The sequence below is a fragment of the Netta rufina genome, assembly GCF_964035555.1.
Source record: "Netta rufina genome assembly, chromosome: 17".
NCBI lineage: Eukaryota > Metazoa > Chordata > Aves > Anseriformes > Anatidae > Netta > Netta rufina.
The window spans coordinates 14,762,007-15,039,887 of record NC_140141.1 but is presented as its reverse complement, the minus strand read 5'-3'; the positions used below and the strand labels follow the sequence as shown (position 1 = coordinate 15,039,887).

The window sequence follows — 277,881 nt, the reverse complement described above, 5'->3', positions numbered from 1 at the left end:
TGTGTTCGGTGCTCAGCACTGGTGTGGAGCTGTCTGGTCCCCAGTTCAGCCGGGCAGGGCCCTGCCTGCACGCCGTGCGGGGCTGCTCCCTGCACAGGGCGATCACACCCGGTTTGCCCGGGGACAGCACAAATCCCCAGTGCAAACAGCACCCGGGGAGGCTGCAGGGATCGCTGGCACTGTGCGGGTGTGGGAAGGAGGGGGACAGGGGACATCTGCTCTGCGGGGCCGTGCCAGGCAGCAGAGGTGTGGGAGCTGCTGCTGCCCCTGGGTACGCACGGCCGTGCCACTCGCTGCGCCACGGGCAGGGGCTGCCATCGGCCCCCACCTCTGGTTCCTCCTCCGGGGGAGAAGGAGTTAACAGCTCCCTCCGCTGCCGCAGCACTGAAGTTCATTACTTGTGCTAATTGCTTTGAAGTCAGTGATTCGGCAGCTAATGGGAAATGTATCTCTGGGTAATAGATTAATTGGCCGCTGCTGACCAGCGTGCAACAGGGGCTGGGGAAGGGGCTCGGCTGCGGCTGTCCCCCCGCGCTGGGACCTGGTGTCCTGAGCTGCTCGGCACCCACAGCCCGCTGGGCACGGGGCTACGGGGGGGACACGGCCACAGCCAGGGTGCAGGCGTTGGCTCCTGCCCCGTAACAAACTCCTTCCTTTGGTTTTCAAACAATTAATGCGGGTGCGTGTGGAACTAATTCAAAGGCGGCCGTGTAAGAGACACCACCGGTGCCACCGGAGAAGCTTTACTTTCCCTTGTAATGAATGTGGCCATAAGTACTTTGCAACCATATGGTAATTATGTTTAATAAAAGACATTTCCTGTAATTAAACAGTTTTATTAAGGCATTATTAGCCCTTTAAGTTGAAAAATAGCTGAACAGAGGTGTAATAAGGTGCTAGCATCTGTATTTGGTGCACAGATGGATGGGGAGCTCCCATCCTTGTGTCGATGCCCGGTCCCAGGGCCGTGACCGCGCGGCGAGGCGCAGGGGGAGTGGTGGCACCGGCCACCTCCTGTGCCCAGCGTGGGCAGCCCCAGCATGGCACGGAGCCACTGCTGCTCCGGCACCGGGCACAGCACCGGGCAAGTCTGCACCCTCACCTCCGTGTCACCTCAATCCCAAAGCCAGCGAACTCCTGGTGTGAATAAAGCTGGAAGGTGACTTGAGGTGCTCCCCACTTTGGGGTTCCCTACAGGCCGGTGGGGCAGGCAGCCCGCACCCCGCTTCCCTGCACACCCCAGGGCTGTGCCACCGTGCACCAGCAGGAACGTGGCCGTGCTGCCACGCAGCTGCCTCCCGCTCCCCTTCCTCGATGCTGATTTGAATAATTCAGTGTGGCCTCGTCTCGGGGGCACCGTTGTCTTCAGCGAAGGCAAATCAGCAGCCTGGACAGCCTGTTAAGAGGGCCCCAGCCTGCTGCCTTTTTCTGTAAATCAGGATTAATGAGACGGTGGAGGAAACCCAAAGCCCAGCGCTGCTCTGCTGGCAGCTCGCTCCGCACAGCCGCCAGGCTCCACAGCTCCGGCTGCCTCCGTGCCCGCAGGCGCTCGCAGCAGCAGCCGGTGGCATGGGGGCATCGGGCTCCACGCCACCCGCCCGGTGCCCAGCCTGGTCACCATCCTCCCGGGCAGCAGCGGGGCCGTGCACCGAGCCCTGCCTGCAGCACCACAGCTCCGTGGCACCATACACACTGCGTCTTTCAGTGCAGGACATGCATGGTTTGTAGCAGAGAGTGAAGGCTGGTGCGGGGGAAGAGGCCAGCAGCCTCGGCACACAAGAGGTTTTGGCCCCACCGTGGTGCCCAGAGGCTGTGTCAGCGATCCCCCTGCTGTTTCCAGCTCAGCCACATTCCCGCTGTGATGTGGTGAGCGTCTCCTTCAGTTCACACCCTGCACCCATTCAGGCTGCCCTTCCTCCATCCTGCCGGCACTCCTCTTCCTCTCCGCCCTGGGACTCCCTGGGACCAGGAGTGGGGCAAGAGAAGGGGTAAGGAGGCGCTGTGGGATGGCTGTCTGCTTTTGGCCATGCTGCTGCCTGGAGCGCAGCACGGAGAGGGCTGGGGGTCCTGCAGCGCAGGCATCCCCTGCAGTGTGGCTCCGTGTTCATCCCCACCAGCTCTGGAGAACAGGAGCCACGGCCAGAAGCCACCCGCCTGTGAGGGCACTGACCAGAGGAGAAGAGAGGCGTGACACTGTTGGTAGCTTTTTTTTCTCCATCTGAATTTGTGCGGCCTGTCCTCTAATCATTTGTACGTTATCCATCATCCCCTGTCTCCCTTTCCCTGCTGTCGCACAGCTCCAGGCAATCTATCTTACAGTTAAAAAATTGTCTCTCTTACACAGGGGCTTTCAAACAAGACAAATAGAAAGAATAAGATCTGGTATTGAGATGCTGTGTACAGGGTGTGATACATAAAGCGGTGGGTAAAAGATCCCAGCTGATTGTCAGCAGCAGATCTACGGCGCTGTCAGGCTCGGCGCGTCCCCGCGGAGGGCGCGAGCAGGAGCCAGCCCGGCTGAGCAGCTCCGAGTCCCCGTGCCCATCCCCAGCCCTGTCCCCAGCCTTGACAGGGTAATAACTGCGGGTTTCTGGTGCCAGGGCAGAAATGCAGCTGGTCTGTGTCGCGCTGCTGCTGCACGGGCTGAGCGCTGCCTTGTGGCATCCCTCGTCCTTCGGTGACAAGGTCGCCCCCGCGCTCCTGCCCCTTCCCACCCCGCTCGTCCCTCGGCACGGCTGCAGCAGTGGGGAGCTGCACCAGTGCCTGGGGGGGAGCCTGCGGAGCTGCTCGGGGGCATTGGGATGCCCCAACACAGCTCGATGGGCTGCAGCCTCGTTACGAGGCTGGTGGTGAGGCCACGGACACGCCGTGGAGGATGAAGGGGTGCTGCTGGTGGCTGCGTGGGGTTTGCCCAAGCCCCCTGCCACCTGGAAGCTGGGGTTTGGGGCAGCCAGAGGGAGAGCTGCCCCCCAGCGCTGCTTTTCTCAGCCGGACGAAGTGAGGTTTGCCCTGCTGCTGCTGGGGGCTGCCGCACACCCGGCTCCCTGGGGACCTCCTGCTGAAGCACACCTACTTCTGAGACAGAGAAATATGTGCTTAGAGCTTAGAGCCACCGGTGCCTGAGCATACTCAGAGGGGCTGAAATAGGAAATGTCCCTCTGTGGGTCCATCCCTCTGTGCGGAGCAGCCGGCGTGTCCCGGGGCCGGCAGAGCCGTGGGATCTGGGGATGCTGCAGCTCTGCGGCAGTGCAGAACCTCGCCGTGCCTTCCTCCCTAATGAGACAAAATAAATTTACGTGGTGTCGGATTCCCCCCCCTCCTCACGCTAAAGCAAAGGCAGTTTTCCGCTAGTTTAGACAACCTCCGCTCTCGCCTGAGCCGCGAAGCTCGCAAGCTGCCTGCATTTTTATGAGCTGACTTGTTATACGCAGTGGAAGTATGCAAAATATGTCAAGCCCAAGCAGAGATTTGAATCGAAATGACTCTAATTACTTGTAATAATTTTTGCATTCCTACATAAAACAATGTTAAAAAAAACTCCATTACAATAGTTAAAAGACAAATCATTTAGCAAGTCCCTTACTTTATTGCTTTATTAGACGATTTACTTTGCAACATTTTGAGCATTCGATCGGGTGATTGCCCAGAGCTACTCCACCGTGAGCTGCTAGCGGAGCTCGTCCGCTGTTGTTACTCAAAAGCCAGGCACCACCACCACGGGACCGACTGGCTCGTCAAATTAGCCACGGTGCCCGGTCATCAGCTTGGCACCGAGCTGGCAGGAGGCTGGTTCCTCTTCCTCATCTGCCTTCTGTCTCTGTCTCGACCACAAGCCCACCTTGGGGCCTGGTCTCATAGAGCCGCTGGTGCCACTCTTCCCTGCACCTCGTGCCCTGTGGAAAGCAGCACCAGAGAAACTGTGAGCATCTGCGAGCACTGTGAGCCGGGACGGGCTGGCTGCAGCAGGACAGACGGTCACCGCGGTACAAACCTCGACAGAGACAGTGGGACCTTCTGGAGCAGGGTGTGGGAAGGGCTCAGACTTGCCCGTGCTGGATAACGGGGCAGGCGTTGGATCCAGGCACTCGTGGCAATCCTGCAGGTGTCTCCAGATTCAGAGGAACTCTAACACAACGAGAAGAATTTACATAAATATGAATTGTATGTCTCTTTTCCTTATGCATTTAGTTTCTTAGCAATGGGTAAAGCCCCTTGTTAAAGCCTGGGTGTCCTTGCTGCTTGACTTTGCTGTGGTGGTTTTGGTGCTCAGGGCCTGGTTAGCAGCTGCACACTGCCCATGGTGCGATGCACGTGTGTGTGCAGTGCCTTGCACACGTGTGACCCCTGGGTCAGTGTTCCTGCAGCTCGGCGCTGCCTCCCACCACGTCACACCCTGCTCTGTGTGCCCTCGTCTGATTTAGGGCCAGTCCCCAAAGCTGCAGGACAGGACATGGGGCTGCTCCTTGCACAGGGCCAGCCCAGCCCGGCTGCTGGCCTATAAAAGAAATAATTATGGTAAGATGTGGCACAAATTGTGTCAGCAAACTCATGGGAAATTCCCCTCTGAAGAGAGGGGCTGGGACGCCCTGGGTGGTTTTGGGCCGGGAGAGGTGCTGTGCCCTGAGCCTCCCTGGCACAGGAGCACCACAGCCCATGGCACCAGCAGCCGGCAGAGCCTTGGTGGGGCACCGTGGCCACGCAGCCCTGCTGCCCTCGGGTTCAGGGAACCCCAGGGGCTGAGCAGTGTGCCGTGTGTGTGCTGTGCTGTGCCCTGCCCTGTGGTGCAGAGCAGTGTGACCCTGCACACTGCTGGCCACTCCGTGCCCAAAGCAAGGGGCAGGGCGCAGGGAGCAGGCGATGCGCACAGAGCTCGCAGAGCCCCAGGGCAGAATTAATCTTCATCCCCGCAGATCAACATGCATTTATGCCAACCTCTGTCTTACTCAAGAATCGCGCAGGATAGATGCTAATGCCTGAGTGGAGGACTGTGACCTGTTCCTCTCATTCACACAGCACAGAGGAGCCACAGGCGTGTGCTGCGGTCAGGCCCACTCCTGCCACTGCTGGGACAGAGCAACCAAACCTGCCTGCACCAGCCAAAGCAGGAAAAAGTTTTGAAAGGTTTCCTGGTATTTGAGAAAAGCCTCCCCTGCAGGCATTCAGGTGTGCCATTGCTCCAGGCAGCGCTGGCTGCAGGCGGGCTGGGTTCGGCGCAGCACCTGGCACAGCTGGGACAGTCCCTGCCCTTGGCATCGTGGTGCCGAGAACAACCCACCAAAACCTGCTCCCGGCAGGTCCTTTCAGTGGATTTATTTGGGAAAAAGCCGGCAGTGGGGTCAGGAGGAGCGCGGGGGCTCTTGGGCGGCTCTGGCCCCTGTGCAGCGCGGCACCGAGCGGGCAGGGGCTGTGGCAGGGCTGCGCCGCCGGCAGCTGCGAGGCAGGAGCGCCGAGCACGTGTCAGCAGCAGCCAACCAGGCCCTTCATTTAGACAGATTAAGCAAGTTGCTTATTGCCTGTGACATAATTTAGATGAATGGTGTGGGTAATCCATCAGGCAGACCCTGCGTAAGGCCCTGGAAGCAGTCGGTGGGGGATCCCATTACCTTACATGTGTTAACAGCCAAACTCCTTTGTATAAACAACAAAGTGGCTCTCCTGAAAAGGCCGATTTTCCCTCATTGTCTGGGAGAGGGCTGGCGGGGCGGCGGTGATGGATGGCGGCGGCGAGCGGGGCGGGATGCGGCCATGCGGCGGGTGAAGAGGGACACCGTGTGGGGACGCGCCGCTGCACCGCAACGAGCCATGCCGTGCCATGCCGTGCTGTGCTGCACCACTGCATGCTGCAGCACCGCCGCTGCAAGGCTGCACGATGCAACGCTGCACAATGCGATGAGCTGTAACACTGCACGCTGCAACACTGCATGCTCCAACACACTGTAACACCGCGCGCTGTGCTGCTGCACGCTGCAACACTGCGTGATGCAACAAGATGTAACCCTGCACACTGCAACACTGCATGCTGCAGCACCGCTGCTGCACACTGCAATGCTGCATGATGCAACAAGCTGTTGTGCTGCACGCTGTAATGCTGTGTGATCCAACACGCTGTAATGCTGCAACACTGCACACTGCAAAGCTGCATGTTCCAGCATGCTGCAATGCTGCATGCTGCAATGCTGCATGCTCCAGCACGCTGTAACACCTCACGCTGCACCGCTGCACCCTGCAGCGCACCACCACACCCCACAGCACCACATGCTGCACCCCAGGTGCCGGGTGGTTCAGCAGCCCCGTGGCTGTGTGCACCCAGGCTGGGTACCATGGGGGAGTCCTGGGGCTGAGCTGCAGCAGCAGCTGTGTCATGGGGACAGGGAGGGAGGGGTGGCAGCGGCTGCAGCCCCCACTGCGTTAGTGGTTGGGGTAAAGGGGGTCAAACTCCAGGACTCATGCTGGCTCAGTCCCCTGGCAACAATCAACATTAAAAATCTCATTAGGCTTTTATTAGAGACATAGAAAAGAAAGAAAGCAGTTATAGCATCTTAAACATTGAGTATTAAGCAAAGCTTTCAATTAACAAGCCATTTATTTCCCTTCCCCTTGGCAAGAGCCAGTCTTTAAAAAAAGGGGAGAACCAAAACCTGCTGGAAGCACAGGTGCTGGTGATACCTGCTCCTGGGGGCTTAGCTGAGACTGCCTGGAGATGCTGCTGCTATTGCTGGAACTGATCTCACTTCCTTGGAGACAAAATAAAAGCAGACACAAAGGGGACAAAAACAGCAAAGAGAGACACTGTGTGGGTGTGTGGCACCCAGCCCCTGCCCCTCTCGGGGTGCTGCAGGAGGCTGGGGCCAGGGCAGCTGTCTGCGTCCCGGGGGGCTCGGGGCAACGTGCTGGCTGGGCTCAGACCCTGCAAGGAGGCTGCCCTGCTCTGAGCCCTGGCATAGCCCCTGGGACCAGCACAGAGTGCCCGTGAGCACCAGGCAGCCCCGCTGCTGAAGGTCCCCTCTGGTCAGGAGGGTCCCTGCCTTGCTCCAGCACTAAAACCAGCCACCAAAGTCATTTATTGCTCCTCAACTCCCCACCAGGAACATTATCCCTTAATTGCTGCATTTATTCAGACTTATTCTGTATATCTAACAATAATGACTGTATTAGATATGTAATTATTACTGTCATAAATGTAATAGTGACAAAACAATAATTGAAATAGTGTCTATGAGGATAATTCACCATTGCAATTAATACTGCCCCGCTTAGTTAATATGTCATGGCTTAAAATAAATGCTGTCATTACTCCATTACTAATACTGTGTTATAATAATTATTGCAGTAATAATTAAGTGTCTATAGTGATCATGGATTGCCATGGATTGGAATAGAAATCTCTGTAAATAACACGAGAGCAATAGCCCCCGGCGGTGCGGTGAGGTTCGGCGGGTCCGTGGGGCTCCTTGGCTGCACCACCAGGAAATTCATGAGCAGTGGCCCTGCTCACTGACCCCTGCTCGCCCCGCAGTGTCAGCACCTCGCTGCATCCCCCCGGGGCCAGGTGGGGTCTGGGGGCCACGCGTGTCCCCTCGGGGATGCTGGTGGCACGGCACGGCGCTCCAGGGAAACGTCACCACAGCGAGAGCCGGGGCACAGCTCCTGTGCAGAGGGCCCTGCGCTGTGCCCAGGCATGTAAATAAGCCCTGCTGCTAAAGATGGGAGGACAAAATGCCCCCAGCAGCAGCAGCAATAAAGGGCAGATCCCTGCAGGGTTGGCAGCTGTGTGGAGGAGCACGGAGCAGGCTCCCAAGGGCATCTCTGTTGCAGTGCCTGGCACCGCTGCTCCAGATGCCCATGGGCAGCGCCGAGCTGCAGGCTGGCAGGGAGATGGGCTCTGCTGTGAGCTGCCAGAGGGGCAGGGGGCTCCCGAGACCCCCCAACATGCCCAGGCTGCTGGCACCGCCCATCGGTCTGCTCCAACATCGATCCTTGGCACCAAAACCCTGCAGGGCAAGCTCTCCAGATTTCTGGCCACGAGGCAGGGCTGGGGCAGTGCCACAGCCCCCACACTGCTTCCCCCGGGTGCCTTGGCAGAGGAGGGAAGTGCATTTCCTAACCAATGCAGGTACTTCACGATAACTCAACTTTACTTGAGTTCAACTCAATTTTCTCAGATTAAATAAAATTTCAAAGTGTCACTCACTAGCAAACTATCAGTTGGAAGGTGGTTGATTTTTCTAACCCTATCTCTGGTCCAATTACAATTTTTAATCTATATGTAGATAATGGTGAACAAAACCCCTGTAGAAATGTCAAGAGTGAGGAGGTTATTAGCTTAGTTTTAATTACTGTCTATCATTCTTAGAAAACCGCAGTAACCTGATAAATTAGGTGACAGCGCTGGCTGTAGGAGTTTAGGTGGGCCTTAAAGACACACCATTTCTTTAACCAAGCAGTTTGGGGCGGGCTCTCCTTCCCAGCTCACAGAACTGGCCGTGTGTCCTGCCCCAGCACCCAGCACCCAGCACCCAGCACCCAGCACCCAGCACCCAGCACCCAGCACCGTGCCCGGAGCAGCACCGTGCAGCGCACCCACCCCATGGCCGGGTCTTCCCCTCGTCCTCCTGGCACCGTGCTGAAGGCACCCAAAAACCTCCATTCCTCTGCCAGGAAGACGCTGGCAAGGTGGCTTATTTGTTGAAAACATCATTTGAGGTGAATTTTGTTTCTAAATGAGCACGGGACTGCGCCCGGAGCTCATCTCATTGACAAACAGTGTGTCCATTGCTTTTAAGGAGACAAGCTGCCATTTCGCTCCCCTGAAAAGCACATAATATGACAGGTGAAATGTCAGAAATGAGACTAAAGGCTTGGGGAAAACATTCTTCAGCTGTGAAGTATTCCCGCTAGGAATGTTAAACCGTAGATTAAACGTAAATGTCTCTAAAAGCCTGGAACGTCTCATGCTTTATCAGACGCCGCTCGCGATGCGTGCACACACATCGACATGCACGCACACGCGGGGGCAATCTCCACTCCAAATTAGCGCCCGGGCCCCGCGGCTCTTTGGAGACGAGGGTGCCAGGAGGCGGCAGAGCTGGGGACGCCGGGGGCCGGCATCTCCCCCCGCCACGCTCAGCCTTCCAGCTGCTCCCCTGCCAGCGCTGGGGCTCAGGGATGCAGCATGGTGCCGAGGCTCTTGTGCTCCCTCGCCCACTGACAAGGCAGTGCCCGTCCTACACCGGGCACGCTGCTGGCACTGCCGTGGGAGCTGGGGATGCTCCGGCCGTGGCAGGGCCCCCACGCTCCCGCACCCGGCCGGGGGCTCTGCGGGCTGGCAGGTCGGCGGGGATCGCCCTGCGTGACCGGGCTGCATCCATCAGCCAATAAACAGTTCATTGCACGGAAAGAATTATCTTTGCTGGCATTAAGGTCGGCTGTAACACAGACATTATTACTAGCGGGAGGCATATAAGTAGAGTCTGTGGCAGATCGCAGCCTGTAACTCTTTATTATTTATACCGAGGCAGCCGTGCTCCCGGGAGGCAGAGGTGGGATGGCTGCGCTCGCCCAGCGGCCTATGGGGACACCCAGGATGGGGAGTGGGCAGCCTCGGCACTGAGTCCAGGCTCTGCTCCTCCTGTTTCCTCCTGGAAATGGGGTCTGGGCAGAGCCCCCACCACCAGCTGCCTCCCCGGTGCTGGTCCTGCCCGACAGCATCCCAGCATCCTGCTCCCGGGTCAGACACAGCAGGTGGCAGGGCTGGGCTGAGCACAAAGGGGTGGTGCACGAGGCACACGGTGCACAAGGCACATGGTGCACGAGGTGCACAGTGCATGAAGAACATGGTGCACGAGGCGCATGGTGCACAAGGCGCATGGTGCTGGCAGCCCGCAGCCAGACATGGGCCAGGGGAGCAGAGCACTGTGAGCTCCGGGGCTGATGCTCCCAGGACCTTGTGTTCCAGGGGAAGTCCCAACATTTCAGCTTTTGGTCCTAGAGCCAGATTTGTGTGCTGCCCGGAAGCCATTAATAATGCAGGAGACATTTAGGGCAGACATTTAGGGACCCTGCAGGGTTTTCATCCCCGGTGCCGTGCTCCAGCTGCATGCTGCTGTGCCAGCCACGCGCCTCTCTGCTCGCCCTGTTCCCCACTTGCATGGAGCTGACAGTGCCGCCGTGCAGGGAAAAGCATCCCGGTGGCCAAGCACCCACGTGCAGGCTGCTCGGCTCGTGCTCAGCGAGCTGGGAGCCCTTCAGGAATTCATGCTCCACATCCCTCATGGCATCAGCTCAGTTTTTCTCTGAATTGTACCCAAACAAAGCATGCACGCTTACCTGCAGCATGCTGCCAGGGCTCTGCCCGCCTCCCTCCGAGCCCCCGGGCGATGGGAAATGCCTGCGCAGGTCAGAGAAATGCCGACAAGTGCAGCCGTCCTGGCTGCCTGACATTGTCATGGAAATCATGACTCCCTTCCACACTTTTCGAAATTAAAATGTGCCTCTGCTATAAGTTGTTATCAAAAATAGAAGCATTTTATCTATCTTTAGTACAGAACACAGATTGCATGGAGACATTCAATTTGGAGTCAATTTAAATTTCAATTGTCTGTGAAATCTAAATCAATAGGCTATAGTTCAATGGCGCTTTAATAAAACAGGACATAACAGAGAAATCATTAGGGATTACATATGATAAGAGATTGAAAACAGTGTCTGTGTAATGGTGGAGGAGCCATTAGAGAATTACCTCAAGCATTTGCAAGTAAACCAACAACCTCTTTCTCCTCCTGAGACTAACAAGAAGACTTAATTGTGCTGCAGCGTCTAAAAATACATCTCTGTCAGCCTTTTGATTGGTAGACAATTTACAGTGACATAAAAACCTCCGGGTGCCTCGCTGCTCCTCCACGCGCCTCGGATGCCTCTGCCCCCCGGCCGTGTGCTCGCCCCCTGCATGTGGGTCTGGGGTCCCCCCTCCAGCGCCTGGTGCGTGCCCTCGGTGCTGCGAGGGGCTGGGGGGGCTGCGGCACAGGCTCTGGGGGGGCTGTCCCAGCTCCAGGCTCCAGCTCACGGGACGGTGCCTGGGGTCTGGGCAGCTCCGGGCAGCGGTGGTGTCCGGGGGTGGCGGCTGCCTGCGGTGATGTACGGCCCCGGGCTGAACCTCCCCCTGATTTATGGGGTGCTGCGGCACGGAGCAGCTCCCAAACAGCATTAGTTAACTTTTATTTGCATTTAATAATAATTCACTTTCCCTTAGCTCGTTGCAAATTATCACAATCAGGCTGAAGATGAGATTGGATTTCATCAGCGCTGGTTTCCCTCTCCTAGACTGGAGAAATCATCTGCATGGAAATGGAGGGCTGGGGCGACGGGGGAGGACGCCCATCACTCAGCCACTGTGCGGGTCCCTTCCGAGCGGCACAAGCAGGGGCTGCGTGAGCTGGGGACCCCCATGGGGCTATCGAGGGGCTCGGGAGGCAAAGTGAGTGCTGGGTGCAGGGGAAGGAGCGTCCCTTGGCAGCTGCAGGAGGGGTGGAGGCAGCAAGGGTCCTGCCCGAGCACTTGTCTGGGGGAGGAAAAGAGGAGATCAGATGGGGAAGCGTGGATTAGGCGGGGTTGGGTTGGATTAGATTGGAATGGATTGGATTGGATTGGATTGGATTGGATTGGATTGGATTGCACAGCACCGCGCTGCACAGTGACACCACACAGCACTGGATCTGCTCACACAGCACCAGGTTGCACAGCACCACACCGCTCAGCACTGGATCTGCTCACACAGCACCGTGCAGGGGCTGGGAGAGCAGCCTGGAGGCGCAGCCTGTCGGCCGGGGGGCAGGGAAGTGTGCACCCTGCTGCAGCACTCTGCCTCCTGCAGATGAGCTGATCAGATGAGATCAATTAAGCTGAGTGAGTCTCAGGTATGAACATTAAAATACTATTAATTGGGAATGAGCTAAAAGTGGTTTTAATTGCTGCAAATCCCATTTGTCCTGGTCGAGAGGAGAATCAAGGCAACAGAAAACATCGGCATAATCAGGAGAGTTTTGCAAGGTCAGAAAAGCCTCAGCGGTGAAAAACAAAGTGTCCTGGGCTGCCAGGGGGCCCAAAACAGCCCCGGCAGAGAGGCCTTCGTTGTGCACGTGCACACACAGGCACGAAGCCCTGCGTGGCCAGGGAAGGGCTCGTTTGGGTTATTTTACACCAGCCTGGTAGGGAAAAAATCTAACCCCAAGATTAACAATTTCAATAACAAACCAAGCAAAGTTAAGGGCATCTGAAAAATGTTTTTACAACCTTTGGTTAACCTGCAGTAACAGCTGTTTGAGTGTGTATAAATAAGACTATTCTGTGGAGGAGACAGGAAAAATTGGTTTTATTTTAAAGGACACTGTTTGGCTCCTGCGGTGCAGTGGCATCTGAGGAAATATTGTGCGGTGGCTACTGCGCGTCATGTTTAATACTCAGAAATGCAGCCATGGAGAGCAATACATCTGCTGGCTCCTGACAGCTGGGAAGCTGGGGTGTATTTTAAAACCAGCTTCTCTCTCAGAAGGAACATTTTGAGAGGAACGCACGGGAAAAAAGCCTCCAGGACAGCCTGGGTGCTGGCCGGCCAGCCCTGGCCCCAGGGCGGTGCGTGGGTGGTGCTGGGGGAGCCGGGGGGGCTGCAGGGGTCCCAGCCACGCACCCCTGCCCTGGGAGAGCCCCCAGCCACGGCCGCCTCCACCTGGTAAATACGTCCTCTGGAATAACAGCTATAAAACAGGAATAATCCCCTCTGCCCCTTTTGTTAGAAAAAATCATGGCCTGGATTGGAACCAGAGACGTGCTTTTCTCCACCTGAAAATAAAAGTGTCACGCCACTTGCCACTTCAAATCCTGGCAGAACGGGCTCCGGAGTCCACTAAAGAGTGAGACTTTAAGCCTCGCCATTAAAAATTACAAGAGATCCAGCGGGCAGCGTGGAAATACAAGAAATACTACAATGCCAGTGCTAAAACCTAATGAGAAATGGAACAAGCTGAGACAGAAGCTTAACAAGAAATACTGGACAAGTCCCCCAAGAAAAACTACAGGCAGCGCTGGAGAAGAGCTGCCAGCCGGCTCCGCAGCCGTATTGATCAGGGCCTGAGAAATAAGAGGAGGCCTTTGGAAAGTAGATAAACTGGGAGATATACAGCAGGAGAGGTCCAGAACTGATGAAAACGGGCGAAAATGCAGCTTAAATCAAAGGGCAAATACACAGAAAGAGAAAAGGTAATAGGATTTGTGTTTATGGCTAAAGAGGAGAGTTGTGGGGAGGTGATCAGGCACGGTGGTAATTGAAAAGAAATGGAAAATGGAGTTCAGTATAAATATTTCCTTGGGAGAAAGTGGGCTGAAAACTTGAAATAAGCCATCATTAATACCAGTTCCAGAAGGTGTCTGGGAAGAATATGCAGGGAGGTGAGAGCGAGGGGGTTGTGAGAAAGGGATGGGGAGCCAAAGGAAGGGGCCGAGGAGCAGCCCAGCTTCTACCTGCTGGTGCTGCCTGGCTCTGGGCAGTTCTGGGGTCTGACCATGAGGGTCTCCTGTGGCTGTGTAAGATGCTGGGCTTCCCCCTTCTTGTCTGCTCAGAACCTGGTGCGAGTGCCCTCTGCTCCTGCCTGCAGTGTGCCTGCCCTTTCCTGTCCCCATCCCTGTCCCCATCCCTGTCCCCATCCCCGTCCCCATCCCCATCCCCATCCCCGTCCCTCCTGTCCTGCAGTAAGGGGCTCTGATGCTGCAGCTCCCAGGGGCTGCCCGGGGCTGTGCCATGGGCAGGTGGGGTTGTGATGAGCTTGTGGGGCAGGTGGTGTGCGACAGGGATGGGGCAGGAGGTGGTGCACACCCCTCCGTGCACACCCCTCCGTGCACACAGGGGGACACTGCCGACCCTTGGTGCAGGGTGACACGAGCCTTGCAGACACAGGGCCAAGGGCTCAGGACCGGGCAGAGGGTGCCCATCGGGTTTGGAGCTGGTGCGGTGCCGGCTGCTGCCTCCCTCCAGCTCTCCGACTCCTCTGCCATCAGGCAGGCGGCCGATCCACAAATTCTCAGCATCCTGCCTACTAAATCTCGCCTGTCTCCGACTTGCTGCAGGGCACGCTCACCAGCATGCAGAGCGTAGCTGCTGCTGCTGCGGGGATTTGCAGCCCCCTCGCTCGCTCCATCGGCACTGGGCAGGGGTGGGTGCCGTGGGCAGGGGCAGCGTGGGGAAGGGGCAGTGTGAGGAAGGAGCAGCAGGCACATTGCCCGGCAGGCAGGGCAGGGTCCTGGGGGGATGCACCCCTCTGCTGGGGCAAGCTGGGGCTGGGGTCAGCTCCCCGCATCCCCCCCACCTGCAGGGCTCTGGGTGCCCCGAGCCCCAGGCGTGGCTGGGGGGGGGCTCAGGGTGACAGCTGCCCCCCACCCGTCCATCCTCAGGGGTGTCAGGACGGCCCCGCAGCCCCCCCAGCCGCAGACCTGCTCATGGGGTGCGCGGTGTCCCCAGCGCCCCGCGCAGCCCCCGCAGCCGCCCGCTGCCTCCCGCGGTTGCCATGGCAATGAGGCAGAAAGGGTCGGCCTCGCATCCCGCCATGCCCCGCGCCTGCATCCCTCCTCTGAGCATCCCTCCTCCGAGCATCCCTCCTCCGAGCATCCCTCTGCCAAGAGCATCCCTCCACACCGAGCATCCCTCCTCCGAGCATCCCTCCGCATGGGCACGGCCACGTGGCCGGCCCGCTGCAGAAATATTAATCAGAGCTAATTAGGAGGAAGCCGCCCCCACCCTGCGTGCCCAGTTTGGCAGCTGCTGGCACCGCGCCATCCCCAGCGGTGGCAGGACGTCGGGCTGGCCTCGAGCTCCTCCTCAACACAACCAAAACCCTCGGCACTGCGCACCGCCAGCCGGCTGATGCATTTTCCACATCTAAAAAATGTAATTAAATGAAAGGTCGTTCTTATTTATTCTTTCATTACACCAGCCCCAAGCTATCAGACAGTCAAATTAATACTTGGGAGCATTTAATGAGGGGCGGGGGCTGGATGCGGGCTGCTCTCAGGTGGTGCAGGAGCTGCAGAGGTGCTGCTGGGGAGAGGTGGCTGCATGGCCCCGCTGAACAGGGCAGAGGTGCAGGAGGTGCTCAGGGCTTTCAGTGGCCACTGAATCAGTCCGAACAGCCACCTGAGTTGTGAAAGCACCTGTGTGCACCCGAGGGGTGTCCCCAGCTGTGGCACTGAGGGGTGTCCCTGAGCAAGGAGTTTGGGGACACCCCCGGCAGCCCCATGGGCGGGTCGGGCGGTGGAGCTGCAGCCCGGCACGCTGCCCGCGGAGCAGTGCGATATTCACAGGGGAAGAATTTTTTTAATAGGGCCCCATGGAGACATCAGAGCAATTTTCAAGGAGGTTTGAAGCCACCAGGAAGCTTATTAGATCCGTTCTGCAGAGTTAATTTGATGTTGGTAATCAGTGAGCAAGTTAAGCAGTTAAGGAGGCAGTGGCTGCGAACAGTTCAGCTGCTCAGCCCTCTTGTAAGCAGCGGTTACTAATGAGCGCCTCATGAATATGAATGAGAGATGATTACAGTGTGGAAAGGGCAGTCAGCAAACCGTAAACTTAATTTTAATCTTTTTATTATCAAAGTCACGTTATTAATAATAGACTTTACATTAGGACTGGGTTTCATCAGCCAATTACCACACTGCCCGGCACCCCGGCCCCACGCTGCGCCAGCACCGGGGCACCGGCCGCTTCCCTCAGCACCTGCCCACGGCCCCAGCGGGGCTCACGGGGCCGTCGGGATGCACGGAGCACCTCTGAGGGTCCCGGTGCCCGAGGATGGGGTGCAGGTGACCCGCACTCAGCGCCCTCCCTGCAGCACCCAGAAGTGCTCACCAAGGGACCAGGCACCACAACAAGCTGTCCCCTCCCTTTGTAGCCAGCCAGGAGCATCCTGGTCACTGCCACCACACTGGCACACCACGGGTAACACAGCCCCTCACCCCCCATAAAAGGACGATCCTATTGTCCCGGTGTCTAATTAATTGTAATTATTTTCATATGACACCATCGATACAGGCTGCTCCTGTAATGAGGCAGCAGTTCCGGTGTGAAATGCTGAAGCAAGGAATGTAGAACATGTTAAAAAATATTAATCTACAAATGAAAATGATTTTAATTGGATTCTGCCTTTGGGGTCGGGTCACTGTTACATTTTCAATCAGAGTTGTCCAGTCAGCAAAGCAGGCTGCACAGCCCCTTCAAATGGAAACGGCGAGTGGCTTGCAGAGGTTAATAGGAATGTTGGAAAATAAATAGGTTATTGATTGATAATAACAATAAGCTGACTCCAGTTCTACCTTGGTGACCTTCCCTCACCCAACTTAGAGAAAACTCAGTTAGCATCTAATTACGGAGCGCCTTACAATCCCACGTATTAATGAGAGCGTGCGGCGGCACGGGCCGGGAGCCCGGCCTGGATGGAGCAGGGGTGTGGGGGGACACTGGGGGGACACTGCGGGACCCCGGCACGAGGCACTGGGTCTGCAGGAGCCACCCTGAGCCCTTCTGCTGCACGGAGCCGGCGCTACCCAGGGGCCGCTGATATTTCCTGGGTTGATAGGAATTGGGTTCTTGTCTAAATGGGCCTCTAACTTGTTAATAACCAGCCCGATCCATCACCGAGCATCGATTGCCTGGCCGGGTGACCAAGAGGCTTTTCTTCCCTGTGTAACCCTGCCAAAGGGGCACGAGTCCCCGCGGAGGTGGCCGCAGCTCTCCCAGCTGCTGTCAGCGCGGCTCCGTGCCCCTGGCTGCCAGGGGGCTCAGTGCGGGGGCTGCTGCCCAGCCCAGGCAGAGCCACCGCCTCGCTCCGCATGGGTGGAGGAGAAATGCTGCTGGCTTTGCATGCACGCAAGTTTGTCGCCGATGTTTTAATTGCTTCAAGATGTGCCAGGGATCTCCTGCCTGAAGCCTCGGCTCTATTCATTATTTCACACTCGGCTTTCGGCTCTGCTTGCTGTGAGATACGAAGCAGCCACAACCATCTGGAAAACAAGCGGGCTCCTCTCGGCCGGCACGGCACCCACAGACAAGCACAAACGCCCTGGGTGTAAATGCCCAGGCACTAATAACGTGCCCAAAGTGGTGTCTGTCCTCCTGCACCACCCAACTTTTAACATTTTCAGCATATGAACTCGGTGCAGAATTAGTTGTGAGAAGGGGAAGTGGCCAGAAATAAATTATGCCGGGGAGAAGCAGAGTTTGGGACTTCATGATTGTAATTAGTATTACTTCCACCTTCCTAATGAGGTTAGGTCAGAGGCCGCCTGCGCAGTTGCATTTCATTCTGCACCACGACACTCGGGCCAAACAAAGTCTCCCCCTGGCACCCCGCGAGGTGCTGGGGGCTGCATCCGTGTGATGCTGCGCTCTGGGACTGCAGGAAAAGCCTCACGGGGGTCCCTGCGATGTGTGCTGTGAGCTTACAGCCCCTGGGCCTCCTGCCTCAGCCAGACACCTCCCGAGCCTGGGGGCGACACATCCCTGTGAGCACAGCTCTTGGAGCGCACATAGGGAGGGGAAAAGAGGATATTTTATTTATTTATCTTTTAATGTCATTTTCGCAGACCTGGGACCAGAGACTCCAGACCCCTTCGGTCCCCCCGGTGCAGCTGGGACTCACAGCAGAGCTGCAGGCACTGGGATGTTTCACAGCTCCCAACTCTGAGCCACGTCCAGCCCAGCAGCTCCCCCGGGATGTGCAGCTCACAGCCACAGCGCCAGACCCTGGGCATCCGCAGGGACACCCGGGCAGCTCCAGGGACCCCTGGAAAGGTTGGGCAGGGCAGGAGAGGGCTGGGGAGGGGGGAACAGCCCAGGAGGCTGGGGAGTGGCGTGCCCAGCAGTGCCTCCTCTGGTCCCTTGGCAGCTCCACAGCCAGCACCGGGGTGCTTTGGGACATTGGGGGGCACTCGGGGCCCCCACAAGCCCCATGGGCTGAGCCCTCCCTCATGGGAGCCCTCGGTGGCTCCTGGCTCACGGTGCCGGAGGAACCTGCGGTACCTGCAGACGCGAGCGAAATGCCACATATCAATTTCATGGAATCACTTTGCAATTTGATGCAAATGAACAACATTTCTCCTGCTTGTACACATTTTCTGTCAACACGTGTTTGAGAGACTTGCTGTGACATGTCAAAATGCTGCTTACCGGGGGGAAAATAAACACGGCGCTTTGGTTTGGCTGCTTCCCTCCCGCGCTGCCTGCAGGGGAAGGGACGCACGGGGCTGGTCTGCACCCACAGCACCCAGCCCCGAGCCCCGGGGCAGCAGCACCCTGCCAGGAGGGGCCAGGAAAGCTCCTCGTCCTTGTCACTGTGCCTGGCGTGCCCGAGCGGGAGCCGTGCCCCGTGGGCACTGCACGAAGCGGCTCCTCCGTGGGCGCGGGGATGTCCCCGTGCAGTGTGCGCTGCTTCTCCCTGCGGGCTCCAGCAGCTGCCCCACAGCTGGTGCCCCACACCAATTGTCCCACACCAGGTGCCCCATAGCAGGTGTCCCCAAACCAGATGTCCCACACCGTGTGCCCCGCACCGGGTGTCCCCGTGCGCCCCCCCGCAGCTCCCGGCTCGGGGCTGGGCGCACCCCCAGGACCCCGCCGAGCCCCGGCCGCGCTCAGCCCCTGGGTGCCCCCCCAGATGCTCGGCACGGCCGGGGGGCTGCGGGCTGGGTGCGGGCTGGGTGCGGGCTGGGTGCGTGCTGGGTGCGGGCTGGGTGCGGGCCGGGTGCGTGCTCCCCGCGCTGGGTTCGCTGGAGCGCGAGCTCCACCTGCTGCCGCCCGCATCCCGCATCCCGCACCCCCGGGTGGGCTGTCCCTGGGCAGGCTCCCCCCGCACCCCGGCTCCCCCCGCACCTCCTGTGGCCCCCTCGGCTCCAAAAGCCGCGAGCCGGGCCCCGAGGGGGGCACCTGGAGCAGGGCTCGGGGCTGCACCCGCTGCCAGCTCCTGCAGCGCACCCGGCACGGGGCTGCCCGGGGGTGTTGGGGGGTGCTGGGGGGGTGCTGGGTGTGCACTGGGTGTGCTGGGGGTGTGCTGGGCTTGCTGGGGCTGTGTTGGGCTTGCTGAGGGTGTTCTGGGGGTGCAGGAGATGTGCTGGGAGTGCTGGGTGTCTCTTTGCTCCAGGTCCATCCTCTGTCGGTGCTGGGGGAGGTGACACCCTCTCATGCCCTGCCCCATTCACTGTGGGACAAAGCCTCTGTCCTGGGACACCCCCCAGTGCTCCCCAGGCATGCCCATCAGCCCAGCACCCCTTTTGCTCCCCATGGGGTGAGGGAGCTGCTGAGCACCCCTGGCCTGTGGCTGCAGCAGCTGGGGGCTGGCGCCTGCACCCCCTGCCCAGGACCCCCAGGGGAGGGGCGGGAGGCAGAACATCCCCCCCCCGGCATCCCCAGTCCCCCCCGCCCCACAAAGACACCACACACGAGGTGTTTGCACACTTGCCATGTTCACAGCAGACATTACAGGCAGTAAGGACATCCTCGGCCCCTCAGCCCTGACCCCGGAGCGCCCTTGCCCCATGCCAGCACCGAGAGCCGCGGCGCTGCAGGACCGTGGGAGACCCTGCGGCACCGAGGGGGGCTCTCAGGGATGTGTCCTGCCCCAGCACCCGGTGTCCCAGCCCCAGTGATCTCCCACCCATGGACCCTGCGAGGCACTGGGCACACCACAGCCCGGGCAGGAGGGAGGTGATGCGGGTGGGTGAGGATCTCACACCCCGAGGCGAGGGGCAGCCCGCGGCCGGTGCGCTCTGGGCAGGCTGGGGCACCCCAGGGCCAGGCGCTGTACCCAGGACCCCTGCCCCCATCCTGCTGGGACCCCCTCTTGGTCACCACCCTTCTTCAGGAGAGTCTCAAACAGGGATGGACGGACAGACAGACAGACTTCTCCCAGCTGGGACAGGGACTCCTGAGGGGACAGGGCAGAGTGAAGGAGCCGCGGGCTGCTCTGTGACACCCCTGTCACCCACTGCCCTCCTCTGCTCACGGGGTGGCCATGCAAGGGAGCAGCCCCCCAGCAGGCACCAGCAGCCCCGTCCCCTCAGGGGGGGCACGGCAGGCACTGGCTGCCCCTGTGGGTGTCCTCGGGGCCGTGCGGGTGGCGCAGCCTTTGGTCACCCACCCGGGAGGGTCCCTGGGCAGGGGTTGGGCTGGAGGGCTCTGGGAACCTGCTGGGGACCCCTGCCCTGTGCCGGACCCCGCTCCTCCTCCTGCCCTCCTCTGCCCCCTGCTCCTTCCCCATCCCCGCTCCTCTGTTCCACCTGCAGAGCCGACTCCTGAACCCCTCAGCACCACCCCCGGGGCCGGGAGGGGCAGGCACCCTCTTCAACTCAACACATCGGCATCAGCCCAAAAATTCCTCCTGGCCCCAGTGTCGCTGAGGAGGGGAGGGGCACGGTTAGTGGGTTAATGGGGAGGCCGGCAGCCACCTGCCCGAGGGTGCTTTGGCCACAGATGGCACACCTGAGAGTCTGGGGCTATCTGTGAAGGTCACCAGCAGCGGGTCAGTGAGCACAAGCAAAAACCATTGAGGACGGAGAAAGGGAGCAGCTGCAGCTGGGTGCTGGCCCCTGCTGAGCGCATCCCCTCGCCCCAGCGCCGTGCCCCTGGTGTCCTGCAGGGCCGTGTCCTGCTGCACTACGGCGCTACCCCGCGTGCCCACCCAGGGGGGTCCTCAAGCCTCCACCTCAGCAGGACCTGTGCTCGTTCAGGAGTTTTACCTAATTACAGACCTATGGAAGCAAAGCGGGGGCTGCCGACCAGCCCCAGCATTAGCAGTACCCTCACCCTGCCAGGTGGAGAGCGGAGTGCCTCTGGCTGGCACTCCCTGTCCCTGTCCTGTCCCTGTCCCTGTCCCTGTCCCTGTCCTGTCCCTGTCCCTGTCCCCATCCCCATCCCTGTCCCTGCCTGTCCCCTGGCCATGTCAGTGGCTGGGAGGATGCTCCAAGCACCAACCCGTGGCCAGCCCCGGCCCCGGCACATCGTGTTAGTTAGGACCAGCTGCTGGCAACAGCTTCCCGCATGCAGCAAGGCAGGAGGCAAACTGTGGAGAGACAAAGGGGGTGAAGAGAGCTGGGGAGCACCCGCACCCGCTGCAGCGATGCAGGGCGGCAGCACGGGGCCGTTCCCATGACAGCTGAACTGGTGCTGGGGGACTCGTGGCAATGGTGCTGCTGGGGGGGGGTCTCTGCAAACTGGGTTTGCTGCACTTCTATGGCCACTGCCAATTGCTAACAGCTTTGGCGTTTTTCTATTTGCACTCGACATCTTTTCTTCGTTTAACCAAGTGGTTTTCTCAGAAGACAGAAGGCCAATGGGGAAATTTGGGAAGCCCCACAGCCCGAGCACTGTCCTCCAGGAGGCACCGGGGCAGCAGTGCTGCTCGGCAGCACCGGCGGCCACGAGTCCCCTGGGCAGGCAGGAGGCCGCTGTTCATTTGCCAAGATGAACAGCACCAGAGTTAAAGTGCAAAGAACAGTTGTTAGTAGCAGGAGGGAACAAGAACGGCAGGGTTAGTGCAGGCGGTTAGTAAGAGAAGCGTGGCATCGCCGGTCCTACTTAGAGAGCACACAAACTGGAAGAGAAACGAAGAGAAAAGCAGCGACGATTAGTTTGTTTAATCCAGTTCAGGAATGTGTTAGTGACAGAGAGATCCACTGGCTTAAAAAGGAACTGAAAAGCTTCTGCTGATAAAACCATTCTGGGCTGCCAGTCAGCAGCAGAACCCCCACGGGGCCCTGGGCGTCGCCACCCCCCTGCGGCAGCGAGCGGCCCCTGCGGGGGGCTGCCTGCGGGCACCCTGCACTGCCCACCCTGCACTGCCCTGGGCTACCCTGCGCTGCCCACCCTGCGCTGCCCACCCTGGGCTGCCCACCCTGTATTGCTCTGTGCTGCCCTGCTCTGCCCTGTGCTGCCCACCGGGGTGCCACGCTGCCCAGCCCTGCGTTCCCGCAGCCGTGCCGTGCCGCAGCACCCCACAGCACCCCGCAGCACCCCGCAGCACCCCGTACTTACCCAGCTTTTCCGTTCCCCTTTAAGGACAGCGCGGGCTGCCCGTGGTTAGTGGGAGGCGAGACAGGAGCGGTTAGTAGGGCATGCGCTGGGGCTGGTTAGTGGGTTAGTCACCGCGAGGGGCCGGGGGCCCTGGTTAGTGCGTTACCGACGCAGCAGGGCGCACGCATGCACAGCCGGGCCCGCTCAGTCCCCCATGGCCACGCAGTGCCCTGCGGGGTGACAGCGTCCTAGAGCAGGAGGCGTTTTGGGGCTTTGCCACCGGATCGAGGTTTGGGAGGGTGTCAGTGGGCGTTTGGGCCTGCGTGATGGAACCTTCCTGAACGAAGCGCTCTGCGGGACCTGCCGCCACCGCCCGACCCCCCCGAGCAGCTCTGCCCTGCGAGCCGTGCTGCCCGGCCCTGGCACCAGCAAGGATGAGACGGGCTCTGAGAAGGAGGCAGCCCCGGCAGTGCTGGGCCTGTGCCTCAGCATCGTGAGGCTCCGAGCAGGGGCAGCTCAAGGGCAGGGCTTCTGCAGAGGCATCCGCTGGGGTCTGCAGCGAGCCCACCAGCCCACGGAGGGAGGAGGAGGAGGGCTGGCAGAGAAAACCATGACTGGGGTGGGGGCAATGTGCCCTGGCACCGCGTCCCCTCCCCGTCAGAGGCCACCTCTCCGTGGGGCTGGCTGCAGGAGCGGGTGCTGAGCCCATGCTGAGCAGTGAGACAAGGCTGGGCAGGGGCTCCCAGGCACCCTCTGCCCCTTGTCGCCCCCAGGTGCCCTCATCCCACAGGGGCCGTGTGCCCCCTCGGGCCCTTCAGCAGCACGAATGCTGCAGCCACACACGGGACATGCCTGGTGCTGCCATCCCCGCACGGCCCCACGAGGGATGCGCTGAGCCCTGTTCCCCTCGGGGCTCCGGGCTGGTCCAGAAACCTGGCGTTTCCCCAAAATGCCCCCGGCGCAGAGCCAGGGTCTCACCAGGACAAGGCAGCAGTGGTGCGGGGCACTTGCCGAAAGCAGCAGGGCTTTGCCGACAGGCAGAGGGATGGGGCAGGGCTGGTGGGGCTGGCGGGGGGGCCCTTCTGGCTCTGGCCATCGTGTCCTCCTGGGGGGCCGAGCCAGCTCCTCGCCCGTCCCCTTCCCCTTCCCCTGTTACGCTCAGGGAGGGGGGCGGCTCTCATCCTGCCCATGCCCTCCCCGTTGCCCTGCACCAGCCCCAGCACCTGGCAGGAGGCAGCCCCGCGTCCTCAGCCACCGCCACCGCCGTCTCCTCGGCTGTGTCCCCGCGGTGGCCGGGCTGTCACGGGGTGGCTGTGCGGGGTGGGACAGCTCCGGGGCCGGGCAGCTGCGGGGTCCCCGTGCTGGCAGCGCTGGCAGCTCCCTGTGCCCCGGCTCCCTCGGGCAGGGTCAGCCCGGCCGGGCAAGAGCTGGGGCAGCGCCCCGGGGCTGGCGGTGCTGGGGGAGCAGAGATGCTGTTAGAGCCCTGGCAGCGTGGCGGCCGCCCCCTCCCCACCATCGGGCACCCCTCGGAGATGCAGCCCCCCCCCCATGGAGGCAGCCCCAGGACGGGGTGAACCCAGGGACCAAGCCCGGGGGAACGGTGAGGGTTTTGCTCGGGGTGTGCAGGGAGTGCAGGAGCGCACTGCGGCTGCACTGACCCGTCCCAAATCTCGGGGTGTGGGCGAGCACGGGGCTGCCACGGCCGGGCAGGACTGAGGAACATCCACGTCCCCCCCCCCCCCAGGGTCCTACCTGTCGTCAGCGGCTACGCGAGCGCCGTGCAATGTCCCCTTGTCCTGCCTGGCTGCTCCGCCGCGGAGGCTGCGCAGGGGACTGTGTGTGAACAGACCTCAGTCAGTCAATAGCAGCTGCAAAAGAAAGCAACCAACGCAGCAAGAGAGCAAGGCGCAGCACCGGCGGGGGCACCTGGGCGTCCAGGCACAGCACCCGGGTTCACGGGCACGAAGCCCCCCTGGCGGCAGGGGGGGGCCGGGGGGCCACAAACTGCAGCACGGCAGGAGCGGGGAGGCAGCGGGCGCTGAGCGCGGTGGGCACGCTGCCACCGCCTCCCCCTGCCCGCAGCAGGACCCCCGAACCCCACTCCCTGCAGCCCCCACCCCGGCCCCAACGCTCCCCCCCGTCTGCTGTGCCCACCATAGGGGTGCAGGGGGGGGGGGTCCTGCGGGTTGGGGCTGCCGCAGGGTTTGGTTTGGGGGCGCCCCCCTGCCCCCAGGGCGAGGTGTGCCGCGCACAAAGGGCGGCGGAACAATAGCGGGAGAAAATGGCTCCCCAAAAGCAGGCAGCACCGAGGGCTAACGCTGCAGGGGGAGGGCTGCTGGCCCCAGCCCCTCCTCTAGAGCCCCTACCTAAAATCACCGGGCTGGGGAGAAAATGGTGGGTCCTAGACAAAGAAGTAACCCATCATTTTGGCTAACTTCCTTCCGGGAGCACGGAAAATTAGGCAAGAATCCATTTACCTGGCTCGAGCCCTATTCTTGATGAGGTTTCTGGAAAAAAAAAATAAAAAAATACAAACAGGCGGTGCCGCAGTTAGCAGGGGTGGTACCGGGGGTGCTGGGGAGGGGGCTGCTGCCGCCCTGGCAAAGGGGAGTGGGGGGGGGGGGGCAGCAGCACCCCCGGCCCCGCAGCGCTGCTGAGAACTTGGCGGCTGCTGCAGGGCCTGGGGAGGATTCACAGCCGGGGGGGGAGGATTTCTGGGGGAGGATTTCTGGGGGAGGATTTCTGGATTGCTGTGGGACTTGCAGCATTGCTCCTCGGGAGCGGTGCCGCAGCAGCTGCCCGGCTGTGGGTGCATGGGGGCATCGCACCCCAGGGGGGGGGCTCCCAGGGCTGCTCCCCCCCAGCACAGGGCAGCGCCCGGCGAGCAGCCGGGTTTCCATCCAGCAGAGCGCAGAAACACCAGGGTGGCTTTACCTGATTTCCAGGCGGTGGCCGGGCTCGGGGACGGGCAGGCTCCGCTCGCTCGTGGCCGCCGCACGGCTCCTTTGTGCTGGAGCCTTCCAGAGAGGATCCCCGAGCGAGACATCGCGGGGATAACTCCTCCCCCCGCAGCCCCCGCCGCCGCCGCGGCCCTACCTACGGCGCAGGAGGATGCTGCAGCTCCCACCCAATTTTCATGCTGGAAACGCGGCCGAGTCACCTTCACCCGCACCGTGGCCACCGGTGATTTGGGCGTGGGACAAGGTGGCCCTGTAGAGTGGGGGGGGGGGCATGGAGCCCCCCAGATTGTGCCCGGCAGGAGGGGGCTGCTGGAGAGGCACCCCCAGAGCCCTGCCCTTTGCACCGTGGGTCTGGAGCACGGGCAGGTTTGGCTCTGCCCGAAGCCACGCGGAGCCCCCAGAGCCAGCTGCAGCCCCTGGTCCCTCTCATTGTTGTCCCGGGTCCCTGGGGGTCCCCGGGGGCCCATCAGCACAGGGCTGGTCCCAGCAGCAGCTGCTGGCCCTGCTCCCAGCTGCGCTGCCCCCAGACGTGGCATTGTCCCCACCGTCCCCAATGCCCAGGGGACGGGCACCAGCTCCTCCAACCGACAGCCCCAGATGTCCTGGGGCAGCCGCAGGGTTTCCCTCAGCCCGTCCCAAGCTGTCTGGTCTTCCTCCATTCTGTCCTTTTAATTGTTGTGTCCTGCGAGGAGAATTCTGTCCCCGGGAAGCATTGTCTCCGAGGGTGGTCTTTCTTTTGCAAATGTCGGGAATGGGACATTTTAATCACACCAAACCTTTTTTTTTTTTTTTTTTTTTTTTTTCTGCAGAGTGCTTCTGAAATGAGAAACATTTCCAAACCAGCTTTTTCCTGCCACACTTCCAGCTCCAGCTGGCCACCATTTTCCTGCTTGCCAGAGCAGGGGTTCAGCAGCAGCGGCTGGCAGGAGCAGCGGGGGGCTGCGCTGCTGGGGGGCGCAGGGGGGTGTACGTGGGGGTGGGGTGCGTGGGGGTGTGCAGGGGGGTGTGCACGGCTGTGGGGGTGTGTGTGGGTGCAGGATGGGTGCACAGCGTGCTGCTGGGGCCTGCCAGACCCCACAACCCTTCCCGCCCAGGCTCAGTGGTGGCCGCAGCGTCCTCCTCCACCTTGGTGGGGCCGAGGGATGCTCACTGCACCCCACTGCTGTGGGAGCTGGGCAGGGGCCTCGCCTGCCTGTGACAGGGACAGGCGGGTGGCTGTGCCATGGCAGGACAGACTGACAGACCCCCATCCGTCCCTGCCCCGCCTGGGCACATGGCACCATCTCAACAGCACGCCCGCGGTGACACAGCCTGCACGCATCCCCCAAGTGCGAGCGCGCCGCCTCGTACAACGGAGCTTTATTGAGCTTTGGTGCCGGCACCACGCCGGGCAGGCAGCGCCCGAGGGATGGGGACAGGGCCGGGGCCGGGTGGCCGCGGTGCGGGCGGTCACTGCTGGACCCTGCGGATGGACTGCACCTGGCCCGTCTGCGCGTGGGAGCCCCACTCCCGCACGTGCTTGTACTCGCCGGCGCCGCTGTCGCTCTCCAGCAGGTACTGGAAGCCGCGGTACCCCGGGTACTGCGAGCAGACCCACCTGGAGCAGAAGGCAGCGCGTCTCAGGGCTGGGGGCACCGCGACGGGGCCGGAGACGCCCGGTGCCGCGGGTCCCGCTGCCCCCGCTACTCACGCGCCGGAGCACACAAGGAAGGAGCCGACGGCGCTGCTGCCCCAGCCCAGGGCGGGCAGCGAGGGGCAGTCGTCGCTCAGCTCCCCTCTCCTGCCCTGGAAGTTCTCGTGCTCGAACAGCATCAGCCGGCTGCGCCGGTGGTCCTGCAGCGAGAGGGCACCGCGTGGGCACGGCCACCCCATGCCCCCTGCCCTCTGCCCATCTCCCCATCCAGCGCCGTCGGGGGTCCGGCACAGCCCCGTGCCAGGCCCTACTCACGGCGCAGGCGATGGGGCGGAAGGAGCACATCCTGTCCACACGGTAGGCGTTGCTGCCGCTCCACGCCTCCCAGCACGGGTACTCGCCGCGCTCCAGCACGAACTGCTGCCCCTGGAAGCCGCAGTGCTCGAAGCCTGCCCAGCTGCCGGGGAGGTGGGGTGAGCGCCCCGCGGCACCCAGCGCCCCCAGCACCCAGCGCCCCCGGCAGCCCCCAGCGCTCCCCACAGGAGGCAGCCCCGTGGTTTGGGTGGCAGAAGGCACCCGGTGCCCCCGCCTGCCCCTGCAGCCCCCCGCCCCGCACTCACGCCCCGCTCTCGATCTTGAAGGAGCGGACGGTGCTGAAGCCGCGCTCCGGGGTGCTGTAGCAGTCGGCAGTGAACTCGTGCCTCTTGCCCTGGAAGAAGGGCTCGTCCCACACCACGATCTGGGGAGCACGGGCGGATCAGAGGCGCTGCAGGCGCAGAGGTCCCCAGCAGACGCTGCGCCCCCGTGCCCGGGTGTCCGCGGGGCTCAGCCCCTGCTCCTGCTCCTCCCCGGCCTCCCGCACCTTCCAGAGACCGGAGGCCGTCCTGCGGCGCTGGCTCATGGTGGTTCTGTGCAGGAGAAGAGGAGGCTGGTGCGGGGCTGCTGGCACACCGCTGCCCGGCCCCGGGGCCGCGCGCTGCCTCCTGCGCTTACCGGGGTGAGGAGCTGCGCACGGAGAGGTGGCGCGGCCGGCAGCCCTGGGGCAGGGTTTTTATAGCTCCAGACAGAGCCAGGCCGGGAGGGCATTACAGAAAGCCCTAACTCAGCACACGGCGGGAGGAGGGACCGGGAGGAACAAAGGCAGGGCTGCGGAGAGGCTGGAGAGTGGGGGCACCAGGGCTCCCAGTGACCCCAGACCTGTGGAGCCGGGGCATCGCGCTGCAGCCTGCCCTGCTCCCCAGGGGAGCCCTTCCCCTGCTCCAGGCTCTGCTGGGACCATGACCAGAGGTGTCCCTGCCTGTCTGCACCAGGGGCATTTGGCACGTGCAGTGCAGGGCAGCAGGCCAAAACTGTGTGTGGAGGAGCTCGCTGTCCGTGGTGGGGCAGAGCAGCTCTCCCCAGGGGCCAGGGCAGCTCTGAGAGGCAGCAAATGCAACTTAAAATAGAAATACGTCTAACAAACATGAAAATGAATGCAAATTGAAAGCCGAGAGCCACGAGGGCTGGCTGCCGTGAGGTCAGGGAGCTGCCCTGGGGGTGCCGGGAGGTACGGGAGCACCGCGTGCACCCGGCCGTGCTGCCACGGGAACGGCGGGCGGCCGATAAAACTGCAGGGAGAGGAGAGATCGATGAATGCTTGGTGTTTTGGGAAGCATCCCTGATGGTGCAGCTGAGCCGCGTGGCTGCAAGTTAACACTTCACCCCCGGGGGGAAGGAGGGGACGGCGGCCGGCAGCCCCTGCGCAGGGCTCCGCGCTCAGCGCGCCGCTCGGGGCATTGCTGCTGCCCGTGCTGAGTGCTGGCACAGCAGCAGGAGCACCAGGAGCCTTGGAGTCTTTGACAGAACAGGGAGGAGACAAGTGCCCGGGTGCTGCAGGGGCACCAGCACCGCTGCTCAGCACCCTCCCGGCACCCACCGCCCCTCCACCTGCCTTGCCGGGGGCTGGCACAGCACCGCGGCGCTGGAACCCAGCGTGGGACCTGGTGCCAGTGCGCTGTAGGAGTAGGAGCGGTAGGGAACCAGCACGGCACGTGCTGAATGTGCTGAAAACTCGCTAACGAGTGGGGCTGGCAGGCAGGGATGGCACGGGCTGGCCAGCTGGAGCATCCTCAGAGGAGAAGGCTGTTTTTAGGGACTGAGATATTCAGAAAGTGTCGGGTTTGATTGCACATCTCCAGGGGAAAACCTCAGGAACAGCTCTTGAAGCATTTTGAAGCACTGAAGTCTGGCATCCTGGCATCCTCGGGGCAGAGCACTCGGGTGCTGGCCGGTACAGAGGGATGTTTAAAGTGAGATAAGCGGAGTTCAGAGGGGAAGTGAGGAAGCAGACGGGCTGACCCAGGGCAGGGTTAATGCAAAGCCAGGCTGGGGAACCTGCAGGCGCTGCCCCCAGGGCTGAGCTCTCCCTGTGCCAAAAGGCCTGGGGTCGGACAGGGGGGGCTGGGAGCAATCCCCGGCTCTGCCCAGCTTGGTGCCAGCACCGGGCTGGGCTCCTGCCCCCGGCGGTGGGCACAGGGCAGCTGTGGGGCTGTTTTCGGGCCAGCCGTGGGGCACGGGGCTGGTGCTCCATGCCCAGCCGTGGCGCTGCTGGAGCCGGGTGCTGGAGCCGGGTGCTGGTGCGGGTCCATGTGCGGGGGCTATATATGCCCTGCACGGGTGAGTGGGTGCCAGCGCGCTGCGAAGTGGCACGGTCAGGCCTTCTGTTGTGCCGCGGGCACAAAGGAAAGTGCTGGGTTCAGCAGCTGGGCACGGGGCCGGGGAGAGGCTTCCAGCGCCGTGCGGGATGTGATGACGGGGCGGCCGCGCAGACACTGATGAGCTCGCACTTCCTTTGTGCGCCCGCCCGGGGCCTGCCCTTGCCAGGCTATAAAATGGGGGCCCCGCTGCACCCCGAAACACAAGCCCGCTCACTCCAACAAGAAGCAGCAGCTGCCCAGGTAAGAGGACCAAGTGCCCGCGCTGCAGCACTGGCTCCAGCTGGTCCCGAGGGGGGGAGAGAGAAACACAGGGGCTCGTCCGTGCCCAGCACTGTGCCACTGCTTGGAGCGCCCCGAGCCCATCACAGAGCTCCGGCACCCTGCCACCCTCTGCGGGGGCTGCTGAATAACCCTAAACCATGGTTTAGGGTTTAGGGTCATCGGGGTGCCCCCAGGAGGTCCACACACAAAGGGGGGTGCGTCCTGCCCGCCCCACGCACACCCGTGCGGGACAGCCCCAGTGCAGGATCAGGCCCTGGGGAGGGCAGGGAGCGGGGAGCTCAGGGCACCCCCGCACGGCGAGACCATGCTGGGAGCTCTCCTGGGCACAGAAGGGGAGCATGGTGAGTGCCACCTCCTGCTGCCCAGGCAGGACCCGCTGCCTCTGCCTGGCCTGCCTGGGGAGCCTGGCCTGCCTGGGGAGCCCCCAGCTCCTCGCCCCATGCTGCGCCCCTCCCCTCCCCAATGCCACCCCAATGCCAGCGTCCCTGGGGCCGGGTGGGGTGTCCCACGGCCGTGCCCCCACTAACCTGCGGCTGGCATCTCTGCCCCAAGACCTGAGCTGACCACCGCAATGTCTGAGACCACGAAAACCGCCGCTGCGGAGGACAAGGAGAAGGCACCAGCTCCATCCTCCGACCCCACACCCGTCACCAACAGCAAGGGCGAGGAGCCCGCCGCAGAAGCTTTCCGGGTAAGCCCCGCACATCCCCGCACAGCACCAAAATGCCGGGGTGCTGCTGGGGAGCTGCATCGGGGCTGGAAACGAGGGGCGAGCCGTGAGGGTGCCCCGTGACAGCTCTACGGTGCCAGGCACAGGGGGCACGGTGCAGGCACAGCCCCTGGCCCCACAGCTCCATCCCGACCCGGCTGCACCCACTGCGGGGGCACCAGCACGGGGACCCCCGGCGTGGCCATGGCACCCAGAGCAGGGAGCGGCTGTCGGGGGGGACCTCGGTGTGCCGGGACACGCGGCCCCGTGCCCTGCCCGAGCCCTTCCCTCTGCCCCCAGATCATCGTCTTCGAGCAGGAGAACTTCCAGGGCAGGCAGATGGAGTTCACCGCCGAGTGCCTGAACCTGGCCGACTGCGGCTTCGAGCGGGTGCGCAGCGTCATTGTCAGCTCCGGACCGTGAGTGACCCTGCCCCGGAGGGACCCGTGCCCGTGGGGACGCCGTGGCCCAGGGGTGCAGGGTGATGCGTGGGCATCTCCTGCAGCTGGGCACAGCGCCTGTCCCCCCCCCCGGTGACAAGGGCGGTGGGCGCGGGGTTGGCTGCTGGGGCCGAGCAGCGGTCGCTGTGCCCAGGGGTGTGTGAGCTCCTGCCCCCCATGGGCTGGGAGAAAGGCAGGCACAGAGCAGCGGGCTCGGTCCCGGCACCCACGGATATTTCGGGTGCTGGGAGCCCAGCTTGGCCGCCCCGCGGGCTGGTGGAGCAGGAGAGGAGCCTGACCCCTCGCGCCACCCTGCCCCTCTCCCCAGCTGGGTGGCCTACGAGCAAGCCAACATGCGCGGGGAGATGTTTGTCCTGGAGAAGGGCGAGTACCCTCGCTGGGACACCTGGTCCAGCAGCTACCGGAGCGACTGCTTCATGTCCATGCGCCCCATCAGGATGGTGAGTGGCCTGGGAAGGAGCTGGCTCCGGCTGGGGCTGGGGCTGGGGCTGTGTCCGTGCCACACGGTGCCCGGTCACTGTGAGCACCGGCCACCCAGCCCAGCGCCTCCCCGCTGTCCTCCCCAGGAGGCTGAGGACCACAAAATCTCCCTGTACGAGTCTGCTGACTTCAAGGGCAACAAGATGGACATCCAGGAGGACGACGTGCCCAGCCTCTGGGCTTACGGCTTCTGCGACCGCGTGGGCAGCGTGAAGGTGCCCAGTGGAACGTAAGCCGGGCTGCAGCTCCCCCAGCTCCCTGCACCCGCACGGGCCCTGGGCAGCCGCTGGTGCTGGGCTGCTCCCTGCCCACCCCTGGGTGCGGGGGGCTCCACGTGCTGCCTCCTGGGTGCAGGGGGTGTCCCGCAGGCAGCGGGGCACAGCCGGGCAGCGGGGACCCCGGGCAGGGTTTTGTGGTGGGGACGTTTGTTGGTGGGTTCACAGCTCGGCAGCTGACGCCCGTGTGCTCTCCCCGCAGCTGGGTCGGGTACCAGTACCCGGGGTACCGGGGCTACCAGTACCTCTTTGAGACCGGGGACTTCAGGCACTGGAACGAGTGGTGCGCCTTCCAGCCGCAGCTGCAGTCCATCCGCCGCGTCAGGGACATGCAGTGGGAGCAGAGGGGCGCCCGCCCCGGCCCCACCGCCCCCTCCGAATGAGGGCCCCCCCCCCCCCCCAACGGGCGGCCCCGGCCCCGCGGTGCTGAGCGGAGCCTGGCGCGGGGGCAATAAAGAGTGAGACGGTGCCGGTGGTGCTGCCAGCTGCGGGGGGGGCGCTGGGAGATGGGTGCTGGGAGATGGGTGCTGGGTGCTGTGATGGGTGCTGGGTGCTGGGTGCTGCAGGCAGGGTGCAGGGTGAGCAGTGCGATGGGTGCTGGGTGCTGGGTGCCGGGTGCTGCCCGCGCCCCCGCCCCCGCCCCGCACACGCCGTCCGTGCACGCCGTTTGCACGCACACACACGCAGGGCACAAGCGCACCCCGGGGAGCACGGGCACGGCGCGGCGGGGCCGGGCCGGCAGCCGGTACCGGTGCCGGTGCCCATACCCGTACCCGTGCCCGTGCCTGTTCCCGTGCCCGTTCCCGGTGCCGGTGCCCGCCCCGTGCCCGTTCCCGCGCCCCCCCCCCGCCGCAGGACGCATGCGCAGCGGGGCGGCGCGGGGATCCCGGCCCCTCGTGCGCGTGACGTCGCCGCGTCCCCGCCGGCGGCACCGGCACCGGGCACGGGAACGGGAGCGGGAGCGGTGAGTGCGGGGGGGGGGAGGGAGAGGGAGGGGGCGGCGGGCACGGAGCGGGCGGCGGCGGCGGGGGGCGGCCGTGCGCAGTGCCCGGTACCCGGTGCCCGGTACCCGGTGCCCCCGGCAGCCCGCACCGGGCCGGGCAGCGCCGAGCCCCGCAGCCCCGAGCAGCCCCGTCCCGCAGCCCCGCGCTGCCGGTAGCGCCCTGCCCGCACCGCGTCCCCCTGCCGCCGGCACAGCCCCGGGGAAGGGAACGGGATGGGGACGGGATGGGGACGGGATGGGGACGGGATGGGGACGGGATGGGGACGGTGCGCACCGGGCGGACCCTGCCCCACAGCCCCCCCCCCAGCCCCAACCCCCCCGCACCGCGCACCGGGCCCGGCTGCCCCTCGGCCGTGCCCCCCCCGGGGGCTGGGTGCGAGCCCCGGGCAGGCGGGGGCCGGGGCGGGGGTCGGTGGGCGGCCGCGGGTCGGTCCCGGAGCTCTGTGCCCGCTCCCCATGGAGCTGTGGCCGGGTGCTGCCCGCAGCCCTCCCCATGGCATCGCAGCACCTGCACGAGCAAACCTGCAGGCCTCGGGGATTTATGGGGTTTATGGGGTTTATGGGGTTTTATGGCTCGTCAGAGGTGTGGTGCCAGCGCCGTGCCCTGTGCCCGGGGCTGCAGCCAGGAGTGAGCCAGGCCCGGGCATCGCTGCCACCCGCACGGGGCTGGACGTGTGCCCCTGCCCCGTCCCTCCCTGCTGCTCCAGACGGGGTGGGAGCTGGGCAGCACCCAGAGCTGCTGGGCACCAGGGGCTCGTGGTGAGCTAGTGATGCCCCGACATGTGCCTGGGGACGGCTCGGGGCTGAGCGCAGCACTGGGAGCAGTGGGAGCACTGGGAGCTGCTGTGGGGTCCCCGGGTGCAGTCGCTGCGTGCCCCCCCGAAGGGCCGTGGGGCTGCTGCTGCTGCTCCCTGCCTGCAGGTCTCACGCACAGTAACTCCTGCTGCCGTGTGAAGCAGCTGATCCCCAGGGCGGTTTGCGTTACAGATGTGCTGAGCCTGTAGGGATGTGTGGGACGCGGGAGCTCTGCGAAGCGCGGAGCCTGTCAGGAACGTTTCTGGGGAAAGGAGGCAGCCCCCAGCAGGTGGTTTTGCGCTGATGGCTCCTGACGAATCTGTGATGCTCGCAGCAAGCCTCAGCCTCCTTCCTGCCTTAGCAGAGCTCGCCATGCTCCAAACCCCACAGCCCTGCGAGCGCAGGCAGCGAGCAGGCAGGGCCTGCGGGAGCAGCTTTGCCCCATCCCCAGGTGCTTTAATTTCGCTCTGGCTGTGGCTCTGTCCCTGTGGTGCAGCCCAGCTGCGGGGCACCCACCCGGCGGGCAGGACCTGGCCCCGGGGAGCCCTGCCAGCAGCGGGTTGCTCAGCGGGTGCCCTCGGGGCAGGGGGAGGGCTGCTTCCCACCCAGCGCCTGGGTGCTTGCCCTGCAGCCGCCGCCAGCCCTTCGCTTTGGGCCTGGGGGCTGCAGCCCTGAGCTGCACGGGGCAGGCTCTAGGTTTTGTCCTGCTCCTGCTGGCAGCACGGGGCAGCCATCCCAGAAGGGCCCCTTCCCATTTTCATCCATCCACGGTGCCATGAGATGAGCCCCTCCTGGGCCGTGCCTTGGCAGAAGATATTTGCCCGGGCTCTGGGCACTGCCCGAGCTGCTGGGTGGCAGCGGGGCGCTGCGCCTGTGCGAGGGGGGCTGCGCACCCCCACGGGGCTGGGGTCGGGGCCGGGCTGCAGCCGGTGCCCCCTGCCCGCACCTTCCTCCTTCGGTGCCTTCGGGGCCGGGGATGGCTGGTGTTGCTTCATAGGGAAATAAAATATTTTGATTTTGTTTCTTAAGCAAATTTGAGGTTTTGGGGTTTCTCTTGTAGAAACAACCTTTACTCTGCAGATCCTGATCTTTGTGCGTGCAGGAATGGAGCTCGTTAAGACTGACGGCTTGGCACGGGGACTTGGAAAATATTTTTTTGAAGATGCTCGGTATTTTTTCTAGCAGTTCCTTTGATTTCTTTCTCTCCCCGTTGCATGGCAGGCTCTGACCACCCACACTTGTGGGGAATGTTTTGTTCAGCGCTGGGAGTGCGGAGCCAGGTTTGCAGCGAGGCTGGTGCCTGAACGTGCACACCCCTGCCCTCGGCAGCAGGACTCTCCCCTCGCCGGTCCCTCTGCAGCTCGCTGCAGGACAACCTGCGGCGCTTTTGGTTTCACTTGCACAGCCAGCCAGGACGCAGCCTGGGAGGAATAACTGCCTGCACGTGAACTGTGCTGCCCCAGGCCCTGCTCCTGCTCCTCCTGGTGTCAGCAGCCTCAGGAGTGAGTGTGGGGGCGAAGCAGGAGCAGCGGAGGTGCCGGTCCGTGAGCTCTCAGTGCCCATCCTCTGGGGTGCCTGTGGGGCTTTGGCTTTGCCCCCCGTGGGAATAACCACAATGTAATTACAGCCGTGGGCACGGAGGAGCTGTGAATGGGAGCTGTGGATTGATTAACCGTCAGGAAGGTCCCTCTGAGGCTCCGAGCTGCTGGCCTGGTTTTGTGCACCACAGACGCTCCCCGGCGAGGGCCGGTGGCTGCGCTTTGCCCGGAGGCCACGTCCGTCACCACACGGGGGTCTGCGAGGGGCTCCTGCTCGCCAGCCCTGGTGCGTGGTGCTGAGCAGGAGAGCTTTCCTCCCTGCGAGCGTCCCTGAAGCAGCGAGTGTTGTGAAATGAGATGTGGTAACAGCCACTTCCCCTGCGCTAGCCAGAAATCTGCTGGCTCCTGGCGCTGCCCTTGGCTGTCCCAGCACGCCAAGGGGCGCAGGGCCTCTGGGCCAGGGGGGCTCCTGGCAGCGTGGGTCCTCCCCGCGAGCCCTGCTCCTGGCCCTGCTGCCCTCCCCGTTCGGAGGAGCGCCCTGGGAGCGGCACACGGGGCTGGGCCTTGCTTGGGCAAGGCGGTGGGCAGGTGGCTCCCCGGTCCCCATGGCCACCGCAGCACGTTTGGGGCCGTTTTCCTTCCTTTTCCCCGAGCCCGGCTGCTGGGGGCGTCAGCGCCTGAGGCAAATGAGCGCCTGCCATCAGCGGGGTTGCAGGGCTGGGATCCTCACTGGGGCTTTGGCCAGCACATTGATGTTGGTGCTTTTAATTGAGGGGACGCTGGGCAGGACCTGCGGGGGCTGGCGCAGGTGGGGGAGCTGCAGGGTGTGCCTGCGCTCCGTCCCCGCGCTGCTCTCACCGCTGTGCCCGGGGTGGCGGTGCTGCAATGCAAGCCACGGCGCTCTCTGTTCTATTTGGGGATTCTCAAAGGGATCCATAACCCCAAAGTGGCCTAAAATCCCTGTATTTTTGGTGGGGTTGGCTTCTGGTTCCTGTAGATGCTCCTGGCTTTGTGGCCTTCAGCACATCCCCAGCCTTAGTAAGCAAAAACGCCCTGCTCTCGGCACTGCTGCTCTCGTCACGTGGTGCCTTGAAAGCAACTCTTTTTTTTTTTTTTTTTCTTTCTGTTTTTTTTCGATTTGAACACTGTCAGTACCCTTCAGCTGCACGTCCGAGCCCTTCTCCCACCGCCTGGCCCCGCTGTGCCGCGGGAGCTGGGCGCTGCCACGGTTCATCGGCCGGGCCCAGGGTGCGGCAGCCGAGGGTGTTCCTGCACTGCACAGAGCCTGCGAATTAATTGAAGGCTATCAATTAAGTAATTAAGTTTTGCTGATTTGCAAAGATGCCAGTTAGATGCATTAGTGTGTTTTTGCTGACCACAGCTGCTGTTGCACCGCGGGGACGCTCGCAGTTCCTCATCCCTTATTAAGCACCAAGGATTTGAGCTAAATTTTTCCATGCCCCACCTCAGGCTTTTGGGGAAGCTGCAAAGACGAGCAGCCATTTCTGGGAATGATTTAAAAGAAAAGGCATTTTTTGATCACATTACGCTTCTTGTAGAAACGGTGCTTGTTGTCTGTAACCCATCCCTGCTCTGCACAATGTCCCTGTGACATCGCTTCGCTGCCGATCGCCTGCGCTTGGGATGCAGCCGTCCCTGGGCGAGCTGGTGCTGGGGGGCTGCACGTCCTGCTCCAGCGCTGCTTGGTGGTGGGCTGCGTGAGCTCTGCACCGCGTGTGGGGAGTTCATCGGTGCAGAAGCATCGCCGGGCACAGCACAGCCCCGTGGTGCAGGGCCTGGTGATGGGCAGCACGATTGAGCTGTGCTGTTTGTGTTGCACGGGGCTGCGGCGTGGTGCCTTCCCTGCCAGCTGTGCCTTCAGCAGCACGAGTGGCTGCTATCACACCCCACACCCCACACACACAATGTGTCCCCTCGGAGCTGTGCGTCCCCTCGGAGCTGTGCGTCCCCTCGGAGCTGAGTGCCCCTGCCTGCTGCGGGACCCCTCCGGCACTCGCCCCCTTCTCCGGAGGCTGCAGGGTGCTGTAGGGGCGCTGCAGGAGCCTGGGCGCGCTCTGCAGCGGGAGGTGCAGGAAGGAAGTCTGCAAGCGTGTGTGAGCGTCTGTGCGAGGGCAAGAGCCGGAGGGTTTCCGGAGCGGGGCGGCTGTTAAACCGCTGCCGCCGCGTGCAGCAGGCGGCTCGTGGGGCTGCACGGCTCGTGGGGCTGCAGGGCTGCACCCGGGGATGCGGCTGGTGCCACGCAGCCCTGCAGCCTCGTCCAGACCTGGAGTCCCGTGGGCGGTGGGGGGGACACTGTGGGGAAGGAGGGCGATGCATGTGCTGGGCTCTGCCCCGCTGCGACGTCCCTGCCGGGTGGAGTTTCCCTCTTGTTCCTAATTAGTGCTAAGGAACAGAGAGGGGCCGGTGACGTTCGAAGGCGGCTGGGCAGGAGAGGAGGAGACTCTCGGGGAGCTGGAATAACAACCGGCGTCTGCGCTTCAGATGTGCTCACAGACATCCTCCAGGGCTGGGACAGCGTCACACAGGGGGGAGCTGAGTGCAGGAGGGCTGCGGGGCTGCTCCAGGGCCTGCGGGTGGGCACGGGCAGCGCCGTGTCCTCGGGGGCACGCGGCGAGTTGGGTCCTGCAGCCACCAGGAGCTGGAGCTGCATCGGGCGGCCGGGAGCACCACGGCAGGGCTGGGGCTGGCCCTCGGCTTTGAACCAGCACCGGAGGGATCTCAGCTTCAGGCAGCTCCGTGGCATTGCTCTGGTCCTGAGCTCCGCGTCCCCGTGGCCTTGCTGGGAGCGTCGAGTTTCAGGGCCCGGGTGCGAGGTGTCCCCTGGGCTCCCTTGGCTCTTGCTGCCTGGGGAGCTCTGGCGCTGTTCTGGCTCCTGTCTGACTCCAGCGTTTGTAACAAAGGCTGCGGGGAGCGAGTCTGAAGCTGCTTCCTCTGGGACGGGCCGTGCTGCTCCGGCCACTTGTGTGCAGTGGAACCGTGCCATGTCCGGCGGCTGGGCCCTGCTTTTAGATCCTGCAGCTGCTTCTGCTCCTCTGCGGCTTCTCCCGGCCAGGGCACCGGGTTTCCTGCGCAGAGCAGCCACCGTCCTGCCGCCCCTCTCCTCCCTGTGCTGTCCCAGCTCTGCCAGCACCAAAACGCAGCTGGGCAGGACGAGGGCCCAGCCCTGCTGTGCGTGGCAGCCAGAGCTGTCCCCAGGGGTCAGGGCCACCTCTCCCGGGGCTTGGAGGGAGGTTTTGGGCAGGAGGCGTGTGTGCGGAGGGGACGGTGCCAAGGAGGAAGAGCAGTGCTTGTAACCACGCTCGTACCTATCTGTGACCAGCAAACAAATCGGCCCTGTGTTTTTCTTCCCCATTAGGTATTTCTGCAGCCACCTGGGGGGGTATCGGCGTGACACTCGGCTAGCAGCAAGATGAGCACGCGGGGAGAAGGTAAGCCTGCGTGGAGAGCTCTTGGCAGAGCGGTTGATTCCCCTGTGGTCCCAGCAGGGGAGGGATGAATATTTCATACGGTTGCCCACACCTTCGCTGATGCTCCGTTAATATTTTATTGCTTGCAGCAGCTCGCGAGGAACGCTCTAAGCCTTATTGATGGCTCAGCAGCATGCAAAATATGGAAGGCGCTTTGCCTACAGGGCCTCTGGTGTCCTTGGTGGTCACCGCTTTGCTGTCACTTCCCCACCAGCCCGCTTCTTCCCTCTCCCTCGGCTTCCTGCAGAGCCTTGAGCTGCCTGCAGCCGGGCACAGCCCTGTCCTGCTCCCCGCTGTCCCTGCTGTCCCCGCGTGCCCCCATGGGGAGCCAGGGGCAGGCAGGGGGAGCCCCCACACAGGTTCCCTGGAGCCGAGGGATGGTGCGGGCGGGCTCGCAGCCAGCCTGCCCCCCGCACAGCAAAATGAGGGAATTCCTTTGTGCCAGGGAGCAGGGCGGTGGGAAACGCTCCCTGTGAGCCTGCAAAGAACAGAGCACCTCTGTGCTCCCGGCCTCCTTGTGCACTGCTGATCTCTCCTGCTAATTAGCCTGTCTTGGTCTGCACAGCGCTAATTATTCCAGTTGGCCTTGAATCCCGAGTGCTCCAGCTGCAGTGCATCGCAATGGGTTCTGCGGCCTTCAGCAATTATTTTTAGGGTGAGCATTTGAATTCATTTACATGACTGAAGCAGCTCGAGGTAGCAGGGTGGAGCGGGCAGGGCTCGGCTGTGCTGTGGTGCTGACTGAACGCCAGGGAGCTGCTTGGTGCTCCCTGCAACTTCTGGTCGGAGCCAACGTGCCCGCGTTGGGCTTCCTGACACTCACACGGTGCAGCCGTGCGCCTGGCACTGCCGACCCTCGGTACGCTCACAGCAGGCAGCACAGGCAGCGGCACGGCCACACGGATGGTCCCGGGGTGGGAAGGCTCCTACCTGGCCGGGCAGACGGGCGCTGCCTCGCCGGGTCTGGCCCTGGTGCTGTGCAAGTGCAGCCGGGAACCAGCAGGGCAGCTGGTGCTGCGAGGCCGGGCCTTGGAGAGGTGCCCTGGGAGCAGCGGGCAGGGGAGGGATGGGGATGGGGCAGGCACGGTGCCACCAGGAGCCGTGCCATGGGGACAGACATCACGCCATGGGGACAGGCACCGTGCCATGGGGACAGGCGCCGTGCCGGGCAGGCTCTGCTGGCTGCCCCTCTCCTAACCGCGCGCTTGCAGGAGGGTTGCAGTGGGGAGGCCGCCTTCCTGAGGCCGTTCCAATGCTTGTTGGGGAGCTGCAGCGCGTGGACGCCCCTGGCCTCAGCTCCTGCCCAGGCCGTGTAAGCACAAAGGACTCGAAATCCCTGCGTGACCCCGGGAGGATTGCAAAACCTGTGCTCGCAGAGGGAGGGAGAAGGGGGCGGGCAGGGGACGGTGCCAGCTCTCCTGGGAGCTGCCGCGGGGACAGGCAGTCTGCTGCCGGCACGTCCCGTGGAGCAGGCACCTGGCCTGGGACCACGGCACGGCTCTGGGGACGTTACTGAGGTCAGCCTGGGGTGCAGGTGTCGAACGCAGACCGCGCGTTGCCGTTACTGGCATGTTACCCCTGAAATTGGTTTAATTTCTCAGCTGGTTTCGTTCTATGGGTAATTGCTTCTTCTGAGTCAGGCGCTTCAAATTTGCATGAGATGCTTTTGGTTTTCTCTTTATTTCGGCCTTCTCCCTCCCCTGTGGCAGCACGCGTACAACTAAAGCTGTTGTGGGAAGGAGGCAGGTGGCTGGCGGGAGGGAGAGCAAGGAGGTGCGCTGGGCGCAGGGAACCCGTGCTGGAAGGAAGGAGAAGGGTGGGAGCATCGGGGTCTGGGATGGAGCAGGCTCTGTAAAGGTGCCTTACCCTGTTGGTGGAAGTAACGCCGGAGATTTTTCTCCTAACCTAACACACACTCGATCCAAAGGAGTAACTGGATGAAGGCAAAGCTGGTTGGTGCCTTAAGGAAACAGTTCTGTCAGAGCTGGGCGAGTGGTGGCCTCCCCTCTCCAAAACGTCCGTGGAGCTTTGCTCCAGCCACAAACCCGAGGTTCTGGGTACAGAAAACAGCCGAGTAATCTCTTTGGGCGTGCTCTCAGGCGTGCTTTAATTACGTGCTGGGTAGAAGACACCTACCCTGAGACGTGCTGATAGGTAAGGGCTGATGAAAGCCGGGGGGTGGCGCGGGCATCCCGAGGAGCCCTGCTCACCGGTGGCTCTGTCTTTCTCTTGCAGATGCCCGCGGGGCCGGACGCTCGCTAGCCGCAAGCTGAAGCGTGGCCGCCTGTTGGTCTGCAGCCCATGCGGAGCGCAGCAGGATGCGGGTGACCATGAGGCGGGTGCTGCTGGCCGTGGGCTCGGTGGTCGCCCTGATGGTGACTCTGCACCTTGGCCAGCAGGTCCTGGAGTGCCAGCAGGTCCTGAACAAGAGGAGGCACCGGCTGATGAGGCCGGAGAACGAGGAGCTGGTCATGATGGACTCCAACCACGTGGAGTACCGCTACAGCAAGGAGATGCCCCTGATATTCATCGGCGGCGTCCCCCGGAGCGGCACCACGCTGATGAGGGCCATGCTGGACGCCCACCCCGAGGTGCGCTGCGGGGAGGAGACCCGCATCATCCCCCGCGTGCTGGCGATGCGGCAGGCCTGGTCCAAGTCGGGCCGCGAGAAGATGCGCCTGGACGAGGCGGGGGTGACGGACCAGGTGCTGGACGCGGCCATGCAGGCCTTCATCCTGGAGGTGATCGCCAAGCACGGCGAGCCGGCCAGGTATTTGTGCAACAAGGACCCCTTCACGCTCAAGTCCTCCGTCTACCTGTCCCGGCTCTTCCCCAATTCCAAGTTCCTCCTGATGGTGCGAGACGGCCGCGCCTCGGTGCACTCCATGATCACCCGCAAGGTGACGATCGCGGGCTTTGACCTGAACAGCTACCGGGACTGCCTGACCAAGTGGAACAAAGCCATCGAGGTGATGTACTCCCAGTGCCTGGAGATCGGGCGCTCCCGCTGCCTGCCCGTCTACTACGAGCAGCTGGTGCTGCACCCCGAGCAGTCCATGCACGCCATCATGAAGTTCCTGGACATCTCCTGGAGCGACGCCGTGCTGCACCACGAGGAGCTGATAGGGAAGCCCGGCGGAGTGTCCCTTTCCAAGTGAGTGTCTCAGCCCTGGTCTCTGCTTCCCGAGGAGTATTTCGTTACACAAAGCCGGTCGGGGCTAAAACGGGGGGGCAAAGATCCGTTCCCTGTGTCTGTGTGTGCTTTTTAGGGGTAGGAGCTGCGGCACATCCAGTTTTATAGATTTGTGTTTCTGAGTAAAGGACTTGATGGTGGCAGCCTGTTGTACCCCAGAGAGCAGCCTGCCAGACGGGGACTGTAGGAGCGGGTGGCTTTTATTCAGCTTCCTTGGCAGTGCAGAAGTGACATCGATCTTTAATTCGAAAGACCTGCTTGCTCAGAAACACGAGCTCTTTAACGTGGCTTTTCTCCACCCATCCTCAAACCTCCCTGCCGTGATTGCAGTGGTGCTGCTATGACTCACGCCGTGGTGTGCCGTAATTCCGCCGGTGCTGGTGTTGCAGAACATGAATGCTCTCCTCCCATGGAGACACACCCAGGCCCCTCCTCGCTGGCTCTCCATCTCTGTGCTCGAGGAGGTGCCTGCCTTCCCCCACCTTCTTCGGGTCTTTTAACGCTCTTCCTTTCCTCAGGGAAGCCGAAGCCTGCCTTAGCAAGATGTAATCAGCCGTTTATGGGAACCATCCGAGCGGGCTTTGTATAAATTCCTCTGGCCTGCAGCAGCCCGATGCCCCCAGAGCAGTGCTGCGGGGAGCTGCAGCGGGGCACGGGGCCGCTCCTCTCCTCGGGGACAGCGAGGGGGTGGAAGTGCTGCTGCCAGCGGGGCTGTGGCACTGCGTGTGCCTCGTGTGCCTCGTGCCTCGCCGCCTGGCTGGCAGCCCCGAGGCTCAGGGCTGCAGCCGCTGTGCAGGTTGACCCGCTCCAGCGCGCGGCACTGCCTCTGCGGGGCTGGGTGTGCCTTCCCTGGGCTGCAGCTGGGCTGGGCTGTGCTGGGCGTCCTGTCCTCCCCACGCAGGGCGGGAGGGGAGCGGTGTCTGCAGCGCAGCAGGGCGCCGTGGCTGGCTTTGCTTGTTGGAGCTGGTCCTGCCGGGTGTAGTGGCCAGGTTCCATCACAGGGTGAGCAGCTTGTGTGGAGCCACGGTGCTCGTGGGGTCTGGCTGGAGCAGCAGCAGGCGAGGAGGCAGGCGGGAGCTCACACAGTGCCCGTGTAAGTGCAGTCACGCAGGCACCCAAGCCCCAGGGCTGCAGGCACCTCGGCTGCCCCCAGGGCAGCACCACAGTGCCCGTGGGGGCTCTCCCTGCACTCACAGCAGGAGCAGAGCAGCATTTGAGCCGCACGCTTGTCCTGACAGCAAAATGTGCAGCTGGCAGCTGGCCCAGCTGAAGGCTCTTCCATCAGCCCGGCGTGTCTGTGAAGCCCAAGGGACAGCAGCTTTCGTGCCTTGTTTTACCTTCTTCTTTATTTTCTTCCAGGATAGAAAGATCCACGGACCAGGTCATCAAGCCGGTGAACATGGAGGCGTTATCGAAATGGATCGGGCACATCCCGGGGGACGTGCTGCAGGACATGGCCCACATAGCTCCCATGCTCGCCAGGCTGGGCTACGACCCGTACGCCAACCCGCCCCACTACGGCCACCCGGACCCGCTGGTGGTCAACAACACGCACAGAGTGAGTGTCACTGCCAGGAGCACGGCCGGGAGCTGACGGGGAGGGCTTGTGGCGGTGGACCGCAGGGCTCTGCACCCACACAGCCTCTTGAAGCGAATCACAAAAAAGAGTGGAGACACAAAGCTCTGCTCCGTGTGGGAGCTGCAGCAGTTGCAGTGCAGTCACGCCGAGGAGGTTCACAGTTACACGCGGTGCACGGAGCCTGGCGTGGCTCGGGCCGACTGCGCTCCCTGTGATTTTGTGGTGGGGTTCGTTCCTCTGTTGTGGCAGATACTGACCTGTCCCTCCCTGCTCCAGCGCCGGTCCTGACCCCAGCCGTGGGGGTTGGTGGTGTATGGCGATGTTATCGAGATGGGGGGGTGGCACTAGGCACTGCGGTCTGGCCCCTCGAGAAGGCTCGGGCTGTGCTGTGTCTGCAGGGAGCTCGCCAGCCAGTCCCATGAGGAAAGTGACGGGAGGCTCACAGTGTCTTTGGGCAAAACCAGAAGAATTTTTTTTTTAGAATATTGACTCGTGTCTGGATCAGAACAGGGAGGAAGAAGCTGCCGAGCCGCAGACAGCAGTTACTGGAGAGGGAATTTCTCAGGCTGTGGGGTGACCCGTCCTACCCGGACACCCACGCGTACCCAGCCACACAGCAGCTTGCAGGGTGGACTTGCTGATGCTCGTACAGTCGCTGTCCAAGAAGTGGTCAGTATTTTTTTCTTTCCCATAGGTTTTAAAAGGGGATTATAAAACGCCAGCCAACTTGAAAGGTCACCTGCAGGTATGTCCCGTGTCACATCTGAGCACTTTGCCCTGGGTGCCTGGTCCCTTGCTCCCTCTGACGGGCGTTCGCAGGCTGGGCAGCCCAGCTGGGGAAGCGCTCCTGGGGCTGCTCTGTTGTTCCTGCCCTTCCTGCTGTGCCCCGCTCCATCCTCCCAGCTTTATTTTGACATCCTGCCTCAGTCACAAATCCTGACGTTGTTCTGTGCTGCTCAGAGCCTGCCCGTTCACCCATCAGTGCTTTCTGTTCTGCTCTTGTGTGTGGGTTATTGCTGTACAGCTCTGCGCTCACTCCTCAAACTTGAGTTCTTCATTCTCTTTTGAGACACTTCCACCTTGCTTCTGTCCTGAAACTCATTTTTTGTTGTTGTCCTGGGTCTTGCCATGTTTAGGGAAGGATTGCTTGTCTGATTTCAGGGTAGAGGTGGGTCTTCTGGGTCCTGTACCTGTGTGATTGTATTCCGGTGTCAAACGTACGCTGCATGGCTCCCTCCCTGTAGAGCGGTGTCTGAGAGCCATTGATGACCATCTTTTACACTGCAGAGCTGTCCAACAGCCAGCACACACAGACTTAAAAATAAAATACTTGACTCTGCAGAAGGCACTGCCTGCCTGCACAGGAGGTGCGGTGTGTTGGTGTGGAGTCACACAGATGTTTTGATCAAAGGTGCCAGTTGGACCTGTTCAGCGTGGGGACTCCTTACGCAATCAGACTGATCTGCACTGCCACTGCCACGTGCAAACGCACACAGCCAAACCCCAAAGTGAGGAAACGGGGCTGCTGGGGGAGCAAGCACGCGCGTGTATTCGCTGCAGGAGGTGTCACTTGCAGTTCCTGAGCAGCCACCTCGTGTGGTTCATGGTGCACTTACAGGAGGGAAGCGAGAAGCTGCAGGCCCCTGGCCCAGTCTCGTGGCTCCTGGTTCTGCGCCGTGGCACTGTTTTGTTCTGGCTGCTTCCCTTTCCCGATACAGGGAGCGCATTGGGGATGCTTGGAAGTACAGGTGGTGACTTAAAACTGATCTTCTGTTTCTTGGTTGTTCTAGGTGATGCAGAACACATCATCTTCTCACTAATAAAATTAACGATTTCCAGGTAAGACCTTATAGTTTAATGCGGGACCATGCAAACTGCCCGCATTGCTCCAGGGCTGGCATTTTGCTGGTTTAATTTCTTGAGCCCGTGGATCAGCCAGGCTGCTCCAGGCACGCTCGCCATGCCCAGGATCTCTTGCACAGTCGCTTTAAGTTTTCAGGGCAATACTGTTACGTGAGGTGATTTGTCAGGACTTTGTATTTTTCCCCTGAGCTCTGCAAGAGGCTCACTTCAGCAGAACTGCAATCATCCACTTGGGAGCGTTATTACTGAGCACCCTGTGGGGAACATGGAGCGGGGCTGTGGGAAGGGGGGGCTGTGGAAGGAAGGGGTGGGAGTGGGGGGCTGTGGGGGGCTGTGGGGAGCTGTGGGGGGCTGTGGGGAGCTGAGCTGCCATGGGGAGGAAGGTGAAGGCCGTCCCGGCTGCTGTCAGCTCGGCAGCCCCGGGCTGCTCCCCCTGACTTCAAGAGCAGCTGTTGGTGATCGGATGCCTTTGTCTCTTTGCAGGCAGCCTCTGTGCTAAGACACAAACGGCACTTTTTTTTGCCGAAATTTACACTTAGAACTTTGCAAATACACGCTTAGAACTCTCCATTTCAAAGCAGTCTCTGGCCAAAAAATTAAAAAATAAACGCAGGAGGAGCCCGGGGTGGGAGCGGCCGCGTGCCCTGAGCTGGAGCTCGGGGTGCTCCTGAGGGGCTGCTGCAGGGGGACAGCTCGGGGGGGTCCCGGTGCTGTGAGGGCCGCGCCGGGGGCACCCCGGGGCCGCTCCCCGACACCGGGGGGTGCCCCAGGGCCGCCCCCCGACCCCGCTGCCCTTCTCTCTTGCAGGTTGCTGCGGACAGCGCCGGGAGGCGGTGGCAGGAGGCCGGCAGGAGGCTGGCAGGAGGCCGGCCGGGTGCTGGCGGCGCTGCCCCGGCCCCGGGACCCCCCTGGGACCCCCCCCGGGACCCCCCCGGGACCCCCGGTGCCGGTGCCGGGCCCGTTTGGGGCAGGCCGTGTACAGACTGTATTTAAGAGTCAATTAATATATGCTGTGTTACTACACGCGGCCCTGTGCGGGCTGTGGTTGCGTTCATTAATCACTAATTGAGGCGCGCGTTAATAAGGGGCGACCCCCCGCCCCGGGAGGACCCGCGGCTGGCCCCGCCCGCAGGGGGGCGCGAGCGCGGCCGCTCCTTCCGGGCGGCGTCTCTATGGTGGGGGGGCGGTACCGGAAGAGGACGGCGCGGCTTCCGGCTACCGGCGGCTGAGGGGGGCAGCGGCGGGGGCGACACCGGGAGCGGGCGGGGGGCGGCGGGGCCGGGCCGGGCCGGGGGGGGTCGCAGCGCCATGTCCATGTCGCACCTGTACGGCGCGGAGGATGGGGTGGAGCTGGAGCGCTTCGAGGTGTCGGACTGGGACCTGCACAACGAGTTCAACCCGCACCGCGCGCGGCACCGGCCCAGCAAGGAGGAGGCCACGTACGGCGTGTGGGCAGAGCGCGACTCGGACGAGGAGAGGCCCAGCTTCGGCGGGAAGCGGTACGGGGGGGATGGGGAGGGATAAGGGGGGGCTCCCGGCCGTGGGGGCCGGCCCCGGGGCTCCCCGGGCACCCCCCGGTCCCGGTGCCGTTCGCTGAGCGCCCCCCGCGCGGTCCCGGTGCAGCTCCAGGGATTACTCGGCCCCCGTGAACTTCATCAGCGCCGGGCTGAAGAAGGCGGCGGCGGAGGATGGGTCTGAGGAGGACTCCGAGGAGGACGAGGGGCCGGCCAAGCAGGAGGAGGCGCCCAAGGAGTTCGTGCCGAAGAAGCTCAAGACGGTGCGTGGCCCGCGGTGCTCGCAGCTCTGCGTGGTGTGCTTGGGGAGCTGAAGGGCTCATGGAACAACGAGGGGGCACCAAGGAAGGAGAAATAACTAAAACCAGGGAGCCACACGGTTGGGTCTTCCTTTAAGGGAGAGGTTCTCTCTCTGCTCACTGTTATTCTGATGTGATGTTGCGTGCCCTTGGGAAAATCACTCCCTTGTGGGCTCTTTGTCTTCCTAAATGATCCCTTTGGTTAGCTGAGGTTAAACTAAAAGAACATGCATTTCCATATGATGCACGTTTCCTCTCTTTGGACAACCAAAATTCCAAGTTTTCTTAATCTCCCTGAACGATATGACTGATCTGAGCGTCTCACAGATTAAAACAATAAAATACTCATCTTCAGCTCTCAAATTCAGTAAGAATCAGGAAACAGCTCCAGCTAAAGCCAGTGACAGAGCCTGATAACTAGCAGCTCTAGTGGGTTCCTGCATGGCCGGCAGCTTCTGTCGGCACAGATGTGGCCCCCTGATGCAGTGAGCAGGGGAAGCAGCAGTGCACTGTGCTGACAGCGAAATCGCTGCTGGGGAGTTCTGTCTCTCCAAGAGAAACTCAGCGGGGCTATTGCAGCTCCTCAAACATCTTCTGTGTTCTGTTTGTGTGTTTTAATAGGGCGGTAATTTCAAGCCTAGTCAGAAAGGCTTCGTAGGGGGCACAAAATCTTTCATGGACTTTGGCAGCTGGGAGAGACACACCAAGGGCATCGGGCAGAAGCTCCTCCAGAAGATGGGCTACGTTCCGGGAAAAGGTCTCGGGAAGAATGCGCAAGGTACTGCCGTTGTATGGCTGTTTCTTGTTGAGTTGTGGTTTGGAGGAGGGATTGAGCTCTATAAAGAGCTCTCATTTGAGGTGGCTTACAAATGAGCTCTTGTTTCTCTTGCAAGCGATATGGGTCCACATGGCAAGGTTCAATTGTACATAACTTATCAAAGGCTAGTTTTGTGTTCTTGCTCTTCTGCAAGTGAGAGCAGGAAGAAAGAAGGGAGACAAAATGCCAAGGGTTGGCAGCTCACAGAAAATGGGGTGTTATTTTATGTGATAGAATGAAAAAGCAATAAAATGCAGCTGTGAGTAACGCTGTGTGTGTGCACCTATGCAAATCGGTGGTTTTGTAGTCGCTAAGAAATAAGTGAAGTGGAGAAGGATACCACAGTAATGGAGGGGGAGCACAAGGCTGGGTGTTTGTGCTGATGGGATAATTAAGGTACTGTAAGAAAAGTATTCTCCCTGTTAAGCTGTTCTTCCTCCTGATCTAACTCCCGTCTTGTTAGGTATCATCAATCCGATTGAGGCCAAGCAGAGAAAGGGCAAAGGAGCTGTGGGAGCGTATGGCTCTGAACGAACCAGCCAGTCTTTGCAAGACTTCCCTGTTGTTGACTCAGAAGAAGAAGCCGAAGAGGTATTTATGATTCCTGGTACATCTGCTTTCCCTCTTGTGCAGTTTCTACAAAATTCAGTTCTAGTATCAGCTTCTGTGTTAAAGAAAATTGTCTGAAGTCATTTTAGATAAGAAGTTAGAGATGTATCTAAGTTAAATCCATGTGGTATTTATTCTTGTCCTTGCAATGTTCTTTTTGTTGGTTCTGGCCCGCTTTTTTCTGGTGGTCTTCCTAGAACCCCATCCTCAAACAGTCCCCTCCTAAATAAGTAGTTGGCTTTAGCTTAGAGGAAAAAAAAAAAAAGGTAAGAAACATTCTGCTAGCATTGAGAGTAAGGTGGCTGGCTGAGCCAGCTGGCTGCTCTGCTTTACCTCTTCCCTTGTTATTCTGCTGCACATCATTCTTCATTGATCTAGTGGTTATTTTTTCCATAGAAAATAGACAATTTTGGGGTGAGACGGAGCATCAACAATAACTTTATTTTGTTTTTATTTAGGAATTTCAAAAAGAGCTCAGTCAGTGGCGGAAGGATCCCAATGGAGGCAAGAAGAAGCCCAAATACAGCTATAAGACAGTAGAAGAACTGAAAGCCAAGGGCAGGATCAACAAACAGCTTTCAGCCCCTCAGAAGGAGCTGTCTCAGGTCAAGGTAAGGCTGATACCCAAGTGGTGGCATCTCTGGAAGCCAGTTTGTCCATGAAATGTTGTGAGGGTTTTTTTAGCCATCAGTAACCTCAATAGAAGGCAGTTGTAAAAAACTGACTGTCTACAGCCTCGTGCAAATCAAGGCCTCAGACTCATTATCAACTCCTTTAATAGACCACAACATCACCTGGGACGTTGGGGTTGTTTGCTTTTGCAAGTTGTCTCGCATTTGTCATAGCTTGTATTGCTTAATTAAGATACTCACCCAAGATTAACATCTCTTAAAAAAAAAAAAAAAAAAAAAAAGTATTAAATTACCGAAGACTTCTGTACAACAGCAAACAAAATACTGCATGCATCAATGCAGTTGGCAGATTAACTCAGCAAAGTGGTAAAATTGAGTTCAGAGGCAGAGTCCTCCAGCTCTGACTGCAGAATGTTTTTTATGCATTCTAAATCTTCAGGCCAGCAGTGGGCCTTGTTAGAGGTAGCCTCCTGTTGCCTGTCAGAATACCAGATCTTGTTACTAGCCTGCAGGAGTAATGAAGGGAGTTGAAAATCTCCAATTTTGTAAGGGATTTCCTCCCAGTTTAATATGAAATAGGTTTTTTAAGACATGTTTTTTCTTGTTTGTTGGAAGGTTATAGATATGACGGGCCGGGAGCAGAAGGTTTATTACAGCTACAGTCAGATCAGCCACAAGCACAACATCCCTGACGACAGCCCTCAGCAGCCGCTGGGCAAAGACGCCAAGCCCCAGGGATTCGCCTTGCCTGAGCTGGAGCACAACCTGCAGCTCCTCATCGACATCACGGAGCAGGAGATCATCCAGAGCGACCGGCAGCTGCAGTACGAGAGGGACATGGTCGTCAACCTGACCCACGAGATCCAGAAGATGTCTGAAGTCCTCTCGCACGAGGAGACTGCGATCAGCAACCTCAGCAAGGTCCTGGACATGGTGGAAGAGTGCGAGAGGCGGATGCAGCCCAACTGTGAGAATCCCTTGACCCTGGATGAGTGTGCAAAGATTTTTGAGACGCTTCAAGACAAGTACTACGAAGAATACAGAATGTCTGATAGGGTGGACTTGGCGGTGGCAATAGTTTATCCCCTCATGAAAGATTACTTCAAGAACTGGGATCCCCTCAAGGTGCGTGTTAGTTTGATTTATCTGCAGTTTTTATTTGATGGCTTAAGCTTTTTTATTTTAACTTTCCCCTCCTTGCCCAGAATTCCTGTCCACTTTGGAGAGGAAATAAAATTAAAAAAAAAGAGACAGACCCTTCCTCTCACCTGGCAGGAGAAAGGAAGGCTCCAGAGACTGCTCCCAGCGTTCATGTCAGAGTGAGATAAGCGTGCAGAAAGATGGATCCACCCTGCACACGTACCCAGGCACTTCCTAGGGCCCAAGGCCAGTGTTGTGTAGAATGGCCAACAGTTTAGGGGCTTGTAGGATTAAAGTCAAGTCTTTTCATGGATGTTAGGAAGAAAAGGCAGATAAAAGCTAAATCTCTAGTCCTTATTTTTTGAAAAGCAGAGGGGTCTGTTTTTCAAGCAGTCAGGTATGCAGTGTTTGTTCCCAATGCTGTTAGGCTGTGGTCCATTAAGAGTCTGGATTCTCTCTGTGCCCCTGAAAGTTCTGACAATCCTTCCTCCTCCTGGAGGTATGATAAATCCATAAAGGGAGGGGTTTCCTCTTGTGGGACCTTAATAACTGCTGCAGGCTCCTAGCTTGTCGTCAGAGTCAGTGAGAAGCTGGCTGGCTGAGCATGCCCCAGCCTGTTCTTTGTAGATATCAGCTGAAATGAGGGAAAAAGGATAAAGGCCACTTACACCTTATCGCTTCCAGGACTGTACATATGGCACGGAGATCATAGCCAAGTGGAAGAGCCTTTTGGAAAACGACCAGCTGTTATCGCACGGTGGGCAGGACCTCTCAACAGATGCTTTTCACAGGTAAATAAGAAATTAATTGCACTTTGAGTACCTTCAAATGCTGCTTCCTCAGTGATGGAAGAGAGAGAAGCGTGCTTTCCAGATGATTCTCTTGAGATGTCTGTTAAAACCCAGCTGTTTACTATATAAAAGGAAGTAGCTTTTAAATAAGTTGTCTGCTTGGTTTATCTAGGCTTGGGGCTACAGCTTTGAACTTAACTTTGATTTTTTTTTTTTTCCAGACTGATGTGGGAAATCTGGATGCCATATGTCAGGAACATCGTGGCTCAGTGGCAGCCGAGGAACTGCGGGTCGATGGTGGATTTCTTGGACAGCTGGGTGCACGTTGTTCCCGTGTGGATCCTGGATAACATTCTGGATCAGCTCATCTTCCCCAAGCTACAGAAAGAGGTAAGGTGGGAGAGCTGCGCTGGAATGCAGCCTTGCTCTGAGGCAGTGTTTCAATTTCAGCCAACTACAACCTCCAAAACACCGGCCTGTTGCCTCTGTCAGTGTATTTAGGAACTGGGGGGTTACACTATGGCTCTTCCTGTATCTGGCAAGACTTGCTGGCAACAGATGGACCTATGAGTTCTCTTCTGTGTTTTGCCTTCAGGTGGAAAACTGGAATCCTTTGACAGACACGGTGCCAATCCATTCGTGGATCCACCCCTGGCTTCCCCTGATGCAGGCACGATTGGAGCCGCTGTACTCTCCCATCCGAAACAAGCTGGCGAACGCGCTGCAGAAATGGCATCCCAGCGACTCCTCAGCCAAGCTCATCCTGCAGCCTTGGAAGGACGTGTTCACACCTGGGTCCTGGGAGGCCTTCATGGTCAAAAACATTGTGCCTAAGCTAGGTGAGACAGGCCAAACAGTGCCAAATTCCTGAATCAGCTCGTTGCTGCCTTCCCCCTTAACCCCTGAAAAATCACGTGGGCACGATTGTCAGTGTCACTTCAAAAATTATTAGTGAGTTTAGACAAAGTTTGCATCTTCTTTTGTGTTACCACTACCATGCTTTTTTTTTTAAAGGCAGACATTGTAGAAATCATGGGAAAGTCCTGTGATTATTCTCAGTGTTTTCTGTCTTTATTTTTCTAAGTCATCTGATGCCTCAGCTGACAGGAGTATTTGATGGCTGTCGGATAGGAATGGAGAGACAACTTATAGCGTGGTGCTCCTGTATTCTTAGGCCTGTGTTAATGCTTTCACCATGAGATTTTGCAATTCCTGTCAGCCATGCAACTTGGCTAAAAAGCTCTGTGGTCTAAAAAAAAAAAAAAAAAAAAAAAAAAAAAAAAAAAAAAACAGTTGAATGTTTTAAGGTTCTCAGCTCTGGCAGCAAATTGTAATTGTGGGAAATGGAAGTGCACTGTTCCAGTGTCAGGGATCAGGCAAACAGTTTAAAGATCCCGAAAGTCTCATGGGGTAATGCTCAGTACCGTGGCTCCTCAAATCGTGCATGTATCATTGTGAAATAGCTCAGGGCACTTGTAAGCCGCCTTCTGCTGTAACTCTTCTTCCTGTCTTCCTGTTTCCTAGGGATGTGTTTGAACGAACTCATAATAAACCCGCACCAGCAGCACATGGATGCCTTCTACTGGGTGATTGACTGGGAGGGGATGATTTCTGTCTCCAGTCTTGTTGGGCTGCTGGAGAAACACTTCTTCCCCAAGTGGCTGCAGGTGAGGAGCTTACCAAAGCTGGGTCAGACATGGTTCAAAGTGAAGTCTTTTACTGACTCTGACCTAGTAATTGCTGCCCCAGTGCCAAAATGGTTCAACTGCTACATGGAGCTGTTTCCATCATAGCTCCGTACCCAGGAGACCAGACTTTTTCCTCAGACTGTCATTGTCTTTCTTTTACTGAAAGCTCAGTAATGAAGTAATGCATTATATGGACTTTCTTTCATAATTGTGTCCAATCGAGTCTGACTGGTCCTGTTGTTTTGCAGGTGCTGTGCTCTTGGCTCAGCAACAGCCCCAATTATGAAGAGATCACGAAGTGGTACTTGGGCTGGAAGTCCATGTTCTCAGACCAAGTGTTGGCACATCCGTCAATCAAAGACAAATTTAATGAAGCTCTCGATATCATGAACCGGGCTGTCTCTTCCAGCGTTGGTAGGTGGCTTCCTGTGGTGGCAGCACAGCAGCGTTTGGTTCTTGTCAGGCTGTGTTTAGGAATGGCCCTGCTAATCAGCACTGCAGCTGCTCCAGTGAGCATTAAGAACCAGAAGGATTTTTACTTTGCTCTGCCCATAGTAATTATCTGTGCTTCAGTGAAGCACAAACTGTTTTTTATCTCTGGTGCCTGTGCCATTAGGGTACTGATTCTCTTTTCAGCATCGCCTGGATACAGGGTATTTTATGTCAGGAGAGAGCAGCAGAGACCATCACTTCAAATTGTTGGCCTCTGAAGCTATAATTTAGTGTGGGTTTATTTTTTCCTTCTCCTTAGCATTAGAGCAGTGCCCTTCCTTCCATGTGACCCTCCCTCTGATACAAAAGAATTGTTAGGAATTTGCTGGAAATTAAACTGTGTAAAAAGGGAAAGAAATGCTCAAGGGAGCAGTGCCTGAAATTCATCCTGGGTTTGGGCCTTGAGGAGTACATTTTGGTGTTGCTGTTTGTTGTCATTTTCCCTTGTTCAGCAGGAGTGCAGCATCCTTGTGCACGCTCAGATTCAGTTGGGGATTATCAAAGCCCGTCTCTTGCTGCAGTTCTCTGATTCATCTTTCTAGTCTGTTGTATTAACGCTACCACTAAAACTGAAGCAACAAAAGCTGTAAGGGATGATTCAGAACGTTATGGCTCAACGTAAATAATATTTACTGTGTCCTGGCCCGACTTTGCCCAGGGACCTTGTTCTCACGTTTTGTCTGCCCACCAGGTGGCTACATGCAACCGGGTGCCCGGGAGAACATCGCGTACCTCACGCACACGGAGCGGAGGAAGGACTTCCAGTACGAGGCCATGCAGGAGCGGCGAGAGGCCGAGAACATGGCCCAGCGAGGCATCGGCATGGCTGCCAGCTCCGTGCCCATGAACTTCAAGGACCTGATTCAGACAAAGGCGGAGGAGCACAACATCGTGTTCATGCCGGTGATCGGCAAGCGGCACGAGGGGAAGCAGCTGTACACGTTTGGGCGGATTGTGATTTACATCGACAGGGGCGTTGTGTTTGTGCAAGGGGAGAAGACCTGGGTGCCAACCTCCCTCCAGAGTCTCATCGATATGGCGAAGTGAGGCTCCTGCTTTGAACTGTGAAGATGATCTTAATGATATTTTTAGGGTAACTGTCATAAAATAAATAAGTTACAGGTTTGTAAATAACGAAGCTTCGGCTGTACACCGGGATTGGTTTCTTAGCTGCTCCGACAGTGTCAAGAGGTGAGATTATTCATGGAAGGTGGTGCTGAGGAGGAGCCAGCAGTTCCGATGTTGTGTAATTGCCACTTGTGACACCACTTCAGTAATGGTTTGAACCCATTAGACCAGTGGGGGTTAGAAGGGACCCCTGGTGGTCATTCTCTGCTCAAAGCAGGGCCATTGCCAACAGCAGGTCACCCTGAAAGGCTCCCCTGATGAAGGTTTCACAGCTCTCAGCTGCTGCGCTGCCCTGGCAGTGATAATTACGGTCCTGATGCTGTCCCTCACACTGGGCTCTCTCTGCCAGCTGCAGCCAGGAGCTGTGCACCTCTCCAGGGGTGCTATGGGCTTGTTCAGCCTGGTCCCTGCCCCAGCCCTCGGGCCCTCGTTAGCTCCCAGTGCCCCTCTCAAAGCAGAGCTGGAAGGGAGATTGCTGTTCTAGTAGGTTCAGATGTGCTGCAGGAGCTCAGTAATTCTGGGCACTTCTTTCCCCAGAGGGAAATGCCGTGGCTCTTCAAAGAGGAATGTCTGGAGAGCTGGTTGTAGTAGCACTGAACAGCTCGAGTCCCCTGCCTGAAAAGAGCTTTTATAAGCCTGTGTTAGAACCAGCTGCTGCCACTTTCAGCTGCACATCCCTCAAATTAGTTGCCTTTCTGTGTATGTCAAAACGTGCATGGTGCAGGCGAAGGCTTTGAATTGCTCGTGACAGGGGAGATCAGAAGCGCAATCACCGCGCTCTGCGGCTGGTTTAAAAGGCAGCTCTCTGCAGTTACCCAAGTTTGCTGTAGTTGAGCATGAGTCAAAGCACAGCTTCTTAAAAAAAAACACTTTTATTAAAAAACCACTGAGCACCACAAATGTCCGACTGGGCTCAGCATCCAGGCACTGCTGCTGCAGGCGGGGGTGATGCTGTCTGTGCTTGGGCTTCTCTCGGCCGTGCTGGTGTTACCCTGGGAAGGACCGGGGCTACCCCGGGGCACAGTCAGGACTGCACTGCCATGGGGCTGTGCCCTTTACCTTCGTCCTCCTTCCTGATGATCTCCAAGTCCTCGCACTCCTGGTACGTCGGCTCCTCCAGGAAATCCCAAACCTCTGCGGAGAGCTGCTCCAGTTTGTGCAGGGGAAACCAGTGGACGGAGGTGTCGTTGAAGGTGTCTGCGTACCGAGGGTGTGCTGGGAGCGCCACCTCCTCTGTCCCTTTTAAGATCTATGCACATTGGAAAAAATGTTATGTACTGTGTAAAAACTGTTCTGTGAGGTTCTGTGAGGGTGGGAACGGTGCTAGCTGTACCCGTTACCCCTGTTCACAGTGTCTTCTGCAGACAACAAAAAAAAAAAGAGGATTCATTTTTATACTGTAGCTGACAAGACAGAAGGTTTTAAAACCAACCCCCTTCTTTACAGTTGCAATTAATTCCCTTTCTCATTAAAAGGTGCTTGTCAGCACAAACCAGTCACTTTAAAAAAAAAACACACAGTGCTTCCTACCTTTGCTATGTAGGAGTAATCTCTCTCCAGTACTCTTGACAGCACTCTGCAAAACAAAGCTGTGAGGTGGCAGCAGGGCCGTGCCCTTCGGGGGGCTGAAGCCAGCTTCTCTGCAGCTGCGGGGGGCAGCAGGGGTAAGGGATGGGGATGGCCAGGCCTTGGGCACCACGCAGACATCCCCTACAGAAGTGTTGGAAAAAGGCAAACACAGAGGGAAGGGAGCAGAGAGGGGAGCAGGGCGGGGGGCGCACCTCTCCTGCATCCCCTTGAAGCTGTTGCCGATGATGACCATGTTGGACAGCGCGGCCGGGGCCCAGTTCCTCCAGAGCAGGTTGTTGTACAGCGCCTTCCCGCAGTGCACCATGTAGAACAGCGTGGGCAAATCCCCGACCTGATGCTTGCCCTCCTGCGGGGAGCAGGGCGCTGGGGCCGGGCTGGGGCTGCACCAGGGGCCGGGACCCGGATGGGTCGGGGCTGCCCTCACCTCGTTCTCCGGCAGCAGCCGCAGCCCCAGCTCGCCCAGCGCCGCCACCTCCAGCTCCGAGAAGGCCGGGTCGAACACCAGGCAGCGGTCAGGGGGCACCTGCGGGGACACGGGTGGGGACAGGGCCAAGTGTGGGGCACAAACATATGTGTGGGACACATGGGGACAGGGCCCTGGGTGGGTTGGGGACACGGGTGGGGTCAGGGACATGCATAGGGATTGGGCTGGGGACACGGGTGGGGACAGGGCTGAGTGTGGGGCAGGAGCACAAGGTGGGGGACACATGGGGACAGGGCCCTGGGTGGTGTGAGGACACACGTGGGGAGGACACAGGTGGGGACAGGGCCCAGGGTGGGCTGGGGACACACAGGGGGTTGGGGACATGCATGGGGATGGGGCTGGGTGTGGGGCTGGGGACACGGGTGGGAACCGGACACGGGTGGGGTCGGGGCCCCGCGTGGGGCTGGTCCCGGGCCGTACCTCCATGCGCTGCAGCAGCAGCAGCAGGAAGGCCAGCTGGTGCCGGGCGTTGGGGCAGGTCCCGAAGCGGCCCAGCCCGTAGCAGACGCAGCGCCACGGCCGCCCCGAGCCGCACGGCGGGGCCCGGACGGCTCCTGGGGGGGGGGGGCGCGTCAGGCACCGGGACACCCCTACACCGGCACAGCGGCCCCCCCGGTCCCCCCCAGCCCCCCCAGTGCCCCCCCGCCCCGCACGTACCGGCGCTGTCCTCCCAGAAGCCGGAGCCGAGCAGCTCGTCCCTGCGGGGGGGTTACCGGGGGGTGAGCGGTGCCGGGGGGGCGCTGCCCGGTGTTTGTGTGTGTGTGGGGGGGTCCCGCACTCACCGCGCCTCCCGCAGCCTCCTCAGCACCGCGCCCCCCTCCTCGGCCCCCCCCCGGCCCCGTTCCCGTTCCCGTCGCCGCCGCCGCCGCCCCCCCGGCGGTTCCCAGGCGCCCTCCGCCATCGGGCCCCGCGCGGCCGCCGTCGGCGCCGCCGTCACGAGGGGGCGGGCACGGGACCGGCAGCGCCCCCCCCCCCCCGCACCCCTCCCCCCACGGCCCCATGGCCCGGCCCGGCCCGGCCCCGTGGTGAGCGGGGAGAGGGGGGGGGGGGACGGGGATGGAGCCCGGGGGGGGTGGGGACATGGGGGTCCCGGGGGGGGTCCCGGGGGGGTCCTGGGGGGGGTCCCGGTGCCGCCTGACGCCCCGGGGTGGCCGTGCCCGTAGGTGCAGCTGCTTCTTCCTCTACGACGGCTCCAAGGTGCGGGGCGAGGGCGACCCCACGAGCGCCGGGATCTGCTGCTTCCACCCCCGGCAGGTAGCGGGGGCGGGGGGGGGCACCGGGGGTACTATGGGGGTACTGGGGGGCCTGGGGGTACCGGAGGGGGCTGGGGAGCACTGGGGGGGGGGGCTGGGGGGGCACTGGGGGGCAGTAGGGGGAGCTTGGGGGGGGCTGGGGGTTCTTGGGGGCCCTGGGGGGCGGGTCTGAGGAGCCCTGAGGGGGCTGGGGGGCACTGGGGGGTGTTTGGGGTGGTCTGAGGGGCCCTGGGGGGCCCTGGGAGTACTAGGGGAGTTGGGGGGCACTAGGGGAGGCTGGGGGGCACTGGGGAGAGCTTGGGAGGGTCTGGGGGACCCTGGGGGGGTTGGGGGGAGCTTGGGAGGGCTGGGAGGGGTCTTGGGGGGCACTAGGGGGGGTTGGGAGGCACTAGGGGGGCTGGGGGGCACTGGGGGACTGCAGGCACTGTGGTAACCCAGGCCTGGTGCTGCCTGGAATCACATCTCAATCCCATTCCCCCCCCAATTTCCCTGTCCCGCTGCACCCACTCGATTCAGTTGTATTTATAATTAATTATCTCTGAGCGCGGCGTTGTCGCCGTCCCTCCGAGCCCTGTTAAAGGCCTAAAGCTGCTCTCACTCCCCCCCCCCCCAGACGCCCCCCGAGCAGCAGGAGCTGCTGTGCGGGCAGCTGGCGGGCGCCGTGCGCTGCGTGGCCGACATCTCGGGGGCTGCCCCCGGCCTCATCCGCCTGAGGAAGCTCAAGTTCGCCGTCAGAGCCGACGGGGACCACCTGTGGGTGAGTGTGGGGGGCTGGGGGCACCCGCTAAACCCAGCGAGAAGCCCCGGCTGCCCCAGCAGACTGAGGGATTTTCTTCCAGGGGGTGTGGGCCTGGCACAGGGAGACCCGGGGGGAGCCTGCAGGGCTCGGCTCCTCGCTGCCAGGCCACGCAGCTTTGGGTTGCTGCAGTGGGGGCATGTGCAGGGTGATCCCTTCACCCGGTTTGTAAGAGCCCCCCCTGCCTCTGTGTGTCTGCACCCAGTGCATCGCCTGGGATGTGCCTGGCCATGGCTGGAACAAGTCAGAAGGCTCTGGCACTTCTGTTTCTTCCTCGGCAGCTCCAAAACGAAATTAAACATCTTGGTTGCTGTAGATTGCAGGTGAATGTGAATGTTTTAAAGTCCTTAGTTTCAGGAAAATGTTGGTAATGATTTAGAGTGCTGAGCTAGGTCATCTAATGGACAATGAGAAAGGACAGCGTCTAAAACTGGCTTGCTGTTATCATTTACTTATCCTGGCTGTGCCAGGGCTCTCCTTTGGGTATCTTTGAATTTTCTTTTAATCAGACTTGTGAATCTGGGGAATGTCTGCCTGCCACCGAACTCCCTGTACACCCTTGATACTCACTTAAAAGCAGTAAGAGTTGCTCTCACCTGCTGTCCCCGGGTCGTCACGCTCACCATTTGTGGCTTTCTGCACTGAAGGTGCTGGGCTGCGCTGTTGAGCTCTCTGACATCAGCTGTAGACGGTTTCTGGAGCAGCTGATCAGCCTCTTCACCTTCTACAATGGGCCTGTGCAGCGCGCTTACATGGTAAGTAGAGAGCAGCAGCCGTGCTGGGTCTGGCTGGGAGTGTGGTAGGGCTCGGGGAGTGACAGCCACGCGGATTTTGGGTGTCCGCAGGAGTTTTCTCAGGAGGAGCTGGACAGGCAGTGGGACAGGTACATTGAACACATCCAGAAAAACACCAACGACCTCCACAAGATTTTTAATTCTCTCTGGAATCTGGACAAGAACAAGGTAAAAATCTGTCCTCTGCAGTGCATGGCTCTGTAAATGCCTCAGTTTTTGTTTTTATTTGCCATTTTGAGCATTTCTTGGGGTTCTCTGACACGACCTCTGTTTCTCTCTGTCTAGGTGGACCCCCTGCTTTTACTGAAAGCAGCTCTCATCTTGCAGACTTGCCAGCGGTCTCCCCATGTCTTGGCAGGCTGTATTCTCTACAAAGGCTTGTAAGTGACCAGGCCTGGCCCTTAAATCTGCCCGTGCTCAGAGCTCCGATCCTGGGCTGCATCCAGGGAGCAGAGCAGGGGCAGCAGCTGTACGCAGGGCTGCTTTCTGGTACTGATAGGAGAGTTAATGCTTCAGGCAAGGGCATCCCTGTCTGCTGCTGTATTTCAGAGAGGATAAATGGTTCCTTGTGTCTGTAAGTGGGAAAAACTGAAGCATGAAGGAATTGAAGGTTTCAGTGTAAGGAGTAGTCTGCTCTCTTTGGTATTCAGTGAAACGTGAGGGCCTAACGAGTTAGACTTCTCAGGTGGAAGTCCCCAGGAGAAGGCAAGAAGTGTGTACGTCATTCTTTCACTCCTTGCTGTCTTGCAGAGCACACGAGTGCCCATACCTGTATATTTCTGTCTGCCTTGTAGCCAGGACTGCTGTCTGTACTGGTAGAAAGTACAGAGAAGAATGAGACAGAATTTCCTGTGGGAAATCTGTCATCTTTCAACTGCAGAGAAATCACAGGTAGCTGAGGATGCTGCAGGTGTGGCTCTGAACGACATCAAGGAAAGCCTTGAATCCCTTGGGGGATTTGGAGAATCCCTTGGCAGCAGCATTCATTCCCTTTGACACGGGCTGTGCCTGCAGCACATCTTACAAGCGCTGGAATTATGCCACAATGTGCGCTGCTCTCCAGGCCTGACAGAGGCTGGCCAGACGTTTTTAAGGCAATGATGTCACTTTTGCAAGCAGGACGCTGGGTGTGAGTCACTGCAGCATCCTTAAACCTGGCAGTGTTGCCCTGGAAGCAGACGTCTGACTGCAGAACCGGGTCCTGTCCTGTGTCTGCCCATCACCCTGGTGCGTCTCACTGCGTTGCTCTTCCCTCTGGTAGAGGATTTTTCCACCAAACATCATCAGAGTTCTCTGAACCTTGCTGCAGCACTGCAGAGGGCTTTGTGCTGGGGTGAAACTTCCCTTTCTTTAGAGTCTTTTGGAGAATCTGAAGAAGGTGGATCTCAGCAAGGTGTACGTGGAGAGATCACACACCTTTTGAAGCCCTGTACAAGGGGCTGCATTGCAATACCTGGAGTGTTCGTCCTCCTGAATCTTCTCCACTGCTCACAGCTCTTCGGGGGGTGGCAGTGAAGAGAATTCGAGTCCTGACGGTCACCCAGCTTGTGTTCCTTTTGTGCTGGGTATGGTACAGCCCGTGTCTCAGGCTGGCCCTTCAACCCACACAGGGTTTCTAGCACAACCCGGAGGGGTGGGTGCGGTGGAAAAGACCCCCCAGGGATGCCCTGTCTGGGAAACGGGGCCCTGCAGCCCAGCCAGGTCTGTGCAGAGAGCAGCCTCGTGTGAGCACCGCGCTGCCGCTGGCTCAGCCGGGACGCACCGAGCGATGAGAACCCACAGCTGACTGTCAGGTGATGCCGTGCTCATGGGTGGTGACTTGGTTTTGTGCTTTCAGGATTGTGAGCACCCAGCTGCCGCCTCCTCTCACAGCCAAAGTTCTCCTCCAGGGCGATGAGCCAGGCCAGGTATGCTGCTGAGCGTGTTCGCTGCGTGCAGGTGGGCGCTCGGGGGGTGCCCTCTGGGAGCTCTTGTCCCACAGGTCTTGTCTGTGGTTCCCAAGAAGGACAAATATTGATGCTGTTAAGAGCTTTTATTACTTAAGATTGAGGAAGGTTTCAAGACTTTTACGCTAGGAATTTGCTTTTGCTTCAATATGAATTTATGAGTTCTCAAATACATGATGTTTTGATGAGCATGTTACCTAAATTTGGGTATGTAGTGCTCCATACCCAAAATGAGTATCCAAAAGTGATGAATAGGTCACTTTCCATTGTCATTAAAACTTACCAGATGTATTTATTTCTGGTGTTTAAGATCTTCTCCAAAAATGTATCAAGATCCAGTATGAGGAATGCCTCTACTTTCTCTCTGGTGGAGAGAAGCAAGGTTTTGTTCCCTGAGTGTGCAGTAATGGCAGACTGGTGTATTTGTCCCTGCTTTCAGGTGGATTTGGGTTCTTGGGAAGTCCCCTTGGCCTTGAGGGCTACGTAGGGAATAAATCATTGCCCAGAGTGGTAACCTGATAACTGCACCTGCAGAAGGGGATGGTCTGGGGCCTGCTGTAGTCACAGGGAGGATACCTGCTGTCCTCTGAGGGGGCTGGGGGGGACGACCTGGTGGCACTGATGGCGAGTGCTGAGTCGTGCCTTGAGCTGATGGTTGGCTTCTCTTGCAGGGGGAGTGTGGAGGCGAGGAGCAGCAAGCACACGGTGAGCACCAGCTGCAGGGCGCTGAGATTTCCTGGGACTGTGTCAAAGCTGAATGCAGGAGCATCCCCGAGGGCAGCGCTGCTGCTAGTCAGCGTGTGCCAGTGGGTGTTGTGTAATCAGAGCTAGTTCCTTCAGCTAAGCACAGGAGTTTGCTCTTTTGGGTTTAGTCATGAGTTCTGCAGATTCCCAACATGAATTCCAGTTACCCATGTGTCTGCTTGGCCACTGATGGAACCCTGAAAACAGATGGCTGCTGCTTTCAGTCATCGTTTTTGAGCATCAGTTAATAAATATTCTGCCAGGACAGTTGGAGAGGGGAAAAAAAAAAAAAAAAGAGGGGGAGAACTTTAACTCTGTCAGGCACTGAGTGTATGAGGAGGATGGGGAGACGCTGCCTAGTCAGACCTGGAGAGCTTCTGATGCCCCTGCACACAGGGTGGTAGCACGCCGCCTCCTCTTGTGGGGGGCTTTGTGCTGAGGAGTCTGGCTTCTGTTCCGTGTGCTGGGACATGTTTGTTCAGCTCTCAGACCTTCGTTGCTCTTGCAGGTTCTCCGTTGCCGCAGGGTGTCCGTATCATCCCCGTGTTCCTGACAGAAGATGAAGTCTCAGTGCTCCGAGACTTCCCAGTGGAGTGGATGACGAGGTGGGAAGTCACCGGGACACCTAAAAAGGCCCCTGCAGCTGGGAGTTAGCGTGGCACTGTGTCCTCACCAGCCACTGCTGTTTCCTCTGACATTAATTCAAATTCTGGCACCTTTCTGCTGAAGGGGCCTGAGGTCTTTTAGGCTGGACGGAATCTGTGGTGTCCATGTCTTTGTTGTGAAGCAGCCTGAAGCACGGCTGTCTCCCAGGACCAGCTGTGATGCTCCCTCAGTTCCCGGTGTTGTTTTAAGCCTTTGTGCTCTGTGAGTGAGGCAGTGACGTGCCCAGCAGTCCTCAATGTGTGTGGCCCCTGCTTTTGAGCTGTGTTAGAACTTACCCCATCCTTTGCTGAGGTAGATGTTCTTTGTAGCAGGAAGTGAGCTATTATATACTTAATAATTCTCTCTAAACAGATCCTGCTCAGCAGCTTAATCAACTTGTTACCTCTTGCTAGGTCGCCCATGTCCCCAGCAAGCCTTAGAGGAGAGAAGAATGCTCCTGGCTTCCAGGCAACTCCAGAACCACCAGGAATTCAAGGAAACCAAGACCTGAACGATACCTCTGTGCAGGAGCCCCCCGAGCAAGCCTCAAGCACACCCACAGCAGCAGCTGGCAGCCTCGCAGACACGGGGGCTCTGCAGAGCTTCCCCAGGATGGAAGCCAGGGCAAAGAATTCCCCAGCTGCAGAACCGAGCTGCCCGGATGACAGGAGCTCAGAGCTCGGTGGAAAAGCGTCCTTCTCATCCGACAGACCCGTGAGAGAGCTGCCGAGCCCTCCCAGGCTGCGTGCTGCTGGGCACGCTCAGGCTGCGGGTCCGTACCTGGAAGGTTTCTCCTTCCCAAACCCCTACGCGCAGGAGAGGCAGAGCATGGGGGAATCTCTTGAGGACTCGGATGTCCAACAGCGCAGTTCCCAGAGCTGTCCTGCAGGCAGCACCAGTCCAGCCGTTTGCTCTCCTGCCCAGGAGCTGAGCAGAAGGAAGTCGGGTGAAGAAGACAAGGAAGAGACCCCGAGCCCCGACAGCGTCTCTGGAGAAAGTGGTGCCACTGGTGGTAACTGGGGGGCGGATTGTCCAGCCACTGGTGTACAGCCAGAGCTCAGCAGCAGGGGGGAGCTGCCAGCTGCAGGTGCTCAGGAGAGCCTGCCCGGTGACCCAGCAGAGAGCACAGCCCGTCCCCAGCCCGGGGACAGCACCCAGCCTCGGGAGGGCACTCGGGGAGCCCAGGGTGGCGCGGGGACCGGCGGGCACGGCAGAGTGGTTCAGATGAGCTTGTACGTCCACTGCATCAAGGGGCTGGTGCTCGCCCTGCTGGCTGAGGATCGCCTCCAAGCTGACCAGAGCTCCATCGAAAACGTGGTGAGTAGCAGACCCCTTCAGCACCCGCAGGTCCTCGGCTGCGGCCGCTCCTGTGGTGGTGGCGGGGTGGGATGGGGCTCGGAGGCGCAGAGCGAGCAGGGAGTCTGCTCCCGACTCTGTCCTCACCTGCCCTGTGGCACAGAAGGCAAAGCTGTGCGGCGTGGCGGGAGCCAGCACCCCCAGACAGCGCCGAGAGGTGTGAGCGAACGTGAGGAGCCAGCCTGGGAGGTGGGAGCTGTCACGGGTCGCTCCCGTAGCTGCTGCCGTCTGTCAGCACCAGCGCAGCGCTCCTGAGCACGGCGTGTTGGTGCGAGACAGCCCTGCTGGCTGCCAGGGGCTGAGCTGGCTTTGGGATTTGCTGGGCAGCCCCGTTGGGATCCCTGGGGCTGTCTGCAAGGCAGGGTGTGCTCGGTGGGGAGCCCTGCTGGGGCAGCAGCTCCCCACGGCGCCTCTCCGGATGGGACCCCGGGTCCCCAGCCTGCCTCCCCCTGGCCCTGCTGTCCCCGGGGGAGCTGTGGCAGGACTGGGGGGTGCCCTCTGAGTGCTGCCTGTGGGTGCTGTGCCGGGGCGATCCGAGGTGCCTCCCGCTGCTGGGTGTGCTGCTGTGTGCAGCCTGCCCCGCCGGGCGCTGCGCTGCCGGTAACGAGCCGCCCGCGGGTGCGGGGGGAGGACGAGGCTGCTCCGGCGCCTCCCTGTGAAGGATGAGGCTGCAGAGCTGCTGCCTGGCCTCGGCCTCAGCTGGGGAGCTGAGTCAAAGCTGCAGAGGCCCGTTTGATGTGCCAGTTGCCATAGGAACAACCTCGTTTCTTCAGCTGTCAGACTGCAAGGTGGGGGAGAGCGCAGGCTGATGCCGGCTGCCAGCAGCACAGCCTCAAGGGCACAAAGCTCAAGGTTTGGTTCTGAGCTCTGGGGCTCAGGGGCTGTGTCCGTGACCCCCCTGTGCCCCGGGGGATGCACAGCCCGCAGGGTTGGCTTGCCAGGGAAGGGGTGGATGCAAAATCAGCCAAGGCCAGGACGCCTTAGCCTTCTGCACCAGAAATGCCAAATCATTGTCCCCTTCCTGTTCCTGCTCATCTTGAACAGGCGGCCACGCAGTGGCCCTGCTCCATCACGTCTGGGGAGGAGGTGGGGTGCACACAGGGAGGAACGATGTGCTCGAGAGCTGGAGGATGCTGGTGCTGTGCAGACGCCCTCAGCTCCCCTCCATCCCGCAGCTCGTGTCCAGGAACCTTGTCTGGACACCAGCCTCTGCTCTGCCTGCTGCCCGCAGCCCCACTCGCTGCTGAGGGGGAACATCTGAGGGCCATAGGCCCATGTAAATGCCTCAGGGTTAGCTCTGCTCATGGCAGGCACGCGTTGCTCCTCCTCCATCAGTCCCTGGGCTCAGCCAGCAGTGAGCAAGGTGGGCCTGTCCTGGCTCAGCTGGTCGCTGGGCTCACCACATCTCGAGATCAGCCCCCCTGTGAGTGCCGTGCTGCCTTTGGCTCATTTTCCCTTCGTGCAGCCCCGATGCTGCTCCGTGCAGGTTGCTGTCTCCTCAGACCCGCTGCTCCCAGCGTGCATGCTTCTGCTTCGGATCTCCTCTTGGCAAACCATTACCTCTGCCCAGCTTTATTTTTCTCCTGGTTTTCCTGGCTACAGCCTTCCCCTTGGAGCAGGTGCTGTTATTTCCTGGAGCTGTGCTGCCCGTCCCGTCCTCCCGAGGAGGGGCACCTTGCTGCAGGACACGGAGCTGGGAGCGTGGAGGCTCCGCTGCTGGCGGCGCACTGGGCTCAAGGCACCGCCGCAGCTTTCTGAGCTTTTGTTTATCTGTGGGTTACAAATGACCCTCGGCTCTCAGGGATGTCAAAGCTTGCTTGTAATTAATTTATCAAACGCTTTGAGGCCCCTGAATGACACCAAAGAAGGGTAAAATATGCTCCTTGCGCGGCGGCACAGATCACCCCGGGCAGAGCAGCTCCTGGTGCAGACCTGCGGCAGAGCAGGCACTCCGGGTCCCGCTGCGTGTCCCAGGGTGGGAGCCGTCCCCTCCCCTCCTCACCGGAGAGAAAAGCAAATCTGTGCTGGGGCCAAGGGCAGGCCCTGCCCTGCTGCTGGGTGGAGGCGTGATCCGCTCAGCAGTGGAGGAGGGAGCGGTGGGATTAGGGAGTTAATCTTGGGGCCAGCAGGGGCTGCAGGCTCGGTGCCGATCCCGTCCATCCTCCAGGCTGCAGCCCCCGGGCACCAGGCCCGTGCTGAGCTGGGGGAGCTGCAGTTACAGGCATTGCAGTGGCTCCTGTTGGGGTTGGGGTGCCCCGTTCTGGTCCCCATCTCGCTGCTTTCCTCTGCCTGAGTTACCGCAGTTCCTGGCCGGGGGCCTGGTCCCTGCCCTGCCGGCAGCGGTCACCGCGCTGCCCCCGGGATGCTCTGACCCGTGCCTCCTCCTGCCCTGTGCAGTACCACAGCAGCCTGGCTTCTCTGAACGGCCTCGAAGTTCACCTGAGGGAGACCCTGCCCAAGGACTCTGCGTCCTCAGCCAAGGCGACCTACAGCTTCACGCACTACGACTGCATCCAGAACGTGCTCACGGGTAAGCCCTCGCCTGCTGCTGTCACAGCGGGAGCTCCGCGGGGTCTGTGGTTACCTTCCTCACAGCTCAGAGGCGTTGCTTGCTAAGCTGTGTGCAGTTACCCTTACGAAATGGCCCTGTTGTACAGCCCAGCCGAGGAAACTCCATCGTTAGTGAGTTTGTTGCCTGCTGAAGGCGTGTTGATCACGCCCTGTGGCTCAGAGACAGGGCCCGTGGGGAGATGGAGCAGCTGCCACTGGCACCTCGCTTGGAGAGGTGTTGGCTGGGGCTCTGCGAGCTGCTGGGCCCACGGACAGGACTCGACACCCTCTTTGACCACGACCTCCAGCCCCCCGGCTCTGTTCAGCCCTGGCGTCAGCCTCTCCTCCACAGCAGGCAGGGGCTAGGAGCAGGCAGGAGGCCCCGTGCAGGTGCTGCTGCTGTTCATTCTGACCTGCCCCGTTCTCTGGCAGCCTCCCAGGCAGCGTCCCGGCTCTCTCCAGCCTAGAGGAACCCCTCTAGGGAAAGGGGAGGCCCGCTGACTGTAGGGAATCCCACCTCAGGCCTTCCTTGTCGCCCCTCTGCTCCGTGTACACGTGGCAGAGGCACGCCGGGCTTTGGCTGTGCGTGGCTGAGCACAAATCAGCCGCTGCCTGTCGAGACCACGCTGAGACCGAGGCTGTTGTGCAGTCTGTTCTGCCGTACCCAGGGACTGGGGGGAAATCCCCAGCCTTTTCCTGCTCAGCTCTCCCCAGCGCAGGCTCCTAACGCCCCCGTTGCTCTGTTTGGCAGCCAACCTGCCCCCTACACCTGGCCCCCTGGACCGGCACTTCCTGAGGGCTGCAGCGCTGATCCACTCGGACTTCAGCCAGCTTCCGACTGCCTCCGAAATGATCATCAGGTAAGGGGGGGTCGTCGCTCCCTCCTGCGGGCACCGGGCTGCTGTGTGGCTCACACATTGGGCAGAATGGGGGAACTCCTTTTGTACAGCTCGCTGAGGTGTGGCACATGCTGTAATCGTGCTGGTGGCTCTTGCTGCGGTCAGTGCTGTCACCTCGCTGCCTGAAGTCTGCTCTTCAGAGGCAGGCTGCTCAATATTCTGCCTGGGGCTTGATCTGGGGGTTGATCAGCTAAAATGGCACCGGCACGGGTGAGCTGGAGGCGCAGCCAAGCTGTGCCCCAGGTCTGAATTCAGACACAATACTAGAACATCGCCAGCTCCCGGCACCGTAAGGTTCTAAGACGCAGTTTTAAATATAGCTGTTCCTAATAATTTGTGTCTCGGCCGGGAGCCAAAAGCACCCAGAATTGGCAACCTAGATTTTGTTTTCTTGCGCGGCTTGTTGGGTTGGAAACACGCTGTAACGTGCGTGGCAAACTCGATTGTACTGCGCCAGGCAGGATGGCCTTATCGCAGGCAGCGCTCCGCACGGCCCCTGCAGGAGCTGCTCTTGTGCTCCAGCGCTCCCGTTCCCGCAGCTGATCTCGGGCAGGGTGCTCCTGCTGTGTGTGTGCAGGGTTTCTGCTTGCTTGGCCGTGCTTGTTTGTCCAGAACGTGATGAAATAAAGATGCTTCTGGGAATTACTGCTTCATTTCTGTCATGCTGCCTGCCAAGGGAATGTGAATCATAGGCTTTAATGCTGGAGAGCTCCGTGGTTAGCGTTAGCTTGACTGGCTCCTTAAATCCTGTGCCGGGTAAGCTGGCGCATTCTGTGTTGCCCCCAAAAAAAGCAACTCGGTGTGTGAATCAGCCTGAGTAACAAGATGACTAAAACTGCTTGCTTTTATGGAGAGTTGTCACAGAAGGGTGTCAGCAAACATATCAGCTGCTGCTTTCCGCTCTCACGGAGGAATACAGAGCCCTTTGCTTTGCTTCCTCGCATCTCTCCCAGGTCAGTACTGAGCAGTGGTTTTTAATGAATGGTTTGAGCTTCCTGCTGACCGTGTCTGACCCGTGTGCGGGGCTCATCACACACAACTAACCTCATGGGTCCTGCTGCAGGGGTGCTGTGCTGGGACTGCCGTATGGGAGATAGGTCCCTGCAGGAGGACGGGGCGTTGGACACGAGGAGTGTTTAATGTCAGCTTGTGTCCTGGGCTGGTCTGCCAGGGAGACTCTCTGCGGATGGGCAGCTGCACGGGTGTTGATGCTGCTGAAGAGGTTCCAGACCGTGAGGGATGAGACCCTTTTTCCTTCAGGACGCCTGGACCCTTGAGAAGGAAGGAGGGTCTGGCTCCCTGTGGCCTTTTGGCAATACATCACAGGGGTTTGGTGCCCGTTTCAGCATCGTGTTCCTTCGCTGAAGTAGACCTCAGTCCCTCTCAGTAGCTGGGAGCACAGTGCTCTGAGCTGCCCAGCGCCCAGCACTGGGAGCTGAAGGGGATCTTGCACAGGGCAAACCCTGACTGCTGCTTCTCCCCTGTCCTCCAGGAACGCCTCCACGGCCGTGTACGCCTGCAGGAACCCTGTCCAGGAAACCTACTTCCAGCAGCTGGGTGCTCCGCTCCGCAACTCGGGCGTTCCCAACCCTCACGACAGCGCGTTCAGCTTGCCGGGCAAGGCCAAGCAGAAGCTGCTGAAGCACGGAGTGAATCTGCTCTGAGCTCCGAGGCAGCGTGTCCCAGCCCGTGAGCAAAGACGGTTCGTCTCCAAGAAGCAAAAGCTCAAAGCCGTGTTTTCTGTAGGAGGCATGGGGCTCCGTGCTACCTGTGGGGGCTCCAGCCTGCCTTGCCCTGATGAGGGGCACCTTGGTGCCCTATTCCTGCAGCACCTTTTGCTCTACTGCAGGATATCATTGATGTTAGCACTTACCAAAGACTGAAGGTAGCAAATAGCTGTTGGGGTGTTTGGTTTACATTGACTGTAATCATGGTGCTCTGCTGCCGCGGGCAGAGGCTCCTGGGGTGCCTTGACCTAAAGAAAAACCTCTTTGTGCTCTAAGCTACACAGGACGCTGGGTTGTTGGCAGTACTGGCTTTCAGAGATGAGAGCCAGCCACTGCCCCTGCCTGGAGTTCTGTTACTATCCTTGCCCTGGTCAGCCTCGGGCTCTATTTATACCTCTTCATATACAGCAACGCTCCCCTGCTGCACCTTTGTGCCTTACCTTGCTTAACAGAGCCTGCGCGCTCTCCTGCTAACTGGAACAGAACAAGCTCTGCAAACCCCCAGCCCTCCGCCAGCAGCTGTCTGTAGCTTTTCATTCTGTAGCTGGATCTGGGAGATCCTCGCCCCTCCTCGCGTGCCTGCTCAGTGGCTGTGAGGTGTGGTGCTGCTTTCCAAGCCGCCCACCAGCACAGGAAGGTGCTGTGACCTGCTGGGGGGCTGTGAACTGAGAGCTCGACACCCTGCTGCCTGCTTCACCCCTTGCTCTCGCTGCTCAGTGTCTGCGCTCTGTTGGCACAGGTGAGTGGGGGCCCCTTAAGCTAACGGGACCAAATTGGGGCTGCAGCCCCTGGGCACGCTGCTGGTGCTGGGACAGGCGGTGATGGGTCCGAGGGCTGCGTGCCTGCCTCCTGGCTCTGCTGTGTTTTATGACTGCTGCTGTTCCACACACACATCACTGTGAAAATAAAAGTTTGCAAGACAAGACCTGGGTGTTGGCTCCTGCAGGCTCTGGTGGCCCTGTGGCCGAGCCTGGAGAGCGCTGAATCAGCACAGCAGTTCCCGGTGCCTCGGGGCAGGCGTTGTGCTGGGGGCGAAGGCTGGGGGCAGCTGCCTGGCTGTGTGGGGTCAGCACGGCCCCAAGGGGTGCGATAAATGCGGGGAGGTGATAAGAGGCTGCCCCCGGGGTGCTGGCAGCGGGGGCGGTGGCGATGCCCTGGGTGGGAGGCTGCGGGGCCGGGTGTGCAGCACGGTGCCCTCACGGCATCGCTCATCGCGGGCCCCTCACCTCCTCCCACCCCCAGCTCCCGTTATTCTCAGCACTTTGCTCCGTCCCAGCCGAGCTGCTGAGGCCTCGGGAGGACAGGCTGCAGCTCCGCCGCGTTCTGCCTTACCCTGGAACAGTTACACCAGCAGGCAGAGCCCCGTCTGTTTTCAGCACAACGGTTTATTGATAATCTTTGCTTATCCACTGTATGAATGTTACCAAACTGTAAGACAGTTGCCAAGCCAGCCTGCTTCCTCAGAGTCTGTTTCCAAGTAATCAATGCATGTAGAAATCATGGTAGAAATCATGCACTTCGGATATTCGGTAACAAGACAGGTGTAAAAAATATCTTGGATGTATTTGAAATCTCTGCCTTCCCTTGCAATCTGATCACTCAGGAGTCTGTAAAGAAGTTGCTGCGGAGCTGGGCTGCGTCCCCCCGGGCAGGGCAGGGGGCGGGGGAGGCACCCGGCCCCTCTCCGAGCAGAGGAGCAGCGCAGGGGCAGCACCCACGTGCGGTGCTTCGGGCAGGGGCATGGCAGCACCGAGCCGCCCTGCCCTGCGGCTGCAGCCCCCCCCAAAGCCAAACGCCTCCCTGCCCCTGCGGGGGCTTCCCAGCCTCGACTCGTGGAAAACAAGGGTCGCCGATAACACAAGGAGGGGATTTAGGCAATGGGTAACACCTCTGGCAAGGTCAAAGAGCAGAGCTGGCCGTGCCCGGTGCTGGGTCTGCCCCCAGGAGGTGCTCGGTGCCTGCTGCTGCCCGTCCGTCCGTCTGTCCGTCCATCTGCACGGCCCCACAAACGGGACAGGGGCAGGCTGAGCACCGTGCTCCGCTGCTCGGTTGCTTCGCTGTGCTGGCACAGGAGCGTTGTCCTTTGGATGGCCACGAGAAATTGTACACTATCACACTCAAACAAACACCCCGGTAACTCTACTTCTGAACACTGCAAAACACGGTAGCAACATAACACGTACGGGAGTGGTGCTGCGTCTAACCACGGAGGGAAGGAAATGCACCGGCGTGGTGGAGGGGGATCCCTGAAGCCAGTGATGGGCGGGAGGAGATGGGCGTTGAGACACGTCGACGTTTCCATTTACAAGACCCCGAGGGGAGCCCCCAGCGCCGTGCCGGGAGCGGCCTCCCGGGGCGGGCGGCGGCGCTGGGGCTGCGGTGGCACCGCCAGCACGAAGCCGGGTCCCGGCTGCCCTCACCCCCACAGCGAGGCAGCGCCCTCAGCGTCCCGGGGCGAAGATGAAGTCGAGGGCTTGGCGCTCGGCGGCCGCCACGTTGGGGTGCCACAGATCCACCATGAAGACCACGCGGGGACCCTCCTCCGGGGGACCTGGGAGGGACGCGGGAGCGGGGTGAGGCGCGGGGTCGCCGTGCGCCCTGCCCTGCTCGTGCCGGAGCGAGCTGTGCCTGCTGAGCACCAGGACGCCAGCCTCTGCTGCAGAACCAGGCAGCCCCATGGCTCGGGACCCCCAGAGCACAGGCAGCCGAGGCACTCGGCGAGGTCACTGCGTGCACCCCAGCATCACACACGCTGCATCACGCCCAGCCCTGCACGACTCCAGCAACCACCCCCCAGCTGCTACTGGGAGCCCAGTGCCTCCAGCACCCAGGGCAGGGCACTCCTGCAGGGTCCCAGCCCCGCTGTTTGCCATCCCACACCGTGTGGCTCCTCGGGGCAGCGGGCACGGCGCTCAGCTTGCCGTTCAGCAGCAGCCGTGCTCGCAGCTGCGTCTGAGCGCGGTGTGCGGAGCCGCTGCGGCGCTGTTCTGGCCTTCCCCATCCCCACGGCTCTGCAACGAGCTGCATTTCCCCCTTCCATAGCAGGGTTTATGTGGGAGCAACAGCTTTTGTTCTCCCACCCTCTTCACACGCTCTCCTGCAAAAAACAGCTCTGCTTGACGCTTTATGCCATCGGCACTAATGCCGGCTAATCCGGGAGAGCTGCAGCAGAACGGCCCCGCGGGTAACGGCGAGGGGCAGCAGAACCAGCCTGACCCTGCTGCCTGCTGCTGTGCTCGCCTCAGGAAGCACAAATTCACCCTGCCCGGTGTTGCAGCTACCGAAAGCTTTGGGCTGGATTGAGCTCTGCAAATGGGGGCGAGGCTGGGGGAAAAGCCAGAGGGGCTGGGACCCGATGCGGAGAGGCACCGGGAGCTCCCACTGAGAGCCTGGGGCACGACGGGCGGCACAGCCAGCCCTGAGGGTCGGGGAGCAGGGTCCTGGGGGCTGGTGAACGGGGTGCTGGGGGCCGTGAAGCTTTTCTCCCACCGATGGAGGAAAAGGCCCCGGGGGCACACCAGGAGCCTTGTGACAGGGCTGGCTGCAGCTGGCAGCGCCGCTGTGAGCCGGGGCACGGGGCTGCCAGCATCGGAGCCTGGGCAGCCCCGCGGTGCTCAGGGGCGAGGGAGCTTCTCGGTGCTCAACACAGGGTGGGGAGAGGCCAGAGGGTCCCCAGGGCTGGCAGGATCCCAGCAGGGATGCAGGGTGAGGGCACAGAGCACCCCGGGGAGGAGAGGACTCCAGGTCAAGTGGGCAAGGGGGACCGGGCAGGCACCGTGTGAGCCCCGTGGCTCTGCGCTTACCTTCGTGAAAGGCGGTGTGCAGGAAGGAGTCGTCGAACAGCAGGCAGCGCCCCTCCGCCCAGCACTGCGGCTCGCCCCCCACCACGAGCTCACAGTTGCTGGGGGTCTTCAGACCTTCAGGCACAGAGGAGAGAAGAGGGGGGGGGTCAGGCTGGGCTGTGCTCCCTGTGGTGACGGAGCCCCTCGGGGAGCAGTGAGCGCCACGCCAGCTCCACGCTGCTGCCCCCGGGCAAAGTGGAGCCCAAGGGGAGCCGAGGGGCTGCTGCCCCCCAGGAGCAGGAGCAGCAGGGCTCAGTGGGGGGCTCAAACAACGCCAGGGCGCTGGGTTTACAGCCTGAACTCCCAAGCTGGGTGCAGCTCGGCCCCTGCCCTCTCCCTCCTGCCCATCCTGCACCCAGGGCTGTGGGGCCCCCCCCGCGGTGCCTTGCTGTACCCATCCCGAGCTCAGCGCCGTGGGCACCCTCTTTTGTACCCGGCACGGCTGCCAAGCCCCAGGCGTGAGCTGTATGTAGGAAGCCAGTTTCCTGGTGCATTTTTGTAGCTTCGGGACCAAAGGCAGAGCCTGCACGCTTATCTTCCTCCAGCACTGGTGTGATTACACTGCCCACTGCAAGGCTGGAGTGGGAGGAAAATGTTGCACCTAAGGGATGGGCTCAATGCACGGCTCTGCCCCTGCTCCACCTCTGACCTTGCACCATTCGCCATGGTTACCTCCTGCATTTGGGGCATGAATTAGTTCACCTTTAGGTCCCTTCCAACCCAAAGCACTCTACGTTTCTAGGACCGTGTGCCTCCTCACTTGGTCACCCAGCCGAGACGCTGCCACAGCAGTGCCCCACCAGGCAGCTGCCTGGACAGAAAATCAGGGGGCTGCAAAACTGCCCTAAGGGAAGAGGCTCCATGAAGGACAACCCTAGGAATAAAATGGGTCTGTTCCTAAAGGACTAGCACAAGTCGGGACAGCTTGGTGAGGGCCAATCCCACCACCTTGTGCATCAGAAACACCACCCGTGGCACAGGGCGAGTGCTGCAGCAACCTGCCCCCAGGCGCAGCCCGGAGGGGAAGGGGCAGCTCCCGTGACTTCCAGGTGGTGACGATGCTGCTAACGAGCAGGAAGGGGTTTCTGTGCCAAATCCAAGCAGGCACAGCAGGGACTCCCAGCTGCCCAGGAGAGCTGGGAGCATAAAAGCTGCTCTGCTTTCCTGATGAACATTTCAAAGACAGCAAAGCCCAAACCCATTTCCCTGCACAGTGGCCTCAGCTGGAGTCGCTCCAGCTGGAAGGGGCGAGCTGAGCAGCCAGGGGAGGCAGGAGGAGGAGGTGGCAGCTCACAGCCTTCCCTTCTGGGCCAGCGCTCTGCAGGATGCGTCCCTGCCCTTGGAGCAGCAGCACTGGGGCTGTGCCTGGCCCCAGGTGCTTGGCAGAGCAATGGGGGCGCTGGGGTAAAACCCAGGAAGATTCAGCTCTGTGCCTGCTGTTCTGGCTCTGCAGGGCACGCTGACCTGGAAGCACTGAGTGTCTCACAGGTGACCACGGCCTGGGCACAGTGAGGGCCAGGACAGCAGCACCGAGGTGGGGACGTCACCGCACTGAGCAGCTGTCGGCACACCCTGGGCACGGGGCTGTGTCCTGGCAGGAGGGCCAGCAGCAGGAAGCAGATGGGGCAGGATTTTGGAAATGCAGGACAAGGGGATGGCCCACATCGCTCGTCTCCCCAGGGCATGCATGCTCCAGGTGAGAGCTGGCCTCGGCTCTGTGCTGCCATCACCTGCACCAGGCTGAGCCGTGCCTCGCTCTGCGCCCAGGAGCCGTGCCCTGCCCCTCGCCTCTCCCAGGCCCTCCAGGGGCTGGCTCCTGCCTCACCCACGGCTCCCCAGGGCAGGAGAGCTCGTCAGATAGCTCAGAAGCCCAGCTCCCCCTTGCAATTAAATGGCCAGTCGCAGCCGGCGTGTGTTTACCCGAGAGGAGTTGGCTGAACAATCGCGTTCGGTGTTTGCCAGCAGGGCCCGTGCGGTGCCTCCCCCGGCGCGATCTGCGCTGCTTCCAGCGTGGCAGAGTCCCGGCCATCTGTGCCGCGGGGGTTCCCCCCTTCCCGGGCACCCGCGGGGTGGGGAGCACCGCGCTGCCTGCCCAGCGCCCCATCCCCCGGAGGGGACCCCCAGAGACCCCCTCCCTGCCCTGGGACCGGCACCGAAGCAGCGCCTGGCCCTGCTCTTGGCAATAACTGCGTCCCTCACAGAGCACCCTAACACCCAGGACCCGCGCTGGGAGGCAGCTCGGTGGCCGGAGCAGTGCCCCAGGCTGCCCAGAGCAGGGGATGGCGAAGGACGCATGGCCCCCGCGGGGCACTTACCGAGGTGGCAGCGGATGCGGATGTTGGTGGGTCCGTAGTGCTCCGCAATGACGGTGCCCGGGCTCAGCACGGAGATGCAAGCGTTCCCAAAGACATTGTTGCCAATGCAGGTGCGAAGGCTGCCGAGCAAGCGGTACGTCCGTGGGCATCTCCTGCAGTTCCTGGGCACGCACATGCCCTGGTTCACCAGGTAGAAGGTGAACCACTCCCCGCTGGGCGTGCTGTTCATTTTCCATCCTTGCGGGAGGCTGCAGTTTGAGAACGCTTTGTAGAGGGTCTCAAACTCGCACAGGATGGTCTGGAAGTTGCGCTCCAGCAACTCCACGTCGTGCTTTTGAGCGTCCCGGGCGAAGTAGGGCATGGTCGGCAAGTCCGGCAGGAAGAAGACTTCTGGCTTCTGGATGGACGGCCGGCTGTTGAGGTAGCGGCCCTGCTCGCGGATGCCCTTGTGGATCCTGCCCATGCCGGACCAGGAGTAGCGCTTGGCGTACTCCTGCAGGTTGTGGTAGAGTTTCTGGTTGAGCCCGTCGTGGTGCGTGCAGCGCACGCACTCGGGCGAGTGGCAGTAGACGTACCCGTTCTGCACGCCGTTGGCCTCGGCGCTCTGCATCAGGGCGTTGACGGTGGCGTAGGCGCGGGGCTGCTCGCGCCCCACGTGGTAGCAGTACCACACGAACAGCACCAGCAGGCAGGCGACGGCGGCCAGGGCGGTGGCGTCGCAGTCGCGGAAGGACTGGATGCCCGTGGCGATGAAATCCCGGAGGCCGTCCAGGGACCAGCTCCAGTCCACCAGCCACTCCACGGACATGTTGGCGCAGCGGGTGGCGCGCAGGGGGGCCCGGCGGTCAGTCCTGGCGCTCCTCAGGGGCACCCACACCATGCAGGTCTGCCATGGGGGAGCGGAGCTGCGGCTGTCCCCAGCGCGCCCGGCACCTCCGCATGGGCAGCGGCCACCAGCGGCTCGCGGGGAGGCCGGGGGGAGCCAGAGCCACGGTGTCAGCAGCCACGTGCCCAGAGGGTCCCCGTCTGCGCCCCTGGGCGGATCATCCTGAAATGCAGCACCCGGGAGAATCTGGGGAGACAAATCCGGAGGTGTTAACGGGGTGTGGGCTTCCCCTGGGGTCTCTGTGGGGGCTCAGCCTGGGGCTGTGGGGGGCACTGGCTCCTCATGGGGGGAGAGGGGATGATTGACGAGGAGCCCTGCTGTTTGCCCAGCAGCCCAGTGCTGTCCCACGCTGAGAAAAGCCTCTACCCGCTCCCAACAGCATCTGCCACAAGAATCCCAACATCCACTGCAAGGTAGGTGGGGAGAGCCAGCCCCCTCGGCTCCCACTGCCCCATCTCCTTCTCTTCTCCTCTGCTGCCTTATCACACCCCAAATCTGGCTGATAAGGAGCCAGATCTGGCTGAGCCAGGAGCAAGGCTCAGAACAGGCTCTTAGCAGCCCAGCCTCGCAGTACATTGATTTATCTCCTGTATCTGAACGCTCTGAAATGACGCTCCCTCCGGAGACCAGGAGGTTGGGGCAAATCCCTGGGCAGGGGCAAATCCCCCTCACAGCCTGCAGCCGCTCGCTGCCCCCAGCAGGGCAGAGCACCCTACCGGCTCCATCCTCACAGCACGGCCGCTGAGCACAGGGGGGGTTGTTCCTGATGGCTGCTCAGGAAATCCCACCCTCAGCTCCACGCCAGCAGTGCCGACCTCAGGCTCCTCGGGAAGCAGCCGGGTGAGGCCGTGGCCCTGCTCCCGGTAACCACGCGTGGCCCCTGCTCACCCCTGCACCATCCCTGGGCACCTCCGGGCAGCGGTGGGAAAGGGAAGGGAAACACAAACCAGGTCGGAGAGGACACCGAGAGCCACCCCCGACTACAGCGCGCTGCCGGCACGGAAGGAGAGCCCTGCAGGTACCAACCAGCCATCAGCTGCTGAACAGCACTGAGGCAGCTGGGCACGTGGGGAAGGCACAGTCCAGCCTAGGGCAAACAGAAGCAGAGCGAGGGCTGCAGGCTCTCAGCCGGTCCCCCCGCGCCAGCGCCGTGCCCAAAATGCCTCCTGCACGTGCCAGCTGCTGCAGAGCCTGGCCGGAGGGTAAGGGCTGGCAGGAGCTGCAGGGCACCAGCACCACATCCTCTCTCAGAGGAGAGAAACAAGGATGGCAGAGGTGAAGGGGAGGGAGGGAGATGCTGGGGGAGCTTATCTGTCTCATCTGCGAGCGCGCTGACTGGAAGGAGTAGGCCGGGCTCATTAGCCAGGGAAGCTCTCCAAGCCCTTCCCGGCCCTGCCTGCCAAGGTCCTGCAGCTCCTAACGGAACGTGCATTTCCCCACGGATCGCAGGGTGATGCACCTCAGCTGACGGAGCTTTGGCTGGGACCTGACCCTGCAGCAGTGGGCCCAGCACAGGGCTGGGGACCAGGGCTGGAGGCAGCCTCACCCCACGGGCAGGACGCGCACAGCCGGGCTCCTTCCAGCCTGCTCCCTGGCAGCACGGTGCCCGCGTGCCCCGTCCCGGTCCTGCCATCCACGTGGCGCGTCGGAGCCGCCTGGAAATTTGAAGACAACTTCCCTCCCTCCCTCCCTCCCTCCCCGGCTGGCATCCCGCCACGCACGCCGGCTCCTCCAGCCCAGCCCTCGGCTCCCAAGTGCAGCCGCGGGGAGGGCGCGGGGGTGTCCCCGATGCTGGCACAGCCCCGGCGGCACCGGCTCGCCGGTGCCAGAACGTGCCCCAGGAAGGCCGGCAGAGCCCAGGAGCCATCTGTATTCACAGCAGCTCTCCTGCCCTGACACGGAGCCCGGCAGCAAGGCTCTCCTTCAGAAGCTGAGGCTGACAGATGATGTGAGAGCCTGGGGGGAGTGGGATCTGACAGCCTGGGGGTCCCCAGCACGAGCACGGCCCCGCTGCTGCCCCAGGGCTGCGTCCAGCACCTCACATGGGGAAAATCAAGGGGAAACCATCAGGGCAGGAAAGGATCAAAGTCCCTGCACCCTCCAGCTCCCCACCCAGCTCCCCAGGTGCACGGGACCCGCTGGGAATTTGGGGCCGGGCTCCCCTGGGGTGGCCTCGGGCCGAGCCTCAGCCGCGGGTCCCACCGGCAGCTCCCCGGGGGCACCGCAGCCCCCGCCGGGACCCGCTGGGGGCTGCTCAGTCGGGCTGGGATGGGGCTCGGGGACACCCCCGCGGGCTGAGACCCCAGGACCGGGCCGGTCACCGCCAGCCCACGGCACATCGAGGCCGCGGGGCCGAAGTTGTGCAGGACGTGGGGGCAGCCCCGCGCCAGGCAGCGGCGGCGTTACATAAGGCGGGCGGCCCCGCACAGCACCGGGGGGCAGCACCGGGGGGCAGCACCGGGGGGCAGCACCGGGGGGCAGCACCGGGGGGCAGCACCGGGGGGGCTGCTTCGGCCGGGGCCGTTACCGGGGCTGCAGCCCAGTCCAGCCCAGTCCAGCCCAGCCCAGCCCAGCCCAGCCCGGCACCCGCGGCCGCAGCCTCGCCCCTCCCGACGGCCGTGCCCGCCGGGGGCACCCTCGGTGGCCGCTCGGCAGCGGGTGGCGGCCGGGCTCCGACCCCTCTCTCATCCCCGGGGGGGCGGCCGGGCCGTGCCCCGCTGCCACATCCCGGTGCGGCGGCAGCGCCCGGCCCCGCCGTGCGCCCCCCGCCCGCCGCCGACCCCCGGCAGCCCGGGGCCGGGCCGTGCCGGGCCGTGCCCCCCCCCTCCGCGGGCTCGGCCGCCTCCCGCAGCCGGTGCCCCCCCCCCAAAACCCCGCGGTCGTGCACCGGGGCCCGCAGCGCCCGGCCCCGCCCGCTCCGCTCCGCGCCGCGCCGGGATGCGGCGGTACCGACCTGCGCCCGCTCCGCGCCCGTTCCGCGCCGCTCCCCGGACCACAACTCCCAGCAGCCCGGGCAGGAGGGGCCCGCGCCGCCCCCGCCGGCCCCGCGCCGGGCGGCAGCCTGCGGGCCCCGGGCCAAGGCACCGCCCGCCCGCCCGCACCGCCCCTCGCCGCGCCCCCGCGCCCCCGCAGCGCGCCGCCGGGATGCGGCACCCGGGCATGGAGCGCGGCGGGGGGCGCAGGGCCGGCACGGGGGGGGCACCCCGGGGTGCGGGCAGCCGGGGTGCAGCGGCTGGGGTGGGGGGCATCCAGCGCTGAGGGCACCAGGGAGATGCGCTGGGGAGGTTCCGGCACCCAGGGGTGCGGCAGCTGGGATGGGGGGGCTGCTGGCACCGGGGATGGGGGCATCCAGGGTGTGGGGAGTGCTGCCTGCAGGGACATGGGGAGGCAGCGCCCAGGCTGCAGGAGCTGCTGGTCCCCAAGGATGCTGGGGTCTGGATGCAGGAGGTGCTGGTCCTGGGGCCGTGGGCACCTGGGATGCAGCACCTGGGATGCAGGTGGCCGGGGATGCGGGTCTCAGGGGTGTGAGCAGTCCAGAGGGGTGGCAGACACATGCGAGATGCCCCAGGGTCACAGCTGGTTCCAGTTAGGAGGATCTCCCAATCCCGTCCTGCTGCCCCAAGGCACCTCCTGCCCCCACTGCAGGCCAGACCAGGGCTGAGCTCCCTGGGCCACGGCAGCCTCATCGCTCGGCTGCGGGTGCAGGAGCTGTCCCCGCGGGGCACACCCTTGTCTCCAGCTTGCTCAGCCAGCCCCAGCGGGTCAGCGCTGCCTTCTCCCCAAGCGTTCCCTTTCTAAACCGATCTTTAATGCATGCAGGCTTTAGCCCTGTGGAAAAGAAGAGGCCGACTTTGCAGGTTGGCTGGAGAGGAAATAAAACTTCTGGCAATTTGGGGGGTCCCTTAATGACTCCTAAGTGCTGGGGGAGAAACGGTTTGTCTCGAGCCTTTCTGCTTCCTGCTCGCCTGCTCTTTCCCCCTCCAACCCAATTCCCATTCGCCCAAGCAATACCAGCGAGTGCCGGTCCCCAGGTGCCAGCCCTGGCGTTCCCCCGGGGCCGGCAAGCTCTGTGCTGGGCCGATGCCCGGGGAGTCCCGGCTGTCCTGGCAGCGCTGCCCTGCCCGCTGCCACGCGGAGCTGCCTGGCACACATGGCACCGCGCGGAGCAGGCGGACGGCAGCGGGGTGCTGCCTCCCGAGCAGCCTCGTGCCTCGCGTGCTGGAGACCCAAGCTGCACCTCGTTTTCTGTCATTTTTCCTCCTCTGTGTTCCTGCTGTTTCCCTGCGCTCTCATGAGCGTTTTCCCCATCCCCAGGCCGTCCCCTGCCGTCTGTCCCCGCAAGGTGAGCCTATTCCCTCCTGCTCCTACCCAGGCCCCTCTCAGCCTTGGGTCTGCAGCTCCTGCCTGCTCCCTGCAGGCACAGCCTCCTCCTGCGGGCAGTCCCTGCGCCTGCTGCCTCTCGGTGTGGGTCTCTGGATCGCTCCCATGACTTTCTTCTGCTCCTTGCTGCCGGAGCCCCCCGCTGGTCCTCTCCAGGCCCTGGTCCTCAGCTCTGCTGCAGCCTCTTCTCTGCAGGACCAGCTGCTCTGCTCGTTCTTCTTCCTTTAGGATGTTGCCTGGCTGCCTTCACCATCCAGTGCAGCCAGACCCTTCCCCACACTGCAACCAGTCGGCTGTGGAGCCCTTCCCCAGCTCGGAGAGCTCTGGGGAGAGGGAGAAGGGGGTGTCAGGACTGGAGTCTCATCCTGACTCCCTGGTGTGCACGTACCCCAGTAATGCTGAGCCCATAGTAGGCAGCCCAGAGGTCCCTTGTAACACATCCTGCACCACGTGTCTGCCCCGTGCTGGGGGTGCAGGGACCCGATGCCTCTGTCCTGTGCTCCCCCACGGGGCTGGCAGCGATGCAGCCAGGGGTTAAGGCTGCTGTCAGCCTCCTCTCCGTTGTTTTATGCCTCACTGCTGTCTCCCCGCCCTCTCAGCTCCTCTCCTCTCTCCTTGGCCTGGTGATTCACTGCTGCCAGGAGCTCAGGGGAGATGTCAGCCCCGTGAGCCAGACGTGTGGGTCTGGGTCTGGGGTCCCTCAGCCGGGATCCTCAGGGGCCACGCTGCCGGCACAGCCCCAGCTCCAAACGGGCCAGGAGCAGCCCCGGGAAGAGCCTGGCACGGCCCTGCCGGAGACGCCCTGGCAGGAGCCCTGTCTGTGGTGCAGCTCCTGGCTCCGGTGATTCCCTCCCCCTGTTCCCGAGGTTTGCTCTGGGGGCAGCACCACGCGGTGCCCCCCCCGTGCCACTGCCAGGATGCAGCTGCAGCCATCGGCGCTTGTAGGGCCAGGATCTCCTGGAGCACCCAGCCTGGGGCTGGGGCACAGCTCCCGGGGGGCTCCTCCCTGTGCTCCTGAGCCAGGGAGACCCACACATCTGCAGGCTCCTGCCCCCTGCCCCCCTTCCAGACCAGCGCCCGGCTGCTGCCGTCCCCCCCCCGCGCGGCCGTGTCGGGGGCTGAGCGCTGCGCCACCAGGGCTGCGTCTGCACCGAGCCGGGGGCCGGGGGCTGGCTCCTGCCTGACGTCACCGCGGAGAAACGGCAGCATCCAGGCTTTTTTTTTTTTTTTTATTTTTTGTTATTATTATTTTTTTCCTCTTCATTTGAATTCCCTTGCAATCTCTGTCCAAAAATAACGCCAGCTTCCTCCCCGGGGATTGCTGTGCATGGCGCTCTGGCTCCCTCGCCCTCCCGTGCGTTAGGCTGACGGCTGCTGAAGGCAGCAATTAGCGGGTGGCACACCGCGGCCTCTCTTAAAAGCCCGTTTGGGCAGCTCAGCACCCTGGTGCTGGGCCGTGCGGGGAGGTGCCCGGCCGCGGGGGGGGGCGCGGAGCCCCGGCAGGCCGGTGGGTGCCCTGCGGAGAGCCCGAGCACCCCGGGGGCTGCGCGTCCCCGGCCCCCCGGGGCCAGGGAACCCCGGGGCGCTGCTGGGCTCCCCCCGGGGCGCACCGGGGGCCCCGCCGCCGTCCCCCCCCGCGCCGCCCGCCCCTCCCCAGCCCCGCACCGAGCCCTGCCCGCCCGCTCCGCATTGCAGCACCGCGGGACCCGCCGCTGCGGAGCCGGGCGGGGGGAGGCTGGGGGGGGACGAGGCCCCCGCTGGGTGCCCCCCACCCCAATCAAGGCCATCGGGGGGGGCTCGTGGGCAGCCCCCCGCAGCCCCGCCCGCAGGCAGCCGGTGCGGATCGGCGCTGGGGGGGGCTGCCGGCCTTGCGGGGGGAGCAGGGCACGGGCAGGATCAGGCCCCCGGCCCCCCCCCGCCCGGCGGGGCGGTGCTAGACGGGGTCCCCCAGCCCCTCTGCACCTCCGCGGGGACCGCCCAGGGGGGGCCGGGGGGCCCAGGAGATCCCGGGGGAGTCCCAGGGGGTCCCGGGGGGGTCCTAGGGGGGTGTCAGGGGGTCCCAGGGGGGGTCCCAGCACACCTAGGCAGGAAGGCACCGGGTGAACAGAGGCCACCAGAGCTCTGTGCCATGGGGACGGGCAGCTGGGGACACTGTGGGGCTGCACCAGGGCAGGATCCGGCCCCAGGGATCTGTGCCCAGAGGTGCTGAGGCCCCACAGCGAGGTGCCCGGCTCCAGCTCTCCCCTGTGCCACCACAGCAGCTGTGCAGCAAGGCCACGCCGCTGGCCTCTCTGTGGCTCAGAGCCCCGCAAACGGACTTCAGACATCTAAAAATACAGAACAAGTTGTATTAAGGTTATACCCAACACTACGGCTTCCCACGGAAGTACTTCATCATGTTCAAAAATATTTAATCCCAGCAATTTTCACATTGTTCTTATAAAAACAGACATGTATGAAGGGAAATGAAATGCTTAGTACATTTTTGGCACATTTTTTTTGTTGTTTTTCTTTTTTTTTTTTTTAACCTTTACAAATTACAAACACACATTCATTGTTTTTAAAGGAAAAAACCTAAGTCTCGGCTGTACACTGCAGAGATGCACTAACCATCCCTAGCCTAAAACAGACTCCCGAACACTGTCGTGGTCACAGTTGCCATTCTACAAGGACACAAAAAAAGACTCCGGCAGCCCAGGACGTGCCGGGGTGCCCAGCTCTGGCTGGGGCAAACACCCCCACGTCTGCAGTGACGGAGCGCGGGGACGCTGAGGCCCCGGGAGCGGCTGTTGCAGGGTTCATCCACGGTCAGAGCGGTGCCGAGGGGCTGATTCTGCTCCCTCTACTCCCAGGTTGGTTTCCCGTGCTGGAGCCCAGCCCTGCTGGCTGCCTTTCTTCCCCCGGCAGACCTCCACCTCCATCCCCTGCCTCTTTCCCTCGCCCGGGCTCTGCCCAGCCGCCAGCTCAGGAGCCAAGTGCGAACCTCGAGGGCATCGTGGTGGAGCTGTGCAGCACCGGCCACAGTCCCGGCTTGCCCCAGGAGGAATGTGGAGGCTCAGCTGCTGCCCGAGGCCGGCCCTGGCCCCATCACAGCACTGTGCCCACACCCGGGGCAGGCAGCAGCCCCCCTGCCCCTCGCAGGGGTGGCAGCGGGGAGCCCAGTCCATCGTGCTTACCCTGAGATACTGCCGCGGGGCGAAGGGCCAACACCAGCCTGCAGCCGGGCTTGGGCTTTCCTGGCGATGGCCACGCAATGTTTCTGATGAGAAGCAGGGAGCAGAGGTGCTCTGGTGCTTGGGGAGCGCTCCTGCAGCTCCCGGAGGAGCTGGGCCAGCTTTGGAGAGGCTTTGGGCTGGTGCTTCTCTGCAGAGCTGTGAGTCCTGCTCCTGTCCTCCCCGTCATCCAAAGCAGAGGGGCAGATGGAAGCGGCATGTCCCCCGCAGGTACTGGGCTGCGCCCTGCTCCCTGGCTGTTCTGAGCAGGGCTCCACACCTGGATGCTTTCCTGAGACGTGTCCCACTCCCCGGCACGGGGACGGTCCCCTCGCCTCGGCCGTGCCACCCGGTGCCCACTGCCATGGGACGGGGCCAGCGGGACCCTGCGGCAAACCCTGCGCCTAAGACGGCTCTGAGCAATCACTTGCAGGCTCTTGCAATGGAGACGTTTTTAATTTTTAACAACAAAAGTACTGCAAAACCCCTCTGTGCGTGCGTGGCCGGTGCGGGGGGTGCGGCGCGCAGGGCTCGGCCCCCTCTGCCGCTGCTGCCCGCAGTGGGGTCCAGGCAGACCCCGGGGCTCTGCAGCACACCTATCGCAGTTTAAATAGAATAAATACAGTGAAGAAAACAGTAAAATCTTCAATAAAGAGGCAAAAGGAAAGACAACAGCAGGTCCAGGGGTCCAACCAAACTCCACGTAGTCTCTGGATTAGTTACTGAGGAAGTTCTATGAGAGCACATTAAGTTCGCAGCTGGAGACTCTCGTGGCGCTGTCTTTATATCGAAACTTCGTATTCTCTGGTTTCCTGAAAAGAAGGAAAAACCGTTTTAGGGCAGCAGCTGCATTTTGGGATAACCACCCCATTCCAAGAGGTGCTCCAGGGGTCCCTTTGCTCCCCAGAGTGGTCCCCTCCCTGCCCAGCCCAGGGTTTTTGAAAGCCTCCGGGACCGCTCACGGTTTGTCCGCTTTCTCCCCAAAGTCCTGGTGCCGCACACGCAGCAAACCCTTTGAAACCCTTTGCTCCCAGCCAGCGGAGCAGCCCCCAGGGAGCGAGGGGCCCAGCAGCACTCACCCCTGTCTCATAGATCGGGTTGTCGAACTCCGTTTCTACCGTGATCTGGCTGTAGGGGTGCGAGTACATGAGGGGCAGGCGGAGGCTGGAGTAGTACCGGCACCTGCGGGGCGATGCCAGGGTCACAGAGCTGCATGGTGCTGGGCAAACCCCAGTGCTCGCCCACCCCATCCTCCCACGGGACCCCAGGGAGCCCGAGGGGGCTGCGGGGGTGGCAGGGGGTGCCCGGCTCCCCCAGGGATGCTCGGCAGCCCCAGGCGGTCTGGGGGGACCCTGCAGGGCCCTACCTGGTGATGTAGATGTACGCTCCCCCCAGCAGCAGGGAGATGATCAGCACTGGGATGAAGATGGCCAGGGCCATGTTTCCCCCCTCCAGCGATGTCTCCGCAGCAGCTTCTGCTACTAAAAGGACAAGATCTCTCACGGGGGTTTTTGCCCAGCACCCGCTGCCCCCCCCTCTGCCTCCGCTCCTGCCCTCGCTCCTCGCCCAGGGGACTCTGCCTGGGCTGGAGGCACCCGCAGGAGCCCGCTCCTCCTCCCCTCCCCAGGCAGTCTTGGGGCTTTTTTGTTTCTTTGTTTGTTTTTAATTGGTGGGAACAGAAGTGCTGGGGTGCTGACAGGCCACCTCCCGTTCTTACCCCGCCATCAGAGGGGTTCCTAGGGATGATTATCAATATGCTGATAGGCATTTAATAAATAAATAAATAAAAATAAAAATAAAAATAAAAATAAAAATAAAAATAAAAATAAAAATAAAAATAAAATAATATTAATATTAATGTCCTGCAGGGCTGCACCAGCCCTCCCAGGTGCTGAAGGTGCCCCCTCACCAAACGGTGCCGAGGGCACACACTGGGGCGCACTGCCCAGGCCCTTCTGTGCCCCCCGTGCGCACGCAGTGCTCACTCCCCCAGTTTCAGCCCAGGGGGTTTCTCCTGGGGTGCTGTGGGGTTTTAGGCTGGGGAGCTCCTGGGGGTGCCAGGAGGTGGTGGTGGGGGCTCGGCTGCCTGCAGGGAGAGCTCTGCAGGGAGCCGTGCACGGGGCTCCTCCAGCAGATGTCACTCACCTTCCAGAGCGTGCTCGAAGCTGTCCTGGTTCACTGGAAGAGAAACGGGGAGTTACTGGTAGGGAACTGGGCTCGCACTGCCTGCTGGCAGCTTTCGGTGCTCTGCCTGCTGAGGGGTCACTGCCCCAACCTGCGGCTGCTGTAGGAATCTGAGCTGGGAAAGCACGGACTGAGCTCCCCACACCCCGTGGGGGTCCCGAACTGCTGCAAGCAGTCAGCCTGTGCCAGTGCGCGCACGGTGACTGAGCAGGCTCTGCAAACAGCAGCAGGATGGCTCTGCCTGGGCTGCGCTGCCCTCCGGAGTGCCATCTAATTAGGAATTAAGCAGGAATTAAGAACAACATCCCTGCAGCTTAAGTGGCAACGGGAGGGCCCTCCAGGTCCAGGAGGCACACTGCAACCGCAGCCTGCTCGGACCAGAGCCGAGGGTAGCTCCCAGGGGTTGCTCCAGGGGCCAACCTCTCCCCCCTCAGCCCATGTGGACCCCTGGGGCAAGCATCACTGCTCAGCCTGGGCAAACAGCTCTGGGGAGAGCAGCACAAGGAAAGCAAGAGGACAGCCCAGCACACCCCATGTGGTGCTCACAGGATCAGCTCCCCCTCCCCGGGCCTGGCACAGACACAGGTTGCCCCCGCGCCCCCTTTGCCGCTACCTTTGCAGATGGGTAGCGGGCCGCTCCAGTGCGAGGGCTGGCCCAGGATGCACTTGATGGTGACCTCCCCCATGAGCTCGAAGCCCTCGTAGCACATGAAGGTCAGGGACTCGCCGGGCAGGTAGAGGCGTTTGTAGAGTATTTGGTAGCCGTTTTCCGGCAGTCCCGGGTTGTCGCACGCCAGCGACTCCTCGGCTGGAAGGGAACAACACAGCCCGGGTGAGCCCGAGGGCTGGGAAGGCAGCTCCTGAGATCGCAGCCAGCCTGCCCGCAGGGTGAAACCCTGCACTGCTGCAGGTGGCTGGGCACAGTCTCGGTGCAGGGAAGGTCCCGGGGAGTGGGGGGCAGCAGGAGGAGCTGCCCCAGCGCAGCACGCTTACAGACACAGTGCGGGAGCCGCGAGGTCCAGATGGGCGTCCCCGTCTCGCGGCTGTAGCAGGTCAGCAGCGAGCTGCCCTCCAGCACGAAGCCGGGGTTGCAGGTGTACTGGATGGTGGTCCCCACCAGCAGCACCGGGTCGGAGATGAGCCGGGTCGAGTGCTCCACCTCCCCCGGGTCCGTGCAGTACATAACTGGGGAAAAGAGTTCGTCTGGGTCATGAGCGCGGGGCTGAGACCCAGCAACTGCTGTGAAGGGGACAAGGTGGGGGTCCTGGGGACATGGCGGGGGTCCTGGGGATGTGGTGGGAGTCCTGGGGATGTGGTCAGGATCCTGGGGATGTGGTCAGGATTCTAGGGATATGGTGGGGATCCTGAGGGTGTGATGGTGGTCCTGGAGATGTGCTCGGGATCTTGGGGACATGGTGGGGGTCCTGGGGATGTGGTTGGGATTCTGGGGATGTGGTGGGGGTCCTGGGGACGCAGTGGGGACAGCCAGCACATTGCTCAGGGCCGGCGGAGCAGGGCAGGGCAGTGCAAGGGGCACGTACTCTTTTCGCAGAAGGGGGGGTCGCTGCTCCAGCTGAGGTCCCACTGGCAGGTGAGGGTGTCGCTCCCCACGATGTCGTACCCCGGGTCACACTGGTAGGTGATCTTGGCCCCCCGCACCAGCTCTGTGTGCGACGTGGTCTTCCAGCCGTTCTGGATCTCGGGCAGGTCGGAGCAGGAGTCGTTGCGGGACACCTCTGCAGGCAGAGAGGTGCTGGCTGCCACCCCCGAGCTGCTGCCTGGGGACACACAGCTCCTCGCAGGGCACGCAGCCCTCCCTACAGCTCTGCGGCCCCACACACCGTAATCAGCCCAGCCGGCAGCCTGAGCTGTGCCTGGCATCCTCTGGGCAGGGGGAAGGGGCAGCTGGGGGGGTCTTTGAGTCTCCCCGGCCTCTGACCTTCAAGTTGGGCCAAAATAACACTGCCCTCTTGCAGAACCAGCCTGGAGCAGCTGCACGCTGTGCCCAGCGCCCCGCTCCCCCCTTACCGATGTAGTTCATGATGAACCCTTGCCCCTTCCCGAAGATGAGCCCAGCGGGGTCCGAGTGGAACTGGATGGTGAGGTCGGGGCTGGAGGAGTAGAGCTTCTGGGGGCCGCTGCTGCCGACGTACTGCCCCAGGATGCGGGCGGTGAGCTCATCCCCGTCGTAAATGGTGAGGATGTCGCTGTTGGTGAGGTTCAGGCTGCAAAGCAGAGCTCGGTCAGCCGCGCGCAGTGGTGCGGGACCAAGGGGCAGAGGGGTGACCCCAGCGCCACCCACACCCCTTCCTAGGGCTCCCTGTCCCCAGGGACTCAGCTCCCCTGCTCCTCCAGCAGCAGCCCCCCCCTCCAGCCCCGTCCCCAGCTCCCTGCTGTGGGTGCTGGGGAGGGTCCGAGCCTTCTCCTCGCCGCCCCAAGCCCGGTGTCCCTGCGCCAGGGGAGCTCCCCGGGGCGCCCCGGAGCTCGGGCTGCAGCCGGCAGCCCCCGGGGAGCGGCACCGGCTCCGTGGGGCTGGGGGGGGGTCCCCGCCGTGCGGCAGGGCAGGGGCAGCCCCCAGAAGGGGCGTCCCGCGGCGCCCCCCGCCCGTGGCCCCGCCGCCAGCAGGGAGCGGTGCGGGGCCGCGGAGCGGCGGCTGCCGGCGGAGCGGCGGGGACGGCACGGGGGGAGCACAGAGAAAAAGGGCACGGAGAGGGGGCAGGGGGGGCAGAGAAGGACAGGACAGGGCAGGCAGGGCAGGGAGGGCAGGGAAGCAGCGAGCTCTGCTCCTGAGCCAGCAGCGCAGCGCCGGCCGCATCCCCCGGGCTTGCAGCAGGGATGGGGCTGTCCCCAGCTGCCCCCCCCAAGCAGGAGGGGACAAACGGCACTGGCACTGGGGACAAAAGGCGTTGGCAGGGACAGAAGGGCTCTCTCCTCTCTCCCCAGCAAAGGGCACGGGAGTCCCCAGCTCCTCGCTGCCCTGCCCCGTCCTGCCGGCCAGCAGGGCTCACCAGCAGCGGGGGCACAGCCAGCACCCAGCTCACGGAGGGACAGGGGCTGGGACACCACGTCCTGCAGGGCACAGCACCCACAGCTCCAGCCCCACAGGAGACATCTCCAAAGAAACCTCCCCTGCTAAGCCCAGGCCCAACAAGCGCCCTCGTAGCGCCCTGGGGCCAGCCCCGTGCAGGATGGTGCTGGGGGGCTGCAGCCAGGCCCCCAGCAGGATCCGGCCACCTGCACCTGCTCAGCACCCATGGGCTCGGATGTGTTCGGTCACCCCTGCCCTGCGCATCCGTCTGCCTAACTCGGCCTTGTTTGGAGCCGCCTGAGCTGATCCCCAAACATTTTATTAAGAATGTTCTTGGAAGGCGCCCAGTTAATCCCCATGGCGAGCTGACATTTGTAGTAAATCTCTGCTTTCTGTCAAACATGATTTTCTCGGTGACATTTATGTTTGATGACTTCAAATCGCCTGGCCTCCCGTTCTGCTCAGCCCAAGTGCCCGCAAATCCGTAAGAGCTGCGCTGGGAGCTCCGAGTTGTGATTTTTACAGAAAGCCTTAAAACCTTTATGACTCTAAGCCCATACTTGAAAAAACACTCTCCCTCTTGAAAACCCCAAATAGCACTGAAGGAGATTCCCTTTGCATGGGCAGCATTATCCCACCAAAGGCTCCCCCCGGTGCCAAAGCCCACTGCCCCCCGAGCACCCAGAGGTGCGGTGGGGACGCGGTGCCTGCCCCAGCCTGGGCAGAGGCAGCCGGGGGCTGCCCCAACACAAGGAGCTCCTGAGCAGCACGGCTGGGCTGGCACTCGGAGGGGAACTGGTGCCTTCGGTGAAGCAGTGCAGGTCTCACAGGAGCAAGAAGGCAGCACAGGAGCTGGGCAGAGCCTCGCCTGCCTCCTCACCCCCCCGTTTGCCTCCCAGCACTGCCTGCATGGCATCAGCCCAGGCACCCAGCTGAGGTCTCCTCCTTGCGGATCTCCCCAGGCTTTCCCAGCCCCGGATGCACCAGCTCATGATGAGGCTGTGCTGTGCTCTGAGCTGCTCACGGCTGCATCCATGGCACTGCTCCCTCTGGCTTTGCTTGGGAGAGGCCCAGGAGCCATCTCAGGAACAATTCACTACTGGATGGGTGCTGCAAGGTGATGTAAGATGCAATGCAATGGATGCTGCAAGGTGAAGGGTGCTGCAAGGCAATGGGTGCTGCAAGGCGATGGAAGCTGCAAGAGCACTTTGAATTTCTGGAGCAGCACTTGGTGCTGTGCTGAGCCTCCCTCTGGGTGCTGAGCGCACTGCAGGGGATCAGAAAAGCACCGAGGGGGGAGAGCAGAAGCAGAGGGGGTCCCTGGGCAGGGGGATGCTGCAGCAGAGCGGGCTGGGCCGGGCAGGGCCATACAGCCGTGCCCGGGAGCTACTCACAGCTGGATGTCCAGGAACAGCCGCTTCTCCTCGCCCACGTGCACCCTCCAGACGCAGTCCTCTCCCTCCGCGTAGGGCTCGGGCCAGTTGGGGGACAGGATCACCCCGGCCACGGCCGTCAGCTCCCCGCCGCACATGGCTGCAGGAGAGGCGGGCAGGGTCAGACGGTGCCCGCGGTCTCGGGGCAGGGCCCGGTGTCACCCCACAGCAGGTCACTCACCGCGGCACAGCGGCTCGGTGTCGTTCCAGTAGGGGTCCCGCATGTTGACGCACTCGATGACGGCGGGGCCCTGCTCCAGGGAGTGCCCGGGGTCGCACGTGAACTCCACGGTGGTGCCCAGGTTGTAGGTGGGGTCGGAGGTGGTGAAGTTCCCGTTCTGGATGTAGGGCTCGTAGCAGTGGCCCCGCTCGAAGGCTGTGAGAGGAGCCCCCGGTAGCGGTGCGGGCACGGAGCCGGCTGGGGACGGCGCTGCCCCCCGGCTCCTCGACCCCCCCCTGCTCCCAGCTTTGGGGGTGCTGGGGGAGCCCCAGGGCTCTGCCAGGAACCTGACCCTCCGTCCCCACCATGCACAGCCACGCTGGCACACGAATGGCCTCCTGCACGGTGTGCTTTAGGACTACAACCACTTATCTGTGCTGAGCCACGCAGGTTTAACCAAACCCCGCTTCCTTTGGGAAGGAGTGAGGGCGCTGGGCCGCGGGGCTGGGTCCTGCCCCCCAAAGCCAAAAGGGGGCAGGCACGGGGGGGGCAGCATGGTTTGATGGTGTGCTGGAGGTTTTGGAGTGTAAAGGGAAATCTGTTAACTTGGGGCACAGGTTATTACACTTCAGAAGTGTAATACTTGCGGGATGGGTGCGGTGCCCACGGGAGGGCAGGCAACGTGCACAGGGCAGGGGTCAGGGCAAACCCAGCCCTGTGTGGCACCGAGGGACAGGGCCAGACGGGGCCTTTGGCCGTGGGGGCTGCGCACCTCCCGCAGCCTGACAGCACCTTCGGGTCGGGCTCGGAGGAGCCCTGTGCCAGGCACTGTGCTCACCACCACAGCCCTCTGTTGGAACAAACAGGATTTCACTATTCCTGTTCCTTGCTAGGGAAAATATTCCCAAAACTGCCGCAGCCACAGGAGGTTCGGAGAGCCCCCTGTGCCCAGCACCACGGGGATGGGATCCGCTGGGACCCCTCCTGCAGCCCCCACCACCCGCTGCCCTCGGGCCCACCCTGACAGGGGGGTCACCTTCGAAGCGGATGTTGAAGGCGGTGGCGGCGGCGGGCTCCTCGGCGAGGAAGTCGATGCGGATGGAGGAGCCGTCGCTGATCACGCCCTCGAAGGGCACGCTGTCGGCTCGCAGCGAGTCGTAGAGCACGGCGGAGCGGTTGGAGTCCCCGCTGTACACCACCATCCTGCGCCGGGACACAGCGTGTGAGGGGGCTCTGCCAGGTCCAGTGGGGACAGCACCACTGCCCTGGCCAGCCCCGGACCTGGCTCCTGGCCCCTGGGAGCAGGGACACGCAGGGCTGGGGGGGACCCAGCCCTTCCTCCTCGCACCAGCGCCTGCTCCCCAGCACGCCCAGCACACGGCATTTTAAAGAACTCATGCAAACAAACCTTCACCAACCAGAACAGTCTCTTTTACTGCACCATAAACAGGAGCTTTATCCTTTGGCTTTACTGCGCGCCATAAAGCTGCTTTACTGCCTGTTGCCAGACCGAATTCTAACGCTCTCTAAACACGCGCATCGGTGCCATAAGCGTGTGCTTTCTGCTACGGATGCTGACGGCCTGGGACCTGCAGCACCCTGCACGTGGTGAGGACAGGGCACCTGCACGACCCCCCCCAGCACCAGGAGCACGTCCCCAGGACAGCAAGCAGCCCCTTTTGCTCAGAGACCTTGCCTCCTGCGTGCTTGAATGCCTCCACCAGGACTCTCCTCTCCTGCACCGGGGCCTCCCTCTCCCCCTTCCTCACCGGCTCTCCTCCCAGCACTGCCCCTGGGGCAGCCCTGGCACCAGGAGGGCAGGAGATGGTGCTGAGCCCAGCCAGGGCTTCCAAGCTTTGGTGATATTTGGGCAGCACCCAAAACCCACCCCGCTCCTCGCCCTGAGCAGAACAAAGCTCGGCGTGGACCCCTCCGCAGGCTCCCAGCACCTCACCTGTCCTTCTCGGTCAGCAGCAGCTTCTCGAAGTGCAGGTGCAGCTTCTGGCCCGGGGGGGCCCCGATGGTCCACACGCAGTACATGCTGCTCGACTGGTTGCCTGTGTAGCTGGGCGAGAGGACGCGGCCGATGGTGGCGTTGTGCACGGTGCCGCCGCAGGGCGCTGCCAACGCAGGGCACGGGAGAGGTGAGGGCAGGGGCACGGGGACGTGCGCTTATCTATGGGGGGGCTTCTGCTCCGCAGAGGGGAGAGATGGCGGGGAGCTGACACCCCCCCAGCCATCACGGCTCGCACCTGAGCAGATGGGTTCTGGGCTGCTCCAGTGAGGCCGGGAGGCGTTGATGCACGTGAGCACCCTGGGGCCCTGCAGCTCGTAGCCCAGGTGGCAGTGAAAGTGGGCGATCCCCCCCGAGTGCAGGTCCATGACGGTGACCTCCCCGAAGTCGGGTCTCCGCGGAAAGCTGCAGCTCAGCATGAACACTGGAACGACACCGCACGGCTCCGGGCTGGGCTGCTCCGAGGCGCCCCGTGGCCAGGGCTGGGCACCGGGGGCGTGCTGGATGCGCCCGCGGTGCCACGGGCAGCGCCCGCTGCAGGGCCGGCTGCACCCCACTGCTGCTTCCCACCTGTTACTGCTTCTGGGCAGACCCAGTTTCTATTTTAGAATAAATTTGCCCGAACGCATGCATTTTTTATGGCTTCTCGAGGAAAAAATAGACATTTAGTCAGAGTCTGTGCAGGAAGAGCAGCCGAATGGGGACAGCAAAGGGGCGAGGAGCACAACCGCCACGGCACATATCAGACCCTCTGCCCAGGGCACCACGGAGGCTGCTGCTCACTCCTACCCCATGCACCGGCCTCGGGGGGCACAGCCCGGCACGTTCCCACCCCACAGGGCCTAGGGGCTGGCGGGGGGGCACCTACCCTGGTAGTGGAGCTGGAAGGTGCCCACCGCCTCGTCCTGGAAGGTGCGGAAGTAGACGGAGATGGTGTTGGTGGGGCTGCGGATCACCTGGCCCTCCACCAGCAGCGTCTGGTTGGCCAGCACCACCAGGCTGTCGTCGTCCACGCCGCGGATGGAGAGCACCTCTCCGTCCGACAGGTTCACGCTCTTCACCTGGGGGGAGCAGAGAGCGGTGAGGCTGCGGGGGGTGAAGGCGGCCAGCCCGGGGGACCGGGAGCACGGCCACGTCCCAGCCCCAGGCACACACAGTTCACACCAGGAACCCTCCCCGGGGTCCTGCACCTGCACCCGGAGCGGGCGGGGAGTCACAGCAAACGCACCTAATGAGCAATCCCAAAAGGCTTTAATTATTATTTGGAAAAAGCTGAAGAAGTAACCCCACATTTGCATTTCACGTCCATTTAGCTTAATAAACGGGCTCATATTTCAGCAGAAAGACGCTCATCAGATCGCTTGTTTCCTTAAGTGTGCGAGGACCCGGGCTCTATATTTAGCGCACGCCGCAGCCTCAGCCTGTCATCGCCCCCCTGGCGCTGTTGTGCCGGGAAGGCTTTGTTGCTGCTGCCCCCAGCGTGCCCGTCTCCCCACCCTGCTCCACGCAGATGTGCAGCAGCACGGTGCCAGGGCGCTTCGGCGGCGCGTGGCAGGAGCTGCACGGAGCCGTCCCACGTGCAGCCCCCTCCGATCCGCGGGCAGAGCCAGGCTTCCTCAGCACCGAGCCTGCCTCCCTGCCCCTGAGCTCTGCACGGTGCCAGGAACAGCCCCGGCCTCACCCCGCTGCTTTTGCTGGAGCTGGTGCTGCAGGATGGGGCTGAGCAGGGGCAGAGCCAGCCCGGGCCATGCTTTTAACCCAGGAGCTGCCTTTGCCCTGGTTTGCAGCAGGGAGCCTGTGGCCCAGCAGAGGAGGGCAGCCCCGGAGCCGCCAGCCGCAGAGTTCCTCGCCTCCAGGCTCTGTGCTGGGAGCGTGGCCGGCCTGGCACGCCATGCACACACCACACCTGGCTCAGATGTGCTCGCTAACGAGCGGGGGGAATTAACCGCCGCCGAGGAGGAGTGATGTGGAGTTCGGGATCCAAGAGCAGCTCCGTGGCTGCGTGCCGCGCTAATGACTTCCCTCCAGCTCTCGCTGGGGCAGTTTTGCTTCCCGAGCCGGGTCTGAATCACCGCGCAGCCGTTTCCAGGGTTTCTAACACGTTTTGTTCTGAAATCAAAGATAAACCTGCTCCCCAGCTAGCTTCCTCCGGCGACGGCTGGCATCAGACAGGCTGCCTAGCACCGAGCCGCTCTGGCACATCGGGAAGCGGACGCTGAGGGGTGCCAGCAGAGCACAGCAGCTGAGGACAGCCGGGCAGCTCGGCTCTGCCACTGCCTCCTTCCCTCCCTAAAACTGTTCTGCCCTTGGGGAGGGGGCACATTGGGCTGATGGAGCCCAGAGGAGCAGAGGAAGGCGCAGTGTCCCCCCGGAACCACGGTGTCCCCAGCCCCTTTGTGGGTGCCACGGGGCGCAGGCACCGCTCAGCCAGGCCAGGGCGTGGGGACATCACGGAGAGGGAGGTGGCAGTGCCGGGTCACGGGCACCCCCGGGGGACCCCTTCCTTTCCGGAGCAGCCAGCAGCTCCAGACGAAGGCGGTGGCCGCGCGCCAGGGACCGTCAGCCGCTGCGAGAGGCTCCATCTGCACGGCTTCCTGCCAGGGGCTGCGGAGGACAAGTTCCTGCTCTGATCGGAGACGGAGCCCGTGTCGGCTCCTGAAAAGTCTGCCGGGAAGCCAGGAGGGATCCTTAGCTCAGACTGTCGGGCTTGCTCACCCACTAGAAAAGCTCTTTAGGGAAATGCTATTTCCTGCCAAGAAATTTCAAGATTTAAAAAAAAAATAATAAATAAATACAATTTCACAAAATATTCTTGGAGCTGGCACCTCTGCCACTCCAGCTGCTGCAGGGCCCTGGCCTGGGCAGGGCTGGAGCTCGGCGGGGCCCTGCAGGGTGCCGTGACTGCTGCTGCAGTGCGGGGATGCTGCGGGTGCTGGGGGCACTGCCTGCAGCTCAGCACGGCCCTGGCAGCCCCAGCACCGCGCTGACACCCTGCGGGACACCCAGGCTTTGTGCCCGCTCGTCACCAAAGGCAGATCTCACCCGTACTCCAGAGGGATCAGGATCTGCCCCCAGGAAGCAGAGGGGCCTCGTGCACTGCTCCCAGCGCAGCCGAGGGGCAGCACCAGGGATGTGGGGGCTGTCTCTGCTGGTGCTGCCCCCCAGCCAGGGATGGGTACCATCACCCCAGGTACCAGGCAGGAAACTGAGGCAGGGCTGGGGGTGGTCCCCAGCCCCATCCCCTGCTGTTACCAGCACCGGCACGGCCCGAGCACGGCGTGAGCAGAGCTGCAGGCAGGCTGTGCCCAGGCAGCGCAGCCCCGCTTTCATGATTTCATTTGTCTGGAAGCCTCAGAAGCAGCAGCAAAACCAAACGCGAGGCTCGGGGGGTGGGGAGGCTGATTTTATGCTCCATTAAGATCTCAGCTTACAACGGGAGCAAGGTCAGGAGCGGTGTCACCTGACGGGTTATGGACAGCAGCGCGTTTACAGCGGTGCAGGCTGTCCCCGGCACCCTGAGGACTGGGGGAGGCAGGGTTATGGCCACGGAGATGTGGCCGAGACATGCACGAGTGGCAGCGCGTGGCCCTGTGCCACTGCTGTCACTGCGCTGTGCCGCTGGGACCCAGGCAATGTCCCCATCGGGGCTCGACCCACGGCCACTGCCGAGCCACGAGGGCAGCCCCTTGCACATGCCAGCCGAGGGGATGGCACGGACCAGCTCGCTGGAGCCGCCGCTCTTTGTAACGCCCGTGCCTGGCTACACAGATTAAAAGTTAATGCATTTTAATTGGGTACAAATTGTGGCACGGGGAGAACACAGGCACAACAAAAGGCGGCCGAGCAGAGCACAGAGCCTGAACCGACGGCGTCTGAAACGTGCTGAGGGTGCTTGGCGACCTCTCCTGCCCCTCCGGGCTGCTCCCCAGCACCCCCCAGCCTCCTCCAGGCTTTGGGGCATTTGCACAGTGCCTGCAGGGGGGAGCCTTGCTCACGGAGTGCCGCAGCCTGCCCTTGCATGTTCTGCACTCCCCGTTTGCAGGGCGTGCAGTGCCCATTTGCAGGGCGTGCAGTGCCTGCTTGCAGACGTGGTTTCACTGCCCGTGCCTGCAGCAGGGCAGGATTTTGTCCAAGCGATGCTGGCTGGGGAGGGGACGTGTCGGCCGCGCTGCTTCGCCCCTTCCCACGAGGGCTGAGCGGCGTTTTGCAGATCGCCTGGCAGCATCTCATTGCTAAATCACTTGTACGGCATTTTAGCGCCTCGCTCACAGCTGACGCCCAGGATGTACCAGTTCCCTCGAACAGTTTATTTATTACACAGCCCAAGAAAACTATCTATTTTTTCTCCAGGACGGGCACTTTTAGCAAGCACGGGAGCCCAGGCGGCTGTGCCTGGTCCTGCCCACAGCCCGCTGAGCCCCTGCTGCCATGGTGCAGGGGGGCCGAGCCGTGCTGACCCCCAACCCCTCGACGCATTTCTCACCTGCAGCTCCACGCCGTAGCCCGTGTAGACGGTGACGTTGTAGGTGCACTCCAGGAAGCTGTGCAGGGGCAGCGGGGGGTAGTCGGTGGAGTCGATGTAGCCCTCGGGGTCGTAGAAGCTCACGCTGCAGCGGACTGGGGGGGACGCACGTCAGACACTGCCCCGGGGCCCATGCCCAGCAGCGTGCACCCACCCCACCTCTTTTTCAGTGGAAAACCATGGCCAAGGAAAAAAAGCTTGTCACCGGAGGTGCTCAGGCACTTCTGCAGGGCAGCTTTTGGGGAAATCCATACCGCCAAAGCGCAGAAGGTTCCAGGTGGCCCCAGGTCCCCCACCACTGCTGGACCCCCCCCAGCCCCCTTGGCACAGCTTCCCCATGCCAGCTTACCCGGGGTGGGCTCCGTGGTGATGACGGTGGTGGTGATGATGGTGGAGGTGGTGGTTTCCTGGCTCTCCTCCAGCGTGGAGCCGTTCCCCTCGCTCTCGGTGCTGTCCGTGCGGTTAACAGCAGCACCCGTGGGAGCCACGGTCGGGGCCGTGCTGGCATCACCGGGGCCGCCGGGGAAGGGATGAGCAGCTGCTGGCGGCAGGGTGGACGGGGAGATCTGCAGCACGGGGCGGCTCGTGGGGTCCTGGCCCCCCCAGGGCAGCTCGGGAGGGCTCAGCCCCGGTGTCCCCCCCCCAGCCGCTGCCTCTGCCGGCACGGGCAGCTCCTGGGAGGAGACGGGGAGCCTGGAGCCGGGCACGCTCACAGCCTTGGGGGTCCCCGGCAGGGTGGGCTTGGGCTTGGGGTGCTTCCTGGCTGTGTTGGCTTGCTTTGGAGCCGGCTTTTTCTTGACAGTTTGTTTTGCATCAGCCCCGGGGGCGGCAGCGGGGGCTGGAGGGACGTGGCTCCGCGTGGGCAGCGTGGGTCCCCGTGCCGCCGGCTCCGCGCCGTCCTCGGCCGGGGGCAGCAGGTTGAGGGCTGCGCCCTGCCCCGGCCCCCCGCTGCCCCCCACCTCCTCCACCGGCTGCTCCGTGCCCGGTGGCTCAGGGCTCGCGGGGAGCTGTGCTGCCTCCGGCCTGCCGTCTGCAACAGAGGGGGAAAAGTGGGAATTCGGCAGTGCTGGGCATGAAATCGCAGCTGTGCCCGCGGCACAAAATCAGCCCCCCAGAGAGCGGCGGCTGATTGAATGCCCGCTGCTCTCCCAAACGTGCTTATTACGGGGAAGCAATAATGAACCTGTGCTGATTCCCTGAAAGTTGGCTTTCTGCTGGGGCTCGGTGGCCTTATCGTGCCGTTTCAGAGCTGCAGTTTGGTCTCTTTATCTAGAGGTCAGCTGTTCAGAGAGGTTTGCTCGCTCACGCTGAGTTTGTTGCTCTGCCTCGCCTCTCTGAAAAGCCTTTATTTCTGCAATTGCCATCAGCAAATGCGGTTATTTCAGAGCCTGATTAGCCCGTGGCTCTTCCCTGTTGTCTTCCCCCGCCGCTGCCTGATGGGGAGCAGACACGGTTACCTTCCCCCAGCCCCCCTCACCAAGGCACCGTCCGGACCTGCGAGGCTGCTCCTTGGGCATGGGGGCAAAGCCGTGTGCGGGAGGCAAGGGCAGGCAGAGCCACGCACCACCACCCAGCCGGGGAGCTGACTGCCTGAAAAGTGGGATTCTGTAGGTTTATGCACCACCGGTGGGTCTGGCTGGGCTGCAGCCCGTGGTGTGAAATAAGCTCTAAGCACACCGCAGCCCTGCGAAGTGCTGCAGGAAGCGAGCAGGAGCCGAGCGGCGACATTCCCCATGGAAACAGCAGTTGCCAGGGGAGGCGCGCAACGCGGGCAGGCGATGGGGACGATGTGCGTGGGGACAGGGGGGCAGTGAGGCTCCGGGGCCAAAAGGGGCAGCGAATGCAAACCCAGGGAGGTCAAACCCCAGCAGTGGGGCCGCCTGGGGACGTGCAGCCTGGGGTGTAAGTGGGGGTGTAGGTTCTGCCCCCGCAGCCCCGTGCCCTGCCCCGGCTGTCCTCCAGGAAGGCACGGTGATGATCCTCTGGCTCACCCCAGGCATTTAATTGCAGCTGCTATTACAGAGTCTTCAAACAAAAGCACAGCACTTGTTTAAATTTAGCCTGATTTTCTGCATTTCAGGTTCTAGCAATTAGGGTAGGACTGGCATGAAAAGGAAGAAAGGAGCTTTTTGATGTGAGACCTGGAATGCGGGGACACTTCAGGGCTATTACTGTGGGTGGGTGCAGTGTCCCCGGGGTTCAAGCACCGTTACCATCACCTGCTGACTGTAATGCCTCTGAACATTTGTTTTGGACATGTTAGCATTAGTGCTGCTGGAGCTGTGCAGCACCAGCCGGCAGGACAGAGCAGGACAGCGCGGTCCTGCCGGCTGGTGGCAGTGCTGGCAGCGTGGAGCACCACGGGGCACCGTCAGCATCTCGTGGCAGCCGGTGCCATGGGCACCAGGGCAGCATCAGCAGAGTGTGAGGAAACCGGTGGGTGCCGATGAGCCTCAGCCCGGCTCTGGGCAGGGCTTGCCCACAGCACTGCCCGGCCTGCAGGAGCCTGAGCTGCTCCTGCCCGTGCCACTACGCCTGGAGCACAAGCACCGCCAGCCTTGCTCCTCCCTGCCCGCCCCGAGGATTTCACCCGGAGGAAGCCTGACGGGGAGGAAAGTTGCAGGGCCCTTAACCCCGCCGCGGCGGTGACGCTGCAGAGCGCGCGGCGGAGCTGCTTGTTATGCTGTTCATGATCCTCCGGCTGCTCTGCAGCTCCCCCAGCCTGTTTGTTGCAGCCATCTGTTGCCTCTCATTATATATTTAAGTGCTGATCCTGGAAATACTCGGGCACCCGCTCTGCTTTCCGCAGAGGTGCGCGCTCACGCAGAGGTGACTTGCATGTGGAAAGCTCAGTCCCTGCTTTACGGGGACTTGCTGCATCGGGGCCTTTGCAGGGCTCGGGCTCACGCACTGCAAGGTGTCAGCACCCACCCGGCTGGACCAGGGACACCAGGCGTTGTCACCTGCACACAGGACAAGGAGAAAAGGGTCCAGCAGCGGCAATGGGATGGCGGGGTCTGGCCCCGAACGTCCCAGAGGTCACTGCCACCTCCCTTTGCCACCAAGAAATCAGCCGCACCGCAGCCGGCCCCAGCCACCGAGAGCTTTCTCCCTGCTCCTGTTACGCTTTCCACGACTTAAAATATTAATTCCTTAATTAGCAGTGGTTCAGCAAATTCATTAGCCAATTCCCTTAGCACATTAGGAGACATTTCACACACGGCGTCTGCAGCCTCTGACTTGTGTCAGCTCCGAATCTCGCCCCATCTCCCTGGGGGCTGGGTGCCACGGTCCCCACGCACTGCTCCGTGCTCCCCTCCTCATCCCGCTATGGGCTGATCCTGGTGTTGGGGCGAGATGGGCACCCTGAGGCTGCTCTGCCCTGCCGGAATCTCCTTCAGCTGCCTTCAGCTTTCCCCCCTGGCCCATGGATGAGACCTGCTGCTGGTGCGTGCCCCTGCCATGGCTCTGCCCAGCGGCTCGTGCTCGGCAGCGGGTTCTCCTTTATGGGATGGGATGGGGCTGTCAGACAAGGAAGAGGCCACTGGCCCCAGGACGCTGGCAGGGGGACATGGTGGGGCAGTCGGGGTGTCCCCACAGGATCCTGCGCCCTTGCAGTCGCGGCGCTAGCAGAAGCAGCAGGAAGCGTCCCCAGGTTATTCGCCGTGTGCTCTCCGATTCTTAATGGATGTCGCCGCTAAGCCGTATTTTATGCTTTCAGAAAGTTGACTAATTTCTTATTAGATCCTTTGCCAGGATGCATTTAAACAGTTCTGTCCTTAACAAAGCATGAAATAAAACACTCTGTGTAGCGGCGCTGTAATGAGGTACTTAACGGGCTTTAGTTTGTAAAGGGCAAATGCGTATTTCAGGGAGGCGAATGCCGGCCGGGCTGAAGCAGGGGATGAAGATGTGGGGGGGCTCTGGCATCCCCGATGAATTAGGGCATCCTCCTCACTGCAAGAAAGAGAAGTAACTAGCGATGCCAACTCCTGAGCACATCTCCTCCAAGCCAGCGCCGCGCTCCTGCACGTCCCCGGGGTGCAGGGGCCAGCTGGGCACAGGGCACAGGTTGGCCTGGGCACCCCCACACCTCTTTCCCACCGGCATCTCTGGGCTTGCTGCCTGCTGGAGCCCCCCTGGGGGCAAGAAGCACAGCTCTGAGCCCTGCCAGCCCCGCCAGCTCTGTCTGGGGTGTCGTGGGCTCAATGTCTGACCGCTGCTGCAGCACATCTCTGCCCTTGGAGGGCCCTGAGACAGCTTCCACCTCAACTCTGCATTACAGCCTTTCAGGTGATGTGTTTAAGCAAACATTTACAGGGAAAAAATATTAAGCTTGCAACTTATGCAAGAAATCTGCTCTTCCCCGTGTGCTTTCAGTCTCTGCAGCCACCACCAGCACCGGCTGTGGCTGCCTGAAGTCCCCTGGGTGCTGCAGGATGCCCGTGCCCCTTGCCAGCTGGGAGGCCGGGCTGCGGAGGGGGGGAGCAGCAGGAACCTGCCCGGCTGGCGAAATCCCTTCAGCTCTGCACAATCGATCCGGAGATACTGAGCTGGTGGAAGAGACATGATCGTGTTTGACCTTGATCTAATCTGCTAAACCAGCTCTGCAGAAAGCAGAGCTATCGCAGCCTACAAGGGTTTAGGTTGTCGCCGTATCAGTAACGCCTCGGAGGGGGCTGGAGGCTGGGAGGGATGCTCGGAGCCCGGCGGTGTTTGCAGGCAGCCCCGGGCACCCTGCTCGCAGGGCACCATCCACCAGCTCAGCCCGGGCGGTTTTGTCTCGTGCTTTTGAAGATGTTTCTTTTCCTGCTGCTCAGCAATAAACCTGCTTTCTGTGCACACGCAGCGACAGATTTTAGGTCGTGGCCTGGAATTTGCTTTGATGGCCCAAATGTGCGAACTGAGCGAAGTGTCACGCGTTAAGCAGAGCGGTGAATGAGGCTGTGAGTCCCGGCGACTGAAAAAAAAAGCTAATTAAATGCCAGCCAAAGCTCTCCCCTCTGCCACGATTTCATTTACTACCAGCTCTCGCTCTCCATAAAAGTGAAGCAGCCCTTTCAGGGCTCCCTCAGCAAGAGCAGCCTGCGTGCTGTCCACAAACCCAGGACACATTGATGTGTCCCAACCGGGGTGGCAGGTCCGTGTCCCATGGCCAGCGATGGCACGCGCCTGTGCGCTGCTGGAGCCACGGAGAGCGGGGAAATCTGATTGCTGCCAGGATCTCAGCTGGAGGGGCTTAGAGGAATTAGGGAACTGCAAATGCTTGATAAAAGGATGCTGAAATAATCATAAGGCACTCATTTTGCTGCTGTGCTCCTGAAAGAGCTAAACCGTGAGTAGCTGTATCGCCGGTTCCCATTACTAATACTGATGCTATCGCTGCCTGGCTGCGCGCGCCCCTTCCCAGCCTGCCGGAGGACTGCGGCTTGATTGCTTGAGTTCAGGAGCTGCCGTCCTCAAGGTTTTAGTGAGCTGATTATACCAGAAGCCCTGAGAAGCTTACACGGATGCTATTAACAATGCTGCTCAGACCCCACGCTCTGCGCGCCGGGCTGAGGCGGATTGATGGGGCGCGCAGTCTGCAGGCAGCGCGTCTGCACCAGGCGTCCTGCATGAGCCCAGCCCCAAGTGCCAGGAGCAGTCCTGCACCCCAGTGCATCCCAGTGCATCCCAGTACACCCCAGTGCACTCCAGCACACCCAGCACTCCCCAGTGCACCCCAGCACACCCCAGTACACCCCAGTCTCTGTGTGCCCCAGCCCCTGCAGCGCTCCCTAGGAAGCAGCCAAACCCCCCTGGGGGGAGGACCGCCAGGCCCTGTGGCTGGGGATGGAGGGGATCATGGCTGCAGCTCCCGAGGGGAAAAGCCAGCCCTTGCCCAGCAGCAGCCCCTTCCCAGCTTTCTGTCTTTTTCCTGAGGAGTTCCTTGGCTTCGCCCAGTAAGGACCATGCTCTGAGCACTGCCAGCACCATTCTCACACGGACAAATCTCCTGCACATGCAGTGCTTCAGACACACTGCTGATTAAATCCCAAACTTCCTTCTTCCACAGCTTCATGTAGGGCTGATCCATGTCTCACATGGAAGTGGGACATAAAGAAGACTCCCCTGATGCAACCCATTGCCCGTGTTGCTGGAGGGCAGCACGTGTGGGAAGGAGCACGCTGTGATCCCAGGGGCTGCCACCCCGTGCCCACCTCCAGCGAGCACCGCGGAGATTTCACCGTCACAGAGAAGAGAAAAAGACAGCTTGAGTGTGAAGCAGGGATCTGAAAAAAAGCAGGTTGGGTCCATCAAAACACGCCGGTGAGATGGCTTGGAAACGTTTTGGTTTGGTTTCAAGTCTTAAAACATTTTTGCCTTAAATCTTGAAGAGCAGAAAAAGCTGAATCAAAACAGTCTTTCATTTTCAAAATGTCAAAACTGAGCGATGCCGCCTGGATATCCAACAGGAAATGTGGAACCTGCTCTCCCGCAGTTACTATTTCAGCAAATTAAGTTTTCCAGTGGAAAAAGAAGTTTCCTTAGCATCCTGACAGTTCAACTTATAAGCAAATAAAATAGTAGCAATCTAATCATCAGTGAGTCATACATGTGGGAGCAGATAACTCAGCCAGAGGAGTATCTGCCCCTCGCATCGCGTGGTGCTGCTCCAGCGTCATGCGCAAAGGCTACTTTGTGCGGCAGCGAGCCGGCGAGGAGGGACGGGAAGGCTTCGAGATGGGCTTCATCCAAATGTCCGTATCGCAACCAGAGAAAATAGAAAATAATTCTGCTACGGCTTGAGCTACCGCCAAGAAATGAGCTGCGGCACAGCTGGGGCCTGGAGCGAGCCGCGGGGTGCCGGGGGTCAGGATCCGCTGCGGTTATGGGGGGTCAGAACAACAAAACCCCGACCTGCAGCCCCCCGGGCAGGTGCTGAGGCTGCTGCAGCATCTCTGCTGCCCCACAGGGTGCTGCCCCACAGGGTGCTGCCCCACAGCTTGGGGCTGTGCCGGCCCTGCTGGCTGCCAGACAGGGCTGTGGTTCCCCGGGGATCACCACACGACACCGGCGCTTGGGTGGCCCCGAGGGCTTCAGGGCAGCTTTAAGTCGATGGCGAATTAGCCACGCGCTGGGGCTTATTTATGCTCATAGCACTGTGGTCTGAATATTTCATTTTAAAATTTACATCTGTGTCACTAGCAACGCTCAAATAAGGTTGCCATGGAAACCTCTCATTACAGGCAGAGGATGCTGGCGGCGCGGGGCGGTGGCAGAGCGCCGCGGCCGGGGAGGGCAGGAGGACACGGCCCTCGCTGCCCGGCACCACAGCAGCTCCGTGCTGTCCGTCTGTCCTGCAGGTGAAATGCAGCGTGCAGGGAAAGCAGCACATGGGGAGATCAGGGTTCAGCAGGGTGCTGGAGTCCTCCCTGTCCACAGAGGCGCTGAGCTTGCACCAGGTCCCAACAGACACCACGTCCCCAGGACACCACGTCCCCACTGCGGGGAGCGAGTGGGCGAGGTGCTGGAGAGCTGCTGCTGGGGATGAGGGGGGCTGGAGGGGCACCGGCATTGCTCAGGTGTTCCCAGCAGGGATCAGGAGCAGCTGAAGGATGCTGCAGCCGTGAGCAGGCTGGCAGCTGCAAGAAATCCCCTTCTGAGAGCACTTGGCCTCAGCTCCGGGCTGAGAGGGGCCAAAAAGCCCCGAGGCCAGGCTGAGGGCGAGCAGGGGTTGTGGCAGGGGTTGTCCGGTTGGGGGACATGGGACATTTTGGCAATGAAATGCTTGTCCAAAAACCCACTTTAACGGAGGATCTGTACTGCTTGTGCCTGCCTTGCTTTAGCACAACAAATACACGAATTAAACTTGCAAACCTCTCCCCCCATGCTCCGGAGAAGCTTGTAACTGCTCTAACGATCCGCGGCCGCCTGACAGATGCCTGGAAATTATACACTTCTCCGAGCTATGAGGAAAATGGATTTTCCTCCCCAGTGCTGCTTCATGGAGCCGGAATCGATACAACTTTGACTCGCAGGCATTTGTTTTGGCCGCACCAGCTCCCGTGGCTCCGGGAGCACTTTGTGATGCAGTGGCTGCTGCCTGTGGTCCCCGCGTCCCCGTGGACAGGGCATGGGCACCCCTCTCCCGTGGTGGCAGGGTGGTGGCACGGAGAATTTCCCCTTCCTAGGGCCGGGCTTCACCCGGTGCAAGCAGAAGGCTCCCTGCAGTGTCACCCTGCCCACCAAACCTCCACTCTCAGAGGTGTGCCCCAGGCTGGCCCCTTCCAGCCCCACCACCATGGGACGGGACCTGCCCAGCCCCACACAGCCCCCCCGTGTCACTGCCCCCCGAGCCCCCAGGTCACTCACACAGGGCAGGGGGCGAGGGCAGCACAGCGGTGCCAGGGTGCTGGTTCCTCAGCACCAGCCCACAGGGAGGCAATGGAGCATTCTGGCAGCTTTTCAGGCTACAAATTGAACCGGGGGAAGAGAAGCTCCTTCTTTCTCAACTAATCATCCAGCCTAGTCATCTATATCAGGGTATAAAATTAAATGGGTTCCTAAAGAGAGAGTATATTTAGACACAAAAAGCCCATTCTAGTCAGCTATCTGAGACTAAAATAATTAATCTTCCATCACTATTAAGATGCGCTGTAGCAGATCTTGGGAAGTGAGTGCTGCGATTAACCCTTGGGGAGCAGGTCAGCCCTGCTCAACCACAGCTCAGCTCGCCCCGGCCACACTCAGCTTCACCCCGGCACAGGGCACACCGGTCCTCTGCCCCTGCAGCCCCTACCACAGAGCCGTGCTGCTCCTGGGACCCTCCAGAGCTGCCCCACACCGGGAAGGGTGCGTACAGCACAGCCAGCAGGGCTTTGCCCCAAAAGCTCTGATGTCCCCAAGGCCCTGGGAGCAGGGTGCCAGACAGGGGCTGTCCGCGTGTCCCTCGGCATCCCCCTGTTCAGAGCACCCACGGTGCTGGGCTGGGAGCTGGTGGCCTCCTTCCCCTGTCCCCTGCTCCCCCCACCTTCACTCGTGTCCCCTGCCGGCCCCATCCTGGCCCTGGCACGCGTGGCAGTGGGCACAGCAGCGCTGCACCAACAACTATCTGGGTTAGCTGAACCCGCCTGTGTCCGGGCACTGCCGGGAAACAATTACAAACACACAGCCTCAAAACATCTGGGACACAAAGTTTAGGCTTAATTATAACAGATCAGTATTTCTCTGCGCAGTTATAAATCATTCATGCTCTCCCTCCCAGGCGGTCACAGCCGTGGATTATCCGACTACTCAAAATCTTCTGATTTTGTTCTACCTGTCTGGGGCACGTTCGCTGCTTGGTTTGATTTGATTTCCACTCCAGAAAAGAAAATAAGAAATGACAACGCAGCGTCACAGACCCAGGTGAGCAGAACCTCCCCGCGCTCCTCGCCGCGACATCGCAGCCTCGCGGAGGGCTCCTGCTGGAGCTGACGGCACAGCTCCGTGCGCGGGGTACAGCCGAGCTGCCTGTGCCAGAGCTGCTTGGCAAGACTTGTATTTCTTTCACAGCATGTAACAGGAATCCAAATGTGGATCCTGTCCAAGCTGCCGGGAGCAGAACAGACAGGCGGCAGCCTCGGGGGGCTCAGGTGGCTCAGGGGGCTGCTGGCTGCACTGGGTGCCTGCCCGTGGGGCGCTCGGGGCACCCCAGGGCAGCTCTGCTGGGCAGGGCAGGCAGGGCTGGCCAGGGGAAGGCTGCAGAAGGGTGGCCCAGGGGTGCGGGGGCTTCTCCCACCCCCCGGCTGTGCCCGCCTGCATGCCCCTGCCTCCCTGGTGACAAAGCTGGGCTCAGCTCCGGCACATTTCTGGGTGCCGCGGTGGCTCTGTGCCACTGCAGCGGGGTGCTTGCCCCCTCCTCCCCCTTACCTGCCCCTGGGGGCACAAACTTTCCCCAAGAAATGCCGTTGTTTGCATTCCCTCCCCTGGCAGAGGCTGTGCAGAACCTCCCCGCCTGCTGGCTGTCCCTGCCTGCTGCCCTTGAAAGGACCCCTGGTGCACTCCTCCGAAATTACGCGGCTCTGGCGCCTAATGATTCCTGACAGATTGCGAACAGTCCCGCTGCTCGCAATCAGGAAGGCAGGAACAGTGTTGGGTTACTGATGGCTGTGGTTATCGCACTCATTGGGCTGCATCGATTACGGGGCTGCCGGAGCTCCGGAGGCTGCCAGCACCGGGGCAGAGCCCAGCACCCCCAGCCCCGTGCCGGTGCCAGGCCCGGCACAGCAGCAGCATCACCGGCACGAGGCGCAGGGACAGGGCACGTGCTGCTCCCAAACGCTGTTTGTCAGCTTGAAACCCCACGGGGGGACGTGATGTGCTTTGTCAGAGTCACCTCCGCCACTACTTGGCATTTTCCCTCAGAGGAAAGCAACAAACGCATTCAGCTGCCTGTTCCTCGCCGTGTCACAGCAGGTTGGGTCTGGCCGCACCCGTCTTTAGAAAAGGTTTGGCTAAAGAAATGTAAACTTCAATCTTTTTATTTTGCTTTTTTTTTGTTTGTTTGTTTTTCTTTTTTCCTGCAAAAATGTGTTCCTCCTGCTGGAGGCAGAGCAGCAGCTCTGGGCTGGCAGTGGGGGGCTTCACCCTGCCCTGTCCCTCATGGGGATGGGGCCCCCAGCCCACCCATGGCCACCACGCTGGGCAGGCAGGCAGCTGCTGCTCCTCCCCACCTTCCTTCACTTCAGTGGCAGTGCTTTTTATAAAATTAATTGTCGGCTGTATCAGTCATCGGTGAGCTGTGTTTTAAGTATGGCCTGGCAGAACTAATTCCATTTCTGCGCTGTGTCTTGCTGGATGATGATAACCTATGTACGGCTTCTCCCACAGAGCCCAACGACGAGCCGTTGCACTTTATTTTAATTAATACGGGTAGCAAAGATATTTCCATTAGCCTTCGCAGTGTCAGCCAAGAAGCGGGGTCCTCCTGCATGGTGGCCGAGTGGCGGTACCCTCCCTGCCGGAGGCACGGCACAGCCCCACGGCACGGCCCCATGCCCTGCCCGGCAGAGGCATCGGCACAGCACCGGGGTGCAGCAGGACGAGGGCAGCAGCACATCCCTGCTGAGCGAGGAAAGGAGCAGCAGCAGACCCAGGCACTGCGCCCTGCCCTGCAGAATTCAGCCTGTGCCTGGGGCCAAGCAGCCGGGTGGCACTTGGGAGGCCAGACCAGGGGTGGCCACCCGCTGGGTCCCCCACTTCCCAGGGACGGCTCCGTGTCCTGCCAGCCTGGCTCTTTGGGGAGGGGGCTGCTGCAAGCTCCGCACCCATAGACACCCAGGGAGTTTCCTACCAGCCTGGTATCGGTGACATTACCCGTCAGACCTTGGTAAAAATTAATCTAGCCATGCTGCTCGATAGGAACAGCCCCCGGGGCTGTGGGGGAGTGCGGAGGCTGCGGGGCTCCCTCGGTGCCCACCAGGTGAGTTCTGTGGGGCCGGCTTTGGGGCCAGGCAGCGAGTGTGCTCTGAAACAAAGCACTTCTCGGAGGCCCTCCTCCCTCCGATACACGAGGACATGCGATTATAAGGCATGAGAGTAATTTCTGAGATTTGGAACAATTAAACCGGCTCCCTGGTATTTCTGACGAAAGCAGTCCCTTATTCCCCAAGGAAGTAAAAGCCTTCCTTGACCTCTGCTCTATTATTCCATTTGATTGATCTTAATTATAACAGAAAGGATAATGATAGCCTTTGTGGGGGTGCAAGTACATCGGGAACAAAGATGACAAGCTCTTTGTTGAGAGCGCGAGCGCACCAGGGCATAGATGGCAGGCACGGCCGCTCGGAGCAGCCCCTGCACCCTGCTGACGAGCCCCCCCTGCTAACGAGCCTCCCGGAGCTCAGCAGCTCCACGTGCCCCAGGAGCCAGCACACACGACCAGCACCTGGCCCTCAGCTCGTGGTGGGGGTCCCACCCGGGCGAGCAGTCCAGGGGTGAGGGGTGGCACGGGAACACACCTCCCTCCTTCCCCCCCAGCAGCTCCATATGCAGCAGATCAGGAAACAAAATACGTAACCAATTGCTTGTTTTGTTCATTAAGCACAGCTGGATTGATTTAAGTGCAGCAGCCCTTATATGCTGGCCCCACAAGCCCTGCCTCATGCAAGCAGTGCCTGGGGTGTCAGGGGTGCAGCAGGAGCAGGGCTGGCCCCTGGGTCAGGGGGGATCCTTGGGGGCAGCTTTCCAGCTTGCAGCTTTTCTTCTCCCATCAAAATGAGGATTTGGCAGGTGCCTGACACTGCAGTTGCTTTACTGCTCCTGCTCTGGGGGAGAACATCACCAAACAAGCCCAGCCGCAAGCGCTTTGATACCTGGATCAACGCGCAACTTCGTCAGATGCTCCTCATGTATTCCTGCACGACACCTGCGTCGTGTCGCTGGTGCGTGTTTCCCGGCTATATCCTTATTTTTGACACACCCTGCTGACTGGGAAATGCAGTGAGAAAATACCTGACTCTGCTCTTCCCAGCAGGTAACAAACCAGCAAATTATAAAGAAGCAGCGTGTGGTCCAGCCTGAGTGCGTTTCTTTCCTACTACTGCTATTGTTTATGCTCCTATGGGGTAACAGTTGTTTTTAATGTACTTTTGATGCCAGCATAGTATGATTAAGATTGATTTCACAGATAGATCTATCTGTTCTTAAGGATTGTCTCTCTGATGTGTGATTGGGAATGCTCAAGGAATGACCAGCAGCTGCTGAAGTGGATCTGGGCTGTCTCCACGTGGGGACAGCCCTCAGGTGCTGCTCTCCACGCTGGCAGCACCGTGTTTAACCCAGGCAGCTGACACCAGGACCCGGACCCCACCGTCTGCCCCTCGCAGGGCGCTCAGCATCTCCCCAGCCCTCGCCCCCTGGGGACGGCTGCATCCTGAACCCACTGCTGCGGGGGTGCCGTAGCCCAGGCAGTGATCCTGGAGGGGCAGCGGTGCTGGGCGCAGCAGGACGGGGCTGGTGCTGGCTGTGCACGTGGCAGCCAGCAGCTGACTTCGTGGGAGCAGCCACCGGAGCAGGAGGAGCGGCAGTAGGTTCAACACAGACTCATAACTTGTGCTTTCCGCCGGCAAATGCTCTGGACTGCAGCTGGGAACGGTGCCAGGGGGGCTCAGGAAGGAGTCTTTCAGAGCTGAATGTCTTTTTCAGAGCAGACTCTAACTCTGGGCTCATAATCCTGAATTCAAGCAGACTGTTGCCTTTGCTATTCTTTCAGGCTCTTTGTTTTGATCAAAGAGGCAATGCTGTATAATTTAAGAAAGACTTTGCTTGCGAGGCCGGTTTGATGCATGTGGAGCAGCAATGTGGAAAAATACAGCCCTTGCCCGTGGAAGCCAGCTTGGATAATTTGAGTCACTTGAGGAGATGTTATTTGCTGTGACTCAATTCGATTTGTGCGGCTGGGTGACACCGTACCCACACGGTCATGAATTGCAGCCCCCCTGCTCTGCACCCCGGTGCCGGAGCCAGGGCAGCTCCCACGGCACAGCCCCAGTGCCTGGGGAGGGCTGGGGGCACAGGGGGTACAGAAACCTCTGCCTCTGGGGCAGGAACAAGCAGCAGGAGGCTGGAAGCAGCCAGCACGTGGCGATGCCCAGCAGAGCTGCTCTGGTGGCACCAGGCAGGTCCCCGCCAGGAGACGTGGTGGCCTCTGCCCGTGATGCCAGGGAGCAGCTGCAGTGTGACGGGGGGGCTGCAGCCTGCCTCGTGCTGCAGACGCTCTAGAAAAGCCCCAGCTAGAGGGATGGGAACGCTTCTGAATGTAGATGCTGCAGAAGGCATTTTGCACTGGAAAAAACTGAAAGGATGCGCCTCTGGGGGAACCGGCTAATCCTGCCATGTGTCACTGTCAGGGGAACATTAGGCTGTAGCTGTAAGGGCTCCTGTTTTGTTGCACCCTTCCCTCCCTACCTTTCCTAATGAATTCCAAGAAAGCTTCAATGCATTCTTAAATGGGAAGCGCCGCGCTGTGTCCTTCACAGCCGTCGACACAATAAAGACAGCCATTTCACCGCTGGCAGGCATGGGCTCCTCTGTGGGCTGGAAACAAAAGCTGAAAAGAAGCCTTTATATTTTTTTGATTAGATAGCTTGAAAAGTTTGCTTTTAATTGAAACTGCCTCACTGATTTCATCTAAAAGTCAGCCACAAACCCCCTTCTGGGAGAGCAGCTCCAGCTCCTCACCGAGATGGCTGCACGGATCCTGCGCCGCCTCCTGCGGGAGGTGCAGCTCCGAGGGCCCAGGAGCAGCGGTAATCCTCGTCCTTCAGGATGTGGCACTCGGTTTGGAGACCCAAAGCAGATTTCTCTCTCCACGCAGTGAGCAGTGCTACTGCCCATCATGCTGGTGGATGGCACGGAGCCAGGGCTCTGCCTGCAGCATCCCGCTGAGCCCCTGTCCCCCCGCATCCATCAATGTACAACTGTGCCGGGGAGCATCACCTTCAGTCCTGGGCTGCAGACACCTGCACAGGACACCAACAAGCCCATGGGACCTGCAGCACCCATGGGCACCTCGTGCCCACTGAAGGTGCTGCTCCTTGCGTCTCCTCTGCCCACTCCGGGCATGTGTGCGAAGAAACTACTTTGAATTCTTTTTCAAAGAACGAAGGAGGAAGAAAAACTATCAGGGGAAATTTATTTTGGGACAACTCTGAATACAAAGACAAATTGAAATATTTCCCTGTAACAGCGCAGGCTGGGGACCGAGTCTCGGATAAAAATAAAGTGGGATGCAACAACAGCACCTTTCCAATGGCATTAGCCCCATTCATCTCCCGCGCGGTGCCGCAGCCGTTTCGCTGGCAGCGTACAAAGGCATTAGGAGTTACATTTTCCTTCGCTATTTCTCAACTATATTTATGCTGTGAGATGTTTGTGGAGGTACATTGTGTGCCTCGGGCAGAGGATTAATTCCAAACTGTCACCTCGCTTTTTGATGGGTTTGTAAATTCTGCTCTGTTGATTTGTGCTCTGAGTAAATTGATAAAATCCTCTTCCTACAACCTAACACGCCATTTAGAGCTCGACGGGGCTTTAGACCCCACTGGTTAATGAGTTTATGTAAATATGGTGTCCGACAGCAATTTTAGGAGTGCTGCATGGATAAAAGGGGGAAAAACTGGGGCTGTGTCCAAGCGGAGATCTGACACGCTGCACCCGCAGAGCTCCCTGTTGCAGTCAGGATGATGCTGACGTGCTGGGAGCTCTGGGAGGCCTTTAGGGATGGCCTTTAGGTCTTTCCAGTTAGGGACTCAGTATCTCAGCAAATGGAAGTTTATGGCTGTCAGGAATAGTCCCGTTTTTACTGAAATTGACTTTAAATCACCATCAGAAAACGCAAGCCCAACGCCTGTGCATCGTCACGGAGCCCCAGTGTCGGGGGGAAGAGCTGCAGGGCTGCAGGAGCGCGGTGCAGGGATATCAGAAATGATTTTCTCCTGTATTGTCCCCCAGCCACCGATCTGCTAGAGATGAAGGATCTCATCCACCAAATGTTGACACGCTCCATTAATCCACCCTAAAAAGTCAGATGGAGATTCTCCCTTGAATTTTAAATATTTCCAGCCATTCCGACTAGCTCTGAAATCACCCCGAATTGCCCCATTTCCTGAACGTTCTTTCGCAGCCCCCACGTTATTCCCATTCCATTATGCCTGGATGCTTGCACTCATTTACTGCCTTTATCAGCTCGCTGCATTGCTCGCAGAATGGCACCAGCCCCAACAGTGACTGCTGCGAGACCTTTGGGGAGCTCCCCTTGCCATCCCCTCTCCATCCTCACCCTTGGGGGTCCTGCAGCAGACTCTCCCCGGTGCCCCGATGTGCCCAGCCCCACGGCTGTCCCCGATCACGGCGGCACCGAGCACTTCCCAGTGCCCTGACCATCCCCTCCTGGCCCAGGACGTGCGCACGTGTGATGCGGGCAGACGTGGCAGCCCTTTTGCTGCGCGGGTTGCACGGCTCCAGGATCAGCCCCGCACATTTTCCTTCTGTCACAGTTTGAGTTTTTGGATGCGTTCGCGTTTGGCACCGAATCTCCTTTCTAGACGAAAGCTTTGCATTTCCAATCACACCTCCAGGGCTGCCTGTCCTGGCCAGGCTGCCTGCACGCTCCCTCCTGCTGCCAGGAGCCAGCTTTCGGCTGCATAAGGCTCCGCTGAACCTTCCTCACGCAGCCATCTGTCCGGCTCTCATCCTGCCCTTTTCCTTTCCATGCTCCTTGATCTTCCAGAGAAGACGCGGGGCCAAGCCCCTGACCTGACTTGCTGACATCGTTCGGCCTTTGCAGTGGCTGAGTGGAAACCTGGCTTCCAGCCACAGCCTTCCCACTGCAGGTGGTGGGAGTGCGAGGTCAGGAAAATGGAGACGAGTTTGGATGAACCTGTGCTCGTCCCTGCCCTGCGCAGAGCTGGGAGGCCGGGCACAGCCTCCCTGCTTTGAACCAGAAAAACTCCAGGCTCAGGCAGTGCTCGGGTCCCATGGGGTCAGCCGCTGTCATGGCCCATAACCAGTGAAAGGAGGAGGAAAAGAAAAAAAAATAAAAAAAAGATTGCAGTGTCTGGGCTCTGCGCTGTCCCCTGCACGCTGAGTCCTGCTGCAGGCCAGGGTTTGGGCCGCCTGGCAAGATTCTGGCTTCTGCAAAGCAGCACAACTCCCTGGCTCTAGTGGCGTGATGCTAACGCACAGCAACACGCACCCAAGGATTTGCTACCCCACATCCACGTCAGTTAAGGAAGACGCTGGACCAGAAATAGTCTCCTCTGGAAATAGCAGGAGGAGCGCTCCGCTCCCTTCCTGCGCCAGCCGCAGCCCCCCACACCTGAAAGTCCCCCGGTTTTGTGCTGATCGCCCTCACCCCGTTCCCCAGGGCCCCTTGGAGGACCCCCCCCCAGCAATTTGGGAGGGGTGCAGGCACCGACCGGGGCTGTGCAGCCGGTACAGAGCCCGGCAGGTGATGCCAGGGGGAGATGAGCAGTGCCCATGGCAATGCCCACAGTGAGCAGAGGGACCGGGAGCTGCAGACCCTGGGGACAAGAGGCCAGCTGGGACCGGCGGGGAACACGAAGCAGGTCAGGGACTGGTGGCAAGAACCTCTGCTAATTGCTGAAATCCCCACGAATGAGGTCTGTGACAGAGCTGGGCTGCCCAGGGGTCGCTGCATGGCTCAGAAGTTCGGTGTTTCCCCTCCACCCTCCCAGTGGTGCAGCTCCTGCAGCAGCCACTCCGGAGCAGCACCAGCACGGGGGCAGCCCAGGAGCTGCTGTCTGTAAGATCAGCAGAAATGTGGGGCTCGGGGCTGGGGGGCTGGAGCTGCCCCAGCTCTGCTCCCAGCCCGGTGAGGCTGCAGGAGGCAGAGCACCACCGGGGCACAATGGGGCTGCTCCCCGGGGCCCTGCACCAACCTTAACAACCGGGCTATTAGCAGGCTGCAACACCAGGCAGGCATCTGGCAGCCTCTCCTGCAAGTAAAGGACACTTTCGTTTAGCATCTCGGTGGAAAAGGGCTGCTGCGGGGGAGATTTCTCCCTCCTTTCATCCCGGTCGATGCAGGCTGGGGTGGACTCAGGGCTGCAGAGCGAGGAGCTGAGGGCTGGCACCGTACGGGTGTCCCCGGTGCTCCTGGTCCGTGCATCACCACGTGCTCATCAGCGTGAAAACTGAGCCTGGGAAGCAGGCTCTTTTGGGAAGGGCCCTGGAAAGCCACATAAGGTGGCTGTGAGCAGCAGCTGAACCGCAGGAGCCTGAGTCAGAATGACACAAACCCCCCCCCTGACCCCGCAGCAGCCTGCCCAGCACCATCCACCATCCCTGCCCTTCGCTTCTTCCTTCCCACCAGCTCCACTCTCCATGCCCAGTGAATAACCGAGCTCCCCACGCCACCAGCACCACGCGGTAAGAGCCTCAGCACCCCTTCCACGGGTGCTCCTGACGTCCCCAGCACCACGTGCCCGGCAGCGCCAGCGCTACAGACACAGCACTAGCTCAGCACTGAATTCAGCAATTTCATACTCCTGACAAGAGGGTAAATGCATCCTGATGGACTGGAAAATTGGAAAGCCACTGCTCACGCTTTATTTTCTATAGGCATCCACCCGAACTCCCGCAAGATACATTTATTGGCAGGCTCCAGCTCCAGCCATGTAACTGCGTGTTATGCTAATTAAAATATAGCCTGTGTTTTGTAACAGGATTTCCTTGGAGCATACTTTACTGTTCAGTAATCACTTTCAAATATTTGAAAAATAAAATCCCATCAAGTAAATAACTTTTGGATGGCTCACGGTAGGTTCCTTGTTTTCCAGAACCCCTCTGGAACTGGCAGTGCTCATCACCATGACAGAGGATGTAAAACACGCTGATCTGTGAGGCTGCTTGTAGTCTAGATCAAAAGCTGCATGGTATTTAATCATACGGAGCACATTTCATTAAAAAAGAAAATCTGTTTGTACCAAAGGGGATAAAAAAGTGGCATGGAGCTCAGCTCTGTCCCTGATTATCCCCAGTGACCAGCCCTGGCCCTACGGGAGGAGGTGGCGTTGTCCCCCCATCCATTTTTATCACCCATGTATGACATAAAGGCAGTGATGCCCTGCCACACCTCGTGTGCACTGGCTCATCCGTATCTCAGTGTCTGTTCATTTCTGAACCCACAGCTGACTTACAGCCACAGCGGCTGGGTTGCACACCGATATGCTCCGCACTTCCCTTCTTACAGCGTTTGCTTTTACGAGACCTATACGAGGCATTCTGCACGGCAGGTGAGCACACTTTGCTGCATTAACCTACAGTCTGCATCTTCGGGCCCAAATACTTCCATCAAATTCCTCACTCAATGAGAAACGCCTAGAAAAAGCCATTTGTAACGCTGTAAAATCCACAGAGCGCACATTTCACATAGCATCTTTATGCATTCATGATAGCTAAAGCACTGGAGAAGCGGCGAGCTGAGCTATTAATTCAATTGCATTGCTGCCGATCCAGCCTTTACCCGTCCTTTCTGTTAAGCAGCAGAGAAGGAAGAAGAGGCAGTTAGATGGCCGCTGACCCCTCCCCACGCCTCCCCTCCCGCTCTCCGCGGCCGGCTGAGCACTCGCCGTCAGCTCCTTCCTGCGACGGCGCCGCTCGGGGTGCTGCTGGTTGCAGAGGGAGCACGGCGCCAACTTGTTGCAGCCCGCGTTTGGTTTCTCACCACTGGACACGCCGATTTTTGGGATTCTCCCACGGCGCTGCCCTTGTCCTGCGGCCGGGAGCCGCGGTGCTGCGCCGCTGTGCCGCGACAGCCGTGCACCAACGGGCTGAAGGGGAGGAGGAGGGCAAGCAGGGGGGGCCATAGAGGAGCCTGGTGCTCAGCACCCCCCTGCTGGTGCTTCTGCTCAGGATCCACAGGTTCTGCTGTGGTCCACGGGGGTTTCACTGCTCTGCTCCTGCCTCTGCATCACCAGCACCACCTGCGCCACTGTGCCGGGGGCTCCCTTGGGGGCCCCGCAGGATGAAGCAGCAGCATCCCTGGCCCACGGCCCCCCCCAAACTCCAACCCCCCGGCTGCACTGCCCGGGCTGCAGGTGGGCAGGGAGTGATGCTGCCAGGAGCTGCTTCCCCACCTCCTCTGTTGGCCGAGGTGACTCCACAAGTGCCGAGCACCAAAAAGCCACCGGCAGAGCGAGCGATGGGTGCGCGGCGTGTGGCACCGGCGGCTTCCAGAGAGAAGGAGCCGAAAGGTCAGGGAAGGAGGGCAAGGAACGGTCCCCCAGCAGGGTCTGGTGCTGCCCCCCACCCGCTCACAGCACACCAAGGGTCCCGTTTGGAGCTGGGACCACGGCCCTGGCAGGCAGCAGGGCCCCCCCGTGCTGGCGCTGCCTGCACAGAGCTGGGGCTTGCAGCGGTGACTCACGGAGCCTCGCAAGGGGTCAGCTCTTTATCAGCTCCCTCTCTGCCAGCACCGGAGGAGTTCAGTACGCCGCGTTCTCCTACCCTGAGATTGATGACAGATCGTGCTTGCCATGAGGGCCAAATCCTGCTCCCGAGAAGCCCGACTGCGTGCTGCTGCTCCCACCGGGAGCTGCCGAGGGGCAGGGGGCCTTCTGCTCCTGGCTGCTGTAAGGCTGGTAGTGCCCCCACCGCCCCCGGTTGGCACAGCCCGGACCCCTGGCCCCTCTGGGCCCCCCCTGGGTCCCCTGGGCAGCAGCTGCCCGGGCACGGCTCCCAGCACAGCTCACCAGCTGCCTGGGCGAGAGTGTCTGTAGCAGGGCAGAGAAACGGGTCCTGTGTGTCCCCGGGCTGAAACAGGATGTCATCAACTGTGCACAGCCCCCGGGGCTGATTCCTCAGCAGTACGTGCACGGTCATACAGAGAGCACAAACACATCCAGGTGAGAGGGAAAATGCCACAGCCTACACTCATCTCTGTTTTGTTACCCAGAAAGAAGGACAGATTCGGTAAACAAGATCTGCGTGGAAGACAGGGTTTAAGATGGAAAAGTCAAAGTCTTTTAGTGCAATCTGGAGACGAGAACAGAAATGAAAGCAAGGCAGGAAGCATTGCACAGCCCTCAGGAGCTGTTCATCTTTGCTAAAACCACACCGCCAGCCCTGGAGGTCAGCCTGCCAGGCCCTGCACAAGCGCTGCAGCACAGTCGGGCACCGGCCTCCCCAGTTCTCCCACTGCCCGACCCGCACTGGGAGCAGCACAAACCCCACCGCCCTGGCCCCGCAGCCTCCCCGGTACCAGCGCCCAGAGCTGGCAGCGGATTCGCAATCCGGAGGCTCCGTGCCAGTTTGCAGTGACTTTGTCAAGTCACCCGCACACGGGTCCCGGAGCCTATTCTTAGGTCTGGCACGGCGGCGGTGGGAGAGGCAGAGGGAGCCAGTTTGTGTGGAAACGTCAAGCACGTGGAAGGCACACGCAGCCCCGCGGGAAGCCACCGCCGCCCCACGGCCACCCCCTCCGCGGGACGGGAACACCCGCCGGGCACCCCGGGGGGGCTGGGACCCCGTGCCAGGGAGGGGGGCAGCGGGGACCCTCCTGGCGGGGGGGGAAGCAGGGGGGTCCTCCAAATCTCACACTGCGCTGCTGTGCCCTGGGCCCGCTCCGGAGAGACCACCCCGGGAGTGCCAGCCCTGCACCTGCTCCCGGAGGGGTCCCGGCTCCCGGAGGGGTCCCAGCTCCCGAGGGGGGGTCCCGGTTCCCCAGGCACAGCTGCCGCCGAGACCCGGCCCCCGGCTGTCCCCCCCGGGGCTCCCCGCGGCGTCCCGGGAGCTGTCCGCAGGCACCGTGCTGAGCCGCCGGGACGCGACGGGACGGGACGGGACGGGACGGGACGGGGCCGGGGCCGTGCGCTCGCAGCCGTGCCCGAAGTTTCCTCCCGGCCGGGGAGCCGCAGAAACGCGGTGGGGGGGTCCCGGGGACCCCGGGTACCGGGGGTCCCAGCCTGTTCCCGCAGCCCCCTCCCCGGTTCCCCCGTCCCCACGCACGCCCCGTGCCCGTCCCCGCGCACATCCCCGGGGGGGGCGCAGGGCCCCGCACCCCGGCCGTGCCCCGGGAGCCCCGCTCGGTGCCGCAGCCCCGGCTCGGCCCGGTGCTTACCTGGGCGCGGGGCCGCGGGGCCGGCCAGCAGCAGGGCGAGCAGGCACAGCCCGCGGGGCCCCGGCATCGTGCGGCGGCGGCGGGCGCGGCGGAGCCTCCGCGCTGCTGCTGCTGCTGCTGCTCCGAGCCGAGCCGAGCCGGGGGCGGCGGCCGGGGGCTGGGGGCTGGGGGCTGGGGGCTGGGGGCTGCCGCCGGTGCCGGTGCCGGTGTCGGTGCGGGGGAGCGGGCGCGGCGGAGCGAGGAGCGGAGCAGATCCGAGCCGAGCCGAGCCGAGCGGCGGGGGAGGGCGCCGGCGGCCGCCCCGGCCCCCGCGCAGCGCCGTGCGCCTCGGCCCCGCCCGCGGCTCCCCGGCCCCCCCCCCCGCCCGTCCTCCCCCGGCTCCCCCCTGCCCCCGGCTCCCCGCAGCCCCCTGCGGCTCCCCCCGGCCTCGGGAGCTTCGGTGCCCCCCAGCCTGGGCAGCGCTCCCCCCCCTCCAGCCCGCAGGCTCCAGCCCTGCCTGCCCCAGCCTCGCTGCCCCTTGTCCCCAAGCCCCCCCCCCAGCACCCCAAGCCCCTCTCACCGCCCTGCTGATGCCCAGCTTTGCCCCCTTCCCTCCCTCAAATGCTGGCTGTGGAGGGCAGTGGTTCTGGGGGGGGTGATATGTGCCCCATTCCCCCCTTGGGAGCAGTGCTGGAGCTGGGGAAGCCGGGCTGGAAGAGGACAACGCAGCAGGGCAATGGGCTTTGTGGAAGCAGAGCCCCCGTATGTGGGGCTGGCACCTTGGCCATGGCTGGGCACTGGCGTCCCCTCAGCCCTGCAGCAAAAGAAAAAAAACACGGAAAGTCCGCACCGAGCACCCAGCCCCTGGGCTCTGTTACCTCGCTGCTTGCGGGCAGCATCAGGGGCTGGTGCCACCAGGACACCCCTGCCCGTCCCATCCCACCCAGACCCTGGCAGCGGGGGGAGCTGGGTGCTCTCCACAGGCCCCTCCTGCACCCGCTGGAGCTAGCGGTGTGATTCCACTGCCTTTGGGAGGAACAGAAAGGGAGGCCTCGTCCTCTTGAAGCCACAGATCCGGCCCCGAGATGTTTGCTGTAAGTCACCTTGCAGGGGGAGCTGCCTCGTCCTCCCGGCCCCTTCTGGCTGTCAAACCCGACGGCCAGCGCAGTGCCACGCAGAGCGACACGCGTGCCGAGTGTCACAGGATCAAGGCCAGCCTTTCCCCCGCGCATCTCCTTTGGTGATGCTGCCATCAGACAAGCCCCGACTACCTTTTAGAGAGCAATTACGCTGATTTGGTTACCTCAGCAACAACAATCCCAACCTGGCATCACCACAAATGCCAGCAGGCAGCACACGTCCTGCCACGAAACCATCCCAAACCAGGGGCTGACCCCGCTGCCGCCCCCCGGGTTGCTTGGAGCTGCTTTGTGGGGTGCTGCTGGGGCCCGAGGGGCGCGGAGGGAGCAGGCAGCAGGGCAGGAGGGCTCTTTGCATTCCCTGTCACTCCCGGCTGCCGCCAGCTGGGAGCACTTGGGCAGCCGGCGAGAGAAGGACAAAATAAGAACAGCCCAGAAATCACCGAGAGGTGCGGTATTTTATTTAACACTGTCATTTTCATACACAACGTGGGATTCGCCTGCCCAGAGGTTTAATTTGGTATAACAACGCTATCTGCAGCAGAGCGAGAGCTGATCCCTCCCTGCTCCAGCCCCGGCCTCCCTCCCGACCCGCAGTTATTAAAGATAAAAGTTGTCGCTCGTTTAGCAGTTTTCCTTGAGTGATTTTTATTGTGTTCATTTGCTTTGTAGTAAACTCCTAAGATAGCCAGATAATAACATCAGCGCCATGGTAACAGAGAGGGGGGAAAAAAAAGAGCAAATAGTGCATATGTAATGCAAAACTGCCCACTAAGTGGCAAAAGTTGTTGGTGATGGAGAGCCAGCAGCGAGCTCCAGCCCCCCGAGCAGCTCCCCAGGTCCCCTGCTGCCTCCCCTGGGACCTGGGGCCAGGACCCAGCCCAGGAGCCGCCAGCGGCCGGGGGCAGCCCCAGAGGTGCAAGAAAAGCACAAATTGTTATTGCTCCTCTGGCAGTGCTCAGGGCTGGAAATGTTTCATGGTCAGGAAACTGGGAATTGGAAAAGAAATAAAGAGGAGCATCTCCTGAGGCCGTTTTAGTGGGCATCGCTCTAATTAGCACCGCGCTCATTGGCAGTTACCTCAGACCTTTGATTAACAGTGAAGAAGATCAATAAGCACACTAAAAATTCAGATAAGTTTCACAGCTAATTTTAATTTCACATTTTAATCGTGTATTAATGTCAATCTTAATTACCATAATTAAGTCAGATGTGACTTAGCAAGAGCAGCTTGGAGATAAGGCGTTACGAGAAGGACGGCGCCTGCCCGCGAGTGCCGCTCCGCAGCCTTTGGGATGCGATGGATGAAGGCATGGAGTGAGCCACCCTGCCCCGCTGTCCCCAGCCTGGCCTGGCTCCTGCTGGCAGAGTGTCCCCAGCAGTGCCAACAGCAGCACGAGGCCTCCGACCTTCTCTGCCCCCGTTTCGGGCTGCCCATGTCCCCAGGCACCCCGTTGCTTCCTCTCCTGGGTGCACAGCAGCGCAGGGGGCTCAGCCCCACCGTTTTGGTGGTGCCCATGCTCAGGCTGTCTCAGCTGGTGAGGTCTGCGGGAGCTGCATGGAGTCCAAACCGCTCGGAAAATCAATCTCTCATTTATTTTCATGATGGTGATGCGAGAGCCCGGCGATGCTGTGTTTGCTCTGCAGTTACACCTATCGATCGCCGTCCCCCAGCCTCCCCAGGCCTGGTGGGGCAGGAGCGGCGTGGCCGAGGGCAGGCTTTGTGCACCAAGGAGCCCTTGGGCACGTCCTCCCTGCAGAAAGCTCCCCACAGCCCTGCAGCATCTGCTTCGTGGTGGTTTGGGACCAAATGCAGCCATCAGAGCCCCACATACCCTCAGGCTGTTGTGGCTGTGCCACTGGCAGGGATGCGGTGGGCGCATGGCGTGGATGTGGCTGTGGCCCTGTGGCTCCTGCTGGCCATGCTGAGCCCTGCGTACGGGAACGGGCATGGCACAGAGATGGGCTCTGTGTGCCCTGGGTCCAGACAGGCCTTGCTGCCTCCTGAGCACAGCATGAACTGCGCCGGGTGCCCAGCCGGGAGGAGCGCTGGCGGCCTGACTCACCGGGTTTGGAGCTGGAGCTGATGCTGAACCCCTCGGCTGCCCCTGGTGATTTTATGGGCAGTGACACATCCCTGCGCTCCCGGCCCCAGCCCTGAAGGCAGTGCCTGCAAGGACAGCCAGGTCCTCCCGAGCCCAGGCTGAAGCATCGCTGCTGGCTGCTGGGCGGCTGTGCCAGGGTGAGGAGGGATGGAGCTGGGTGGGGGAGCAGAGAGCGAAGTGGGGAGCAGGGAGCAAACCCACAGAGGGGCTGGGCATGGGGCAGCTGTGATGTGTGCAGCAGATTCTCCCAGTTTGCTCAGAGCTCCGCTTTCTGCTACCAGAAACCTCACTGGGGAACATCTCAAGGCTTCAGTGCAAGCTCGGTGCTGCTGCCTCCTGCAAACAGGGCTCCAGTGCCAGGCTCTGCCCCCCCCAGAGCCCTTGCTGTGCGCATGGGGCCAGCCTCGTCCCTGCGGCTTCCTCGGGAAGCTTCCTCCTCCTCCGCTGCGTGGTGCCCAGGAGGGGCCTTCAATGGCAGGAGGAAGCAAAAAATAACCTCGGCTGCAGATTTGGAAGCTGCTGTCTCCCATAACGACGCTGAATCGCGGCTCTGGGGAATGGTCTGCGGGCTCTGCTGACGGGGGGACATCTCTGGTGAGTGGCAATATTGTCCCCGGGCAGAAAAGGCCTTTGTCCCTCAGAAGCAGCAGAGCCACTCCAGCCTTTGGCTTCGGAGTGGGCTGCATCCCTGCTCTGCCTTACAAACACGGGTGCTGAATGGGGGGTTTCAGTGCGAGGCCAGGCTCGCTTCCAGCCCCTTTTAGCGCGTGCCCGCGGGCACAGCTGGGGGCCCTTTCAGGAGGGAAGTCCTTGTTCCTCGTCCACAGAAGAAGACTTTGCCCAGCTCAAAAATAGGCTCTCTGTTGGTGCTCGGAGGGGGCTGAGAGGAACAAAGTGCCGTGGGGAAGGGGGCAGCGTGGCGGGGGGGATGGGGTGCCCGGCTGCTCTGCAGTCCCAGCATCGCCCCCACCCCGCACGGCCCCTCCGTGGGTGACAGCAGGGACCTGGTGCTGCTGCGGCTCCACAGCCGTACCTCACCCTGCGCCACCGTCCCTGCGTGCCTGAAGGCTTCAGAGCTGCCATTTCATCTCTGGTCCCAGCAGGGCTTGAATGGAGCCCGAGCTCCAGGTCTGAGCCCTTCACTTCCCAGTCCCAAAGCTCTCTCAGTGCAGCTCTGCACCAACACTGTGCGTTCGTTTCAGACCCTGCCGGCCAGCCGAGAGCCAACCCCGTCCACCAGGGTGCAAAGAAAGCTGCCTGCTGCACGGTGCCCTCCGACAGCAGATACCCGCTCCGTTAGGGCTGTCCTGTCCGGACATTTATTTATGTCCCCTCTATTTATTTAAAAATTGGTATTCAAGCCGGGACGCCGCTGGTGTTTGCTCATTGCCTCCCATATAAATTGCAAGATGAGTTACTCTGCACCAGATACTGTTCCTGACACAGAAAACCAAATCTGTAAATTCATGAGTGCACAGAATTGATGTTGTCCTATCCAGCATTTTTTTCTTTGAACAAATAGAAAGAAGTTTTGTTGGAAGTTTTTTTTTTTTTTTGAACAGAGGCAAAACGCAGCAGGTCCATAGCACTGTGCTCTCCGCCTGCAAGAGGTGAGCAAACTCTTTGGCCCTGTGTTACTCTGCAATACTGCATCTAGCTGTTACTTCTTCCCAGGAGGATGTCCTGGGCTTCTCGCTCACCCTGGTGTCTCCCCAGGAGGCTCAGCACCATCGCTCAGCACCACCGGCAGGCAGGGATGTGCTGGGAGGGCTCAAGGTGCTGGGAGCAGCAGGGATGGGGATGGGATGGGGATGGGGATGGGGATGGGATGGGATGGGATGGGATGGGATGGGATGGGATGGGATGGGGTGGGATGGGATGGGATGGGGTGGGGTGGGGTGGGGTGGGGTGGGGTGGGGTGGGGTGGGGTGGGGTGGGGTGGGTGCTGCCTGCTCGGCTCAGCCCTCAGCACTGAGCAGAGAACAGCATTCTCAATCCTGCTGCTCCAACTAATTTCCCCACAGGAATCCTAAAAGCATCCTCTGAGAAGCTGGGCAGGCAGCAGCCCTCCGTGATGCCGGCTGTGCGTATCCCTGGGTGTCAGAGCGGGGGGACCCGGCCAGCTCTGACACGGCACCAGCTTTAGAAGCAGGTGAGTGGAACTGTTTGGCAATGGAAATTAGAAGACACAGGGAAGTAAGGGAAACAGGGAAAAAGGAGGAAAGCACAGATTACATTTGGCACCAGTAACCATGGCATTATGAAAAACAGATTTTGTCAAACAGCTGATTGTGATCTTGGAAGAGATTGTAAATATGATGGAGGGAGGTACGCGAGGGGCTGTTACAGGTTGCTGCAGTGTATTTGATGTGGTATCAAGCCGTACCATCGTGGAAAGCAGCGAGACACAGCAGCAGAGCAGTGCTCTCCACGGGTTAAGAACAGGCTCATTGACAGATCTCCGAAAACGGCAATGAGGAATCAGCTTCAAATGAAGGAATTATTAATGAATCCCTTAAGAACTGGTGCTTAGCTCTGTCACTGCTTCACATTTCTGTGTATGATCTGCAGGTAAATATAAAATCGCAGGTGATTACGCTTACAAGGAGGAGATTAGCAGGACGGAGAGCTTGGGCAGAGCCGCGCAGCCACGCAGCGTGGCCTGGGTCGCAGTGCAGGATGAATTATTCAAACCGGTGCGTTTCAGTGCCCAATGCTCTGTGCTACACTCCTTTTTCCTTTCACCTGTGCTCCTGAGGGTTTCAGCACGTTCTCAAGCCTCTCCTCTCCCAGTCAGCCCCAGCTCAAGCAGTGCAGGGACTCTGCCAGGTGCAGGGCCCTGTGGGGCTCTGGACGGGAGCTGCACCCCAGGAGATGCCCAGGCAGCAGAGCGCGGTGCCTGCGGAGCTGCTCCCACGGGGTCATCCTGGGGGACAGCACCCAGCATGGGGCACGATAGTGACAGCAGCTCCTGCAGCTCCTGCAGGCGCTGGGAACCTTTTTCTCAAAGGGAGCCAGCAGTGGTGCTTTCCTGCTTCAACCAGGGCATCACAAAGAGGCGGTGGCAACCTTTACGCACAGCCGATTCCCACCGGGGCTGTGCCACAGGCTAGCGGAGATGTTCCTGCTCCTCCCACACCTCGGGCATCACACCAGGAGCCAGCACCACGAGCATGGGGGCAGGATGGTGGCAGTGACCACTGCGAGCAGCTCACAGAGGCCGTGCCTTGCTGGGAGGCTGCAGCCACCTCCCTGCCCTGCTGTGGGGCAGTAGCAGTGGTCCTGGGTACCCTGCCCCATGGGTGCTCCCCGGTGCCCCAGGGCTGGTTTCTCGGTAGGGGATGTTTGCCCTCTTTGTGGGGGAAAGGGGGGATTTGTTCCAAAGCCCTTTTCATGAAAAAAATCCATACTGCTTTGCTTTGCTCTGACCCATCTCCCAAGCTGTGATGGTTTAATTGATTAGCTTGTAAGAGCTTGGCAGCTGAGCCTGCGCTTTGCTGGTCGTGTTCCTGCAGCTCCCGCAGGTGGGAAGCCATTAACGGCCCCCGGGCTCCTCCCTCCACCCACCAAGAGCTCTTTGGGCAGGAAGCTGTGGCTGCTTTTGGAGAAAAGCCCCTAAAACACACCGTCCTCGCATCGCAGCCGGGTCAGCCCCCGTGATCCGCCCCGACGGGCGCAGGTCCCACGCACGGCGCTGCCGCGGGTGCCCGCTGTGCGCTCACACTGCACGGCCCGCTGTGCTGGAACCTCGCACCGGCACGGGTCTATTTATTACCAGAGATCTTAGCAAAATAATAACATTTCACTTGCACAGAGCTATTATCGCGGCTCGCTCCAACTTTGTGCTGCTCAGCGTGTCAGGATGATGAGAGGTTGGTACTAAAGCTACCAGCAGTCGCTAAGTGCTGCCGTATAAATGTCTCTTCTGGAATCACAGGACTTTAACTCGCTGGCACCTGTTTGGAGTCCTGTGCAGAGGGATGTGCTGAAGTGGCAGTGTCCAGTGCCGGCTGCCCCGTATCAGGTATGGGATCTGGTTAGGGGACCCAAGCAGCTCTTCCCTCGGTGCCAGACCCGTGGCTCTGTGCCCACTGCAGGGCTGGCAGGATGCGGCCACGGCTCCCTGCAGGGATTGCTCTGGGTGGCTCGGAGGGTGGCAGCGAGCCCTGCTCCGTGCCCATGGTGGCTGCAGCACACTGATGAGGCAGCTGGGGGGCGAAGGCAGTGGGTCCCCAACCCCCAGAGCTGCCCGCACAGGGTGCCAGCGCCTGGGGGACGCCGCGGGGATCCAGGCACCCTGCGGGGACGTGCTGCAGGAGGACAGGCAGGCAGGCTGGAGACAACATGTGGGGGGCCCTGGCAGGGCTTCAGCATCGCAGCGTGTGTGCGTGTGCATTCACACGCTGGGAGATGTTGCGCAAGCTGAAATGAGATTAGCTAATGTACTGCAAACACAAACCAGCTAGGAAGGAGATCTCGCTCGCCAGCAAATGCAAATCTTTATGCCTAGTTTACTGTGTAATGTTCCCCATTAACCCCTGTGCTCTGCCTGCTGGCAAGGAGAGGGGAGGGAGGCAGGAGGCTTTTGGTGAATGCTCGTGCAGCGAAAAGGTCCCTGGGCTGCGAGCACCCGGGGGTGCTGCTGCTGCTCTGGCCCGGCACCAGCAGCACGTGAGCTCCGAAAGGAGCTGCCCTCGCTGCCTCTTCACAGCACCCGGGGCCCAGGAGCCAGCGGCTGCCCCCAGTGCCTCCATTACCACCAGCATGAAGCCACGTGCCTCCAGGTGATGCCCTCGGCTGGGCGCAGACACTTGGCAGAGAGAAGCAGCGGTGATGGGAGCGGGATCGTGGGGGCTGCCCGGCTCTTGACCCCTCCAGCAGTGGGCATGGCCCATCCGAGCTCCACGAGTTAACAGGATTGCGGGGGATTTCAGATGGAAGAGGCCTCCTGACAGCCCGCAAGTAGGTCTAATAATTTATTATAACTGCTTTTATGGCAGACCATAAAAATCCAAAATAAGGCTGGGAATTGTACGAGTAATCCGCATGGAGCTGAGTTTCTGCACAACCGTAATTTTTGTAGGCTCCAGTGCCTTCCTCTGGAACCTGAGCACCCGGGTGCGCCCTGCCCCGTGCCCGCTGCAGGTTGTGCCCCAGCAGGTGAAGCTGTGCATCAGCAATGATGCCCAAACCCCACGATGTTAAAGCAGAGATCCAGGCATTGCTGGTGAGGGCGTTGATTAATGGGGTTACTAATGGGGCCGGAGCAGATCTCAAGAGGTCCATCCAACCTGAATTACTCCGTGATTCAGAGGCTGCTCGAGGTCTCTGTGTTGGATTTGGGGACCGCAGCCCCGGCCCCTTCCCTGCAGCTCCCCCGCTGCCCTCCTGCAGCCCCAGCCCATGCCGGTCCTGGCACCGTGCCCCTTGGAGGGAGATTGTCTGTCCCCAGAGGGTGACATTAAACGCAGAAGTAATTCCGTCTCCTACTGCTCACCCTGAGCAGTCGTTACTGCAATTACCCTGAGTGCCACTGGATGATACTTGGTAATTACAAGGCTCTTTCATCTGGGGATCTCCGAGCACTCGCTGATCAATTCATTAAGCCCTGCAGCAGGCTGGAGCCATGGTGCAGGACGCCACCGATCGATAGCTCTCTCCTGAGACGTGGGGCAGCCACGAGCATGGGGCTCAGCCCCAGGGCTGGGGGCAGGAGAGGGATGGGGGACAGGGAGGGACAGCAGCAGCCACAGCCATGTGCCCCGGCACAGAGTCCCCGCAGGGATGCGCACAGCGAGGTTTGGCTTTGGGAGGAGCTGGAGATGCCCTCAGAAAGGACGGGAAGGACGGCGGCTCCAGAACATGAGCTGTAGGCTGCCCAACGTGCCACCAGCCGTGGCAGGACATCTCCACGGTGCCTGCCTGTAGCACCGCCACTTCCCAGGGGAGGGCAGAGGATGAGGCTGTGAAAAAATGGTGAGGGAGACGTGCCCCAGGGAGCAGGTCAAATCCCTGCCTTTGTTCCCAGGCAAGAAGGGAAAAGATGGGGGTTTGTTGGCTCTTTGCTTGGGCAGCAGCTGCAAGCACCCCCTGACCCCAATCCTGACCCCATAGCATGGTCCTGCCTCGCCGTGCAGCCCCAGCACTGCAGATCAGTCTCTGGGCATGTGGCATCGGCTGCTCTGCTGCCTGTGGTCCCCCAGGAGGGGCAGCACCAGGCGGGGGGCAGGGGGGAGATGGGCAGTGCCGCCCTCATCGCCCTCACACCCCGAGGGGAGCTGCCTCCTTCCAACCTCGGCTGCTCGGAGGAGCCCTGGCAGGAGCCTGGCCATTAGCACCGGCCGTAAATCTCCTCCTAACAAGGAGCCTGGCTGGGCCCAGGCAAGATTTATAAATATGAATGCGATGGAAAGCAGCAATTCCCCTCAGAGCACGCAGGGCCGCAGACAGCGTGTTCTCCTGCCTGAAAACACACGCTCGCATCAATTAGGGGCAGGAGGAGAACACTCCCCAGGCGGGGGGTGCTCGGGGGCCGGGGCAGACTCAGTATTTGTGCCATGGTGCTCGCCCTCCAGGCACCCCGACCCCACAGCCTGCCCTGGCAGCCCCCACGCACTGCTGGGGGCCATGGGGATGGGGGCTGCTGGTGGAGAGGCTCCGCAGATGCCTCCCCCCAGGGCCGGGGGTCTCTGGGGGGAGAGGACGGCTGCCGGCTCCATCACCCTGGCAACCCCATCCCGCAGCCGGCGGTAATTAAAAGGCCGGCTCTGCAGGGAAGGCGCAGGGCCAGGTGGATAACAGGCTCCTGGGCTCTCGGAGCCAGCTGAGGACAAGGCAGGCTGACAAGCCCACAGAGCTTCTTCCTCCTTACTGCAATGACCTTTTCCTCCCAAAGCTGTCCTGTGATGAGCCCGATAACGGCGGCTTTCTCTCTCCTTAGGAGGATTTTCCATTGCACTGCCGCACTGTCAACTCTTCAGAAACATCGGCGTGAAAAATAAAGTGAAATGGGTACGGGGCCGATCTCCACCGGGGGTGTCAAAGCCTTTTGACATCTTGGATCCAAATTCAAGAACTGCAGCCAGTCCTTGCTGGGGGAGCTGCATGTTGGACCTCTCCCATCCGCAGTTGTTGCCCAAAATCACCAGCTGCAGGCACAGGGGCTGCCCGGCCACCCCCCGGAGCCGTGCTGCCCCCCCAGCCCGTGCCAGCCCCTCCAGCCCCAGCGGGGCCGGCACCAGGTCCTCAGGGAGCACGGCGCCACGGCGGGTGCCCGGCTGGCAGCAGGAGCGGTGTCGGTGGCACCGGCAGGACGCCGTGCGCTTGGCTTGGCCGCCCTTCCTTCCCAGGCAACCTTTCAGCCCAGATGGGAGCGCCATAAGGAGTTTTGTTTCCTTCCCAAAACACAGGGCGCACGCTCTGCCTAGCGAGGGGTCTGCGCGGGGCTGCTCTGCTTAGCGCAAGGCACCACCTCCGTGCTCCCCTCCCCTGGGGGGCAGCTGGGGGGGAGCCACCTGCCCTGGTGGGCTTTGTCCCTCCTGCTGTGCTGGAGCTGGTTGCTGCCCTGGGCTTGGTTGGGGGGGGCTGTGTGCATCGTCTGCAGTGTGAGCACAGCTCACGTACAGCTCCAGGGGTTGCTCCATCTGCATGGAGAGATCGTCCTGGGGCAGGTCTGAGCCCACCCGGCTGTGGGTGCTGCTGCCCCCAAAAAGCCCCAGGGATGGAGCAGGGAGGGCTGTGCACGAGCAGGGGAAGGGGGTGGTTGTAGCACGGGGATGTGCTGCCTCCAGCCCCGCGGGACGCAGCGAGGAGCTGCCAGCCTGGTTTCCTCAGTGTTTAAAACCTGCCTTCACGTTCTCTGCTATGAAACACAGCCATGGTTTTTGCTTTACAAGTGTGATTGCCTATAACAGCATGAAATTACAGCCAGAACTGATCAGCCTGGCAGCAGATAAGGGAAGCTGTCAAGTGTGGCAGCGTGTTATTACACAGGGGGATCGGAAGGAGGGGGCTGCCAGCCCCAGGCGAGCGGCTCCAGGCTGAGCGGCCGCGCCAGGAGAGGCCGGAGGGACACGGCGGTGCTTCTGGGGGCTGGCAGCGAGGGAGATGGGAGGGTCTGGAGGGGGCTGAGGACAATGTGTGCTCAGAAGGGCTCAGACATGGAGTGCACCTGCTGTAGAGGCACAAAGCAGGTGCCCAGAAGAGCAGTGTTTGGATACAAGCACTGCGTGAGCGCAGGCACCTCACGTGTCCCCACTGCACCTGAACTCGTGCAGCGCGTCCTGGCTGCTCGCTGGGCCTGCCCTGGTGGGTCACACACCAGGCAGTGTGTACGTGGGTGGGATGGGGTGGTCACTGGGCACGGTACTGCAAACATTCGGGGCTGCACGTGCCATTTTCTGGCTCTGAGGATGAGGAGACCATGAGCTGCACCAGCCAAGGGTCTGAGCACGCAGCACCCAGCGTGCCGCTCCTGCAGCCACAGCGATTTTTCTCTCATGCTTCTTCAGAAATGACTTTTGGTGAAGGCTTCGCATTTGTTTCCTGTTCTGTACGTGTGGTGGCAGATTTGCAGTGTGCGTGCCCCTGCTTAGTGCTGCCTCTTCTGCTCCTGCAAAGCCCTCCAGCATCACCAGAGCTCCCCTGGATGTGAAGGTCTCCACCGCCCTTGCAGAGCCCTTCTGCCCGAGGCTCCAGCAACCTGCTCCCCTTCCTCCTGGAGCCCAGAAAACACCAAGGGGTGAAGGGGAGGCTGGGGGGGGTCCTGCCCTGGGTGCTCAGCTCTGAGCAGGCACAGGAGGGGTCTGAACCCCACTGCCCCGGCCAGCTCCCAGTTCTGCTTGCCTTCTGGTGCGCTCCCCCTGCTTGCAAAGGGGTAACTCGGGGGGAGCCACAAAGCCTGGATAGCACCAAAAGGACCCCTTAACCTGCTCCATGGCTCCACAATGCAAGCAGTGTGGGTTCTGCCATTGCCTGTTGGGCCAGGATGTGCCCAGGGGCTTGTTCAGGAGCTGGGCATGGTGGGGCAGGGGCTGCAGCTCCATGCCCAGGGAGGGCTCCTGCGAGGCTGCCCCTGCCCGCCCCGGCACGGCCAGGAGCTGCTGTGTGCTCAGCAGCAAGCACGCACCGAACAAATCTCTTTGGGATTACTGAGCCCGTGTTTGAAGGCGGCGGTGGAGGGATCCTCGCATGCTGTCACAAATTGCTCTTTACGCACAGCCTTGTAATGCCGCGCGGTCCCTGCGGCTGCTCTCGGTGCGGTGGCAGTGCCAGGCTCCCCGCTGGAGGATCCCGCTGGTGCCAACACGGCTCCATGCAAGCTTCCTCCCGGCTCACTGCCGTGTCCCACAGCTCCCTAAAACCACTCATCCCTGGCGCTTCCTGCTTTGGGAGCTCTTTTACACTCTAGAGGAAACGTCTCAGTTTACTCATCGCTGCTCTGAGTCCAGCCGCAGTGTGGGTGCTGCCCGGAGCTGGGTTAGCAGAGCCCGAGGTCACTGCTGGCAGAAACGCTGGTGGTGGGTGGCAGTGTGGTGTCTGCGGGGCTGAATCGAGCACAGACGAGGAAAGTGGAAGGCTCTGACCACACCAGGAGCAAGCCAGAACCCAAGGCAGTGCTGCCCACGCAGCCCCCGAGATGCAGAATGGCTCCGGGGTGTGCAGGGGGCTCCTGGGCTCGGTGCGAGCGGAGTGGGGCAGGGTGAGGGAATGCCCCCTCGCCGTGCTGGGGAGCTGCCCAGGGTTACCTCATAACCTGGGTGCTCAGCGTGTGTGTCTGATCAGCTGATGACCCAACACAGGAGCAGGAGGTATCCTCTTGGTTTTCTCCTGGGATTACTTTTATTTTCTTGGCTCTCTGCAGGAATGGCTGTTGGAGAGGCAGGCAGGGTGAGCAGGATGCTGGGCCTTGAAGTAAAGTTAAAGGGAAGCAAAAGCCTGAGCAAGGAAATGTTCTGGGGCAGTTAGGAGGAAGATTTTCCTGTCTCCAGCTGGCTGCTGGCTCGAGGACTGCATTAGCATTGACCTCAGGTATGTCGAGCAGCAGAAATTTCCTAACTCAGCACCAGATCGTGCCTGACTCTAAATCTTGCCTAGCACTGGGTGCATCAATAGCACCTGTCTTGCAGGAGTGTTTAGGGGCTAGATTAATCAATGTCTGCAGAAACACATTCATATCCAGAGATGGATGGTGCTCCCTCAGCACGAAGCACTATTGTGCTTGCTAATTGTGCGCTGTGTACAAACGTGGCATCTGGAATCACCTCGGGCGGAACAAATGCTCTGCCGAGCAGGATCCCATCCCCTCTGCCCTGATCCCTGCAAGGGGAGGGGAAGATCAGAGCCTGGGCAGGGGGAAAAAAAGGCTCACCAGCCCCTCAGCCGGGCAGCAGGGGTGCAGCAGTGCCGGAGCAGCGCCGGGCAGCACCTCCCTGCCCTCCCTGCAGCGCTCCCCAAGGCAGCGGGTGGGTGCCCTGGGGTGGGCTGGGACCCTGCCGCTGTGCAGGGCACGTGAGTTGCAAATTCAAGTTCCTGCCACTCGCAGGAATTAATAATACAGGACAAAAGCAGGCTCTTCCCCTCTGCAGGCTCCCGCACTGCTTTGGCCTTGAGATGTTTTTTCTGCACGTGAGCAAGAGCCAAAATGAACACGGAGTGGGAACTGCCCTCTCCCAGGAGCTCTTCTTCAGGCTCCACTTGGTGTTCTAATGATCCAATCCATCTCGGGAGGCTTCAAATACTTATTAATTAATGCGATGATTGGGTGATTTGGCCATCATTACAGCTGTCTTTCACGGGGCGAAAGAAAAGCATGTTTCTTCCTTGTTTTTCTAACGCCTGGCATTCTGCTGGCATGCTGCTCCTCCGCCGCGGAACACAATGTGAAAGCAGGGTGACTCACAGTCAAGGATTTGTATTCAATATCAGTTCAGATTACATTAGCTTTGCCTAATGCCTTAGCAATAAAGTGACTCTTCATTGTATAGCTGCAATTTATTTCAGCTCCTGGTTTGGAGAAGAACAAGCATCAGTCACGCCGCAGCACGTGTGCCCTGCACCGGCTGTGCACGGGGCAGGGGGCTGGGGTCTGGTGCCTCCACGGAGCGAGCCAGGGGCAGGACCGTGCCTGCTGTGGGTGCCCGGGGTGAGGAGCCACCCGAGGCCCAAACCCTGCTCTCCTGGGAGCAGCAGAGCTGCAGGACCTGGGGGCTGATGGCAGCGAGATCGCAGCCTGAATGCCAAGCGCTGTTTTCTGCTGCTCGCCCTCTTTGTTCAATCTGGGTTACTTGGTAAATTAGGTGCCAGCCAGGAAAAATACATTTTAATACAGTTCAAGGCACCGTGATCTAGAGACAGAAAATATAGGCCATGCTTACAAGCTGGGAGGCCACGTCCCAGAAAGCACCATGTGTGAAAGTAGTTTTGAGGCTGTAGGAATGAAGCAACCCAACGTGCACCCATGGAGCTGCGCGGGGCCCTGTGGTTTTGACACCCCCCCTGTGCTGGGGGGAAGCCTCTCCTGGGCCCTTTAACCCGACAAAAGTGTAATGAGAGCTAATGACTGGAAGCTGGAGCCAGGCACACTTAAATGGGAACAGAGGACACGTTTCTGAAAGTGAGGGTAATTACCCACTGGGACAAACTATCAAGGGGGAGTGGTGCTTTCTCCAGCTCCTGGAGCTTTCCAGCTAAGATGGGAAGTTTCTCTCGAGAAGCTTTGCTCAAACACAAATGACTGGGCTCTGTCCAGCAGTAGGACAGGAAGAATCAAATCACCTGTGCTGGACTGTTGTCCTGGGCCCTGCAGCATCCCTCTGGCCTTAAAATCAGCACAGCCACGTTTGGATGAGTGTGGCTGAAACCTTAGGGCCAGATCCTGTCCGTCTGCCTGGGGCTGCAGAGGCCGTGCTCGATCCAAAGCTGTCCCCGAGTGTTTGGGGTCAAACCGCCCAGACCCCTGTGCGAGCTGGGGCCGAGCGGGGCAGCAAAATCAACCACGGAGCTGCTCCGCAGAGCTTAGTCCTGTAATTACGGCGTGATTAAATACAGAAGTAATTCCTTCCACACCTCCACACTCCTGCTTTATTGCAGGCGAGCCCACGCAACAAGTTCATGTTTAAATAATGGCTTTCCTCCCCAGGCTCCAGAGAGGAGTTTCCCAGTGATCTGTATCCACCTGCCTTCCCTGAGCGTGGCCGAGAGATTCCCTGTGGGCAGAGCTCATCCCACAGCCCCTGCTCCATGCACCATGCACATCGGCACCGCTGCACCAAGCACCCGGGGCTGGCCCTGCTGCCAGGTGAGCTCCTCGGCACGATGCCAGCACGCGCTGCCTCGGAGATGGCCTGGTGCTTTTTGCACTTGAGCTGCAAGTTTTGCAAACAGAGGAACGCAGGGAATTTCAGCACCGATTTTCAAAGTTTTCCGTCTCTGTTTGTCAGCAGGTTCCAGCTGAGCGTGCCTTTTAACGAACAGCCTCTCCACGCAAAGGGCTGCGCTGTCTGCAGCCTCGTTTACCAAGCAGAGCGCAGTGCCGTGCGAGTGCAGCGATGAAGAAAAGCCCCGGTACGTGGGGCTCGCCGTTTCCCGAGTCGCCGATCTCCTTGGTTACAGAAACTCCCCTCAACACGCAACGCAACCGCGCTGCCCGAGCTCAGGCTGCCAGCAGCAGCCCCTCAGCTGGAGAGCTGGGATCCCGGCTTTGTGGGGAGCTCCCCGCCTCGCCGCCAGCAGCTCCCGCAGTCTGGCACCGCCTCGCGGGGCTCCGGGGACGCGTGGCAGCACGGGAAGGCTGCTGTGTGCCGGGAGGGCTCCTGCAGGTGCTCGCAGCCACTTTGCAGAGGCGTCGCTCAGCAGCTGCAGCGTTGGCACCGCTGTCGGGGCAGCGCTGACGAGCGCGACCCCAATTACCGCGAGCTGCTGGGGCAGGGTGCTGAGCCACGTCCACTCCACGCCGTGTCAGGGATGAGGACGGCTTTGTGCAGCTGGCTGCTCCTTCACGCCTGTGCAGAGCTGGCCCCGGGGGTGCCAGCAGGGTGGCTGGGGGGCTGTGGGCTCAGCTCCCTGCCCCGGCAGGGCTGCAGCACCGTGCCCGCACCACAAGGCTCCTGCAGGGCCCTGAGGCTGCCGGGGCATGGGCAGGGGGACCCGACAGCCTCCCCGGCACACAGCCCGACCGCAGCAACCCAAACTCCCAGCTCTGTGTTCCTAACCTCGCTTCTGCTTCTCCCCCCTTGGCTTGCTGGAGGGTGAAGTCTCTGCCAGACAGCAGCGGCTCTGAGGAGGAGCCTCCAAACCCCCGGCTTTTGCTGCAAACAAAGGGCTCGTTTCCACGCGCTGCCTGTGCGGGGAGATTTCCCCAGCTAAACCTGCTGTGCAGGAGCCGTGCAGGATCCTCATCTGCAGGCTGGAGCGGGAGAGGAGGCAGACGCAGCACCAGCCAGGAGGGATCTCAGCGCAGAAGCCCGAAGGCAGAGCTCCTTCCCTCCAGCCTGCGCTGCTGGGCAGGGATTTAGGATAAGCCTGGCAGCAAGAGGAGCCAAGGGCTGTCCTGTGACGATTTCTTCAAGGTCTCAGCAGCAGCAGGAGGCTGCAGACCTGCAAAGTCAAAGTGGTCACCCCTGCACAGCTGCTGCTAATGCTCCTAATCGCTGTGAAATCCCGGGGATTTGCTGGCTGGGCACAGCCAGCGTGGTGCCTGTGGGGTCGGAGCAGCACCCATGCAGTCGGGGGGAGCCCTGCCCCGACCCCCACCCCGTGCTGCCCACCCCACCAGGGTGCGGGGCCGGCTGCTGCCCCCCTGCTGCTCCGTGCCCCATGGTCGCTGATGGTCGCATCGCTGCGGCCCAGCAGAAATATCAGCCTGCACAGAGGGCAGGAGGCTGTGGCCGTCAGGGATTTCTGTGCATGCTCCCCCGTTAATCTCTGTAAAAGTGAGAGCCAGGACTCGCCCTCACCCTCCCCTCCCACCCACTCCCCTGCCCCAGTGGTCCAGCTGTGTTAGCACCGGTTATGAAATCAGCTTGGGGCTGTGGAAACGTGGCTTGAGCGGCTCCCAGGGCACCCACACAGCGAGCAGGATCCACCTGGAGCCAGGACTTGTCCCTGCCGGCACTGGCTGTGCCCATCTCATAGCCCAGGCAGGGACAGATCCCATGCTTGGAGGCCCGGCACCACCCCAGGGACTGGACGGGGCAGCTGGGTTTTCCAGGAGCATTAGGAGAGGCGGCCGGTCCTGCGCAGGGTACCCAGGACCTCTGCTGGCTGCTGGCTGGAGGAAGGAGGGGGCATTTCTGGCAGGCCCTCCCCAGCAGCATCCTTCCCAGCAGCATCCCCCCCAGCAGCATCCTTCCCAGCAGCGAGGGCAGCAGCTCATCCCCCCCCCCGTGCAGCCGCACGCAGCACGGGTGCGCGAGCTCCCCTCCGTGTCCCGCGTTTCCACTCGCCACGCTAATTATAATCACTACATAATTCCTGAGCAACCTCCCCGCTGCGCTGTATTATTCATCGGGAAGCAGACAGGCTCTCGCAGCCCAGACAAGCTGCTCTGTGGTATTAACAAGAAAAGGATTAATTGACTGTTGGGAGCTACCAAAGGCTTCATGGAGGATGCGCTGCCCCTCGCGCCTGGCACGGGACCAAGCAGGCGGGCAGAGGGCTTGATTCGCCTTAGCTCTTGCCCAGCACCTCCCCGTGCAGCACGGGGGTTGCTGTCCCGTGCTCCCACATGCTGGAAAGGTGCAGTTTCAGCAGGACCACGTCGCAATGGTGCTGTGCAGACCAGCCACATCTCTGCTCTGTCCCCTCGAGGCTGTGCAGCCTGGGCACGCTCTTGCTGAGCACCCCCGGTGCCAAACCAGCAGCTCCTATCCCATCCCCTCATCTCACGGCAGCACCTGCTGGCTGGGAATAGAGTGCAGGTCCTGGGGTCCCCCAGCCCCTTCCTAAGAACAGCCCCAACAAGAGGGGAGAGCAGCAGGCTGGGGCACCATGCCCAGCGGGGTGACCCTTGGGGTGTCCCTCATCCCTCATCCCTCATCCTTTGTCCCTTGCCCCTTGTCCCTCGTCCCCCGCTGCAGGGACAGGACAGCACACAGCCGGCATGCGACAGACATCAGCCAGGCGAGCCGCTAGCTGGCCAAAGCCTCCTGTAGCTATGGTAATGAACTACCATAATTCACAATTATAATGTCAAATTTAAACCTAGGGCTTGAGCAAAAAGATAAAAATATCTCTTTGCTCGTGGGATCTCAGTATTATTTGCTTAGCTATATTGGGAGCGAAACGCACTCTCTAGCATCAAGCAATCTCTCTGAGATTAAACACTTTTCTTCCATTTATGCACGTTTCACCCTTTTATAGTTTTATTAAAACGCTGGCTGCACTTTCAATTAAGTGAATCCCTTTTGTAATTGTAAGCACATTTCATATGAATAAATAATTAAATTTGTGCGGTGTTTTGGGCTCAAAACCGCAATTGGCAACGTTAATGCGAAACCGCTTCAAGGGTGCACAACTCAGCCCCAGCGGAGAGGAGGGCCAGCTCCATCCCGGGGCTGCTGAGCACCACTCTGCTGAGCGTGGGGGCTGCTGCTGCTGCCCCGCTGCCTGGCCAGAGGTCGGGGATGTCAGAGGGAATCCCTCAGCTCCTTTGCTGGATCCAGACCTCCCCACGGCTCTGCCAGCCACCCCATGGCTCGGTGCCGCCTGTGGCTTCCCGTGCCATGCGCGCCCATCCTTGGGCATTGTCACCAGCCATCCATCAGGTAATAGTGCTCCACACCTTCCATCTGAGGAGCCCAAAGCCCTCTGTAAATATTAATTAATTATCAAAGCTGCACAGCTTGCACTCCGTGAAACTCGCAGTCATCTTTTCACTGAATTTCACACAAAAAAAATCTGTTTTCTGCCATTTCTTTACCTCCAAATGTTGCTTTCCTGGCGCTTTCCATGAAGCACATGTCCACACTTTCAGCTCAGAGCCCCTTTGCCCTGGATGCTGACCTGTGCTCCCCCTGCCCAGGCTCCCTGCCCTGCCCAGGTCCCTGGGGGCTCCTGCACCCCCCCTGCACCCTCTCCTGTGGCTCCGTGCCCACCAGCTCCGAGCAGACCCCACCTTGGCGAGGGGAGAGCTGGGGAACGTCTGCAGAGCAGAACGGTTTTGTCCTGTCGGATGATAGCTGACAAAGCTCGTGCTGCTGGGAAGTAATTAAAGTGGACAGGTACCAAGCCCCGCGATCTCTGTCTTCCAGTAACAAGACTTTGAGCTATTTTTAATGTGACAGCAAAACACAGCAGAAGTGTGATCGTCTCCTCTCACAGCTGCAGGGTACAGCGATCTCCACGGGGCCATCTCCCAAGGCACAGTTCTTCTTCCTCAGCCTCTCGAGCCAGCAGCCCCGCAGACGAGAACATTAATATTCATCTTAAAAAACATTTTCGGCATCAACAGTTTGCCCCAGTTTTGGATTTTGCAGTTGTTCCTATAAGTGATGTCTGGGTGGATTGAATTTGTATCGCAATGCTGACGCTCCGCCATAGGAATGCAAATGAACCTCGGGGTAGTTATTTTCTTCTGCTGTTTTTCTTCTTCCCTTTAAAAACCTCCATCTCTCCCAGGGCCCCCTAATGCCAGGACGTTACTCTGGAAAGGTTCCTATTGTGGAAACTTCTCTCACCAGCTGGTTTGCAATGTGCCGCACCAGCACAAGGACCTTTTGCTGTAATTAAGCTCTGGCTGTTCTTCCAGGGCTGCAACTCAAAGAAATACTGCACTTTCCACTCAGACGAGCAGCTTGACAGCAAGCCGTGGAAAAACAGCACGAGAGCCACGGGCAGTGTGCTGGGAGCAGTGCCCCTCGGCTGTGCCACAAGGCAGCACGAGGTCGGCAGGGTCCCCACTTGGGTCCCCGCTTGGTTTAGCAGTGGGGAGCCCAGCGGCGGGGGCTGCCTCTGGCACTTCTTGCACTCACGGTTCTCACACAGCTATGCCGTGTTCCTCGGTGAGCAGCCGGTGGGTGTAGGACCTGCTTTCAGGCTGGATCCTGGCACCAGCACTATCTGAAGCCCTGGGCATCCCTGCAGGGCGCAGGTCAGGGCGCTGCCCCCAAAACCTCCCCCAGAGCTGTGCAAGCATCCCTCTCATCCCTCACCTCCTCCAGCCCCGTCCGTGGCTCCCTCTGCTCCTGGGCACTGGAAGAGGGGCCATGCCCTGCTACCAGGCCTCACAGCATGAAGTAGTAAAGCAGCCACCATGTACATTCATTAGCACAGTACAAGTTATTAGGAGTGACCTCTAACTGCCTGGTGAAACATAATTGTATTGAGTTTGCCTTGCAGCCCGCAGTGATTTTGCTCAACGAGCAAGGAGGCACATCAGTGAGCGGCTGGTAAACATTCTGTCTGGGTACCCAGGGGAAAGTCCTGCCTGGCACCACATTCAGAAAAATACAAATTAAAAAAAAAAAAAAAATCAATTATAACAATAGCAGAGTTCAGGCAAAAATTGCCTTTAGTGAGAACTGGAAAATGGAGCGAAGATAATCACACTGTGTTTTTCCTAATGTAGCAGTCCTCTGATGGCATACCAGGCACCTCTACAACGCACAGAGCTCATCATTCACTCAGTGCACACAGCACATTCTGGACCTTTCAAGTTGAGGCACACACAGACAGACCCGGCCCCAGCCCTGAGGGAATTGCCCTCCTGCTTGCAGCCCGGCCAGCACGCACAGGGCAGCAGCATGTGAGCACGTGGCAGGGTTTAAATATTCCCCAAATGCCCCAAGCGCACCGGGCTCTGCCGGGAGCCCCTCTGGAGCTCCGTGCGCCACTGCCACCAGCACTGCAGGAGGGGTTGGGCTGGCTCACACTGATGCAGCAGCTCTAGCAGGGCTTCGGGCAGGGTGACAGCCAGCCCTAGCCCTGGCACAACAAAACCAGTCTGACAGATGGCCCCAAATCTGCCGGCAGCTCAGCCCCGACGCATGGAGCAAGGCGAGCAGCAGGGAGCCCTATGGGGTGTGTGCGCCCTGCTGCCTCCAGACAGCCTCATCCTGGGTGTGGGGGGGTTCTGCAGGGACCGAGCCACCCTCAGAGCCCCACAAGGTGCATGGACATCATCCATAGGGTGGTGTGGGGACACCATCCCCATGCTGCTGGGTGGATGAGTGCTCGGAGGATGGATGGCCACAGACACACCGCTTTGGAGGGCCCAGGCCACACTTGTTTCCCATCCAGCTGGGCCACAGCAACCCAGCCATGCCCCCACCTCATCGCAGGGTGAATTCCCAAGCCCGTTTGATGTTACCAATAGATTGCTGTAAGGGACGGGGGCTTGGCTGCTGCCAGAGCTGCCAAGGAGTGAGGCCCTGGAGCGCAAGACCGGCCACAATGGCAGACATTTAGGGTAGAAAGAGGAGGCTTCCATGCCTGTTGAACTGCCTGCAGGAGGAATAACTTCAATTATATCTCCCTTTTGGAAGGGACACGTCTAACTGGCAGAGAGGCTGTGTGCACGCAGCAGTTTGGTATTAGCTCAGCGCATCCAATGGGTGTGAAATTGAATCCGGTGGCACGCGGGCAGGAGGCGGCGCTGGGCGAGCTGGCAGCCGCCCGGCCGGGGGGATGCCCCCAGCCCCTTCTCATGGCTCCTGGGGCCACCAGCAAGCAGGACAAGCCTGGCAGCCCCAAGTGCTCCCTTCCCAGGCCCCGCGGCCATGGCAAGGCGAGGAGATGCCTCTTTGTGATCACATTAAGAGTGTTAGGAATCAAAGCGGAGAGATTTCAGTGGGGGCAGGATGCAGGCACGGGGAAAAGCAGCTTATTTGTTTGATCAGCAGCTTACACACTCTGCCCAGATATTAGCAAGTGTTAGAAATGTAGATCCCCACTTCCCTAAGAACATTAGAGGGGACCATGAAGCATCTCCCTGCACCCAGCGCCTGCTCCCTGCTGCCATGGCACAGAGGGGCACGCAGGGGCTGGGGGCTCGGGGGGCAGGGGGAGGACAGGGACTGGGGGGCCAGACCCAGCCAAGCTGGGTGCTGCATGGAGCGAGGCAGGAGCCCACCCAGCTGCCTGCTCTGGTGCTCAGTTACCCACCAGTTATGTGATGGTTGGGCTGAGGAGAGTCTGACAGCAGGGGACCAGCCGGGTCCAGCACCCATCACTGCACCCATCACTGCCATCAGCAGCAGGATGGGTTTGGGCACTGCCAGTCCCGAAATACGAACGTCTCACAAAGGAAGGAGCTCTTCACGGAGCTCATTTCCCTGATGGATGCTCGCAGGAAGCACATCCATTGGAAGCAAAGCGCGTGCTTTAATTATATTAATTAGAAACTTGGCGGCCTCTGCCGCTTGGCGCTGCTCTGGCTGATGTGGAGCCATCTCCCCACGTCTGCCGTGCCGGGGGCTGGCAGTGCCCCCAGTGGGGCTGACAGCACCGGGCAGTCCCCGAGCCCAGGGGCAAAGAGGAGCCCTGCGCTGGGTGGCCCAAAGCAGCCCAGGGGGCTGCAATACAGGGGAAATATGAACGGCTCCTGTCCTGCTGCAGGCTATAAACTGCTGCGTTGCTGACCCTGGCTGCTCCGGCCATCGGTTACTTGTCTGCTGTTCTATGGGAGCTGTGGCTGACAGGTGTTTTTACACCCCGTGCTGCACAGCGCGGTGTTTATCGCCGGCCGGAGCTGCCGGTCGCTCGTTCTCGCTGCCTCTCCTGCACCAGGCGTCTCAAGGACAAACAATTCTCGGGACTCAGCCTGAAAGGCTCCAGTCCAAACATCATTTTTTCCCTGTGAAAGGATGTGTGCAGCCATTTCAAGTGACAGAGCAATTTCCTTTGTGTTCTGCAAAGCGAAAGCAGAAGGAAAGAGAATAAAAAGAAAAGGTCTGTACGTTATTGCACACAAACCCGCTTCCCTTCTGCACGTTTAAATAGGAACAGCTCCACGTCCAGCACCCCGCCGCAGCAGCGTGCTGTGGTAATTCCAGACACAAAGCTCAGTGTCAAAGGAATCATCTTTGCAGCTTCCACCAATAATGAGCCGTTTATGCAGCTCTTTCAGATTATTCAGTTATTTGCATGTACCAATTTTAGATTACAAACGAACTGTGAGCAGCTTCAGCCACCCAATACTGCAGGTCAGATGTCAGAGACGGGAGGCAGGATGGTGCTGGGTGCTCCTCACTTTGCAGTGGCTTCAGTGGCTGGATCCTGCATGAATGCACCAGGCTCCGGGCTCACTGGGGTTGCTGCAGCACCTGGACCATGCCCAGGAGCGGGGGGCACTGCACACACACCATGCCCAGGAGCAGCAGGGAGATGGGAAGCAGCAGCTCCGAGTCCCTCATTTCAGCAGTGTGAGCAGAGAGCCCCTGAGGCTGCGGGGCTGCACCCAAATCCCCCAGCCTGCTGGTACCGTGGCGCTGGCTGGGGGTGAGAAACTGCTCACAGCGCGCGCGAGGCTGAGTAAAGTGCTGACGTGAACCCGGAGACGGCGGCTTCACATTCATCTGTGACAAGGAAAGTGCTTCTTGCTGCAATGGCTTGGCTTAAATTAGAAAGAAAGATGAGGAATCCAAAAGGCAAGGCAAAATGCTGAATCCTGCCCAATTCGCCTTAAAAATGCTGCTCCAAGGGGCGCACGGGGCTGTGCACCCTGGTGTGACCCTTCTAGCCAAGCGCTGATGGGGAGAGTCGTGCATTTACCCGTATCGTGCCACAAACACCTGACAAATGAGGCTGTGGCTCGTCTAGGAAAGAGGAGGCTTGGGTCAAAGAAGCAAATCCTTTATTGTGTAAAAACCAAGCAGACACAGGAACGCAGCCCCCCACCGCAACAGGCACCACGTCGCTGTCCTTGGTGTCGGGGGACGTGGGCAGGTGTCCCAGCAGGCAGGAGCTGGGGAACCTCGGCCATGCCCAGCTTCCAATACGAATGGAATTATAAAAGCTTCAGATACAGTCTCAGCTTCTGGAAACTGAAAATAGAAGAAAAACTTACACAGGGAGTGAGATCCTGCAACGTGCTCTTCAACACGCAGCTCGGTTTGACCAGCCCTCATGCTCCGCTCTGCTGGCACTGCATTTCACACCCAGCCCCAAAAGCATCCTTTGGCTGTTTTGCTTATCTCTGAGCACTGTACAGTGGGGTGAGACACCTCGGGCAGCCGAGTGACTGCAGGAGAAGAAAAGTGCTTCACCCCATGGCTGACCCCGAGCACACCCACAATGACATGAAATAGACCGGGAGCGCATAGAAACCACAATGTAATTAAACCCAAAAGGGTCTCATCAGGTGTAAAACCATCTCCTGGTTTTTGGGGAGCCGCTTTCAGTCCCTGCTTAAATTACGTTTCCCATCTGATGCCCTAGCTAAGCGCGGGGCAGTGCTCTGCCTGGTGGCAGCTCCTCGCTCGGGTAAGGGGCCGGTGAGAGCAGCTCGCTGCGACAGGCTGCGCTGAGTGGGACACCGCATTATGCAAATTGTGCTTCCTGGAAAGAAATGCTTTATTAACACATGCTCCCTCCTTGTGTTGGCTTAGTCAATTTGGTCACAGCTTGACACCCAATAAGTTCATCTAAAGGCAACGGTTTTACAAAATGTTTTTCTAATCTATTTTAAACACTTAATTACAGTTGCGGTGCATTCATTAGGGACTTTGCTTTCAAACCTGGATTGCAGTAATAAATCCTGATTCTCCAAGTGTCAGCTGTAATCCAAAAATTGGATCCAAGTGGTTGTCAGAGACAATTGCTAACTACAAGATGAGAGCCTGACAAAGCCGAGCTGCCACCTCTGGAGGGGGTGACCTTCGGTGTCGAGGCGAGGCAAATTTCAAGCTCAGCAGACAAGCACAGCCACAGGGCTGAGCTCCCAGACAGTGGGATGTGTCTGTGGGGCTGTGTGGCAGGAGCTAGGGGACGGTGTTTTGGGAAGTCTGTGGGAGCACAGTGGGCACCCTGTGATGTTGGGTCAGCGTGGGCTGGAGGGCAGCAGCTCAGGGGCGACCCTGCCATCACCGCTCTGTGCTCGGGGCACCCAGGGGCTGGGCACATCTCACAGATTCATGTGATTACCTCACTCTTTTCCGAGGTACTTCCTCATGATGCTGCTCACGTCATCCTCCTTCCCTTCTGCCTCTGCTCGGAGGCTCTCCACGTTGCTTTCGGCGGTGCCTTTGCCGCTGCAGCCCTCCCCGTCCGGCCTCCGCGGCCGGCGCTTGATGCTGTCGGCGCTCCTGGAGGAGCGGACGGAGCCCGAGGAGGAGTCGGAGTCGGAGAGGGTGCCAGCATTCCCCCCGGGGGCCAGGCTGGGCTGCCCCGTGCTCCTGCTCCTGGAGGAGGCCGAGCCACCCGCGATGGCCTCGTCCTCGAAGCGGACGGTCAGGGGCCGGTGGCCGTCCCGTCTGTCCCTGCCGGGCTTGGCCAGGCTGCTCGTGGAGCGGGATTTCCGGATGGCCGGGAGGAATTCATCCAGGTCGGGGCCAGTTCTCCTCTTGAAGCTGAGGGTGGGCATCTTCCAGCCACTGGGGTCGCCCCCCTGCCCCTCACCCAGCCCGGGGCTGGACCGTGCGCTCCGACAGCTCAGGGAGGCCCAGCCCGATGCCTCCCCTCCCTCCTCCGCCGATGGCTCCAGGCAGCTCCTCCACGGCCTCGTCCGGGGCGCCCCGAGCGGCTCCATCCCCGCGGCTGCCGAGCTCAAGCCACGGCCAGAGCTGCCCAGGGAGAGCAGAAGGGAATCACAGGAGCCGAACTTGGAGGCTCTTCTCAGCACCGGGGAGCGTGCCGGCTCCCCTGTCTCCGCCGGCTCCCAGGCCATGCTCCGCAGGCTGCTGGAGCGCAGGAGGCTGCTGCTGGCTCCGCCGCTTGCCACGGGCTGATCCGTGCTCAAGTCCCCCGGGGTCTCGGCCACCTCCGGGTGCACCCGGCAGCGCCGCAGGGCAGCGGCACCGGTGGTGCGGTAGATGGGGAGGGCAGGGGTGTCCTCCAGCTGCAGCGGGCCCTGCTCCCGCTCCGCTCCCCTTCTCCTGCGCAGCTCCCCCACGTAGTCAGAGAGCGCGGCCGAGGCGCTGGGCAGCGGGGAGCGCGCGCCCCTCGGCACCGGAGGAGATGCTGGGCTGGGGGTCCTCCCCTCCAGGGCGGGCGAGAGCCCCCGCCGTGGCACCAGGGGGGACCTCGCTCCTGCTTTATCCCCTGGCTGCTTTGGGCCTGCCAGCTCCTCTTCGTCTGCAGGAGGCTTCACATATTCCCGTCTTCTAGCACCGAGCAAAGGACTCGCAGCCGTCCCCAGGTCCCCAGCATCAATGGACCTCGTGGTGCTCAGCGAAGAGCCCGGCCGGGTGGGTGCCGGCTCTGCCGTGTCTCTGCTCCCCCTAAACGACAGACAGCCACGTGAGTTTAAGCAGCGTGGTTTCCGCGAAGCATAATGTCATTCAGCAAGGCCATGCGTGAGCGGCAAAAAGCTGACATTTGCACGGTAATCTCCAAATAAACTCTCATTGCAGCATCGAGAAGTTCAGCAGTGACCGAAGAGTTTATCTTAAATAACTCTGAGCAAACCAAACCAGCTGACTCCACGGCACAAAGTGTACGGCATCACCGACTCAGCTCTGCCAAAGCAACAAACACCTCCAAAAATCCTTCCTTCCTGTCAGCTTATAGCAAAATAGAGGACTTATTTTATTCCTGCCCAAACCAAAGATTATTCTCAAAATCTGTGAAACCAACTCACAGAGCAGCTTAAGTACCTCTTAACATTACCGTAGGTCATGTTGCACCAGTGCTCCTCTGGGAAGGAAAAACCACCAGGAACTGCAGGAGCAGAACAAACACCCAGCCCCAGGCAGAGCACAAGCCGAGGGACGAGCTCCTTCCACGTGGGGACGGAGCAGGATTTGCTTTGCAAAGAGGGGCTCTGAGCATGAGCTGGGCAGGGGCTGACAGAGCAGCATGGCAGCTCTCCGCCCAGCAGCACAGATTTCCTCTCCAAGCAAATGCAGTTTGGGGGAAAATCTGCTCTTTGAAGAGCAGCTGTCAGCAGTGAGCCTGATGGTGCGGGGCTGGAAGCTCACCCTGCAAGCAGTGGCACCGCGAATGGCAGGAACCGCGGGGGTGCTGTGCGCTCAGCGATCAGGAGCTGTTCTGCCCGTTCTGCCCCTGAAACACAGCCCTCACCCCGGCGGGCCCACGGGGTCGTAAGCGAGAGCGTGGTGCTACACTGGGGATGGCATCGGCACGGCACATATGGCTCCGGCAGCCTGCACTGAGCGCAGACGTCGAGCAGCAGAAAGGGCAACACCACCGCCCACCACCACCTCATGACATGGCACGGTGCTGGGGAACATCCCCACAGGCACCACGGGTGCTGAATTCCTTCTCAAGGGGCCAGATCCTGGTGCCTGCAGGCTGTGAAAGGGCTGTTCTGCACCAAGCCCGTCCCTGTCCTTGCAGACCTGATGCTCAGAGGTGGGGAGGGGGCTTCACTCACTGTCCTGGTGTCACCAGTGACACCGAGCCCCAGCTGTGACACTTTGCACGGTCACCCCATCACCTACGTTGGCATGAAGGGCTGAAGAAATGGATTTCCTGCCTGTGCCACTGCAGGGAAAGGCAAAGGGCTGCTTTGCCAGGGCACGTCTGAAACAAAGCCGACGCTCTGCAGCGCTGCGCAGTGTGTAATTTTAGCTCCATGATAGCCAGTTACTATCTATAGGCTGCTCGCTCTCAGCCGCGTGCCGGTGAGACGAGGAGCGCGGGCGCCCACCAGCACCGCAGGTTGGCAGGGGCTGAGCCCGCTGCTGGGAGCCCCTCGGCACCGCCTGGACCTCAGTCAGCCAGAAAGCACCCGGGGGGACCTGGACCTGGAAAGGCTTCCTGGGTCCAAGTGTGTCTGGCACCAAAAAGGAGAGAAAAAGAGAGGGAAGGACGGGGTGAAGCAGCAGAACCTAAATACAAACAGATCTCCGGGAGGTGAGCAGGCTCCGATGTGCAGGAGCTGCTGCCAGGTTTTCCATCAGCAGGAGAAAAGCATCCTGCCCAGGGAAAGGCTCGCGTCGCTATGGGAACGGGGTGAGAGTGGATAATCCCAGCGACAACGCGGGACAAGCTCAGCCCGGGCTCTGCTGACCCGTGAAATCATTTACACGCCGAGACAAACTCCGCGGCGGCCAAGGGGAAGGGACTGCAGCCGCCGGAGGGGAACGGAGCCGCTGCGGGTCCCCTCGCTCCCCTGTGCCTGCTGGGCTGCGTGCCCACAGCTCGCCAGCGGCCCCACACTGCTCGGATATCCCACGTGGAGAGGATTAAGCACAGGGCTGATCTCCTGCAAGGAATGCAGCAGCCTCCAGGACTGACCGCGCCGCTGCGCCCAACGCTGCTGAAGCGTCCGGCTGATGAACAGCTGGAGACGTTTTGGTAACGCTGGTTTTTAGCATCCTAAATTGCATCCCACCTAAATAACGGATGTAAACCTTCCGAGAGAATATGGAAGTTGCTCCAGTCACTCCCCGTGTTTGCAAACAGCACCGTAAGCTGCCTGCCGCATGGCCGGCTTTCATAAATTAAACGGTCAGCTTCGATATCTTCCTTTAAGACCGAGATAAAAGTGAAGTGAGGAGGGAAGGAGCTCTAATGGACTGTGAACACAGCCAGCTCGCACTCAGCAATTTATTGTCCTGCTCAGCGTGACGGGCAGTTCCTCGTTTTACGGAGATCTTTAGAGCCTGCAGTGGAGCGAAGGCAGCGAGCAGGAGCCCTGCGCCCAGCCCCAGCACCGTGCCAGGTCCCTGCACAAGGGGCCACATCCACCCGGACCCCTGCCCCCAGCAGAAGGGCTGAAGCTGAAGACCCTCCCCAGGCAGTGAAGCACCGTGCGAGGGGAAGCGCTGCAGGATTTCTCAGCTTTTGGCACTTTTCCTCTTTCTTTCCAGCACCCACAACACTCGAGTCCTTCCAGCAGAAGCTGTTAACGCTTCCCTCACAGGAAGCAGCGCTGCCAAAACCGGGGGGTGCCACCAAAGAGTCCATCCTGGAGACCAGAATATCACATTATTCTTCCCTCCAGGAGAACGTGAATGAGGCAGGGGGGCTGGGGGGCTGTTTTGCAGGGGCTGCCCAGCTTTGTGCCCACTGGAGACCCCCAAGCCCTGGGCACCCCCCCCTCAGTGCTTTGTCCCCAAGCTCCTGCCCTCAGCGTCCTGCTGCAGCCTCCACTGCTGCGTGCCCTGGGGCCGCAGGGGCACTGAAATTACACCTCATTTTCTGTTAATTACCTTCTGCAAAATGAGGGGCACAAACGCAAGCCAGACCCTTCCTGCAACAGCTCCCCTCCAGCCACGCATCCCGAACCAGGGGCTGATGTGCAACCAACAGCTCCTGGGGCTTGGGACAGCATCCCTGCACCCCCGGCCTTTGCTGCCTCACGTGGTGCTCCCCAATCCTTTTGGGGTGGTGGGGGACGCTGTGGGAGGTGGGATGGGCGAGCGTGCTGCAAAGCAAACACCGCTCGTCGCCCCGCTGCCGGGAAGACGGCTTTCCTAAGGCTCGGGGCCCAATGCAGAGCTCTGAAGGCATCTGCGAGCCAAAAGGAACTCTGTAATATGCCATTCACACCAAAGCAAATGACATACAACAATAATTAGTGAAGATTACACAGCAATTAACATGATTACAATTATGGTAGTTGAAATAATTTATACAATAAAATCCGCACATGCACTGCAACACATGACCAGGGATAAAAGTGGAGCTCGGATGCTTTTCCTGGGAGCTCATAAATAAAGCCAAGACAACTCCATTTCAGGGAGAGAGAAGAAATTGGCCTAATTTCTGACAGAAGAGGATTTTCTCATCGCGCCGTCATCTACAGAACAGCTCCCAGTTCTAATATAACAATTTGCTTTGACGCCCTACCGCTTCCAGACAAGCGTGGCACATCCCAGCAGCTGTGTACCTGGGATCCAGGTTTTGGGGATGAGGACAGAAGGGGAAATTCCTGGAGCCCACCAGCAGAGCTGCCACCTCTCCCCGGGACATATCAGCCCCACAGAGCCCGGGCAGCCCCGCGGGGATAGCAGCAGTGCCAGGGCACGCCGGGGCTGTGGGTGCTGCGGGGTGCGAGCACCTAAAGGTGCCTGAGGGTCCTTCAGCTCCCCTGCCTGCACCTGGGACCGGCTGCCACGACCTGCCTGGCGAGAGGCAGGATTAATGCATTAAGTTCTGAGTTTGCTTCCGAATAAAAAATGGAAGGTTTATCCGTCTCTGCTGTGTGTCATATTTATTGAGGCTTAGCTCTGCTGTCCAACATTTTGTACAAGCATTTAAATAGCAGAGAATTAAAGAAAACGTTAATCAAATCTCTCGTTTCTGTGCACTACACTGACGATAATAGCCTTATATTCTTTCCTCTGGCTTTTGACAGCTGTTTGTTCAGGAAATATCCCATATGTACTACAGAGAAGCAAGTGCTAGGCAGATTCATTTTTCATTACTGGGTGCTTGTGTAAGACAAAGGAATCTTAATAAGGAAGAGCTCGTTTCGCTGATCTCGTTTTTATTACCTACCGGTCTCATCTTCTGTTTGTTTGCATTTCATCCAGCCTCCTCTCTAATGTTTCCATCTTAGATTAGCGAAGCCAAACACAGCTCCCACACTGGGATTTGCAATTTGCCTTTTCACTAACCCCAGGACAGAGCCAGATTGTCACATTATTTCCAGGTCTAGGTACAAATTTCCTTTCTCAATGGCCGTGGTCGGCCCAGCAAGTTATTTTTATTAATCCCCAAGCCTACAAACCTGCCCTTTCATTATAAATCCAGTGCACTTTAGCTCAGAGACATGATATAAGCCCTAACTCCTGACTCACTGCCACGCACTTACAATCACGGTTGGGTCACTCGGACCAGCAGACCCCAAAAGGTGCTCGGGGACGGGGAGGAACCGCTGCTGGGGGGTGCTGGGGAGCAGCACGGCTGCCTCGGGGCTCCCAGCCACCTCCTGCCCTGCTCCCAGCCCTGCTCCCAGCCCTGCCTTCTCCCAGCACTGGGCAGGCTGCTCCAGCCTATGCAAGGTATCTGCTGCCAGGGGACTTGCTCTTCAGAAAATTAATTCTGGCAATAGTTAGCTATTTTACTGTACAAAGCCACAGCACGCAGCGAGGACAGACCTTTCCGGAATGAGAGCAGGGAGATTAATGCTAATGTCTGCAACGAGCGGCAGCCGGAGAGCTGCATCCGCATGGATTTCCTACCCATAAAGCACACACTGATGGGGACTAGGTGGGCACCAGGAGGACACCCAGAACCTTTGCAGTGGCTCCTGCCCAGCCCCTGCCACAGCACAGCGCGGGGCCGAGCCCGGCAGTTTGGCCACGCGAGTGCTCGGGCCACTCTGCAGCTTGCTCAGAGCCCGGCAGCATCTCCACCAAAAATTAACATATTTCATATTAAAACTGTGTAAATGCAGACTGCTTCCTCGGTAGCGAAAAGAGAGCATATGGCATACAAATCCTCAAATAGGCTGCATCGCCACTTTAAATTATCTCCAGAGAATACATCAAGGGATATTTTACTGCTTGAAGCATGTTTTTGATGTAGTGGCTTTCATCTAGCGTTTCACTGATCCTGGCGTGGCAGCGACTACCTTCCTTGATTTGATGCTGCGACCTCGAACCCTGCGGTTCCCCCCCTCCCTCCTGCCCACCGCCGTGCTCCTCGCTGTGCTGCAGGACCTGCCGCACCAAACCGGGTTTGTTCCCCTCCCTTCTCCCTCCTCAGCCCCATACACGCCGCACCAGGACACCCACAGAAGGAAGAACCCACGGCAGGGCCCGCGTGCTGCCCGGCAGTGCCTCTGCCATCTCACGGCGGACACCCGTGCTGCTCTCAGCCCTTGGGGCTCCTTTGCTGCCTCCCAAGCACCTTCACAATACACAAACTTGAAAAATGATTGCAAATGTCAGTCATGGAGCCTTGCAAGCCCTAAGCCACCCAAAGCCTTTCTTCAGCTGAAGTGGCCCAACCGCAGGCTGTGTGCGATGGCACATATTTTCCTCGCAGAGCAAGTATTAAAGAACTAATAACATAAGGCTCTTGCTAAACTGTTTGGGCTGATCCACCAGCAGTGTTTGCAAATTGATTTTTTTCTCCCTTAATATCCTTAAAGATATCTTAGCTGGAAGGGAAAATTACGGTGAAATCAACAGATGCCACCAGATGTGTGTGACCGCGAGGTTTACAGGGAGAGAAGATCAGCGCCAGCAGCCCCGGGGCCGGGCTGTGCTCTGCGTGGGGACGGAGCTGCAGGGGACACTGGTGGCACCAAGGGACCAGCACTGGGGCTCCAACACCCAGCCCTGCTCCCCGGGCCCCCTCCAGCAGGGCTCTGCCAGATGCACACCCCAGGCTCCGTGCCCATGCGCATGGCTCTGCAGGATGCTGCCCTCCCCAAAACCCGCCCTGGAGCTGCACCAGCCCAGCGAGCACCCAGAGCCCACGCCTCACCGCAGGGTGCTGGCTTCTCCTCCCCTCCCCACATTGCAATCCCCTGGAGCTGACACCCAGAGCCAGTGGTTTCCCCAGAGGAGAGCTGCGTGGGGCTCCCCCCAGGCCACCGCTGCCCACCGTGCCCGTGGCAGCCCCTTACCTCAGGCCCTGGGCACTGCGGCTCCCCATGGACTGCGCCGAGAGGCTCCCGGCCACACTGGCACCCGTTGGGGACGACCAGCCCGCGGACGAGCCCAGCCAGGAGCGGATGCTTTCTGCAGGCTCCAGGCTCAGAACGGAGCCGACGCTGGAGCAGGCGTCCCTGCGGGGAGAGGAGAGAGGAGAGGAGAGCCCTTGTTAGTGCCGGGAGGGGGCTGGGGGTCCCTGACCCCACTGGTCCCTGACTGCTCCAGCTGGGGGCTGGATGGAGCCCTTTGGGGTCTCTGTTTCCCTCCCAGGCTGCAGAGCAGCCTAACGTGCCCCACTGCAGCCCAGCAGGCACGAGCAGAGTGCCCAGGGAGAGCACAACCGTCAGGGGCACATGGAGCCGGCACAGAAGCCAGTCTGTCCACATGGGGTGGGAGCATGGGGACACAGTGACACGTGGTGGCACGTGGTAGCACACACGCAGCCATCACCGACAGCCCTATGTGGGCACCACGCCTGTGGCCAGCAGCTCCGAGGGCTCACTCACATCTCCCTCCTGGAGCACAGCGTGTCCCGCGCCGTCTGCACGCTGCAAACAAAGGGCAGTGGGGTCAGGCACAGATCAAAACCTTTCCAGAGGGACCCTGCAGACATCCCTACCACCCCACAGGGCTGGGGGCTGCTGCAGCAGACGTGGCAGCTGCCTTGGGGGCCTGTGGTCAGGATGGGCAGGGAGCAATGGGGTCACCGAGCCACCCCCCAGGCAGGGGACAAGCTTGGTGACAAGGGGACAAGGTCACCGGCCTCGGGCTGGTGACATTGCAGAGACCCTGCCCAGGGCTCGTGGCTGCAGGACGTGCCATCAGGCATCGTGTGTGCTGCTGAAGGGTGAAGCAGAACCCATCGCTTTTCCCAAACGCAGCAGCTGAGGATGTCCCTGCCGGGAAGCGCTTCTCACCTCTGCAATGTGCCAATTGTATTGGAAATCTTTTTTTTTTTTTTTTTTTTTATGAAGAAGTGAATTTCTGAGCTCATGGTTTCTAGCTCACCCTTCCCTGGTTTAATCACTGCATAAAGAAAAATCTCTTCTCACAGCATGATGACAAGCACATCCCTGCCATTTTTTAAAAATGTATTTATCTACTTTGTCTCCATTTATCATGATGCCCCTTTAGCAGTGTAGCAGAGGGGAAAATTGGAGGGCTGTGGACACAACTGCTGAAAAATTCAATAGAATACTTTTCCCATTTTTTCCTAGTAAATTCTTCCACCTAACGTGCCCAGCTGCATTGATTCCTCCAGGCCCCCCAGCTTCTGTGGCTGAACAAAGCCAGGTTTTCTGATCGATAAATGCAGCTACAGGGCACCTGCTGCATGGACACCGCAGCCTGGGGACACCCACGGGCCCTGCCGAGCCCAGGAAGGGGAAGGCACGAACCAGGGCTGGTTTCTGCACTGCAGCAAGGGGCAGCGGGCACTTCTGTGCCTCCCTGGCATGCCAAGCCCTCAGGGAACAGGGGGCTGCCCTGGGAATGGGGCCTTCTCCATCCTTTCTGCTTCTCTTAAGCTGGGCCACACGAGATGATTTCAAGGATGACACTTTTTCATGTGACCATTTATCAATGCGAAGTTACTTGTTCATAAACACGCTCTCAGCCAAAACGCTGCCTCTCCTGCAGGGGTGCAGCCGCAGCCACCCCAGCACCGCCCTGCCGTGCCCTCCCCACCGCCAGCACCCTGCCTGGCCCCGCAGCCTCACCTCTCGGCGTCGCTCTCGTCGCTGGCGCGCAGCTCCTCCAGGGCCAGCTGCAGGTCGGCGATGCGCCGGATGGCGGTGCCCAGGTCTGCCTGCAGCCCCTGCCGTGCCGCCGCCACCTCGGCCAGCTGCTGCTCCTGTGGGACCGCACCGGGTCAGTGCCAACCCCGACCCTGCACCCACCGCCAGACCCCGCTGCGTTGTGTTGCCGTGGCTTGCCAAGCCTCCAACGCGCCCGTGCCATCTTGCACACGGGGACAGGCGAGCAAAGCTGAAGGGACACCCCCAAGGGACACCCCCACCACATCACTGACCCTCACCCCCACAACAGAAGGCTAAAGATGATGAGCAAACACTAACGAGCTTGGGGCAGAACGTAAGGAGCGCCCAACAGTTAGTGTGCAGAAAGCTGCGGGTATCTCCACACGGGGGGCCCTTGGTTTTAGATGCACGGCAGCACCAGCGCAGCACCAGGTTCTACAGCCAGCAACAATCAGTGCAGGGGGATGTCTTTGCGAGCCGCCAGAGCTGTGTGTGTACGTGCTGCAGCTCAGCATTGAGAACAAAACCTGAACAAGAAATAAAACCATCTTTGAAGAGTCGTGTCCCCTCCCGGCAAGCGGGGATGCTGGGCTCTGGCGGTGAGCGGGCACCAGGTCTGCACAGCGGTGCGGGCACACGTTGTGGGAGCTGGGTTGTGCTCAGGTGGGGATCTCAGCACGGTGCTGTGTCACCCCAGATCCAAATGTAAGCCAAATATCTCAAATGGCCAAACGTGATATCAAAAGGTAACACCTCTCCCTGTGCGGAACATCCCAAAGGGCTGGGACTGGGAGCACCGGGCTCTGGGGACAGCTCTGGGGCAGAGACCGTGGGGGCACAGACTGCAGGAGGCTCCTGGGGCACCCCCTGCCCACACACACCATGCACCTGCTTAGAAACAAAGCCCTTTCCAGAAACACTGCTGGTTTATAAGAAAGACAGGAGCTTCATTTATAATTCAAACTGCAGGAGGAGAAGCAGGGAAGCAGCACCGCCCAGGCAGCTCCACAGGCCGGCAGCACCCGCAGCCTCGTGGTGCACCAGGGCTGCCCGACCCGGTGCTCGCCGCTGAGCCTGCAGGGGCTGAGCTCCCCCTTCGATCTGACTGCCAGGCTTTTCCGCGCACAGCCACGAGGAAGTCTTGGTGCCTTTTTCTAAAACCATCACACGGCAGAGAGAAAAAGAGAGAGAGCGCAAGCTGCAAATTCAACTTGATTGAAGCTGCCAGCTGTAAAATTGCCATCTCGGTGGTGACAAGGTGAGAGATGATTTGCAGCGCAGGCTGCGACAGGCCACGGTGCAGGAGCCAGCAGACTGTCAGAGTAAATAATGAAAGCCCTGGTATCACTGCGCGCCCAGGCCCGGGGGGAAGAGCATTGCAGTTCATAAAAACATGCAAAGAAGGATCCCAGTTATGGTCGCACAGCATCACAGTTGCTTCTGGAAAGGCACCAACATTGGGAAAAACCTGAAGGCTGCCAAGAAGCTTTCTGAAATTCGGTGCTTCCAAGCCTTGCGCTTCCCTCCCCGCTCATGCAGTGCAGAGGCATGGAAGGCCGAGTTCAGCCGTGGGAGCTGCTCCGAGGCAGCGGGGTTTGCCCTGCCCAGCAGGGACACTGCCGTGCTGGGGGCTCGGGAGGGGGCACACGGGGAGAGGCTGGCCCCTGAGCAGAGCCAGCTCCACACAGAACAAAACCCAAATTTTGGCTGGCGACGTGCCTGTGTTCAGCTATTTGCAACCGCAAGAGCCGGCAGTAAAACAACGGCTGGATAAAAAGCCCAAGTCTTCAGACACGCTGATAAGAGCCTCTATTGAACTAATTCCTCAGCTCCACGATACGGCTCCAATTAAATACAGTTCACTGCCTGCATTTAATTCCTCTCTCCCATTCTGCTGCCGTTAACCTGAGGCTGCATGGCGCGGAGGCAGCCCTGCACACGCCGTGCCCCCAGCCCCGTTCCTGGGCTGGTGAGGGGCAAAACCCCACAGCCCTGCGGCTCCTGCCCATGGCCCTGCTGGGGGTGGTGTGAATGTAGGGCTGAGAATCCCTGCTCCTAAACCAGAATGGGCAGGGCTCGAGCACAGTGGTGTTGCTAAAACAGACTCCTTGCAGCAGCAGCGCTATCACCATCACCGTGGGTACACAGGCTGAGCACACACAAAGGGAAGCACCAGTCACAGTCAGAGAATAATTTGGGACTGCTCTGCTGCTGAGGGACTTGTACGGGTCTGTGCACATGGATCTGCAGCGAGACTACGTGGGGAGGAGAAACCACTGGATCTCCGTGCCCTGCCTTTCTGCAGGACTTTGCGCCTTGCAGAGAAGATGCTGGGGCTGGCAGGAGCCCACCAAGGGGACGAGGCAGCGTGGGGGGGCTGTGACCCCAGGACCACCTCCGCAGCTACCAGCACTCGGCGGGTGCCCAGCCCCGTGGCACCCATGGTGCTCACTGGCGCTCACCCCTACCCACTGTAACATGCTGTCAGCCAGCGTCAGCTGCAGAAAAAGGACCTTTTAACCCTTTTTTCTTAAAATCAAGCACAAAGTAGCTGTACCCTATGATTGTCTCAAGAAAGGGAATAATTATGTCAATATAATTACATTTCAAATGCAAAAAATTATCTTCATTATACAAACCGAGAATAAACGCCCCAGCGTCAGGCCGCAGTTATCCCAGCCAGCTATTAGACACCTCTGACATATGTTGTTTCAATCTAAATGGAAATTCAGGAAGCATTGCACTTTTCATACAGTGACTGGCCTGAATGCTAACGTTCAGGAAGAGCCTCTGAGCGCTGCTGCCTTTTTGCCTCCTCTCAGCAGAAAAAGGAAAAGAAAGAACAAAAAAAGGGGGAACACATTTACTGAGAAAATCCCAGCCTGCCTGCTCGCCAGCCTCTGACAAAGCCCTGGTGTTGCCCGGGAGAGAAAGCGCAGGAGAACCGAGTGAAAGCTGCGGGGAGACCTGGGGAGATGAAAGGCAGCGTGTGGCTGATCCTGCTGGTGTTCATCGCTCATGGCCCATTATCCCAGCACCCTGCTGCTGGTGGCTGCGGAGCCTGGGCAGGAGCAGTGCTGAGGAACACGAACGGGGCTGGGAGAGGAAGGGGAGCCACGGGCAGGGTCTGCACCTGGCTGGGCTGAAGGCTGGAGCAGCCCGTGCTGCTGCCCGGCTGGGGAGTAAGGTGGTGATTTCCCAATTCTATGAGATTTGGGACCTATTGGATTTTTTCCCTGACTCTTTATGAGATTTGGTCCCTGTTGACTTTCTGGCAGCCACAGGGATCTAACCCTCTAGCCCCTCCTCACACCCCAGGCTTTGCTGTCATTGCGTCCCTGCAAAAGGGTTTCCCAAACCTCCTTTCTCAAGGATTTCTTTTCCGTCTAATTTTGTCTCAGAGGCATTTGAAGGTAAGTTAAGAAGAGAGAAGCAACAACAGCACTGAAATATTTATGGGGCCGTGAAGGATGCCGAGCCTGGCACCAGCGAGCAGCAGGCCCTGCCGCCTGTGTTTGTGTTTGCGGTTTTGCTGCCACAACACAACCTTTGCGAGCTCCCATCCACCTGAAGTGTAATCTAATTAGCCCAATTTGGATGGCTGCTATCTGAATAACTTAGCGTACACCTGCAGTATTCATCAATCATTATTATTTTTAATTAAGCAATTAACTTTCGTCTTTTCGGAAAGTTCGATGCGACAAGGTTTCCGCGGCTGCGGTTTCAAGCGGGACGGGGTGCATCCTGCACCCAGCCACCAGCAGCACCTGGAAGTGCTGTGAGCAGCCACGAGTGCTGGTGATTTCCTGGACAATTTACTTCTTTAATGGCAAAACAGAAATCGCCCGCCCGCTGCACGACACAGCTAATTAGCGCACGGCAGAGCTCTCGCTCCTCCACCACCCAGCCTCACCTCCAGGGGCCGGCTCCCTTTGATAATCTTCTCGTTGCACTTAGCCAAAGCGATCAGCACTTAAAGACAAGAGCAGCGCTGCGAGACCCCCAGTCTGGGGGCTGCTGGAGGCCCTGCTGAGAGCTCGGGGTTTGTCTGGGGCAGGCAGCGTTCTCGGCTGCTATCGCAGGCAGCTCCCATTTTCAGCTTCACTGGAAATGCCACAAACCAGCTAAAGGTTGCAAATAAAAAAATCATAAATATCAGGCTCTACTATGCTACACCACGCTGGACTGCGTGGCGATGGCAGGGCTGCAATTACAAAGGGTAGCTCCCATCAAAGGGACCATAAAAAGATTATTTACACCGTGACTCTCACCTTCAAAAAACGAACCAAAACCCCGTGCGAAGAATATTTTAACACCTGTACTTTGATTTTCAGTAGAAGTAGTTAATTATTATGCTGATGAATTTCACAGCTTCATTAAAGACACCTCCTTTAAGAGGAGGATGGGGGCACCCCCCCACACACACACCTCTGGTGCTGTCTCCAGAGCACTGAAGCCACCAGGCACCATGCCCAGCACCCAGCACCCAGCACCCCCCTGCCCAAATCCCGGCCGCAGCGAGGGCAGCTGGTGCCTGTGCCAGCCCCTGCCCCATCCTTCCCTACACCACACAGGGCAGCTCACCAGGAGGCTCGTGTCAGGAAAAGCACAAATGCGTGTGCATTCGTGATGAGCAGAGAGAGCAGGGTTTGTTTTTACACTCCCCAGGACTTGGAAATCCATCCCCTGCCCCTTGCCACGGCTCAGGCTCTGCCAGCTGGGTGCAGCCGTGCACACTCCGGGTGTCAGCACAGCAGCTGAGAGACCAGGAGCTGCTGCAGGCTCAGAGCCAGGCTGTGTAGGAAGAGGAGGTACAGCTCCACGGGAGAAATTCAGGACATGCAACTGAAGCAAAGACAGAGACAACTGGGGCCAAGTACTACCCCCTCCGTTAGAAAACATGCATCCCTCCCTGCGACGGCACAGGGCTTGGAAAGCATTCAAACCCCATTCTTCCTACAAAATTCATAAGGCAGAGCCATCTGCCTGGCAGCCAGCTCTCCAGCTCCCATCCCTGGGCTGTATTTTCCCTGCTGTCTGTGAATGTCGGGAGCACGAGGCAGCTTCTGCCTCCCAACTGCCCAAAGTGGGTCAAAAACGAGGGAGGAATGGGAACGGGAGTCCTGAGCCCAGCCGGAGGCGTGGGGGCGGTGGGACAGCAACAGTCCTTGTGGTGGTAGGATTTAACATGCCTCCACCTCTGATAAATGCGAGCCATTAGAATAAAAACCCTACGTACAGACATCAGCTCTTGGGACCTGGGAAGCCAGACCAGTTCCTAATCCCACCTGAGTAACGAACTGTCCCGCTGGGTGTTTCTCAAGCCCTGGTAGTGCCTGGCAAGTGCACAGCCTCACCACTGCTTATTTAAATAAAAAAAAAAATCGTTAGGTGCAGACCACGACTTAAGTAATGTTAAGTGAATAATTCATGCGGTATCTATAATAGATGGGGGATTTAGCAGGAGCAGGGCTGTAAGTGGCTCTGTATGAACTATTGATGCTCCCTGCCTGGCACAGCTGCAATCACAGCTCTCTGTGATGCTTTACAGGAGTGCTGGTAGGAGCGTGGGCTGAGCAATGCCTCCGCTGCTGGGAACGTTGTGGGGCCACCAGAGCAGCCAGGGCTGGCCTGAGGCATCCCCAGGACCTCCTCTCCTGCTCCCTCCTTGCTCAGCTCCCTCCTCCCGCAGCCAATGCCAGTAACCCCAGTTGCCTACCTGGCTGGATTCAGCCAGCCCCCATTTGCCCCTGAGCGTGTCTGTTTGTGCCGTGCTCCTGGGAGCTCCCTCAGACACCCTGCAAACTTGGGGGACAGAAGCATAAGATGACCGAGCATCAAATACAGGGGGTCTCCAGCACGCCGGGCTCAGGCTGGCAGAGCAGGGACAAAGCCTGTCTGTGGTGTGTGCAGTGGCTGTGCAGCAATTCACTCCGAAGCAGCGCTCCCTTCAGAAGGGCTCGCAGCCTCGGGGAGAACTAAATGGCGAGCTCTCCTTGATTGTTAAATAAAAGATTATTGATAAAATAACTGCTTCTAATGCGGCTGTCTCGCTAGCAGAAATGCAATATCTTTCAATTACTGCTTGGAAGCAAGGCTTTCCTTTTGTTTACTGGAAAATACCAACATGAAAAGAGCTGCCGGGAGAGGACTGTACAGCGAAGGTGAAGCTATTTCTGCCGCACTCTCACTCTGCCTGGGGCTTTGTGCAAGCAGAGCAGGCTCACTGCCTGTCCGTGGGCTCACTGTCTCCGTGCAGAGCAGCACAGCGGGGCTGGGCAGCCCGAGGGGCACTGCCCCGTGCCGGGCGCTCCCCCTGCTGCAGCTCTCCCCCAGAAAAGCAGCAGGAGCTGGGCACCTGCTCAGCATTTGCTAGAGATGAGCAGGAGAAGCAGTTTGCCTCCTGGAACAAAATAGAGAGCAGAGAGACTGCCCAGCCCTGCCTGCCCAGCTGTGGAGAAATGGAAAGCGAGGAGCTGCGGTGACAGCTTTGGTTCGATGCTTTGGGGCTGCAGGGGATGAGAAGCCATCCTCTGCTCCTGCAGTGAGCCCGGAGCTCCCCAGCTCCACTCGCAGCAGCCCAGACCTGGCGTGCTCTGCATCCCTTGGAGGGCTGGGACCACCACTTCCACAGCTCCCTGACCTCCCAGGGGAGCAGGGCTGGGAGGACACCGCTCGCTCTGCAGCAGCACACAGAGACGTGCATGGCCCGGGATTCCCTGAGCCCCCATCCCAGAGCAGCCAAGCTGGGACAAAAGCAGTGCTGGGCAAGCCCTGGTCTGGGGGGTGCAGGAAGGTAGGGGGCCGAGGAGGGCCTGCAAAGCAAAGGATGCCTGAAACTGTGCATTTTTGGCAGGACAAAGGGGCCCGTGGGACAGCACCCCCTTACCAGTTCCACGCGCCGGCGGCTGGACTCCAGCTCCCTCTGCACCAGCTCGTTCATGTCCGCCTTCATCTCCTCCATCCTCCTCTGGTAGTACTTGGTGCTCTCCTTCTCCCGTGCCTCCGACTCGGCCGCCTTCTCCAGCTCCTCGCCCATCTTTATGATGCTGTCCCGCAAGCGCAGCACCAGCACCTGGGGAGGCAGCACAGGGTAGAGCCAGGGAGATGCAGGTGGGGAGCCAGGAAGCTCTCCGAGAGCACTCAGCGACGTGGGGAGCACTCCCTGCCTGACCCTGATGCTGCCCTGGGGCACCAGAGCCATTTCCTGCACCCCGAGTTTGTTTGGGCAGTGCAATCCGGGGAAGGAGTGACAGCAAAACCACCTCCTGGGGTGCCAGCACCCACACTGACTTATGGGCACAGTGAAATTTTTGGACAGAGCCTGATGCCCTGGGGTCCGCCTGGTGCTCAGGGTAGGGGGTGGCTCTCAGGAGGGTGCTGGGATGGCATCTGGAGGCAGGGGCTGTATTCTCCTCCGGGTGTTTATAGCACAGGACCAGTGTTCCTTTTTAATCAACACCACAGCAGGTATGAACACTGACAGCAGCACGAAACCTGCGGGCCCTCAGCAAGCACAGAGCGCGGGGCAGGATGAGCCAAGACCCCAGCTACGAGCTCCGCCGTCCCCTCGCCCCTTCCCGGTGCGGGTGTCACCGCGTCCACCTCTCGTGCTGAACCACGTCCCCCGGGGCCCCGTGCCCAGCCGTACCTCGAAGCGCTTCATCTGCACGGCCTGGCAGTCCAGGCGGCTCTCCAGGTCGCGGATGTGGGCCTCCTGCCGGCTGATGACCGCGCGCTCGGCCGGGCGCTGCTCCAAGCGCGCTGCGCTCGCCTGCGCCGCCCGCAGCTGGGGGGACACGCGTCAAAACCACCCCTGCCGGCACCGTGCCCGTCCCCTCCCCTCAACGTTACCCACACCGAGACCTCTGCGGCCACCCCCCAGCTCCCCTCTAAATACAAAATGAATGCCTGGGACCTGGCGTGCGCGGCCAGGCACGTCGGGAAAATATTGCCTGAAGCTCCCTGAAGGATTCCCTTGTGCTCGTACTGTGCAATAAATGCATGACACTAGCATGCACTTTTGAAAGAAAAATGTTCCAGCAGGATGGCGCTCGTCTGGGTTTCTTTTGCTTTTCTCTTCTCAGCAAATTCTTTGAGGACAGCAGGCATAAAAATTCACAATTTATGTGCAAAGCTGCCTGCACTGAGTTTTTTCTCCAGCCGTTACACCGAGATCTCCTAGGCAAGCTGCCCTCCTTTTAGCAGCCCTGGAACAAGCTTGGTTCAGATTTTATATTTGACCTAGAACCGGGGGAATTTGTCATCTGTTATCTGGCCTATCTTTACAGCACAATACTCTCCGCCTCGGAGTGAGCGAGTGCTATCTCCGATTCCTGGGCAGCTTAGCCACGCTCCAATAAAGCACTTAACTTAATGGGATTACCCATGTGTTGAAAATTAATGCATGCGCTCCAGGACAGCGGGGCAGCCGCAGCGCTGAGGCAGAGCAGCACCCAACCATGCCACCCCAGGGCAGCCCTGGCCACAAGCCCGCTTCTCCCCCAGCCCCACGGAGGAGCTGAAGGTCCCTGTCCCGAGAGCCACGCAGGGAAAAACCTTCTCCACCCCCAGGCAGTGCCCTGCAGAGCCCTGCAGCCCCAGCACACGTGTGTGCCCCAGCCCCAGGGCTGCAGCAGGCAGGCAGCGGCTCCTGCACCTTGCAGGGCACACACAGGGCATTGACAAGAGAGGAGGAACCGGCCTGTTCTACAGAGGAGAAATTGCTTTGTGACACCTCGGTGGAGACTTGGTCTGACTGTGGACATGGGGATGGCATCCCACTGCCTGGTGCCGTGCGGCTCGCTGGGTGCAGGGATCTCGCTGCTGAGCTCAGTGCGGGATGGCTGGGGAGGAATTACCTTCTCCTGGAGGCTCTGCTTTTCCTTCTTTGCATCCTCCACCTGCGTCTGTAGCTCCTGGATCTGTGCGATATCTGTTGCAGACTGGGGAAACAGAGAGCCTGGTGGTGGAAGCAGCCCCAATGCCTGGAGCAGCACACAGGCACTGAGGTGTTGCAGGCACTCGTGCCAGCTCCCGGCAGGGGCTGCCTCTCCCTGCACAGCCCTGCCTGAATGCCTCTTCCCTCATTTTTCAGAACAAATACTGCAGGTCAGGCCAGCACCCTCTTGTCTGGCCCATTTCTGCTCTCAAGGTGCTTCCAGACCCCGTTCCCCAGCTCCGTAGCAGCCCTGCAGGGTACCGGGCTGTGCACTCTCAGCCTCGCCAGCCTGACCCCACGGCTGCCCCCCCGGGAGCCTTGGGGTCCCTCAGCTCTGCTTACAACCCTTTGGGAGAGCCTGCCCGAGTCTGAGCGTTATGCAGAGAGCCACAGGGCTGTCTGTCAGCACTTTTTAAGCTTTGCATGAGAAAATGGCAAAGAAAGAATAGAAAAAGATCCAGAGAGCGATGCTCCAGGATTTCCTGGCTATTGAAACTACAGCCAAGCAACTTGAACAGAGTCAAAACGGGGGTGAGAGGAGATGGGGCCGTGAGCCACCCCTTCCTCTCACCCCAGCATCTGGTTCCTGAAGCCCCCACCCTGGGCACCCACAGGGACTGGCATTTGCTTTGAGCCACGCTGCGGGATTTTCCCTGCCGGGGAGGGGGATGCTGCAGAGCCCCCACCCCAGCAGCTCCTACCTGTGCGATCAGGGCCTTGTGCTTCGCCATGAGCTCGTTCAGATCCTCCTGGTCCTCGTCGACACGCCGCAGGAGGTCGGCTCTCTCGTGCTGCAGCTGGGACAGCTGCTCATCCGCCTGCGGTAGCGGAGCGGGGCCTCGAGTCGTGGGGGGGACCCACCTCAAAACACACCCCACTGGGGGGTCCGTGACACCCCCTGCCCGGCTCCCCCAACCCGGTGGAGCTGCAGGGGGAGATGAGGGGACGCTGCGTGCTTTTAGCCCTTTTATCCACCCATTAAGGAGCCCGGGGGCTGTTCACCAAGGAGGCCGGGTGATTTGGGGTTATTGCTACCAGGCATCCCGTGGGGGTGGGACCGCGCCGCTGCCCTGCCCCACGCACCAGGGTCTTGTTTCTGCTGAGGGTCTCCAGCTCCGCGTGCAGGTTCTCCAGCTGCAGGGCTGTCGCCTGCTGGCACCTCTGGGCCTCCGCACACCTCGCCTCGCTCTCCTCCAGCTGTGAGGGAGAGAGGTGATGATTGCACAAACCCTCGGTGCGTGCCGAAACCCTTCCTGTTTGCACTGCACCCCCAGAGCGTGTCCCCTGCTCGCACACGCCAAAATTCAGCCTTTTAAGATCTGTGCTGCTGCTCAGATCGCCTGGTTCTGCTTTACAATGGAAACTTTCCCCAGGCAGCAGCCACAGTGCTGCGAGAGGAGAGCTCCCCGCATGCCCGGCCGCACGCAGGCACCCTTCCTGCGGGTAGGGCACGCACCACACACCCCCTCCGCCTTGGCAGGGTAGAGCTGGGATCATTAATTTGCAAAATTATGTGAATTACATGTAACTCCTGATTAGAGCAATTCACGACTGGGAGTTTTCAAATGGGCTTTTCACATAGCATAAATTGCATTTGCAAATACACACGAAATGCCACATTTATGAATGCGAACTTGCTCTCGGTTTTTATAGCTCAGCCGTTAAAACTACAATGATCTTAAGTGGGCTGGAAACAGCTGGAAGATGCAGCAGCATCCCCCAAACACACCGCTGAGACGGAGGAACTTACGTGGGTTGTACCTGAACATGCAGTTCCTTGCCTTGCTCACTCAGGTTCCTTTTGTTTATCAGAAGGGAAACTCAACCCCTCCGCCTGCTGCTCGTTTCCCCTGCCTGCTCCCCGTTTGTCCAGGGAATGCAGGGCTCAAGTGCAGCTGAGGACGCTGCCACAGTTTTAAGCCATTTTCTCAGGGAATGTTTCACCTGTCTTTTGCTATTCCCTCCCTTAAAAAATAAATAAATAAATAAACGGGAAGATTATGAAGTTCTGGAGCAACCCTCAGTTCACTTCCCTCAACAGTCTGGGGTGAGACTTGTGTTTTGCATAAAGCTCGGGAGGCAGGGACTGAAATTACCCAAACGACAGCTTCTAGGAGACATTAACAGTCAGAGATTTCCAGGGAATGCTAGCTTGTGCCACAAAAGGAGCCCCGAGGCCAACAACAGCACCTGCCCTCAGCTCCCCTCCTGCAGGAATTTCATTCTCTCATTCACATCCTGCACACACGTGTCCTGCAGCACTCTGCCCTCGAGCTCACCACGGGAAGACCAAAAACCACCAGCAGCATGGCCCTAAGTGCTTCAGCAAACAGAAACGCCTGAGATCATGCCCTGTGTCACCACGTGGTGAGCACAGGGAAATCCCACAGCATGGGACAGCAGGCACATCGCAGCCCCCCGCCACCCCGAGCCCCTGATGCCACCAGGCACTCAGCTCACACAGCAGCTCTGCATCCAGGGCTTTCCCACATTTTTCCAGCTTTTCCCTGGGCCTGGTCATTCCCCTGCCCTGATTCCACAAATGCTCCGGACAGTTTAATCAGAGAGAAACTCATCTCTGGACCTCCCATTGAATACCAGCTTCTCTTTCACTTCATGCAATGGAATTTTCCCACTTGGGAAGAATAAACTGAAACTCTCCCCAAAATGCATAATGTATGAATGGAACAGCATTAGTTTGCTGTGCTACGCCATCTGTTAAATACCTGCGTAAAATGGGTGCTTCAGACTTATTAAGAAACAATGCTCTACTTTCAGACCATATGGGTTTTGATTAACGGAAATGTAGCATTTTAGCGACATTTTCGTTCTTGCAGAGCTTTGTGGGCTGGTGGTAGGATGTATCGGATTCTGAGAACCTCATCATGAATGCCATTAGGAAGCATTTAGATGTAAGGGACGGCATAATCATGAGGCACTGGTAATGCATGCGGAGCCTTGGCAGCATCACAGACACGAGAGGCTCCCAGTACCGAGGCTCTCCTCCACACTCCCCAAATGCACAAGGCAGTGGGGCAGGTGCCACCAGGCAGGGACAGCACACGGCCTGCGAGGTGCCACAGCAGCAGACGGGGCCAGCAATGCCCTGGGAGCTGGAGCTGGCAGCAGAAGGGTGCCCTCGGCACCAGGCAGCCCTGGCGCTGGGTGCTGCGCCGGGTCAGAGGGTGACAAATCGCCCAGCTGAGGGCACAGGGGAGGGCAAGGCAGGGGCTGCGCATCACCTCCGAATCTGGAGTGGGATTTGGGAAATACTGAGGGCTTCGTTGTTAAGTGGAGTGTTACAACGGGCAAAACAGCTCAGTAGTGACTGAGAGAGAACTCATGAGTTCAAACAAGGGACGTGCCCTGGTCGTGGCCACCCCCTGCCCCTGCTGTCCCAGTCAGCAGCACAGGCGTGGGCACGGCAGCAGCCCCAGCGCCCAGCTCACCTTCCACGTCTCCCCGGTGCAGGTGGGAACAGCTGCAGCTCACAGCTGTTATTTATGCAGAACTATTATCTCAATTATATTCGTGTGTTGTTGGAATCGCTCATGCCTCCCGATTAGTTTGTTTCCAGGGGTAATGCACAATGGAGATTAATTGCTGTGCGGTTTCGGAGGACTGGCGTCAGTAGCTCAGCCCTGGCGCTCTGCACGTGCCAGCCCGTGGCCGGCGAGCGCCGCCTGCCCTGCCGTCACCGAGGGCATGAGGACTTCTGTGCCACCTCCTCCCGGGCTGCACCACAGCCGTGTGTCTGTCCATCCTGCACAGGGCACAGCAGTGCCCCCCCTGCTCGCCCCAGCACGGGACCCGCGGTGTCCGCGCTTAAAGCCTGGCACGGGAGCCGCGGTCCCTGCTCTGGCAGCTTGTGCCTCCTTACAGCCATTTCTATGGCAACACGTCCTGCAAACAGGGCCTCCGGATCACGGTGTGAGAAGACAGAAAGCATGCTGAAACAGAAGGTAATTAACAGGGCTGCCTAAGAAAAGGAAAAAATACTTAACCACTGTTGGCTTAATTACAGAGCTGTGCTCCCTGCAAGGCGACCCTGGCGGCACAAGGGGCACTCCTTGCGGCAGCACAGAGCGTGCACAGTGCCACAGGTCACTGCTTGCCTGAGCTGCTGTGGTCCCTGAGATCTGCCCCAGCTTCACCTGGGTCAAGGTACAACAAGTGACATCCCCGGAGGGGCCGGGGCTGCTGTGAGCAAAAGCTCTGCACTGCTCACCATGGGGGCGAGGGACAGCGCAGGGCAGCCCTGACCAACGCTGGGGCCACTTTGCTGCCTCTTTTCCATAGTGGATCTGGTGAAAGCCAGCAGGAGAGGTCGTGCTCATTCACACCTCCCAGCCCACAGCACCCACACGCTCAGCTTGGCATTGGGACAGCATCCCCACGCGGTACGCAGGCTTTGGTCGAACACCACCTGCGGCACCGCGGGGACGTGCTCAGGGGACAGCGATGATCGGGTGTCCTGATGCCTCTGGAATCCTCCCCGGTGCCTACCTGCCTGTGCAGCCGCTCCAGCTCGGCAGCGCTGGCGGCACCGGGCTCCGTGGGGGCAGCCAGCAGCAGCTGCGCATCGGCCAGCAGCGCGCGCGTCCGCCGCAGGTCCCGCCGCAGCCGCTTCTCCACATCAAGGTCACGGTGGCCGATCTGGAGGGAGAGGAGCAGCCTGAGGGTGAGCCCGGCGGTGCCAGGGCTTCAGTCCCCAGCCAGAGCCACCCTCAGGCCTGCCCCACATAATAAAACTTCCAAAAGCACCAGCTTGGGAACCAGGAGGGATTTGGGTAATCCATTTTGCAAGAGGATATTAAATATCTACGTGTAAATGGGGCAGTTTTCCATCTTTATCAAATAATACTTCAATACAAGGAAGAAAATAAATTACCCAAACACCAGCACTGTCAGGTTACAGGAAAACACCACATTTTTTCTACCAGAAAGCTGTTCCTCTGAAGGCATTTGCTTGCCCCATCCTCCAGGAGCTGTATGTCCCCAGAGCACCAGCGCCCTGTCCCCACAGCCACTGAGCACCAGGGCTCTTCATGTGGCCAGGCTGCAGTGGCAGCAGCCCAAAATGTGGCCGTGCTGGGAGCACAGCCAGCAGCAGGGTTGCACCGTGGCTGCTCCTCCCACCCCACAGCCCCAGCAGCCGTGGATCTGGAGGAGGAAGACCCCGGAGCGTGCTAAGAGCTGCTGCAGGGAAAGGTGAAAGTCCCTGCATGAGGGAAACAAAGACAGAAAAAAAAAACCCTGCAACTACGGGGAAAATGGTAGGTGGGAGAAACAATGACGAAGGCATGAGGAAGTCAGCCCACAGGGGAAGGGGAAAAAACCACCACATGCTGGTGGGGAAGGCTTCATCAGGAATTATTTACACCTCGCTAACGCAAAGCATCCGGAGCCTCCGTCAGCCGCGGAGGTGCGTAACCGATGCTGCAGCCTTCGGGGGGGGGGAGGCAGCGGCTCCTCGTGCGTGCATCTCCAGCAGTGCCAGCAGAAAATAACTGCTGGGTTATTTCCGAGGCTCATCGCCCGGCAATGCAGTGTCACTGCATCACTCGGAAGCCGTTTAAAGGAAAGAAGGAAGCACCTTAAAAAAACAACACAAAAAACAACCCTCCACGTTCCCCCCTCAAACAGAGAGCAACCATGGTTACAAGGATAAAAGAATCAGAAAAACACCAAACAAGCAAGGACATGGTTTCAGTGCTTGATTTCAGACTAATTGAAGTGTGGGAGCATTTTCCATTTACTCTGTTCCACAGCTCCTCTCGCTTCAGACCTGTTCTCCTATTTTATGTTCACTGGCTAAAATTAATTGTGCGGATTTGACCTTGCAGCCTGTTTCCGAGCTGGCTGGCATTTGCAGAAACCCGCAATCGTTGACATCTCCATTTCCTTAATTAGTTTTCTGGGACAGCTTTTTTTTTTCCCTTTTTTAATAAACTGCTCTGAAGCATACTGTCCGCTGTAAGTCAGGCAGTATTTATAATAACACTATGGCAGAGCAGATTTGCTTTTATCCCTGCCATCCCTATAGACCATATCTTGGACGCCGTTCAGCATCATTTTCTGCATAGCTCAGTGTCTGCTGCCATTGCAGGCGATGGATTTTGTATCGTAAATGGGCACAGCAGGCACCCCAGCCTCTGCCTCGGCCTGCCACCATTCCAGCCTGCTGCTTTTTGAAGTTACAAGGCAGGGGTTTAATCCAATAGCTGCTTTCCAGGTGCTGGTTATATTCCACGTACACTCCAGCAACACCCAGGGTTTCTCTTCCCTCTCCCCTTCCCTTTGCAGGACACGGGGGTGCTGCAGGGGCAGTGATGTGTGCGTCCCGAGCCCCACGCTCTGCTCCAGCTTCCCACTGCAGGGCTCTGCTTCCTCCTCACTCAGCTCAGTTTTGCTCTACCGAGCAAGAGAAATGCGCTGCACGGAGCAGCAGCAGCAATGTGCCCTGCTGCAAGATTTATTGCGGCACTTCCCATAACATTTTACAAGCTCAGGATCAGTGGGACGTTACGGCCAGGCCCCATCACACCGCATGTTGTTTGCAGGGAGTGCCCTGCTCATTTCAGCCCCAAGTTCCCCCATTTAATGAACGCCTGCAGGCGCCAGGCTCGGTGGCACCCAGCCCACCTGTGCCAGTGGCCAGCAGACACATTTCATCACTCCGGCCCCACACAACCAGCTCCTCCTCTGCACGTGCAATGTGGCTCACGACGCGGCACAGAGAGGGGACACCAGCACGAAACCAGCCCCAGGGAGCCCCTGCGGGGGCAGGAGCAGCAAGAGGGCAGCGCTGACCCTGTCCCTGTCCCCGTCCCCGAGCACTGCCTGTCCCCAGACACTTCCAGCCCGGCTGCTCAGCGATGCCAGGCGATGCCCAAGCTGGTAAATGCTGTTCCATGGAGCCGCGCTCGGTCCCTTGCTTTCTAATTTATCGTGCAGCAGCTGTGTGCGCTTTTCCCATTACATTCACTTCAATCACTGCCATGGACACATTAGAGAGTGAAAAGGGATTTGTTCAACAAATGCGTCTGGGGCAGAATTCCTCTGCAAATAGCAGACTCTGATAAGCTGTTTTTCTCGGCAGATGGAGCTGCTCCAGAGCTACTTCTGCTTAGCTTGACTCTGGCGAAAGCAGCAGCCCGGCCTCGTCCTTACCTGCTCACACAGGGTGCCGACCAGCCCTTCCAGGTCCTGCTTCTCATGCAGCACCGTCTGCTTCTCCTCGTACTCCTGCTCCAACTGCATCTCCAGCTGGCGGAGCTGTGCGGGGAGAGGGCCCCAGGCTCGGTCAGAGCAGCGTGCAGAAAGGGAGCGGGAGCAGGGAACAGTGACTGCTCTCCAGAGAGTCTCAGCCATTTACTCATTTGGAAAATAATAGTCAGGCCATGCAGGGGAAGGCAGAGGAAGGGTGAGTGACACCCTGTCAGCCACGAGCAGCCCCGAGGGCTCCCCCTCTCCCTTAATGACGCTGGCAATAACTTGCCCCCTGCACAGGGCGATTAAAAGTCCGAGGGGAAGGGCAGAGGTGACCCCAGAGAGGAGCCCTGTGCAATGCACAGCCTGGAGCTCCAGTGAAAGCTGAAGAGGGGCAGGGGTAAGCACAGGAACCACAGCGAGGGCAGTGCCCAGCAGACCAGGGGCAATCGCAGCCAGCCACAGCCCCACGCAGCAGCACGGCCCTGCCAGGCCTCGGGGCTGGTGACACCTACGTGCTCACAGGAGCAGAGATCGCCTCATTTGCCTCCCGACTTGTTCTGCCTGCCTAAAATAGCGCATGCAAAACCCCACGGACTGCTTCATTAAGCCTCAGCGACGTTAATTTGCTATCGACAGCCAGGTACGCCCCAGGCCTAATGGGAACTGGCTGCTGCCACGCAGCACGGCAGCCCCGAATCTGACACCCCGGGGATTTCGGAGAAATCAGAATGCATGTTTGCGAGCTGCCGAACTAGCAGCTTTCTCAGACCTTGTCAAAAGGCTATTTTCTGTTCATTATCACAGAACACAAAGCCCTGGCTGTCTGCAGGAGGTGCCCTTGGTGTGATGCTGGTGTTGCTCACAGGGAACGTGGTGCCTGCATGTGCTGCGTCCCACGGGGCCCTGCTCCATCCGCAGCGTGGGGGATCCCGGCTGCCCCAGCCCCTGGTTCTGCATCCTGGGCTGGTGCCGGGCTGGGAAAGCAGCAATCACTGCTCACCTGGGAGGAGGGAGCCCCCTGAGCCCCCCAGCACCGACCTACCCTCCTTTGGCAGGACTGCCGCACGTCCTCCAGCTCCTCGTCCTTGTCCTCCAGCTCCTTCTGGTGGATCTGCTTCATCCGCTCTATCTCCAGTTCCAGCCGCTGGTGGAGCTGAAAGGCCCGAAGGCGAGCACGCCCGCGGTCGCACCCCACTCCGGAGCTCCAGCTCGACCCACCCGTGTGGGGAGAAACATCCCCGGCACACCGAGCCTGGATAGGGGCCGCGTTACCTGCTCCAGGTGATCGACAGTGGCCGTTTGCCGCTCCAGCTCCTTCTGCTGCTCGGCAGCACTGGCCTCCAGGTCCCAGAGCTGCTGCCGGAGCGCGGGCACGGCGCGGGCATCCGGGGCACCGGGGGCACTGAGCTCCTGCAGCCTGGTGGCCAGCTGTGCCACCCGCTGCTCCAGGCTGGCCCCCTCCGCCTGCTTCTGCTGCTCGGGGGCAGAGTGGGGGTCAGCATGGGGGGCTCAGCACACAGGGGGGACTCACACATGCACCACTCTCAATACCCTGACCGTTTCCAGCTGTGGCATCAGGAACAGCCCAGCCAGCAGCGGGCAGCCCCGACCTCCCCAGCTCTCTGCGCAACCCCTTCCCTCTCCGTTTTGCTCCTGGTGTCGCTTTCCTCACCCCTGGGATGCGACTTGTGCTGCCCGGGGTGGCCTCACAGCCCCCCAGCCCCATGGAATGGGGCTTGTGAGACATGACAGCCTCTCCTAGCAGAGGATAATGTTATTAAAGGCATCAGGTGCCTCCCATAGCTGTGCTAAAAGAGACCAGAGTCACGTTGCTGGCTTTGCCTCTGCTGTGATTGCAAAGAGGATGGCCTTGCTCTGCGAGCTGCTCCTGGACTGGGATGCAAAGCAAGTGGGCCATCCCTTGCTTACCTCCAGGCTCTGCTGGAGCTTGCCCATCTCCCACCTGAGGGAGGAGTTCTCCTGGGTCACCTTCTCCCGGAGGCTCCTCTCAAACGCCGACTCCCCCAGGGCCTGGGCCAGCTGCAGGTCGAACCTGGGCGCAGAAGCGCACATCACCTCTGCGTGGTGCCACGCCACCACCACCCCCCCTGGCCCTTCTGTGCTCCCCCCATCCCCTTCCCACCGGCCTTACTTCTTCTGCCTCTTCTCCAGCTCGTGGTTGCGGCTCTGCTGGCTCTCGGCGAGTGCCCGCGCGTCCTCCAGCTCGCAGGCCAGCCGCCTGCAGCGCCGCCGCAGCTGCTGCGCCGCCACCTGAGCCGCCTTGCACGCCGCCTGCGCCTCACCCAGCTGCGGGAGAGGTGTGTGAGTGGGTCCCGGGGCTGGCACCACGACCAGAGCTGGAGCTGGACCCCCCCACCCCAAGGCACCTCTTCCCCAGGCAGTTGTTTTGGGATGAAACGCTCCCGTGCAGAAGGGGAGCTTCCCCTAGGGGCTGGTGCGCAGGGCAGGGAGATGCACAGAGCTCTCGCCAGCCAGGGAATGAGGTCATTAAGGAATGACTTTAAATAAGCAAAATCTTGCAGTAATGAAGCCTGTAATTCCAAACTAACTATCTGAAAGCAAATGGGATGTTTTGCTTTACCCGAGATCCTAAGGCTGGGCGGCTTCTCTCATTACTTTTTAATGTAGCATGAACAATTCTCATTTCTTTATTTTACCCCTATGGGATCCCAGCCACTGCCCAGGGAAGCACACTGCCTTTTTGTCTCCTCACCACAACGCTCAGGAATTGCCATCTCTTCACATTAACAGCTCTTTGTGCGACAGGTCATGCAAGCACAACCCCATCCCATACCCAGGAGCTGCATCAGCATCAGGACCCATGGCTCAGCCCCCCAACACCCAGCCCAGCAGCAGCCCTGCTCCGAGGTACAACCCTGAGAGCCCCAAATTCCCCCAGAGAGCTGGGGCTGGCCAGGCAGCACTTGCCTTTTGCTCGAGCCCCGTCCGGGCGCTGAGCTCGGCGCCCAGCCGCTCCTCCAGCTGTGCCAGCCGCTTCTGGAGGAAGGCGATCTCGGTCTGCGCGCAGTCAAAGCGCACGTGCCACGCGTCCTCTGCAAACACAGCCCCGGGTGCACCGGGTGCCGCTGCTCAGGGCCGAGCGTGGCTCCCATGGGGCACAGACAGGGCTCCAAGAGCTCTGCCTTCTGCACCCAGGGCTGCCACAACTTGTGTGGCATGCATCCCATCCCATCCCATCCCATCCCATCCCATCCCATCCCATCCCATCCCATCCCATCCCATCCCATCCCATCCCATCCCATCCCCACTGGGGTGGCAGCGCTGTCCCCGTGGCCCTGGCTGGCCCCCTGAAGCATGCATGGCCCCAGAGGGATGCCCTACCTCCTTCAGAGCCACTGATCTTCATCTCACGCAACTGCACCAGCTGCTGGGCCTCCTCCAGCTGCTTCTGCACTGACTCCAGTTTCTTCTGCACTTGGTCGTGTTTGTTCTGGGGGAAGCCCGGGGAAGGAGGGAGCAGCTCAACCCGCTCCTGGGGCACTTGAGCAGAGCAAGGCTGTGCCGGGATCGTGGTGCTGGGGTCTCCTACCTGCAGCTCCTGCAGCTCCCGAGCACCCCGCAGCCTCTCTGCCCGCTCCCCGTCCAACACCTGGCAGGCGACATCGCCCTTGTGCCGCTCGTCCGACAGCTCCATGGTCAGGTCGATGATCTGGGGGGGCAACAAGGCTCTGGGCTGGGCAGCACCAGGCACACCGCCTGGGGGGCACCCGCTGCCCACTGACCCGGCATCCTGACAGCTTTCACTTGGCTGCTGCCTCTCCTTCAGGGAGATGGGAGATGGGAGATGGGGTGCACCCTGTCCAGTGCCACCCGTGTGAACCCAGCCCTGCCGTCGGATGAGGAAAGGGCAACAGACAACAAAGTGTGCTCAGCGCTGCCTGCACTGCGCTGCCTGCGTGGCTCACCAGATTTTTGCACTGTTCCAGCTGATTAACGTTAAATTTCACTCGAAACAAAAAGCACACAAATAAAAGAGTGAATTATTAATCGGGAGGATGAGCTGCACTTTCTGCAAGCAGCCGTGAGCACGGCCTGCCCCACTAGCCCAGCTCTGCGTGTCCATCCCTGAGAGAGGCAGGGCAGGGGGAAACCCGCAGGCTTCAAATGCTCTTTTCCCCGCATCCAACAGCATTTTAAGGCATTTCACAATGCAGGCATGCTACACGAGCTCTCCAGAGGTCCAGCAAGTTTAATTTGGGTAAGTACACACAATAGGCTTGCTTTCCCCGGGGAGCTGGTGTTTTCTAGGTCTGCCACAAAGCGTTAGCCTCCCATGGCAGCCCCAGCCCCAGGGGTGCAATTGCATCTCTAACGCAGAGCAACAGAGAAATCATCGTTAGCCGCTCCCCCTTGAAGAAGAGGGCACTCGGTGAGGGCTGTTCCTGTTGCTGAGCAGAGCACTGCACCTCAGCTCGGAGAAACAAGTAAATCCAAAGGGGACCGAGGCTGTTACGCTGCAATGTAACCTGAGACACGCGGGATGTTTCTCCCGCGCACTTTCCCCTCGTTATCAGCATTCGTCCCATTGAACAGAGCCACTTCTGGTGGCTGCAGAGGTCACCGAGACTGCTGCCTGGAGAGCATAATGAGAACGTGATACATCTGGGTGTGATTTCCTATTCTAATTATAGCCTTTTGTCAGCAGAAGGGATGGCTTTTGCACGGCAGCTCCTCAGGTTCCGATGCCTGCGGCTGTGCCAGGTGCTGAGGGTTCCCCTGGGACACGCTGGGATGGGGCCCGGGATGCAGCAGGGGGGTGGCAGCTCCTGATCCCCTCCTGCACTGCTCCCCCCTGCTGCAGCCCCACAGCCCTCGGCTGCAGAAGCATTAAAAAACAGCCCCTGAGCAACTTCTGCAGCCACGAGGAGCGAGGAAGGAGGAACGCTGCTGTGCCAGGAACAGCCACCCCGCCTCCACCAGGAGCTGCTGGCTTCACACATGGACAAACCAGCACCTTTCACACGTGTGGCTGGAAGAAATCCATGGCTGTATAATGATTTTGTCAATTAGAAACAAGAATGAGCTCTTCACGGAGCACTAAGGCATGCCCAGAGCCACCATGGCACCAGCCGAATGCCGACAACCCAGTGCTGGGGAGCCCAGCCTGCAGCATTTCCCTGAGCTGTGCGGACAGCAGCAGCATTTGGCACCTGCATTGTTGGTTATATTCATCCTGCTAAGTCTGAACTTGCAATGCCAGAAAGCTGGGGTGCTGCAGAGGACCTTCTCAGCTCTACCTTGCTTTCCAGCTTCTCCGTGTTCTGCCTGAGCTCGCTGCAGGACTGCTCCGATTTCTCCAGCTTTCTTCTGAGCGCCGCCAGCTCCTCCTAGGTAAGATTGCAAGGAAACACACACTGAGAGCTCCAGCAGCCTCAGTTCTGTTATGAATGTCTTGTTTTCTGTTAAAAATAAGTGGGAGAGACATAGCTGCCTTATTAAGAAAATTTACCAGGCAGCTTTGAAGGCTGCACACTGCAAATCGCTGGGACTACAGCTCCTGACACGAATTTCGTTGGAGGGAATGTCAGCTTTGGTCTCCGTACAGAGCACATTTCATGAGAAAGGAGCCAGCCTCAAAAGCTTGGACAAGCATCCAAACGTCTGAATCTTGCTCATCAAGTGCTCCTGCAGCCCTGGCAGGCTATCAGAGGCAGCAACTGCCGAGGCACAGCGTTCACTGCGGGTCCTTTTCAGGCAGCCCAGCCGTAACCGCCGGGATCGCTGCTCGTGGCAGCGCTGCCCTGCTTGGATGGCCAGGGCTGTGCAGAGATGTGATAAACCCGAGGTGAGCGGGCAGTGGGGCCTGGGGGCTACCAGGTGGGTTTGAGCCTTCAGAAGATGCCCAGGGAGGTCTCCCAGCACCATTTCCATCCCAGGTGGAAGCAGGCACAGCTCTGCTGCTAGCACAGAGCACAATCCCCTGCATCGAGCTTGGGTGCTCAGCTCATCCATCATCTCCAGGCACTCAGCTCAGCGGACCCAGCCCCAGCAAGCTGTCCGAGATCACAAGGCAGAGCTCCTAAAGCATCCCACCCGACCCTGTCCCATCCCTCCCATCCTGCCCCATCCCCTCCCTTCCATCCCATCCCACCACGTGGTGCTTACCTCTTTTGCCCGGAGCTGCTGCTCTGCCAGGCTGACGCTGAGCAAGGGCCGCACGCGGCTCAGGAGCTGCCACCAGGGCCAGTGCCTGACGGCCTGGAAGAGCTGCAGGTTCTTGTGGATGCAGCGGGCAGCGAGGCGCTGGACCTGCGGGGGACACAGCCAGCAGTGACCCCCCCCGAGCCACAGCAGGCACGGGGAAGGGCCAGGCTGGGACACAGGGACGAGGGGCTCGGATCCCTAAGGGACAGCATCAGGGCAGGGAACGGTATCAAAGGAGCAGCCTGCTGAGCTCCCAGGGCTGTGCACAGCCCCACCGGGATGCCCTGGGCCGTGGCACAGCAGCACTGCACACAGGCAGCAGTCCAAGCCTGGGTTTCGGTGGGCACGGGGTGTGACAGCCCAGGGGATGGATACCTTCAGCCTCTTGAACTTCTGGCGGCTGAGGAAGCCCTTGCAGGCGGCCTGGAGGAGGATTATCTTCTGGGCTATCAGCTTGTCGCGCTGCTTCTCCAGCCTGGGCATCACGCCTGCCTTCAGGAACACCTAACAGCAAGCAGAGGACGTTGTGCACCCAGCAGGGGCTCCGAGACCCCCACAGGCAGCAGCGGAGCACAGGGCTGGGGGACCTGGCTGCCCAGCACCCTTCAGGACTGGCTCTTGCTCTCTCCATCCCTGCCTCTGCCCTGCTTTGACATCAGCATCCAGCACTGCAAGGTGCTGCAAGCCCCCGAAGCTTTTCCTCTGGGACACGGCACTTCTCCCACGTGCTGCGTGGGTGACATCGGTTCCTCTGCTGCGACGCCGTTCCCAACATGTACACACGTGCACACAGATAACAGCAAAGGTGGCGGTGTACAACGGGAAAAACAAAACTAGCCACGTCATTTTCTTTATCTGAACTTGTTGGAAACACAGCACAAACAACGCGGATTTGCTGATGCCACTGAATTTAGTCCGCTACAGATCTCCCAGAGCCTACGATGCTTCTCGGTCGTTGCCTGGCGAAGCTCTCGGGGTGTGTGAGCAGCCACTGCCAAACCCCGTGAGCCATTTGCATAACGCAGCTTCGATAAAAATGAACTGCATTTGGGAACCTGGTGGCACACCTAAAAAGCTGCATTTTAGAGACACCAAATTGAATCAAAGAACAATCCCAAGGAAGCTCACTTTCTTGAGATAATGCTATGATTGCTTCACCACCTATTTGATTGCCTCATTAATGTCTGTATTAACTTCACAAGCCAGTGAGTTTTAGAAGCTAGTACGAAATCAATGCTCAAAGTGATGGCAAAACCAACTCCTATATAACAAGATGTGACTGGAGCTGCTATCGTGCTATTGATTAAGTACAAGGGATTCATAGAAGAGATAATTGCAAACTGCACCATGTAGGATAAAAGCAAGTTATTTTGCTCCACAGAACCGTTTCATGAATTCCTTCTTTATAGACTCCAAGAGCTGAAGGCAAGCATGCATACAAAATTAATTTTGCTCTGAGATTATCAATTTTAAGTTCAAACACTGTTGCTGTGACAACTCCTGCACCTGCAGCTGCCCAGTTTTAACCCAACCCATCAACAACCAGGAGCTGCCCAAGCCCCGTTTAACTCCGTGAGACATCAGAGGTAGTTAGGTACGGAAATGCCAGGAGGGGCTGGGATTTGGGAACCAGGCACAGAATTTACCCAGGTAATGCCATCAAATTAGGAGTCTCCTGCTTCGTTTTTTGGCAGGGCTTTGTTTCCCAGCCCACAGGGGCTTGGAGGGAAGCTCTGCAGCACAGAAATGTTTTTTCTCCACCTCGGGAGGCTGCAGGTAGCCAGCAGCACCTGGCCCAGGGCTGGCTGCACTGCACACCCTGACAGCGAGGGAGGAGGAGCGGGTGGCCACCGTACCTGGCTGCGTCCTATCGCCACGCTTTTCTTCTCCAGATCCAGTGCCTGGAAGAGCTCCTCTATGGCCTGTGGGGAAGGAACAGGTCATGGAGCTGCACGCAAGCACCCCGTCCTGCAGCAAGCTGCAGTCGCCAGCCATGGGACAGGGCAAGTCTGTGGGGCCCAGAGCATCCACCCTCACCTCCTGCCGTGTTTAATAACAATATTGACCTTTTCCATCTGTCAGACTCATCTTATTAAATCCTGAGATCTTTACTGAATTTGCACACGCTCTGTGGCCGTTTGCACAACGGAGCACGTGCCCATGTAGAATTCATCTCCTCTCAGCTCTGCCTGGCGCTGGGCGCTCAGCAGCTCACCCGGAGGCTGTTACAGGGCAGGGTCAGTTCTCCCAAGACTTTGCTACAAGTTCATTATGGAACTCGTAAAGCTGGCAGATCTTCCCCTTCATTCCTGAGATACTTTGACTTTCAGATTTCATGGGCAGCAAGGAGCCACCCCGAGCAGGTACATGTAGCAAGGTGATGCCCAGTCCCCGGGAACCTCATGTGCCCCAAGCTCCGCTGGGTCCCCAGGGATAATGCCCAGCTTGTCCTCAGCCATCCAGTTTTGGGGAACCAGGGTGAGGGATGGAGTGCAGCCACACGGGGCCACTGAAACGCACTCATCCTGCCCTCTGCACATGCCTCTGGTCCCACAGCTCTTGCCCTGCCCTGCAAAATAAGATCTGCCAGGCACGCAGCCAGGGCAGGAGACGACCAAGGCACCCACCAGCCCTGAGCCAGCAGGATTTTCAAAGCCGTTTGCTCCTGGGTATTAAAAAGAAGCAATAATAGGCTTCGTTTCCAGGCTGATTTCTCCAAGTCCTCTCCACGGTGCAATAACCCTGGCAAATGCAGCCCACGCTAGGAATGATTACGGCTGCTGCAGAAACCTGGCCCTGGGGGGGAGCAAGGCTGGGACCGAGAGCGGAGCGAGGCTCACAGCCCCTGCCTGCAGCCACACGAGGAAGGGTGCTGGGGAGCAGGGAGCTCTGCAGCCCCACAGCCCCCTCACTGCCCCCTGCCCACAGAGCTCAGTCCTGGCCGCAGGCAGCCCTGGCAGCCCCCAGCTGAGCACACGGGCTGGCTCCTCGTGTTCCCGGACCTTGAGACCATTTCTCAGCAGCATGGCAAAAGCTGGCAAGCTGCCCTGAGCCCTGCTGAAGGTGGCTTTGCTCCATCCCCAGCTCCCGGGGACAGTCTTATGGGTAAGAACCCTCTGGTGTGCTCTGCGTGTGGCAGCTCCCCAGCAGCTCCAGGTGGGTGCCCCCACCCCAGCGGGTCCTGCAGTGCTGGCTGGGGACTAAAGGACCAACACCCAGGGCTGTGGGGAGAGCCGGAGCTCAGCAGACCTGTAGGCAGTGACCCTACAGCCCCAACAGCAGCCCAAGGAACAATATCAGCCCCAAGGAGTGGCTGAGCCAGGCAGGGAACTGCAAAACAGCCCCTGCCCCAGGGCAGGGAGACACTGCCCTGACCCATCCTGCCTGGAGAGAGCTGCGAGCTCCAGGGATGGCTCCTGGGGGCAGACACAGCCCTGGCAGCACCGGGGAGAACTCGGAGAGCTCCGGCAGAGCCCAGGATGGGGCTCTCAGCCCCATGCCCCCAGCCCAGGACGCACCTTGCTCTCATCCGGCACCTCGTAGGCAGACGTGTGCTTCTTCATCACGGCCGGAGCCAGCACCTGGAAGCGCCGTCGGAACTGGGTGAGGAGCATGCGGTCCGCGTACCCTGGGGACAGGCAGACACCGCTGGGGGGGACGCACGAGCCGGGGGAGGTTTGTAGGGTTGGCGAGGGAACGGGCTGCAGGGGCTCTGCGGCGCAGCAAACGGGGGGCTCCCGGTGGGGACTGGGACTGGGGGAGCTGCCCTGAGCACAGCAAAACCCTCACGGGGAGGGCAGGGCAGAGGTGATGGGAAAAGTGCCAGAGATGTGCTTAAGGGTTACAAATATGGGATCTGATGGAGTGTCCCCCCCGCACAGAGCAGGACAGGGCCGTACCGGTGCGGCGGAGGCACAGGGCGTCCAGGAGCTGGGTGCCCCCCAGCTGGGCTCGCAGGGACGGCATGTCCAGGGCCAACGGGTCCCCCCCGTCCGCTGCCGCTCCCGGGACAAGGCAGTGGATGAAGTGCAGCTGGGAGCGCCGCAGCAGGCTGGTGAGCGCGTCCTGGGGGACAAGCAGAGGTCAGTGGGGTTGGGGGGGGCACGGGGCGAAGGGGCAGCACGTGTGTGGGTGGGTGATCGCTCCTGTGCACCCGCTGCAGGGTGTCCGGGCAGCTCAGGGAGTTATCTCAGTGCCAAAAGTTGTGTGCGTACTGGGGGCAGCAGCTCCAGGCACAGAGGCTGAGTGGGACCCTTCCTCCCCATGCCTCAAGTTTTCAGCCGATGGGCTACAAAAAGTTACCAAAGGTCTAATTGCTGCCAGGGCTGGGGTTTTCCAGGCAGAGTCAGGACACTCGAGAGAATTTAGGCACCTGGTTATGGCTGAGATCAACGGGAGGCTGATGTGTGACCAGCTTGTGGGGCCAGTCCGCCTGCCTGAGCCCTTAACAGGATTAAGCAGTGGCACAGCAAGGTGTGCCTGTAATCTGCTTTACGATTCGCTTCCCTCTGAGCAGCAGCAGTGCTGGGGGGCTCGCTGGCCACCTGAGACCAGAGCAGCATCCCTGGCCAAGAGCCCAGCAGGGCACAGAGCTCGTGGCACCCTTTTCCCTCGGTGTTTGGGTCTCAGTGCGGCAAAGCCCCCAGCCCACAAGCCCCGTGGTGCCCCCATGCCCCACTCACCGCCTGCAGCTTGAGCTGGGCGCACACCGACCTCTTCCTCACGGCCGCCAAGCTGCTGGCGAAGGTCTTCCTGATGCAGGCGCTGCGCTGCAGGGCCGCCTGCGAGCATCCCTCCAGCCCCGCCACCGCACGGCAGCCCCGGGGCGCCCGGCGGCGCGGCAGGACCAGCTCCTGCACCGCGCTCCTGGGGGGCGAGCGAGGAGAGAAGGTGCTGGGGCTCCTCTACTGCCAACATGCTCACAGGAGAGGCAGCACCCAGCAACCAAGTGGCGAATTTGGCATCGGTGCACCCGCGGTGCTGCCTCGGGGCACCTGGCCGCGGAGGAGAGCCGGGCTGTGGGGACACCTCCCACCCCTCTGCTTCTCCCTGGCTCGAGCACCGAGCTGCTCATTGCTATCAAAACTTCCCTGAACTGAAGCCCGGAACAAAATGAGCTGGAAGGGTTTAAGCAGAAGGTAAAAATCATGGCGTGTGTGGAGACACCTGTAGCAGCCCGGTTACATTTCAGTCCCGGTGTGGTTTGCAGCCTTGCTCCATGCCGCAGGGGAAAGGATAGCGGCTGCTGCACGGGAGGGAAGCTGCTCAGGGCTGGCGGTGCCTCGCTGCCCTTATCCTGGGGTGCTGCAGAGCTGAGGACATCGCGGGGTCCCCAGGGCTGTGGGACAGCAGCACCCGATGTCCCTCCCAGCCTGCCTCCCCCATGGGCGGAGGGGAGCTCCGCTGAATGTGCCAGTGACATAGATTCAAGCAGTTTTGGTGGAAAGCTCTTCACCACGATGCTATTCCCAGCTCTGTTCAGCACCTACCACGATCAGAACACGTACTTCTAGCTGCCAGTCACTCTGCACCCACCCCCCACACCCTAACTGAACCCTCTGGGCTCCCTCAAAGCCGAGCTAAGCAGCCTTTTCCTGGGTTCCCCCCCGTCCCAGGCCGCTCCCGCGGGGCTGCTGGCAGTGCCGTGGTACTTACAGCCTGGACTGCTGCAGCAGCTGGCTGGCGTTCTCTGCCGACAGGTTCAGCTTGGCTTTGCCCACCCAGCCCGCCAGGTCGTAGCGCACGGGGTCTGTGCCCAGCTGGTGGGGGATCTCAAAATGCAGCTCCTGCTCACACCTGCGCACGCAGCCAGGCCCTGCGAGAGCAACAGCACCCGGAGGGGGTCACCAATGCCCCAAGGTGGGTCACCAGCACCCCAAGAGGGTCACTGGCCAGTTCCCATGGGGCTGCCACCACCAGTGGGGCCGCAAGACAGCGGGCACCAGCAGAGCATTTTGTCTCCCCCCGACCATTCTTTAATTCTCCAAACTAAATGGTGATGCTGGAAGGAAAGCAGCTGGGGGTAGGGGAGCATCTGGACTGCCCCCAACTTACCGTCCTGGTCGGGGCCCTTCGGGGCGAAGTAGGAGCAGAGGCGGTCGAAGGCAGCGCTGTCCCCAGAGCCCGGGACCAGCACCTCCTCGTCCAGGATCCACAGCAGCCCCCTGCGGTCAGCCCCCAGGCTGCCGGGCAGCACCTGCAGCTGCCAAAGGGTGGAGATGTCCCCAGGGCCACCGGGAATGGGACAGGAGCCAGCTCCAGCCAGTGCCTGCCCCGTTCCACACTGCTGCTGCCCGAAGCTGGGAAGTGCAGGCAGAGCAACTAATTGCACGGGGCCACGGGGAGAGGTTACCTGTGAGGAGTTCAGGTCGATGATGGACAGCGTGGCCAGCGGAGAGTGCTCTGGAAGATCAAAAGACACCTCAACATTTTCCTGGAAAACATCATTTAAAAGCTTGCTTGAGTCATGGTCTGGCGTCAGGATCCAGGAGCAGGCACATCTGCACAGCGGGGAGGAAGACGGAGCGGAGCTGCCACCGAGGGCACTTCCGAGGCTCAGGACACCGTGCTGAAAGGGCTCCTGCAGCACTCGGGGAATGTCAGACATGCCACATCAATAATGGACATGATAATAATTGAGGACTTAACACGAAAGCACCAAGGAAAGGATCAATTATTTAATGTGCAGCTTGCAGGCGTTGCTTCCATTCATTTTCACTCCTGTGCATGTCGGAGCTGTGTGAGCAACGTGCCACCAGGGCCCGGGCTCACAGCCACTGCCCCGGCCACAAAGCCACCGTGCCCCCATCCCAGCCAGCAGGCAGCACGAGGCGAGCCCGGCCTGCCGAGCCCTCCTCCATTTCATGCTCAGTTGGAAACCAGCAAAGGGCACAAATACACTCGGTGCAAGTGAGGTGTGAATATTAAGTCACGGCAATTCGACCGTTCTTCCAGAGCTAGAGGTATTAAAGTAACTGCTGCAAAGCTGATAAGTTCATCTTTGCCAGTAGATTTTTCAGCCCCGTATTTCTGCAATAATTTATCATTTTCCTTTCTATTCTCTATTATTCAGCACCTGAGGTAATTTAGGAAAAAACCCAGCTGTGTCATCAGAAGGCACAGAGCCTCCTGAGCGGGAAGAAGCATGCCCAGGGGGACACCCGGCCCCGCCTGGCATTTCCCTCGTGTCACAAACATCCAAGAGGACCTGTGATGGGGACAGCAGGGGGACAAGAGGCTTCATGCCACCACTCCACATGGAGCCTTCCTGCAGCACTCCGGCCATCGCAGCTCCTGGGCACTCACTGTCTCACCGCAGCAGGGTGCAGGGAGCAGTACCCAGGGGCTGGGAGGCAGCTCCACGGCCGCAGCCCTCGCGCTCACCTCCTTGTACCTCTCCATTTCCGACACGAAGGTTTTCTCGTAGAAGAGGGCCTGCAGCCGCTCGTGCACGTAGTTGTGGCAGAGCTCCTCAAAAGTGGCCGCGCGCTCCCCGCCGTGGTGCCGCGGGTTGTGGAAGCCGGGGGTGTCCACCACCGCGATGGAGCCCATGGAGAGGTGCCGGGACGAGAAGGACCTGGGGGAGGTCACGCACAGCACGGGGCTTTACCCAGGGGCACGCCGTGCTGTGCCCAGGGGTGACTCAGCTTCTTCCCCAGCTGTGCACATCCCTTCGTTAGCATCATCCCACGTGGCAGCGATGGCCCCAGTGCCGATTTCCCCTGCCCGTGTCTCCAGCCAGGAGCACCAACAGCCTCCATCTCCTTGTCCTGTTCAGTCCGAGTTTCACCCACCTCCTCCTTCATCTACTGCAGCTGAGTGACTTCTGCCAGCCTAGGTGGAGATGCTGCCCTTCCCACGCCGCTCCCCACCCTGACACTCTGGTTGTTTAAAGCACTGAATCCTAACTCAAACATGCAAAGTTCGATGCAGAAGTGGCTATGCTGACCCCCACACTGAGGAGCTTCCGAACTCCCAAGTGCTGCTGCAGGAGGAGACCATTGCTCCTGAGGGAATCCCTGACTGGAACTGATCTGAGAAGCAACATCCAGAGGGTTCCTTGGAGAAACAGAGATGTTTACTTCTCAGAATGTCACTTGCAGCCATTTCCAGTATTTCAGATAAGGACAGCAGGGGAGCATGACACTGAGAAGTCTCTGGGATTGTTTTTAAGGCACATTATGCTTTGGTGCTCTCAGTGCTTTGCTCGCTGCCGTGCTCCCTGTCCCCAGCCCCTTTGCCAGGCAGCCTGCCCTGATTAGGGAAGATTAGAGGAGCTGCGTTGCTCCTCGATAGCACAGGGTGCTGAGGGTGCAGCACCCGATGAAAGCACAGGTTGGATGAAAAAAAACATGTGTATTTACAAGGCAATGCTCACAGAACTGCACAGCAGCACCAGCACATGCTCTGCATTGGGGCTGAGGGAGCTGGAAGGGCTCAGGCTCACCCCCAGCTCGTGCAGTAAAGGCACATCCCCACGACTGCACCGCAACCTGGCACTGCTCTTGGATCGCCGTGGCAATGGTTTAACAGGGCCTGATGGGCTGCTGTGGGAAAGGGAATAGGGGACGTGGGACACATCCTGATTTAATGCTGTTATTCAAGAGAACCTTCTGCAAGGTCTTAGAGTACCATCAGCAATTTCCCTTCGGAATGTGGTTGCTAGGAATTAGAATAAAAATATTCGACTGCAGGTAAAAATAACCCTGCTGCAACAATACGGAGTGTTTTCAAACACCAGCTTTTTGTGGATGCTGACTTCAACAATTTGAGCTGAACACTGGAACCGAGGAAACTGAATGCTCTGGGGGTCTGATCCCTACCCCAGTGTAAACTATTGAATTTATCTCAGGAGATCCTTTCAGATTTACACTGGCACGTGGAGGATGTCCTTCCCACCCTGGCTTTCAGATGGAAATGAGCAGAGGAAGGGTGCTGGGGACAGGCAGGTGCCTGGTGCCTGCCTGGCTCCCACAGCAGCTGGCAGTGGGATGGGAGCACAGAGCACAGCCTCCCCCGGTGCCTCAGCAGCTGCCCTGGTGCCAGCCCCTCTAGTTCCTGACATTTCGATCCTTGCTTGCCATCAAGCTTCCAGCAAGAAGTGATTCCCTCCCCACACTGCCGTGGCTCTGTGTGGGATGCCCTGGCCATTTACTGCTCCACACCCCCTGGTAACCTCAGCTCCTGCCTGCAAAGCCACATCTGCCATGGATAAGTGGGCAGCAGCTCCTCGGTGCGCAGTGCCCGGGGCTCGGCACCTCTGTACCTGTTGATGAGGGAGACGAGCGCAGCAAAGAGCTCCTCGTAGAGACCCGCAGCCATCCCCTCCACGCACTCCACGCCCGTCATCTTCGGCCCTGCCAGAGGAGCAAAGACACAACGTTTATTGCCGCCCGGTTGCCCCGTGAAGCAGAGCTGGCAGCAGGCGTTCCCCTTGCTGGCAGGGTCAGGCAACCTGCCCTGCTCCCAGCTTCTGCCTGCCAGACACGGCACCGCTCCGCTCACACGGGCTGTGCGCATCCACCTGCACACCTCCAGCACCCCGTGCCTGCTGCGTGTGCAGGAGGTGGAAGCATTGCAAGCACTCGTTTTTATCATGGTAACTTGCAGAGCCCTGGCTGTAACAGGGCTGCTGAGGATGCGCCAGGCATGGCAGCATGACCTTAAAGCCAGGCTGTATCTCATCCCCTCCCCGTGCAGGCTGGATCTGCCCCCATGAATCAGACCGTACGCTAACGTTAGGTTTATGGTGGCTCAGCAGCAATTTGTCAGGCACTAGCACGGCACACACACCGCTGGAGCTGCTCACAGTGTGGGCGCACACAGCGCGGTGCCGGTGCTGTGTCCTCAGCAGGCAGGGGGGGAAGCCCACCCTGCTCCCCCTGGGCATTTTTTTCCTTTTTTCCCTTCTCATTTCTAGGGAGAGCTCCCACAGCATTTATCCCCGTCGCTTATCTTCCAGTGGCATTACTGAATTCCCTGACCTTCAGGAGTCCTTACCAAGCGACACGTGGGGTCAGCTCTAGAGCTGAGGACAGTGACATGGCAAGGCAGGGTTAATAATTTGATTAATATGAACGCATTTACATGGACCTCACTGCCTGAAAAGGAAAAGGCACACTGCCCGTCCCCACAGCAGAGGCAGGAGCAGTGCAGAGCACAGAATTTCCATAGATAAATAGAAATACCCCGTACGGAAGTAGGAATTCCGTAAGTAAAGGGAAAAAGAACATAGCACTGGGGCACCTGAGGGGCTGTCCTCCTCCGGGGGCAGCCGGCCGCCCCGCGCCGTGGCCTGGGCGATGATCTGCTTGAGGTGGTGCTTGAAGACGGCGGTGGTGAGCTCCTCCAGCTCGCAGCCCAGCACGTCGGCCGCGCGGTTCGCCCACTCGAACTTCATGAACTGCTTGCGGCCGACTGGCAGGAGGAGAAATGAGGAGGAACGAGGTAAATTAGAACCTGCTGAATTAGAAGAGCCTGCTGAATTAGAGGCACTGCTCCCGGTGTCCCAGCGGCTCCCAGCGCTCAGCACCCAGCAGTGAGCACAGCTCCAACCCCCAACACCAACCCACACTGCTGGAGGCAACCTGCATGGAAACTCAGGGGACCGCCAGCGTGCTCCTTGAGGCTTACAGCTGGTTTACCAGCTCTCGGTTACCGCAGCACACCTTCAGTAAGTCAGCAGCCACGTACTTCACTAATTCCTTTTACTGTTGTGCTACTCAGCTTCGCGCCGTTCATTACAGCCTGCTCTTCTAATTTCCCACAGTGGATGGGGGTGCCCTCCGTTACCCCCTGCACGTTTGCTAACAGCAGCTGCGGTGATGTGCCCAGCTTTGCAAGATGCTCAGCATGTCAGCAGAAGGCTGGGTGACTCGAGAAAGGTTGACAGACTTGGCCCCTGGTAATCATGCAGATAAGAGGACTCGTTTTTTGCTCGGAGGATAGCTGAGAACTCGGGGGGTCTCAGAGCAATGCCTTTGGGTCTGCCTGCCCCACGCAGGGCTCCCCACGTGCTGCTGCCCCCATGGTGCTCAGTGCACCACATTCAAGTGGTGGGGCTGGGCAGAGACCTGCCAGAGTCCTGCAGAGACATCCAGGAGCAGCTCGGGGGGGCTGGGAGCAGGCTGAGCCTGCTGCTGCCAGCCAGGCATCGGTAGCACCGCCTGTGCACAGTAAGAGCTTCAGCAGGCCAGCCTGGCAGATGTGGTTATGGAAGCTGATGGGATTACGAGCCAATCCCTCAAAATCCAGGATCACCTTACTGAGCCCCGGCAATGTTTGCTGTCCCTGTAACCCCGAGAGCAGCACAGCTCTCAGCATCCCCCGCAAGCAGAGCTGGTGTACGCTGGCAGAGGAAATTATTTATATCCAGCAATAGTGGCTCCAGCTTAATGATTAAAATCAATAGGGAAACAAGCTGCGGGATAAATCCTTTTACAAATCTAGGAATGAGAGATGCTGCAGCAGCAGCCAGCTGGCACGGCAGCACGGTGGGAATGAGCAGAAATGGAACAAAGTCATCCAGAGACCTCTGAGTGGTGTCTTTGGGCAGAGGCAGTGAGGAGCCAGCCCTGGGGCTTGCAGCCCCTCCCTGGGCACAGCTACCAGCAGCAAAGGCTCTGCTGGGGAGGAGATGTGAGATGCTTCCTGGGCAGCAGCCCCTGGGGTCAGCCCTGACACTGGTGGCTCGGCTCTGCCCCACGCAGCAGCCCCCGGTGCCACGAGAGGCCCGCAGAGTCTCCCAGCCCATAAAAAATGAATAGCAGCAGCCCTCCTGCTCCTGATGTGACCGCTGTAAAACACACCAGCTTTAACACCTGACAGGTAATTACTCCAGCACATTTAATATTTAAAAGGAGCAGCGGGGCCGTGCAGGGCGAGCACCAGCTCCTTCCAGCTCTCAGAGGCACCAAATTCATCTCCCTCAGGGCAAGAGCAGCAAAGGAGGCGATGCCAATGAGCCCACCCCGATGCTCAGGGAGTCCTTGGGAGGTGGGCACCCTGCTAAGAGAAATAGGGCTGGAGCCCTCCCGAAATCACCCCGGGCACATCCCGCAGCTGCCGGCACTGCCCCTGCAGCAGGCAGAGCCCAGCAGCCCCGCTCAGCCGCCTCCCCTGCTCTGGGCACAAGTTGCCAGCCCGGCCCTTCTCTTCCACTTATTTTGTCATGAAAACATTTGCGCTGCTAATGGGACAAATAAAAAAGCCTGCTTGTTCCTCTTTATTACCCTGGGTGGGGAAGTAGGGAGAGAGGAGGCTCCTCCTGGCTTGAATGGCTAATTTATTTGTCCTGCACTAAATCCTGCAGTCTATTCTCCATTGACCCATTGCCTGATGTATGACATATTAAAGCCTATATATAACAAAGGGAAGAGCTGTGTAATAGCATGATTAAAGAAATCTGCCATTCTGGCTGCATTTCCCCGACTGTTTGTAATAAAGATGTCAGGGCTCTGAACAGATAGCGCCATAACTCGCCGCGCGCAGACACAGCCCGCCCGGGGCGGGAGCCGCCTGAGGATGCCACTGCCCCACAAAGGAGAGGCAATGTCAGGGTATGGCCCTGGGCTGGATCCGCTCATGGCACCGTCCTGCCCGCCACAAAACATCTGGCAAAGCAGGGACCTGCTGCTGGTGATGCCCATGGCCTCGCTGCTGGCACAGGAGGGCTCATGGCACGTCCGTCCCGGCACAGGCTGCGAGGTCCCGGCTCCGCTCTGGAGGTCAGAGGAGCCTGAAAACATCCCCCTGCACTCTGCAGGGCATGGTCACTGAGCCAAGATGCAGACCCTAGAGACTGTTGTCCTGTTAGAGGACTTTCCCATGAAGGCTGGTGGCTCTGTCAAAACAGAATCATTGCTCCGGAGGGTCACAGCTTATTAAATGCACAGAGCCACCAGCCTGCTGGGAACACGACGTGCCAAACCAGCGCTGCTTCCCCCTGCAGCAGGAAAACCCAGGTGCTGCAGAGCAAAAGGCTCTAACAGAGAGAGAGAAAAATTGGCAGCATGCAGAGGCCAGCCCTCATGCAATCTTTTCCAAGAATCGTTTTGATGAACGAGGCAAGGCAGCAGAGGAGCGCTCCCCTGCACGGTTTGCTCAGGCAGCACGGAGCCGCGGCAGAGCGAACCCAGACGCTGCCCCTCAGCCTCAGCCCCGGGCTGTGCACAGGGCAAGGACACGCACAGCCAAGGGAGAGGGAATTCACCCCCGAGCTGCAGTCTGCAGGTGCAGCGTAGGTTTTACGAGGGATTAATGAGGAGCACATGCTCTGCCTGAAGTACCCCCGGGTATGGAAAAGCGCTTCTCGCGTGCCGCAGGAGGCTCACATCTCCCCCTGCTCCTGGCATGCTGCTGGGAAAGCCATGCTGGCACTGCCACTGGCTCTGCTGCATGCCCCGAGCACAGGCACACAGGGGCACGCTCCTCTGGCTCAGCCAGCACTGCTCTGCCCAAACAGCAGCATCTAATGGAAGCAACAGCTGAAAAGTGGCTGTAGAAGAGCCCAAGCTCTCCTCTTTGCCCCTGACACCAACACGGCCCTTGCAGCCTGGTCAGGGGAACACGCGAGCAGCTCCAAGCACTACAAACCCAAACAACGCATGCTCAGCTTCCCCTGTAAACCTGCGCCCTCCACGTCCTGTGCACCTACAGAAATCCAGGGGAAAGGGCTGCAACAGACCTTGGACCAAACGGCGAGGACCTGCCCACAGGTGTGTGAGGGCTCTGCAAGGAGGCGCAGCACGCCGGCAGCCCCGTGGCATGGATTTATGCTGGAGGCCGCCCGTCAGCCTCGTGCTGGCAGCGCTGCAGCTCCATCACCTGCTGCGCCAGAGCTGCCAGCTCATTTTTCCCTCGGCAGCAGTGGGAAATCCACCCCAGGACAGGTATATTTGTCATAGAAAGGAAGCTCTGACTCAGTGCTAATTACGGGTGTGCTGCTCCCTCATCCTTTTAGCAACAGGCAGTAATGAAAAATTAGGATAAATCTGGGCGTCGAGCTCGGCTGGCATTAAGAACAATGCCATTTCCACATCAATTCGGGAAAGGTCACTACGTCTCAGGGGCTGTAAAACAGCAGCGATAATGCAGGTCGAGGATTTTTTCACAGCTCTGGCAAGAAGGCAGAAGGTCGCTGCCGTCCGCGCTCGCAGGAGGCACACGGTGAGTGCCCATGGCTCCTGCCTGCTGCCCTCCCCCTGCATTTGGTGGATATCCCCGTTATTTCACATGGCTCAACAGCTCCCAGTCCTCCTGGAAACCCTTGGGCAGATGGCCCTGGGTGGGCTTGTGCCCCCTGCACCCCCACAAGCAACCGCAGCCCTGGGACGCAGATGCAGCGCTCGGCACCGCTGAGGCACAGCTCACCCTGCTCCTCCTCCCCAGCACCACCCGAAAGCAATCCAAGGCTTTGTGAGCCTCCACAGCAAGGAAAACCTGACCCGCACCGACTGCCTGGGCTCCCGGCCACCGCGTGCACCCACCGGCTGCTCCGGGAGGGCTTTGGGAACTTGCAGCCACCGGGAACACCCTCGGCTCTATGAAAGCCTCGCGGTGGGAAGCCTGCACAAAGCTCAGAGCTGTGACGCTTTATTTCTGTAGCAGTCAGCAAAACAGGCAGCTTGAGAGGGAGCTGAATGCTGACCCCCAGCTGCGCCCGAAACCTCCTTCCCGGTTAAAGAGCTAATGAATAAATGAAAATATGTAATATTCTGCAGCACACAAAGGGGACTGAAAGCACTCCGGTGAATTGGTACCTAAGGTGCCCCGCTGGCCTCTGGATGTCAGGCTGGTTTCTCACAAAAAGAGCTGCTTTAACGTGTTTCAAAAGCAAGGGGCAATGCTGACACCGGGACAGAGCGAGCTTTTGAAATTCAACCTTTTCTTCCCAGTGTTTTTCTAGCTGCAAATGTATTTTTTCCTCTCAGCCAGGGAGAGATGATGCTTTCCCCTCCTGTTTCATTCCTGGACAAACAGAGCTTGTGACCAGACGATAGCAATCAGCAGAAAAGGAAAAAAAAGCACCTCTAAGGTGTGCTCGGGGCTCCACGGCCACGGCGTGCCGGGGGCTGCTGCCGTGGGGTGGGGGTGGCTGCAGCGCCTGCCCACGCTCCCCAACACGAGCAAAGAGACGAGGCGTCCTTTGGTGAGATCTCGGGGAGAGGATTCTGAATATATAACTTCAAAGCGCATAAAAGGGGAAGGGAAGAGATGGCTATCAGGAGACAGGTTTAACCACATTAAAAGAGTCATTGCCCCCACTGAGACTTTTGCTCCATCCGGCTTTGATCCATTTTTTATCCATATTTCCTTTCATTTCTCCCCTTTTGTTGACACACGATGGGGGAATCAATACCAGAGCGAGTGATGCTGAGACATGCTCTGGTTGTTAATCCTCCACCAGAGCCAGCTCCGGAGCCCCAAGCCCTGCCCGGGCCCATTAAAAAACATTCCCAGCCCTGCCGAAATAATTGCTGCAAGGCTTTGGGACACAGCACTCAATTGACCCTCAACTTTCAGGATGCTTGGGACAGAAAGACCCTGCTGAACCCGTGTTGGAGTAAACCTGCTCAGGTAATTATGAGAGCAGGTTTAAAAGCCTTGCCCATCATTAAGGAAGGGGGTCACCCCCCCACCACGGCCACACAGCGCCCGGCACCGAGGGGACCCGCGGGCACAGCAAAGCCCCCTGCCAGCTCTGGGGGATTTCAAAAAGAGACACGGCTCCAAAATCTGCTCTCCTGAAAACTCTCGAGGCAGAAGGATTCCATTTTTTACTAAAAGCCTCATTGCAACACTCCAGCCTGAGACAGCAGGGTCATTTTTAAACAGCTGGAAAAGTGTCAGGGGAGCTGGGGAAAGAAAATGCCAGAGAGGAGAAAGAGAGAACACACTTTAAGTGACGACAGCATTCATCCTTTTAAAATAATTAATAAATGATTAATGGCATAAATTACCATAAGATGTGTTATGACATGTTGCGGAGACATTTATAAATGTCTACGGCTGAGTTTATAGCAGCCTTTATGCAGCCCTCATAAATTGAAGTGTGTAAATCAATGTGGCTGTCTCTAAAACGGGTTAGAGCACATCTTAAAATAATTTATAAGGGATAAGGCAATTTCTATATGCCTGTATTAATAAAGTCTTTATAAATACAATCTTCATCCAGAATCATCCTAATATAATTCGGTTACTGCATTAGACACTCAGGAGATGATGACATTACGGCTACCTGAAGCTGCCCCTTTGCCGTGCCCCTGGGGACGCGGTGGGCCGGCGGCACAAACCAGAGGCACTCCCCAAGGAGCCACCAACCCCGGACCTCCCCGGAGAGCTGGCAGGAGGTGAAGCCTCACAGACCCCGTCCTGCCCACAAGCAGCCACAGGACAGACCCCGCTCCTGCCCCCCCGGAGCAGCACACGGCATCACCCAGCCCAAAGCGTGCGAGTAAATCTCTTGTGCAGCAGCCCCGCTGCAGGCATCACACCTCAACACCTCCAGGGTGCAACGCGCCAGCAAGACCCCGCCACATCGGGACCTGCTCCATCTCCCACCCCTGATCCCAGGCCCCAATGAGGGTGCAGAGAAATGAGGCACGAGCCCCCCTCACCTTTGCAGGCCCCAGCGGCTCCCAGGTGGTAGATGCCAGCCAGCACGCGCCACACGGCCGCCTGCTCCTCCGCCGTGATGCCCAGCGTGCCCATGGCAGCCTGCAGCTGGGCGAATGCTGCCGAGGCTCTCTGCTTCTCCTCGGGCTGTGGGAGGAAGGGAACAGGAGGGGGAGCATCACCGGGAGCACCACGGGGTGGCACAGGGACGGGGAACCCTGCTCGGCACCATCAGGGGCTTGTTTGGGTGGGATTATGGAAAAAGAGCACCTGGGCACCCCAGCCAGGCAGAGGAGCTCCCTGTGTCCTGGCTAATATGATTTTTTCATTATTTATTTCTTGCAGGTGCAGCCCCTCAGCAAGACTAGGCTTTTTCCCCCTAAGCTGAGGGCTGTCGCTGCAGACACCCAGCCCCGAGGCGAGGCGCAGCACACGGGGCTGGCAGGCAGCATCCCCCCCTCGGCACGGCCAGCCCCTCTCATCCGAAGGATTCCTCCTCCTGCAGGGGCCCAGGAGGCGGCTGCTAATGAGGGAACCCAGCTGAGCCCGCGATTCCTCCAGACTCAAATACCCCAAGTACTTGCTGATACACCCGTGTCATAGTGGGGGATCAGTCAGTGCAGAGTTATCCCCACAAGCCATGAGGACAAAGGCCGGGAAGCCACCAATTAGATTTCCAGTTTAAAAATCCAGAGCAGAGATCAGAAAGGAAAATGGCATTTCAAGGAAATGTATTCCGACCTAAAACTGTCCTTCCCTTGTGCCGGAATGACCCCGCCAGCACCGGCCAAGGTGACCCTGCCCTGGGAAGGGACCAGGCTCTCGGCCAGGCGGCCCCAAGGTGCCATCTGCTCGCCCTGGCGCAGGATGCTCTGAGCCCTTCCCAAGCCACACGGCCGAGCCTGGCTGCCCAGAGACATGTTTGTGCCATGGGGGGACACGGAACAGTGGCCAAGGGGCTGCTGTTTCAGAGGACGGTGTAAAACCCCATCTCTGAACCCAAATCTGACTGCGTTCCTGTGGCACCAGCAGCGCGAGGACCTTGCAAACGGCTCAGACTAATAAGGAGCCAGTTCTGGAGATCAAAAGCCACCTTTTTAGCCCCTAAAAGTAGTATTCTGAGCAGGGACTCAGCAGCCAGCACGCCCTGGGGAGCTGCAGGGGCGACCCAGCAGCCGGGTGCAGAGGGATGCGAGCAGGGGGGGCAGGAGGCTCCGTTATTGCTCCCTACCTTTGAGAACGGCTTGATCCCGAAGGAGTTGCTCTCAGCCACCTGGTGCAAGTGCAGTGTGGTCCTGGAAGGGGTTGGAAAACAAGGACTTAGCCCTGCTCGGTGCCACGCAGCGCTGTGAGCCACGCCAGAGCTCAGTGCACAGAAAGGTATTTGGAAACAAAACCTTAGCCCAATTGTAGTTTTAGTGGGGGGCACCAGAAAATGCCCCTGCACTATGCAAAATCTCTAAAATCTAGGGTGCTGGGCTCACACAGCCCCTGCACCCTGCAGCCCCGTGGCCACACGCTCACCTCTGCGCCGCATCCAGGCCCGCCAGCATCAGAGGGAAGACGTTGAAGTTGCTCTCCCCGAGGGGCTGCCGGGCGACTCGGCCCCTCTCCAGCAGCATGGTCTGGGGGGGAGCAGAGGGGGGCGTCAGCGGCAGCCCCCAGCCCCAGTGCCCAGCATGAGGGGCTCAGTGCGGGCAGGGTGTCCAGGCAAGCCGGGCACGCAGGGGACAGGGGGGACAGGGGCACCCAGGGGTGGGGAGATGCCACCAGGAGCTACCGAGGAAGCACCGGGCTCCTACTTGCAGGGCTGCGGGTGGCCCTGGGGGGTGCTCCAGCCAGCCAGGGCTGCGCACAGGGGGTCGTACAGGCAGGAGCACCCCAGGCACACATCAAGGGGCCAAATTCCTGCGGGGGCACCCTTGGTGCAGAGGAAACAGAGCAGAGCACCGCTCCTCCTCCCCTCCCTGGCACCGCAGCAGCTCCCGCCTGGCTTCACCACGAAGCACGGCACCGGCTCTGTCCCCGTCCCTGTTGGATGCAGCAGGGCCCGCGGGTACCTGGAGGTGCGCGGCGGTTATCCGGCCGGTGGCGCTGAAATCCAGCGAGAGGACCATGGAGAAGCGCGTGGAGCTGCTGCTGTGGCTGGTGGTCACCGACCCGAAGGCTCCCAGGACCGTGAACATCGCCTGGATCTTCTCCACTGAAACCCAGCACCAGCAGCCGCTCAGCAGGCGCCGGGGGCAGCTTCTCCTGCTGGCTGCACCCCCAGCTCCACCCGCACACACCACGACCCGTCCCACCCTGGGGCAGCTCTTGTGCCGGCAGGAGGGGCTGTGCCAGCCCTTGGCAGGAGCGTGCCGTGCCCTCAGCCCACCCGGACCTCGAAGCCCAGAGCTGCTCTCCAGCTGATCGCTTCCCAGCGCTTCCCCTCACCTCATCGGTAACCTGATCGCAGGGGAGCAGTGCTGCCCATAGCGGGCAAGTCATCCCCTCCTGCTGCTTACTCTGGGGTTTATCAAAATAGCAAACCTGGAGGCTCCGGGAGCCAAAGGGCACGCGCAGCCCCGGGGGTCTCCTGCCCACCGGCCACGTACCTGAGACCGTGCCGTCCAGGCTGCCCGCCGTGCCCACCAGGTACTCCAGGGCGCCCTGGCAGCACGCCGTCCTCCCCGCGCCGCTGCGCCCCAGGGGCAGGATGGCCTGGTCCTGCCGCTGCGTGAGCAGGGCCCCGTAGGCTCGCTGCGCCATGGAGCAGAGGTGCGGGGGCATCCCGTCCCTGCGGCCCTTCAGCACCTGCAGGCAGGGAGAGCGTGGGGGGAGCGTCCGGCACAGCTCAGGGGGCTCCTTGGGGATGGAGGCACGGAGGCGTTTCACATGGGGGGGCGATGATTTCTCCCCCCAGGGTGCAGGACTCCCCTGGGACTCCCCGTGCACTGCAAACACCGCGCCCTGACCTGCTCCTGGCTGCAGTGACAGCGAGGCAGAGCTTTGCTCCTGGCTGCTGGGAGAGCTTCTGGGCTGGCAGCGGCACATCCCCAGCATCCCCGACCCCAAACACTCCCCGGAGGACCCCCAGCCCCGCACACCCCAGGAGCATCCCCAACCCCTCACACCACCCCCAGCATCCCCAAACCCACACACCTCCAGCATCACCCGGGCCCTGCAAACCCCCAGAGCATCCCCAACCCCTCACACCCCCCCAGAGCATCCCCAACCCTCACACCCCTCCGGAGGACCCCCAGCCCCTCACACCCCCCGCAGCCCCCCAGCCGTGCGGCTGCGGCGGTGCCACGGTGCCCTCTGCCGGTACCGGAGCTCCCGGCTCCTCCACCACCATCCCGCCTCCCCTCACAGCCCCCCCGAGGGATGCGGACCCCTTTGGGCCCCCCCTCACCTTCGCCACCCGGCTGGCAGCGTTGTGCCCCCCCCCGAGGGCCAGCAGGCTGGGCCCGGCGTAGGTGTAGGGGAGCTGGGCACGGAGCCGCTGCCGCAGCGTGTTGAGGGCACTGCACTCGTTGAGGCTGATGAGCGAGGCCAGGTCCTCCGCCAGGTCCAGGCCGGGGGGGTTGCTCTGCAGGGAAGGGGCCAGAGAACCGTCGGGGAGCAGCCGGCGACCGGGGGCACCGTCCTGGTGGCCACTGGCACCGCGCCCTCGCCATCCTGCAAGCGGGACGGTGGCTTCCATGGTGGCATCCTGCCCCGTGCCCGGGGCTTTGGACGGGGTTCCCAGCCCCGTGCCAGCCCCCGCAGAGGCCGTGCTCACCCGCTGCACGCTGTCCTCGTCCACCTCGGCCACGCTGCCGTCCGCCTCCAGGCGCAGCCTCACCCTGCCCGCCGGCAGCTCCGGCGTCCCCACGTCTGGCTTCAGCTGCGTGGCTGCAACGAGACGAGCGTGAGCCCGTGGGTGATGGGGCTGTCAAGGGGTCACCTGGCTCCCGTCCCATGGCCAGACCCCAAAGTGCCCCTGGAGCTGGCCGCAGGAAAGGAAAGGAGTTACCGAGCGTGAAGCCGTCCCGCTGGAGGAGCCAGACCTTCTCCGCCTCGTACCAAACGTCCCTGGGAGCCTGCGGGGAGGAGAGAGGGGAAATGTGCAGGAACAGGCAGGAAACCGAGCAGGAAAAGCCGTGTCCCCATCCACAGAAACACTTCCAGCCCAGAGCACTGCCCCCCTCTGCCCTCCTGCCTCCCCCCCAGCCCCCAGGTGAGGGCACACGAACAGGAGGAGCTGCACAGAGCTGCACCCACACCCCAAAATAAGGGACAAAATCTGCAAAAGGCATTACCTGGTCCTGGTCTGTGCTGTCTGCCGTCTCCTCTTTGCTCTCCATGCTTGCTTCTTTGCTCTCTCTCGGTGCCTCCTTGTTTCTTTCCGGTGCCTCTTTACTCTTCCCTGACTTGTCCTTTGCCTTCCCTGCCTCCTTTGCCCCATCTTCTGCCTTTCCTTGGATGCCTCCTGGCTCCCCCTTCAGTCCCTCAGCCTTGTTGGTAGTTTTTCCAGGCCCTTTAATTTCCCTCACCTCCTTCTTGCCACCTCCCGCATCTTTCTTCATCTTCTCCGGCTCCTTCTTGGCCAGCGCCAGCTCCCTCTTGGTCCTCCCCTTGGCTGTGGGCCCCTTGCGGATCGCAGGTGCCCCCTTCTCCTTCGTACTGCTCTCAGGTGCCCCCTTCTCCTTGCTTCTCTCAGGTTCCCCCTTCTTCTTGCTGCTCTCAGGTGCCCCTTTCTCCTTCTTGCTGCTCTCAGGTGCCCCCTTCTCCTCCTTCTTGCTGCCCTCGGGACCCTTCCCCTTGAGCGCGTCCCCCTCCTTCACCGGGCCTTTGCTGCAGCTCTTGCTGGGCGCGGGGGCTGGAGCTGGGGGGCTCCCCCCAGGGTGGGCGTCCTTGGGGCTCTTCTCAGGGCACGACGACGGCTTCGCTGCCTCGGGAGCCCCCGGGTGAGGGGTCTCTGCTGGACTGGGGGTGGGGGCCGGGGCTTTGCAGGGGCCGGGACCTGGTGCAGCCCTCCCGGGTGGCAGCACCGTGTTTGGGGGGGCCGGGGCTCCCTCGCCCCCCTGCCCCTCTGCGTGCAGCCCGTTCTGCAGAGGCTGCCCCTTTCTGGCCGCGGCTCCTCCAGCAGCTGGGGGGTCCCCGGTGCGGCCCCCACCGGCCTCCCCCGCGGGCTGCCAAGAGAAGGAGAGGAGCCTCAGGAGGGTCCAACAGGGAAGGGCAGGGTCTGGCCCGGCCAGGGGGTGCGCACAAACCCCTGCAGTGCCCTGCGAGCCTGAACCTCCCCATCTGAGGGGTGACACCAGGGCAGCCACCACCCGAATGCTGCAGGGAGGGCACACAGTCGTGATTTGCTCAGTACTCACGTCCTCTTTCGCAGTGGCCTTGGCTTTCTTCTTCAGCCTCGCCTCCTTGGACTCCTTCTCAGTCTCGCGGACGAGCTGCTTGATGAACCCCCCAGGGATGACAGAGAGGAGCAGGGGGGGTGCAGACGGCGGGGGGGCCCGGTCCTCCTCCCGGATCTGTTTGCAGGAGCAGAAGCTGGGTTACGGGAGCAGTGTGGGGACACCAGCCCAGCCCAGCCAGCCCCACGGGGACAGCAGCAGCACGAGCACGTAGGGGCGGCTGAGCCGAGCACCCAGCCCCACTCTACCCCTGCAGGAGCTGTGCATGTTGCCAGCAGACCCTCAGGCTGGCACAGGGAGGCTGCACCCAACAGGAGGCCAAGTGCTGGGAAGAAAAGTCCCTCGTGCAGCTCCAGCCTGGCCACCCAGGGGGGGCTGCAGGGGGCCAAGGAGCTGCTGAGAGACTTCGGACCCGCAGGGCCCTGTTGGCCCCAACCCCAGCCCCTGGCAGCACAGGGCCCCCCCAGCCGCTCGCCTTCTGCCATGCCCCCACGCAGCAGCACCCAGCACCAAACCCCGTGGGCTCCCCCCAGGCTCAGCCCTGCAGAGAGCCGCCAGCAGCAGGGGAATTGCTCAGGATGGAAAATTCAGGCTGCGAAGTGCCCCGGGCTGGAAGGCTTGGAAGCAGCGTGAGCGCAGCGACGTGCAGGGCAGGGGGACGTGGCCGCGGGGCGTCCCCTCCCGCCGGCCCCCACCAACACTTCCCTTCTGCTCCCAGAGCGCGAGGCGCGAGGAGATGGCCATGGTGGCAGCAAGACTGGACGGAGCCTTACGGAGAGCCAGGGGAGAGAGAGGAGAGAGTTAGCGAGGGGGGCTGCCAGCCAGGGCCAGGCCTGGGCCTGGGGGACCCTCCTGGGACATCACCGGCCCCGGTGGGCATGGGGACAGGAGCCTGGAGCCGGCCATGTGGGGTCCGGGTCGTTTTACAGCCTCGAGGAGCGCTCGGCCACGTGCGGCCGCCTCCATTCCTGGCGTGGAGCGGGGCCAGGGGGTGCCGGGAGGAGGCGTCACGGGTGGCAGTGGCACCGGGGCGGTGCAGGGTGCAGCCGTGCCCGTGCCCCGCTGAGGGCTGATCCCGGCTTCACCTGTCGGGATCATTCAGGCCCCGAGCGGGTCGGGGCTCGCCGGGCCCGCCTCGCCTTGTACAGTAAAGGGCAGGAGCACCGCAGCGGCCCAGGAGCCCAGCTGAGGAATGTCATTTGCCTTCTTGGGCGACAGCCCCGGGCGCCACGTGTCCCGGCTGCCACCTGCCCCACAGACCCCCTGGGGAATGGAGCTGCCCCCTCACCGACCCCACAGCAGGGCTCTGCAGCCCCGGGGGGAGCAGCCCCCTAGGTTGTGTGGAGCCCCCAGCCCACACAGTGCCCATAGCAGGGACCCCATGTCTGAATCCACAGGGAAACTGAGGCACGGAGGGGGACGCGCCTCAACCTAGCCCACAAACCCAGGCCAGGACCACCATCAACACCTCTTTTTCACCCCAAGCTGGGGCACAGGACGCAGCCCCACTTGGGCCACAGCCACATGGGTCTGGTCCCCACGCTGGAGCTGCCTGGAGGCTCGCTCCCACCCCTCTGCCTCCCAGGACCTGGTGGGAGCTGAGGCCACCGAGGGGTCCCCCCCACCCTCCAGCACAGGGCAGGGTGCTCCCCATCCCCATCCCCATCCCCGCTCCCACTGCAGCCCCCCAGCACTGACCGGCTGCTGGAGGCCGCCCCCGGAGCCGGGGCTGCTGCTATCGCCCTTCATTCCCACCTAAAAATAGCCCTCCCCACCGAGGGGCCCAGTGTCGGGCTAAAAGCATGGCCAAAACTCTCCGTTTGGGCCCTGACCTGCCCCCCAACCCCAAAGACCACCCCGGGGTGCCCCTTACCTGCGTGCGGTGCCGGGGGCGCGGGGGCTGCTGGCCCACGCCGGTGGCACCGGGCGCTGCGGCGGTGCTGGACCCCGGCGAGCCGGAGAGCAAAGGCAGCAGCAGGCGTGGCGGGGGGGCTGCCTGCGCCTCCCTCTCCGCCCCTCACCGCGGTGGCAGCTGAGGTGACACATGTCACTGCTAAAAATACCCCGCCGAGGCGGCTGGAGGCACCAGGGCCTCGGCTGGGAGAGGCGAGGGAGGGGGTCTGGGGCCCTGCTGACCCCGCTGTTGCACCCACCCCACACGCGTCTCCGTGCCCGTCTGGCCCCGCTCTGTGCCACCGCAGTGATGACACCAAAGGGTCCAACCCTGGGGCACCCAAGGAGGTGCAGGGAGCCCTGGCAGAGAGCCACAGGATTTCAGCCTCCCTGTGCCCCCCGTGAAAGCGGCCCCACGGCCCCAGCTCCCCAGGGCAGGGGCACCCCAGCACTGCTGGCACATCCCAGTGCTGTGACCAGGGGTTGCTGGGGGCATGGGGTGGGTTTCCAGGCTGCTGCAGCACACCTGAGCTGAGCATCACGCTCAGAGCCCCCCAGGTGGTGGCTGGGGGGGCATCGGGGACCCTCACACGCAGGTCCTGCTGCCTCCCACCCCACAGGGAGCAGCGCCTTGTGGAAAAAGCCTGAAAAAATACTGTGCCTGTGAGTGATGTCTTCTCTGGTCAGAGAAGGGATTCACCTCTGTGATGGGGGTGCTGTGGGAAACAGAGGCACAGCTTTGGAGAAAAATTCAGAGAAATCCATCAAAGGCACCCGGCCTCTCCGTGGGGTCCAGGCAGCAGCAGCAGGGCCTGGCAGACAACGGAGCTGCCACCATGCCCTGTCCTGTGCAATGTGCAAACCCCATGCCCAAGGCTCTCACCACGACATGGTGCTCCCTAAACTCTTCCCACCTTTATTAACCCCAAGACTGTCGGGAAGAACTGCGGTCACCTTCGTTCAGCTCCACGGAGGCTCCGGGAACAGCCACGAGACGGGAAAGGACCAAGCGGCAGCACACGCTCAAATGACATTTTTTATTGGGGTTCTCTTTGTATGAGAGCAGTTGACCAACACACAAAAGCAGCTTAGCTGTTCCAAAATAATCCTTTAAAAAAATAATGGCAGAATTAACTAAGTGTGGCACGTCACAAGTTGCGGAGGACTGTAAACTCTGAACATAGTCTCTGTGAAAGTACTACCTCACACGTGCAGTAGTAAATACCAGCAAGGGGCAAACCCTCCTCTGCACAATAAATATGAAAAGAGCCAAGTACATAAAACAAATGATGATTCTCATAGATACAATATCTAAAGTTATTTACAGATACTGGCTTTTCTTACCATTAAATTACACATTGAAAACAGGTTCTCTTTCAATATATTTCTTTAAATCACTAGTAGCTATTCATGTGAATCTGCTCCTTTTTTTTTTTTGAAGGACTGAATTTAGTCACTGAAACAGTGCTCAAGAAAACACCTCTCAGAGGATCCTCTCACTTTATTCTGTTTTTCAGACCCATTTCTTTGTTGTCTCACCTGCTCTCTCCCTGTCCTCAACACAAAGCAGCCGGGAAGCCTCCTGCACCGATCGGCAGCTACAGCCCGCGTCCGCCTCCCTTCCCAGCCTGGCAAAGCAGCGAGTCACACCGATCCCAGGCACTCCCCCCCTGCTTTCTGAGCTCATCCTCAGGTTTCCTAAAGGCACATGGCTTTGGCACCTGCCAAATCCACGGCAGCTGCCCCATGAGAGCACCCCAGGCAGTCCCAGTGCAGGACCCAGGGGGGACCCGGTGGGCACGGGGTGGGAAGGGAGAAGCAGGGCAAGAGGCAGGGTGGGGGAGAGCAGCCCCCTCGTCCTGCTGCGGGTCCCCCCGGCACCAATGCCATGTGTCAGCAAGGAGGTGGCTTCGCCAGCAGGGCAGACACAGCAGCTCACCCTCGAGATGTCGTCCTTACACCCAAACAGGGACATGCTCCAAGCGCCACAGCGGGTGGAAGTGAGCAGCGCGTACTTCAACACCTGAACGCACTCCTCAACCCGCAGAGACCAGGATGGGAAAGCAGAAGTATTTTTAGCAAATGAGTTATCTGATGAATTTAGTGCTATTTTCGTACCCTGCCTGGGAAGGGGTGTCTGGCTTTGTTACCTACAGATCTGCAGCAGCGCTCCAGCAAAGGTTTTTGGCTCTGGCGCTGCCCCAAATCACTCACATGCCCCGACCACGGCTCAGGAGCCCCAGGCGAGCTGCTCCCCATGGACTTCCAAGGCTGCTGCCCACGGGGACCATCCCAGCCACATCCACAACCACCTCTGCCAGACGCCAGCTCGCCCATCCCTGCCCTACAACCCAAGCGCTCTGCACAAGCTGCTCGACACAAAGGGCTCAGAGCTGACGGCTTCCTGCCCTATCCCGGGGCTCAAGGTCTACGGCCTCTCCGGGCTCCCTCTTCCATTAGTTCGTCAACTTCACAATTAAAGAGCGTTTTTAATATCTGAGCTGACTCTTCCCTGCCCCGATTTAAGGTCATTCATTCTTGTTCCACCCACCGCAGACTGTGCGTAAAACGTCACTCACCGGAACACAGGAACAAAGGGGGATTTACAGCGCCCAGACCCAGGGGTTATTTGCAAGGATTTTTCAGATGTTTCTGCACTCATAAACCATTGCACCTAGAGATGGTCCTGATAACGCATGAAATTCTGTATGCCTGTAACAGACGGGTTACTGGGACAGACTGAAACTATTCCAATTTTATTCTGAAAAACAGAATAAAGCTGACTGATCCTGTTTGAAAGGAACTGCCGTTTCTTCAGACAAGCTATACATATATGGAGCAGAAATTCTGTGGAATGTCAGAAGTTGGAGAAACATGTATTTAATAAATAATATAAAATGCTTTTTGTTAAAATAGAATTCTTGGTTTTATACCTACATAGCATAGCGACCTTTACATAAACAAAATAAAGCTGAGTCTGTGATGATTAGTTTAACACAAAATAAAAATACAATTTAACAATAGTATTAAAACAGCCAATGTTCAATCCACACAATATGTACACCATGGAATAGAAATCAACAGAAAACAAAAGTAGATTATCTTGAAATTCCTCAGACATTTGGATATACATATGTTCTCTGTATATTTTAGATATTTTCCTTTTCTTTTTTTTTTTTTTTTTTACAATATTAAAATTAATACTATGCTTTTTCAAAATACGCTTTTCAGGTTTCTCATTTGTAGAACTGACTCATTCCTTATATTAATCCACACAACTAGAACTATTTACTTTCTACTGTACACTTCAAAATAGTCCTTCCTCCATATATACTTAAAGTGTGAGCATTTCAGAGTTAAAGTAACTGTGTCATTGCCATCTGCTGCGTGGGGAACAGTAAAAGCAGTATGCGACTTGCTACGTAGACAGGTAAGTGATATGCAAGAAGAATCTCGTCCTTAAGCTGATCAGCTGCCAAGAAGAGCAAGGCGCAGAGCTGCAGGGCCTCCCCTGTCCCCAGACACATCTCCTGCCACCTGAGGCCGAGGTCCCACAGTAACTCCGCAGCACACAGCTCCTTGCGGACAGGAGCTGCAGAGCCACGGCGGCATCACCAGCATCACAACTCGGATTTGTTTAGCACCAAATTCACAATACTTCTATATTATCTAAACGCTGGGCTGCAAACACCCGCGTTTATTGTGAAACCAAACCCAACCTGGTGATCCTATTCACTTTTTTTCCACCTCAGCAGAAGGAGAGGAAAACTGCTGCTGCTTTTCTGAAGGAGAGCTGCTGGACTCGAGGGGCATCTGACCGGAGGCGCACGTCCCAGCCCTGCACCATGCAGCAGAGCACTGCCCACGTCCCCCAGCCACGTCCTGCAGCCACCAGCGTGCTCAGAGCCTTTGCTCCAAAGCCCGGCGGGGGCACCACACTGGGAACATCAGCACCAACTGCATCAGCTCCAGATCTGTGCCACCAGGCTCATCCCCAAGTGGCACAACAGGACTGCAGCCTTAGACCTCACCAGACCAAGCTGGAGCATAAGTAACACCAAGAGGCTGTAAAACTTAGAGAAGTGGATAGCCTACAGTTGAATGAAGGATTTTATATAAATACGTTCCTTTAACAGTTGCATAAGTATGCAAAATAATCACCAAATTTGAACAGAATTGCCAAATTTATGCTGGCAATGACGGGATGTCTCAGCTGGCACGCAGGGAACACTTGGCAGGGAACACCGTGCTCGTGCCCCTGGGGACACACTGCTTGCAGCCTGAGTAACTGGTGGGGGGCTCCTCCTGCACTTACATGGCAATCTGTCAAAGTCTGAACCTGGTAAGATTCTGCTGTATCCCCATCTTTAAATGAGCCATTAAATTACAGCAAGTCCCACACATCAGAACTGCCCCCCTACCTCACAGTGGGGAAAAAAAAAAAAAAAAAAGGAATAGAAAAGAACACCAAGCAGAGCCCCAGCTCTTCTGGAAGTTACTGCAAAGCCCCTGAGTCCAGCTCCCACAGAAATCACACATCTTTGACAGTCACCTCATCCACGCACTTGCTTTCCAGGATCTAGCCTTCCTGCATTTATCAGCTCATTCATCGGACACAAGGAATAACTAGAAAATAATCCCTGCAACGCAGACGGCATGTGGATACATCAGGGGAGTATTCGATATGGCTTTATCTAGCATCTCGTCTCCTATTTTGAAATGTAAGAAACCATTTCCCTATGTGCATAAATCTTCGGTACAGAAGCATTTTTTATAGGACTTTTAGAAGATTTGTTTAAAAACCTGTGCTTAATCATTCACTTGGTTCTGTTGATGCCTGAAGCTCTAATTTCTTTTATCTTTACTTCCCTGAACTTTAAAACAAGCCCTACCAATGTGGTCAACATGCATAAAATTCATGCCGTGCCTTACTTTCTCAATGTTCAACAACATTTTCTACGCGTACACCTGAAGACCCTCATGTAAAATAAGACCATCAAGCATCTTTGTCCAAGAAAAACCTTTGGAGAATGTAGTACCTAGACCGGGAACGACCAGCTAGGGGTAGCACGGCACCCCGTGCTTTGAATGGCCAAATTCCAGACCTCTCCCCACACCACGAGACCCGGATCTTTCCGCAGAGTTTCCCTCGTTGCTGGGGCCATAACGTGGGCAACGCGTGCGGGGTTCTTGCTCTGGTAACCTCTCCTCCCGTACCAGCACGGCCGTGTGAGTGAGCAGTACAGATCTTCTACATGTCACTGATAAATCAGACTACAGGACAGGAACGCTGCCCTCCTGTCCCGGCCGGTGCTGTGGATGGCACTCGGCTGCCAGCCAGCCCCAGCCACCGCTGACGCAGGCGAGGCAATCAGCCCCAGGTTAACGAGCGTGTCTGACGGCCACCCCAACTCCACTGCCCTTCAAATACGCCTATTCCCGTAAGTCATGCACAGCTGTTGTTTTGTCTAATACCTGTGGTTTTGAGGCACCATTTCCCAGCTGCAGATCTACCCCGCCTTACGGAGCCCAGAGCTACGGTGTGCTGCATCACAAACTGCCAGCCTCTGCCAACAGGGACCTATCGTACAAAGCAGCCGTGGAAAACAACTAAAGAGGAAAACAGAACCAGTAAGGAACTAAGGAAATATGAACAAGTTACAAGAGAGCTAAGAGAAGAGTTTATCGTAACTGGAGTTTTCTTCCCAAATCCACAAGAAAAATAAAAGCATTGCATGGTATTGCAGGAGAACCTTAATGACACCCCGTGCACAGTCAACACCAGTAAGATGAGACATTTTGTATTCAACTCCAGTAAATACCACAACTTCTCCTTACAGAGGATGCTGAGGCACTGAACATCACTTACCAGCAAGGACAGAGACATCAGCACTCTTTTTACAGAGTAAATAAAAAAATAAATGGGATAAACTCACAAAAAGATATCGCCTGACTCACATGGGGTATCTCCCAAAACACATTTTTCCTTTTATGCTGCACCAGCTTGTACCAAAGAGTTTGCACACTTGTGAAAGCACACGCTATGCAGTTAAGCCACTCTCACTTTTAGAAGCAAATACATCCGATTTTATCACTAGAGTGTTCAATAAACAAATACTTTCAAAACAGCTCTCCTACTTACGCCAATTTGTAATTTTTTCTACAAAGGACATAAGTCTACAACTCTGTGGTTATCTGCTAGCAACACAAGCGAGACAAACTGTGCACACCAGGTGGAGAGAGTATGCTGTTGGTGCAGCTTCTGTTCCCACTTACAGGGATGCAGTTCTCACCATCTTCAGGGACTATGAGAGCTGTACCACTGTAACTGGGCAGAAAATGTTCTCTAAGGCATTCACAGAATCAGAAAAAAAGCTTAAATTCGGCCCTGACAGAACTCTTATAAAACATCACAATGACTAGGGAGAGGCTGACATCACATGCTTAAAGTTGTCTACCAGTTAGGGATTATATCGTTACTTTTGCAAAGAGTTTCCACATGACAGGACTGATGTCTCAGGCAGAATTAATATAAATCTGGCATTTGATCAGCTCATTTTGTGAGTTCCATCCTCAGTATTCTCAGACTGTTTTCAATGTGGACATTTTGAATTCTCTAGAAAAGAAAATTAAAAATCCTTTTGCAAGCCGAGCCATGTGATGTAAGCACGACCTCCAGAGCTCAGCTACAGTGAAAGTCTGGGATAGCTATGCTATGAGAACACACTTGCTTATGTTTTGTGTACAACAGACAAGGATCCACAAGTCCCGTAACTGAAGAGTGATCCAGAATACGTACCGAGGTACCCAGACATCTTAACCCAGTACATGCACTAGAATGCATTGGATTTGAATAATTTCTTTTTAATTTTTAAAAAGTGCAGTTGACCTGAAATGGAAAAGAACTGTCTTTATATTCACTGTAAACTTGTCAAAAGGAATCTGCTCTTTAAAAACTGTGCTAAAATAGTCAATTTATACAACAGAGCACTAGATGAAGCTACCATAAATTCCTCTTCACCAGTTATTACTCTATTGTGTCAGTTATAGTACTGCATATACGTAGAAGAAGCAAAACGGTGGTAGCTACTATTACCGAGTACAACAAACCAAGTGAATAACTTGAGTTCAATGCTTCCATGAAGTAGCAATAACATTTAAACCACAGGACAGTTAGAATTCAGTACTTTGAAGTGCATAAGAGTCACACTGTTGATCATCAGCAGTATGGAGAAAGGTTATTATAAAGTCAGCAGTAATGGTCGGAAAGAACATGGCAACACGACAGATTAAAGGTTATCCAACATGGCAAGTCTGCAGCTCCTTCCAAAGTTGAGGGATTTGTCGGTATCACACACAAGTGTAATTCTAGCCAGCAGTAACCACTTCAGTTTCCAGGCTTGGTATGCACCAAACAAGGGTATTGCAGAGAAAACAGCATCTTCCTTCCATCAGTAGTTCTAGAGTAACGGACCGTTTCCAGACACCGCCAGGGTGCAGGAATGCATGGGAGCAATATGCAGCCTCTACATGTGATAGTTTCCACCACTGCTAGGAGCATGAATTCACTTGCCATTGTTCCAGTCTTCACCACCTCCAGAGACAGAGTTCTGACATTATCCCATGCTGTAAACATCTAATTCTTCCTCTCCTAAGCACATCCCGCTTCCAGGACTGCACAAAGTAATTCATAAGGATTCTGTGAAACTCAACATGTTCACGCAGTAGCTTTCCCTAAGTGAACTTTGTTCTCCTACAGACCATTGCTATTCCTGTGGCTGAGCGGTGGCTTTGAAAGCTCTACAACTGTTGAGCGAGATTTATTGAGAAACTTTGGAGCCCGACGCAGCAACCTCTGTGCCTCAGTAAAAGCTTCTGTCAGCTCTTTTTTCCACTGAACAAATTCTGGGTCACTCTGAAAGAGATACAGAAGTAGTTTGGCACTTCGTAGTAAAACTGCCAATAGTGTCTTCTCCTTCCAATAGCACTTAGAGCAACTTATTTTAATTTCCTGAGGGAACTAGTAGCTCTGGATGTTGAAAACACATATCCCTTTGCTTCTCCATCGCCCTGCCAAAGTCAGGCACATCAGCAGCAAGTACAGATGGTCCAAATCGTTTGAGGAGTTGTGTGCTTCCTCCCTTGCACACACATCAACTACCATGTACCAGCTGCAGTGAGTTGCGTGTGCCAACACAGCCTTAGAAGCTCATGTAGGTTGAGAAGTTTTGAAGTTTTTACTTAATAAACTCAGTTCATTTTGGCCCAAATGCCATTGAAATCCATGACACAAAGTGGCACACCTGTAGGTCTCCTGCTTTCAGAACTATAGCGTGATAAGAACTTCCTAGTTTCACTTAGGTTAAGGTTAGCTACATAAAGTGCACTGGTCAACATACACTGGGAGGTCCTGAAAAAATGCTCAATTGTTCTATCACATGTAAAATGTCTGATTAAGAGTTATGGAAAAACAAGCGTCTTACCTCACACTGTAGGACAAACTGTTTTCCTCCTTTAATTCTCAGTAAGATGCATTTCTTATCTTTAATTTGTGTTTCTTCAACAGATACTATTTGTTCCATTGTCAACAGGTTTTGCTGTAGTATTTACAAAAATAAAGCAGAGAAATGATATGAAAAAAACCTGTTGCCCATCAAATAAAACCAATGGCTATTTTTTTCTGGATTAGACACATGAATGAAGTTACAAACATTAACTGTCATTTACCAACTTAACAGCATTGTCATATCAAACATTCTTTACTTCTGAAGGGTGAGTAGTGAACTAAAAATAGATTATAAGGTAAGAGAGATTTAGCAAGGGGCTTGGTTACTTAAACAGAGACAACAAAATATAAGCTAAAAGAGCCAATGATGACAGTATGAAATAAGAATCTACCAATAGGTGTGTCTACATACAAAATATTCACTATCTTCCCTCAAGAGAATTGCATATAATTTTATATATTTTCCAAACATTACTGCTGTTTAAAAAAAAAAAAACAACAAAACAACAAGACCGCCTTACTGACTATACCAAAAAGCTGAAAGGGAATACTTAAGCACTATACACTGACGCAGAAGCAAACATATATAGCAGTTTGCAGCAAAGGTTTCCCTGCAGACCATAAGATGAGAACATTTCAGAACTCCAAACCCTTACTTAACTAAACATACAAGTGATCTGCCAACTACATGATCACAGCTGGACTAAACTAAGGTTACTATAGCATTTTCTTTGAAACAAAATGCTATAGCATTTATGACCTTACCAGTTTATGTTTTTTTGTATAAATAGTCCAGCGGTCCTAAATGAAAAATGACACCATGAACTACCAAATTACTTTAAAAGCACAATAAAACAAAGTAAACAGGTTTCTCAAGACAATTTTATGTTTCCTCAATGCAGTGTAGCTATCCATTAACTAAAGCAAAACTTGAGATAAGTTTCCTTGAGTAGTGACTCAAATCCACTGGGTGATTACTCAGACAAAATTCTCCTTCGTGGAAGGTATATCTAAGTATGAATTCTCAGATTTGCCTCAAGAGCCACCTGTCTCTCACGCCCCTGGAAGCTGCTGCTCCCTGGAGTAACCTGACTTACCCGTGACTCTCCTTCTCCTCGCCATTCAAGTCTGTTTGGGAAGAGGTAAAAGTAACGACGTTGCCACTGAGTCAAGAATGGGTTCCCCAATTTCAGCATGTATCCATGCATGATACAATCCTTCCCAAGTGCATAATCTGTAAGGACAGGAAACATCAGTGTGCAAAACAAGGCACAGCCTAAAAACATGCTGCAGATGTGATATGTTGATGAAGGATGTAGCCCCGAACGTGTGACTCAGTGTGCTACCAACAGGCGTGCAGTAAGGGTTCTGTGTGCAAAGGCACAATTCTGCCGATTCTGCCTTAATTACGTGAGCTGATGAGACTGCAGTGGAGTAACTAAGAACTGAATTTGGTTCTTAAAACCTGGCTTACTATTAAAAGAATGATATACTGCTATCCAAAGTTCAGAGTTTGCAGTGCAACATTCCTGTGCACACCAGTGAAGTGTGCTGTGAAGGACCTCGTGTTATATTCCCTGTCTTCTTTGTAATGATAGCAAATCCCACATACCCTTTTCTGAGCACGCACAATAAACAAAAACGATGAAAGGTTGTACATAATAATCTTTACAAGACACTACAAAAGACTTTCCAAAACATTATGCCATCATACAGCATTTCAAAACATTAAGAAACATCTTAAGAAACACAATAGTGACTAAATGAATTCTAACAATTACTGGTGAGTGACAGTAATATGAGAGTCTGTTGTGTGGAACTTCAAACACATGAATTACTACTATCTAGCAGTAAAAGATGAAGAGAAGTGTATTTGAAAGATTACCTTCCTCATGGCCAAGCTGCTTATTTTTAGCCCTTTTTCTGGCCTCAATTTTATCTGTGTCTGCATTTACTGCATCATAAACAGTTTCTGCTACTTCTTGCTGCCAACGCTCCGATATTACCAGAGGGAAGTTCTTATATAATTCCTGGTCACTATCAAGCAGCTTGCAAGAGAAAAACAACATAAAAAACAGCATTTTAGTAAGTTCTACTATTCTTGTCCCCAGAAGTTTTCCATATAACAGGATTATTGTAAAAGATGCACTGAACTCTAACCTTACCTGAACCAACAGGTACCCACAAGAAAGCAGAGATACTAATTTAAGCATAGATCTTAATTTATATGGCAAGAACAAACCACCTGTTCAAAACTTGTTTGGTCTGAAAGCTCTAAAAGCCTTACTCAACCTTGTCCCATTATGTTCTCTAGTTTTTACGTTTGGTAATTATTTAAAATGCAAGTAGTGGATTCTTAACTTTGTTGCATAATCAATGTTAACAAAATGCCTAATAGTATTAAAAAGTTTGTCTGCACAAAAATTCCAGTACGACAAATTAAGTATAAATAGATTATGCAGTATTAGGACTCTAAATTAAACAGTACCTTTTAAACAATGATGCCTTCCATGCTTTCAGAACTTAATTGTACATTCCTAATGATAAACCTCTAGAATTCAGTAATGAATGCTGCAGGCCTCATTATTTTCCTGTTATTTGGCTTCTTTCTCCCTTCACCCTTACCTACGTACAGTACTTGCACTGACTTGCACTGAAGGGACCGAAGTCCAGGGTCTTCAGAAGGGGCACTGCTTGGTACCACAGCACGCTGGGTTTAGCCACAAGGCACAAAAAGCGATCAATGTTTTCAATCCACAATTATTGAAGATTTTCACGTGGGGATGGGTCAACAGAGAACTGGACTTTTGTTCACAGCACTGTGCCAAGGGAAGAGCCAGCCCCCAGGCCGCAGCAGCCCCCATCCACCGCTGTCCCCCCAGCCTGCCACCTCCAGGGCACGCGTCCCTCGGGGTGTCACGGGACGCACCGCAGGGTAAATATAACCTGCAGCAGGAGCGAGGGGAGCCCAGCACCCAGCACTGACACTGTCATGCTAAGGAACGCCCGGTGGCAGCTGACTGGGAGGGATGGGGTTACCGAGCCCCCTCCCAGCAGTGGTGGTGTCCCCATGAACCTGCACGGCCAGCAGCTGTGCACCGTGTCCCCATCCACTTGGGGCTAAGGACAGGTTTACCTTACGGGCAGCCCAAGTAAAGGTTACACAAAGCGATCTGGCTGTACAACTGACAGGTACAAGCCTTGAGGAGAACGTTGGATTGACCATCCTAAGGGAATACAAAGACCACCCGGCATCTCCTTGCGAGGTGTTCTTCTGGAATTGAATTTACAAATTCTGGGATTACAGCACTGCAGAGCTTCAGGGAGCTGGTATCCTGTTAGACCCATGCTGACAGTGAAGATGTGAAATTTTCTGGGATAAAGAACATCTTGGGATCTCTGCATTTCTCTTTAAACACGTAAAATCCTTTCTATGCCAACTTCTGTAATCACAGCAGGTGACACTGACAGGCAAGTTCCTTTTTTAGGCACAGTGAGTAGCTCACATGTTTTTTTGCTTATCAAGCTTAGAGCAATTAGTTTCTCTCCTGACTCACTTCTGTAATAACAAGAATAAAGCTTGATTTGTTGAGGAAATACATCATAAAAGCAGCAAATGGGACAGACCTAAGAGAAGCACTGGTCCAACTGCTGTCCCAAAGCCTCCAGGGAAGGTGCAGGAGAGGGGATGTACCACATGGGTTGGGAATAGGTCAGCAGCTATAGCTCCTTTTTTTTTTTTTTTTTTTTTCCTTTGTATGGTTTTCCTTAGATTTTTCAATAGTATCAGGACTTGGTAGTTACTCTCATTACTTTTCTAACTTACAAAGATGCTACATTAATATACAGTTTGTTATTTCAAGAATTTTCCACTGTACTAGCTGAACATAAGGAAGCACTATTAAAATATGATTTAGCATAATTTATCCAAGCTTTCACTAGTATTTTTCTCCAAAATAGGTTTTCAGATGACTGGACATTCCTCTGATAATACACAGCACTGCGGGTACAAGGTTTCAGCTGCAACCTGTACAAGAACTTATTCAAAAACACTGCATTTACACAATGAGAAGTCATTTCCAAAAATAACTTCCAGAAATCCTAGACAACTCTCAAATTATCAACTGCATGTTCTCCAGAATTAAAAAAGAAAAGAAAAAAAAAAAGACCTCCTTCAGAATATCAAGAGGATTCGCATTCCTAATGTGTTTTGCAGTCGGAATATGCAACAGGAAGATGTTAGTCACATAAACTAAGAGGATATTTTTTTCTCCTTAATTCGTTGCGTGAGAGCTGTGTTATACATTCCGTCTTCATGTGCTATTCTCATTTGCTACTGATACCCAAGGTGTACATATAACTAATCCAACAAAGAACTTCACCAGCAATAAAAATGTTACTGTGAGTCCCAAAAGCATCACCCTAAAAATGTAAGAAATTACAAAATTATTTGGGATTTCTACTGAACGTACATTTAAGTCAAACAATGTTTTGGGAACAGCAGTTTTTTTTCCACTCCCCATACCAGGAACTAGATACAATTTTTAAAACTGCAAACTATTAAGTACTCCTGAAAATGAAGGATTTCCCAGAATTTGTCTGGCCATTTGAAATATTTATTTTTGTCATATAAACATTTGGATAGGAAAGTAGACTTCAGTCAAACTAAAAATAAAGATCTGACAAGTGAAAAAAAACCACTACCACCAACAAAAAACAGCCAACTAGCCCAAACTACCACTTCATAAGGGCACAGATTAAGTTTACAAACCTGAAAACAGTTCCTTGCCCCTGAAGCAAAGGAATGGCATGCCACACATGAAGGGATGAGTACAAGTGTCAAATTGCCATTCTTTACATATTGTTTAAAGTTGTATACCTTAATTCCTTTAGTGTCCTCTTCATCAAATGACCCAATATCAAAAGCGTCTGCTGCATTTACTTCTCCCCGGGGAGGGATCAATGGTGGAGGATACTAGAAATTCAAAGCAGCATAATTACAGACAAATTAACGGACATTATTTAAATACATTCTGTAGATAAATAAATTCTCACTAATTTAGTAAAAGCTTTCAAAAAACTCTGTTGGAAAAAAAATAATGCATGTTTAAGACAGCCAAGCAGAAGAATCCACATTGTCATTTAACCCCGATAACAAATAATTCAGTACTACTGATCAGGAAGACTTCTAACAATGAATGCCCAACAGTTCTCATCAACCATTCACCGTGCTTTCGTGCAAGTGAGTATCTGTTCTGGGGACAGGAATACACAACTTTTCCATCCATCACCTGTTCAGGCATACTTTATTTTTACTGCTTTACCAAGTAAGTTATGGTTACTCTCTTAGTCCTTTACCTTTTGTAAATACACTTGCTGCCAATCAATCCCTTTGAAGAAAGGATGTTCTTTTACTTCTTGTGCACTGCAAAATGAAAGTAACTGAAGTCAACAAAACAAAAGGGCCTTCAAACCAAATTATCTTTGAGAAATCTAAAGTTTTCAAAGGTCAAGCATTTGTATCACTTGAAAGCATCAGTAAAATGACTTCTCTTTAAAAAAAAAAAAAAGTATTCCTAAGTAAACAACAAAAGAGAAGACTTTAATGTGGAAACATTGGAAAAAGCTGTAACTCTGGCAAACAATCACCCTCATTTTTTTATGGTATTCCATCATTTCTAACAATAAACAGTTCTCTTCCATTGTCAGATCCCATACATTGCTTCTAAATAACAAACTTACTCTACTCCATTTGATATTATACCTCATTTATGGCAAAGTAAACAACTGCTCTCAATAGGCCCAAGGCTGAAAAGCAATTTCAGACAGGCCATTATCATTGAAGGCTCCATGATACAAAAACGATCAGAGCACCTCACTGGAATTACAGCCAGCCTCAGTAGGGACTACTAATTACAGGTAGCATACATTGCCAATGATTTCTCTACAGTTCTTTACTCTTCTCATAATTTTCTTTCCCAGTCTCAGAAGAAATGCACTAGGTTTTTAAATAGGTGATAACAACAATTTTAGTTAACAGCTATAAATAAGATAAGCACAGCAGAAGCAAATAGTACTTTGTGACCAGTTAAAAAAAAGTCTTTTTTTTCTTAGACTCATTAAATGAAACATTTATATCTGGCAAAAGGCAACCCAAAATGAAAAGGAAGTATCCGTGGCTTTCCATGCTTGTTTTGTTGTATTTTTTTTCCTTTATAAAAGCAAGGAATTTTAGCAATTAGTATGACCGAATGAAGTATTACAACTTCATCCCAATATGGCAAAAACAAAAACCAATAAAGGGACAAAAATATGAACATCCATAATCAAATATATATAAACACCATCTGATATGAGCATGATTGCAGAGAACTTGGGTGGAGAAAAAAGTGCCTTTAATGACAAAAATTGTCCAAAGATTTGTGCAAACCAAAGGAAGCTGAAATGTAATTCCATGCAACTGCACTTTTTAATGTTTTCTTAAAAAAATATATAAAATAAAATCCTCATAACAGGAAGCTGGTTTTTACTCAAAACTAATTCATTCACTTACAGAGAAGTGGTGATCTTTAAAGGCAGTGGTCCAAGAAGATAACACCTACCTTCTTCCTTGGCACCCAAGTCTCTTGCTAACATCCCGTTGCAGGAGCCCTTCCAAAAGGGATTTTAGTTCAGGAGAAAATGAATCTGGTAACTCCACATTCTGTGAAAAAAGATGTACAAAAAGAGACATTTCATTACAGAAGTACTGTGACCTGTCTTCTCCACATAGCAGAGCAACATTCTTCGACAGCATTTGTAAACAACTCTTTCATGTGTAAATACAGCTTGCTCAGAAAGCAGGCTATTTCCCACTTTTTAGAGGAAATGGGAGTTTAGTAAACAAGAGGAATGCAACTGCAACTGTCACCATGATCCTTACCACGGTGAGCGTCATCCGGTCGATCTCATGCTTATCTTTGGTTTTGTGCTGTCTGAAAGGACTGTGACTGTAGAAATAAGAAAATGCACTAATAAATGTAAAGCCATAACATATCAGGTTATTTCAGCTGTGGCAACCCCAGGAAAGAGTGTAGCATCCTTTTAGTCCCATTCTTCCACCTCATCAATCCTGTCCTGCAGAACAATAAAACAAGTAGTTTTAAAGATGGTGTTTCAAACCCCTTTCCAATTATATCTGTGTCTCCTAAAACACAGAACAGCTCCACCTAACCAAAGAACCCTCAACAGCTATTTTAATAGAGATATTTAAGCACACTGATCTATACAACCTACAGTATTACTGCTGATCTATATGGGGAAAATGAAGTAAGATCTTAAAGTGGATGAAACAGAAGATAATAATGAACACCACTACATTACTGACTGGGAATATATTTGATGAGGTATGGTAAATTACCAGCTTTATCCCTTTAATGTTTTGTTATTCTGTTTTTGAGAGAGTTTGAATGTTTCGTTTTAGCCACAGAAGACCTTAAAATATTATAGATTTAACCATGCAGTACTTAAACAGCAGCATGAAAGAAAGCAGTAACTTTTTCATTTTTCAAACTGAGATATTTTTATTGGAGTTAGAGTATATTCCTTATTTCCTCGTTGTCTTCAAAACCTTATGCAAATGCTGTTTTTCAAAATTGAAATGTTATTTACCTATTAATACACTCGTTAGCTATTAAAAATCATCCTATGTTGCCACCTGGCAGTGTGTTCTAGCTCATTTCAACTGAGGACCGGCTACTCAAGAGTTACTTCCCATTTATCTTCAAAGTCATTACTAAGGAATGGATCTGATGGACTGAGCAGACCTTCAGTTTTGTTTTTAGCCATGACAGGTAACAAGGCAAGAGAAAACGGCTTAATACGAGGCCGGATAGCCTCATATATTTTGACAACAAGGTTCTGAGCAGATCAGGGAAACAAATGATTCACTGATTATGGGCTGGATTTTCTGCCAGATTTAACTTATTAAACACCAAGAAATGGCACCATGTGCCCAATCCTTGTTTGGGGATGCAAGTTGCTTAATTGGCTTCAGAACAGATTAAGGAGGATAGTTCTCAGTGAATAATGCTCTGGCTCCCAGCCAAGCACTGACAGCACCCTGCACATCCCTGTCAGGAAGAACCACAGCCCACAGACTGAGCTATCCCACCCTGCAAGCACCAGTGTTCATGGTAAACTGGATCACTTATCTCTAGGTGCTATTACGTGAAGGAAGAATCCTGCCGGGGTCAGCCAAATGCTGTGCCTAGCCCCTTTTCAAAAGGAAGGCTGAGAAGACAAGCTGAGGAGTCCACAGTTGTCCTCTGCATGACACGCTCTCCTTTCTTCTCCCAGCAAACCCAAACTGTTCTGTGTCTTGCTGCCTACTGAATTCTTCAGTGAGTGACTGCAGAGATGGATATTGCTCACAGCTGCGTGATGCCATCTAGACTTCTAAATGCTTTATTTTCCAACTTAGATACCGTTGCTTTATTTATTTGCACACTTACATTTAACCTATTTTGTGAACAATTAACATTAACTGATAAGGCCTACTTCCCTTCAGCAGTCACAAACTTATTTTCCTTTATACAGTGTCTGGAATGTATAGAGGTAAAAACCTTCTAATTAACTATGTGCAAGGGCACAGTAAAATTTAACTGATGAACAATCTTTATAAAGAAGCACTTGGAAAATTTTTAAAGATTATTTCTGCTTTGCCATTAACACTGAGGATGTGATTTTCAACACATACCTGCCAATCACTGCTTATTGAGTGTTCAGATAAATCCCTTAAATTCTACATAGACACAAAGTTACTGAGAAGGTAACAGTTGACAAAGTTGTAATTATCTTAACTTTTGTATACCAACATGGCCAAATTCCGAAACTGAAAGCATCCACACAATACAACGTATCCAAAAACTAAAGAAGGAAAGGTTGAGTATCATGCCAGAAAGGGAACAATGTAGCGAGGATTTTCACCTTAAAGGAAGGTCTTAAGACTGTGATGAAGTCCCCAACTCAACAGGGCTGCTAAGTACATTTAAGCAATGAATCACATATTCATCTAAAATGCTTAGTTATTGTCAACAGATGAGTAAATTGCTATCAGTAGAAGTCAAATCAGATCATCTACCTTCCTCACTGCCCCAAACCTGTACATACTAAAGCAAGCAGGGCTTATATTTTGTTGGCTTTGGAAGCAAAAAAAGCCTACTTTAATCTCATGTGAAGATGTGGTCTAATGTGCAGGGACGGCAGTAAAATATTGTTTTAGATAAAATATACTATATGCACTATATGCATGTTAGTATTTCAGGGGACAGACAGTGATGGGGCCCACGCAATTAAAAAAAAAAAAAGAGAGAAAGAAAAAAGCAGATGTGACATGAAACTTCACTCACCCTCTCAGAAGTTTGAAAAGCATGCAGCCTAACGAGAACCAGTCTGCACTGCTGTCATATGCTGTTCCCTTCTGAAGCACCTCTGGAGCCATGTACCCGTGGGTACCTCTGAGAAGTAGAAAGGAGAATTTTGATTACAAACAAATCTACCATTGTAAAAAAAAAAAAAATATGTATTTTTTCAATAAGATAGTCTCATTTAAAAAAATATTATAAAACATGATTTTATTTTGCTTTGGCCATACATACATATGCATGCTTTCTGTTTATATCAATCTCTTGAGGAAATATCTTGAAACAAAACAACAGAAAACAGAAATGACAAGACAAACTGAAGCAGCTACAGTGAGATGCAAATCTTTTAAGACATGACAGGATGAAGCTTTCCTTTTTGCATAACTCCTGAGACTAAACTGGGGCAAATGAGGACCTAAGAATAAGATATGCCAGATAATCCACACACAACACAAGAAATTCAGTTCCCAGTTACAATCTGATGCCAAGAGGCAGACAGGAACACAATTTGCCTTCAGCTCTAACAAAAACCCAGAAAGAGAATGGCAAAACAAGTCTTGTTTTTTAGTCGGTTTCAGAATATTTAATTATCCATTTAGGACAATTAAAACAATCTGGTACTTTAACTCAGTCAGGTTCTTATCTCCTCTGAACAATGAATCATCTCGAAATAATGTGTCATCTTCCAGCCATGCCTACACATCAGCTGCTACAACTGTGCAGGAAAACAGAAAGAGGAGTCTGAAAAACCCTATCAGAGTATCCTGCGTAGCCGCCTTACAGAGAAGCCTGTGCCACACAAATGTTATTTTTTTTCCTTTAGGCAAAGCTAAATAATGACGACACATCAAGGATTTATTTAGCAATGATTATATGTGCAGCAAAGCCCCCATACATACTACTTACACACTAGCATGTGGCTTCTTTTTGGAAAAATCACAGGCCAAGCCAAGATCTGATATCCTTACATGCCCATGTTCATCCAACAAGATATTTGCAGGCTAGAAATGCATAAACACAGAAAGGTTACTACTTGATATTTTTCAGACATCAATACATGTTGGTTATTGCTTCTAAAAAAAACAAACAAAAAAAAAAACACAGATCTTACAAAGTGAACACCACAGACACTTTCTACATAAAATCCACATTCTAACAGAGCACTACCAGCAGCTTCATAGGGATATTACAAAATACTGAAGAGTAACAGAAGAGAAAAAAAATTAGACAAGGCTTGAAACAGAAGGCACTTGAAAGAATAAAACCAATTTGACTTCAAGTCTACACTGCTTTTGGTTCTTGACAGAAAGGTCTGTGTGCAGCTCTCACATCCTTTATTGGCAATCCACATTCTGCTCTTTCTGTGCAAACTTTTTCCAGGCTTTCCTTGCCAACTGTCCCACGTGCACCTGTCCCAGAAGTCTTCAACTCCCCATTTGCCAGTAAAATGCTCCCCAGCCACTGTCCCCCTAATCTCCCATCACACACACTCCTTTTTCTGGGGTTTTACAAATTGATATGCCTCTAAATTAATAGCATCATTAAGATGGTAAGTGAGATCAATAAGAGGGCATGGCATTTATTTTGGCACGAAGAAGCATCTCCCAGGCCAGTTACACCAAATGAGAGCATGGATTAAAACTTTGTTGAGGAATTATTAGAAAATTTAGCTAAAGGTATGCAAATAATTAATATCCTTCCCAAGAACAGATTTCAGGTAAGATACTTCACTTCTCAGCAGTCTGGGCTGTTTGCTGCTATATCCAACTACAACCTGCGTGGATGCAGTCCCTGTGTTAACCATTACCTTTAGGTCTCTGTATACAACAAAGCGATTGTGCATATGTTCTAAACCCAGGATGATTTCAGTAGCATAAAACCTCATTTCTTTTTCAGAAAATACTCCGTGCTGGGAGAGGTGGTAGTGCAAATCTCCTCCTAAAATTAAAAGAATTGAGATGCAATTAGAATAACTGTAAAACCTTGTTTCACTAGCAGACAGCATGATACGGAGGGAGCACCTCAGCATTTGTAGGTTCTAATACCCCATGGAACAAAGAGACCAGACCTACACATGGTGACAAAATACCCAAGAAATTTAGTAAATAAACTGGATTAATCTGAAGCTCCATTTTAGAAGTGCATTTGCTTCATCCATATTTGCTGTCAGTGACTAATCTAGCAACTGAGTCTTAAGGCAAGGGATTTCCACTGCAAGTAAAATGCAGTCACATATACAGGTTTCTGGAGAACTGAATAAATTAGCATAAACAAACATTCATGCTGGGATGTTTTCACACTTTCCTCATCAAAGAACAGGCACAATGCAACGTCACTCTGTGAGCTAATCCACACCATCAACACATCAAACAGACAATATTCCTGGAAAACTGTTTCCAATCAAGCTACTGATTTAAAACAATCAACTGGAATTTGACCCACTCTTTTGGTTTTAGTGAGAATCTTCACTGCAGAACACCAAAGCCAGTCTATTACTTGCAGGATCGGAGCTCTATTTCTTAGTTAAATTTCCATCCTTGCAACACGGTAGGTGTGGAGGTGCTCCATCTTTAGGTGTTCACCACAGGCCCACAGCCACAGTTCGAGCGCAAGTCCCACAGCAACTCCTCTCTCTCTCAACACTGCCAATTACTCTCCCTGGGTCTTCTCATAACAGTTATGCTAAAGCTTTTAGATATCTTTTTCCTTTGAGATGAATGCTTCTCCCATCTATCTTCTTTGCAGAGCTCCTTACAACAGTCCTTTTATTTTTATTCCGAAAGTGGCGTCCCTGATCTCCTCATACATTTCTCCACATGACCACCATTTCCTCAAGCTTCCAACCTTCTAGTTTCTCTGGTATCTTCATTTAAATCTGTTAATGCTATAAAGTAACAGATTTTTCAGTCTACTCTATACATGCCCTGGTTTAGATCAATTTATGCCTCCAGCTTGCAGGCTGATGCTGTGCACCTCAGTTTATTTTCCCCTCATTCTCCTCATGACCTCAGCGAGCCCTCCTGCCAATATTTCTGTAATGCTGTCATCACCTTCATTAGCCTTGCTTACCGTTCATCAGGTCCAGAATGAAACAGAGTTTGTCAGGGGTGTGGAAGGCATAGGTCATACACACTATAAAAGGACAGTCCTAGAAGAAAAGGAGCAAAGAGTTTTTATCAGATAATAGGCAAATTACTACTTACAGAAGCTAAAAGTAAACGTGATATTTTAGCTATGGTTTTTGCATATATTCATAATAATAGAGCCATTTGTTTACTAATTTGGGTACTGTGATGTTTCACTTACAGTTCAGAGATCTTAAGATTTTGCTATCTCATTTCAATAAGAAAGTAAAAAGGCTATGAGGAGGTAAAGACTTACAAACTGCAGGTAGCATCATCATCTTCCAAAGATTTCCAACTACAGAAGCTAGGGGTATTCTGGAAGCATTTACCACAGTTTGTGCTAGACACTCATTAAATATACATTAAAGCTAGCAAGCTTCAGACCGTGAAGTGTAAAGGACACGAACTATTTCCCGTGATGGCATGGAGAACGCTCAACCATTGGAATGCTGATGGAGAATCTGAGTCGCATCACGCACAAAATCCCCAAGGAAAGAGAACTTTGTCCTTGCCTATACATGAAACGCAGCGATGCTGGTAACACCCTGTCCACTCTGCTGAACCTCCCTGAGAGCTGCACAGACGTGACCGTCAGCCTCCTGCCTCCCTCTGCTGCCCTTCAGCTCTCCAGCAGAGTTTGCAGCAGATGATTAAAAGGAACGTAAACACACGAGGAAGGAAATCACAGCTCTGCTTCGTATGTAATGCAAGGGAAGCAAGAACAGCAAGGCTTGCACTGTGCACAGAAAGAAAGCGAGTACAGGGGGGTGCAGATTTAAGAACATCCCTGAAAATCAGCCAGGCACAGGGAGGGATGGCATGGATTACAGTTCCACTTCTTGATGCTTTTTAGTCCAAGTTCACACAGATGTTTAACACAAGCAGCCTTAAAAAAATATAGCTGGATAAACATCTCTACTGCAAATCATCTGCTCAGCAAGCTGTGCAGCTATAATGAAGGCACACTGCAAGAAACCACTGCAGGAAGCTGACAGACCCTCCTCTCTTCATTAGGTCCATATTTGATTCAAGTGGCTAATTAATAGCGATGGCTATTACCTTGTTGATCCCTTCTCTGAAGCCCTAAGAAACCAGGGCTGGTCCAATATTCTCTAACAAAAACTTCAAGGAAGCTGTGCTGTCCAGGCAAACTGTACCATAAAACTGATATTTGAAGGTCTGACCCCAAACCACAGAAGTTGACAGGAAGACGAGCTTAACTGCTGACGAGCCAGAATGCCACGCAGGAAGCACGAATTTGACCTAACATAACTTAGACAATGTGTTAATTATTGCAGTACTGATAGTGAAAGCTCTGGGAGTCTCGAACAGGAACTCGCTTCCTTCCAGCTGAGCAGCAGCACAGCGCGGTGGCCTTGGGCTGCTGATAACGGAGCCGGGCAGCAGGATCCTCACCAGCCCCAGGACGGTTCACCTCGGTTCATCCTTTCGCAAGATAACATCCAGTATACTTAAATAGAAAGCTTTACACGCTTGTCTTTAATCCCCAGGATTCCCAGATCTTGTGGGCTGACCCCGCGGTAACGTTCAAACCAAACTTCGTATCGCTGTGATTTATTGTTGGCTGTGCAAATCCTCATCCCAAGTACAACGCTGCTGAGCATGAGTGTGCGTTTAAGAAGCCCTCCAGAAAAGTGTATGTAAAATGCCCGAACTGCTAAATGGTCCTAGAAACAAGCAGACTACAGGCAAGACAACATGGCATCTAATAAAAGATATTACTTCTCGTTGTAAACATCGTATTGCTCATATCTGTGGACTAGCAGTGTTATGACTTAAGTTTGGAGCAAAAGCTTTAGCAGAATTATTGTTAGCTTTCTGAATTAACTGGATAATTCAGACACATCCCCAAGCAGGCCTCCTAAAACCCTCAGAGCAATCGAATCATCCAAAAGGATTTAGTACTATAATCTAAACAACATAAAACAAAAATAAATAAATATATAACTAAAAGCATGTTCCCGTCCCTGAAGACAATATGCCTAGATTTTTATGGAATCCATTTTTTTAAAAAAAGAAATCTGCAAGCATAAATGTGAAGCATAACTCATTTTTCTGTAAGCTTTCCTAATTTAATCACTACTCTCCCACTGTTTAACAGAGAAAAAATTGCAGTACTGCCATATTTTTCTGACAGAAAAGCCACCGCAAAAGAGTATATCCCAGCATAAAAAATAAAAAACTGTATTTTTAAAAAATGAAACCTAAAGCAGTAAAGGATGTTTCCCAATAAAATGATATTTCAAAGCAGCACTCAAGCTTCCATTGTGAAAAAATATAAATGACAGTTTGACAACGTTGTGTGGATTAAAAATAGTGTGGAAACGGTTCTTTACATCTAAACAATTCTGGATTAAGTCCAAAAACCACAAATGAGAAATTTCTGGTAATAAATCACAGGGAAGGGGAAAAAAAATAAATTAAGAGTGTGTATCTTAGACTGTAGGTATGTAATCTCTGACAGACCTTAGCGTACTACTTCAGTAGGTCCCCTTTGGTTCTGACTCTGCAGCCCGGTCAGCAGCAGCGGCTCCGTGCCGTGCCGGCTGCTCTCTCTCAGAGATGTGCAGTCGGTGCCTCTGGTGTGGGGAGAAGACCTGCCTCTCTGACAGGCTGCCCTTCAAGTGGCTAACAGGATTTTGGGGTAGATTCCACCCTTTGAGCATAATTCAGAGTCCTATAAATCTCAGTACATACAGAAACAAGGTACCTCCCCTCACAGGGGGAAAAAGAAGACTCTCAATCTCAGCTGTTTTATTACTCAGCCTGTCCACTTTTGCCGTAAACACCTTATCTTTACCATCCCTTTAACACCATCTTGAATCCAGCCTTCTTTCTGTCAAATGATCCCCAACAGAGCTGAAAAAGCTTCACTGCCCCAAAGCAGCGCAGCCCTGCGAGGCTGCTGGTGGTGCCCTGGGCTGCCCACACGAAAACCTTGTGCCCTCTGGTCAAGGATTTCCTGAACAACCCCCTGCTTCCACAAACAGCTCCTCTGGCAGGTGGTTTCCTACAGCAGCAGTGGTCTCAACAACTTCAATGTTCCTGTTTTTGAATGTTACGTAAATACTGGGTATTTCAGAAAATATTTTTTCCTTAAAACAGGAAGTAAAATATTTTCCTTATTACGCTGTCTTCTAAGAATTTCAACGTGCTTTTCACACCTCCAGACTGCAAGTCAATATGGGAGAGGAAGACAGGGCCAGTGTCTTGCAGAATAGGAACGAGAAGCCTGGGCAGTTCATCCACGTTACACCACGGGTCGGTGACAAAGGAAATACAGCCACGGAGAATCCAAGCAAGGCAGAGCCCCCGTTTTGTGCTGCTAGACGGCTCCTGTGCCCCACAGAGGCGTCCGTCATGATTCTGGCCACACAGTTTGAACCATCTCCGTGAGCAGCCACTGTCACAACACGGCCACGATGGACTCGGCTTTGGGAGCTCCCTGTTCAAGAAGTAGTTGTGAATGCCAAAATCTTAGGTGGGTTAACAAAAATGATTACACAGACGTATGTGTCATCTGCACAGCTGCTATTATGTATTTTGCAAAGACATCTGGATTCCCAGTTACGTGACTAATTGTGCTAAAATGAACTTCCCCGTTCCCTGGCTGCTCTGGGCAGCTCTAGCTCCTGCCACTGGGGAAGGCGGGCGCCACGCGAACCTGACGGCCTGTGCCTGGGAGCAGAATGAATCATCTTCTTCCACCGTTTTCATAGCTGTTTAATTCTGCAAATCCAAAATGCTACGGCATTTCTTGCAAGGGCAGGTGTATCTAATCTGAATTGATGGCATTCTGTATAAAATCTCTTTGCAAGCTCTCTTTCTGAGAATGTAAAAGAAGTCACTAACGAGCTGATGATGCTTACCCGAACAACAAGCTGCTCGTCTTGCTTTTCTGTTGCTAAATGCCTTGCAAACGAGCTCCACCATTATCAGCTTTGCAAACCTTCTTTGTGAATCGTTAGAGATGGAAATTTATATTCGGTACTGGAGCAGAGTCACAAACTGAAGTAAGATGATTATTATTAATTTGCCTGGATTTCTTTTCTCCACCACAGAATTCCTTCCACCCCACTGGCTCTCAGGGCTGCCAACACCTCTGTACAAGCTGCAATTTATCCTCGGTGACAAAAGTTAACTGGACTAAGAAGTCAGACTGATAAACCCAGCACAGCTCTTACGAGATTGTTCCAATGCTTAATTGCAGAGATAAAAGAACAAAGAAACACTCTCCAGTCCTTCTTCTGTCTCCATTCCCAAACAAAACCTAAATGCCATTCTATGTGGAAGGAAATGCCGTTTAATGTCAGCGCATGCCTGGCCTTTTCCAGAGCAAGGCCGAGGCAGGGGAGGAGGCTCTGATGTGGGGCATGCGATGAACCACCTCGTCCTTCCTTCAGAGCTCTGCAGTCAGGACAAAGCTAACCTCACCACGACACCTTGATGTGTACCTTCCCTAATTTCTGGTTTAGGATGTGCTGTACCGGAGTGCTTCTAACAGTAGAGGAAAATTATCTGACGGGTGGCAAGAAAAGTTCAGAAGCTAACCTTCCAGGGACAAGAATGCCATGAGCCCTGTCAGTCTGCACCACAAAGGACCTCAGGTGGGTACCGCAGGCTGAGAAGCACCAAGTGGTGTCAGATGCGCAGTGCTTTTACTTGACAATAAAAAGGCACTGTTTAGTGACTAGAATTCCATATTGATACACAAACCCAGAAAAACAAGTCTCCATTTTTCAACGCTGGGTCTGCAGAAGACCAGGGCCACCAGGCCAGCGCTCCCTCTGCAGCCACAGGCCCAGGCTCCTGCTGGGGAAGGCACCCACAGGCCCCACGGGGCCGACGGGTTCCCTCAGCTTCACAGGACCCCAAATATGCCGAGCATGCATAGAGGTGGACGTAAAGGACAACATCAAACTAAGCACACCACAAGTGAGATTTCTAAAAGAAGGAATCAACATTTACTAATCCTTTGGATAATGCAGAACCCAAATCAGGATTTATATAATCTCCACAAGATACAGATCGTGTCGCTGTGAGTAAAGCAGAATGTTTTCTCTGCTGTCTCGTAAAGCAAAGCAGTAATCCCCCTGCACTGCAGACACTATTCCAACTGCACACTTGTTGTCCAGCAAGTCTAGGACAAAATCACATGCAATTCCTTCTTGTGCCTCAACTGGGCTGGGAAGGGGATGTGTTTGCATTTAGCTGCAAACGCGGAATTCGTACACCACGATAGTTATAAGGAAAATTAACCTTTTTACCAACTTCACATGTAACCATGGTGATACGAGTTGGTTGCAAATTTTGTTTAATGAGACCAGTGTACTCAGAAGGCTATGGCACTTCAAAGCCCGCTCCAAAGCTGTCTGAGCACTCTGCTGAACTCCTCTTCTGCGGGCAGCGAGGCGCAGTCTGCTGAAGCTACAGCCAGTGGGGTTGCTTTTTATGCACGCTAGTAACACTTCCAATTTTAAATAGACTTGTATGCTAGATGGGCACACTTACTTTTTACATCTTGATAGCTACTTGGCTGAAGTAGATAAAAACAGAATGGGCAAACTGGGTAAGATAACATCGGAGACACAGGAAAAGGAGGAAGAACTTTAACTGAAGCTTTTTAGTGAAATAGCATCTCATGTTCTCCAAAAGCGTTATCTAACTATAGCAGAAAAGGAAATTTTATTTACAGACAGAATAATGTTTTGGAAAAGTTCCAAATATAAAGACTTGCAAAAGGAATGTTAATAGATTCAGAAAACTAAGTGATGGAGAAATGGGAACCTCCTCAAGCCTTCTTCACCTGAGATGCTCATTTCTACGAGCATCCAACAGAAGCTTGCTCTTTCATCCTTACTTCAGACACACTGCTACAATCATTGGGACGGTTTCCAGGGGGAGGTTAACTTTTGCATGTCACAAAGCTGAATTGATCAAATATGTTTCATACATAACAGTTTTAATATCATATGCAAAAAAAATAAGAATAATGAGTACTTACTCCTGTACTGACAAGAGACAGCATTATTCTTTCATTTAAGGCTAATGTTTCTCCTTGCTTCATCTTGATTCTCTTCTTATCTAAACATTTCATTGCATACCTGAAAATATTAACCATTCAGAAAAAGCACCAAAAAATAAATTCCTCCTATACTCAGTATTATTCACTAGAAATTATGCAATGCTTATTTTAAGTATCCTGCAAGCAGGCTCTTTAAACACTTCAACATGGTACTAAAAACACATCATTACATGGCTAAACAAAAAAAAGCTCCAAAATCTCACAGAATTAAAACATTTTCAACAGAAGCCTCCTCGGAGACAAATGTGCTCTGACAAATAGTTCTGTGTCCAAACAACCACAGTGATAAAGGAATTACATATGAAATACCCATTTTTCAATACCTACAAGCAAGGATTTGCAGCAGGAATTAAGTAACAGAGACCCTATCACGGTTCTATTTAATTCTTACAATTTAAACTCTACCAGGAAAGTAGTATCTTGAGTACACACTGAGTTTTTTTAATAGGTTTATGTTTTTTAAGTTTGTTTTCTACTCCCAAGAATGTTAAATATAAGAAAGCAAGCTTTTGAATCTTCTACAATCTATAACCAAAAAAAAAATACAATTTTGCTAAAAAACGAATGTTACCCTAACAACTGTCAAACAAGTAGGATGCAATACAGTCTGTGGGTATTTTTTCAAAACATCAGGTGAACCTACTATCCGCCAACAGCAGAGAAGGACAGGTATGTTCCTCCACGGAAGAGTTCTAGACAGGGACAGCCAGGATTTTTAGGGCAGGGCCATTCATTTTAAAATAAGCTCAGGAGAATACCACATTGCAGCACTGCATCAGTGCTACCGACTGCCTACGCTGCGACAGCTCTGCTCAGAACCAGGGCCTCGTATCACCTTCGCTCTGCACTTCGCCACCAGCGCTCCCAAAAAAGCCACATCAGTACTTGCCATGCATGTGTTGTGAGTGGGGAAGAGTGAGAGTGAGTGTACTGGAATCTGGAGTTTCTAAAACAGGGAATTTATTCACAGCACGTGCTCTTGCTGAGAAGTCAGTAGACGAGGACTATAAATAACATTTCACACGCTACCCTTTACTTAGCTTTGACGTCACTGCTCCAAGTGAATGACTGGGGCCGTTTCAGGCTGATTGAAATCAAGTATCTCATTCTTTATCAAGTTACACGCTCACAAAGCGCTGCTGTCCCTCTCCCTCTGGACTGCTGTCTGAATTGTATCTCTGGCCCCTATCTACATGTCCTTGAAGGAGGTGATGTGAAAGAAGCCTCAGGTGTATCTTTGTGGGTTAGTGAAACACCGATGGCATTTACCTTGGAGGGGTGGCTTCCCAAGCTCCTTGCAGGCAGTAAGTGCAGCAGAGGCAGCCATCTAGAGTGGACGGGATCTGGATTAGGGATGGGTAAACAGGTTTGGATTAAGAAAGAACTAAACCAAACCTCTACCCAGAAACCTAATCTAAGGTTTCACTTCAGATTTGAAAAAGGTCGGCTTTCCCACATTTCACTTTCCTTTACTCTATTTATGCCTAAGAAAAACTGTCCTTTGCTTCCCCTGCTAGTCCCAAGGTTTATCCACCTCCTGCCATAGCAAAACTTGGCATGAAAATGGCTGGGAACCTGAGAACTACCTCTTCAGGGTGGATGCCTACTCAGTGTGGCTCAAGCTGAATAAGATGTTTATTTTTGTACACAGACAAATTAATGAATTATACATGGACCAAAATAAAAAGTACCAAAGCAAGAATAGAGACTGTATTGTTAGTACTAGAATTAAGATAAATACTTGAGAGATCACTGCAAAAATATGATAGCAACATTAAGATGTCCTCCACTGGTTAATAGCTCAAAACTGTATTATTACCAAGGATGCTAAGCACACACAATTGCCAGTGAAGCCAGCTGTAACTGCAGAGATTTGGTGCTTCAAACGTACCATGCTTATGTGGAATAGTAAAGGTGTAAGGATGGTCCCTGGACTAAAATTGTTAGGAGAAGAGCAAGATGAAAGAAAAAACAAAACAAAACAAACAAACAAACATCAAGAACATTTTGTTAAATCAATGCCCAGATGTTCAGAATAGGACAATAATGTCTAGAAATTGAAATCTGTTGATAAGGAAAAGTGTGTGAATGGTAAGACCAGAAAAAGAAAAAAATTAAACACAGAGTTCCCACCAAGATCTCTATTAAACAAAATCCAACACTGGAACTATGTTCTTCCAAATGTAATCAAGCATCACTGCTATTGTCAGTGAAACAAGTGCTCATCAGGGCATAAACTTATGCACTTACTGAAGTACCATATTCAGTCTCTGCCCAGACAAGACCCTACAGACTGACCAACACAGAGGTCATATTCCTATGTCATCTCCTAACACTATGTTAGCACCAACGAGGTGATGGGATTTGCTACAAGAACAGCAGCCTTCAGCAGAAGGGAGATAACACCTCACAGTCACCACGGTTTCCACAAAAATATCATTCAGCACCGTTAGGCTCTGGTCCAGGAAATCATTTAAGCACATACTTAATTTTAAACACATGTGCAGTCTCCATTAATTTTGACAAGACCATTTAAATGAAGGACATGCTTAAGAACTCCACCAGACTGAAGCCCTGCTGCATGACACATAACGGGATCAAATATCAAACAAAGCTTAAAGATGATCCAGAAATCTGAACCTCTTGGGATAAAACTTAATTAGGAGGAAACATACAGTAATTTGACACTGCTTTGCAGTAATTTTGTAAGCAATGACTGGAAGGATTTCCTTACATAGTTCAGAGTTTACAGCTATCTTTAAAATAAAATGTGTATGTACTCACATTTTTCCAGTGTCTGCTTTTCTGCAACCATACACTTCACCAAATCCCCCTCTTCCAATTATTCTATGTACACTAAAATCATTCATGGTCAGCTGTAAGCAAAAAAAGAAATAAACAGACCAATTTTTCAGTAAGAGGCTTAACTACAGACATTTATATTACATTTATTGTTTAGGGAAAAGAAGCTCTATTGTTTTTATTTCAACATACTTGCAAGCAATACTGTGTGGAGTACAACAAACAGCAAGGCAAACGAGACTGCTCTTGCTTAAGACTGACAATCTTATAGTGAAGCCTGCAGAAGAGGAGGGCTATTCTTATGCAGTTGTACAAGAGCAGTGCATAGGGACAAAAGCAGAGGCTGAGGTAAGGCATGCTGGGGACAATGCTGGAGCTGTGGGAAACAGGAGACAGGTGGCGTGCTGCTGTGAAGAAGCAATTCAAGCAGTTCAGCTTCTTCCAGCTATTATAAAAATCATACAGCTATTAACCAAGAGAGGCAGAAGGGTTGTCCAGAAAGGAACTGTGAGGACTGCACATCTAAGAATAGAACAGCGGATCAGTAACATTCACTGTACTTCTTGATAAGGCCTTTTAAGCAGCCGTATTCAAAACTGATCATTTTCTTTCTTATATCTGCCTTTGACAAGACAAATATATGTGTAAGTACTTACATGAATATTTAGCTCCACATTTTTCCATTGACAGAATCTAGTAAACTTGTCACTGTAGAAAAAAAAAGGTTTAAAAGTTAGAAAAAGTCAGTACTCTGATATTGAAAATAAAATTTGCAATTACATATGTTGTTATCTTTACCAAATGACAGCCTTCCTTTTTAAGGACTGCAATCTTACCCCACCAAAAAAAGGCAGCACAGATTTAATACTTCACATCCTTATAAGAGAAAGCTATCAGATAAGATCATTGCTGTAAGTGCTCAGTATGTTCTTAATCTCTCCATCAGTATGTTTATTTGTTTTTTAAAAATTAAAAACTAACTTTGGAACTTACAATCAAATTACATAAAGAGACAGGTAATTATAGGAATTGGACATAACAAACATTTAAATTATATAAAGACAAAGATAATTATAAGAAAACAGAGGCAGCTCTGTTTATGTTAATGAACCTTCGCATACTTTGAGAAATGTTTTAAACCCATATTTATCTTAAAATGGGGGGAAAAAATCCCACAAGGTGTCACCAAAATAGTTTCCTGTTTCTACATAAATAATTAAGTCTTTATTTTGAAAGTAATAAATAATAGTTCCATGGAGACATTTTTACAGTTACTTCCATCTGACTGCAGACGACCACCACATCATTTTACACCGTGTATTTGGCTGCAGTTGGATGAGAGCTGCACTACAGACCCTGCACACACACTCAGCTCCACCAGCATTAGAGGGCTGACCAAGGTCTATGCCTCTTTTCCTTACTAGACTTTTCCTGCCTAATTGCAAGGTGCTCCAGCACCAAACAGAAACACTGGGTCTTTCGGTCACACGCAGGAGATGGCTACCCCTGAGATCGTCCCATAACAACACAGTTCTGTGCTTTTAGACCTTTAAGTTCAAACTGCAATCCATTATTACTGCTACACGGAGCAACAGAATTATCTACAAATAAAATTTTGCCTCTGATACATCCTGACATTAATCTTGATATACAACAAAGCCAGTCATTTGCAAAGCCTACTGATAATACACTAAGCAACCATTACATGAAGGTTACTAAACATTTTTAGCTTTATTTTACAGCAATACTTAAGGGACCTGACTGCCTGCTACAGTAGGTAGAAAGTTCACATAATAGGTCACGTTCATACCTTTCCATGAATTTTTGAAATATTTTTCCTCGGAGGCTATCACAAATTTCTTCTATATATGGCTAAAAAAGGATTAAGAAACACATTTAATATTAAGTAGACGATAAGCTGATTATGCAACCCTACCCAACACACACAATTCACATGCCAAGTTTTGGGAACCTCTGAAGTTCACAAGCCAATGTCTAGCTTGGAAATCTGCAGTGACTTTAACTCTATGTGCTATTAAGATTTCTTCCACGCTGTACATCAGCACTGTGTAACTGCAGCATTTACTGTGTTTGCCTTGAATAAGGCTAAGTGAAGCATTTAGCCTTCATTTAGCTTTCTGAGTCTGAGCAGGTGCTCTGAAGTCAAACACAAAATATTTTCATGAGCCAGAAAACCTTAAACATCTCCCTTGTGGGGAGCTGTGTGAACCCTTTGTACAGCACCTATCTACTGACAACAGTGTCACAAAGCAATCACGGTACAATTCTTTCAGGTATTTGAGCAGAACACCTGGTCGCTCCTGTGCAGCCTGTGCTTCCCAGAGCTGCTGCCACCCTTCATCTTTCTGGTGCTTCTCTCCTCTCAGACCTCAGAACAAAGTCAGTACCTTCCGTTCACAAGTGACTTTTTCTAAGGAGAAATACTTTCTCTTGATGCGTGATGGCACGCAGTGATCTCAAATCCCAACCCAATTAGCAGTGAGAGATAACTCAAGCAATGTAGTCATCAATTTGTCAGTTCACCTAATTGCAACATTAAAAACAGTTCACTGAGCAGTAGGAAAAATCAGGCAGGGGCAATCTGCACATTTTTGCAATATATAAGAATATTTAGGATCTACATCAAGGAAATTGAAGCTTATATGCATCCCATGATTGATGAGGTTCATTATCTGCACAAATAAACTGGTTTAAGGCAACTAACTATAAAAGTTAGCAGAAATCTGAATTTCCTGTTTTGTACCAATCTGTATTAGAGCTACAACAATGAAAAAGTGCGCTTTTCATTTATTTCCTAAAGTAAATAAAATCATAAAACATGAATAATTTTGCAAATAAGCCAGGATAGCACTTCTTATATTCAAATAGAGGATATGCAAATCTTATACTCTCTTAACAATCCAAAATTTTAGAAAGATTTTTTTTTAAAGCACCAAAAATTTAATGGCACAGAAACTCCTGTTTAAAAAGGTAACTTTTGATTGGATTTTGTATTGTGGAAAGACAAAAATGAGCAAGTTAGTAGGAATGCTTAATTCCTCACCTTAATCAACTATAAATAACTACATCTTTAAATCAAAGAAAAAGGAAAAACGTTTTCAAAGATTTTACATTACCTTAACATTAAGGCAGATTCTCCACTAAACAGCTTGGTTTATGCTAACTAGAAGTGTATCTTCCTGATGTAAAGTGATTTACTCTAAACCATTTAATGGCTTAAAATTACAGAATTTTGAAAACTATTCTGTTCATACACCAAGGCATAGTAAGCTTTCGTAACTGTGCTTACAAATGTTTTAGACACAAAGAAGAGTAATTTATAATTTATATTCAACGTACCAGTATCACTATTACAGAGAATATTTACCAGTACCATTTTATTCTGTCTCCCGAAGTATTATGCACAAAGTCACTTACTGTCAAATAAGTGAAGAAAACTTCAACAGACTGTCTTAACCTCACCTGAAAAAGGCTGGCTGGCACTTGTTTCTTGGCTAAATGTGTTTGTACGTGATCTACAGCTTGTTTCGAGAAAGGCTTTTGGAAAAAGAAAAACAAAGATTATCAACACAGTTGGAAATGTCTCATTTATGGTTTACAGCACTGTTCTTTTAACCATATGAAAAGATAAATATACATAATTTAGAATGAGTGCAATATAGCTTCTCTGAAGTATATTATTGTAACATTTGTAAAATGATGCAGGAAAACAATTAGTCTAAAGCTGGAAAGCAGGAGTGGGGAAGATGAGAAGAAGGGAGATAATGCTAGATGATGCTATTTTGACAAATTCATTAAAAATGAAAAAAAAAAACACATATACAGGGACAGTTCTAGATAAAAGAGCTGAGGTGGACTTTTCACTACTACAGAGACAAAAATGCATGTTTGATAACAGAACCGCTTAAGCCCTTCATCCAAAGAAACCATGCAACTAGAGTAAAACACACTGCAAATTTGTCTTTTAGATAAGAGCAAGTCGAAGTGTTAAATACAGCTCAGTGGGCCAAAGCTTCAGCTGGAGGAAATGCGTGCTTTCATTGACTCTGTCAAAGCTGGATCTGTCACAACACAGCCCCATGTCTTTAACTTGCCATATTGCAGCTAAAAAGTGCATTGTCTCTAGTTCAGCATGAAAGACTGCTTATCAAACAAATTCAAAGAGAAAAAGCTCGTGTGATCGGTTTCAGACACAATATAAAACTTTGCTCTGAGCTTCCAGGGTTATTGGAGATCAACATCTCCACTGCTCAGTAGAGCCTCGCCGCTCACATTTCTTTGAGCTTTGGGGGGCACAGGGATGTTGTGGGTTGGGAGGGACAGGTTAATGCACACTAAGTGTGCATAGACACACACCTACACCCACAAACCGTCTGCGCTCATTTTACCATATTTTACAATAGAGATTTAGTTTAAAGAAATACAGATCTCCAACTATTTCCTTTGCGTACCACCAAATTTAACCAACCTTGGTGGCACACACCACCACTTTACACTTCATTGCTGAAAAAGACAACAAAAACCCACGCTGAATTCAGCCAAGCCCAGATCCACGGGTTTCAAACCAAAATCCACAGCATCATTAGCACTTGCAGAAACAATTCGTTCTGCAGCAGTTTTAGTTGTTTTCTGAATGAACTAGCAGTTATTTTATACTTTCACTGCTGTCAAGCTCCTCCAGCAAGGCAAACAGCAGTGTGAAATTTGGGGATACGCACATGTGAACAGGACAGGAGCTCTTTCATGATGTAAGTGTCGTAAATCTGCCGACTTCTGGTCAAACGCTCATCCTCAGAATCCAGTTTCTCGTATTCTTTTATCTGCAATGCCAGAGAGAAGGAGCTGTCAGATGAGTACATTTTTAATACTTCTCACTCATTTGGTAAAAACAAGACTTTTCTTTGGCTAAAGTTTTATTTCACTTCATTGTCTTCTTAGGTGAGACTCACAGGAAAAAGCCACATGCAATACCATAGCTACGAGTGACGTTACATTTCCTTTCTAATTCTTTCTTTTATACAAGGAAACTAATTTGCCTAAAACTCCTACGAAGCTCTGTGTTCTCCACCTGAGAAGGGCCGCCCTGAAGCAGTGACTTCCCCCTGCTTTGAGTTTTCCCTGCACACCCCATGCAGCTGGGCCAAGCAGGCGGCGCGCACCGAGCAATCAGGCGCAGCAGCAGCACTGCAGGTCTTCTTCCAGCTGCTCAGCCCATGGATGGAGGGCACTGGCCTTGCCCCTTAAACACTTGAGAGCATTGACTCCTCGAATTGCTTCTCTGGATGCTCTGAATATCCACCACACAGCAGCACGAGCCCTTCCCAGCTGCGCCCTGCTCCAGGTGCCCACGGCACGCCGGGTGCCGATGTCCGAGAGCAGACCCAGCGTGCTTCAGAGCCTCCCGCAGCTCAGCCACGGGCTGCACCTGAGCCCTGCGTGCAGGGAGCAAGATGACTTCAGAAGATACACCAGGATTCTGCAGGTGTGAGCAGTGCTCAGCGTGCCCATGGGAAGTAGCAGCGGTCCCACGGGGCCAGCTCGCACAGGAAGGCGGCTGGGGCACCGCCACGCTCCCCGGTGCCAGGGTTTCCTAGGGTCAGTAAGGATTTAAAAAACGTGTTCTGCCTCCGTTTCACAATAAACTTTTGTTGTTGCTGTTCTACCATTCAGAAGCTGCTCCACTTACAGGATGAGCTGTACTTTATAGCTCTTGAACAGGTCTCCATGTGACAAACTCGCAGCGATCTATCTTTGAAGGTGGAACACCGTAATTAAGGCCGTATTTTTCCAGCTGTAGGCCTCTTGTTTGCTGACGATAAGGCAACAGTTCTACCACAATTCACCATCTGTGACTACTTCCCCCTTGGGATCATTTTATAATTAAAATGATTCAAAACATCTTTGCCAAAGAAATGTTTTTTTAATTAATGCAATGCCTCAAAATAATTAAAAGTACCGGAGAAACCCTGATGCATTTCACGTGAACGCAACCTGCTGCCCTCCAGACTTCAGCTTTAAGCCGACAGCACCTAACGGCTCCTACCAGCACCTACAGGCACCTACCAGCACCCTGCGGCCCCGCTGATGCCATCAGGTTTTACAATCATAAGCTGCCTCTGCTCGCTGCAGCTCCCTCGGCACCGCTCAACCCAGAGGTACCGTACAATGCCATCAGGGATTTCAGTGCCTCCCCAGCGAACTTCAGCTCACCTTCAAGAAGCATCTGACAAACTATCTTCTGAAATCAGAACATGTTGGTTTTCAAGCACCTTGAAGCTCTTTTTTTTTCCTTTTTTTTTTTTGAAACCGATCTGGATGAATCACTCATCCACTTAAATGCCTGATCGTGACTTAAGCTGCAGTGATGTGAAATCCCTGGAGTACGGAGCCCTTCTACATCAAGTGATTTTTAATGTAGCAATGTACTCAAATTATTTTACATGTAATAAATGCAGTAAGTAAATCAAATATATAAAAAAAAAAGAGAAAAGGTTCTGAATCCAGTATGTCACAGTAGAAAACACAATGAGCCTCTCTTTAAATATCTTTAATGGGATTTTTCTAAAAGTGCATGACAAAGCATTTAAAATCTTTTTAGGCAACACTTCGCTAATAACCTAAAAATACAATTTCAAATTGTTTCAGAGATAAAGAGGTAGCTAAAAATATCTTGCTAAACAATCTGTTACAACTTGCCTTTTTGATTACTTATGACAGTGACATCTTCAGCGTATAAAAAGATGGAAACGAAGAAAAAAAAATCCCCCTTTACTGAAAGCAAATATCTAATTTGAGTGGGGGAACAGCGTATCGCTAAGGATTTATCTCCAAACTGATACCAGCTTACCCTATTTTGTGCTGTTAGCCCACTAGCAAGAGGTATTTTAAACTCATCAGCTTGATAGTAATCCAGACAAAAGGTTATCTCAGGCGGCACTTCTAATTAACACAGAGCAATACGGGCTGTATTTTAACAGCACGCGTGTGTGTTAACCAGGACCAGCACCTGTGATAGCGTTAGTGACAGCCCTGTACCACACGTGCCACACAGCCAGCAGGGATTGAATGGGGTGGGAGGATGTCGCCAGCACCCTGCGTGCCCCTCAGGGTGCCCTCTCCCACCTGCAGAACTCCACAGGGCGTTTGTGCTGCGAGGAAGATGCCCAAGAAATGCCAGGAGTTGGCACCAGCCCCCTCAAGCAATGCTATGGGCAGCTGTAGTTTGGTTTCTTTTCTATATCCAGAGGAAAGCGTGAAGCACTTGAGAGTGCACTCCAGTTGCACTGCCTTCTCTACAAGCCCCAGCAGCCTCTCAAAATCAGCTCAGACAACAGGGCATCATCCTCCATCCAGAGAGATGCTGCAAAGAAAGAGGCGCCCCGTGGCTGGGCACTGGGGAAGGCTTTGGCAGGTCCAGTCCGACTGCAACTATTCTGGTCTAAAAACTCAAGCAGTAGCTTTTAAAATGCCTTGCTAACTTGAGTTTAATACAAAGATGAAGTTTCAGAATATGCAAATAAAACCACTGCCAGAAGTTGAGCAATTTTTTTCCTGCAAATATTTCATTTTCTAAATCTTAACCATTTGCCCAATAAAAGGCAGAAAAATCACCTGCACCACTCTCATAACATAAGCCGGAAATATCAACTGGATGCAAGTTGTATTACTTCTTGTAAGCCTCTTGTACTTGCTTAGAATGGTAGTTTTGCTCCTTTCCAAGTGTTACCATACAGGACATTGTCTCTTGCACATCGACCATCCCACCGTGAAGCTGGACAGCCCAGGGCATTGTGCAGCCTCGTGTGCCCCTCCTGCCCTGCGAGCAGCCCCCCTGCCTCCCTCCCAGCCCCGCAGCTCAGCCAAAGGCAGCTTACCTCCTCATAAAACTTCAGCTGAGGGACAGCTTCATCGATTTCATTCATGCAATAGTCTTTAAAAAGCAAAAAGCCTGAAAAAAAAAAAAAAAAAAGATTTTTTTTTTTCCCCCCAGAGGAAAATGTAACATTACCATGAAAACCTGTAAAAAAGGATACAGAAAACCTCTGGTGACTTGATGGACTGCGTATACCTGTGTAAATATCCCTAATTGCCACAGCTCAGGGATATTAATTATCAAGCGAGTCTACAGCACTCTGAACAGAAAAGGATGGTAAAGCTCACTCGTCTCCCAGAGGTATATTAAGCACATTCCAATTTCCACCTGCTGAGGACTTTATGAGATGTTTACATAACGCACGGAAATATTCCATTCCTCTTCACCCGTCAGATCCTGGAGGTTTTTTTCAGAGCAAAAGCAGGTATTACCCACGGTGGCTTTTTTGTTTGTTTGTTTTTAACTAGAATTGCCTACTTTAGTGATAAAAACCAGCCACTTCTGCGTTCTCGTTTTACAATTGCTGGTTAACATTACCGCTAATGGATTTTATAGCCCAGTAAGCTACATCAGAATCTTTATAGCTCCTTCGCAGGGACTTCACCGCACGACCTCTGCAGCCTGCTGATGAATACTTTCCATCAGGAGCATTTTAGGCTCTGTCCCCTGGAAGCACTGCCCTTCTGCTGCCCCTGCTCTCCCCTTTCACTGCAGATGGGGGCCGCTGCCACCACTGCCCGCGTGGGGCATCTGCGAGCCCCCTGGAGCTGTAACTGCACGCTTTCAGCCCATTTCACAGGCAATACTTTTCCTTATTTAGCATTACTATTTGCTCTCTCAAGTCGCACCCAACTTTTGGGGTAAGGCCATGAAGCTGTCAGCCAGGGCACCAGGCAGCAGCAGGATGCGACCGGGGCCGGGCTGGGTGCTGCCGGCCACATCCTGCTGCCCCTTTCCCACTTACAGAGTTATACCCAACAGATTTTTTTATTTTTATTTTTTAATTAAACATCATTGCAATTTAAACTTACGGCAAAATGGTTCTACCAAAAAAGCAGCACATCATTGTGTGGTCAGCTACAAAATATTCCAGCCACCTACCAAGCCTCGTGTTTTCCACAGCGTACCATCTTTGAAAAAATGCAGAGCCCACTTCAGCACTATGCAGCAGCTCTGCTGCAGCGCACAGGAGGGCACATAAGGGCCAGCCACAAATTCTGTGCCCTTTCTTTCCACTCACTGCCATCTGATGCTGTCAGAGACCCAAGTAAAACAAATAACAAACTGATCAGGAGCATCAGTCACAGAGGACAAAGCAACACTGATCAGGCACTGATCAGGTCTAGTTTATGCAAAATTAAAAGATTTATCGGCTTCTTGGTAGCCCCTCTAGCTATATCTGGATCCCAGGTTAAATTTCCTATTAGCAGAGCTTCTTTTCCTGGGGACCCCTTAATTTAGTCATAATTAGATACCAAACAAGGGATTATGGCCAGACAACTCCAATGCTCGTTAAGCTGATTAGGATGATATTTTGAAGATCATACAAACTGGGTTTTCTTCTCTAAATAAGGAAAGAAATCCAATTAAGGGATTCCCTTATAAGATTTCGCAAACTTTCTAATTATTCCCACCAAAAAGAATCATACTTGAAATATTTTATAAACAACTGGATACTCCTAAAAACCCAAACCGAAGCAGTTTGCTATTCCTTGACAGCCATTTGCAGTGACAGTGCCTGTGTTGTTTGTTTGCTCTCAGTGCCTGTCTGGGTTGCAGCTTGGCTGGCAGAGCTCTCAGTGAAGCTGCCCAGTGCCCGCAGAGTCCCAGAGCATCCCCGCCGCCCGTCTGGAAACCAAGCACACCCCGACCCGCTCATCGCCAGAGGATGACACATTCTGCCCCGAAATGCACGCAAGTTGTTCTCGCTAGAGAGCACAAATTTTCTGGCATCCCATTGTCGGCACTGGAAACACGGCATAAACACGATCTGGTGCGAATCCGAGACAGAAATTGTGTATTTCTGGATCACGCAACGGTGCCACTCATGGACCTAAACCTAACTCATTAACTCTTATTTTACACATGATCGAAACATAAGCAACACAGAGCAAAATAGTGTTGAATAGACCGAACTTTTATTTGGACAATGAACCAAAGAAGATTACAGTCGGGTAATTAAGAGACCGAAGAGTGGCACAAACAGCAATGAATGCAGTGAAAGAAAAATCCCTGGCGTGTTCCCAGCTACTGGCTCCTTACCAAAAAAACCCACAAACAAAATAAACCCACAAAGACAACTGTGGGAGGGGTGTGAAAATATAGCAACACACATTTTCAACAATGCCATTCCAAACATTTTGGCCCTGTTCAATTGGACAGAGAACAAGGAACAACGACAGGCTTACGCTGGCTGCATTAGACAGACCTCTTCTCACTAAGATACTTATTTTTTTTTAATTGCACTGCTGTCTTAAAAAAAGACACATCCAAAAGAAGAAGTTAGAAACCTTTATAGATCATTAATGTATCAGCTACTCACCATTATCTTTGTAGGAAAAAGAAATAAATTCACTCCCAGTAAAGAAATACTGTTTGATAACAGGTTGACATAAAAAATTGATGTTTCTTCCTTTCAAAAACCCATCGACCGGGAGCATTTACACACATATATATTAAAGCACACTGTACACACAGATGCACACACACGTTACACAGTCACTAAGAAGCATTTCCCAAGACATGTCTCTCACAAAGCGAGGAATGCCGAATGTCATCACGTACGAGTGGCAAACCCAAAGCCAGAGCCTTTCTCTGGGGGCCATCAGATAGCAGCAGAACAGGCGCTGCGTCACAGAACCACATCCCTTCAAAGAAAGGTTGCTGGTTTTTGGAAGATCTGCTGTAGCCAAACCAGGAGGAGGATCGGGTACCATAAGCTTGTGACACGCACAGCTATGTAGCTGTGGAGGCAGCTCGAGGAGGCGAACCCACGGGATGGGATGGGATAGGATGAAGATTGGGATGGAGTTTGGGATGGGATGGGAGGACGGCAGGAAAACTTCATTTCTACGGGTAATGGGTCAGAGACTGATGGTTAGGCACAAAGAAGGATCCAGAGACTGTAAAAGACAGACCCCATCCTGATGGAAACCTTGTGGAGCCTGGAGGACAGGGATACTAAGGAAAAGTCTTTGGGGAAGCCTAGAAGCAAACAGATTGCCAAGCCAGGAGAGCAATTTGTACTGCCAGAGAAAAAAACAATCGGAACCTGCACCACCCAGTCATGAGCACAGCTCAAAGGAGTCTAAACCTCCAAATGTTATACACAATTCAACAGATTGTGGGCAAATTCTTCATGCAAGAAGCCCTATTCCCTGATTTCTATCACTTCTGAACAATTGACCTTAAAATATGAACACTTTCATGGCATGACTTCAAACACCAATGTGCTCCTCCTGCCCGTCCCCACAGCCCCGCTCTGCGTCCCCCTGCTGCCCCGAGCCCAGGCAATCCCAGTGACAGCTCCACACTCAACACTACCAGCATTTCTGCTTCTCCTCCTGTCATATCCGTGGATCCTGCACTTCCACTGCAGCATAAAGGATACCTATCTCTTCTTTCACTGATGTTCTGAGATTGAGTGAAAAATTATTAGCCAGAAACCGTCGCTCTCAGATAATAGCAAAACTAATTGACAGAAGCAGCACTGAATAAGTGACAGTAGTTCTAAGAAGTTCAAGCAGAACTGACGAAAAGCACAATAAGCACAGTTAACTACACATGTAAAAATAAGAACAGAAAGCAGGAATTAAAAAAATGATAGCGTTAAGTAACAGATAAAAGGAACCAGCAATTATTTATGAAATAAAGATGTTGACAGCTTTTGGCTTTAAAGATTTCTTCTATACTATATAATTTCTGCAACAACCAGATTGCTAGTAGTAAAGGAAAAATAAATACATTTTTTAAAACTCTTTCTGGTAACACCGAGGTGATGGATGAAATCAGCAATACAGACATGAGAACAAGGCAGCACCTGGCTCCCACCCAGCTCCAGGCCTCTGCCTTCCCAGGCTCTGGACAGGAATTTTTTCACATTTTCTTCTTACGGACAATCCCGTACAGCTAAGTGTGCCAGATGCCATCATCTGTAGGAAATCTGGCAACAGACAAGACATCTTTCAGGGAGGGATAAGGACAATGGCTGAGGTTTGCAGCTCAGCGTTGGCTCGTGAGCCATGCACTGTGAAGCTGCAATGTGGCCTGTGGCCCTCTCCTCTACAGTTTTAATTGGGAAACGCTGCCCTCTCGGCTGGTTGGGGTTAAAGCTGCCCTCCGGTGTTACACGGCTGCTTATAGTTTTCCTGCCCTGCTATCACTGTGCTAAAGCAGGGCGCACTGGTACATCCCATGGGCACCGGGACGGCCGCGGCGGCAGCGCCAGCAAAGGGCTGCTCTGCCCGAGGGCTCCTTCCAGCTTCTGCCGTTTGCCACGGTCTAAAGGTCACCTCTGCATTCCTGATCTTCACCAGAATGTCAATTAATTGAGAGCACGGAATAATAATAATAAAATTAATGAGAAACTCTGTAATAAAACAGCCTTGGAAAAAAACTACTTATCTAATCCTAGCTGGAATTTCATTAGCATCTGATTCAAATACCCTTTTAACAGGAGTAAACAAAAATCTTATTAAAACAAACAGAAGTGACTAGGTAGGACAGCAGGGCTAAAAATAGGTACTTTTAGCCCTGATGTAAGTATTCAATATGCCACTGACTGCAAGGAAGCTGCATCTATTTACAGCGGACCTGAACGTGGTCCAAAGTGCTGATGTAGACTCTTTCTAGTAAGCAAACTTGCAAATTAGAAAACAAAAATACCAAGCTGTTCCCAAACCCTGGCTAAACGTGCTGTGTATAAATACAGCATAATGAAAGACAAATGGGCAGTGACACGGGCACTGTGCTCAGTGAGGGCTCGCTGCCCATCAGCTCTGCCCCAGACAGGAGCAGCTCCCACCCGAGCCTTACCAGGCTCCCGGGGAGCACACATGGACACTGCTCATCACAGCATGGAACATGCAGGTTTGTCCCTCATTTGGGGCACTTCCCAAAGATCCCTCCCTCCAAGAACCCTCCTGATCGTTGTCCTTTGGCTGAATTTGCACAGCAGACCCAAGGAGCCCGAGGAAGGTGACCAGAGGGCCAGAGCCACGCCGCACGACTGCCAAGGGCACCTGCTGCAGGGCAGCACCCAGGAACAGCAAAACCCAACTAATGCAGCAAAAACACTGCAGGTTTGTTTGTTCTGTAACCACCTGAAATCACCTTCAGCTGGCAGCGTGTCCCCGTTAGGCCCCAAGGCCTTGATGCAGACCCGCTGGGTAAGAGCCGTGCTCCAGCCGCTGCCCAGCCCCACGCCTGCCCTTCCTGCTGGCAACCACCAGCTCGTCCTTCAGCCCTGCGTGGATTCTTCAATTTGTCTCAAATAATGCAACCAGCCCACCACCAGATCTGGGTTTCAGGCACAGAAAGTTAGGGACAGAGGTCAACTATCAAAGCACACAAAAATAGTGACTCGAACCTGCCTGCAGTTGTTACCGAAGATCCAGTCAAGTTCAAAATCTTGTTCTGTGTGGTACCTGCGCTCAGTTGCCATAGCACAGGATAATTAAGACCACCTAAAAGCTCCAGAATTGAGACAACCAACGATTTCCTTGTTCAGGAACAAAGAGGCTTGCTACTACCCGGGAAAACTCATCTGCGTAGGAATCACAGCTTTGGCTAGGTACAAAGCCACAAAAAATCTCACAGCCCAGAAGGCACCACAGATTTCTCTACTATTTTTTCCAATTATGAGCTATTTGCCTTTAACCTATTTTTTCTATTAAAGCCTAATGTACGTTCACTTTTCATTAACAATAATAGATCACAAATTAAAACATAACTGCGCATAAAATGCAGGGTAAAGGAACAAATTATATTTTACAAGGCAGCACTTGCATACAACGGTGACGAGCACGGAACAATTTTCCTAGAACAGAAGCTAACCGAGCTGAAATGAGTCTGCAAGTTGCCAGGTAGCTTGTTTAATAACTTCAAAAAATCAGCACATGAAAATAAATTTTGGCTAAAAAGTTCCAAGTGTCTCTAAAGACTATCCTTACTTCTGGGCATGTTTTCCAATGGCCTTAAATCCTGCATGAGCACAGCACCGCCTCGCTATCCCTCCAGCACGCCCGTTTCAGACACTGAGCAGTATTCCCAGGCTGTCAAACCTCTGTCAATATTGGCTTACAAGGTAGAGGGGCTCTTGAAGCGCTAATACAGCAACTTATTGGGAGCATTCAGCTCTTATTCTGCTTCAGCCCCAGCAGAGCAGGTCGCAGCACAGCCCTGGATTGCAGAATCTGCATTTCAAATGAGGCCGCCGCAGTCTGCCCTGGCTCCTGGCAGCAGCCCCGAGTTCAGCGCATCCAAAGGGCAGGACCAGCAGCTGTCAGGACGTCAAGTGGTGGCACGCCAATTCAAACGATGAAAGGAATTGTAAGGAGAAGGGGAAAATGCTTTATTTTTAACACATAGCTGCAAATCATTTTTAGAAATTGATGTCTATGCTTCACTCGCTGCGATTGCCTCTGATCTTTGCCTCAATAAAAAAAAAAAAAGGCACACATCATCTTGGTAAGAGCTTTGTGAAATGCACCTCTGAATTTCCGAGCATACAATAGATCACTTTTCAAAGCCAAGAAGAGAACAGAATGGGCAGAACCCACCTCTGAACCACATTTATTATGTATGGTTCGTACTCCGGTCTCCCCAACATGCAGAATCCCAGCTGACAAAAGGAGACCGACACGTACATTGGAAGTGGGGTATCAAAGGCACTGAACGCATCAGAGGTGGGGGACAAAATATGGGTGCACATAACAAGTAAGACCTCAAACTAAGATCCCTAAACAAAGATATGTAAAAACATTCTGATTTTTAACAGGACCATGAAATACAGCATGAAGCATTTCGTTTCCATCAGTCAGTTATTACAAAGAACATGCTTCAATTCCTTTACTAGAGCTCATCAAGAAACAGAGGACTTGAGTTTTGTTCTTTTTTCACTTGCAAATACAAGAAACTCCCACCACTTTCACAAGTATGTGGTATTAGCAGCTACCAGCAAGCTATTAGCAGGCTAACAAGTATCAGCAGCTTTAAAATGCCGTGGTGGTTGTTATTTATCCCCTCGTTCCCCATATCACAAGAATACTCAGTCCCTGTGAAGGATGTGACAGCTATGTTCTGGATCAATATTTTTCCGTGGTCCAACTTTTAACCATGCTGTAGGCAATGCAAGCCAGTGGCCCCTGGTTACCGAAGAGCACACCGCTGCTTCTGAAGCATTCAAAGCCATGCCCAGGTCCCTGCTGTGAATTATTTAACACACAAAGCAGGCTGGGGGTGCTTCTGAGAATGGGCGATATGATCATTTAATGTAGATATGGAATAATTGTAGTATAGAATAATACGGAACAACAGCAGCAGAAGGGTTTTGTCACGTCTCTGGTGCCGATGTTCCCCTTTGCAAGCCCTGTTCAGGAGCTAAACCACTGCAAAGAAGCAAACTGCTCCACAACAACATCTAGGGGGACTCACACTGTGGCTGGTATCAAAACACCACACCAGTGGTATTTAGTTAGTAAATACAGACAGTGCTAAGTGAGGTAAAGAGGAGCAAAGCCACCCAAATGACAGCGACAGGGCGCAGATGACTCTCCTGCATGAATTTCAGAGCCTTCCTGCCCCCTGCACTCAGAGAGGAAAGCTGCTGAGAGCTGGGGAGCCAGAAACAGATGGCTTTCCTTCTCTTCAGACCTTCCCCTTCGAATCAAAGAAGTTACTGAAACGCTCAGAAGTGCTCTGTGCACGTCTGACCCTAGCTCCCCAGCACCCAGCCAGGCGTGCATCGCAGAGCAGGGTATTTCGGCGGCACTGGCTGGACATAATGCTGTCAGTGGAAACGGGCCAGGAAACAGAGAAGCAACTACCCTATAAGGTTACTGTGCTGCTCCCCTCCAGCCTGAGGATTCGGAGGTCCGACGGTGCTCATTACTCACCCCTGACACTGCACCAGTGACGTCCTGCAGCAAGAACCTCGCGGCTCTGGACGAATTCCCTGGGGGCTGCAGGCTGTACTACACACCGTTCTTTTATAGGGCAGATATTCGTATGGAACCATGGAAGCATTTGAAAGGCTTATAGCAAATACCCGTGTCTGTTCCCTCATCCACAAATGAATTCCTAGGGCAACCGATAGCCACAGCTCTGCGACTTTCTGACTGCTGTAACTCTTAAAACCACTGCTGAAAGTTAGAAAACTTAACAGCTTCAGTAATTTATATTCCACTTACTGTACTCTTGGTACCCGAGCTTTTCTCCCCTTACTAATGAGTTATCCCACTGAGATGAATGAGTATTGCTGGCAGGACCAGAGAACCTGCTTCATTATTTGTACAGAGCTATGCAGGTAAATCTCATTAAAGTTGTTATTATGCCACGTTAAAGATGTGGAAAACTAATATTTACCTATTTCACAGTGGTGTTCTGAGGCTTAATTAGTCTGTGAATTGTTTCAAGACACATGGATAAAAACTCCACAGGAGCGCAACTGCTTCTGATTGACTGAGAAATTGCAGGGGGGAGGGAAATTGGGGTTGTGCGGTGTCACCGCGTTCTGCACAAGTAGGATATTGCATCAGAAGGGGGCTATGGAAGCTTAAGCGAGTGCAAGCAAATAGAAAAAAAGGTATTTAGAAAACACTGTCTTTGGTGTGGAAGCAAGCCACAAGGATGGGTTTGTAACATCCAAGTTCGAAGCTCTCTACATGGGTCTTTGATGGAGCCCAGTGCCCTGCAGACACCTCCCCATCAGCTTGGGGTTTACTCTCTGATACGTGCTTTTGCTGAAAACTTTGAACATCCGAGTGAAATTTCTTGGATAAAATTCAGATAACTTGTAATATGTCATCTATATATACCTACACCCATATATGTACACATTACGCTCATCACCTATCCCCTACAATACTACTTCTGGAGTTCCAAGTTTCTAGAGTGCTTTGAATTCTTAATAACCAAACCCCAAAACTGTGTAATTGCACTGCTCTCCTGAGATGAAGCCTGTTTGACCCCATGACTGTAATTTTCCCAGAATCGTACTGTATATAAACGTTAATATGTATCAGCATGTGTACATCATCTATTATGTGAAGTTCCAGAGGACAATATATATTTTTTTTCCTATTCTAAAGCTCTAACTTAACCTACAGTTCCACCAGGAATCAGACAACTGAGTATCTTCAACACCTCCAAAAAGAAAGCCATGGGAGCATATCAGACTGCATCCCAACAAAGAAATGCTCAATTATTTATAATCAGAAGAAAAAGAAAAACAAACACATACATTTTTTATATGGCTTTGGATACTATTTGTCCCTGACACACAAGGCAGACACCTCTGCCTGCAGGCAAAACGCAAATAAAGTCTGCAGCAGGAAGCTTCATCAACATCCCTCTCAACGATCCTTCAACGTAATTCATGCAAGTGTCATGCTTATTTTACAATAAAATAAAACAAAAAGTACACTGAGAGAAATGCAGCTTCCAGTAGCATTTAAATTATGAGAGAGGAACTAGATCTTAAACCCAGCACTGATTCTGTGAAGGGTACACATGCAGCAAGCAGAGGGGCTTGCAGCGCGCGCTTTTTCTCCCTTCGCATTCCCACTCCAGTCCGATGCAAGTGGAGCATCGCTGCGAAAGACCAGCTCCAGCGTGAAACATCTTACACGGATAGTTTCTGTTTCGGTTTACAATCGCACCGTTTCCGATATTTACTTGCGGTTTGGATTTTGCGTTGCTTTTAACCGATCACATGAAGTGTCCAAGGAAAGCATGTGCTCAACAGGCTCGTAAAAGAATCCCGCGGACCATCCACCATCCAGGTTTTAGTCTAAACTTGAATTGAAAATAAGAAGTAACAGCAGAAAGAAGAAGATCGGTCTTAACAGTGTTTTAAATATCCCTTTTTTGTTCGCCAGCTACTTCCTGATTTTGATGGAGCCCACTTCTGCGCGGTGGCCGTCCTCCCCAGGTCCGAAACGGAACCCCAGAAGAAAACCACTTGAATAAACACTCTGCCTTCTCGCTCCTGCAGAAACCCCTGCCAAGCACACAACTGCTTTCCCTATTACATGGCTGCCCGTTATTTAATATCAATAAACCAGACCAGAGTAAAATAATCACCACGATACAGGTCTGGCGTGCACCACTGAGCACAAGTCTGAGGCCAAGACACTCTCAGCCAGCCAAGGCTCTCCCGCAGCCCGTGCATGCCCCTCGATGCTCTGGAAATGCTCCCGGTTTCCCCAGGCGGCTCCACCAGCCCAGGGCCTGGAGCAGGGTTTGGGGGCAGCGGCGGCGTCCCCAGCCCGTCCAGCAGCCAAAAGCTGAAGTGACTTGCTGTCCCCTCTGCATAGTTTTATTGCTTTCGTTGTTATTTCCTCGGAGGACTATTTAATTAGTTCAAAATGCCAACGGCACATAGATCTTATGCTTAAATTAAACAATAGCCTAAATAATGCTCCAGGGAGGTACTTTTCCCAGCCCGTTATTTTTAGGCATGGCGGGGAGCGCAGTGCGCCGTGCTGCCACGCTGCGCCGCAGAAAGAGGAAGAGCAAGAATGTTTTTCTCAACAGATTTTAACTCAAGATCCATCTAATCATTAGCATCAAAACTCTGAAATAATGAAATATGATGGGTCTCTAACTAGAGAAACAAGCAACAGAAAGCACGATTCATTGCACTAAAAAAAATCTTTAGCTGTTCTCACCCCATTTTTTTATTTTTTTTTTTTCAACAGAAAGTTGTCACTGACAAAGCCAGAGGAAACACAAGCCAGAACGGTCAGGAGCGCATTTCCCTCTAACCGCAGAGGGCAGGCAGAAAAGTCCCTCCCCGCAGTTGCAGGTTGTCTGTGCAGAAGTGACTCTAAAATAGACCAAACGCTCATCTGCTCTGAAAACTCAGCTAAAAAGCCACCAAGATACACGCTGGCTGTACTTGGCTGCAGCACCACAAAGGGAGCAGATAAGATGCCGAGGGCCCTGCCAGGAGCGGGATGTGCAGGAAGCGGCACCGACACAGACGTGGAGCGCTCGCCCGGGGCTGGGAAGACCTCCAGCTCGGAGCCTGCCAATTCACGGGGACAGAAGAGAAAGTTAAGATCATTTCTCGCTCTACAACAGCGGATGGCACAGAGGAAAAAAAAATAAAACTCATTTTGTCAACCATAGGGTCCTGTCAATCAGTTCTTTCTGCAAGTATTTTATTTCAAGACAATAAAACAGAAATTAGGAGGAGCTTCACAGGGGGGAAACAGCAAGTTATTTACTAAACAAGGTGAAAAGCTTGTACTTGCACATACTGCAGCACGACCAGCTGCTGGGACAGCTAAAATATGTTCTGCTCTCATCCTTCCCCAGACCCAAAGCCCACACTCTGTGCAATGGAGAAGCTGGGAACGGTGCAGGTGAAGGTGCCACGTCCCACCAGCCTGCGAAGGGTCACGAGAGAAGCTCTGGCCAAGCCCAGGGCAGGACCCAAAGCTGCAGGATGCCCCGTGCCTCCCTGCCAGCCCTGCCCATCGCCTGCCGGGTCGGTGCAATGCGTCAGAAGGGCCACCACCAGTCACCAAACTATAACTGGCCAGAGGTTTGCTCCAAGAGATTCCACTTTAATGACCACAATGATCCTAAAGTGGTAGGCTGACCTAATTCCCTACGTTTGACACTTGGCAGTTACACGTGCAGCAGCTCCACCCCCCACAGCTCATCCCCAAACTGCCCCAAAAGCAGCGTTTTACATCCCCCCCCCCCCTGCAGCGTAACCCACGGAGAATTTCACATACACTTTAACACGGCCGAGACGCCGGGTAGCTTCCACATGTAAATTACAGATACTGGGAATGTCTTTTTTTTTTTTTTTTTTCTGAAGCAAACACATAATCTGGTGTTGTAGCAAACAGGATGTGGTAAGAAGAGAGGCAGCTCGAGGTGGTTACGCACCCCGCTCCGAGACGCGCTGTACTTCCCCATGCAGCCTCTGCTGGGGAGGAAGCAGCTTCTGCGGGAGCAGCCGGTGCCGGGCCATTAAGCGCTGCCAGAGCGTTTTGCTGGGTGGCTCTGTTATCTCCGGGGCCTCTGACTCATTCGGCGATTCTTAGAGAGTTCAAGATCATTCTGGAGAATCGCTCCTGCACGGCCGGGCCACCTCCCGGGGATGGGAGCGACCCCTTGGCTCTCGTGCAGAGAAAGGGGCACACGGAGGAGAGTTGGCAAATCCTCTGAAGGCAGCCCCAACCCCGCAGGGGGGCTGCCACCAATTTCCCTGCTCTCCCTTTGGTGCTGGAGGGCACAGCCCAGGTTTCGGTGCCAAAGCCCCTGCGATTCCCTGGGGGGGGTGGCAGGGAACGTGGGCACAGCTTGTACAGCAGAAGCGTGGATCCCACCAGGATTTGGGGGCTCACGAAGGATAAACGCCTGCAGCGGTAAGCCCAGCACAAGCAGGCTTGTTAGCAGCAAAGCATCCCCCAGGAACGACTCCCTGCTCGGTATCAGGCAGACTCGCACCAGACAGCTGATCAAAGCCCTGTGCTGTTTTTTTTTTTTTTTTTTTTTACATCCGAAAGGCCACTGAAAAACCAGAACAAACAAGGAACTGGAGCCGTAAGAACGAACTGTGGTCTGGAAAAAAAACACAGCAGTCCTCACCCACGTCGCACTCGCCAAAGAAAAAATGAGGTAGTTTGATGAAGTTTTGTATTTAGTTTATGACCAATGCTGCAGCGGGGCCAGCAGGACGGCTGCGGCTCGCGGGGCGATCTCAGCCCCCACCTGCCCCCTGCACGTCCCCACCATGAAGAGACAGCAGCAAGAGGGAAAAGGTGATTAGACTTTTAATTACCACACCGTATTGATTCTCGCAGCATTTTGCATAATGCCTGCCTAAAATTGAAGGTACTTTACCACAAGCAATTATGCTAATGTCTGGAAACAGAACCAATTTAATGGCAAAGAACAAGCTAGAAAACGCAATAAAATTTAAATGAACAACCACAGTAAGGAAATACAATATTTTCAAGTGCAATGCAAAGTCTTCTGTTAAAAACAGTCAAATGTTATCTTTTTTCTTCCCTCCTAAATCCTTCCTCAGAAGAAGCCAGCTTCAGAAGCGACCCAGGCTGCAGCCCAGCGAGCACAGCAAACCTCCCCGTGTCCAGGCAATGGAGCGTGAGGACAAGGAGAGAGGGGAAAAGCTCTCTGCACATCTATGAGCTGGGCACCCCAGGATCTGGGAAAAAACAAACCCAGTAATGAAACCCTAGGCTCTACAATTCTAGGTTTGATAGCTACCGAAGTAGGGAAAATAAGAAGATAAAATCTTTCATTTCTTCCAGAGTCACTGTAATTGCTGTAACTTATCAGAGTAACTGCAAGTCTTCACTGTTCTTTGGAACCAACTATTAATGAAAAGTATCCAATTACATAAATACAAATGTGCGTTACATATTAGCTGTTCCATCCAACTTCACTTTTTATTTCCAAAAAGACTTCTTCATTTCATTGCCACCGCACAGAAACAAACAGCTCAAGTCAACCTTTATGTGGTTGCTTAAAATTCCACTTATTTTGCAACTGCTGTGCTACAGCAATACATCAGTGATTCAGCACAGACCGCTAAACTGAAGTGCGTGCTGAAAGATGTCAGCACAAGCAAACAAGATATCTACATATGTACAATACAGAACCTGTGGCCAGTACAAGAAGTCAGTTTTTAGGCACAAAGATACAGACTACCCTTCAATTACCATAATACTCTGGAAAGCTTCATGAGATTTTTATGTACACGTACTTCAGACCCAAGCTTCCACACCCATCCATGTAAAAAGCTGAGAAACTATCAATGACAAGCTACGAAACCATAAAAGAAGAGCATTGACTTTACTTTGGCAATACTCTAATCTCGTTCCACAATACTCTCATACCTACCCAGCCACATATCTCCAGCTGACCGAGTCCTCGACATTTCTGCTTCTGCCAGAAATAGAGACTGGCCCAAAGGGCACCGGCTTCCCTAGGAGGCAGGGAGCAGCGACACCCTGCTCTTGGGCATTTGCTTCCACTGCTCGTTACGGTCTCGGTGTCCTTCAGACCAAAGTAGATCCACTGACCTCCTCGAGTCTTTCCAGCCTGTTTTATGATTTTGTCCCCATTTCACAAGACAAGAGCTGGTGTACTATCCTAGCAGAAGTATGGCAACCCATTCCTAAAATCCACTGGACAAAGATTTCACAAGCCCCTCACAAAATCCCTTCCACTGCTTTACTGCCTATCCCATTATTCAAATACTAAATATTAAGAAAATTATATATATATTTTTTTAATTAGAGGCAAAACCTCTGGAAAACCTCACCATTTCTGCAACAACTTTTCTGGTTTTTATGACTGTTCGGCCTCACTTCTCTCTTTCATAGCCTACATAATGCCCTATTTCAGTACTTCCTCGTGGGTCGCTCCTCGCAGATGCTAAGTAAGGTCTGCTCGCTGCCGCTGCTCTGTCCTGGACTCTTTCCAGCAGGTCCATGTACGTTCTGTAGCCTGGTGCCAGGACTGGCCACAGCCTTCTGCCAAGGAGGATTACTTTACATGCCTCATGGGCTGCAATCCTGGTTTTATATTTAGTTGTGTGATCGAGCTGAGACGTCACAGCTTACTGTAACAACCCGGCCTGGTAGAAATGCCAGCCCCATCAGTGGTTTTCCACCCTGCATTCGTGTCTTTGCTCCTGCACAGGTGGAGAGCAGTACCTCTAGTTCGTGGAGATCTTTTGTAATTCTGCCTTGTCCTCAGTGTGGTCACAGTCCTTCTCAGCGTGCAAGCTGAACACGGAGGCTCCTCACCCCAGCACTGCCCTGTTAACTATGGCACTGTGCAGAAGCTGATCTCTGGCACTGGCCACTGCTGTGCAAACTCACTGGATCCAGCCCCCCGTCCTCACCCCAAACCACTGGAACTGTTCCTCGGGCCAGCTCTCCCAGTAGCTGTGCCCCACACGCAGCAGTTTCACCCAGGCTCCCCTTCCCTGCTGCCAGCATGAGCACATGTCAGCCAGGCAGGACAACACGTGTGGTATTTCTGCACAGCCGCTCCCTGACCAGCAAGGCTTATTACCCTGTAAAAAAAAGTCAAACTGATGTGACACATTATATTGTTGACAAGCCCATACCAAGTAATATAATTTTCTCCTACATGTTTCCAAGTAATTCGATTATTTTTCCAGTAGTTTTCCAGAACATGAAGTTAAGTTGACAAATTGCCTTGCTTCACCTTCTACCCTTTCGCAACATTTCTTTGTCCTGAAGGCCTCTGCTTTACCCAGTCCTGTCCATATTCCTGTGTTCTTCAGACCACCTACCATACAAATTTTCTGCAGCCATTACAAAGAAGTGGCAGACAAGTCAACCTTAAAATTTTACAAGAGTAGCACTTGAAACACGACTTACCAATTTTCTGGTGAAAGATCTTGTCAAAGGTTAATTCACCCCTTTCCTCGAGGTACTTCTGCATAACACTGCGGATGCTGAAAGGAAAAAAGTAAAAAATAAAGTTGCTTGAAACTGCTTCTTTCAAACACAACAGTTAACATTCTCTAGGAAAAGGGATCACTGCAAGGAAATGCCCACGTAGGAGACCCACACCAAAAGCCGTGCCGCTACCCCGAGCTGCAGCCCAGTCGCTGCTGGACTGAGTTCAACGCTGCCAACGATTTTATGACAATTCAACCTTTGCCTACGAATACCTTTCCAAACATCACCTTGCTAGCCTGAAATTAGAAATGGATTCTCAATACTATGATTTTATTAATTTTTTTAAAGGTTCTTGAAGTTTGAGGTACGCACATGGAAAAGCACTCTGCGCCCGCTGTAAATATTCACACCAACACTTATCGATTGCCAAAGGGACACAGCCTACATCACGCAGCGTGGTGTTCCTGGAATCCCAATTCAGCAATCTATATTACTTAGGAAGGTTTGAAAACACCACAAGTGACCGCAAACTGGACAAAAACAGCCATCAGAGGCTGCACGTAGTTCCTGTGCCGCGTGCCACCACACCAGTGGGAGCACAGCAGCTAAGGAGCATTCCCCGGATTTCCCTGGGTTTGCTTTTATCCCGGTGAGGAACTTGTGGCCAAATGGGATGGGAGCATGGGACTGCCCCAGGGCTGGAGCACCAAAGCTGGCTGATTTGCCTCAAAAAGCACGAGGTGAGCCCAGGAATGCAGCGTGCAGAAGGCAGGGGCTCGCTGCATGGCCCGGGGACCTGCTGGGCACCGCTTCCCCTTGGTTCTCACACCAAGTTTTGGCTTGCACCACGTAAAATGAATGTTCAAGTCAATCGAATCCGCATCGGGCCGTTAACGCTGCTATTGCCATCTATCATTTAGAAAATTAGCCAACAGGCTCCATTAGGGCCCCAGCTTGGCTGCAGTGCACTTAACATCTACTTTGCCTAATTTATAATGTCACCATCACTCATTTAAACCACATTAAAGATGATTTTCTTTATTTGTCAAGAAACGTCAATATTCATTTTAATATAATGGCCATAAAAATTTCATATGGGCAACGATACAGGTACATAAATCCTAAAATCAATGCAGCACAGCAGCACTGTGTCTTGATAAAACAACTACAGTGTGACAGCACTCAGCCCAAAGCACCCAACATTTCTGTTCCCCATTTTAAAATTGATATTTTCATTTATACTTGGTATTTGTATAGAACTAACCACCAATAGCCTGCACAACGTGCTCATGCCCTAAATAACGTTATCAAAATCACTCCCATGTCTACAAAAGTCAGGCTGAGCACCCACTCCTTGTGAAATGCAGATTCTGAAGCTGACCAAGGGCCAGCAAAAGCCTGCAGTAAAAGGCAATGAACTCCGAGGCCCTAAACCCCAGCCTAGGAAATTATTCTAATAGCTCTCATGCATACCTCAAAGCCCCACATGAAACACAGGCCCATGAGCACCCTGACCCCAGAGGCTGACCTCCACACCACGCTAACCAAGGGCTGGGAGGGTTAAGCCCCATTCATCGGCTCTGAGATTATAAATTACCCCGCGAGGGACTCCCTACCCTTCTTATTTGTTCAGAAAAAAAAAAACTAGGACTGCTTTCTGAGTATTTTCACAACACATAGAAAATACCGACTTCAGGTGAACCCCATCCCATGCTCAGAAAAGACAAGGTAGTAAAAGAAAACATATAATTGGCAGAACTATGGTGTTTGCCTGTTCCATATGTAAATTTTTGGAACACAGGTCCCAGCTTAGGATGTTTATATGGACAACCACCAACCTGCCATCCCAGCCTGCCCGGCCCCAGCTGCAGCCCCAGGCGCCTCTCCCGGCACAGTGCCATTGCTCAGCCCCAAGGCGCTGTTCCCAGCTGATCGCCAGACCATCCCTAACAGATTGAGCCCTTCCCATAACAAGGGCATCGGGAAGGCTTTCCTCCAGCACAACAAGCGCACGGCGAGAGATCACACCAGCATAGCTGAGTCTAGACAGCGTGAGTGAAGTGTCCGGGAAAACAGCGCCTAACGAGCAAACCGCTCCAGCACCTCTCCTTCTCTCCTTTGCCACCCCGTGCTTCTGCTCTGATGGGTGTCACGGCAAAGGAACACGACGTTTCCTCAACTAAAAAATCGGAACAGATCTGCAAAGCGCTCGCAGGCTGCAGGAACCCGCGCCGCATTTCAGCTTCTAAACACCAGACGCTCACCCCCTCAGAAGCATTCCTCCCTCTCCATATGCATAAATATGAATAAATTACATGGAATTGATTACGGTGATCCAAAACAATGACCTTCTAATTCTCTCGCAGAAATTCAAAGTAAAAATCTTAACGAGGTCAAGAGAAATGAAGCAGAGCCCGTACATCCTTCGGAGGGATGGAAAGTTTTAAAATAGAGCCGAGCCCACTCCACAGACAGGAAGGAAGGTGAAGGTTCCTTCTCTGCATTGCGTATTGACCCCTTAGTTGCCCTACGGGTAAACAAGCTGGGATTAAAAGCCGCATTTCACAGAAAAGCAGCCATTTCTAAAAGGCTTTCCAGATCCAAATATGCTTTCAGCGCAAGCAGAGCACTAATGCCACAAGTCGACCTTCTTCAGTTCATCCCAGCTCCCCGCACTGCCTTCACTGCAATACTCAAAATAAGCAGAAACAAAAGCTGGCTAAAAATGAAATCCAGGGAGACTCCGAAAAACAAAAGCATACCCGACTCTACTGGAGAAAAGCCTTTGGTCCATATATACGTATATAATTCATTTATTTTCAGAGAGGAAGAAAACTACACAACAAAAAAAAATAAATCAGGACTGCTCAGTTTGCTGTCCACACGCCACGAGAAAGCTGGAATAACAGGACAAGTACAAGGGGAAATTGAAAGATGGGCTTGAAGTGCAGTGAGAAATGCCACCCTGGACACCTCAGCCCCAGCACCAGGACCCAGCACCGCAGCTTTCACGCTGAGCCGTGCGCCTGGGGCACAACCTGCCCTGCCCCATGGCACGCAGCCTGAGGAGCCACACCAGGGCCTAGTATGGGATAGCACAGGGTGAGGAGGACATCTGGGGAGTTTTTTTTTAATTATTATAAATCCATTTTTCATCTTGATTGCTGGCAATGCAAATGGTCCCACGTGTGCCGGCGGGTGTTCCACAGCAGGACCGTGTGCCCGCGGCAGAAAGCTGCGCTCACAGAGGGGCATGCAGACAGCCCCCTCGGTTCTGCACAGCGCCCCAGGGAGCAGTGGCTGCCCAGAGGCAGGCGGTACGATGGCCATATGCAGGTGACCAAGCTGCAAGCTCGGTGAGCAGAACAGGTCGGCCTAACCCAGCTGATCCCCGGCCTCCCCGGCAAGGCACGAGCTGAGGAACCCGGTGCGAGGAGCCCCAGGAGGCACCTGGGAGCCCTGGCACCACGGCCAGCATCCCGGTCTGTCACAGCTGGATCAAAGACATCCACCGAAAGGCAATCTCCGCTGTTCAAATATTGTCTATAATTAAAGAGCTCTCGCTGCCTATAGGCAGGTGGGGGTGGCGAGCTGAATGGGTGAGCACAAAGCGCAGCGCCAGGGCAGCGGCACGGCACAGAACACCCACTGGGAAACACACCTGGAAAACTCAGCAGAACAAAAAAAAAAAGGGAAATGATGTGCTTTTTAACACAGAAAAGCCAGCATCTGCCCAGCCCCAAGGGCAATGAGCAGAGCCCCGCAGCAGGGCCAGCCAGCCGGGGGCACGACCGCCACGGGTGCGGGCGTAGGCAGAAACTGGAAGCTCCAGAGCAGAGTAAAATAAACAGCATTCACTTTGATATTTCCTAAAAGTTCTGCTATTAATTTCAAAGCTGCATGGATTCTGTCCCCGCAGGTTTGTCGCACTAAATTATGCAGGAGTTCTTCTGAAAGCATCTCGCGCCTCGGAAATGGAAAGGGTGAAGAAGGATGCGGTGGTATGTACACACGGGCACACTCCTTCTGTTGGAACTAGATCAAGAAGCTACTTACTGTTGACCTTCTTACTACTGTGTCTTACAGGAGCTTTTAATTATTTATCATAAAAGCACATTATTTTTTCTTGCAAATCAATAAGAGTTCAGATCGGTGGGATGTTATCCAGTGCAGAGATGCCCACACCAGAGCTTGAAAAATAATTAAAAAAAAAAATCCGCCTTACTGCAAGCATTAAAGAATCATACCGACATTAAGAATGCAGTTATACTCCCTAATACATTCACTTATAAGGTGAAACAGAAAAAGGAGAACAAGAAACCAAAACAAGATGAAATGGCAGCTCTACAGGGACTGCCCTGTGGAGAGCACAGCTCAGTGCTGAACTCTGCCAACATTTCCTGTATCATCTTGGGCAAGTCGTAAACATCATCTGCCTCAGTTCCCCAGCCCGTCAAATGAAGCAGTGTTTCCTTTGCCCCTCTCTTTGCCAGTGCAAAGCGTGCATTCCTCAGGGCAGGTATCATCCCTCGGCCAGGTGCCCCGGCACACCGAGCTCCTGGCACACCAAGCAGTGCCCAAACACTAATAAATGCTGCAGGAAAAGCACTTGGTACTCAGCAGCTAAGCTCCCGCTGCCATCACCAACCTGCTGCACACTCCCTTAGCACCATCCTGCTCCCCTTTCAGCTCCCCACAACGCCCCCGAGCCCATCCTAGAGCCAGGCTTGCTCAGACCTCACTGCAGGCGAGAAGAAAGTCTGGAAGCCCCAAGTGTAAGGCTACCAGCGCGTCAAAAATAACAGTTTCTCCTTAAACAGCTTTGTACCAGTGTTCTGCAGAGTGGGCAGGAAAAAGTCACATAAGAGAGGGCAACGGGGAGAAGGAAGGAGGCATCCCGACATAAAACCTGCAGGACGGATTGCTGACGGGGCTCGGATCTCCTCGTCGCATGCACACCCCAAAGCAGCCCCCAGAGAGCCCAGGGAGGCCACAACCCCGAGCTGGGGGCAGGCAGGGGGGGTAAGCACAGGGTGGCAGGCAGGGGGGGCAGGCATGGGAGAGCTGTGAATGCAGCAGGGACACGCAGCCCACTCCGTGTCCCTCTCAGACCTGCACCCAGCACAAGGCTCGGTACAGGGTAATGCTGCTCCGAACGGTTTTGTCCCCAGTCCCTGTCCAACGTGCTCTGCACATCGCAGCCTCTGGTCAAGCCGTTCACCAGGCAAAGTACATTCCCAGCCAATAATGCCAGCAGAGACTGTTACAGCATCTGATCTGATCTACTGATCTATTACTTGTAAAATTCCCTGTTTGAGGAGGAAACAAATCATTAGAGGACCACGAAGACGTTTTTGGACAACAATGAAATAACACGGAAAATATACGTTCCTTTCATTCCTTCCCTTCCTAGCATCCACGGCTACAATAACCCTGGCAGCAACGCAACATCCAATTGACTTAATTATTCTAACAGAGAAATCAAAGTGATCATTGGTACTAAATTAATTAGCGCACATGCTCGTCCCATTCTTCATCTCCTCGGCTGACGAGCAGAGCAGCAAGGAGCGAAAGGAAAGCCTCTCCCCATGCACCCACCGCCCCAGACGTGGCACGGGGCTAGGGCTGGGCTCTGCCTGTTGCTGCCCCACTGGGAGCTCCCCTCCCATTCCCCATCTCCGCACACCCTGCGAGGTCCACGCTAAGCACGCTCCTGAATCACTGCGCACCACGGCTCTTACAATTGTCAGGGGTGATTAACAACACTTCCTACCCAAGGAGCCTGTTTGCAGGGGAAGGGATTAGAGCACAGAACATTCTGCCACCACCCCCCTCTGGTGCGTGCATCTCATCCAAGAGCCGAGGCAGCTTCACTTATGCAAATGGTATTAATGGAGAAAGTTTACAACCAGGGAGCCGAGAGCAAGAGCTGCGTAGCTCTGATTTCAAATTACACACTCGTGTTCCTTGAGGATCATCTGCATTATCACTGCTGAAATCTGAAACTAATATAAAAGCTTCTAAGCACATGCATTTTTCAGGAATAATTACACTGAATTGTAATGTCAAGGACTTGCCCTTCCACCAGAAAGCTGCTACTGAGAGACTGCGAGAGAGAGAGATTGGAATGGAATCACATCTCGCTCCGACAGCAATTAAGCCATTTGTCAATCACAATGTTTGGCTTTTTTCAAAAACAAATACAAAATTATTCATGTGCCAATTTTTTAAAAAACTTTTCCATGTTTGTAAAGTATTTTAAATTTTCTTTAGAAGTAGCATTCAAGCATACAGACTGACTGACCTACCTGAACTACAGCCCTTGCTGGCTGAAACATGCTGCACCTGACAGATTTATTTATTTATCATCTCAGGACGTGATTTTAGAGGCTCAAATGTTTATCTGTGCACCCAAAATTCATCCAGAAGCTGCCAAAATTGACCCAAAGACGCCAACCCGAAGGCCTTGAACTACGATAATGCCAGAGTCAGCACGGACAACATGAAGCAATGACAGAAGGGCACGAGGTCATTATGGACAACTGGTTTTTCTGTAATAAGTGCATTTGAAAAATTCAGCACTGTAAGACTCATCAAAGGTGAAGAGGTCAAGATATTTCTGGTGCGAGAATGAGATCTTTCAAGAACTTTTTAAAACCAGGTAAAACTAACAGAAACGCTCCTGCGTTTCTTCTCCCCCAGAGGAAACAATCCCCTTTAAACCAGCAGGCATCACTCCACAGTCCTGCAGCCCAAGCAGCACAGCAAAACAGAACAAAAAGGTGTTAAATTGTCTTCACCGAGTTCTTGCACTTCGTCATGTGTCTGAAGCTCACAGTTATTCTTAGGCTGCAAAAGTAAGGGAGATGCAAGGGAAGGAGCCACGTTAAAAGTGATCATTGGAACTAAGAAAGGAGACTGGAAAAAGCTGGGGTGACAACACGGGGACGGAGAGGTGCAGGAGCAGTTCCGTACGAACACAAACAGAGTCTGAAGGAGAAGATGTGGGGAAGCCAAGCTGGGATTTAAGAAAACAGCAGGCATAAGAAGGCTCAGAAAGGAAAGTCACCTCCCCAGCATGAACTCGGACAGCCTGATAATCCCACCGACCGCCGCCCCGCAGCGCGCAGCTGAACGCGGCCGCTCCTGACCGTGCCCCGAGCACACAGCAGGGCCCTTCCAGCAGGCCCTCACGCTCAGGAGCATCAAAACCAAGACCCACATTCCTCACACAGCTCCCCCAAACCCAGCCTGGCGTTCCTCAGCACCTTCCCTTCAGGAGCGAGGGCAGGGATGTGATAACCGCTGTGCCACTGCAGAGCTGGAGGCTGCGTGTTGTGCTCCAGGTGTCTCCTCCAAGGTCTGCAGCGTTTGGGATTTTGGATTTCAGGGCAGGGGAAGGATGCTGGGGGCTCCTCGCTCAGCGGTGCTGCAGGCCGAGGTAGCAGCTCCTGGAGGGGAACCAGCAGCACTCACCTCACACAGCACCACTGAGCCCCGTGGCCAGGCACCCGGCCCCTTCCCATCCTTTCCGACAGGACACAACACACTGGGAGGGCAAATTCCTGCACACAGGAACAGACAGGGGGCTCTGGATGGAAGCAGCTTCTCCTAATGCTCTCAGAATTGTTTTATGTCTTTCTGCAAGGTGTGTTTGTATGGGTGGTTATTTGGTTCTGGAACGATTTCCTCGGAGAAACGAGTGGGCATGGGGTGAAGCTCTTCACGTGGAAAGCAGCTGTGTTTTGTAAGGCTGGAGGCTGCTGCTGTTACGTCAATTCAGCTAAATTATGTGATTGGGCTAATGCACCCGACAGGTTCTGATAGGCTTTTTTCTAATTTTATTAATCACCCAGAAAACATTATTATTGATAAGAAGCTTAATCCAGCCCATTCCACATGACTTCACCAGAACAGAAGCCACGTTAGGGCCGCACACGTTCACGTCCTGATGCCAACGTCCCAGCATTTCGCTGAGAGCACCCCATGAAAGGGCCCGGCACAGCACCGACGGGGCAGCAGGACCCACGGCCAGCCCTCCGCTCATCCCTCGGGTTTCAGGGAGCAGGAGGCTCTGATCTCCTCCCACATTGCCCTCGTTTACCTTGTTTCTTAATTAAAGCACCGATACCCGAGGGAGGGTCTTTAATTGCAGCAGCCCTGCAGGGGACGAAGCCAGAACAGCTCCGGGCAGGTCCCTGTGCTGACCCACCGGGGCCCCCCCATCTGCCTGAGCCTCGTGAAACCAGCCTGCAGCTCCTGTACCTGCTGCACAGGCTCTGTGTGAGCACAGGTCCGACAATGCCATCTTTTCACTGCCTTCCCCACCGAGCTTCTTCTGACAACAAAGTTCGGAGGTCGAATTTCTGAGCAGAACAGTTTTTAGCTGCCCTCACCCTGCGCAGGACTGCGTATTCCACAACAAACACACATTCAGCCTTTCTCATAACTCCACCTCAGCACAGCCCCAGATTTCCCCCTCCTCAAACAGTCACCTATGAATATTCAAGCACGCCTTTTTGCCCAAGCAGAACACAGATTCCAAGACAGAAGATAAGCTCCAGCCTATTTCATCATTTCTGGCGATGTAAACTAGCCTTTCAAATACATCCATTACTGTGAATTGCACTAGACTAAACGCAAAATGGCTCTCTCCATCGTAACCAGCAATAGTAAGTCAATGCTTTAAGAAAATAAGGAGATAAAGAACAGCGGGATAATCCAGGATACAACACAAGCCTGAGGGGCAAGCGCCGTGCACGCACTGCTCTCTGAAATCCTGCTGGACAGCGCAGGCACCTGGGGGGCTAGGGCACGAAAGGCACACAGGAGTACCTCAAAAGCAACAGGTATTTTTAGCACCTAAAAGCCAAGCAGATGCTGTGCTGTCCTACTGAGATCAGACACTCGCCATCCCAGAAATACCATGCTCCAACTGAGCATGGGATGCTCCAACCTTGGCACGTACAAACCCACAGCGCTCCTCCCGGGTCCACGCTCACACTGGGACCACCTCCGGCACCCATCCTCACTCCCCAAACACTCCCCTGCCATACACCTCGTATTCAGGTATCAGCTCTGAGCCAGCTTTACTTCCTTTGTGCCTTGATCAAATGTTCAGTTCAAATGGTGGGGTACAGCACAGCTGCTAAACATTAAACTGCTTTACAGCTGGAATATAAAACCATTTAGTTCAAATCCCTGTTCCTCTACAGTTCCACAAATTACACCTCAATGAGGCTGCTTTGAGCAGTTTACGTGTCCTGCATGCCCTTTTAATTTCTTACTTCAGCTTCAAATTTTTCAATTACATGTTTAGGAAGTATTGGAAACGGTGTAACGATACCAAGCAACAACCTTGCTCGACAATAAAAAAAAAATAAATAAATAAAAAACGCAGGCATCAAGCAAGAGCCTGAGCTGTTTTGAAATTTTAGAGAACCAAGCTTCAGAAGTGCTAGCGAAATGAATCACAGCCATCACCGCTACGAGCAGATGGAGCCAGCCTCGGCGCAGCACCACCGCCTCGCGCAGCCCCAGCCACCGTGGCACAAAGTCATCCGAATCCACCACCAGGCCCCCGAGCCTCCCCACTGCCAACCATACAACTCTGCATTCAGCAGCAGCATTTCAGTGCACAGACCAAACGCAGGAGCCTTTGCAAAGCCTGGGCCTAGCCGTGCTGTGAGAACAGGAAAGCAGCACTTCTGGAGGCTGCGCTCACACGGCCAGGGAGACACCCGGCACTTCCTGGCAGCGCCGCGGCTCTGCACAACCCGCGTGCGAGGCAGGGTTTGTCTGGCATCAGCAGCACCCAGGGCAGGCTGTGAGCCCCCCGCGTGGTACGGCACAACAAGGAGGTCCCATGCATGCCATCCTCCTGGCTGAGAGAATGCAAACGGATGGAGAAAGGCAGACGGAAACAACACCGGTGCGACACCAACATGCCAGGCACCGACAGATTAATCACAGTCAGGTTTCATCAGCTTCACAGCACATGAGTGTTCTCGTGAGGGATGCAGGGGAGAAGTTTGGCAGGCCCGACACAAATGGGCAGCGTGGACCGCAGCAGGAGCGAGGGGAGGGGGCAGCACCCGGCCGCTGCAGCCCTCGGACACCCCGGCGGGGAGCTGGAGACGCCGGGTGATCCAGGCGCTACCTGCAGAGCCCCAGCACCCAACGCACGCAGCTGGTGCTTGAAGCACCAGAAAGCAGCACCTAAAAAGATGCAAACAAAGGGATGAGACGAGCGTAGTAGCAACAAATGCGAAAATTACATGAACAATTGTCAGGAAAATTTTCCCAGAGACAGCACTCCAAATGAATAAGCATAACAAGAAGGCGTCAGACAAAGCCGGGGAAAATAACGTCAAAGTAACCGAGACTGAGTGCGGGGAGACAGAGAGGAGCTCCAGCCTCTAACTTGGAGATGCTGCAGAAGTTTGAGGAGGCCCAAGAATACGCTGAAGGACACATCAAGGAAGCAACTGAAATCCAGAGAAAGACGATGGCAACGCCAGGAGAACAACACTGGGAGAGCAGCAGCAGTACAGGGCCGAGCGACGACTCCGCACTCCTAGTGGGAAGGCACCGCTTGGGTTTTGGTAACACTCAGCACTGCAACAGGAAGAAAGCAAATCACAAACAGCTCAGGGTGGAATTGGAAAAGGAAAAACAACCCCTGTGCATTCAATAAACCTCCACAACAAGGTAGTTGGAATAACACTAGGTAAGAAAGCAAAGAGCACAGGGGTCCCATTCTTTGGTGCGGAAAGTACCTCTAGAGATAAACTGAAGATGGGACGGTAATGAGGAAAAATATCACAGCTAGAAGCGTGACTTCAGAGAAGGAAGCATCTGCAATGTGTTTTTTTTTCTCCTTTTCCCAGAGGGGCAGGATTCAGAGGAAGGTAGGAGACCAAATAAGAGATCCGTGAGAAAAATACGAATTCACGGGAAGGAGCGGTAATTACCGAAGCAGCAGGTTAGGAGAGGAGAGACGAGATGAGAAACATCTACAACACAGCGAGACAAGTGGGAGAGAAGCCTGGAGAGATGCATGGTCTGTTTTGTTACCATGCCCTTGGTATTTGTACACCGAAAGCACCCGAAGCTCAAGTGACGTTTATAGCGAGGAAGCTTTTAACGTTAACTATCTAATTTCCTGGACTATTTTTCTCTACCTCCCCATATGCAAATCCTTTTTTCAGAACAAAGAAGCCGTTGGCAAATAAGAAGAGCTATTAGAGTCTTCTTCCACACCCTTTGACCAAAATAAGGGAAATCAAAAACGTACACTGAAAAGGGAAAGAGTTCAGGAGGCTGCTGAAGAACCTAAAAAATAAGAGCGCAGTTCATGGGCTCCTTTCCTCCCGAACCTAAAATGTTTGACAGCAACTCTGCAGAGAAAGATTAAAGCTTGATATTTGCTTGCGTTTCAGTATCTATGTCCTCTTTCTCATTTTAGGTCCTGTTGCTGCAGGTCACTCTGCCTTTGAGAGTCCTTCTGTCCATCCATGCAAATCCAAAAGGATCTCACAGGAACGTGCAATGAAAAGACACCGCAGCTCCTCCAGCTCCTGGCAGGGCTCTTAAGAAGGAAAGGAGGAAACACAGAAAGGAAGGAAAAGCAGATGACAGAGGATGGAAAAGGGCTTGTTTTGGTGCTTAAAAACAAAACAACAAAAAAAGAAACAGAAAAAACACCACCACTAAGCCTCTTCCTAGGCACGCTGGTCTCATTAGCGTTTTTGCCGTCCTTCTTCCCAAGCCACCACATTTAACAGTTTCGGTGCACAAACAGCTGAGGATGCCTCGTGTCAACTCACCACCAACCAGCCCCTCGGCCAATAAACTCTTCACCCCCGGAGTTTATTTGCTGCTAAGCCTTGGCCTGCAGCCTCACAATTTATTCTGCCTGCACCGCAGTTCCTTCCTTCGGAAGGGAAGGACCCCCCCAAATCACCCCAGGGAGCTCCCTTACTTCATCCAGCCTCTCGGCGAGACAAAACGGTGCCAGCAGGTGCACCGGGCTCCAGCAAAACAACGGGCTGCAAAACCTGTGCACGGCTGCTGGAGGATAAACCACCCAGGATAAACCACCCCTCGCATTCCTGCGAGGCGAGCGCTGCCCTGGGGCCCAGACCTTTATCTGCACGCTGTCCACAGCAGGGCAGGGCCCCCCCGTGTCCCACCACAGCCCCCAGCCCCAGCTCCCAGCCCAGTGCTACGAGCAGCTCTCCCACGGGCAGGGAGAAATGAAAAATCTACTTGGAGGAAGCGTCTGACTTCAAACCCGTGCGAGAGGAGACCTTGTGTGCGTGGTGGTGCTTCTCTGCTGTTACTATATCAACCTGCACTTAAGCAGCTGATTTATATAATTTTAAGAGGATCCGTTTGCCAGCAATACACAACATTTAAGTATACCCAACACGCCACGTCTTTTTTAATGAGAGATTGAGGGGAAAAAGAAAAAAAAAAAAAAAAAGAAAAAAAAACAAGCAGAAAGCAGCCCGAAGACATCTGACACCAGAATAACGGTCACAATTTCCTACTGTATGAGGAAATCCCTGCTTTCAGTTAGAGGCTGAGAAGTTCAGTCATTTCAAGCAACCTCGAGCCGTTTGTGGTCCCAGGCTTAGGTAAGGCTCTGTTCTCGTTTCTGCTGCCGCTTCCTCCCGCTCGGCAGCCGGGGGGCCTGGCGCAGCCCCCGCCCCAGCTCCACGCACAGCTCCGAGCCCCCCCCCGGCTCCAGGCTCCCGCATCCCTCACGACACACACCAGCCCAGGGGGACTGCGAGCAATCATTTTCTTCCAATATTTCACATAATTTGCAAACTGGATCTCCCACACGCGGCTCCGGGCGCTGCCATATGAACGTTTCAGCCCCACAACCCCTCGCCTTTCTCCCACTCCACAAAACTTCCCGGGGCACCCAGCTGCCGCTGCCCTCCCCGTGGAGCCCGACACCACCGAGGCACCTCATGGGGTGCGAGGAAACCGCCTGGCCTCTCCCAAATGCAGACCCCAAGGAAGGAGAGCAGCAGGGTGCAGGCTCCCCAGGCCTCGTGCTGTGCCACGAGGCTGTGCCCGGGCAGCCGGGTACCTGCTGTGACAGGCAGCACCCCCAGCACCACCAGCACCAAGCAAAGCACCGGCACTCGGAGAGCTGCGAGCTGCACCTAGGGTTAACTGCTGAGGTTATGTTACCCAGATATCGATTATCTTCATCAATATTTACACACGCCAGGGGAAAAACAGGCACCTTCACCTGCCCAGGAAGCCGCCTCTAACTGGGCTTTGCAAACCCAACTTCCTCAGCCGAGGTTTCGGAGCCTTTTTGCAAGCACCACGGACCCTGCACGCCGCCGGCCGCCCCTGCCCCTCCGCTGCCCCCCGGCACCGCCGGGAATTCAAACAGCAAGGCAGGAAAAGGAGCGAACAAGTGGGAAGAGGGCTTCAGCAATCCCTCGCCCGCGGCAGGCAGCTAGGCCACCGCCAGGCTTGCGAGCTGCCCACACACCCTGCAGTGAATTTTCTTTTAGGATTTTTCTGTTGTAGCGCTGTGCTTGCTGACCAAATATTGATTTTCAATGCATCCACGGCCGTGCACACACACACACACACACACAGAGCCACAACGCGGGGAGAAAGCCTCCCTTCAGCCTCGGGAACGACCAGGCGAGGCTCAGGTGATTTTATAACGCGTGGAGACCAGGGGCTGCCGCGCAGAAGGGAGGCTGGGGCTGGTTTCACCACCAGACCCCCCAAGCCCCAGGGACATTTGTGGAGCCCTGGGGATGGCACCGGCCACGAGCCAAGCCCCGTGCCCGCCGCCACCTCTGCTCCGTGAGCTGCTTGCTAAGAGCCCTGCCCGTCCTTCCCCGCGCCCCGCTGCTGTCAGCCCTGGTGGAGCATCACGAATGATAGCTCTGCAGAGCACAGCGGCCACAGCCGCTCGCTTTGGCTCCCGTTCCCCTCGGCCCAGCCGCCGGACGAGGCGCGGGGAGCGAATAAACCCCAAGATTTGGGCTTTTTTTTTTGGGGTGGGAAGCAGGATTCCGCACACCCTCACATCCACGGACCGAAATACATCACTAAGCGGCCGGACAGGGAGGCAAACCCACAAATAACCCCCTGCACAGCGGGTCCCTGTGCGGCCCCTGACCCTGACCCCAAGGCGGGGGCTGCGCTGCCGACCCCGGGCACGGTGCGGCCGGGACCGGCCCCGGGGGCTCCCCACGGGCTGCGAGCGGCACCGGGACCCCCGGAGGGACCGGCACCGGGGGTGGGGGGGGGTCCTTGAGGGAGAGAGAGGGAGGAGGGGGGGAAAAATCCGCGACCGGGACCCCTCCAGCCCCGTGCGCGGGGTGTGTGCGGGCGGTACCTGGGCTCGGGCAGGGTGATCTTCTTGCTGGCCCTGGCCGCCGGGGTGCTCTTGCTCTTCTCCATCGCCATCAGGTAGCTGACATCGGCCAGCACCGCCTCCAGGTCCGCCATGTTCCCGCTCCCGCCGCCGGGCTGCAGATGGAGGCTCCGCCGGGGGCAGCAGCCGCCCCCGGGGCGGGGTGGGGGGGGGACGGGGACGGGGACGGGGACGGCTTGGTGGCGGTGGCGGCGGCTCCGCCGAGCGCCTCCCGTGTGCGAGCGGCTGCGTGCGAGCTGCGAGCGCTTTGGGGAGGGGGGGGGGGGGGGGGAGCGCCGCGGCCCCGCTCCCCGCCCTGCAGCACCCGGGGCTCAGCCGCCGGCCCCGCTCGCCCTCAACCCCCCCCCACAACCCCTCCACCCCCCCACCCCCCCCCCCGTCCGCCGTCCGCCGTCCGCCGGGGTCGAGCCGAGCCGCAGCGCCCCCCCCGGCCCCCGCTGCGGCCGCGGAGGCCCCCTCAGCGCCCGCCCGCCCCCGCCGAGCCCATGGCGGCCGCGGGGAGCTCTCCCGTGTGCGGCCGCCCCGTCGCCGCTCGCTGCCTTACGCGGCCGCCGGGCCCCCCCGGCTGGGCCCCGCGGCGCCGTGCGGGCAGCTCGGGGCCATGGGGCTGCGGCGGAGCTGGGTGGGGGGGAGCTGGGAGAGGGGGGGCTGCGGCGGCGGCGCCTGCGAAAATCCGGACCTGGAACCGGCGGCCGGGGAGGGGAGGGGATGGGGGGGGACCGGGGGGGGGGGGACGGGAGGGGAGGGGGGGGCAGCGTCGACCGAGGGGGGGCGCAGGGAGCGGGGTTGGGGGGGCTGCGGGCACGGCCGGGGTGGGGCAGCCCCCGAGGGCTGCACTGGGGGTGTGGGGGCCTGGGGAGGTCCTGGGGGGTCTTGGGGGGGTCCCAAGGGGGTCTTGGGGGGTCCAAGGGCAGGCTGTGCCCCGGTAGGGCCTGCAGCCCCCCCCCGGCCGCTGCCCGGGCGTGAGGGGGAGCCGAGGGGGCGGCGGGGGGCTCCCAGCGCCGCCGGGCACGGCCCCCCCCCCGGCTGGGTACCTCGGCTGCAGGCAGGCAGATGTATGCAGATCCGCACTCCTCTCCCTCCTGACTTTCCTCAAATATGTCAGAAATAATTGGCTCAATGAAAGGCGAAGTCAATGACAAGTCTGAAGTTTAGAGCTCCGCTTGTTTTGAGCTCTTTTCAAGTGCCGCCACTCCTCCTTCCTACAGCTTTGTGAAAGTTAATGATCTGATTAAAGCAAGGTAAAGTATACAGCCGGCAGGATTTCGCCGTGCGCCTCGTTACGAACCGTCTGGGAATGGCTTTTTGTTGGGAACGGTAATTTACGCCGGCACTTTTCACCGGAGCTGAACCACAGGGGAGAGTTCTGCTCGGCTGGGCACGGCACGGGGCAACGAGCAGCATCTGGGGCATGGCATGGCCCTCCTGTGTCCCCCGTGTCCCCCACATCCCCATCCCTCCACTGCCCAGGAGCTGACCGAGCCCAGCATCCTATTTTCTCCTGGCCCAGATGCAGGACAAGGAGGTGTGCATCTCTTCTTGTCACTGCACGCGGCTGGGGGCTTCGTGCCAGGCTCTCCGCACAGGAGCAGCCCCGTGGCCATGAAGCCATCCAGGCACGGGAGCTGCACGCCCTCATTGATGCTTGCAGAACACTAAGTTGTAAATGCACGAGTTTACATGAGGCCTCGTCCTGCAAGGCATCGATCTACCAAGCAGGGCAAAAAACACAGCCCACGCCTCGTGCGTGGAGTCACTTCATAGCTTCAAGTGTTGGAGCTGTGATGGGAAAGGCTGGCGCTGTCCAGTGGTGCAAAGCAGCTTGGATCCGAGGCCATGAGGAGCGTCCTGGTTTCCCCAGGCAAGAGCAAGCCCAGGTGCCCCTCACCGTGCCCGCACCCATGGGTGCGGGTGGCTCCTGATGGCTGGCGGCCCCGCTGCAGCCCCAACACACAGCCAGCTGCGGAGGCAGCCCGGGGCAGAGCGGTTCTGGCTCCCTGCAACGGGAGCGTGCGAAAGCAGCAGGAGAAGCGCAGCGAGTTGCCGTCGCTGACCTGATCGTGTTGCTAAACAGCACCAGCGCCACGCAGTCACTCGGAGGGGAGGCAGAGCAAACCGAAACCCATTAACGCCGGCCTCGCGCTGCCGACCAAGAAGGCCCTTCTGTTTCCTAAAATATTTAAATGACTCTGCAGCGATGATGATTGCAGTAATGGGCAAGAAAACGCCACTTAGGCTTCATAATGCTCTCCTTTTCATTTCTGAACCATGTTTTTGCCATTATTATCTGGGTATTATTCTAATGTACGCTTCAAAGCCATTCCTTGTGACAATTTCCAGGAAGTTACATTGGAGAAGGGCTACTACAGAAACCCAGCGAAGAAGCTGCTCTCCTCGTGCTGCTTGGTGCTAGCCAGCAGGGTAGCAGCAGCTGGAACCGAAATGTTGTAAGAAATAGCGTTCTCTTCAATACTTGCTTAAAAAAGTGTATTTCTTACTCATCATTCTCTAGCAGCATGTACAACGCTTACATTTTGCAGTGTAACGTTCAGCGGTTTTGAAGGTCACTGGGATGTGCATTTTTTTGGTAGCAGACTGGAAATAAAGCTAATTATTTCCTGAAGCTGAAGAACAGGCAGCAGAATGTGCAGCGCTAACAGGCATCGCAGGGATATTCAATTCCCCAGCTCCCCAGGTGCGAGGCTGCAGCCCCTCTGGGCATCCGTGTGACTCCTGGGTTCGTGTTTGCGTGTGTCCTACATGGGTTTGGTGGTGCTCAGTGTTATGTGTGCGTGCTGCCTTCGGTATCATCCGTAGTGTTTTTGTGTTTATAAACAGCGTGCTGTGTATTCCCCTGGCTGAGGGAAACCCTGAATTAATCAATGCCACAGTTAACAGAGGTCAGAATATGATACACTCGTGCATGGCCTGAATGTGCTAAAGTACCTCCTGACATTTCTGTGGATGCTGACTGATATCATTCAATCAATTTAACCGTGCCACGGGGCCGCCGGGCTGGAGCGCAGGGCCCTGCGTGCATCCCCTGCTGCAGGCAAGAAAGCCCGGCTCGTGTCTGGTGCTCCTTCCTCCCGAGCAGCCAGTTTCTCCTGCCATCTGTGTAAGATTTAAATGTTTAATTTTGCACAGCTCTGCCGCGCAGGATGATGGATGATATCACAGAGAGTAACAAGTCGAAAGCAGATTTATCGGTGTGTCCTGCACTAACTCCATCACTTGGAGATAATGGTGCAAAACGGCACAACGGGATGGAGGCTGTCCTGCTGTCCTTCAGCCTGTGGAAAACCTGGTAATTGCAGGATCTCTGCTGGTATGCATGGCCAGCACTTGCTATGTACCCCTTGAGGGGAATGCTCACACAGATGATTATTAAACTCGTTTTTTTAATTAAAAAAAAATATTTCCAGAAACATACATCGTCTGGGAATTAGGAATATTAGGCATTGATTACCTTAGTTGCCTCCATGGGATGTGAACAACCACAAACCCTCCTCATTCCTCGCAGTGCTGGTAGGGGATAATGCGTGTGCTGGGGATGGATCCAGCTGGGCTCTGACTCTCGGCAGTTTGCTTGTGTAATAGCCAAGCAGCGAGCTTGTCTCCTGCTGCTTGCTCTGCTGGCAGCGTTACCTGGAGTGCGATTGCTCGTGTGGCTGCAAGGGGGGAGAGGAAATCTGCGCCCCACCTGCGCTCACCGCCCTCTGCTCTCCCAAGTGTCTTCAGATGGCTTCCTGCAGCAGGGCTACCTGGAGGTAAATCGGGAACAGGAGCATCGCCCTAATGAGGTTGTGCGGGGATTCATTGGTGAGCAACCGTAAGGTGCCCAAAGGACCACAAGGGATAAATAAATGCAAGCAGTTCTCACCATAAATTAAGAAAACTGGAGCTGACAAGGCGGGCGTTCTCCCAGCACGATGTGCTGGCAGGGGATGTTCTCTGCCCCCTGGGCCACCACCGCTTTCAGCCTAGGGTCAGCGCTTTGGGGACACTAACACGGGTGAGACAAGACCTCTCGTTGCCAGCTCCCATTTGCTTTTCTTACACTAAAAGACCCCCCCTCAGCAAACTGTAAGTTCAGAGTTGCACAGCAGGTGAAGCGTGCTGGGAAGTATTTAGGGAACCAGACTCGTACCTCCACTAGTTCTCTCCTCTGGGTTTGCAAAAGCTTGCCACACCTCTCCAGGAACAGGCTGAGCTTTGGGGGGGGGCTCTGGGGCATCTTTGCCCCTCTGACCCCAGCGCTGGTACAGGCCCGAGCAGGGGCACAGCCAGGCAGGGTGCCCTGGGCATTCCCTTGCAGCATCCGCACCGAGGCTGGAGATGCATCCCTGCTCCTTAATGCACTTCTTCAAGCTGCACTAGTAAGCAGCAAGAGGCAATGTGGAAAACAACCAGAATGATTAACGGCCATCCCTGCTGCCGCTTGTGTTCACCAACTGCACCAGAAGGAGCAATTCCAGAGACCATCGCTCTGCCTTCGCTGTGCCGCTGCATCAGGCACCTGAGCCATGGGATGGGATCGCCCTGCCCGGCTGGGGATGCACGAGGGCTCCTCTGCAGCTCTGCTGGCTCCCCCAGCTTTCTCCTGAACACTTAAAAAGGTGCTGTGACCACTTCTGCCAGGGAAAGCACTGGATGCAATTCACCATCACCATGTTCCCTTCTGAAACCGGCTGACATTATGACGAGGCCAAGTTTTAATTAGGAAACAAAAGGTAATTAAACTACCAAAAATATTATCCACCATCAAACATTTGTGCTTGAATAGTCTGAGCAGAAATAACGACGTCCTCTGGGGACAGAGATAAGAAGGGAATGGAAAGTCACGCCGTGTCTTCAGTCTTGCATGAGGGAGCACAGGCAAGAGAGGTGGGCGCTGCGGTGTTCCCGTACATCACGGCGTTTCTGTAAGCAGCAGAAACACCCGTTGGACACTGTCCTCTCCAGATTGTCTTGAACTGACACCCCCCACACAAACATCCTGCTTCCAGCCTCTCTTTGCTCCGTTGGTCCCACCTGGGCTGGGGGCTCCTCACCCACACCCACCACCCACAAGAGGTGCAGGTGCGGCTGCAAACCTCTGCCCCAGGGCTCTGTGCAGCCTCCCCCAAAGGGGACCTTGACTTCTCCTGGTCCCATGGAGAGGCTTGGAAGAGCCCAGCAGCCCGGGGCCGGGGCAGCAGCTCGGGGAGGCTGTGCTGAGGACAGCAGGAAATCCAGTCCTTTCTGCTTTGTTCAGCGGCAGTGCCTGGCTGGACTCCTGGCTCTGCTTAATTCTCCAGGAGGAAATATTTGTTCCTTTGAAATTGACTGGAATGATTTAAGCCGTATTTTTTATCAAAATAAATTGTAAAGAAATAATGAATCTAATTCAGATGATGGCAACATCAGAATGCATTCTTCTGGCCCCTCACTAATTAGATTGCCAACCACACAGGACATTCTCCAGTACAGATCGTCTCCTAAGAACTGGGCCCCGCAGCCGGAGCAGATGCCGTACGTGAGGCTGCGCTGGGCACAAACCCGCACCCACACTGGGTACCCACACCTCGTGCCGTGCTGGTTGTACTGGGCTGGCTCCCCAAGACCTGGAGCTGGTGGCTTGTGATGGTGCAGCCGGACTTGGTGACTGCTGCTCCCGTTCCTCATCCTTCCCACTCATGGGAACAGAAAGAAACCAGAAAGCATCTTTGCACATTCCCTTTTTCCCCCCAAAGAAGAGCAGTCCGTGTACATCAGCACCAGTTAAACTCAGGGGTAATTTCTTAATTCCAAGTGATAAAAGCTTTCCCCTCCCAGCGTCAGCTGGCGGGCAGCTCAGCTCAGGGAGAGGCAGGAGACAGCGAGTAAATTTTTCAGCTGTCTTCCTCTCCGTGCAGCTATTTAAAAGTGAACTTTCTACAAAGCCTAAATAAACTGTCATGTGATGCAGGAATTCCTGCATTATTAGGATATTTTGAAACATGGCTGAATATGAAGTCATCAAATTTAAGCAGTTCAAAATATGAAGTTCAAAGATACTTTTTTTTTTTTTTTTTTTTTTTTTTAATAAGAAGGGCACTCTCTCTCTCTCATTAAATAAGCATTCTGTTCCCTCCTTTGGGATGACTCTAGATCTTTAAGACAGTCTCCACTATTTATTTCCCTCCACTTCCTTTCAGTGAAGGAATGGAAACAGACATGAATAAACCCCAAACACTGAGAAGAAAATGCAGAGTTTTAAATACAGAAGGGAGCTGCTGGCAGGTGCCTGCTGACCATCACCGCACCTCCCTGCACAGCACCAGGTAACCGGGAGGATTGCTCAGGCTCAGGTGCAATTCGGTGGCAAATGAGTACGGGGGGAGCAGGGCTCCTGCTTCCCTCCTGCCTCGGTTCAGCTTCCTCTGTGCTGCAATTCCGACCAGCGCTGGGCTGCAATTTCCCGCAGCTCACACAAGTATCTCAATTACTGCCTAATGAGATCAGCCCTTCCTCTGCCTAGCAAATCGAGTGCGCCAGCCCCAGCGAGGCACAGAGGAAACCAAAACACCAGGCACGGCTGGGCAGCCAGCACTGTCCCGCGGGTCACTTCTGTGTGTTTCTGTGAGCGGCTTAATGGGAAAAAGGCAGCCCGAGGGATGGGGAAGGCAGCCAGAGGGCCATGGCTCTGCCATCCCCAGGTGGGACAGGGGCTGGGAAGGAGCTGGCCCATGCCAGGATCTCCACGGCATGAGCTCACTGCTGCCCACTTCTAGCTGGAACGAGAAGGCCTTCGAATGGCTTCTCAGCAGAGCTCAGGTCCAAGCATCATGGCTGAGCCACATCTTTATGGGCAGAAAGGTAATTAAAGAACTTACCTGTTCACTTACAAATGGGGATTTAGCTGGGACATCTGTGCGCTGAAAGATGCCTTCACCTGAGGTTGCTGCAGAGCTCAGGCATAACCACAACCTCAGCACCCAAAAAACCACTGGAGCACAGCAGGCATGGACAAAACCCAAAGCTCTTCCCTGGAGGAGCAGCACCAGCAGCCTCTCCCTGTGGGCTTCATCCCCTGCATAGCCCAGGCTGGATGTGACCTCCCAGCCGTACACGCAACAACAGTGCTAAAACCAAGCACGGTGGTGGAACAGCTTTCTTCCCACCGCACACATCTGCAGAGAGAAGCGTGTCCGCAGCCAGCACGAGCCCACTGTCATGGAGCAGAGCAAGAATCCTGAGCTAATGTGATGTGAGATCCCCCCGTGGTCCCCCCTGCAGCCCCAAAATGCTGCAGGCACAGCACCCTGCCCAGACCCAGCAGCACATCATCACAGCCCCAAGGGTCCCTCTGCCTGTGCCCTACCTGGGCATCCTCAGAAATGGCAGGGTTTACAAACCGCAGTTATTACCAACAATCAGTAGCAGGTGAGGACTGTAACAGCAAACACCTTCCAACTGTCAGAAGAATCCCTCTCCAGCACCCTGAGAGCTCATCTCAGCCGGCACTAAAGGAGCTCTTCCCCTGCGCAGGCTGATTAGGCAAACAGATGCCAGGAGGGAACCGAGGAGCATTCGCTGCTCCACGGTCTGGTTTGAATGTAACTTGATAAAGAAAACCAAAATCAATAACTGGCTAATTCAGCTATAAATTTTGAGGGATAGAAGGAGGAAACCAACAATCACTCAGATGATAGCGAAACGGCACAAGTTAATTTAGATTCTGTCACAACATCGTATGGAAGGTAAGCCATGCAATGCCGAAAAAAAGAGGCAGGGTCTGCGGGGTGCCTTGGCCACCCAGGGCTGGGTCCATCGCAGGGATGGGATGGGTCCTGGTGGGGATGGGACATGCTCGGGGCGCTGCAGGCAGGAGCCAGCTGGGCACGGGGCTCTGAGCCGCCCCACAGCGCCAGCAAGGCTGCAGGCAGCCAGCCCGCCTGCTGGAAAACCTTCCCAATATGCTCCTTGGAAACAATTCTAGCTACGTGTGAAACGCTTTCTAGTTATTTCTCTTCCCTGGCTCTTCATACTCAGAGCCTATTTGCACAGAAATTGGCGTTCACCACCCTGGCTGATCATTCACCCGAATCCAATATCGTGCACCTGGCCACCGCCACCCGCGGGTGCCCGACGTCAGCTGCAGGCAAACAGCAGCCAGAGCTGGGGCTGGGCAGAGCACACCCTGTGGGACCGTCCCTGCCTCCCTCCTGGGTGCTGCCAGCTGCCTGCCCCCTGTCCCACAGGCTGGAGACACGAACACCTGCCCCTGCAGCACCCAAAAATTAGGGAAGCCTCCTAGCCGGGCTTTGTGTTGGAGCCTTACGTGGGAGAAGCCCTCCTGCTGAGGCTGCTCTCAGCATATGAAGGAACATCCTGCTGTTCCTTTTTCTACATGGCTGCATCGTGCTCTGTTGTAGTGAAAGAAATCTCAGCAAAATGCAGCCTGGTGGTGCCTGTGTCCCCAGGGAGCCCTGGTTGGGGATCGCGGGCTGCCCTTTGCCTCGGCCACCCCGTCCCAGGGCACGCCGGCAGCTCCGAGCCCTCACACAGGCACAGCAGCAGGAACCCGCTGCCAGCTCGGGAACAAAACGGCACGGCGTTTATTTGCACTTCCATCACATCAAAGGGGCCCTTGTCTGAATCCGTCTGTCTTTAGCCTAGAGGAGAAGGGGAAAGATTGGTTCCTATTAATAGCCTCGCATCCCACAAGATCCAAGCCTTGCAAGAAGCCATGAAAGACGGCGGCATCTGATCCTCTCAATGAATGAGGTAATTTTGGAAGAAATGTGTGTGCTCGGCAGCCTTAATTACTGCCTTCTCCAGTGGGGTAGCAGACGACAGTGATGACTCCTTTCTGTGTTGGTGGCACCCGGGTCCCAGAGGTGCTCAGTGCCAGGAGAGCTGTCGGCACACGGGCAGGCGTGCTGCACCCCCCCAGTTCTCACCTTGCAGCAAAACATTGCCAGGAATTTCACAGAACAAGGGGCAGGAGCCCCAGCAAGGGGACGGCTGGCAATGGGGCAAAGAGAGGCAGAAGTGGCTTTACACCAACCTGAGGAGGGGTCCCAGCTGGACTGAGGGGTCCCCTCCATCGCACCCCGATGGGCACCAACCTGGCCGGCAGCGATGCTGCAGGAAGGGCCCAGGGCCATGGGGCAAAGCAGGGCACTGCAGCTGAGCACGAGGCTCTGCAGGAGCACAGCCCGCCCGACCTGCCGGCCCCATATGCCAAACGACTCGCCTACCCTCTCGGTGCCCTTGGAAAATGATCCAGTAAATTATCTTCATTTCACAGCTGAGGAAGCGCAGCTCCAGAGCAGCCGCCGTGCCCGGGGGCCTGCCGGTCAGGAACACTGCACAGAGAGGTCCGTGGGTCAAAGACAGCAAATACACGGGCATGGGCCTCAGAAGCATCGTTCCTCTAAAACACATCTGGCACCTTCCCACGCTGAAACCGAAGTGAGCACTTGACATGGATTTAGCATCTTTGGCTCAGCTTCACCTGCGGTGCTGCTGAAAGCATCTCCCCTAGAGGACAGCTCAGCTCGCCCTCCAGAAGAACCTGGCATTGTCGTGCACGGTACTAAGAGCAAATCAGCCCCAGCTGGGATGCAGAAATGGTATTTGTTTCAATTAAACACCAAAGCAGCTCGCTCCTTTCTGCTTGGGTAGGGCAGGAAGGGACTGCATGCCTCCGACCCGTGCAGGGTATTGATTATGGCACCAGGTAGGTGCATGCAGCACACATAGCACACAACACCTCGCATCTCACTCGCTCTGGGTGAGCATTTCGGCATGGTGGGCACGTGGCACACAACAGGTGCCCGGCACCAAAGCAAAGCATCCCAGACACACGTGTTCATATCCCTCGTGTCACAATAAGAGAATCAGCCTTAACTCAGGTACTGCAATGTCACTGCCATAGTGCAGCACGGAGGGTGACCGAGGAGCTCTGCAAAGGAAGCTGATGAAGGTACAGAAGACGTGGCAGTGAGAAGCTGCTGTTTATCTCCTATCACACATGGCTGCGTGACATTAACCAGCTGCAGGATTGTGTCACCGACTCTGAAGAGCCAGGAACCTGACTGAAGTGACTCCCGTGCCCCTCTCCTGCTCTGTTCCCCCGGTGCCACTCTTGGGGCACTCCTGCAGGTGCCCTGCACCCCCACAGCAGAGGCTGGGACAGATCCCAGGTGCTTCCAGAGGCCAGAGAGAGACGTGAGCTGCTCCTGGAAGCACTGGAGCAGGGCAGGAGCAGGGCCTGGCCCCAGCACGGCCCCTGAGATGCCAGAGGGAGAGGAACCCAAGCCCTTGGTGTGCCCCTTCCCAGACTGGCCCCAGTTCCTGACCCCCTGTGCCTCCCTGCAGCCCAGGCAGGAGCGTGCTGCCCCTGGGTACGATCAGGATGGGCTCCACCAGCCAAAACGCCCTGCCCCCAGCCACAGGTCTCTTCACTGGAGCTCCTCTGGGCAGATAATGGACTTTGCCTTCGGACTTAATCTGCTGTAAATCTCTCTCTCTTAATTGCTTATCATCCGGAAACCTCGGAGGGAGCCAGGGCAGACGCTCCCCCTCATGTGACGGGCTGTCCTCTCCCTCCCTGCCATGGTCCTGGTGCTGGTGCACCCCCA

The 277,881-nt window shown here is 56.5% G+C and overlaps 10 protein-coding genes across 17 annotated transcripts; 4 read left to right on the top strand and 6 right to left on the bottom strand.

The window, feature by feature from the left end:
* Positions 1 to 26,448: 26,448 nt before the first annotated feature.
* CRYBA4 (crystallin beta A4) lies at positions 26,449 to 27,533 on the bottom strand (the record flags this gene model as incomplete). The annotated part of the gene is made up of 5 exons (XM_084296957.1): positions 26,449 to 26,596; positions 26,690 to 26,832; positions 26,948 to 27,089; positions 27,253 to 27,371; positions 27,495 to 27,533. The coding sequence occupies 5 exons, from the start codon at positions 27,531 to 27,533 to the stop codon at positions 26,449 to 26,451; spliced, it is 591 nt and encodes a 196-aa protein (XP_084153083.1).
* A 2,000-nt stretch (positions 27,534 to 29,533) lies between these two features.
* On the top strand, positions 29,534 to 31,918 carry CRYBB1 (crystallin beta B1; the record flags this gene model as incomplete). Its single annotated transcript, XM_084297466.1, has 6 exons — positions 29,534 to 29,568; positions 30,163 to 30,301; positions 30,620 to 30,738; positions 31,088 to 31,220; positions 31,347 to 31,489; positions 31,738 to 31,918. Exons 2-6 carry the CDS (start codon positions 30,182 to 30,184, stop codon positions 31,916 to 31,918), a joined length of 696 nt encoding a protein of 231 aa, XP_084153592.1. The 5' UTR covers positions 29,534 to 29,568; positions 30,163 to 30,181.
* Positions 31,919 to 32,448: 530 nt separating this feature from the next.
* Positions 32,449 to 46,017, top strand: TPST2 (tyrosylprotein sulfotransferase 2). 2 transcript variants are annotated; one of them, XM_084297172.1, is made up of 7 exons: positions 32,449 to 32,499; positions 38,248 to 38,320; positions 40,595 to 41,513; positions 42,912 to 43,110; positions 43,826 to 43,876; positions 44,922 to 44,970; positions 45,802 to 46,017. In XM_084297172.1, the coding sequence occupies exons 3-6, from the start codon at positions 40,678 to 40,680 to the stop codon at positions 44,949 to 44,951; spliced, it is 1,116 nt and encodes a 371-aa protein (XP_084153298.1). In that variant the 5' UTR covers positions 32,449 to 32,499; positions 38,248 to 38,320; positions 40,595 to 40,677; the 3' UTR covers positions 44,952 to 44,970; positions 45,802 to 46,017. The 2 variants fall into 2 exon arrangements, with proteins under 2 accessions (XP_084153298.1, XP_084153299.1); XM_084297173.1 differs by lacking the exon at positions 32,449 to 32,499 and adding an exon at positions 35,020 to 35,157.
* A 274-nt stretch (positions 46,018 to 46,291) lies between these two features.
* Positions 46,292 to 54,114, top strand: TFIP11 (tuftelin interacting protein 11). Its single transcript, XM_084297264.1, has 12 exons — positions 46,292 to 46,493; positions 46,618 to 46,771; positions 47,429 to 47,585; positions 48,088 to 48,215; positions 48,692 to 48,844; positions 49,481 to 49,990; positions 50,690 to 50,796; positions 51,018 to 51,186; positions 51,392 to 51,635; positions 52,321 to 52,463; positions 52,733 to 52,898; positions 53,668 to 54,114. Exons 1-12 carry the CDS (start codon positions 46,303 to 46,305, stop codon positions 54,021 to 54,023), a joined length of 2,478 nt encoding a protein of 825 aa, XP_084153390.1. The 5' UTR covers positions 46,292 to 46,302; the 3' UTR covers positions 54,024 to 54,114.
* An 848-nt stretch (positions 54,115 to 54,962) lies between these two features.
* Positions 54,963 to 57,079, bottom strand: SRRD (SRR1 domain containing; the record flags this gene model as incomplete). The annotated part of the gene is made up of 7 exons (XM_084297465.1): positions 54,963 to 55,353; positions 55,635 to 55,680; positions 55,886 to 56,040; positions 56,119 to 56,217; positions 56,599 to 56,732; positions 56,836 to 56,876; positions 56,961 to 57,079. 7 exons carry the CDS (start codon positions 57,077 to 57,079, stop codon positions 55,129 to 55,131), a joined length of 819 nt encoding a protein of 272 aa, XP_084153591.1. The 3' UTR covers positions 54,963 to 55,128.
* Positions 57,080 to 57,161: 82 nt separating this feature from the next.
* On the top strand, positions 57,162 to 69,773 carry HPS4 (HPS4 biogenesis of lysosomal organelles complex 3 subunit 2). 4 transcript variants are annotated; one of them, XM_084297247.1, is made up of 14 exons: positions 57,162 to 57,203; positions 57,342 to 57,432; positions 58,045 to 58,188; positions 58,875 to 58,982; positions 59,073 to 59,189; positions 59,307 to 59,401; positions 60,859 to 60,928; positions 61,639 to 61,672; positions 62,220 to 62,316; positions 62,770 to 63,673; positions 66,110 to 66,242; positions 67,014 to 67,122; positions 68,017 to 68,114; positions 68,225 to 68,758. In XM_084297247.1, exons 1-14 carry the CDS (start codon positions 57,178 to 57,180, stop codon positions 68,299 to 68,301), a joined length of 2,103 nt encoding a protein of 700 aa, XP_084153373.1. In that variant the 5' UTR covers positions 57,162 to 57,177; the 3' UTR covers positions 68,302 to 68,758. The 4 variants fall into 4 exon arrangements, with proteins under 4 accessions (XP_084153373.1, XP_084153374.1, XP_084153375.1 ...); XM_084297248.1 differs by lacking the exon at positions 68,017 to 68,114 and having other exon boundaries at positions 68,654 to 69,773; XM_084297249.1 differs by lacking the exon at positions 68,017 to 68,114 and having other exon boundaries at positions 68,333 to 68,758.
* Positions 69,774 to 71,329: 1,556 nt separating this feature from the next.
* On the bottom strand, positions 71,330 to 75,925 carry ASPHD2 (aspartate beta-hydroxylase domain containing 2; the record flags this gene model as incomplete). The annotated part of the gene is made up of 3 exons (XM_084297270.1): positions 71,330 to 71,439; positions 72,692 to 72,805; positions 75,046 to 75,925. The coding sequence occupies 3 exons, from the start codon at positions 75,923 to 75,925 to the stop codon at positions 71,330 to 71,332; spliced, it is 1,104 nt and encodes a 367-aa protein (XP_084153396.1).
* Positions 75,926 to 84,280: 8,355 nt separating this feature from the next.
* Positions 84,281 to 118,538, bottom strand: SEZ6L (seizure related 6 homolog like; the record flags this gene model as incomplete). The annotated part of the gene is made up of 17 exons (XM_084297077.1): positions 84,281 to 84,335; positions 84,603 to 84,705; positions 84,890 to 85,004; positions 85,669 to 85,701; positions 86,321 to 86,515; positions 86,701 to 86,892; positions 87,249 to 87,443; positions 87,736 to 87,932; positions 90,130 to 90,268; positions 90,350 to 90,544; positions 91,365 to 91,531; positions 92,283 to 92,448; positions 92,581 to 92,766; positions 93,211 to 93,403; positions 96,826 to 96,959; positions 97,214 to 97,894; positions 118,472 to 118,538. The coding sequence occupies 17 exons, from the start codon at positions 118,536 to 118,538 to the stop codon at positions 84,306 to 84,308; spliced, it is 2,988 nt and encodes a 995-aa protein (XP_084153203.1). The 3' UTR covers positions 84,281 to 84,305.
* A 23,930-nt stretch (positions 118,539 to 142,468) lies between these two features.
* On the bottom strand, positions 142,469 to 199,464 carry MYO18B (myosin XVIIIB). Of its 3 annotated transcripts, none has more exons than XM_084297533.1 (44): positions 199,343 to 199,464; positions 198,177 to 198,237; positions 197,431 to 197,588; positions 196,366 to 197,238; positions 196,080 to 196,146; positions 195,846 to 195,958; positions 195,477 to 195,653; positions 194,677 to 194,875; positions 194,140 to 194,282; positions 193,604 to 193,704; positions 193,311 to 193,374; positions 192,082 to 192,226; positions 185,711 to 185,881; positions 184,731 to 184,821; positions 182,849 to 183,041; positions 181,818 to 181,898; positions 181,520 to 181,667; positions 181,121 to 181,280; positions 180,148 to 180,331; positions 179,365 to 179,530; positions 178,984 to 179,093; positions 177,322 to 177,387; positions 175,841 to 175,969; positions 175,427 to 175,570; positions 174,559 to 174,648; positions 172,851 to 172,970; positions 172,643 to 172,751; positions 172,229 to 172,353; positions 171,432 to 171,586; positions 171,209 to 171,332; positions 170,552 to 170,752; positions 170,322 to 170,432; positions 169,238 to 169,342; positions 166,571 to 166,720; positions 163,148 to 163,261; positions 162,766 to 162,882; positions 161,985 to 162,068; positions 160,775 to 160,912; positions 160,013 to 160,198; positions 153,085 to 153,218; positions 151,873 to 151,914; positions 151,339 to 151,500; positions 143,775 to 145,069; positions 142,469 to 142,872 (listed from the first exon to the last, which is right to left on the bottom strand). In XM_084297533.1, exons 2-43 carry the CDS (start codon positions 198,211 to 198,213, stop codon positions 143,776 to 143,778), a joined length of 7,281 nt encoding a protein of 2,426 aa, XP_084153659.1. In that variant the 5' UTR covers positions 198,214 to 198,237; positions 199,343 to 199,464; the 3' UTR covers positions 142,469 to 142,872; position 143,775. The 3 variants fall into 3 exon arrangements, with proteins under 3 accessions (XP_084153659.1, XP_084153658.1, XP_084153660.1); XM_084297532.1 differs by having other exon boundaries at positions 142,469 to 142,675; XM_084297534.1 differs by having other exon boundaries at positions 142,469 to 142,675; positions 181,520 to 181,661.
* A 932-nt stretch (positions 199,465 to 200,396) lies between these two features.
* Positions 200,397 to 267,472, bottom strand: GRK3 (G protein-coupled receptor kinase 3). 2 transcript variants are annotated; one of them, XM_084297309.1, is made up of 21 exons: positions 267,230 to 267,472; positions 252,820 to 252,896; positions 237,201 to 237,274; positions 234,045 to 234,146; positions 232,789 to 232,863; positions 231,116 to 231,177; positions 229,962 to 230,013; positions 229,288 to 229,379; positions 226,423 to 226,522; positions 220,342 to 220,420; positions 219,080 to 219,210; positions 218,179 to 218,273; positions 217,258 to 217,365; positions 214,791 to 214,857; positions 214,471 to 214,571; positions 213,227 to 213,293; positions 212,748 to 212,843; positions 209,754 to 209,916; positions 208,966 to 209,102; positions 207,846 to 207,959; positions 200,397 to 207,277 (listed from the first exon to the last, which is right to left on the bottom strand). In XM_084297309.1, exons 1-21 carry the CDS (start codon positions 267,340 to 267,342, stop codon positions 207,116 to 207,118), a joined length of 2,067 nt encoding a protein of 688 aa, XP_084153435.1. In that variant the 5' UTR covers positions 267,343 to 267,472; the 3' UTR covers positions 200,397 to 207,115. The 2 variants fall into 2 exon arrangements, with proteins under 2 accessions (XP_084153435.1, XP_084153436.1); XM_084297310.1 differs by lacking the exons at positions 237,201 to 237,274; positions 267,230 to 267,472 and having other exon boundaries at positions 252,820 to 252,882.
* Positions 267,473 to 277,881: the final 10,409 nt, after the last annotated feature.

What these genes read in the sequence shown, in the direction of transcription:
- GRK3 (XM_084297309.1), bottom strand. Translation starts at nt 267,342, where the DNA reads ATGGCGGACCTGGAGGCGGTGCTGGCCGATGTCAGCTACCTGATGGCG. An exon ending in AGCTGAAGTTTTATGAGGAG is followed by an intron (nt 234,147 to 237,200) that starts GTAAGCTGCCTT and finishes CTGGCATTGCAG; the next exon opens with ATAAAAGAATACGAGAAACT. An exon ending in CTTTTCAAACTTCTGAGAGG is followed by an intron (nt 214,858 to 217,257) that starts GTGAGTGAAGTT and finishes TTATTTCTACAG; the next exon opens with TCACAGTCCTTTCAGACAGC.
- HPS4 (XM_084297247.1), top strand. Translation starts at nt 57,178, where the DNA reads ATGGCCCGGCCCGGCCCGGCCCCGTG. An exon ending in CTGTGCAGCGCGCTTACATG is followed by an intron (nt 58,983 to 59,072) that starts GTAAGTAGAGAG and finishes GGGTGTCCGCAG; the next exon opens with GAGTTTTCTCAGGAGGAGCT. An exon ending in CGAGGAGCAGCAAGCACACG is followed by an intron (nt 61,673 to 62,219) that starts GTGAGCACCAGC and finishes TTGCTCTTGCAG; the next exon opens with GTTCTCCGTTGCCGCAGGGT.
- TPST2 (XM_084297172.1), top strand. Translation starts at nt 40,678, where the DNA reads ATGCGGGTGACCATGAGGCGGGTGCTGCTGGCCGTGGGCTCGGTGGTC. An exon ending in GGCGGAGTGTCCCTTTCCAA is followed by an intron (nt 41,514 to 42,911) that starts GTGAGTGTCTCA and finishes ATTTTCTTCCAG; the next exon opens with GATAGAAAGATCCACGGACC. An exon ending in ACTTGAAAGGTCACCTGCAG is followed by an intron (nt 43,877 to 44,921) that starts GTATGTCCCGTG and finishes TGGTTGTTCTAG; the next exon opens with GTGATGCAGAACACATCATC.
- TFIP11 (XM_084297264.1), top strand. Translation starts at nt 46,303, where the DNA reads ATGTCCATGTCGCACCTGTACGGCGCGGAGGATGGGGTGGAGCTGGAG. An exon ending in TGCCGAAGAAGCTCAAGACG is followed by an intron (nt 46,772 to 47,428) that starts GTGCGTGGCCCG and finishes GTGTTTTAATAG; the next exon opens with GGCGGTAATTTCAAGCCTAG. An exon ending in AAACATTGTGCCTAAGCTAG is followed by an intron (nt 51,636 to 52,320) that starts GTGAGACAGGCC and finishes CCTGTTTCCTAG; the next exon opens with GGATGTGTTTGAACGAACTC.
- MYO18B (XM_084297533.1), bottom strand. Translation starts at nt 198,213, where the DNA reads ATGGCCATCTCCTCGCGCCTCGCGCTCTGGGAGCAGA. An exon ending in ACAGCACAGACCAGGACCAG is followed by an intron (nt 196,147 to 196,365) that starts GTAATGCCTTTT and finishes TCCTCCCCGCAG; the next exon opens with GCTCCCAGGGACGTTTGGTA. An exon ending in CTGCTGCAGCAGTCCAGGCT is followed by an intron (nt 180,332 to 181,120) that starts GTAAGTACCACG and finishes CTCGCCCCCCAG; the next exon opens with GAGCGCGGTGCAGGAGCTGG.